The sequence below is a fragment of the Eschrichtius robustus genome, chromosome 2 (assembly GCF_028021215.1).
Source record: "Eschrichtius robustus isolate mEscRob2 chromosome 2, mEscRob2.pri, whole genome shotgun sequence".
NCBI lineage: Eukaryota > Metazoa > Chordata > Mammalia > Artiodactyla > Eschrichtiidae > Eschrichtius > Eschrichtius robustus.
In genome coordinates, this window is record NC_090825.1 from 146933551 (window position 1) to 147209514 (window position 275964).

General features: G+C 41.6%; 2 protein-coding genes and 1 pseudogene across 8 annotated transcripts; 2 read left to right on the forward strand and 1 right to left on the reverse strand.

Annotated features, from left to right (window-relative positions):
- The first annotated feature begins 41796 nt into the window (after positions 1 to 41796).
- SMIM23 (small integral membrane protein 23) lies at positions 41797 to 46178 on the forward strand. The gene is made up of 4 exons (XM_068534622.1): positions 41797 to 41874; positions 45403 to 45454; positions 45654 to 45721; positions 45945 to 46178. The coding sequence occupies exons 1-4, from the start codon at positions 41797 to 41799 to the stop codon at positions 46176 to 46178; spliced, it is 432 nt and encodes a 143-aa protein (XP_068390723.1).
- Positions 46179 to 111744: 65566 nt separating this feature from the next.
- Positions 111745 to 242260, reverse strand: FBXW11 (F-box and WD repeat domain containing 11). Of its 7 annotated transcripts, XM_068536355.1 has the most exons (14): positions 241922 to 242256; positions 233074 to 233235; positions 157171 to 157233; positions 153619 to 153844; positions 144139 to 144325; positions 143177 to 143267; positions 135513 to 135650; positions 130765 to 130883; positions 128849 to 129098; positions 126043 to 126161; positions 124155 to 124265; positions 123219 to 123297; positions 121958 to 122143; positions 111745 to 114290 (listed from the first exon to the last, which is right to left on the reverse strand). In XM_068536355.1, exons 3-13 carry the CDS (start codon positions 157219 to 157221, stop codon positions 121982 to 121984), a joined length of 1533 nt encoding a protein of 510 aa, XP_068392456.1. In that variant the 5' UTR covers positions 157222 to 157233; positions 233074 to 233235; positions 241922 to 242256; the 3' UTR covers positions 111745 to 114290; positions 121958 to 121981. The 7 variants fall into 7 exon arrangements, with proteins under 7 accessions (XP_068392456.1, XP_068392452.1, XP_068392455.1 ...); XM_068536351.1 differs by lacking the exons at positions 157171 to 157233; positions 233074 to 233235 and adding an exon at positions 205420 to 205521 and having other exon boundaries at positions 241922 to 242260; XM_068536354.1 differs by lacking the exons at positions 135513 to 135650; positions 233074 to 233235 and adding an exon at positions 205420 to 205521 and having other exon boundaries at positions 241922 to 242258.
- Positions 183745 to 184983, forward strand: LOC137759751 (heterogeneous nuclear ribonucleoproteins A2/B1 pseudogene; annotated as a pseudogene).
- Positions 242261 to 275964: the final 33704 nt, after the last annotated feature.

The window sequence follows — 275964 nt, forward strand, 5'->3', positions numbered from 1 at the left end:
CAGCTGGAGCAGAGGGAGGGAGAACCAGCTGCTTGTGCTTCCGTGGAGGAGGCAGGGGCACCTGCACCCACTCCTACCCCCGCCATGACTACACACAGGGGCAGGAGGGTGAGTGTCCATGGCGAAATCGAGGGGCTGTTAGAAGGCAGGCTGGCTGCTGAATAGCCCCAAACCCACAAATGCTTGCTGCAGATGTTACTGTTTAAATCCAAGAGAGAAGGCAGAGTCTTCTCCACGAGACCTGGGCGGAAGTTACATGGCATGGAGAAAAAAGGGTGGGTTTGGGTTTCCTGCAAGCTCCATCTGCAGGGGTTACAATGACCTGAGGAAGCTGAAGGGCGTAGTGCCCAAGCCTCTACTGATCCTGCCCATGACCTTGGGCAAGCAACTTCACCTGCCTGAGCTTCTATTCTGAGCTGGAAATAGCCATGACGGTCCAACAAGATGATCCGCCCAGAACAAGAGCAGGCACGTGGCAAACACAGTAAGAGTTAGCATGTAAAATAGATAACTAGTGGGAAGCAGCCGCATAGCACAGGGAGATCAGCTCGGTGCTTTTTGACCACCTAGAGGGGTGGGATGGGGAGGGTGGGAGGGAGGGAGATGCAAGAGGGAAGAGAAATGGGAACATATTGTATATGTATAACTGATTCACTTTGTTATAAAGCAGAAGCTAACACACCATTGTAAGGCAATTATACTTCAATAAAGATGTTTTTTAAAAAAAAAAAAAAAGAGTTAGCATGGTGATTACGGTGCTTTCTGCACAGCTTCCCCGGCCGCCTGGGGGGGGCGCCCCAGAGCAGAGAAGCAGTGGGGCGAATACGCTACCCATATGATACAGGTATGCTGCCGACGTGGGTTGGGGACAGGGCCACAGACTCTTGTGGAGCCTCCAGCAATAACACACTGTTATTAATGACTCCGGGAGCCTGGGGTGTGCATTTCCCTCCTAACATAAAGATGCCTTCGCACCTAAAATACTCCCTCGCGTTAACACTCAGTTCTGTCCTTGGAGGTTTTCCGGGGACATTGAGCAACTTACCTATTTTGCAGCCCAGAGCTTCCCATCCCACCCACTCGTGACTCTGCTGAAATGTCAGAGAAACCCCGGCCCAGCTTCATGTAACCTGAGAGTTGCCAAGGCCAGCCACCCTACGGAAAGAGAATCTGGTTCAGTGAAAACATTCGAGATGGAGCAGACATACACATCTCTCTTTTTCTTTTTTCTGGAAGATGATTTTCCACAGTTAGCCACAAGATCCATTTGCTAAATGAGAAAATAATGGCTTGTATGTAGCCATTGGGAGCCAAAGCATTTATCATTGATGAACTCGGCAGCATTTATTAAGTACCTATTCTATATGGAGCACTCCATTACATGCCTTTAAGGGATAACGGGGGAAGGCAAAACAAACACAGGATGTGCTCTGCCACTCATTTTCTCCTGGTTTCCAGGTTTCCCAGCCTCGTTCTTTGCTTCCAGTATAATACAGTGCTGACTTTGTCACATCCTTGCTGGAAATCCTTTATGGACTTTCCATTACCTTCAGGAGCCTCTTTGCACAATTTCCAAAGTCTTTCAGGACCTGGCTCCTGCCTACTTTTCCAGCCTTTCTTCCTTCCCTGTCCCTCATGACTTCTACCTCCAGCCATTTGTTCACTCATTTCCCGTTCATTCATTCCCCAAATACTTACTGGGCAGCCACTCCAAATTTGATACTCTGTCAGCTGTTAGCGGGGAGACAAGACAATGAGCTCCCTTCTCTTAGGAAGCTTACATTCTAGTGTAAGTGACGAGAGAAAGAAAGAAAGAGGAGTGTTGCAGACTGTGAAAAATGCCACACACGGAATTCCCTGGTGGTCCAGTGGTTAGGACTCGGTGCTTTCACTGCCAAGGGCCCAGGTTCAATCCCTGGCTGGGGAACTAAGATCCACAAGCCACACAGCGTGGCCAAAAAAAAAAAAAAGTACCACACACATGAATAAACACAAGAGGGTGATGTGATAGTAAGTGATGGGGGAAGGGACCGGGGGCATTTAGATCCTGTGGTCAGTGAAGGCAGCCATACGTGAGTTGAGAACCAGCCCATCCAAAAGACTTGCAATTCCGTGATTGTCCAACACATGGGCTCTCCTCTGTGCGCATGCTCACACCACTGTCTCCTCCAAGATGCCCTCTTCTCCCCCGACCCCAATTCCTCTTCTGCCCATAAGGCTGGCTCAGTATCATCTCTGCAGGGTTAGCCAATCTGCCAAAGGCTGGCTTGAGCGCCCCTTGTCTGTGCTCCCCAGATGCCCTGAGCCTCTCTCCAGCTTAACTCCCAACTCCACTGTGACACACCTACTCCACCCCCATGATACCCAGCATCAGGAGAGCCGTCACCCCTGCCTCGTGGGGAGAACCAGGGAAGGAGGAAAAAGCTAGAGGGGGCTTGGGGGGGACCCAGATGGGGTCTGAGCTTGGTGAACATCAACAATTTTTTCCAGCATTTTTTGTTTGATTAAATCCCAAAGGACATTTTCCCCTCCAACTCCTTTTTCCTTTAATTTTTAAGCCATATGGTTCTGATTCATTTATACTTAACTAATTACAACATTGGTTTTGTAAGAGCTATTTGATGTCCGTGAGTCTTCTGAGCCTTTTCATACAATTTTCTAACCCTTTTTACTGTGAAACCCAAAGTGGTCTTTCGCCAGCAGTAAACAGCATCCAGTGCCAGAAGGTTACGGTTGGGTCCTGGTTTGGTCACAGGGACCAGGCCTTGTGGTTACAAGGCCTCGGAATTTGGCAAAATGTGTTTTTCAACTCCCAGTGAAATTCTAAAAAGGTTTTCAGAGAAATAATGGGAAGAGAACACGTAAATAAGAAAAGCAGCTCTTAAAAAGCAAGGCCTTTCCCTGCAGAGAAGCCGTCCTGTGGTCATGGCTTCCTCCAGGCTTGCCCCAGGGACAGCGGCCAGGAGCTGGATTGCTCAAGAAAGTCTGGAGGCATTTTCACTTTGCCATCCTGCTCTGCCTCTTAGGATCTTAGAAAGTGGCATTTGTGTAAACAGGTAGGATTTTATGGGGATACCAGTGTTCCAGCCAACTTGGCAGCCAAGTGCCTCTATTTTTGTTATAGAAGATGAAAGGAACTAAAATCAGCTGAGGGCCCACTGGGTGCCAGGTGCCCCGCCATGCCAAGGGCAGACAAAGAGGAAAAAATGCAGTCCTTGCTTCCAAAGAGTTTAGTGTCCAAAGCTGCAATAATGTGCAAGGACAACTACTATTGGTTGACCTCTTACAATACACAAGGCAGTATACTGAGTGCTTCCAGAACGTTATTTCAATTGACATTTGGGATAACTTGGGAGGCTGAGGCTCTTCATATCTCCCACTAGCACATGAGGAGAGTGAGCGACATGGTTGGTAAGCAGTAGAATTGGGATTGGAACCCAAATCAGTCTAACCCCAAAGACCGTAGTCTGTGGATCATGGAAAGATGCTTATAGGTAAGCCCATGGATTCTGAGAAGGTGCATGCCAGGAATCAGGCCAAAGGTCATCACCCGTGAGGCATGGGTGGGCGAGGTGGCCTGGCAGACAGAGACATGAACTAATATGGCTGAAGGCCTATTACATGCCGTGGCCCTACAACCCCAGGAGGTCAACCCTATTCATACCCTCATTTTCTAGAGGAGGAAACTGAGGCTCGGATTGCTGAGGTCACTTGGTCAAGGCCACATGGCCAGAGAAGAGAAACGCTAAAATTTGGACCCCATTCCATCTGGCTCCAAGGTGCTCTCCATTTCCAGCACATCCTTCCAGACGTGGTGACCTCCCTCTCCCGCCAGGTTGATGATAAAATCACCATCGCCTGCATTCAGCTAAAATCTATGTTAATTGGGACAGTTCAGATGAAATCTAAATAAGGCCTATGTAAGACAACTGAAATAAGTATTAAAGGGGGAAAGGAGCTCAGCCCTGAGAGAGGGATGAAATCATGGAAACTGGATTTGGAATGATGAACAATGGAAAAGATGTATGAAATGCAATCACCCCAAATGGTAAGTGTGCAAAATTCTCAACAACAGAATGAGGAGGGAGCAGACAATGGCCAAATTTGGATGGAAGCTAAGTGGATAGAAAAGTAAAACTGTGAGACCAAAGGTGTGTAGGTTGGTCAAAAGAGAAGGGAGTTTCCGAGTGGATGACAGCTTGCAGTTTCTTTTAAAAAGAAAAAGAAGAAAGGAAAACCTTCACAGAGGTCTGCCAAGGCCCAGCCATTTTCAAATAGGTTTATCTCATTTTGCACACTTTCTCATTTAATCTTTACAGGCTCCTTCAAAAATTGGCCTGATTCTCAACTACACTTTACAGAGGAGAAAAATAAAACCTCAGAGACATAATATGGCTTTCCCAAGGTCATAGACCTTGAAAGCATAAATTGGATCGTGTCACTGTTCTGCAGAAAAGCCTCTGATGGCCTCCCATTGTTCCTAGAATAAAACATAAACATGGTACCAGGACCTATAAAAATCTGGCTCCTGTTGACATCTCTGATGCATCGTACAATGCTCTCCCCCTCACCCTGAATATTCTAGTCCTAAGTTCATCTTTAGTTCCTCAAATACACTGTTTTATTCTCAACTTCAGATATGCTGTTTCTCTGCCTGCAAAAATATTCTTCTCTAGCTCTTGATCCATCTGGATCTTTGGATTGTTCAAGCTTTAGCTCAAATGACTTTTCCTCCCAGCAGCCTTGCTTGACTGCACAATCCACAATGGGTCCTCCCACTGCTCTCTCGGACCATGTCCCATCTTTCACCACAGACTGTGTAACCAGTTTTATATTGGAGTGTTTGTCTTTTCTAGGAGTTTCACAATAGTCCCAGGATCATTAGATGACTTGAGCACTTGATCTTGAATTTTAGCCCAATGGAAGGAATACTCTGATTGGTCAAGACCAGATCATGTGATCATCTTTGGCATGCAAGATGCTGGGGATGAGGGGAAAGGAGAAGAGTCAGTCTCCCCAAGCACATGGACTGAGAGTGGAGTTGAGGTAGTTCCCCCAAAGGAAAACTGGGGGTGCCACCAAAAGAAGAGGGAATGGATGCTGAGGATGCAAAAACTCCAGATGCCCTCCTATGAGAGTCTAATCCATTCGAAGCAGGAGCTACTTGAGGAGAACCCCCCTGTTCTCCTCCGCCAGGAGTATGATCTGATTATAAGAGGAAACCTGTAGCAACTGAACCTGTGCAAAACCTTTTCCTAAGCCTGGTCCTTGGGATCCCAGCTTCCTTACCCCAGAGTATATTTAAATGAGGAACAAGGACTCCTTCTTGAGAAGCATCTGAAACAATTGAAGGGATGGAGTGGTTTCTAAACAAGACAGATCCTGGGCTGGAGGTTCTGATCTTCACTCCACCACATATCTCCTGGGTGATCCTGGGCAAATCCTCTCACCTCTCTGAGTCTCAACCTCCTAATCTACAATATCCCAGTAAAAATACCCACTTTGCAGGTTTGCTCTGAGGATTCAATGAGTTTATACAGGTAGAGGACTCAGGACAATGACTAGTACAACATAACACTCAAGAGACAATGATGATGGTGATGATGTTGGTGATGGTGACGATGTTGGTGGTGATGATGATGATGTTGGTGATGGTGATGATGACGATGGTGATGGAGAAGAAGAAGACAACGACAGAGGAGAAAGAAGAGGGGATAATGATGATGTTGGGCTGGACTCCAGTCTTCACATTCAGAGACTCAGAGTTGGAAAGGAACTGGAAGGTCATCTGAGCCATTCAACTCCTATAGTTCTCCTACACAAAGACCCTAAGAGATAGGATTTGACTTTTCCCAAGTTGGGAAAACTGGGGTTCAGAAGGAAGAAGATCTTGCCCAAGAAGCTCTTGGGCAGAGATGGGCAAGAAACCCAAGTCAGTTAACTCTGGGTTCTCTACCAAGAGCTTGCTACCACCCAGCAGACTGAGGAATTCTTTCAGTCTAGCAGAGTATATGCAGTACCTCCACACAAACACACCCATGAATTTGTAAATTTGCCTCCGCGTATCGGCGGAGGGGCTATTGAATTATAGGACCCTCATCTCTTTTTCTTTGGGCTTTTTTCTACCCTCCGTGAGCACCAGACAAAGGAAAAGATTCTATTTAAAAAGAAAACACACGCACACAAATTATAAAAGCCACCCATATTTCAAAAGCAATTTCACATCTGCACTGAAATTCCTCAACTTACAAATATTCGCAGATAAGAACAAAGCCATGCACTAAAGAAACAGTGGGCCAACTCTGCCTGCTCCCCACAGATGGTGTGAAGCAGTCATGCACATCCATTGTAGTCTTGGCCATCGCGTTATTCATTAGTGTTGGCCCATGAGCTGTTTAAAGAAGTGTCTTCTTACCATGAAAAGAAGAAAGTCAAAGTAAAAACATCTTTGGATACATTTCTGAAGAGCTGAAAAGAACCAAGTAGAGCTACAATCAATGCCAGCACATCACTGGTTCTTTCTTAAAACTCAATTTTACACAGACATGTACACTGCAGAGGCTTATATATAATGTCTCTTTGGGCTTAGAAAGAAATGGACCTAAACACCACCTTTTGGACATGTGTCTGTCCATGGACACCTTCTGAATTTCTATCAGCAGCAATAACACTGAGCATTGCCTTATTTTAACCAGAAAGTTAATGGTGTTGTCCAGAGATGACCAAACTTGACATCTCGCTATTGCAGACACTGTTGGTTGCCTATGTAGCAGCCATTCCCCACCACTTTCTTCCTTCCTAGTGAAGTCTCTCTAATAACAGAAGTTGGAAATGGCAGATATTTTCTTAGATTCCCTCACATATATAGTACTAACCAATGAAATGTAAGAAGAAATCTCTAAGGAACACCTTGATAAAAAGAAATGGATGCAGGAGGAGAGGGCTTGTGCTTCCTGCTTTGGATGTTACCCCATGAAGGTGTGATGCCTGGAGCTGCCACAGCCATTTTGTAACCATGAAGTAACAAACCTAAAGATAAAAAGCAACAGGTTAAGGATGGCAGAGCTAAAGGATAGAAAGATGCTGGCTTCTTGATGACAAGGTTAAACTGTGAACCATAATCCCAGGATGTTTTTGCCGGAGCTGGAGTAGAACTCCCATCTCCAGCCTTGTTGCTGTACCCTGCTGACTTCAAAAACCAGAACTAACATTTATTGAGCATTTACTAAGTACCAGGCCCTCTTTTAAAGCACTTCACATGTGTTACATTTAAACCTCACAACAATCCTATGAGATAGGTCCTATCATTAACCCCATTCTCCAGAAAAGGAAACTGAGGCTCAGAGCTTTTAAGTATCTTGCCTAAAACCACATAGGCAGCATGTGACAGAGACAGCATTTGAACTCCAGAGCTCAAGCCTGTAACCACTTTGCTTTACTATCTCACCTTCCTATTCCTTCTCCCTACCCTAACCCCTAGTAGACTGACATGTCATTCAAATGCTTTCAGTGGGTATATCTAAACTGTCTTCTGTCTTGCTATGGCCCCCATAATGCCTTGTATACACTTGGGAGCCCAGATGCTTGAGCTACTAACTGCCTGAGAAATCCAAGAAGTCTTCCTGGAAGAGGTTTTTTGAGTAGAGTGTTTATAAAGATAAGTAGGAATTTGCCAAAAAAAAATGGAATGGAGACGGAGGGTGTACTAGTCGGAGTTCATAGTTACAAGTACAGATGCTGACTTTGGCTCTATTAAATAGGAAAAGAATTCATGAAAAAGGATGCTGGGAGCTCACAGAACTACTGGGCTGAATGGAGAATGACATTCTAAGCAACACGGCCAAGAGAATTGCCCTAAATCATGTCACAGTACTAGTCTAATGAAGACCTCAAAACCACCCCCCCCCGCCAGCACCACAGCTCCACCACCAGCCCAGAGGGGGTTCTGCAGATTCCTTCTACTCTGGGGAATAATTCCTGATCTCAAGGCCAGGCCAAGTGCCAGGCTCTGACTGGCAGAGCCTGGGTCACGTGCCAAGACCTAGCTGCAATGGAGGTTGGGAAAGGACCATTCTCAACTCCTACTCTGGAAAATGGGCTCTGCACCCACCAAGATTCATAGGAAGGGCATTCAGAAGCTGGATGGCCCAAGACAATGTCAAGTTGTCAAGTGTCCACAGCAGGGGGCATCTAAGGCAAAGGGAACAAATCTTTCAAAGGCACGGAAAGCATGTGCTTATCTTGGCTCAGAGCAATGAGATGGTCACTGCGCTCCTTAGGGTATACATTTAGTGCTGAATTATGCCTCCTGAGTTGCTGTTTGGACAGCTTGCCTTTGCATTTCAATGCCTTCCGTCTGCAAGGGCAGACTCTGTTCTTGACAGATCTCAGAAGGCCTAGAGGGGTGCCAAGTGTTCCAGAAAGGTTCGACTGCTATGAGAAGAAGGAGGAGGTAACAGTGGTAGAAGGACAGAGCCACAGTGCAGGACCCTTTTGTCCAAGGTCCAGCTCCCCAGAGAAGCAAGTTCACGAAGAATCCTGGTGCATAAAAACTGCCCTTTCAGAAGACAGTGGAGCCCTGCAATTCTTAAAGGCCCAGCTGCTGCCTGCCGAGTCGTTTCACCCCAAAGCTTTCTCCACCTGCACAGAGCTCGGGGTGGGGGGGTAACATCTTCTCTAGCTCCTTCTCCCTCTCCCAGCCAGTGGGACGGCCTTCACCCTTCAAAGATGGGCTAGAAATCCTGCTCCAGGCTCTGGTCCCAAGAAAGCCACAGTGAACTAATGTCAGACAGTAGCAAGAACGTAGCCAGAGCCCGAGTTCTCTGTTGGAAAGGTGTGAGCCTTCTCTGGCCAGAGCAGTGACCCATCCTGTCTGCGCTCACTCTCCCGCCTGGGAGAACAGCAGCTATGGGGACCTGTCCTCAGAGATATTGAGGAGACACATTCCAGACAGGGCCGGGGAAGGCGGAAGTGACAGGAGGATCTTGACCTTCTCCCCTACTCCCACTCACCCAAAGGGAGCCCTCGTCCAGGTGTCCTTTCTTCACTCCCGGAACGGAAGTCTGCACAGCGGCCCAAGGCAGACACCTGCAGTCACTCTCTGCCCCTCCCTCTCCCCTGGGCCCCCAAATCCAAACAGCAGCTCCAGGACACCTCCCAGATCCAACACCTCTCTCCAGAACAAACCCAAAGGCTCCCTTAATGGGATCCTGGTCTCTAGTCTTACCCTCTCTAAATTATTGCCCCAGAGTGATGGGCAATGTTTCTTGTGGTCCCAGGAAAACACTCTTGCACAAGAAAGATGCTCTTTTGTTCACCTTAAGGCTGTGGTTCTCAGTCTAAGTCAGTTGTAACCCCCAGGTGACATTTGGCAATGTCTGAAGACTTTTTTGGTTGTCACAAGGCGGGGGGGTGGGGGATGTTAATGGCATCTAGCAGGTAGAGGAGACCAGAGATGTTGCTAAGCATCCTGCAATGCACAGAACAGCCCCCGCAGTGGAGAATTATCCCACCCCAAATGCCAGTGGGGCCCAGGTTGAGAAACTTTGCATTAAGGTGAAGCTGCCCAACGCAGCTTCTGGTGGCCCCTTCTAGGCCTCCCAGGGACCACCACAAAGGCTTGCCCCACCATAGCTTCATTCATCTTTGACCTCTGGCCCTGAGTGTCCTGCCTGTGCTCTTTGCCATGACTTTCAGGCCTGGGCAGGACCACAGATGCCCCAGCCCGCAGCCCCCAGCTCCACTGCTTCAGCTCTAGAGGGTTCCCTGGTAGGCCTTAGAGTGCCTTGGCAGCCCTCCCAGCAGAACCAGGGAGACACAAGACACAGTGACCCTCTGACTATTCAGAGACTGGTTTTTCTCCAAAGAGACTGGAGAGGCGCCTTCACTGGTGCCAAGAGGGAGAGACGGGCAGGGGTCATTCTGCTTTGGAGGAAAAATTATGCCAAACAGCAACAAGGCCCCAATCACTCCTTCTATCCCCCGAGGCCCCGTGTCACACTTGCTGCCAGGAAGGTTAGCCAAGGTTGGGGCCCCAGATGGCTGGGGTTCAGTGGAGGGAGCTGGGACAAAGATGACCACCGCCTGGCTTCAACACCCTCCCGGCCGTGGCTTCCCTTCAGGCCGACCCCAGCCAAGTAGCCGAACCCTGGCCCTGCTTTCCTGCCTCCATGCCTTTGTTCGCACTGGGCCCTCCCCCTGGAAGGCGTTTCCCCCGCTAACTCTACACACCCAGGCCCTGCCTATTAGCTGCTGCCCAGGAAGCTTCCTTTATCCCATGGTTAGAACGGATCATAGCGTTCTGAAAGCAAATTTGCTGTTGGTTTCTAGTCCTGAAGTCCTCAAACTTCATCCTTCCTAACGGACAGTGACTTTCCCAAGGGCAGGAGATCACCATTCCTCTCAAAACCCTCAGTGCCTGGCACAGGGCTGAGCCCCAGGAGAGGGACAGCTAGTGCAATAAACAAGCCACCTCAGCCATGATCTCTCCTTCCTCTTTGCCTTCTCACAAGCTGTTCCCTCAGCCTGGAACACCCTTCCCACCACCCACCCCACAGCCATGTCCACACACGAGGCCATCACTCCAATCTGGCTTCACAGAGTCACCTCCTCCAGGAGGCCCCTCCAATCCCCCGGCCCAGGTATGTGCCCTGCCATATGAACCAATAACAGCTGTCATCATTTTTACATAGCCTTTGCCATGTTTTTGTAGATGCTCTCCTAACCAGCCTCTACTTAACCGACTCCCTGGATTAAGAGATGCTCTCCACCCCCTCCCTCTGTAAGATACACAGCTGATGTCCAGAGCAAGCTGCCAGGCCACAGTGCCCTTCATTTTGGGCTGTCTTCCTAACACTCATTCCCTTTCCCTTCATCCTTTCTGGCAGAGCCCATGTGCCTTTATAGAGGTTAAAGATGCCAGTCACCTGCTTTCCTAGCCTCCTTTGCAGCTCGGACATAGGCAAGTGGACCAATCCTGGCCAATGGGAGCAGAGCAGAAGTCTGCTGGGAGCTTCTGGGAAAAGCTTCCTCTCCCTCTTCTTTGCTGGGTGCAGTTGTGTCTGCATGAAACTACTGTTGGATGTGGGAGTCATTCTGCACCATGAGGGGAGATGTTACTAATCCTCTGAGGATGGCAGAAAGAAATCTCTGGAAAATACCTGTGACCTGAGGACACTGCTGGGCCACTGAGCAGCTCAGGGACTTCCCTGACTCTGGACCCCTTCCTATATGAGATAATAAATGTTTTTACTGTTTAAGCCAGTGGTTTTCACACTGTGGGTTGTACCCCTTAATAAGGCATGAGAGTATTTTAGTGGGTTTTTCTTTTAATGGGATAGAAAAGAATAGACTAGAAGACCTTAGATAGCATCCCACAAAATCAAGATAAGTAGTGTTTGTTAAAATGTGCTTCCGTTCATACTTTTTGCATGTGTATGTGTGGGTACACTGAGTGACAATGCAAAATGTGTTTTTTACTATGTACTGAAGGATTATTGAAAGAAAAACTTAAAAGCTAGTTTTAGTGAGAGACTCTGTTACTTGCAGCCAAATGCATCTTATCTTGTTCAGCCACTCTTTAGTGTGCCTGTCGACTTTGGCTCACAACTTGAGTTGTTTGTTGAATTGGATGGAGGTGAGAAGAAAACTCCAAACAATTGGAGACAATAACCATAAAATTCTAGAAGGATTATATACCTGTATTAATTCATAATACCTTGCTTCTCATTATGAAGAAAAATATAGAACCCCACCCTGCAAACTCAGACCCCCAAGAAAAGACACTTTCCTACATCAAACTATTGGCAAATGAGCATATATGTATATATTTTTGGCTAAAACAAAATATTGATTGGTTAAAACAGAATGATATAGATATCATTTTTATAATTTCTTATGGTAATCAAGCTTTTTTTTTGTACATGCCCCAGCACAGTACCAAGTACACAGGAAATTCTTAATAGATATTGTTTCAATGGATAAATAACTAAACAAATGAACAAACAAACTCATTGCTTTGTTTTGTTAGCTCACTTGATCCCCACAGAAACCTTGTGAGGACTTCCCTGGCGGTCCAGTGGTTAGGTCTCCATGCTTCCACTGCAGAGGGCACGGGTTCAATCTCTGGTCAGGGAACTAAGATCCCACAAGCCATGCAGCACAGCAAAAAAAAAAAAAAAAGCTTTGTGGGATAGAGAGGGCTTATATATTTTTATCCTAATATTGGTGATGAATTAATTGATGTTCGCAAAAGTTAATTGCCTTAAGTCACACCGCTAGTACCAAGAGCCAAGACAAGCCCCCAGAATTCCTAGCTCATGGGGTTACTCAGCTGCAAGAGGGCTACAGTGTGAGGCCATCACATTACCAAAGAGCCTTCCTTATATTCCACTTCCAGTTCTTTGATTTTGTGATTTATTCAGAATGCTGAAGAGAATTCTTCTGTTTTGTGAGCCCCGTTAACATTTGGAGGGTTATTGGTGAGGTTTTATTAGGGAATTGTTTTTTTAAGTGGGAACCTACAGCCAGAGGCCAACATTTGTTCCCCCCAAAGGGAGTGTTTCCAATTTTACAATAGCAGTTGATGGGAAAAGATTATTTTTGACAGAAATTCACTTTACAGCTGACTTTTTTGGGTCACTATATTCAGTCAAGGAAAAGATTCCTGATCCTGAATAGCCAACCAGTTGGTATTAAAAGTTGTTATGTCTTTGGTTTAGCTTTGTCCTTCAACTTCCTTGAGCATCTACTTCTTTTTTTTTTTTATTCTAGGACACGCATGGTAGCTTATAAAAGAAAACATATAATATAAATATAAAGTCTTCTTATCCATGTGTGTATGCTCAAAAAATGTGGGAAGGGGTGGGCATGAGGGAACCTTCTAGGGTGCGGGGCAAGTTCTATATCTTGATCTGGGTAGTGGTTTCCCAGTGTACACACGAAAAGGCCATTAAGTCCTTTAAGACCTGTGTACTTTACTGTATATAAGATATACCTAAATAAAAAGTTTTTTAAAAATATGCCTGGCTTTAATTTTATAAAGGGCTAGAACATGGGAAATGGAACTAGCACATTCTAGAGCAAACCAGTTCAAGTCCATAAACAATTATTAAGTGCTTACTATGTACAAGGCACAGTGCTAGATCCTGAATAAGACAGATTACAGTGATGGTACTAATTACAAATGGTCTTTGACACAAGATGGGCCCTCAAAAAACACTTGTGGAATAAATCACTGAGTTAATTAATTCATAGCTAGCACAGACAGAGGAGTTAATTTAAATAGGAACAGAGATGTACTGTTCCCTGATACTGGAAGAAGGAAGATAACAAGTGTATGAGTATACTGGCTATTCTCTGGTCCCAGGAGATGATAAATCCGCATGTCAATAGTTGGTCTTATTTCTGGAATATCAGCAGTCAGCCATTTCTGTGGAAAAGATGATCTTGGCACCTGCTATGTTCCACACATCAAGCCTGACAATGGGGACAGCAGTCAGCAAGCTGTTCACTGCAGGAGGTGAAGAGAGAGAAATCTGAGGTGGATCCTGTAGGGCATGAGGAAGTTATTGGATACTTCACCGCGGAAGGGTGAGAGAGAGCAGAAACAAGAACTCAGAGGGCTAAGCGGGAAGCGAAAAGCGCCAGACCACAGTTGCAGATTCCTCTTTCGAAAATTTTGTATGAGAAGCAGAAGGAGATTAGACAGAACCTGGAAAGGGACAATGAAACAAAGATTGTTTTATAATATAGCAGACTTGATTATGTATGTAGACTGGGGAGAAAGAGAAAAGAAAAGAAAGGGGTTGAAGACATTGAGGAGAAGTGAAGCGATGGCTGCTGAATTAAAGTGTTGGATAAAGTGGGAGAAGAAAGGAGGGAAGAGTCTTTTGGCAAGGCTTCCGTCACCTCTCAGTGACTGCAACAGACCCTTCAGTGGTCTCCCTGTTCCCAGCCTCACCCCTCCTGTCCCTGCTTCCCAAGAAGCTGTGGCAATCTTCCTGAAATATAAATCCAATCATGCAACACTCCTGTTTAAAACGTCCAAAACCTTCTTACTCCATGTTGTATAAAATCCCAACTCCTTGCCATGAGCCCTGTGTTGGATGGCCCCAGCCTCCTTCTCTAAGCTCATCTCTCCATTTCCTCCTTCCCTCGCTGTGAGCCACCACACTGACCTACCCTCAGCTCCTGACATGGGCCCGTCACCTTTCTGCCTCAAGACCTTGGCACATGCCAGTCACTCATTCTTAAAAGCTCCTCTGCCCCACTCATCATATGGCTACGTCATTCTTATCTTTTGGGCCTTAGGATTCTGGTCACCAGTTCTGATGTGTGGGAGGGTTTCCCACACCATCAAACAATTCTCAGACACCAGCTAGATGTGGTACAATTCAACTTGATTCTGACAGTATCAACCTGGAGATAGCATCAGATCCCACAGGTTAAGGGCTCAGTCCTGCAAAACTGCCTATCTCCCCGCCACACACACACACACACTTCAGATGTCAGTTGCAAGTCCAGGTTGTTACCTGTGCTTCTGACTCACTAGCTAAAGATCGGAGGTTCCCATGACCTGGAGTTTGATTAATTTGCTAGAACATCTCACTGAGAAGTATATTGCTTACTTAGTGGATTACTGGTTTATCATAAATGGATAAAACTCAGGACCAGCCAGATGGAAGAGATGCACAGGGCAAGGTGTGGGGAAGAAGCATGGAGATTCTATGCCTTCTCCTATGCCCACAACTCACCCCACATCTCCACATGTTCACCAGCCTGGGAGATCTCCAAACCCTGTCCTTCTGGGTTTTTATGGAGGCTTCATTATGCAGGCATGATTGATTAAATCACTTGTCCTTGGTAATTGAACTCAATCTCCATCCTGTCTCCCCTCTCAGGGAGGTGGGGTGAAGGGTTGCAACTCAACGTTCCAACCCCATGGTTGGTTCCTCTGGTGGCCAGTGCCCATTCTTAGGTGACCTAGGGGCATTCCAAAAGCCACCTCATTAACATAACAAAAGATACCTTTATTGTACTTATGACTTAGGAAATTCTAAGGGTCTTAAGAGTTCTGTGCCAAGCATGTGGTCGAAGGCCAAATACATATTTCTTATTACTAATTTCTTGCAGTATTTCATTCTTTTTTTTAAAATTCATTTATTTATTTATTCATTTATTCAGTTTTGGCTGCCTTGGGTCTTCGTTGTTGCGCACGGGTTTTCTCTAGTTGTGGTGAGCAGGGGCTACTCTTCGTTGTGGTGTGCAGGCCTCTCACTGAGGTGGCTTCTCTTACTGCGGAGCACAGGCTCTAGGCACGTGGGCTTCAGTAGGTGCAGCACGTGGGCTCAGTAGTTGTGGTGCGTGGGCTTCAGTAGGTGCAGCACGTGGGCTCAGTAGTTGTGGCGTGTGGGATCCAGGGCATGTGAGCTTCAATAGTTGTGGCACAAGGGCTCAGCAGTTGTGGCTCACGGGCTCCAGAGTGCAGGCTCCAGAGTTGTGGCGCACGGGCTTAGTTGCTCCGTGGCATGTGGGATCTTTCAGACCAGGGATTGAACCCGTGTCCCCTGAATTGGCAGGCAGATTCTTTTTTTTTTTTTTAACATCTTTATTGGAGTATAATTGCTTTGCAATGTTGTATTAGTTTCTGCTGTATAACAAAGTGAATCAGCTATGTGTATACATATATCCCCATACCCCATCCCTCTTGCATCTCCCTCCCACCCTCCCTATCCCACCCCTCTAGGTGGTCACAAAGCACCAAGCTGATCTCCCTGTGCTATGCAGCTGCTTCCCACTAGCTATCTATTTTACATTTGGTAGTGTATATATGTCCATGCCACTCTCACTTCGTCCCAGCTTACCCTTCCCCCTCCCCGTGTCCTCAAGTCCAGAAAGAGAAAAACAAATACCGTATGCTAATGCATATATATGGAATCTAAAAAAAAGAGAAAAAAAATGGTTCTGATGAATCTAGGGAAAGGACAGGAATAAAGACGTAAATGTAGAGAATGGACTTGAGGACAGGGGCAGGCAGATTCTTAACCACTGCGCCACCAGGGAAGTCCCAAGATATACTTTAAATAATAAAAATAGATTTAAAGTAAATGGATGGGAAAAGATACATCATGAAAGCACTAACAAAAAATGTTGTGTAACTATACAAATATGTGAATATATAGCCAAAGTAATTGTAACTCGAAAGTAAAACTTAAAGATACAGAGGAACGTTTCATGACAATAAAAGGGTCAATTAAACAGAAAGACGAAGCAATCCTAAATTTGTGTGCACTTAATAATATAGCTTCAGAATATATGTAGAAAAGTAGACTGAAAAAAGTAAAAAGGGAAAAAAAGAAGTAGAAAAAATAGACAGATCTACAAGTATAGCTGGCGATTTTGACACATTTCTCTGAATAACTGGTATAATAAGTATACAAAGTCAATTAGGATACAAGGGATTTAAACAACACTATTAACCAACTTGACCTATACTGAACACTATACTCAATGACTGCAGAATACATATAAGTGCACATGGAATACAAAATAAGCACTAAAAAAAAAGTCTCAACTAATATCAGAGGAGTAAAATTATACAGAATATGTCCTCTGACAACAGTGGCATTAAACCAGCAATCAAAACAGAAAGATAACTAAAGTATTCCCACTCACCCTCCTCCACCCCAGTCATTCTCCATCTAGCTCCAGTCATAACATTTATTACAGCACGATTTTTAAAAGATGTTTCATTTTTTCCCTTCTCCCCACCTAGATAGTAAGCTCTTGAGAGAAAGACCTCATCTACTTGTTTACTGTGGTATCCCCCAGTGCATAAAACACTGTCTGAATCAAGATAGGCTTTCAATAAGTATTTTTTGAATGAATTTAAAGCACTGATGAAGGGGTTAATCTTAAAAAGAACCGGATGTATTGTCCCCTGATACTGGAATAAGGAAGATGAAGATGTGGGAGCATTTTGATCAGGACATTTTTGGTTAGTAGTAAAAGAAACCCAGCTTAAACTGACTTAAGCAGAAAAGGAAGCTTCTGATTCCCTTAACGAAAAAGACCAGTGGTAGTGTTACCTTCAGGAGTAGCTGGATCTAGGGGCTCAGTGATGACATTTGTTTCCTCTCTCTTCCTTTCTCCATCTCTTAGAGCCATTTTGACTTCAGTCTCATGTAGGACTTCTCCTCATGGTGAAAAGATACCCATAAGTAACTCCCAACCTTTATCCTCCTAGTTTAGTCAACCCAGCAGAATGTAAACTTCTCAGTCTGAATCATTCCAACAAAACTCTGAAGTGATTTCTCATTGGACATTCTTTGGTCCTATCTATATCTATTCAAAACCCAATTACCAGGGCCTGGCAGATCGATGCCACTTATTGGATGCCTAAATTCAAAGGGTAGGGTTATTCCCATCCAAACTAGACAGACTGAGCATGGCAAACGTTCTCCCAAAGGAAATCTGAGATGCTGTCACCAGAAGAATGGGGCATGTATGCCATGCAGGCAAAACCTATAAAGGCCCTCTCTAGGGAGATGTAACAAATTTATGGATAAAAAATGGAAAGTTGTGAAACGTCTCCCCTAACAGCCTCAATGGGCCACTGCGAAGGAGATGGTAAAGGTATGGATGAATCTGTGAAGGGTGTGGAAGATTGAGCTGAACCAAAACAAGAAAAAGATTTACAAGCTATAGTGGGCATGGCAATGATGGTACCAGTCTTCACAGTTGTACAGTTCTACTTTCAAGTCACCTGAGAATTAGAGTGGAGAAAGTTGCGAGTAGTACTGTCCCAGAGCTGGGGGTTTGCTTGGTGGGTTGCATGGAGGGGCAGAGGTACAAAGGATTGAAGATTCTGGAGGGGGAACAAATCAAATAACCAGTCATGAGATTGGACAGAGTGGTGACAGAAGAGGAGTAACAGATGAAGAGAGCATGAAGAGACCTGGGAGGCTCAGTGGGGCACAGAGCAGGCATGAAGTGTGGAGGACCACCTCCACTTTTTTCTGGAGAACCTCCTGCCCACCCCTCCATGTTTAGCCATGTGTATAAAGAGTTGTGTATCACATCCAGACTCCATGTGGGCAAATGACAAGTCCTGAAGATCATTGTATTTTATTCTCCCACCACAGTGATTGGATCAGGGTGAACACATGACCCAAACTAGGCCAATAAGAGCCATCCCTAGGAATTTTGCTATTGGTCTATTAAGAAATAAGCTTTCCCTTTCTGCCAGGATAGTTAATCAGCCATAATATAAGTCTGCAGTTGCTAGAGGCCTACTCTGCAACATCAGGAGCAAACCTCTTTGAGAATAAAGTCTGTAAAGAGTGAAATGAGCTGAAAGAAAGAAAAAAAGAAATGCCGGATCATATCTTTGGTCATCTGGACTCAGCCATTTCTGGAGTTCCAGATCTATCCTTAGACTCTTCAGTTAAATCAGAGACTTCCTCTTCCAGGTATGATGAAGTAGACCACAGCAGATCTACGCTCCCTCTGAGAACTGGAAAAGTTGGGGGAAAATATCTATTTTTAAAGACTACTTAAAGACACTGGCAATCCACTGAAACAACCAGAACTAGAGGGAACAAGATTCAAAGAGTAAGAATTGTGAAGGGTGAGTTGGATTCTGGAGACACTTTTTCCTCAGGGGCACTTGTTGATTCAGGGTGCAGGGAAAGGAGACGGGAATGCAGGCTTTTCCTGAGCAGAGCTCCCTACTAGGGGACAGAGAAACTGACAGAGCTTTTGTAAGTCTCACAGGTCTGGAGAGACAAACTTGGAGACTAAAGAGGCCAGGATTACTATGAGAAGGAGGGGACAGAGATCTGAGCCTGGCACTAGTTTTCCCCTCAAGATATCTGTGAAATTCTCAAGCTAAACAGAAAGACTTTAGAAACCAGAGTGGAGTTTTCAGCAATCTTATGACGCTGGGGAACCAAGGACTGGAATTCAGGCCTAGCCAGGGGGAAGGGTCCCAGTGAGCACAGCAGTCTCTCAACTGGAAATCCTGGAGGACTGTGCCTTGTGAGCAGGAGGAAATCAGAGTTATATGGAGTCTCCCCTAAACTGCAACCTAGCCTCAATTCAGCTCAGTTTGATTAGGTTAAGGTGATTAGTCCCCACGCTATCTGCCTAACTGAGGAAAAGGGGAATGAACCTTCTCTGAAGGAAGAAAACATCATCTGGAGACTTACAACTTTTTTAAGCACAATGTCTGATATTTAATCAAAAATTACTAGGTATGTCAACAGACAAGATCACATGACTAAAACAAAGTTTTAAAAAAAACAGAAACTATTGTAGGAGCCAATAAATCTCCTTTTTTGTTTAAACCATTTTGAGGTGGATTTCTATCATGCACTATAGAAAGATTCTTAACTAATACACTCAGAGCCCTTCACTGCCCACTCCAGCCCATTAACATCACAGCACCCATGGCAGAACTTATACCACAGTTTTCTCTCCTACTTTATCCAGGTTTGAACTAGAGAGAACACTTCAGACCCAAAGGTCCTGATTTTTCACTACGACATTATTGGGTTTCCATAACAAAAGTTGTCATATATTTACATTCCCTGTCTTTCAGCAGCAATAGCAATCATGGCTATCAACTTGTGTGGAACTTTCTAGTTTATGAAATGGTTCACATACATTACCAATAGTCAAAGTCACATGGAGTATTTAAGGTAAATATTAGTTTCTCCATTGATAGATGAGTAATCCTGAGTATGTGGTTATATCTTGGGTGTAGATGAAGAAGCTAAATATTAGGGAGGTTAAATGACTCTCCCAAGGTCACACAGAAGTAAATGGCAGAGTGGTGTATTGGACCCAGGCTTTCTGACTCCACAGACAATGGGTCCAGTAGCCCTGCATTCTAGTCCTGGTTCTAGTGTTCATTGGCTGTGCAACCTCGAGACAGTCACTTCACCTCTCTGTGCCTCAGCATATTCAACTGCCCTCCAATGCTGTACGTATTGCCCTTGACCTTTCCTGACAGTCTTCAAAACGTATCTAGTCTATATTCCCAACTTTTAGAACAAAAAGATCTTACTATGAGGTCCCTGGATTCCCATTTAGGTGTATGCATTCACACCATGGAATTATAAATACGTTTTGTGTGATTGCGTGAATGTGCATTTTGTGAGGGCACATCAGAGTTCTATGACTCCAAAAATTTAAGAATCCTGCCTTAGAGCCATGTTGGATGAGCAGCTACACATGACCTGCCTTAACAGGTTTCCTCTTCTCTGGTTGGATTTGCAACTGAACATGAACGTTCAATGCCTAACCCAAGGCAATGATAAATGTCAGAATAACAGACATCAAGGCAAGGCCAATTCAAAGGACAGTTCAGGGTGCGAAATTTTTGTTTCCTTCAATAAAAATAACACTTATAATGATGGTGCTTCTAGCACTTACAGCTGATACCTCCATTTTGGTTTTGAGCTTCATGAAGAATTCTGTCTTTAAGAAAGGAACAGAAATAATGATACCCCACTGTACGGTTCTAAGAGGTTAAAAGAATTGTTCAGGTTCAACAGTCAGTGCCTGGTCCCTTCTTTTTCTCTCTTCAGAGGCATAACCAGGACTTGGAATTGGGAGTTCCTGAAATTGCGACTGCTGGCCATGTGGGTTCTTTATTCCTCCCTGGGGTGGAATCAGTGCAGTGAGAAGGGGGCAGAGTCCTAAGCACATTTCTTCCCCACACCCCTTTCCTGTCTTCTAAAGCCCAGACTCAACAGGCAGCCCACGCAGCTCCCCTCCCTGGACGCCATTCCCAAGGCACAGAGAGATGGCAGAAGTAGCCAGGATCCACAGCATGGTGTTAACAAATCACATTTTCTTAATAGCATACTATCCCCTTAGTCACATGTGTGTTTGTGGGCATGCTGGAGATTACTAACCAAGTGCAGCTGGCCTCAAGCTGACGGCCAGGACACACGTGTGTGAGTGCATGCACACACACACACACACACACACACACACACGTTTAGAGGATGCCTGCGGCCAATTTCTTGCCTGGCAAACCAGAAATATTTCAGTGGTTTATAAATATGATCCCCATCCATCTTGGGACACTTCTCAGGTTCAAGCCCATCTGGGTCAGGTGCTCATAGGGCTCTGAGTTCCTTTCCGTCCACACCCACACTCCACCCCAGCAAGCCTTCCACATCCCATGATGCACAGCGACCTCCTCAGCACCGAAGAGACACCTAAACTGGACAGTTTCACAGGCTGCATCAGTCATGTCTTGATTTGTTCTTTTTTTCTCTCATGTTACTGAAATGTTATTTTTTCCACTCATATACCACCACCTCTCACCCCTCCCAAATCAGCCTGTTGGAAAAGATGTTTATTTTGCTTTTCCCTTGGCATAATTTAATATCAGACAAGTGCATCTCTGATGCAGACAGCGTATTCCTGGGGCATACATTGGAGATTCTGGTTGATTAGAATTACAAATGTGTCATGCGATCCTGGCCAATTTGGAACTGGCACCCTGCCATCATGTTTATGTCCTTTCGGCCCTGCCAGCGGTTGCTAGTATTGTCGGGAGGGGCGGGGCGCTTTTCTCAGCAATAAGTTAGGATTTCATAAATACTTGGCAGTGCCTTAAAAGAAGCCCGCTCTTTAACCTGAGATAATGTATGTTTTCTTTCTACTTACTTGGAGTAGGTCGTGTTGGGAACCACCCAAGTTCACTTTTAAATTATTTCTCTACGTGCCAGACGCAGCTTTTGAAGTCGTCTGCCCCAGCCCACAGGGAAGCCAGAGCCCTGGCCTCTACCAGCGGCCCCACTGTGTGCCCCACCGCCCATAACAGGAAGTGTGTCAGAGCCGGGTGGGCACAGGGCGGGTGGAGCAGGCCCACAGGGCTCGGTTCCACCAAACGGAAAATCCTCTGACGTGTCCTCGGTGTATGCGTCTGGAGCTCCAGCAGGTCAGATGTCACCCTTGCCTCCAAGCCTCAACACCCTTTGTGTCTGCCCTGTTGGCCTTCAGATGTAGCACATGGCAGAACAGCATGCTTTTTCAAAGTGCAGGCCGCAGGAAATCACATTTGAAGTGCCTGGCATGGAGGGTATTTTTATACTGTTCACTTTTTCCCTTTTCGTTTCATCTGTTTTCTGCATTTTTTTCAGTTTGCTTTTTCTCCTTGATTTATTGTTGTATGATTCTATTTTTAAACCAAGACATACTTTCCCATCAGACCCTTTAATGTAACTCATGTGAAAATTAGTGATGGGTGGACCTCAGACGGTGCAGGGGCTGGTTCCAGTAGGAATTGACTTCCCAAAGTGCAGATGCTTATCTGAATCCACACCAGCTGCTGTGGGCTAGGGCAGCAGAGCAAGCAGGAGAAAAAATCTCCTCTCTTCCTGCCTCACTAACCAACCTGGGGCTCAGTTGTGTGGGCTCCTGCCCCTTGTGCTTCAACTCGTAACGAATGGTGCCCTCGTCCCAGTTTGCCTCCCCTTCCACAGGGAAACATGGGCAATCCAGTAAGGATCATGGAATCCCCAGCACGGGAAGGAAGAAAACCTGTCTGACCCAACCTAGCGTGCTCACCTTGGGGACTGGTCTACGGGAGCCGGATTTCAGAGCAGGATGGGATGATGGGTCAGGGTCATACTCAACCCTCTTTGAAGCTCCTCCACGTCTCAAGGAAACCACCTCAGCACCAAAGCCAGAGAGACCTGGGCTGAGATCCCTGCTAGCGTTGTGGCCAGGGGTGAACCTCTTTAACGATCTGTGCCTCAGTTAGAATCTGAATGAAATGTTTTTCTTCTAGGGTTGTAAAAATTAAAGCAATGGTTTGTTCAAAGAAATGGCGGGTGCTCGGTAAAGTGGTAGCTGGTCCTATGATTCACAGATTTGTTCCTATCTCCCCATTCGGTCTGAATTCATCTCCTTTCCCCCCATCTTCCAGCTGAGAATTGGTCAGTCTCCCTTCTATTTATTTTTTATGTGTCTTATGGGTCTCTCCTCCCTCTGCCCAAATCAGAGAGTTTATGAAGGATAAGGACCATACACCGTGTGGCCTGGCAGTTGAAAACACAGACTTTAGAGACCAGTAGTCTGTCTTCACTGCTCATGAGTGAGCTCATTCATCCATTCAGCACAGATGACTGAGTTCTTTTAAGTGCTGAGGATTCCGCAGAGAGCGGTATAAACCTGGTTCCCACAGCAGGAACCCCTGGTCCTCCCCATCCTATTTCAGCCCCAGCTGCGGCAGACACTTCAGGCTCAAACGGGCCTCATGCTGGCAGCATCCACCTAACAGGTACGCTGCATCACGTCCTGCTTCCTGTCCCAAGAAATTTTCTGACATCTGAAGGGCCTATTTGGATCTTATGCAAATGCAGCCCAGGAGTGTGGGGCTAACACTCCTGGGAGCTACCCTCAACCCATGGGAAACAAAGCCAGTGGAGACATCCGGCAGCCTCCTGTCCTTCACGTAGACAATTCTGGGAGATTTTTGTACGCTTGTCAGAGGTCCTAGGAGAACCGAGCCCCTACCGTCTACAGCGGTGACCTTGGTAGCGCCCCCTCCTACTGACTTTTCCTTCTGCTCTCTCCCACTCTCCCTGCTCCCTCCCTCCTGCTTCCTACCATATCAACCACCTGCACCTGAATCCTTGAGTCAGGCTCTGCTTTCAGGAGAACTAAAGCTAAGATAATTTCTGCTCTTATAATGTTTATAATTCAATGAGTGTAGAGAGACAATAAGTAAATAAATAAGTAACAAAGAAATCAGATAGTGGGACTTCCCTGGCCACCCAGTGGCTAAGACTCCACGCTTCCAATGAAAGGGGCGTGGGTTCGATCGCAGGTCGGGGAACTAAGATCCCACATGCCTCACGGCACGGCCAAAAAATAAAAGAAAATAAATAAAAAATAAAAGAAATCAGATAGTGCTGTGCAGCAAATTAAAATAGGCTGATGCAACAGAGAATGATGAAGGGTCTACTTTATGCTGGGTGGTCAGGAAAGGTCTCTCTCAAGCCACAAGAAAGAGTCACCCTTGTGATGTCCAGGGAGAAGAGCATCCATGGCAGCCAAATAGCTGGGAGAAGGCCCTGGGATGAGAATGATGTTAGCACAGTCTAAACACCTGAAGAAGGTCAGGGTGGTTGAAGCATGTGGATGGAAAAGAGAATGGTCCAAGATAGGGTCAGAGAGGGAAACAGAGCCAGATCAAGTAAGTTTTGTATAAGTCAGGACAAAGATTTTAAATCTTATTCCTAGTATGTTAGGGGCCATCAGAGGGTATTAAGCAAGCTAGTGTGACATGATCTGATTTACATTAATTAACCTCTTCCAATCTCAGTTTGTTCCTCTGTAATTATCCATAACACTGGTGGTAATGAGGATTTAGTGAGATCACGTGTGTGAAGGGCTCAGTACAAAGCCTGAAATATATCTACTCCACATGTATGTTCACTATAATTATTATTCCTATTCTGTGTCCATAGCTTACTCTACAGGGCCCAAAACAAAACAGGCATTTACATATTTACTGGATGGTTTAGAATATGAACAACAGTCAAAGAAATTATCTCATGATAGAAGATTATAGTGTTCCATGGATTCAGATCCCAACTCTGCCACTTAGGAATAAGTCACCCACCTCTTTGAAGACTCACCTCCTCTGCAAAAGAGGGAAAGTGGTATCTATCCTGTGGGACTGTTGTGAGCTAATGCATTTAACATGCGAGGTAGATGTGGCTTCTGGTGGGCAGGATGGGGGTAGGGGTGTGCAGTGGTGATTGAAGCACAGTTTGGGGTTTCTTGAAACTCCATATAAAAACAGTCAGAGCAACTAGATAGCAAAATCCAAAACCCATGTACAGCATTTACACCCAAACTAAGTAAAAGCGAACGCCCACAAATCCTGAAGCACCAACAGCCATAAGACTGGCATGTCATTGACATCTGTGAGGGAGAAAGTAGGAGGAAGTAACAAGGTATCTGATGGCCCTGAGTACAGAAGAACCCCCGCAATAGCATAGAGGCGTTCATGAGAAAGTGCAACAGGCCAATTTGAAAAGAGCAGCTGAAACTAGCAGAGATTTGCTGAATCTAATAGGGGATGAGTGCTATCATTAAGGCCTGAGGACTGGTGTAGCTCAGTCCCTACAAAGTCTCAAAATGGACCCACAGGGCTCCTTTCCAAGACAGGATCCTACAACAAGGAGAAACTGTTGGGTATGGAATCAAAATTAAACAGAGCAAGGAAAACATAGAGAAAGGAATGAAAAAGTACAGATAAAGTGGGGGAGGGGAACAGAGCCAGGAAATCTCAAGAAACCAAGCTGCTATATTTTTTAACTTAACATGAAAATAACAGAAGAGGGAACTGTGAAGTTATAAAAGCTTCCTAAATCAACTTTCATTCTAGAAGTTCAGGAATATTAGATTAACAGAAGAAGTATCAAAAACAAATTCCTTACAAAGTTACTGTAAGAAAAAAGATTAAAGAATAGAAAAATATTCCAACAAATTATAAGAGAACACCAGAAAAATCCTTTTAAAAAAAGATTAAAATTCTAACATATTTCAAAATAAACAAAATATATTAAGAATAACATAAATCAAATTTTTAAAACCTCAGTAATCAGATAACAGAATTCAACACAACACAGAGTTAGAAATAAAAGAAAAAAATAATTTTATAAATGAAGACTAAACTGGAGGAAACACAAGTGCAGACAATACAACAAATAATGCCTTAAGAGAAATACAACATGAAAAAGAGAATTTAAAAAAAAAGATTTAGAAAAAATAAAAATAATTTGAGAGAAAGTTACAAATACTGAACATAGGCAAAGAAGATCCAATGTATGGATAAAAGAATTCCCCAAAGAAAACCAAAGCAAGAGAACAAAACTGATACTAAAATCTATGATTTGAGAAAATTTCCTAAACTAAAAAGATTTGAAACTGCCTATTGAATTAAGACACCATGCACCTGAGAATTTATTGACCTAACTTGACCAATACCAAGTCATATTTTAGTGAAATTATTGAAATTTAAAGAAAAAGAAAAAGAAATCCTTTGGGCATCTAGAGAAAAAAAAAAGATTGTGACTCATAATGGAAAGAAAATGTGATTTTCATCAGACTTTTTGACACCAGTGCTTCATGCCAGAAGACACAGGAAAGAAAAAGTGAGCCAAGGATTTTATATCCAGCAAAACTAATTGTTGAATATAAAGGGTACAAAGTGTTATCAACGCCAGGAATATTATTTCCATAAGCCTATTGTAGACTCTACCAGAGAACAAGCTTCAGACAATAAAAACACCTAGTGGGATAAATTATGTGTTGAACTAAGACTAAATGAGAGTTAAAAGGGAGAGATCACAGTAGAAAAATGGTTCTTTGTTCTAACATTGTGGATATAGTACAGCCATTGTTTTAAATGAGGAAAAATGGAGCTAATATATGAGAACAACTGTTTCCAGTCATTTTAATCAGTGGTGGTAGCACTGATATTGTTATTTTGAGATTGCTGTATGTATAAAGTGGGACCAAGCAATGAGTAATTATGGTCTATCCTAATTTGACCATCTCCTGTGTCCTTAAGAACAAAGATTCTCAGTGTGGAAGAAAGCGGATACAAATATAACATAGAAGAGATTAACTAAAATCTCTGAAGTCCTGAATTTGAATTAGAAACATCAGTATAAACTCACAAGATATTCATGCGTGTGTGTGCATGCACATGCATTTTACTGAAAGAGGCCCAGAAACAGTGACCAGTCCAGTGGCAATGAACAACCTTAGCACTCAGATTGTGATCTGTAAGTACTATGTCCTATTAGTAGAAACTAAGGCTCCTTGGAGAAATGGCTGATTTCATATCTGGAACTGGACATACACCAAACAAGCCTGGAACATCTTGACAGGCCAGATAGCTTCAAGCTATCAAAGGCTGCCAAAGTTGTATCAAAAGGAACCAGAAGCCAATGTGAAGAGACTCCCACTTGCCAAAGACAGGACAATTTGAGCTCCAGCAAGGCTGAAAGTGGCAATGTACTGAAATCCATCAAATATGTTAAATCCATGAGTTTGTCATTATATGTTTAAAAAACTAATTGGTTTAGAGATTATAATACTAAGTGAAGTAAGTCAGAAAGAGAAAGACAAATACCATATGATATCACTTATATGTGGAATCTAAAATATGACACAAATGAACTAATTTACAAAACAGAAATAGACTCACAGATATCGAAAACAAACTATGGTTACCAAAGGGGAAAGGGGGTGGGGGAAATTAGAAGTTTGGGATTAGCAGATACAAACTACTATATATAAAAAAGGTAAACAACAAGGTTCTACCGTATAACACAGGGAACTGTATTCAGTGTCCTGTAATCAAATATGACGGAAAAGAATATGAACTATATATATATAAAACTGAATCACTTTGCTGTACACCAGAAACTGACAAAACAAAGCAAAAACCCAAAAAAACTAATTTGTTGCTTTTGGTGGATGATAGAGATCCAATTTATTGTCTTGAAAACTAGATAAATAAGGGAAGCAATCAAGTGTTAACCTGTCTTTCCTATATACACTTACCGATCAGTAACCCAACGGTAGATTGGGGAAGCATCTCCTTAAAAATTGTTGCAGGAAATATGTAAAAACAAAATGATGGTACTAGGTTATCACTATTTTTGCAACCCCCAGTGAATTAATGGATGTAGCACTGAGCAACAATGACTGCCAAAATCACAAAAAAGCAAAACCAGATATTATAGTTCCTGATGAAAAGTATACACCACCACCTGCACTCCTGCCAAAGGGATTAAACCTGAGTCTGATCAAGCCTCCACCAGCTGCCAATTTGCAGGAAATATAGGGAACAAAGAAATATGTTAAACTGCACTGAGAGAAAGCAGACAGCAAAACCCCTGGGGTTGGGGAGTACTCAGGTCAGCTGATCTGGGTTCTTGAACACATACATTACAGGGGGAAAAAAGAGTACGGGGGAACCTATAGATTAAAAAAGAAAGTATTAATATCTGGTGTAGAGTAGACACTCAATGAATGTTTGCTCCTGTTGGTTGAATGGATGACAGATTGATCAAAGACTGGATGAATAAGTGAATTTCTGGAGAGTGGAGACCTCATCTGTCTTTGAGCACTGCTGCATCCCCAGCACCAGCACAGTGCCTGGCAAATAGTAGGTGCTCAATTAATATAAGCTGAAGGGATGGACAGCTATGTCTTCAGTGTGTTTCACCAGCACAGGTGAGCATCTCATTTATTCTCACAACATTCCCCATTCAGAATCCCCATGCTTTCTGTCCTCTGGATTTTAACAATGCTAATGACATAAACTGTCTTCCTTTTCTCTCTTCAAATCCATGCACCTCAATTTCTCTAGAAGCTCTCCCTGCTTAGCACAGTGCACCTGGAGCTCTCTCCCCTCTGAACCTTGAATTCCAGCTATATTTATTGCTTCTCTCTCATATGGTACAAAAGCCATCCTCATAGCCTTCTTGCATACAACTTGAGCTGCCTAACCCGACATCCAGCATCCATCATGAGCTGATCTCTGCTAGTTTCCACCACTGCCCTCCTGTAGCCAGTTACTCAGATGCACCGTGCTCTTCCCGTTAGGTCTGCCTGATGTTGCACACGTGGTCCCCCTACCAGTACCACTCTCCCTGCTCCTTTCTCTGCTAGTGGGTTCCTTTAAGATTTAACTCCTCTAGAAGCCTTCTTTGGAGTCTCTCTCCATAGATCTCAGGCTGAGGCGCTCTTCCATATTCCTTATACTATAGTGTGATGGTCTGCCTACAGGCTGCCTTTCTCAGCAGACTTGGAGCTCCTTGAAGTCCAATTGGATCATTTGTCCCTGTGTCCCCAGGGCCCAGAAGAGCACCTCAAATCTCCATCCTCCAAGCCCCCATAAGTATACTTTTCCAATGTCCCCTGTCTGAGACACTATGATTCTCTGTCAGAGCGGTGCTCTTCCTTGCTTGGCCAGTTTAATAAACTCAGTTTCCCTGCTGGTCCTTGAATGGACTTCAACAGAACCGAGGGCAGTGTCTGGCACTAGTGGATACTTGGGAAGATGTCTGTAGGCAATGGAGGGATTATAAAAGCAGATTGAGTATTGTGGATCAGACATGAATGATGGATTAACATTTTGTCATTTTGTTATTATTAATGATTTTTCAAAAGGGCACAGAGAAGGGTAGTTTGGGTTGACAAATATATATTTACCTTACTTTACCTTGGACACAGCCAACCTCTCCCACCTTGATCTATTATTTCAGAGACAGAAAAAATAACTTGCTTATCCTGAAAAGAAGGGGGAATTTATCTGAAAAAGTATTATTCTTTTATTCATCCAAACATACACACACACACACACACACACACACACACACACAAATCCCTTCTCCCTTTGGTAGTGTAGTCTCTGACTTTTTAAAAATGGTTGTTCCTTTCTGCTTGAAAGGCTGTATTAGCTATTCAGGGAATACTAGCTCTTTCCTTGGACTCAAAAAAGTATTTTATCCATTAAAATCTAACCAGGGTGTAGTAACCATAAAATGCAGCCACTCTGTTAGGAAGACGGATATCCTCAAAGATTTATGTCTGGCCGTCTCAAAGAAAATGTGTAAGATGGAGTTTTCTCAGAGACTTCCTGGCTGCACTCCACCCCACACATAATTTCTGTTTGTATAAACCTCAGATCAAAACTCAGGAAGGGTTAAGGGAAACCTTTCTGAACCACAGGTTATGTCTGCTTACCATCCTCGGTTGACCGTTTGGAATGAATTAACCAGTCCCTAACCAGCCCACAACTGGTGCTTGGATGGAATTAAGCAGCCTCTTCAGTCCAAATGCTCAGATCGTTCGGGGTCTCAGATTCCATCCAGATTTGGGATGAGGGTCTACTCAAAGTCATTTGTATGTCCCTATAATTGTGGCAAGAGATAATGAAAACACACCACACGATTAGTCTCCAGGATATGGTGGAGACCATTGGAAACATCAGAATTCGGGAAGGGGTGGAGAAGGGGGTGTGACTATTTTGAATGAACCTGAAAGAAAATACTTCCCGAACCTTCTTTCAGAAGGCGATTTCAGTTCCAATTTTTCATAAGGTTGGAAAAAGTTAAGCAAACGAGAACTATAGACACTTGTTTATAGAAGGTTTTTCTCTTTAATTGCTGTTTCTGTTTCATGAAAGAAAAGTCCCGTAAAATAAAAGCTCGTTTCTGGTTCAGCGAAGCAGTGAGACTCCTGAAAATGCCACAAAAAAGGCTGACTTGACTCTGGCCAGCTGAGGAGTCCTGAGGACTTGAAGGTCTATATATTTCCGTAGCAAGGTATGTGCTTTCCCACCCTCCACCCTAAAGGTCTCTCCATACATTTGAGACGGTTTTTAAAATCTGAACTGTGGGACCATCTGGTCTCTGGCAAGCATTCCAGACAAGTGGTTTTCTAAGAAGCCAAGTTCTGGTTTGATTCTTTCGATTGGAAAAGTATCTATTTCACTAAGGGTGATAGGCCCCTGGATGTATTCTCACCAAAAAACCCATAAACCAATACTTGAAATGCCAGCAGTGAGTTGTAGGGAATTCTTCTGGTTTTCCTTCAAGGACATAAAACATCACAAAGGTCTTCTCTTTGGCAGAGAAGGGCCTGGCATGAAGGGTTGGCCCAGGGTGTCTGTGGAAAGAGTCAGACGTGGGAGTCAACAGACCTAGGTTCGAATCCGGACTCTTCCACCAGCAAGCCAGTCTGACCTTAGGTGGGCCTCTTCACTTCTCCTGAGTCTGACTTTCCTCCTGTGTAAAATGGGGGCATTACACTCAGTCTTGGGAAGGGTGGAGGCTCAGGGAGATGACATTTGCGTGATTCCTTCCACCACGCAGCAGGGCCTTACTAAGCATTGGTTTGAAATCCACCTCCCCACCATTCCAGTAGAGTGATGGAGACACAAAACCTCTCTGAGTTCACTGAACCCCTTCCAAGACCTCCATGTGGGGTCTTCAAAGAAAACAGAGTTTTTCACCTGCTTTCATTAACGCAACATAAACAGGCTCATAAACCCTGGGGCTGGTGTAAGGCCCAGACAGGAGGGATTCTAAAGATGGAGAGGAAGATATTTCCCCTTGGAGCTGGTGCCAAGAAGAGGTTGACCAAAAAATGTATGGGAAGTATTTGCTAATAACTCAGTTAGACAACTAAATAGAGAGTAAGAATCACCAAACCACATGCTTCAGGGCCAGACAGGTAGCATAACCATGTCTGGTAACAGCAGGAGAACCCAGGCCCCATCTGAAGGCAGCTGCCAGCACCAGGGAAGTGTCATCATTCAGGAACATGAGTCGGTGTGGCCTTCAAGAAAAGACAGAAATCTGGATGTACAAGCTTCTAATTTTTTAATATTGACAGTTTTTTTTAATGTAAACATCTGTCTGCAGGCCAGATGGGTAGGGAGAGATGGCTGTGGTTTGAGGGCTTCACCAAGAAAGTGGGGCTCATGCCAGGTCTTGAATGGGGAGTGGAATTTAGATTTGCTTATTTGCGTGTACCATGTGGACACTTCTTGGGAGGTGGTATGGCTAGGTAGTTATGGACTTGGTGTCTGATTCCTCATCCGCAAAATAACAAAAATGAAGTCTGTTCGGAGAGCGATAGCGAGGATCAAGTGAGATCAAGCACGTTAGATTCTGCACGATCAAGAGCTTGGTTGTATTAGCCATTGTTATCCCAATTACCTTGCCTGTTGTCATTGCTATTGTTATCGAGAGCAGGGACAGATGGCATATACAGCTCTGCCACTCTTCACCCTAGCTCACCGCATTTGGAGAGCCCACGCTTCCACTACTTTGACACAATGGTCCAGTGAAAGAGACGATACCCCCATTTTACAGATGAGGAAACTGAGGCAGCACAGAAAAGAGAAGAACCCATGAGGGTTACACAGAAAGTAAGCTTCTGGAGGAAAGATGGGAGCCCAGGTCTCCTCGGCTCCACAGCTCACCTTCCATCTGCTCCACCCACGCCCACAGGACCTGCTCCATGGAGTGTGTCCTGGATTCCACGAGCCCCACGCCCGTTATGCTTCTTGGGGGTTCATCTCACGTAGGCCCATGACAAACCGTCCTCACCTTGCCCGGCCCCACCACCCAACCCCAACATAGGCTCCTTTGAATTGGGTTGTAAGGCTCGTACACGAAGCCCAGGAAGCATCTTGGACGCAGAAAAGAGTTTCATGGTGTTCCTTATAAAAGCACAACCTGACATGCAGCTGTTGTGTCAACGATCCCTCTATTCCCAATTGCCAAAAACCCAAAACAGCTTAAAACAAAAAGAAACTGGCTCCTGGTCTGCAGGTCCGTGTCTACACGCTCGCTCTGTTTTTATTAACTTGGCTTGTGGCTCCCAACCCGCGGGTCTGGGGCAGGTCTCCCAGGAGCGGGCACAGCTCTCCTCAGGAACCCCCCTGGGGAGGGGACGCCGGGGCAGTGGGGTCAGGGAGCGAGGGCAGTCCGTACTGGGGCAGCACTCTCAGCCCACAAATGTCCCAGACACGGATGTTTTGGTCTCATCTTGAAGCCATTTCCAGCCAAGGCGGGGTTCAGGGGGCCGGTTGCCAACCCCAGACACTCACCCTCGGCCACGTTCATTTGACAGACACTGCATGCCAGGAGTGCCATGTATTTGCAGCATCTGTACAGGGTCTTTGCATCCATGGGCCCTTGGCCATCGACCTTACTCAAATTCAAATATGCACAGTCAGAGAAGGGAAGAAACATCCAGGACGTATCCAAACAGTGCTGCCCTCCCAACTCAGCACCAGGGACTGCCCCTCTGAGGGTAGCTCTACTGTTTAAAAGGATCTTTTAGTCCCATATGTTCCTGTAACAATTTCAACCTATGCTCAAATGAAGACACAGTGGTCTTTCCCATTGCCACATGGAAAGGAGACTGCACTGGACTTTTCAAGATACTGTGACTCTTCTTACTGGACAACGTATGCTTTTTGCTATACGTGCTTCTCTTTAAGACCCAAATCTTCCTGTAAGACAGTAGATGTTAAGAACTCGGGCTCTGGAGATGAATAGGCCTTAATTCATATCCTATTTGTATGATCTTGGGTGAGGCCCTTGATCTCCCTCAAAACCTCAGTTTACCAATCTGTAAAACAGGGATAGTATGTTTCTACAGAGCTGCTGCGAGGATCCATGAGAACAGATGCAAAGCGCTTAATTCAACAACTGACAGTAGATGTGCAACAAAAGGGAGCAATTATTATTATCACCAGGGATCAAGAGGACACTGAGGCCTACTAGGTAGAGTGTGCAGCCCAAGGTCTCCCAGTGAATGAATGACAAGGGTGACATCTGTTCTCAGGACCCCTTGGCTCTACAGCCCGGGACCCTAACCACTATTCCATCACAGCTTCTTTAAGGGAATCCAAAGCTGAGTATAGACACCCCTTCATGTTCACCTATGTCATCATTCTATGCAGCTTTTTTTGGCCAGAGCAGAGCCAAACCCATCCGCCTCTTTCCTGCATCTGCAGAAGCCCCTCTGTCTGCCGAAAACCCAGGTTCAACCAGGACTTCCAGGAAGAGCGAAGTCACAGATTTTACACTGACACACACTGGCATCTCCCATGGCAAAGGAGATATTCACCCTTCCGGCCCCAACAAGACCACTTACGGGAGTTCGGGGGGAAGCCTCTTGATCATCTCTACACCCGTCAGCAGGGCCCTTCTCACATCCAGCATCAGTTGAGTGGCTGGGCTATCACGTCTCAGAATTCTATTCCTAGGTCAATTTTGCATGGACTCGGGAGCACATGGCCTTGGGAATTCCACAACCACCCTGGGATTTCTCCCTCACCCTTCCACCCAAGCCCCTACTTAACACACAACTAACTGAGGTGTGCCCTCCACACTACGATCTTTCCCAGCCCTGCTCCTGCAGGTGGCAGCCGAAGTCATGTGCATAAGGACCCAGGTGTCTGAGGAGTTCTCAGAGCCCTGTCCTTGATCCATTTGTCTGCAGACATTATCTAGACTGCACGTCTCCGAGACAGGCCACGACAGAGTGTATTACGAGGTGAGCCCGCCTTAGTTTTCCCTCCAGCTTTCCCCCTTTTTTTTACTTCTTGGCCTCAGGGCCCAAAGTCTTCTGGACATATTTTTCATTTTTCCAAATATCAATTGCTCTTTTATTCCCCCTTCGAAGCAGTGAGTAATAAGAGTTGTGTCTGGTCCTAAAATTCCGACTGAAATAAATTAGCCCAATGACCAACAGGAGGTGCCTAGAACAATAACAGCGGAATATTTGGCATATTACAAAAGAACCCCTGGATGTCAAAGTACAGTAAGTCTAGAAGCACATTACAGGGCTATGTTGCCAAAACGGGTATGCAACGAGCCGTCCAGGCAGCAGAACGCCTCATAAATTAATCCCGCTTTTTTTTTCATTTTTGGCCCACTGTTCACAGTTCTTCTAGCCCTCTGGTTAATGGGGTATGCAGAAGGGTATTTTTGGTGTGGCCCGCGTCCCCAGCAGGCAAGCCTATGCCAAAGCTGTGTGCAAATGTGTACATTTGTCCCCTCATTCGTCTGGCATCCCAGGTGCCACTTGCTGCAGTAACAGGGGCAGGAAGAGACACAGACTTTGGAGGTAGCAAGCTGTTAATAAATACTGAGCTCCTACTAAGTGCCAGGGATTGTGCTAAGTTCTGGGGATGCCACAGAGGATGACAGGGAGATGGTCTGTGTCCTCAGGGTGCTGGTAACTCAGACACGCCCCAGTCGATCTGAGCTGGGTCTCCATCTTGGAGCAGATGGGAGATGGGGGCAGCAAGCAATGGTTTGATCTGCATCCCAAATCCCTCTTTTTCTTGAAGTAATCCCCCAGATGTGAAGCTTAAGAGGGGTGGGGGCCAGACACAGCCCTGTCTCCCACTCTGTAGAAGCAACAGAAGCCCAGATTCTCCTCCCTACCTGGGGGGTGGCCAGGGGCCAGGCCTGTGACAAGGCCCAGTCTAGCCGTTGCCCCAGTCCAGAGCTTTGAATCTTCAGGGAATGTCCCAGACACTGTGGTGGGCTGGAAAAAGTCCCCCAAAGATATCTATGCCCTAATTCCTGGAATCTGTGACTGTTACTTTATATTGCAGAAAGGGACTTTACAAGTGTCATTAAATTCAGGATTTTGAACCTCAATTATCTGGGTGGGCCCCAATGCAATCCATGTATCCTTATGAGAGGAAGATTTCACACACGCAGAAGAGGAAGCAATGTGACCATGGAGGCAGAGACTGGAGTGATGAGGCCACAAGCCAAAGAATGCTGGTGGCCACCAGAAGTTGGAAGAGACAAGGAAGGGATTCTCCTCTAGAGCCTCCAGAGGGCATGCAGTCAGCCTGATGCCCTGGTTTCAGCCCAGAGATACTGACTTTGGACTTCTGGTCTCCAGAACTGTGCAAAAGTTAACTTCTGTTGTTTTAAGTCACTTAGTCTGTAGCAATTTGTTATAGAAGACATAGGTAGCTAATGCAGACACCAAGAGAATTTGGAGTTCTTTCATGTCTTTGGGATCCAACATTTGCCCTCATACAATTCTGGGTTCAGAATGTTCCTGTGACACGCCCTGGCCTGTGGTTCCTCTCTCTGGATGTCCAGCCTCTCCATCTATCTTTCCAGGAGCTCCCTTTGGACCTCCCTCCAAAACTTACCTTTTCTAAATTTAGCGAACGATAAGGACTTCTGTTGCCTGCCATCATCGGTAAGAAGCCCCACACGGCCAGGCTGTTATGAAAATTAGGGACAAGCCATGTTGGAGCCCAGCACAGCGCCTATCCCACAGCAGACACACAATAAATCAGAGTTCATAAACCAGTGGCTTGCATTGCACCCATACAGTGCTTTTTTTGTTCTTTTCCTAAAGTTGAATTTGTCACCAACATTTACGAGTCAGGAGATTTCACATAAAAGACTGAATTTCTAGCTTCTCTTGAAAAAAGTCAGAAGATCTTATGACACCTCCAGCACATTGTTGCACATCTCCAGATCTTACATTCTCATGGCAACAATTGGCTGGCCCTTCCAGACATGCATGTTATAATTTGCGACAGTCCCCACCAGGCCCTTTCATCGTACACCCAGCCCACTCCTCTCATTTTATTAATTGTTCAGTACCTCTATGCATTTGAGTTTGTAATCCTTGTTACACATGCAAGTCAGACCCAGGTTAGGACTGGGTTCCAGTGTAAGACCCAGGTTGTGAGGTCTTTGCCCATGATGCTCAGTCTCCCAGATTCCCTTTCTTCTCCCCTCCAGCTAGCCAAAACTGCCTCCTTTATGGAGCCATCCCAGTCTCCTTTCTCCATACCCCATTAGGCCCCACCCACTCTTATCCAGGCTTGCCTATTAGACCACGTGTATCAGTTTTCTGGATAGATTTTTCATAGAAAGTCTTTGCCTTCTTAAATTTACTGGGCGAGATTTTGCATTGAGTTGGCACTGGAGCAGCCAGTCTATGAAGACTCGAAAAGCAAGGAAGAAAAAGGAGGGGGGAAAGGAGAGAGAGAGGGAGGGAGAGAGGGAAGGGGAGAGGGAGGGGGACTAACTGGGTTCCTACTTTGAACCAGACCCTATCCAGTTAGATCATCCCAGTTGGCCCTCCCAGTATCCCCACAAGGCGTACGTTATTACTGGTCTCATTTTTCAGATAACTGAGACTCAGAAACACCGTGACACAAGGATTCGAACCCAGATGTGTTTGGGAGACAGAACTCAAGCACAGAGCACTGCTTGGTCTCCGCCTGGTAGGTATGGGCAGACTGCTCCCTGCAAACGGTATAATTTTTCCATTAGTGATTTGCCTGGAACTCTTTTTTTCACCCACACATTTTCCATTCATTCCCCCACTCCCCCATTCACTCCCACGTTCACTCAGGAAGCCTAATTCCCTAGTCCGCGGTCCCTCCCTCCTTTCCCATCCCCTCCCTCTTCCTGTACTGGGTAGTGGAGTGCTGGCTGGCGGGGGAGGTTGGGAGGCACCCCGCCCAGAGCCCCAGCTCCTAGCACCGACCCTGCCCCAGCCCGCAGCCCACACCGGCTTCTGGGCAGGCGCTCTGAGGGCCGGGCAGGGATGCTTGGCTTCCCTCAGTTTCCTGCCCCAGGAACTGGCCCTCAGAACTAATCACAGAAGCTTCCCAACTCATCAGTGCTCTTCAGAGCAGTTTCCTGGAAGAATTCATTGGGTTTCTAGGAAAATGTTTCCGGTTGTCTTCTCTTTCCATGGCTGTAATTCATTACTTTTGATATGCCACAATTAGTTTAATGGGCAGTCCTGGAGTATCTGCATTTCACATTTGAAACGTTTCCTGGAGGTAAACCCCAAGAAGCCAGTAGCTGCCCATGTGCAAGACCATGGAAATGACGCAGATGGCCTTGTGAAGAGTCCCCGGGTGGGAGCAAGAGACTTGAGATCTGGTCTCTTTTTTCTGAATGGCTTGGGCAGATCCCTTTCTTTTTCTGGTCTTGAGTTTTCCCATGGAAGGGGCAGTATCTCATGGCAGTCAAGACCCTGGGTGCTGGAATCAGACCCACGGAGTTCAGATCTCGGCCCTGTTTCTCTGTGTAACTTTAGGAAAGTGACTTAAGCACTGTGAGCCTCAGTCTCCTCATCTGTAAAATGGGGATAATAATATCATTTGCCATCCAGAGTTGAAATAATAATACAGTGAGTCAATACATATAAAGCACTTTGCACAGAGCCCTATGCTCAGCAACTTCTTGAGGTATCTTAGCTGTGGATGATAATAATAATAAGGATATGCAGGAGAAAGGGGAAGAAGAAGAGATGGAGATTGTTTGACATTCCTGGGTGCCAAACTGGGGTCGTCATGAAGTTGAAGTGGAAAGAGGGAATATGGCTACTTTTGATATTTCAAAAAGCTTAATGGGACTCCCACATCTACTCACCCACAATAAAGCCACAAAGGACAATGAGAATGGCAATTTTCTTTGCTTTTGGCTGAAATTACATTAACCCCTTGGGGTAAACTAAAAGGCTTTGGAGTTAAATAGACCTGCACTCAGACCCCTAGCAGAGTGTATGATCTTGAATAAGGAGAGTAACGTCCAGACAGATAGACAGCCCCGATCTTGCAGGGCAGTTATGAGGATTAGATGAGATAATGTATGGAACGCACTTAACAGGGGTCTGGAACAGAGTCGATAACTCAGCACGTGACAGCTACTATGGCTAATGTCCTTCCTCGGCTACCCTGGGCCTCAGCTTCTTCATTGGTAAAATTAAAATCATACCACCTGCTTTCCTCATTCAACAAATATTTTCTGATCCAAGTACTATGAATACAAAAATGTATTCACCAGACATAGCTCAGGGCCTCTCAGAACCCACATTTTAAAGTTGCTCATTATTCATCCATTCAACAAATATTTTTACTGAACATTTAGTATGTAACAGGCTGCATAATGGGATTTAGAGATACCAATGGCTAGTAAAACAGACTCAATCCCCAACTATCTACAGAATTATGGCCTGGAGAAGATGTAATAAATAAAGTAGTGAAATGTCTAGCATACAGTAGCTGCTCAATGAATAAAAGTTATCTGGGTGCTAATCAGAAACTTTGTATGTGTCACTTTGGGAAACTTAGATCACCAAAATGTTGAAAATTAATGATTTCTTAACACATGAAATTTCTTTGGTAGATGGAGTCTTTTAAAATATGAGGGGAGTGCAAAGTAAATGAAACATTTAAATATACACTTAAAACACGTATAGGATCTGTATGCTGAAAACTACAAAATGCTGATCAGAGAAAACCTAAATCAATGGTAAGGCATACCATGTTCATGGACTGGAAGACACAACATAGTAAAGATGACAGTTCTCCCCCAAGAGATCTGTAGGTTTAATGCAATTCCTGTCAAAATTCCAGCTAGCAAGGTTTTGTTTTGTTTTGTTTTTGTAGACATAGGCATCTTATTCTAAAGTTTATATGGAAAGGCTTAGGCCTTAGAAGTGCTGAAAATAATCCTGACAAAGAACAAAGTGGGAGAAATCACTCTACTCAATATTAAGGCTTACTGTATAGTTATCATCAGGACAGTTGGTGTTGGTGTGGGGATCAATACATAGATCAATGAAACAGAGTAGAGAACCAGAAATAGACCCACTCAAATATGTTCAGCTTATTTTTGACAAAGATGCAAAAGAAATTCAAAGGAGAAATGAAACCATTTTCAACAAATGGTGCTGTAGCAAATGGACATCCACAGGCAAAAAAATGAACCTTGATCCAAACTTGACACCTTATACAAAAATTAACTCCAAACATATCATGGACTGGAAGGTGAAGCATAAAACTATAAAACTTTTTAAAAATAGGAGAAAATTGGGCTTCCCTGGTGGCGCAGTGGTTGAGAATCTGCCTGCTAATGCAGGGGACACGGGTTCGAGCCCTGGTCTGGGAAGATCCCACATGCCGCGGAGCGGCTAGGCCCGTGAGCCACAGCTACTGAGCCTGCGCGTCTGGAGCCTGTGCTCCGCAACAAGAGAGGCCGCGATAGTGAGAGGCCCGCGCACTGCGATGAAGAGTGGCCCCCGCTTGCCGCAACTAGAGAAAGCCCTCGCACAGAAACGAAGACCCAACACGGCCAAAAATTAATTAATTAATTAATTAATTTAAAAAAGTAAAAAAAAAAAAAAAAATAGGAGAAAATCTTCTGCTTCTAGGGCTAGTGAAGAGTTCTTAGATTTGACACCAAAACCCATGCTTCACAAAAGAAAAAAATTGGTAAGTTGAACATCAACAAAATTAAAACGTTTTCCTCTGCAAAAGTCCATATGAAGCAGATGAAGAGACAAGCTACAGACTGCGAGAAAATATTTACAAACCATACATCCATCTAGTATCTGAAATATACAAAGAACTCTCAACGCTTAACTGTAAAAAAACCAATCCAATTAGAAAATGAGCAGAAGATGTGAACAGACGTTTCACTGAGGAGGAGATACAGATGGCAAAAAAGCACATGAGAAGATGTTCAACATAATTAGATATCAAAAAAATGCAAATCCAAACCACAATAAGATATCACTATATACCTACTAAAATGTCTAAAATAAATAATGAAAACACCAATGCTAGGGAGTATGAGGAGAGACTGTATTGTTCCTATATTGCTGATGAGAATGTAAAATGGTACAGCCACTCTAGGAAATAGTTTGACAGTGTCTTGTAAAATTATCACGCAATTACCACATAATCCAGCAATTGTCCCCTTACACATCCCAGAGAAATAAAAACTTAGGTTCACACAAAAACCTGTACTGGTATACCTCGGAGATATTGGTTCCAGACCACCACAATAAAGTGACTATCATAACAAAGCGAGTCACACAATTTTTTTGCTTTCTCAGCACACATAAAAGTTATGTTTGCACCATACTGTAGTCCATTAAACGTGCAATAGCATTATGTCTAAAATGATGTGCATACCCTAATTAAAAATCCTTTATTGCTAAAAATGCTAACCATCATCTGAGCCTTCAGGGAGTTGTGGTAGTAATATCAAAGATCACTGATCACAGATCACCGTAACAAACATAATAATGGTGAAAAAATTTGAAATGTGGCAAGAATTACCAAAATGTGACACAAAGACGTGAAATGAGCAAATGCTGTTGGGAAATGCTGTTGCTCCACGCAGGGCTACCACAAAACTTCAGTTTGTAAAAAAGGCAGTATCTACGAAGTGCACTAAAACAAGGTACGCCTATACAGGAAAGCCCATATTAGCTTTACTCATAAAAGCCAAAACCTGGAAACAGCCCAGATGTCTGTCTTTCAGTGGGTGGCTGGTAAACTGTGGCACATCCCTGCCACGAAATACTACACAAAAAGAAAGAGGGACAAACTACCGAAGCAGGATAATCGGGATGAATTGCCAGGGAATTATGCTAAGTACCAAAAAGCCCGTCTCCAAAGGTCACAGACTATTTGACTCCATTGATACGACATTTTTGAAAAGATAAAAATTTTAGAAATAGACAACAGATCAGTGGTTGCCAGGAATTAGAGACAGTGGTGGTGGTGGTGGGGGGGGGGGTGGGGGGTGGGGGGGGAAGGGAGGGGGCGGGGATCAAACAGCAACAGCAACACAGAACCCTGTGGTTTGGGAATTCTTCTGTATCGTGACTGTAGTGGTGGATACCCAAATCTAGCCATGTGGCAGAATTATTTAGAATTAGATACACACACAAATGGATACAAGTGGAACTGGGGAGATTCTAATAAGATTGATAGATTGTATCCATGGCAAGAGCCTATGTTACCAGCAGTGGAAACTGAGTAAAGGGTACCCAGGATCTCCTACACTGCTTCTTACAACTGCATGTGAATCTACGATTATCTCAATAAACTCAGTTAAAAATATTCTATTGTTTTTTTATTTAAAGACTTGCATCTTATAAAACAAAATTGAAAAGAGAAGAAAAAGGATCAGAAAAATCACCATCCTGAAATAAAATCTTTCGGTGTATTTCTTTCTGGCCTTTGTTTTTTACATTTATATGAAAAACAAGTTGGGGCTAAACACCAGGGTGGTGCAGAATGGGGGCCTGACTGTCCCCACCTTCTGTGACATCAGAACTCATGGCTTGAGAGATGCTTGGTGACCAGAGGCCGGGGAGGTGAGGGTACCCTGTTCCACCCAGGCAGCCGGACCTGAGATCATGGTGATCCAACAGGTGGGCAGCAGGGGGCGAGTGGCCGCTGAGAGAAGGGGAGGTCACTCTGAGGACAAGAAACAGGTGAGGCCAGACCAGGTGTACATGGCTTTCCTCCCATGTGGACTCCATTGGACACTCCAGGCAGACTGTAAGGCCCTCAAAGTCAGGAACGGGCTTTCAGCCCGACTCTCCCTAGAGCCCAACCTGGTGGAACGCAGCAGGGCTCAGGAGCTTCTTCTAGAAGTCATTACTGACACCCTTATTTAATTCTCCACACCGCCAGCAGAAGGTATGCTCCAGGAGGGCTGGGATTTTTATTTAGCTTCCTGCTGTATTCCTAGTGCCTAGAATAGTGGTTGGTACATAACAGGTGCTGAATGAATGAATGAATGAACCGAAATAAATAGGATAATACACCTGAATTGGAGAGGTCCTGGAGCTTTTGTTCTTAGGGCTGAAGTTCAAACCTCACATAGGATTTTGTCAAAATGGAACATGTTAGCACTTACGTGCACAGCCTGGTGTTTCTACCCCTCTCTCTTTCATGACATTCCCGAGAAGCAACTATTAGCAACCTCATTCACAAATGGGTAAGCTGAGGTCGGAAAGGCAAAAGGCCAGACAGCAGGGACATACTGGGATTTGAAGCCAGGGCCATCTGATTCCAGAACCCTTAGCAAGGTGACCCTGCACTCCACCGCCTGCCAGGTGGAGAACTGAGGGAAGGATGTAAAAGGAGGCTGGGAAGGTCATCTGGGCCTTGCACACCGTGGAAAGGGGTGGGATTTTATCGCAGAGCGATACATGACTGACCTATAAATGTTTTCAAAAGATTTGTTCACTCATACATTTATACACGTTCCAATGCTTCCTTTATGCTGGACTTTGCGGGGCTCCCATTATGCTGCAGCTTTTGCTAAAAAAGTGTCCCACGAATCTCAAACCCCAGGAATGCTCCTTTTAGAAAAGTCACTTAAAATGTTCTGTGGTTTGGGAAATGCTGATACCCTCGTTCCCTTCTTGGAGATTTACACAGCTCGTTCACATGATGAAGGCTCTGACAAGTCCTGCAGCAAGGAAATCCACATAACTTTGTTTACCACAGCATTTCCCAAATCAATTCGATGACAGAGTCCCCACCTTGCCTTTTTGAAAGACCTTTCAGCATATATCAAAATCCACTTTACAGGTGAAGAAACTGAGGCTCAGAGAGAAGAAATGATTTGGCTCAGGCCCCACAACAGCACAAGAGAAGGACTAAAACTCAGTCTTAGCCCCTGTTCCCTGCCTGTATCTCCACCCTGCACACACACACACACACACACAAAATAGCAGCAAGTGTGCTGGTGAAGACACCATCCTGTAAAGCACATTGACAGAGGAGTGGTTAAAGAAATAGAAGAGCTTTCAGACCACAGAATGTTCATCAGCCATTATAAAGAATGAGTCAGTTCTATGTGTCTTAGATAAAGAGAGTCTCAGGGAATATTGTTAAGAAATTTAAAAAGTGCCCTAATCTGAAGTGTACTATGATTTCACATTGGGTGTACACACCCAGGCAGTTGCTACCCAGATCAAGCTATAGAGCATGTCCAAGGTTCCTCCAAGGCCCCTCCCAGCTCACACTCCATAACCACGATTCTGAGTTCTATCATCACAGATAAGTTTTGTATGTCCCTGAATTTCATGGGAATGGAAGCAAACAGTGTGTCCCTTCATGATTGGCTTTTTTCACTCCTAGTGTGTGTGAGAGACTCAGTCACGTTGCTGCTATGTAATTAATTTTTACTTTTTTTTTAAGTTAATAATAATATAGTTGCTAGTATATATTTTTGAAAAGCTATCCAGGGAAGAGACAAATTATGCAAATCTCTTATCTTCTTTGTTTGTGGTAGCCAGTCTAAATCTTGCTTCACAAAGACAGGTACATAAGAAATGTATTATTTCAAGTCAGATTAAATCTGGCTCAGCCCACATCCGGTGAGTTGGGGGGAAAGTCAGTGTCGGTCACTACTGTGTCCGCCTTAATCCTCTCTCCACTTTTGTTTGCCCCTGACACCATCACTGTCCCAACTCACATTGTCTGTTGAAAGCAGGTGTCTCTGAATTCCCTGTGCTAAGACCTCCCAGCCACACCACGAGGCCACCCAGGAGAGGGTATCGGGCCCCTCCCAGACTCAGATTCCCCTTCTACCTTCTCCCATCTCTCCAAAAGGCTCTCAGTTTTCTCCCCTCCTGATCCTGGCACACCCATCAGAATCTCCTAAATGGTCTTGGACTGACCCAAGCTCTAGGGAGCAATGTTGTCTTCAGGCAGCCGTTTCATTCCTGCACCCAAACCCCAAGAGGTAGACTTCCAATTGCAGCCTTAACACAGTAACTGGGGCTAAACTAGCCCTCCCATTCATTGTAAGCAGCCATGAAATTGACAAAATAAATGAAGCAACTACTATTTTCCGGTGAGGGCAACAGACAGCACAAAAGTGCAATCCCTGAGAAAAGAAAACTGGTGATTGCCTCAACTCTTTCCCGACGACGGCTGCACCAAGACTTAGAGGGCGAACAGAGCCCAGCAGTCCCGCTGAGCTGCAGAGAGTCTGCGCAACTGAATCAGCTGGACTCCGTAGGACAAGGCATTGGAGAGGAAGAAGAGCTGTGTGTTGAGAGGACCCCGAAAGCCCAGGCGGGGATCTCCGTGACTTCTTGGCTGTGGGCTGCACGCAAAGGATTAGATTACCCACGGCTTACCAGACAGCAGCTGCTATGGGGTTTAGAGCAGAGATACTGGAAGTCCAGCAGCGCTGGAGGTGGATGGAATTCTGATCCAGCTAGAACCATGAAACTCCTTAAGATCCCAGGCATCCATTTGAGAGCACACATATATGTACAGACCTACACACACACATATATATTCTATATCCATACAATATAATATTACTCATCAATAACCTCGAACATGAAAACATGGAGACATCTCAGAAGCATTACGTTGAGTAAAAGTAGCTCAACAAAAAAGTATATAATATATGGTTTCATTGATGTGCAGTTACAGAACAGGCAAAACGGCTCCACAGTGACAGAGAGCAGATGATTGGTTCCCTATGGCGGGGGTGGGGGTGGGGGGTAAAGAGGGAGTTGGCCGCAAAAGCACATAAAGGAACTTTCTAGGATGATGGTAATGTTCTACATCTAGATTGGAGTGGTAGTCCACAAGCATAGACATTTGTCAAAACTCATCAAACTGTACATGTAAAATGTGCATTTTATTGTATGTGAATTATACCTCAATAAAGTCAACTCCTTTTAAAGATCATTTAAAAGAAAAAATGCAAAAGTGAGGCAAGGAATGAGAATAGAGGTGGGGCTTCCTTCTCAGCAGGGAGAAAGGAGGGAAAACAGCAATGAAATGGCAGTAAGTTGCCATGTTATCTAATTCTGCAATATTTGCGGGTTTTGTAGTAAGTACACGTGACTTAGATAATTAGAAAAAAGTTAAGCTCTAACCATGATCTTATAGCAGCCCCATGCCTAGCCCTCTGTGAGGGAAGCAGGGATGCACGTATACCCTCCAGAAATTCACCTCCTTCCTCCTTCTCTTCTTGCCCCCAGACACTGTTGGCGTTGCTGATCTTGGTGCTATATGCGGGCACACAAATATCAGGTGAGCGTTCTGGAATCTGAGGAGGGAGGAGCCAAGTCCACACGGAGTCAGGAGCATATTCTGGAGATGGCTGCATGCCAAGGGGGCCTCCACAGCTTGCCTTCTCCCATCCTCTTCATCCCATTGGGATGATCAACCGAGTTTATTCCAACTCACTCTCCTTTACCTTATTAAGAGGTGGTGTCTGTGCCTGTTTCAGGAAGAAGTTGGGAGGTGTCAGAAAGAATCAGAGAATGTAACTACGCCCAGAATCCTATGACTTCCCAGGTAACATATTCAAGAAGGTATTGAGGGACGTCAAGCTTGGCTGAGGAAATCTGAGAAGGCTTCCCAGAGGTGTCATTGATGGGTCTCCGGGTGGAGAAGGTGGGGATGGGTACTTCGGGCAGAAGGAAAGCATTGCAAAGGCTCGGGGAACTTTTAGAAACCAGCGGCAAGGGAGGGTCTACATGAAAAGGCTCAAGATGCAATGTAAGTGTCTGCCTTTCAGGTGTTTGAATACCAGACCAATGACCCCTCAGAAGAGCCAATCAAGGTCATCAGGACCTGGTTGAAGGAGAACTTGCATGTTTTCGTGGAGAAGCTAGAGAAAGAGGTGCGAGACCTGGAACAGCTGGTGCGAGATGTAGAACAGCTGGTGCGGGACCTGGAGGAGTGGCTGGATGCCCTCCTGCGAGACGGGTACCCAGAGGAGCCCTGCGCCACCCTCAAAAATCACTTGTGAGGGGCCAGGGCTGGGACCTGGGCAGGAGGCCAAGTGGAAGGGGGCAAAGATTCCCAGGGGTTCCTCTAAGTAGGGCTGAGCTGTGACACTTGAAGTTTAAGGCAGCCAAGAAAATAAAGTAGTTGAGACACAGAGAACTCTGTTGTCACCACTGCTGGTCCATGAAAGCTGAAATCAGGTCAGGAAGACACCAGGCTCTGCTGAGATGCCATCACAGGGTTACACTGAGGATCAAACGTGTATATATCGTGTACATCTGGCATATAGTAGGTACCTGATAAACAGTTCTTCCTTTTTCACATTCCTTTTTCCTTCCTCCTTGGAAGTCAGCAGGAGGATGCTGGGTCTAGAGTATAAAGATAGTATGTGGCAACTCAACCTTCTGACACTGCTGGTAGAAGCGTAAGTTTCCAGAACCCTTCTGGAGGGCAATTTGGTGAGAGCTATCAAATTCACAAATGCATTTATCCCTTGACCCAGCAATCAACTTCAGCGATTTATCATATGTATCAATATATGCACATTGTGAAGTTACATACTTTGCTTCTAATAGCCAAAAGAAAAAGGAACAATCCAAAAGAAAATGACATCAGTAGGGCATTGGTAAGTACATCCAAACAATGAGATACCCTGTAGCTATGAAAGAGAAAGAAGAGGAGGCTTTCCTACTGATATGGAAAAGCCTGAAAGATATGTTGTTAAATGAAACAAATGAGTCCATATTTTATTGTTGATGATGAAGTTGTGATTGAATATGCATAAAAACTCTAGATGGATACAAAACAGGGGGAGCTTGAAGGGAGTCGAACTGGGGCAAACTTATGACAAGGACGGGAGGGAAATTCCATTGTTTACTTTTCACACTTTCCTATTTTCAAACTATGTGAATGTTTTGCCTATTCAAATTTTTTTTAAATAAAATTACCTATTATTTTGCTTGCAGGCAAGGACTGGAATACAGTGTATACAAGCAAAAATAACAATATCACTATGATGAAATTATGAGTGACCTTTAATTTTTTTCTTTTTGGCCATGCTGCACGGCACAGCTTGTGGGATCTTAGTTCCCTAACCAGGGATCGAACCTGTGCCCCCTGCAGTGGAAGCACAGAGTCCTAACCACTGGACCACCAGGGAAGTCCCTAATTTTTTTTAAAATAGTGCCAAGAGAAAACCTCTCTCTTTTGATTATTTTTATTAAGCAATGAGAATGCTTGTCTAGGATTTTCCCTTTTTCCCTTGACTTCCAGGAAACTCAGAGTTCATTTGTCCATTATAGGAATTATATTAGCCGCACTTCTTTAGGTTATTTATTTCCCCTTCTTATGACTTTTTTGTTTTTTATTTTAATGGAATTGTTATATATCTGCCAATTATTAGGACCACCTCAAATCTTTCAAAAGTCATGAGGGTTCCAGTTAAAATAATCTCAGAGGATATCTGACTTACAGGGAACGTCACAGCAATCCGTTTGCCAGAAGGAATGAATCAATTGTCATTTGGGTTGGAAAAAGTCTTTGCAAGTTATGGTCACAATTTGCCTGGGGGTGGGAACCAGAATCTGTTTTTTCTCATTTGCAGCTATTTCAGCAAGAGTTCTACAGGAAGGGGTTGATTGATATTTCCTGGTGTTCATGTTTACTATTACCATACAAGTTGTAGTTATAAATCCAAAATCATGTATATCATGTATGTTCTATGGGTACTTTAAAGGGTTCTCAGGCGTAAATTTGACAATATACAATATACAATTTAGCCTAAGACACACTTTAGACTTTAAACCAAGTTGTAATTCTACTGTATCTGTAATACATATGTATGTGTTTATATAATACTTATATATTATATGTACTTATATATTTTGTTATATATAAAAGACAGTTTAGATGTTTATATATGTAATTTGGGGGATACATGAAAAAAAAGAAAGCAGAGCCTAGATCCTTGAGGAATGGGACCACCCCCGTGGCTATTACCAGAGCCTTTGAGGAGTTAGTCCCCTGAAAGCTCTTGGATGCCACTCATCCTCCCCTCCCCCCACACACACAAAGTGCCTAATAGGGACCCACTGACAGCAGTTACTGTTGGTTTCCTGCCTTGTGAGTCCGTAAAGAACAGCGAGCCCTTCAGGGTGGCTCAGGCCATGAGGCCCAACAAGGGAACCGGGATCTCACAGGAATCGAGAGTATATCACGACATGGGATGGTGGAGACTGGAACAGGAAGGTCTTTATGAACCCAAGGTATCCACCAAGGCACTCCAGGAGCCCTCGCTGCAAGAATCTGGGTTCTCTCCAGTGTTCCACCTTTGCCTTGCCTTTCTCCGGGTCTCTGCTTCCCTGTGTGTGACTACTCCATCTCTTCTGTTTCCAGTGGCTTCCTTGCCCTCCACTCTGTGTATCCCTTCTTGAGCTCCACGCTTCTGCTTCTGAATCCTCATAACTCTGATTCAGTCCTAGTCTCACAGGCCTCTCTCTTCCTCACGACCTTCTAACTTCTATTGACCCTGTGATTCTGCCCGTATTTCCCAGGTCAAACTCTAGGGGGAGTGGATGGGATACAATTGGCCCATCTCATTCACTGGAGCTTCTGGTGCTGAGCCAGGCTCTGTGCCAGGCAGCCTTTGGATTGAGTGAGCTTGGGGAGGATCACGTGCTCCAGGACAGAGATGCTCATACAAGAAACAGCCTGGGCCCCTTCCTGACAAGAGGCTTTGGACCACATGTGATGACTGGATTTACATTTCCCAATGGGGTCAAAACATGGCAGAGAGGGTGACGGCAACCTTTGTACCTGGAGCCCCAAGAATCTATATCAGAGAAGCAGAATTGTGTGAGACAAACATTCAAAGGCTGAACACAATTGCTGAGAATGAGTTGGGAGGGGCTTGACCACCAGAACCACATAGATGCATGGGGAAGCTCAAACAGAGAAGATTTAACTCTCTGCCTTCACTTCCTGGGTGTGAAAAATACAAATGACACACTTAAAAATAAGAGTATGACTACCTTCTATAACTTTGAAGTCTTATAATTTGAATGATTTTAGCAAAATGTTGCCCAGTAAACCTGAGAAGGGGCCCACTTTCATATCTACAGAGTGGATTTCCCTTGAGAAGAGAAAAAGTCTTTTGCTTAAGAAGGCAACTCTACATTTCTCCAAAGAAGACATACGGATAGCCAACAGTCACATGAAAAAATGCTCAACATCACTAATTATTAGAGAAATGCAAATCAAAACTACAATGAGGTACCACCTCACACTGGTCAGAATGGCCATCGTCAAAAAGTCTACAAATAATAAAGGCTGGAGAGGGTGTGGAGAAAAGGGAACCCTCTTGCATTGTTAGTGGGAATGTAAATTGGTGCAGCCACTATGGAGAACAGTATGGAGATTCCTTAAAAAACTAAAAATAGAGTTAGCATATGATCCAGTAATCCCACTCCTAGGCGTATATCCAGAGAAAACCATAATTTGAAAAGATACATATACCCCAATGTTCATAGCAACACTATTTACAGTAGCCAAGATATGGAAGCAACCTAAATGTCCTTCAACAGATGAATGGATAAAGAAAATGTAGTGTGTGTGTATATATATATATATATATATAGAGAGAGAGAGAGAGAGAGAGACAATGGAATAATATTCAGCCATAAAAAAGAATGAAATAATGCCATTTGCAGCAACATGGATGGACCTAGAGATTACCATACTAAGTGAAGTAAGTTAGACACAGACAAGTATCATATGATATCACTTATATGCAGAATCTTAAAAAAATGATACAAACTTATTCACAAAACAGAAATAGACCCACAGACATAGAAAACAAACTTATGGTTACCAAAGGTGAAATGGGAGGAGGGGTAAATTAGGAGTTTGGGATTAACATATACACACTACTATATATAAAATAGATAACCAACAAGGACCTACTGTATAGCACAAGGAACTCTACTCAATATTTTGTAATAACCTATATGGGAAAAGAATCTAAAAAAGAATGGATATATGTACATGTATAACTGATTCACTTTGCTGTGCACCTGAAAATAACACAACATTGTAAATCAACCATACTCCAATAAAAATTTTTTAAAAAAGAAGTATCGATTGGACCACGCATGTGCCAGCCACTGATGAATGAGACGTTTATAGGCTAATGGTGAAAACAAATGTAAGAAACAAGTAGAAAAGTCAGGACAAGGCAATTTCAGAGAATAATAAATAAAAGAGTGGAAACGAGACCACTTAGCAAATCACTGTAGTTCCAGGTAGAAATGGAGGCTTGGTGTGGGGGAAAAGTGCCCAGAATCAGGACACATTCTGAAAATGTATTCAGCGGGAGCTGCTGATGGATGAGAATGTGGGAGAAGAGTCTAGAAAGCTGTTTGCCAGGTCTCAGGACTTCCTCTCTTTTCAGCAAGGAGGAACCTGAGCCATGAGTCAGGTCTTGACCCAGGTAGCCCACGAGGGCAAGATGGAAGAGACAGGCTTGGTCTGGTTAAGGGGAAAGTGGCCAGTTGGAAAAATGTCATGACCACTCAAGTATCCACATTTCTTTCCTTTGTCTCAGGCTCCTGGAGCATGAGGTCAGCATTACAACAGTTAAAAACTTTTAATTAATTGTAATTGATGGTTCTCTCCCTTATCTCTCTTTTACTTAATAGATTTGGCAGCTTTCCTAATGCTCCCTCAGGCTCTTCTCTTTGGTTAACACTGATTCATTCTACTTTTTAATTTGTTTGTCTTATTGCATTTGGTCAGTTGCTTTTCTGTTCTTTCACCTTATATATATTATATAATGGGGGAAAAAACCACAATCATTCAGATAATTCATGTTTTAAAGATAAGAATCTGATAATCTAGACAAAATCTAGGTAAGGTAAAGTCCACCTGTAGGTTAGCCGTAAGTAGTTCATAAGCATATTATGATTATTGGGAAGAAATTATAAAATTGTGATAGTTGACATTTAGAAAATGCTTCCTGCATTCCTGTTTTAGGGGCTTGGTCAAGTGCTATTGTTATTTCCAGTTTATGGGAGGGGAAACTGAGGCAGGGAGAGAGTACATCATTGTTAAAATCATATCATCAATAAATGGGGAGGGCTTCCCTGGCGGCACAGTGGTTGAGAATCTGCCTGCCAATGCAGGGGACACGGGTTCGAGCCCTGGTCTGGGAAGATCCCACATGCTGTGGAGCAACTAGGCCCGTGAGCCACAACTACTGAGCCTGCGCGTCTGGAGCCTGTGCTCCGCAACAAGAGAGGCCGCGATAGTGAGAGGCCCGCGCACTGCGATGAAGAGTGGCCCCCACTTGCCGCAACTAGAGAAAGCCCTCTCACAGAAATGAAGACCCAACACAGCCAAAAATAAATAAATTAAATAAATAAATAAATAAATAAATAAAAATAAATGGGGAGCCAGGACTCAAACCCACACTGTCTGGCATCAAAGCCCTCACACTAACCCAATGTGCTTTACAGCCTCCCCTCCGTTAAGTCCAGCCAAGATAATCTCTTTCTCTCTTTAAAAAGTTATCCTTTTATTGTTAAGGAATCATATGCCAATTAAATTTAGAAGGCAGTAAATACTACATGTCAGGTACATATATAGAGAAGTAGAAATCATATTTCCTGCCCACGTATAGCTGGTCTGTCTACCATGAAGCCAAGAAACAAAGACAGAAAAAAAGGAGTATCTAGCTTGTTTTAAAAGCCATTGGGTGAAGTGCCAAAGGCACCTAACTAATTGCCAAATGAGTTAAATATTTATTGACTTGACTAAGAGTTCAGAGAAGGGATAGGGCGCTTGAATTGGCACTAACATGAAAATCTGTTAGTCCAGTTATAGAAAAATGCTGAAACTTGAATTAGGGGCTATGGCCAAGAGGAAATCGTGGGAGAAATGGAAAGAAAGATGAATGATGGGCAGGGGCAGAGAGGGGCCTTTCCTGCTGGAATCACATCTCAGGTATGGGTACTGTGGCCCAAACTAAACCCAAGGATCAGATCTCAGGTCTCAGGTAAGATTTGCAACCTGCTTCCCAAAGGTCTTTGTGAGAATAAGGTTTAAAAAAAAAAACAAAAAAACACCACAAACCCTTAAGAAGGAGGAACTCAGGCTCCATTGAAATTATTCCAAGACCAGGAAGGTTCATTTCCAGTCTTCATGTCATATTTTTGATGATGTCAAATAAAAAAGTGGATTTAATCTGTTCCCTTAATCCACAAATTTGTTCAACAAAATTGTGAAATGCACTAAATCCAATTTGGTTCAAATCTTGGCTGTCAGGATAATTGAGGGATGGAACCAAAGAAGACGCCTTTTGCGGCATCCAAATCCTTTCTGTTGTGACATTTCCAGGAGGAGGAGCATTCTTGACTTAGGGCAGGGACAGAGCTTTAGTACAACAGTGCTTCTGGCCTTCTTAGTCGAGTGGCTGAGCCTTCAGCAGAGTGCCCCAAGTTACCTGAGTGCTTTGGCCAAATCACTTCATCACTCAGAGCCTCAGTTTCCCTCCCTGTCATACGGTGCTACTACACTTTCTTGAGCAGCTGCTGAGACACTAAGAGGACATAATGACAGTAAAGCACAGTGCTAGGAAAGCTATTAGGGCCTTAGAAAAGGAAGCATAACAGAAAAGTCCAGGTAGATCCAAACACAGGCTCAGTTAAATCCAGGGACATTGGGCCTTCTCTCTCTCTCTCTCTCTCTCTCTCTCTCTCTCTCTCTCTCTCTCTCTCTCTCTCCCACCCCCCCCACCCCTTTTGCCTCTGGGCTGGCCCCATTCTCAGGCATGCTGTCCCCACAGTGGAGGCAGCATGGCTTCCGGAGCTCCAGGCTAGATCACATCCTCTCCGTCTCCCCGGAGGAAAAGAAATGCCCCTTCCCTGAGAGCTGTGCTCGAAGGAAGTCCTGCATTTGAGCCTGGTGGCCCTGGGTTTGGATCACATACCATTCCTGAGCTACTCCTCGTGGCTAAAGTGATGCAATGCTCACATTGGCCAGACCTGCTCACACACCCATCTCTCTAGCCAGGGATAATCCTAAGCACAGACGGAGGGGTGGGGTGCCGTGGTTCCCCAAGGGAAATCGGGGTACTATTAGCAGAATGGGGGAAACCAGTGCTAGGAAAAAAATTTTAAATACTTTGTTAAAGTACCAATAACAGCAATTCATTTTCATCACACTCCAGCAGGGTGTAAAGTGCTTTCTCAGCTATCCTATCTCACGTGGATCTGAGCTCTAGACAAGACAAGTGATCTTTTTTAACACCCTGGTGCATGGCCAGCTACAGCAGAATTTACTTCTCCTGCCTGTGAGCCCAGGCAAAGTGCACATCAACGGAGGTGGCATGAAGAAGCTGAAAGGTCAGGGCTTTGGGGTAAAACAGATGTGGTCCAAACCCTGCCTCTCCACTCCCACCTCCGCACTGTGCCCTCAGACAGGTCACTCCATCCTTCTGAGCTGCCCATAAAGTGGGGTTTGTCTACATATCTCCAGGGCCTATTGAGAGGATTAAGTAATAACAGTCAACTTTTAATTAGTGTTTACTATGCTCCAGGCACAATTCTAGATACTTTATGGGCAGCACCTACCTTATTTAATCATCACGACAAATCTATGCATCAGGTACTATCAGTGTCTTCACTGCACACGTAAGGTAACTGGAACACGGGGTACATAACTCTTCCAGGGTCACACAGTAAGTGGTAGAGCCAGGACGCAAACTCAGACAAGCAAATTCCGGGTCCACGTGCTGAAACCCCACCCTATGCTCCTTCCGGATTAAATGAGGTAATGCACATGCAAGAGCTATGTAAACTGTAACACGTTGTATAAATGTCACTTGCTATTACTTCTTTCCTCCCGCCCTGGTCATTAAGGCCACGAGGGACCTCATGAATCTACCGTTCAATATTTTCTCACAGTGCTAGACTTGGCCCCTGAGCTGCACTTCCTCCCAGCCTGCCTTTGACTCTGAGGCTACCCCTCGAGATCCATCTGATTCGTTTCATTCTCCAGTCTCAGCAAAGTCGCTCTTTTCACACAGGCATTCATTTCCTCCACAACTCTTGATGACCACAAGGATGAGCTGCAGCCACACTGGACAGAACAAGAACCAATATGGTCTCTGCCCACATGGATCTCCCAGGATGGTGGAGCAGTCACAGAAAATGGGGCCAGGGGAGGAGATTCAGCCTCACGGATGAATTGGACATAATATTAGAACCTGTCTGTCAGGGTGGTGGCAAGATACACACGAGAGGAATCAGGCAAGAAGGGTACCCAGCACAGTCAGAGCTGAACAGACTTAGCTATTGTCACAAAATGAATTCTACTGACATAGAGTTTAGGACTCACTCAGTACAACTTACTTGTTCCCCTCTCTAGACATCCTTTGTTATTCTTGGTTTCTGCTTTATTTCTCATATCAAAGCACACACTCATTAGCAGAAATTCAGAAAAAGTAAAACAAATGTACATTTTTTAAAAATAACAAGCGTATAGAGACAGAAAGCAGATTGGTGGTTTCCAGGGGCCAGTGGGAGGAGGGAATTGGGAGTGAATGCTTAATAGGCACAGGGTTTCCACTTGGGGTGATGAAAAAGTTATGGAATTAGACAGTGGTGATGGTTGCACAACATTGTAAGTGTACTTAATGTCACTGTATTGTACACTTTAAAATGGTGAAAGTGGTAAATTTTATGTTCCGTGTATTTGCCACTATAAAAAAAAAAAAAAAAAAAAATGCTGGAGAGCATAACCTCACTACCCAGAGTCAGCCAAAGCAATGTTTTGTGGGTTTCCCTCCACCTTTTTTTCAATGCATATTTTAAAATAGTTAAAGTCATACTGCAAGTATAATTCTGTATCCTCCTTTTTAAATCCAACCATATGTCATCAGCGTTATTCCCATGTCCTGCATAACATTGTTGGGCATTTAGGGAGTTCTTGTCTTCAAAGAACTATTCACTATTATTAACAAATGCACTCAGAAAATGAAAGGAAAGCCATAGATGGGGAGAAATTATTCACAATACTATACCTGACAAAAGACGTATATCCAGAATATATAAAGAACTACAAATCAATAAGAAAAATATAAACCACCCAATTTTTTTAATGTGCCATAGGTTTGAAAAGACACTTCAAAAAGAAGATTTAGGGCTTCCCTGGTGGTGCAGTGGTTGAGAATCTGCCTGCTAATGCAGGGGACACGGGTTCGAGCCCTGGTCTGGGAGGATCCCACATGCCGCGGAGCAACTGGGCCCGTGAGCCACAATTACTGAGCCTGCGCGTCTGGAGCCTGTGCTCCGCAACAAGAGAGGTGGTGACAGTGAGAGGCCCGCGCACCGCGATGAAGAGCGGCCCCCGCTTGCCGCAGCTAGAGGAAGCCCTCGCACAGAAACGAAGACCCAACACAGCCATAAATAAATAAATAAATAAATAAATAATTTTTTTAAAAAAAGATATGGAAATTTTTTTTAAAAGAAAAGAAGATTTATGAACGGACAATAAACATGAGGAAGGTGCTCAACATCACTGCTCATCAGAGACACGTGTATTAAAATCACAATGAGACACCAGGGGGCTATCCCACGTTGGAGAGGAGGGGAGGGAGCTGCAAATCTCATACATTGCTGGTATAATATTATGCAAACCACTTTGGAAATCAGTTTGGCAGTTTATTATAAATACACATATAATACACTATGCCCTAATGATTCCATTCTAAGTATTTACCCAAGAGAATGAGATGAATGAGGCCACGTACACACAAAACCACAAACTCAAACACAAAAACAAAAACAAAACCTCGCACAAAAATGTGCGTAGCAGCTTTATTCATAAAAGATAGCGACTGGCAATAACTCAAATGCCCATAAATAAATTGTGATTATATTCATAGAGCAGAATACTACTCATAAATAAAAGAATGAACTACTGATACATAGAACGGCATGGGTGAGTCTCAGAAGCATTATCTTGCATGAGATAAACAAGATATAAGACTATATATTGTCTGATTCCATGAATAACTAGACTATGGTGATAGAAATCAGGTTGGTGTCTCAGGCAAGGTGTACAAGGAAACTTGTTGGAGTGTTGGGAATAATCTATATCTTAACATGAGGTGGTAGTTACATGGGTGTTTGCATTTGTTGCAATTCATTGAACTGTATACTTCAAATCTATTTTATTGTATATAACTTATGCCTCAATAACATTAAAAATAATAAAATTATATGCCAACTCTATGACTCAACAATTTCATTCCTAGATGTTTACCCAAGAAAAGAGCATGTACTCACAAAAAGTCTTGTATAAAAATATTCATTGCAACTTTATCCATAAGAGCCGAAAACTGTAAATGGATTAAATATTCCAATTAAAACAGAAAGATGATTAATCTCAATTTTTTAAAATGCATGTTGCTTACAAGAGACACAAATATAAGGACCCAGAAAGGTTGAAAATAAAAGGATGAGAAAACATATCTATAAAAATACTAAAAAAATAAATAGGTATATTAAAAAGCAGGTATAGGTCTACTAATATCAGACCAAATAGACACTAAGACCGGAAGTATTATTAGACATAAAGAATAACAATTCATAATTATAGAGGGGTCAATTCAACAGGAACATGTAACAATCCTAAATTCAAATGAGTTTAGTAATGGAGTCTCAAACACCATAAGAATTAAAAGGGGAGACAACCACATCCATAATCATAGCGCAATGTTTAGAAACATGTCTCTCAGTAACTGATAATACAGATATAAAATTAATATAGATATATTATGATTTAGTGACATGAATAACAAATTTGATCAGACCCAAACCTATTCAGTCACCTAGTTTATGGCAAACATACCACTACAGTGTAGCAGGGGCAAACTCTCTTGCTAATAAATGGTGCTAGATAAACTGCACAAACTTATGGAAACTTATGGAAAATATGGACCTTGACTCTGACCTCATACCACACCCAAGATTCTATTTCAGGTGAATCATGGACCTACATATGAAAAGTAAAACAATAAAGCTTCTAGAATAAAACATGGGTATATATTTATGGCTATGGATAGACAACGATTTCTTCAACAAAACATAAACACTAAACATAAAGGAATGTTTATGTTACTAAATTAGGCTATTTTAAAATTAAGAAATACTGTTCATCAAAAGACATCATTAGAAGATTAAATGAACAAACAGAAGGGGAGAAGATATTTGCAATGCATGTCTCCTACAAAGAACCTGTATACTGAATATATAAAGAACTTCTACAAATCAATAAGAAAAAGACAGACACCACCCCCCTCCCTATGGGAAAAACATTGAACAGGCACTTCACAAAAGGGCATACCCAAGGGGCCAATTAGTTATTCATGAAAACCTAATTAAAACCACAATGAGATAGCATCACCTAAAATCAGAATGTTTACATTTTTTTAAACTGATACCAAGTGTTGCCAAGAGCTCCTGGCACTCTCACATACTTCTGCAGGAGTGTAAATTCATACAACTGCTTTGGAAAACTGTTAGCAGGACCTACTGAAGCTGAACATACACATGTTTTATGAACCCAAAATTCTACTCCAAATGTAGACTCTCAGAAGTATGTGTGTGTATGTGTGTGTGCAGGTGCGTGTGTATCGAAAGTCATGTCCCAAAATAACATAGCAACATTATTTTTAATACTTAGAAACTAGAAACCATTCAAGAGTTCATCAATGGTAGAATGGATAAATAGTTTTCCATTCATACAATGCAATACTATCCAGCAGTGAAAAAGAACAAACCAATACACGCAAGACCATGAATAAGTCTCACAGATATAATGTGACTGAAAGTCAGATACAGTTCTCTGTCACCCATTCACATGAATTTCAGAATCAGGCAAAATTAATCTATAGTGATACAAGTCAGAATACAGGTTTCTTTTAGAGGGTAATGATCAGGAGACAGTACAAAAGAGACCCTTGGGATGTTGGTAAAATTCTATATCTTGATCTGGATGGCGGGTACCTACATATATTCACTTTATAAAAATCCATCAGGCTCTTCACTTAAGGTTCATGCATGAAGCTATATCACATTATCCTTCAGTTTAAGTTTCGCAAAACATAGTATACGAAGAGTACTAAAGTTTACAATACCTATTGCCAAGTTACTTTTGAGTAACTTTGTACCAATTCCCACCAGCCTTGTTGTGTCCAACCAAAGTCTCCCAAATATTGAGCATTATAATCTTCAAAGAACATTCTTTAGCTTCATTTTAACTTGACTTTATCCAACAAGTCAGCAAATAGTTACCACAGCTCAAGCTACAATGGATCCGGATCAAACTGTTTCACTTTCTATCTCTCTACTCCCTCCTCACCCCCACCAACGCAGTAGGAAAGGATGGGAAGGGATGAACTTGAGCAAGATGTGATGGGAAGTAAATCATTCCTTGGTGTCTGCGGGGGATTGGTTCCAGGACAGCCCTGCAGATACTAAAATCCAAGGATGCTCCAGTCCCTTACAATATAAACTGACATAGTATAGTTGGCCCACCATATCCGTGGATGCAGAACGTGCGGATATTGGAGGGCTGACTGTATCAACAGGACTTACCAGGGAGTGTGCCTGCATGGTGCTCAAATCCCTTCCCCAAAGCAGCCTTTAGAGAAATTGGTGATGGGGGCTCCTAAAGACAGGTGGCCTGGAGGACAGAGTCTGGGACAGGAGTCAGGGGGTCTTGGTTCTTAGCCCAGCTCTACCACTAGTTCATGGTGACCTTGGGCAGTCCTTTCCCCCTCTGGGTATCTGTTTCCTCAATTGTAAATAAACAGTTAGATTAGCGGGTCTCTGAGCACCATTCCAGTTAGAATTGGCTATGATCACATATGATTCTGTGAGTCTACATAACACTGTTTTAAGTGCTCCGTGAGGCACCTATGGGTACATTTATGTATGAGCTGAACATTGTATTCACCAGAATTCTCATTAGGAAGAGAAATGTATTTGTTAGGGGATGTGAGGATGTGAGCCTCCATGGGCACCCAAGTGTGCAAGGAAGGCGTTCTCCTGCAGGAGGAAAAGGGGTAACTTTGCTTGTATCTCCAGAGAGAAGAGGAAAGAGAAGCCCTGATAGACCCACAAGACGCTGGAAGGCTCTGTGTGTCTATAAAGCAACCGTTTCCCATAGCCTGGCCGATCGTCAGTAACATCGCTAAATGCATGACATGCTTGGGGGCAGATTTTCTTGTGAAAACTGGTGAAAGGCTTGAGCTCCCTGCACAGATCCACATGGGCCAGTCGCAAGGCAGCACATGCAAATGCAGGGGCCAGAAGGGAGAGGGAAGCGTGGAAACATTCTGCGCAGGGACCGGCATATCAGGGAGCATGCACTCAGCTTACACACCCGGGGCAGGCAATGGGGGTTTCAGTTTCGTTGAACCCAGCCTCCAGGGTGCAGGAGAGCCCTAGCTGACAAATACCTCACATCTTCTATGTGGAAGACCGCCATCCACTGCCCTCAACCTGCATGAAATAACCTTGGGGGACAGACGGGGCTCTTCCCTCCTTTCTAACTGGAGTCCCTGTTCTGGGGCTGGGACTGTCTCGCAGCAGCTGCCTCCCTGACACCCTCGCCCCTAGCGCCCTCTTGTTCCAGGGCACCCTCACCTGGGTTGGGCAAGTACCCATGGTTGGCAGTGGGTGCTCTGCAAACACGGTCCTCGCTACCCATCGCACAGGCTTTGCACGCTGGAAACCATTTCCCCCTCCCTTGATGGAAAACAAGGTTGAATTCATAATTTTACAATTTTTCAAAACTGCCTAACTCCTAGGGGGGAAAAGGGAGTTTTCCGTAACCCCTAGCCGGTAGCCAAGAATTAGCAAGGAAAATACTGCTTCCCACTTTCTAATTGATGCGTCTGCCAAGGGCCCCAGGTATGTCGGCTCCTGAACACGTGCGTTTGGGGAATTAGTCTCAGGAAACATATCCTCCGAGGCCATGTGCGCTTCCTGTCGCCCGCAGGGCTCCCGAGACCCGCTAGACGCTAATTTTCTTAATACAAAACCATTCCTTTTTTTGAAATGAAAAATGACTTGTTAAACCCCTCTCGGGTCCCCTTTTTCTCTCTCCTCCCAGAGAAACACATTAAAGTAAACAAACTTGAGATGTAAAATGAAAACAGGGGCCCCCGTAGCACCTGCAGGGTTTTACCAGCTCACATTACAAAGCTCTGTCTGAAGTGGCCCGAGAACTGTTTCCATTACAAATAGCCAGTTCTCTTGAAAGTAAGGCAAAAGCCAAATTAGTCAGATTACATCAGGATATATTTTCCTGTAGCATAAGTTCTTTGGAAACACCTGCCTGACATATTTCAGACGTGTGCCGAGGCGAGCCGGGCCCTCGGTGGTTTCCAGGGCTCGTCAGAGTCTCAACAAAAAAAGGGTGTTTGGGTTTCACTAAGTAAAACTGGGTGAGATGCCTGTGTGGAATTTGAGTTGCTGCAGACTGACTTTCTGGCACCTTTGGGGAGGCAAGTTTTAACCAGCTCTGTCCCTGCAGCACTTGGCGGTGTCAAGAGGGTCCTGGCACATGGGCAACTTGCGTCCGAACCTCCATTGGGTGCAGGGGGAGACACATGGGGGTTACGTGGTCAGGGAGGCTTGAAGGGCCCGGCTGGAGTAGGATTGTGTCCCCACTCTGTGGGAAATGCTAAAATTAGAGAAGAGAGCAGAGCCCACAGCCAGGCGGGGAGTTGAATGGAGCAGACAGACAAAGGCGGGTGATGCTCTAGGTCACCCCACCCCTCTTATCTTTCCCAAAACCCGAATTGACATTCTGCCCTTGACAACCCTCTCCCGCTGTAGACTTTATTATTTATTATTTCAGTAACTAATATGAATAATTTACTTTTTCAAATGATCTGTGTTGCTTAGAAAGTGCCTGGTCAAGTGAGTTGAATAAAATTATGGTAAATCCACAATGTGGAATATTACATAACCATTCCAGTGAATCAGGGTGAATGACAGGGATTCTTGTGGAAAGACCTCCAAGGTGTACTAAGTGAAAAAAATCAAGTTGTAAAACAATAGAGATAAGATGATCCCATTTATTTAAAAGGGGACTTGGGGGGCGGGGGCAAAGGCATACACGTGAAATACACACGTGTCAGAAAATGCATAGAAAGTGGACCAGGAGAAGAGACAGTAAACTATTAACAGTGACCACCACTGGGGAGGGAATGGGGGTGGGGGAGGGAGAGATGAGGGGGCTTTCATTCAGAATATGCTTGAAATGTTTACGATGAGAACGGAGTCATGTATTACTTGTGCAAAGAGGATGTCCTTAATAAAATAATACAAAAAGTACATATACACACTACTATATATAAAATAGATAACCAACAAGGACCTACGGTATAGCACAGGGAACTATACTCAATATTTTGTAATAACCTACAAGGGAAGAGAATCTGGAAAAAAATAGATATATATGTATGTATAACTGAATCACTTTGCTGTACACCTGAAACTAACACGACATTGTAAATCAACTCTACTTCAATTAAAAAAATACAAAAAGTGTGTGTTGAGGGGCGGTGCCTCAGCATTCCCGTTGAGTTCCTAAATCCCGAAAGCTGAAGAATTCACATCTCCAAGTGTGTGATGGGCCCGGGGCATGGCTGGATTTTCTTACACCCTGGCTGGGTCAAACACTGGCCAGCGATGCACTTGGGAAGCACACAGGTCGTGGAAACTGTTCATCAGCAGTGAGAGTGTATCTAACAGCACAGTGAAGATAAAAGTGTTAAGATCCACCATCCTGGATTGACACCCTGACTCAGCCACTCACAAGCAATAGGACTTAGGACACCTTCCTTAACCTCTCTGTGCCTCATTTTCTTAGCCATGAAACGGGGAGGAGAATAAAAGGTATCTGATAAAGTGGTCGTGGGGATTAGAATAGGTAAATCAAGTGACAGCACTTAGCACAGGGCCTGGAGCACAGTGAACACTCTAAAATGTGAGTTCTTATCGAGATTGGACACATCATAAAGTTTCTTCTTACATTTATATGTTCTAAATGAGTACCTGATGGGGTCCAATTCAATGGATAAAGATTTCCCCTTAAGATAAGGATATGGGTATTGCCACTGGCAGAGTAGGACCCCTCAAGCACCCCGTGTGTGAAGGGAGTAGGACTGGGTCCTTTCACACCCATCAGAGAGCTCTTTACTCTGTCGGGAGAGACCCAAGATATGTAGACACAAGACTCCGGCGTGCCTCAGGTGAGGTATTCCAACAGGTCACCCAGAGGGCCAGGAGCAGACCGCAAAGCCAGAGGAAGGCACTGAGCAGAACTCCAAAGGCCAGGAGAGCAAATCATCTGTCATCTGGGCGCGGGGACCTCGAGGTTTGTGGAGGAGCATAGGGAGGGGCAGGGGGGCTCCACTCCAGCCGCAGCACCTTGCCAGGGCACACCAGCTGTGTGAAAAGACCAGGGTGGAACTAAACAGCCAGAGTTTAAACTTAAAGCCAGGAAATTACTGACCTGGAGAGCAACCGTAGACGATCATCAGACGCAATGCGTGTCGGCTCCAACCTGCCTCCTCTCCCAACCAGCAGGAATCTGAACTGTGCAAACTGAAATCAGCCCCCTGGACTCCTTTGTCTCACACATCCCAGCCCAGATTGTCAGCACAATTCCCCCTGCTAGGGTTTTTATGACTGGTGATGATGTAAGGAGTCAGAGAAAACACAGCTGGTCCTGCGTGCAGTTTACAGAGAGGGCGCTGGGAGAAAGTGTGCCTGTCCCCAGACGCCAGCCTTACAGCTGCTCAGGTCCCCCCGCAAGGCTGAGGGTCTCCACCACCTCTCACGGAAGGAAACACATGGCTCAGACCAATGAGACATTGCTTTCATTTTTAAAAAAAATCAGATGTAGGCATTTTAAAAGCACTGTGATGTCTGGGGTTCTCCTTCCCTGCCCCCATCATCAGTGAGTTCTCATTCTTGCTAACTTGACCCATTAAATACCACTCTCAAATTCATTGCTTTCTCGGCATCCTCAGTACCATTTTCTGGGTTGGGCCTCATCATCTCCACCTTCTAACTATTCTTCCTGCCTTCAGTCTTGGTTCCTCCAATCCAGTCTCCACCCAGTAGCCAGAGGGACTTTCTCAAACACAAATCATATCAGTCTCTCTCTTGTATAAAACCTTCAATGGCTCCCTATTGCTTCCAGAATAAAGCCTGAACTCCTTTGCTGGTGCAGTGCATTCTTGTTATTCACAGAAGTCCTATTCTATACTCACCACCAACAGTGGATTTGCGAACATGGAACCATTGCTCTTAGGGGAAATACAGAGTTAGGGTCCTGTGAGCCTTTTGTTGTTGTTAACCAATCAATAAATAACCTTGTTGTATGTGTCTTTCTGTTTAATTTTACTATATATTTACCATATATTGCTGATTCATTAACATTGAACTCACGGCCAACAGGACTGTAGCTCATGCCTCAACGAAGCTTTTCCAATGCAAGTATTTTCTGCATAAGGCACAGGATGTGATCATCCTTCTTGAGGTTAGGAAAAGTAGACAGCACTACAGCACTATGCTTGGGGGTCATTTGAAACAGAGAAATCACCATCAAAAAGCACAAAAATGGGACTTCCCTGGTGGTGCAGTGGTTAAGAATCCGCCTGCCAATGCAGGGGACACGGGTTCGAGCCCTGGTCCGGGAAGATCCCACATGCTGCAGAGCAACTAAGCCCGTGCGCCACAGCTACTGAGCCTGTGCTCTAGAGCCCGCGAGCCACAACTACTGAGCCCGCGAGCCACAACTACTGAAGCCTGCGTGCCTAGAGCCCGTGCTCTGCAACAAGAGAAACCACCACGATGAGAAGCCCGCGCACCTCAACGAAGAGTAACCCCTGCTCACCACAACTAGAGAAAAGCCTGCGAGCAGCAGCGAAGACCCAACGCAGCCTAAATAAATAAATAAAAGCACAAAAATGGGACAAACATAGCACTAAACAGACTGAAGAAAGAACACTTGTTTATAGTATGAGAGCTGAAAAAGGAAGGCAGAGTGCCACCTTATTAGTTCTCAGCTGGGAACGTGGCCATTGGATGATTCACATTTTTCATTGCTCTCCACATGTCCACAAATGACCACAAAAGCACCGTGAGTATTGATTTTGAAGGTGCAAATAAATTTTAATGAGTAAGTGAATTTGCAAATATGAAATCTGCAAATAACGGAGATGAACCGTATTTATTACCATTGCCTGCCCAGCACTTCACTGTCCTGCTTCCATCTGGGAGCAGAGTGACCACTAAGGGTGGGCACATGACCACACAGAGCCAATCCCAATGTCATATGCTCTTGACTGCAGTGATTTGTCCATAGATTGGCACATGACCCAAGCACAGCCAATCAGAGCCCTTTCCTGGGATTTTTCTACTAGTTTTCTTCTAAGAGGGAAGAGTCTTGAACTTGGGGGAAGGACTTGGAAGGATGTGACTCTGGGCTGCCGATGACCATGTTCCTTGCTATGTTGGCCACCTGTGGTAGGAGAGAATGTAACTGAGGATGGGAGAGTGTGAGAGGAAGACAGACCAGGAACTGTTAAGTCTGGTTTTTCTTTACCTCTGCCCTCAAGTCTCCAGAATCCTTCAAAAAACACTCTTTCTTGCCTCTTACAATGAAGAGTCCGGACTAACATGGCACAGGAGGCTCTACCTGGGCTGGTCCCCACCTCCCTTACTTACTATCATGTTCCTATTTCAAAAGTTACATCCCACGACACAGAAACACTCAGACTTCCCTGTATGCACTCTGTAGCTCCTCACCTCCACATGTGCTCAAGCTGTTCCCTCTGCCTGGAACCCATTTCCTTAACTCTTCAGCTCCATTATCTAGTCTTTCTCCGACCTCTCAGGCTAGGCTGTCTGCCTCTCTCTTGTTGCACCCAGACCAGAGTTCCATCTCTTTGGGTTTCCCACAAAGCCCAGACCCAGTTCCTCTCTCATCTCAACACATGACCTTGAACTTACCTATTTATAGAACTCGAGCACCTTGAGGGCAGAACTAGTTCATATATCACGTAGCTGGGGCCTGGTGCTCTAGGGATGCCCAGTGGGAGGGTGGCAAACTTGAATTTGGGGCCTAAAGTGCCAAGTCCAAGTCTCTGTTGCCATCTCTTTCCTGAGGCTAAGCGAGTGCTGCTGAGTTAGGCCCTTCATAAAACCCTTCATATCTGGACGACGACTTGCAGTTCAGAAAGCCCTTCTACAAGCATGATTTCATACGAGCCTCACGAGAGCCCCAGGAGACAGCTGTATTGTTCTCTCCCTTTGAAGAAGCAGAGACTCACAGAAGTAAAGTGTTACTCTCCAATACACATAACTAGCAGGTGATGAAGCAAGACATAGAATGCAGGCTTCCGGGCTTTAAAACCAGTGGGTTCTGGACCATGATAAAAAGCTGGACCCTTCTTAGGTTGACTGTCCCTGAAACTCAATATGCCTGTCAACTTCATCTCACGTGGATGGAGAATTGAGGGAGAAAGTGCCACATGTGGGAGAGGAGAGGGGCCTGTCCTATGCCAGGGAAACTCATGCTGTCTTGGAGGAAGGAGCACCTCTTTTTTACTAGCCCCAGTCAACAGGTACTTGGTCAAAAACTAGACAGTAAATAATATATTCAACCTTTATGAAATATCTTCCACACGCCTTAAATACTCTGCAGGCCCTGTCTCATTTAGCCCTCACAACCTAGGTGACCAGCTCATCCTGGTTTTGCCAGGGATGTCCCAGGTTTAGAACTAAAAGTCCTGCATCTCAGGAACTCCCTCAGTCCTGGACAAACCAGGAGAGTTGGTTGGTCCCCACACCTCGTGACAATGACATGAGGCGGGTATTGCTCCCATTTTACAGATGAGGCAACTGAGGCTCAGAAAGGGAAATTGACAGACAAACGTCACACAAGTAATTAGCAGAGGAGCCAAGATACAAACCAACATCCCCTCTGATTCTAGAGCACTCCCACCCCTCAGCAAGGCCTCTCCAATCGACCATGTAACCAACCAGTCAGTCATCCGGAATGGATTAGCAAAATTGAGGCGTCATGAAGGAAGAGTGGGTGTCAGGCCACAAACATGACACAGCATGTGAAAAGGGAAAAAGTGCATCTAACCACCATTCCTTGGGCTTATATTTCTCATCTGCTCTTCACTACTGTTGTGTCTCCATAGGGCTTCCAGATCAGCTAGAGGAACAACAAGCTTGACAGATGTTTTCCCCACTGAATTGGCCCATGATTTGACTGTAACTGTGTTTGTACCTGATGCCAAAGCAACAGGCCAATTAGTCCAATTCCATTGGCCAATACAGTGGAAAGAGAAAATAAACAAAGCCGGTCGTCTGAGAGAGATGACCCAGTTGAGGACTGAATCTGGCTGGTTAATTCACCACACTGACCAGCAAATTTGGTTGTATCAGGTCACCTTAAGGCCCTTGGAAGACTCAGGCTGAACCATTTGAATTAATCAGTTCTGTTGGCAAGGTCTATATGTGGCCCGTACCTCCTCAACTGTAAAAGACTAGATCAGCTTGATGATGGGAGTTGTACACTTTCCACGTTATGTAAGGACTGCCCATGCTAAATGCTTGCTGGGATCATTATTTTCAAAGTTCATTATGTAAGAGGCACCAGCTCATGCATTATGAGCAGACCAGGGCAAAAATGACATTTAAGATATTTCACAAGTTTTAAAACTAGTGGCTCTACAAATACACAGTGATTTTTAAAAGAAAGGGGAAAAAAGAATTTATAAACCCAATAAAGTTGCAACAGGGGCCAACAAAGATGAAAAGAAAAAGTTTCAAGCTGTGGTGAGCCACTTTCTGAGGGCTTCAGAACACTCAAACGCAGAATAATTCCTCACACAGAAGAAGGAAGGGGCGTATTCTTAGAAATGCCAATCAACAACTTACCCTCCTCCTTCCCTACCCCATCACCACCACTAAGTTGTTTGGATTCCACGTACAAAGAAGAAGCCAGCAAAGAACCCAATTGTCCATTCCTTCTCTGGCCTTTTAAGCAGACTCAGCCCAGATACCTAGCCCAGCTCACCAGGGCAGGTACTAGACACCTTCCCTGCTTGCTATGCACCCAGATCACACCAGTGTACCCATTAGAATAGCCAACAATGGGTAACGTGTATTAAGCACTGACTGTACACCAAGCCCTGTTCTAAGCACCTTGCATACATTATCCTACGTAATCCTCACAAAACTTTGTGATACCTGCTATGATCAAACTCAATTTAAACCTGAGGCACAGAGAAGTAAAATGACTTCTCCCCTGGTCTCACAGTGGTGAGCTTGGGATTTGAAACCCAAGGTCTGATTCTAGAACTTTTTGTTCTGAGTACCTGTTCTCAACCCCCGGACCTTCCAGCCATTGGTACCATACTCTGACTCCCAGTTTCTGTCCTATGTTCTCCTTATTTGGGGATCCCCAGCTGGAAGACTGAGCTGGGGCTGAGTGTGCAAGTGTGGCCGCCAGGAGTCGACGGGGACTGTGGTTGCAGGAGAAAGGAGGTTTTAATAAACAGCAAAGAATCAAGGCTCAGGGATTTGCATCTGAGTCCTTTCAAGAGAGAAGCTAAAGACAGAAGCCAAAAAGAGCTAAGTGTGTGTCAAATGCTTCAGAGAGCGAATAACAGAAAACCCAATTCAAAGTGGCTTGAGATAGTCATTTTATCTGTTCGTATAAGAGCAAGTGTTGCGGCAGGGGTGGAGGATGGGGGGCACTTCAAGTTCAATTGATCCAGTGACTCAACCTATCGCCAAGGACTTGGGGTCTTTCTGTCTTTCCATCCGCAGTGTCAACTTCATCCCCAGGCTGGTTCCCCTTGTGTCGGTGAGATGGGTGTCAGCAGCAGCCATGGCTGTTGTACCCTCACTAGGTTTGCTGGGAGAGGAAGAGAGCCTGGCTCCCTGTGGCCCTCTCAAAACAGTGAGAAACCTTTTCCCAGAACACACTTCCCCACTCTGCCTGGAACTCATCCTGAACCCAACACAGGAGCCCCCGAGGAACGCTGCCTGGATTGGCCCCTTGAGGGGTTGCAGCTACGAGAGCTCTCAAGGTGCTACGTCATCATCCAAACATCTTGATCTCACAGAGGTCACAGGTGACGGGCGTGCTGATATTGGTAATGCACTGCCCTCGAGTAGGTTTTTGGGCAGCAAACACTATAAGGGGACAAAAGAATCATCTAAAAGGACCATTTGTGGGTTCACATAAGACACCCCCAAGGATTCCCAGAAATAACCAGGGAGACATCGGGGAACCCAATGTCCTACACTGTGTGAATTGCAATAAAAGTCTGCGAAAGTTGAATGCATTTGCACCATGAAACTGGAAAGCCCTGGGGAAAAATTAGGTTCCATTTGCTTCAATGACCCTTTTGGAGCCACTTGTACCTCTGCCTGACCCTCAGCCCTCTCCCAGACATATTTGTCCCCTCTGGCTCTTTGCATCAGAGCAGGGGGTAAGAGATACCCTCAGCTGGCATGACCTGTTCCAGATGGTCAATTATCTTGGCTGCCCACTCAGGGGAGAGGCTCAGACACCATCAACTCAATTTATTCATTAACTTGAACAGCCCAAGTAGTGTAAAAGGAAGTTGGCTTAAGTAAACAAGTTTCCAGTCTGGCCCCAATCATTCCAATAACCCTGTTCTTCTACCTTCAGCCTAATAGTCCTCTGCTTGGATCTACCCAGGTAGCATTTATTAGGGAAAGGTGAAGCCCAGAAAATGACACTTGTCCTCAAAACATGCCCGTCTCCCTGCATGTCTCTTGACAGACAACCAGTCAACAGGTAAGGAGAACCTTAACATCAGACATTGGTAGATCTGATGCCATCTGCAAGACCAAGGAGCTCACTTCCACACTTGTTGATGGCTCACAGCTGAGATCCACCTTGGGAGTTGCCCTTGACAAAGACTTTTTCCCTGACCAAACTTTAGTTAGCTCCCCCGAGCCCCCTTCTAGACTAGACCTAAGCTTTGGGCATCCATGTCCATCCTCGCTAAGTCTAGTCTTACCAAGAATCCTGCTAATTTAGTTAGTGAGAATCGCCTCCCACACACACTCAATATCCAGTCACCCTTGATATCTGATCAAGTTCCTCATCCTTCACCTTTTGATGTATATAAGTCCTTGGCCTGCCTTTAGCAAGAGTCCTTTTAGGCCAGTTTAGCAAGAATCTCCTTACCCTTGATGTCTCCTTTTGGTAACTTTTCATCCACTAATCCCCCACCTTCTCCTTGGCTATAAACCCTCATTTGTCCTTATATTCAGAGTTAAGCCTGATCTCTCTCCTACTACAATTAGTCTTGAATAAAACCTTCCTTGCCTTTTTAAAAAAGTGTCAGAATAAGGTTTTCCTTTACCACCTTCAGCTAAAGGAAACTGTCTCATCCACAGTTACATCCCCTCTGCACAGAAGCCCACATCAAATGGTTGGTTGGTGCAGGGCTACAAAGGCCCAACCTCCTTGCGTCAATTCAGGATATCTCTGAAGGGTCATCTCAGCTTCAGAGTTCCCAGAGGGATCAGCTGAATCCTCTGATGCACATGTGTCACAGTTCTGCTTTTCGTCTGTCTAGTCCTGCCTCCCTCTCTATACAGGTGCCTGCTAAGGGTAGAAAGGAACAGTACCCTGAAGGAGCCAACATGGACCAGAAGGCATCAGATGCTGGATAAAGGAGACAGGATATAATTGAAAAAGGGAGAGTTTATAAATATGGGCACATGTCCTCAGGATACAGGATTTAACACCTAGAAAGGACCCCAGGAGAATGCACTAAACATGCTGCTTGATGGCTTTAGAATGGCTGACACTTAGTAAAGTAGAAATGCCAGAGCTGTCATCATAGATGATGGAAAAAGGGATCAAAGGACTTGGAAAACATGGGCTGGATATATTCTCCAACTGTCTTCTGCAGGTGGGCCTAGAGGACGCTGCATCTACTGATGCCATAAGTAATGTGCTGGTGACAGGGACAGTGGTGTCACTGAACTTCAGGGTGGCTGTTCTCCCCAGGGCCAGGGCTGATGGTAGGAGATGGTGTTGCAGGGCTCCATGAGAGCAAGTGGGTCACAAAATAATCGAGGCCAGGTTATGGTGCTGAACCAACAAAAGCCAGGTCAGAGCAACATAATAATGAGTGGCAGGATGGGGAGGGGGGGGCGCAGCCAAGGGGACTGACCCACAAAGATCTGTAGAAATGGAGAAGAGAATACAGTGCCCCGGGGGGCAAAAGAGATAGATCCCCAAAAGGATATTTCTCAAACTATATCATTAAAAGAAAGTAAGGATGATTGATCAGGAAACTGAGAGAAGCTGCATCCATAAGAAGCCATGATCATGCCCAGGCTTCAGATCTGAAATCTGTCAACTAAAGGAGAGTCCAGGTCCTCATGAGGAAGGACCCCGGGACACGGCAGCGAGTATAGACGGTAATGAATTGCCCAACCATTCCCCAAAGGGAACTGTAGCCATTTACTTGGTAAAATAACCGGACATTTCAAAGACTGTGAGACACCAGATCTGAGTTGCAGCAGCGCCATAGTCTCCTGCAAGAGTAGAAGCAGAAGGGAGCCAGGTCATCAGTGGAGGCCCGGCCCAGGTTGGGCTCACAGTGAACCCACCTAGTGGTCGTTTCCCTGGTCCTCAAACGTCAAGTGGAATGGATACTCATTTCAGCTAGGAGAACACCCACATTGCATGGAGCCACAGTCCTTGACATGTGGAGCCATCCTAGTGGAGAAAGCTTCTAAAAATGCCCCCATACCTCAGCCAAGATATTAAATCACAAACAATATCACATCTCAAGCAGCATCTTTAAGGAGATACCCTTAATGACCTAAAAGAGCAGGTCGTTAAATAGCCCCATTTAATCAACCCATCTGACCCCTACAGAAACCAGATAGACTCTGGAGGATGACAGTGGACCACCACAAACTCAATCAAGTAGTAGCTGTCACAAGCACTGGTCCAGATGTGGTATCTTTGCTAGAGAAGACTGACACAGCTCTGATACGTGGTATGCGACCTGACTCTGGTAAATGTATTCTTTTCTCTCCCTGTCAAGAAAGAGTACCGAAGGCAGTCTGCATTCCCATGGAACAGTCAACAGTATAAATTTACAGGCTTACTCTACGGCTATATTAACTCTCTCATCCTTTCTCATAATACAGTCCAAAGGGATCCGGACCATCTGGACATTCTGCAGAGCATCCCATTTATCAACAACAGACATGGCAGATATCACTACATCAATGACATCATGTTAATCAAATTGGCTGAGCAAGAAGTGGCAAGTATGTTGGAGGCCTTGATAGGAAAAGAGCTCCAGAGGCTGGGAAAGTAACCTTGCAAAAACTGAGAGACGTTCTACATCGTTGCAATTGTTACGTACTGTGGCTTGAAGCATGCAAGAGTAGATACACTATATAAGGGGACGTCCCATCCAAAACGAAAGATGGCTGCTAAGCTCACCTGAGCCCCTGGCAGTGAGCAGAAAGCTGCATCAAGGAAATGCGTCCAGCCATTCACTCATTCACTTATTTATTCATTCGTCCACCAAAAATTTGTTGACAGCTACTCTGGGCAGGCTGCCCTGTGCCTGAGGTTGAGATGGAGTGGATTGGGAACTGTTGGATGGTGTCACCACAAGGGAACCAGGGATGCCTGGATCCTGTCTTTTATGACCGCCTCCACCATCCCCCAGAAGGAACCCAAGGAGCAAGAGTAGAGGAGAACAGAGAAACCATTTGAGAAACAGCAGCCCAGGTGACCCTATGAAATGCAGAGCACCCTAGACAAAGTTCAAGGTCAAAGTAAGGCCACCTGGCCTTCTCCAAATTCTTTTAGTTACCTACTCTCTTCAAAACTCCCTCCTGGAAACACAGTGAATGCTCAATAAACATCCAGACTGTCTTGAGGGACAGAGGGTTTCCTCAGGGGGATTTGTATATTAATCACGAGAGCTTATGAAGTCAGGTTGGGGTTTTTTCCCCTGAATTGTGGATATTTTTGAAGCTGGTTTGTGGTGTGCACACGCCCTATCCTCTCAGAATGTTTGGCCCCCGAGCGCTCTGCACCCACTCCCTGCGTTCTGCTCGGTGGCCACTGAAACAACAAACATCCCTCAGCTTGTACACAGTGAGCTAGAGACAGGCCAACTCCGACGGAGCTCTGCTGCTTCCAAAGTTATCCAGCAAGCTTACTGGCGCCGGTCCACGTTCTTCCAGGTTTTAGTGGGGACAGAGGCTGAAAACTGGTCTCTTGAAGCACCCTTGGCTGAACTGAGTGAGTTCATGAAAAGAAAAAAGTAAAATAAAAACATGGAACAACTGCTCCAAAAAAAATTCCCATTGGGTTGCAGTGTGTCACTCCATCTGACCTTTTCCAAAGTAGGGTAACCATCTTTATAGAGTAAAATGCCCCAAAGCAAGGGCACCCCATGTGGTATCATGGAAAGTACAGAGGCTTTGGTGTCAGAAGGAGCCAAATTCAAATCCCAGCTCTGCCTCTGTGTGGTCTTGAGCTACAGCCTCTCAGAGCCTTGGTTTCCGCATCTGTAAAGTGGGAATATTAACTGACTTCTCACATGGATCAAAGGAGAGTGCAGCTGTGAGGTGCCTGGCATGCAGTGGATGGTCTTGGAGTCGCTTTACCATAATTGGATCAGCTTTCACAGAATCAGAGCTTGTCAGAGTTGGAAAGGACCAGAGAGAGCATCGTGTCCAAGCTTCAGTTGAATATTCAATTCTTACAGCCCCTGGGGCTTCTGTCTTATGGTTGACCTCACCCAAAACAGGTAGAGAGGTCTCAAGAAAAGAAACCAAGACAACATTTTATTAGAAAGAAAAATATTAAAAGGTGTCTTCTCCCACCCCAGTTTCTGAGATTTTGCCATCATCCATGCTTGCTGTGTGAGTCTGATATATGGACCATGGCAGGAGAGCGTGACAAAGGAGGGATGGAGAGGCTGGTCCTGGGCAGCCAAGCAGGGATCCATGACCTCCCCAGCGTGTTGTCCCCTGAGCCTGGTGCAGGGGTATAACTCAGCGGCTGCATCTGCAAGATGGCCTGGAAATGCTTCCAAGGAGAAGAATGAGGCGGAGGCGGTAGCTCTCTAAATCACTTAGGAACAGCTCATTCTCAAGTAATACAAAACTAATGAATTAAGGGACTGTATTGGCCCCTGCAACTGAGAAGTCCAGAGGCAAGATAGGTTTCAGCAAAGCTTAGTTAGCAGCTCAGTGGAGAATCCAAGATGTTTGTTTCTTTCCATCTCTTCCCTCTGCCTTCTGCCCAAGGCTGCCTCCCCTCTTGGTCACAAGACGGCTGCCAGCAGCGGCAAGGACATCCTAGCCCAGTGAGAAAAGAGAGCTCCTTCAAGAGAACTTCTGTGAAAGAACAAAGAAAGGTGGGGAAAGGCTTCCTACTCAGAAGTCCCCAGCAAATGCTTCCCTGGGACACTTGCCAATCACGAAGGCCAGGGTAGTGAGCTGTGAGCATTTGCCGAGGCCAGCTAGGGTCCACCTCCGGGAGCTAGGACTTGGGCCTGCTTTCCCTTGAGGTACAAGAGCTATGTGGGGACAGCACCCTACTGAAAATTGGTGAAAGCAAGATAAAGGGGGAGTGGATGCTGGGAAGCCAACGGCAGCAAATGTGCAAGACACCATCAAAAGCTTTGCCTACCCCAGACAGGCCTCAGCTCTGATTCTTCCACCGCGCCCCCGGTCTCCATCCTCCTGAAGACAGATGAGCAAATCTGACCAGATCGTTTCTCTCCAGTGTAGACGCGGCTCCTTGACTGACTAATGTCCTAGTGGAAAAAGCCCATGGTTGCCCAACTCCCTGAAATCACTGGTTTCCCAATTTTTACCAAGGAGCACTTTTGTCCATGGAGCCGTCTCAGAGGGCATTGTAATTGCAACAGAAAGGGGGTGCCTGTGGATGGAGAATGCTGAACAGGCCAGGCTCTGGATCCCCCTCTTCTATTTTAAGCTCACACATATAACCCTGGCACCACCTTAAAATGGGTCTCTGATACCCAATATCATTGCAGCCTTGACCTTGGTTTTTGACCCTGCCCCACATCCTAATGTAAATACCAAAGCCTTCCAGCCTCTGCCTTCAAGAGCTCAGTTTCCTGATTGTGTGTGACCTCAGTCCTCAGACCATGTCCCTGAGATTTACTTCTCCCGTGGCTCTGAGCCAACCTCTAGAACCTTCTATGTCACAGTGGCACTGCCTACACACAGTCAGCACTGTCACTTGACTAACCAGAACTAGCCTGCCTCTGCCACATCCTAGCTGTGTCACCTTGGGGAGATCACTTTGCCTCTCCCAGCCTCAGTTTTCTTCTCTATTAAATTGCAAGAACAAGCCACAATGTGGACCAACAAAAATGCTGCCAGTTGGGGCACTGGGTTGACTGTTACATTTGCAAACTCTCTCTTCTTATTATCCTTAGTGGCTGGAAATGCTTGACCTGCTCAACATTCGTGTTAACTGTATCCAGGCTCCATTTTGTTTAAAAGCTCTTTATAAAGGGGATTAGAGGCCCCTAAAGACAACATTTGCACTAAGTGGATTGTGAGTGGCCCCAGGCTGGTTCCCCAGAGCTCCATAACTTTCTAGAGCCTCTCCAAACAGGATGCTTAAAGCTAAGACCGTACTCCAAAGCTGGGTCCACTTACAAATACGCCTGCCCCTCGGAACTGCCTTCTGCAGCCGCTGCTGGAAGCAACTCTAAAAGCTGACTAAGATGTGCAGGCCTGGGTCTTCTCTTTGCTGCTCCAACCTCCTGCCTTTGGAAGCCCAGCTGCTAGGCTCAACCAGGGCCCTGACAATGAGCAGAAAGCTGTCTCAAGAAAATGCATCCAGCCATTCACTCACTCACTCATTCATTCACCCAAAACTGTTGACAGCTACTCTGGGCAGCCTGCCCCAGGCCTGAAGTTGAGGGAGTGGTGAACTGGGAACTATTTGACAGTATCACCGTGGGGGACCCAGGAATGCTTGGATCCTGCCTTTTACCACCACCATCACCACCCTCCCCCTGAGGGAACCCAAGGAGCAAGAACAGAAGAGAAACCAAGGAATAATTTCAGAAACAGCACCTCAGGTGACCCCTATAAAAGGCGGAGCACCCTAGACAAAGTTCAAGGTCAAAGTAAGGCCACCGATCTCTACTCCAAATCTTAATCTTAAAATCATCATACCAATGCATGCTGAGAATAAGTGCAAGAAAGAGAGGGGAAGATGGGGGGAGGGAGAGAAAGGCAGCAACCATGAGAGACAACCAGGCACCAAGAGGGGCCCCGAAGTCCCCTTACCACCCACAAGGATGGAGAGGAAAAGAAAGACAAATAAGAAAATCCCCGACCCTGGGAGCCAAGCCTTGCTTATTCAGAAATGATGTGATGGGGTTGACCAGGTGGACGAGGCAGTGAAGCGCATTCTAGGCTCACAGAACAGCATGTGTACAGACACAGAGGGTGAAAAATCAAGGCAGGTGCAGGAGACTCAAGTGGTCTTGGGTGGCTGCAGCAGAGGTGCCAGAGAGAGGAAGAAAGAGATGAGACAGGGGAGGTCTGCAGGGGCCAGATTACAGAGGATATACTTTAAACCCCACTTTTGCCATAGCCCTCAGAGTGTGCATTCCCATCCCTTCACTTTGGGTTTAACCATGCGACTTGCTTTGACCTGTGGATGCTAGCAGACATGAAGAGAGCAAAGGTGAGACATGTGCTTCCAAGATTAGGACTGTCCCCTTGTACTCTGGCCTGTCACCATGACAAGAACGTGCTCTAAACAATCACTGATCCAAGGAGGCTGAGACATATGGGGCAGACCTGGGACTCAACACACAGCCTGGAGTCAAGCCCAGTTGGGCCCAGCCAACATCAGCCACATCCTAGCCCACCCACAGATGCATGAGCAAGACCAATAAATGCTTACTGTGGTATGCCACTGCGTGTTTGTGGTTATTTGTTACATGGCAATTGCTAACTGATTCAGCCTTGTGTGCTTAGGGAGGACATTTGGAATCTACCCTAGATGCACAAGTCATTTAATAATCTTATACTGATGGTCCTCTCACAACCTTCCCAGCTAAAATCTGGAGTATGAAATTCACTGCCTACTCAGTCTCTGGAGCAGTGCTGGACCTGTAGAACATACACACAAAATCCTTGCTGATAAGCTGACAGGATTATGAGCTTTGGTTTATGCAGGTTCCTCTGCCTCGGAAAACTTTGCCCATCTCAGCCACCTAACAGATACGTTTTTTCTACCCCAAGAACTCTGCTCAAAACCTTCACAGAACCTTCCCCAAGCTGGATTAGAAGCTCCAGCAGACAAGTGCACATGGAACATGCTCTAGGATTGACCTCATACTAGGGCACAAAACAAGCCTCAACAAATTTAAGAGTATAAAAATTATTTCAAGCATCTTTTCTGAACACAATGGCGTGAAACTAGAAATCAACCACAGAAAAAGACACAAGAAAAAAGGAAGCTCCAGCAGATATTAGACTATTGATTTGGCTTCTCCTTTTCTAGACTGCGAGTCACTTAAGAGTGGGGACAAAGTCTCTTTTCTCTTGGGTCCCCAGCACCTAGGACAGGGCCTGGATGGAGTCGGGGACTGGTCAATGTTTACTGAATGAATGAACAAATGAACTTCCCAACAGCTCCCAGCACAAAGCTAGGCCAGCGGTCCTCATGCAATGAATAACTGGTTGCCTGGCTGCCAATGTTTATCTTAATTAATTCCCTTGCCTGTTATTTCTTTCTTCTCTCATTTAGAATCACAAACTCCCTCCTGTGTGCTACTCAGCTTCTGCTACAATAACCTCTTTATTCCATTTTAATAATACCTAGACTATGGACAGAGTGACATAAAGGAAACCCGTGAGTCAAAACATCTATGGTAGGAAAAATACAGGTGACCTATAAAGTACTTCACCAACTTTCCTGAAGACTTCATGTTTGGACCTTATAAATCACGGGTGCCTGTCCCACACAGGCTAAGCCAGCCGCACTGCAGCGAGCTGCCCATCTTTAAGAGACCTGGTGACACAACGCCTTGTTGATGTAGGGTATTTATACAGAATTTCCCACATCAATCTTGGTGTAAAAAAGATGATGTCATCAAGCAGTGAAACAACTATCATCTGTAGAAAATATTAGGCAGTCTCTGGGAAAGAGTTATGCTTGTTTATTTACTCAAGGCTGTATGGATTGTAAGATAAACACTGAAGCTGTGCTATAAAGACCAGGAGCTGCATAAATGGTCCTCCCCTCTGACCCAGGAATCATTCCCCTTCTAGGAATCTGCCCTAATAAAATCATCAGGGAGGTGCAGAGAGAGATGCACAAAGATTTATGTTCATAGTTCGATTCCTGGGATGGTATTTAGAAAAAAATACAAATGGCCTCTACTTAATACTATGGGGAGGTGGTTAAGCAAACTAGATACTGTAGTGTTTTGCAGCCATTACAAATGGTCATTTGGTCCTCTCCCCTTTTCTTCCCTCCCTGATAAACTCTGTCTAGAAGCCATTAGGTGCAGCTGAACAAGGTAGGCGTCTTCAGAAGGTGAGAGTGGGGAGTTCCAGAGCCTGAGCGAGGTAAGGGGCATGTCTACACAGAGTGGTGGCAGTGGCAGGGGTGGCCGGGCCCAGCATGTTGAAGCCTGAGTGTCCATGTAGGATGGTGGCCTGGCACAGGTGTCTCACCAGGCAGGTGAGGAGCGGGGGCAGCCTGGCATGGGGTTCAGAGCCCGAGTGAGTGGAGGAGAGAGTCCTCATGAGCAGTGGCAGGTGCAGTGGGCCAGTACGGAGTGTTGGAGCATGACCAGAGTTGCAGGGGGAGGGAGATACACCCCAGCACACCAGGCTAGAGCCCAAGTGATCAGGAGGTCACACACATGATTGAGGGTGGGTAGCAGTGGCAGTGATGAGGTTGCAGGAGCGTTAAGCAAATAAGTAAATATATTTTAGTTTTCTCATTACCAGAGAAGAGTGTTATAAATATGGAAAGACAGAAAACTAGAATTGATCTGTGGTATTGGATTGGAGATATCAGTGTGAATTTATGGAGAAAGAAAGGTAGATAGAGAGAGAGAGAGAGAGAGAGAGAGAGAGATAGATAGATAGATGATAGATAGATAGATGATAGATAGATAGATAGATAGATAGATAGATAGATAGATAGATAGATAGAGAGGCAGAATAGATAGATAATTAAGCATAAGAGTGTGTGTGTGTGTCTGTTTTCCCAACTCTGTCTTCTGAGAGCATCTATGAGCAAAAATAGCTCAAGGCAATGAGCACACCTAGCAAGCAGATCTTGGTTTCTAAACACCACTTTCCATTAAACGGAACCAGGGGTCTGTGGAGAAATGGCTGTTAGAAGAGGTAATTTGCTATAGGCCTAAGCATTCCTGGATATTCTTACTTGCTGTGCTAAGAATGGAAGGATCTGACCACTCCTTTCTGGGCCTGTCTCAGAGTTGTGTTTGCGGTGAGCAATTTTCAGAATGAATAACGTCTCCCTCCAGGATGAAGAGAAGGCTTGCTTAGTACTTGCTATAAAAGCAGTGGATTTCCCAAGCTCAGTGGTCTTCAGCTGTAATGCAAATGCACTGCCATGCATCCATCTGGGCCATTTCACGTTGCTTCAACTGGACTTGAGGGCAGGAAAACTGATTTAAGTATGCTGATGCTCATGTTTCTTCCTGTGTCATGAGTAATAAAGTCCTTTGTCTCTGACTCAGGAGTCTCATGTATTCTGCCAGCATCCATGAAAGAGTAACAGGCTCTTATTAGCTTGAAAGTAAGGTAAAATCAAATCCCAGAACCAACGATTACTGATTCCAAGTCTGGGCCAGGAAAAGTATGAGACATGCCTGGAATATCCTTTACCAGAGAAAATGAGAAATTGCTCAGAGAAAGATGGCAACACATCAAAAGGATATAAAATGCAGCTTGAAGGAGCTCTCATTGGCCAAATCTGGGACAATTTGAACATCAAAATAAATAATGATAGTAACAGATTATAACCTATTGAACAAGATGGAACCCATGACTTCATACTGATTTAAGTACACAAACAACAGACAAAAGATGTATGCTCTACTCTACATATAGGATGGAAGACAGGAACTCTTTTTGGTTTGTTCGTTTTTAAGAAACTATTCCCCGTTTCCCAATATTTATTTGTGGTTCCCGCCTCCTTCCTCAGGCCGTGAGGTCTGGATGAGAATCTCTGTTTCAGATGTGGAAAAACACATGAAGCATTCCTGGTCCATCAAAGCAGGCCATGCTTTTGGCCATTGAAACTAGTTCGGAGATGGGCACTTGACCTAGCCTGTCCAACCAAAGTGAACCTCAAAAGTTTCGTGAGAAAAAAAAAAAAACCTTTACTTTTTCCCATTGGGCTTGAATTTGAAAGGGTGTGACTTTAGAGCTGCTCAGCCATCTTGCCACCATAAAGGAAGATCCTGGAGCTCTTGGGGACACCTTGCTGAACCTGTGAATGAACACTGTCATGTTGTCTGGATGCCCAGTGACTTGTCAGCATCCTTGATATGTACGTGTGTTTCTTCCACCCCACCAAGCAATTAACTCAATTCAATCCTGACACCATCTACCCGGTGAGAGCATTAGATCCCACAGGTGAAGGGCTCAGTCCTACAAAACTGCGCCACTTCAGATGTCATTCTCAAGTCCAGGTTGTCACCTGTGCTTCTAATTAACTGGCTATAGATCAGGGGTTCCCATGACCCCCTCCTCAAGTTCCACTGATTGTCTAGAGTGGTTCACAGAACTCAGAGAAATATTTACTTGCATTTACCAGTTTATTATAAAAGGATATAACTCCGGAACAGTCAGATGGAAGAGACGCATAGAACAAGGTGTGTATGTGGGAAGGGCACTGTCCTTCCCCGCCCTCTCGGAGTGCACCACTCTCTCATCATCTCCACAAGTTCAAAGACCCAGAAGCTCTCCGAACCCATCCTTTCGGGGTTTTATGGAGGCTTCATTATATAGGCATTCGATTAAATTACATAGGTTTGATTGAATTGTTGGCTATTGGTGATTGAACTAAATCTTCAGCCCCTCTCCATTCCTTGGAGGTCAGAGGGTGGGGAAGTTCCAACCATTTAATCTCATGGTAAGTTCCCCTGGGCAAGCGGTCCCCATGCTTAGTTGACCTAGGGCCTTTCCAAAAGTCACTCATTAGCATAACAGAAGACACCTTTCTTGTTTATCACTTAGGAAATTCCAAGGGTTTTAGGAGCTCTGTGCCAGAAATGGGGAGGAAGACCAAAAACATATTTCTTATTATAAATCACAGTATGTTTATAGACTCTTCATCCTTATGAATTCTTCCTACAGGAGAATTCAGAAATTTTGCTTCTCTAGCCTCTTTGCACCTAGCCACAGGCCTGTATTCTGGGTGCCACCAATAAAATGTATTTATGCAGATTTTGAATATAAAGTAGCCAAGGTGGGCAAGGAGTCATTGCTCAAAACACACGTTTCTGGTGAAGGTAGCAGCAGAGGCCTCTGGTTGCAAGGATTGTGGAAAAGTCACATTACTGGCACTAGACGAGCATCAGTGTTGACAGAAGTATTAGTTGCACTGAAGTTGATTTCCTGACAGTCATGAAAGCTATAGCGTTCACTGCTTGGTCATCACAGTGGCAACGGTTTTCTCATCATATTGATCCCCCAACGTTTTGGGGGACATTATTTCTGGAAACTTAGCCTTGACCCTGATTCTTCAGCCCTTGCGACGATTGTAAATTACCCAATACCCTTTCATTAATCTCCTTTTCTGCTTAATAAGCTGGATTTGATTTCTGTTGCACACATCTGAAATTCCTCCCTGTTTTTTAAAAAAGTATTGGTACCACGAGTGGGGTAACGACAGTAACAGAACTTAAAACTTAGGAGAAGAAGGACCTGATCATTAACGGCTGAAGCAGATGACTTTTTATGCAGTGGCAAACATCTGGTCAAACTGTCTGCTCTACCATAAGACTTCATGCCAATTGAGGTTACAGAGTCAGAAGAAATGATAGGAAAATTCCAGAATATTAGTCCATGCTGGCTACTTCTTGCCATTTTTAATAAAATTCTAAAAGAGAGAGATGATCTCAGACAAGAGCTAGCCAGTCTGCAAGCAGGTGAAAGGGATATAGCTTTCCTGAGAGAGGCACTACTGTATCTGACTGCAGCCCACTTTCTCAATTTGCAGAGAATCCCATAATTTGAAGCTACATAAATGGAAAAAGCCCAAGTAACAGCAATGAAGCTACAGCATTAGCAGGAAATTAGATCAGTGCCTCAGTTTATTGTTTAGAACCTCCCCTTAAGAGTTCTCTGTCAAGGGACTTCCCTGGTGGCGCAGTGGTTAAGAATCCGCCTGCCAATGCAGGGGACACGGGTTCGAGCCCTGGTCTGGGAAGATCCCACATGCCGTGGAGCAGCTAAGCCTGTGAGCCACAACTACTGAGCCCACGTGCCACAACTACTGAAGCTCATGCTACAGCCCGTGCTCTGCAACGAGAGAAGCCACCGCAATGAGAAGCCCGCACGCCACAATGATGAGTAGCCCCTGCTCACCGCAACTAGAGAAAGCCCACAACAACGAAGACCCACCGCAGCCAAAAATAAATAAATAAAAATAAATAGATAAATTGTCAAATAAAGGAGGAGCATCAACCAACATGCAAAGATCCCACGAAAGGAGGTGTTTCTCCACCCAAGGTTACTGTTTTTAATTGCTCCAAAGAATCACCCAATAAACCAATGACGAGAGGGTTGGGCCGAGCACAGAGAAAGAGCGGGTAAGAGATGGGACTATTTAGGCTTCCATGCTACCTCTAGATGAAATCTTTGTTGTGGTTACTTACACATGGAAGTCCCCGAAATCAAAGACTGAATCTCTATTACATTTTTGAGGGATGTATATTTTCAAAACAATCTGAGCCTGGCCTATGATAGCCTGTGACTGTTAAACCCTGAAAATAATCTTTGGGGGTCAAACTCTCACCAGGAAGAAATAAGCCACTAAAGCTGTGCAGCCCCCAGAAAAGACACCCATCCCAATAACTGTCTCAGATGTAACTGAGATAATAGATAGGCATCATCCTCTCACATCTGGACCAGATGAGTGGGCTGCACATCATCACTCAGACTCCTGGACTTGGAGGTGGATGCAGTAATTGACTTTGGGTAATACATTGAGTATATATCCAGAGAGAAAGGCATGTGTGGAGGTTGGGTATATAAAAGGATGAACTACAGCAGACATTTTTAATTGGTTCCCAACAGCCACTGACAATTCTCTTCTTCCTCACTTCCCTCTACCAGCCCAGCTGAAAACTATTCACCTTTCCAGACTCCTTTGCAGCTACGGGGGGCCATGTGACCCAATACAATGGCCAATACAGTGTAAGGGAAATCATTAGGGAGGCTTCCAGTAATGCTTTTTTAAAAGAGATAGGCTCAGCTGACATAAGTAAGGCAATTAAACTTTTTCTTTAAAAAAATCAAAAATATTACATACAAAGTTGAAGTGTCCTTTGACCACCCCTCAACTTTTTCCTCTTACCCTCCCCTCCTCTCCTGTTATCAGGTTGGTATGTCCCCTGCCAGACCACCCCCACACATTTGAATATATTTATATTTGTATACATCCAATATATGTGTGTGTGTGTGTGTATAAAACAGAGTGTATATGATATATAATATTGTTGGGGTTTCGTATATGGTATCATATTGAGGGTATCACTGTGCAACATGACTTTCTCATTCAACAATATGTCTTAGAGGTATTTCCATGCCATACTTATAGATCTACCTCATTCTGTTTACCTGCTTCATGATTTTCCATAGCATGGATGCTCTGCAATTTATTTAGCCATTTTTTTTTTATTGATGGACATTGAGACCATTTCCAATTTCAATATTTATTTCTTATTCTTAGAAATAACACTGGAAGGAGAATTCTTGTCCAAGGCTCTTCGTGCACATGTGCAAGTATTTCTCTAGGGTAGATACTCAGAAGTGTAATTGCTGGGTCATAGGCTATGCACATTTTTTATTTTTATGTCCTTTTAAAATTTTAATAGATCCTGCCAAATTTCCCTCCAAAGTGGCAGTACAAATTTATAGTCTCTCAGCAGTGCATGAGAATTCCCTACACTCTCAACAACTTGAATTTTTTTTTTTTTCTAATCTGATGGGTAAGAAATGGCTTCTGAGGTGTCCCCTTGCAATTTTCTAAAGAGTAGTGAGTTCAGCTTCATTTTCCCAATTCTTATCTCAGCAGGGGCTTGTTTTGGCCCCAGCAGCTCAGTGGGTTCAGGTCAAGGATCTACATTATGTAAAGGAAGGGTCTCTGGAGTAGGAACCACCAGAATCAGTTTCTCATGCCTTTGCTGCAGGAACTCAGGGAAGTTAATGAACCTTCCTGGCTCACAGAGCAGCATGGCTATTAAATGAGACAATGCACAGAAGGGATTTAGCCCAGTGCCTGGCACAGCAAAAGCATCCAGTAAATAGCAGCTATCATTATTATTATTATTATTATTATTATTACCACCATCTCCACTTTCCTTAAATGTGATAGGAAGCTGCTGACACGGCAGCTCCCGGTATACCCCACCTCCTGGTATTCACCCCCTGGTGTAATCTCCTCCTCTTGAGTGTGTGTTGAACCTAGTGACCCACTTAATGCAAAGATTACAGCAAAAGTGATGGGATATCACTTCCGTGATTAGGTTGTAAAAGACTGTGGCTTCCATCTTGCTGACATACTCCTATTGCCTTCTCGGTTTGTACACCTTGATGAAGGAAGCAGCCATGCTGGAGGGGCCCACATGGCAAGGACTGAGGGCGCCCTTCAGCTCTCAGCCAGTGAGCAACTGAGGCCAACATCCCGTGGGGAACTGAAAGCTGCCAACAACCATGTCAGTGAGCTTGGAAGCCGATCCTTCCCCAGTCATCCCTTCTGATGACTACAGCCCTGGGTGACACCTTGACTGCAGCCTGTGAGGGACCCTGAGCCAGAGGACCCAGCTAAGCCACACCCAGACTCCTGACCTGCAGAAACTGTGGGGTGGTAGTAAATGCTGTGATTTCAAGACATTGAGTTTGGCGGTAATTTGTTACGTAGCAGCAGATAACTGATACATGATGTTAGTTTCTTGAGGACTGCCTTTCTTGGTCAGTAGCATGAAACCCAGAATCTCTCCTAAAAACATGGCAAAAACGTCCATTTGACTGCGAATAAACCTGTTGAATAGTTCTCTAAGACAGGAAGATGTTGTGAGTTATTTCAAAGGCAAAAGCTTCTGGGTATTTGCATAGCCGTTAGCTTGATTTGCCACCCTGCGCTTATGAAGGTGGGAGGCGATGCACCGTGACAGAAGCTGCAAGGGTTTGACAGTCAGATGGACCTGGCTTTCAAGTTCAACTCTGCTGCTTCGTCGCTGGGCCACCTCGGGCACGTCAATTCTCCTCTCTGAGCCTCCATTTCCTCAACCATCAAAAGAGGTTTCAAAAAGAAAGCAACCTCCCCACCTCTTTTACTGTGCAGATGCAAAGATACACGACATACCCAAGAAGCCAACACACAGTGACACAGAAATATTACTCTCTTCTTCCAAGACTTTTTGACCTTGAAATATTTGCCCCTTCACAACCAGAGAAAACACTGGAAAATATGCCACTGAAATGGTCAAGGAGAAATCCCAGCTCTGTTGAGCTTGTATGAAAAGAGAAGGGAGGTCCAGGCTTTTCTTCACAGGATTAAGAATAAAAGTGGATGAGGTGTGAGAATCTATTCAGGAATGGACAGTACTGTAAGAGAATGTTATCAAAATGGCTGAGATACACTTGCCCTCTGTTCAGCCTTGGAAAGGAAGAAAGAGAGAGAGAAGGATTTGGAGCGTTACCTAGAAGGCTGAGAGTTGATTTGTCTTTTAACTTTTCAGTTAATCTTTTCATTCACCTTCTAAGTAATTAAGGGCTGAAAAGTAAAGGTCTGCTGGCCTTGGATGGACCCTATCTGGGGCACTTTTCCTTCTTTTTTCCAAAAGAAATAGTCTCTCTAAAACCACAAACCTGCACCTGTTTCCCCTGATTTAAAGGCCCCCGAAATGATGTTTTCAATTAGTAGATGCCTTTCTTTCTAAACTTGATCTCAGGCCAAAGCTTTATAGCTATTCATTTTCTCTCACAGCCCTCCCCCAAACAAACAGATAAGAAAAAGAAGGAAGCATCCAATGTTCCTTACCTTTCATTAACTTTCTCACTGTGATATTTCAAGCTTTTCCTTCAGTGGAAGCACGAATCCTTTGAAACTAGAGCGAGCAACAGCCCCAGGCCAATTCTGGCGACGGCCCAGACAGCCCAGTCTGAGGATGGCTTGAGAAGGACCGGTGGTGATGGCTTGAGTTTCAGCTTTGGCCAAAGCCTGCTTCTGCCTGTTTCCTCCCCAGCCAGAGCCCCGTCTAGACAGTCAACCCCATAGATTATTTCCATTTCAGCTCAGTTCCTTCCTTCACCTGCTCTGGAGCCATGGGGACTCATTGGTAAGGACTTCGGGGCCCTTCCAGAAAGATCCTTGCGTTCTCTGCTTCCAGGATGACCTAGCGGGTGGAGGATGGAGAGGAGGCATCTTTTGTGTTATGAAAAGTGGGCACAGAAAAGGAATGACCATGGGAGTCATTCCTACCACCCAGGTCTTCTCTGGGTGAAGGCAGCTTTGAAAACAATTCAGGCAGGTGACCTTTTAAAAAAAGAGAGGTTTTGAGAAGCTGCAGTTGATATTTGCTTTTTTGGCTATTCTACATTCAATAACGTGATCAGTCCAATGCCCCAAGATTGTCATTGTCACCACAGAAGTGGAAGGGGCAGATGTCCTCTCCCACCAACCTAAAGCAGAGCACAGCCCTCTGGGTGGGTTGACCAGAGTTAGCAAGTAAAAATACAGGATGCCCAGTTACATTTGAACCTCAGATAAAGGTCTGCTAAAAAAATTTTATTATCTAAAATTCATACGTAACTGGGCATCCCGTGATTTTTCCCCAACACTGCCTGGAAGGAATGACCCAAAGGCACAGAGTAAGAGATGGCTCACCATGGCTCCAGTGGGGTTAAGAGTCCAGGAGGGAACAGGAAGACCCAGAGCTGGCAGTGCCATTGGTGACGGCAAATGTGCCATTGCAATGGTGCCAGGAGCGTTAGGTGAAAGGAACCACCACTGCGCAAGGTCTTGTCCCTGCCTCAGTCTCCTCCTTCCTGCCTGAGGCTCGTCCTTCCACCTTCCTCCTGATTCTCAGAGCTGTCTGATAATCATCCAAGAAATTCCTTTTCTGATAATGCGTTTTTAACTGTAGTTTTCCTAAATGTATCTCCTGAGTTTTAAAAAAAAAAAAGTCTCTTTTCTGTCTGTCTCTGGGCAGTCCCAGCCTAGGGACAGGGGCCAGGACCCCACCCTATCTGATCCCAGCCCCTCAGAAAGGGCTCGCCTTTTCTGATGCCCGGGAGGCCACTCCGCTGCCCTTGACTTGGAGAACCAGGCCAGGATGCAGAAAGGCTTCTGGCTGGCCCCGCCCACCTACTTCTCTGCTGTTTGTGGGTTCACAAGGAAAGGGGCCATTTATGGAGTGGATTTTAGTGCAATGGGGTGCTGCCATCCCAATGCCGGCTGCATCTTCTTCGCCTCTGAAGGCCGGTGCTGGCAGGGGCAGGACTGTTTCTGCGCTCCATCCTCTGCCAGTAAAGAGCCCCTCGGGTCCTCCTTCAGCTGAGAGCTGGTCCATCAAGCCACTTGCTAAAGAGTTCGGCAGGGCACAGTATCCACCAAAAAGGAGGGGACCCTGCCCTTATGGCTCACTGCTGGGCTTATTCCTGGTTGCCCCACCACAGCTGCCTGGGACCTGCCCTCCACCCACTGACTCTGTCCCTCCACCTCTCCTTCAGCCCTTTCTTCCCTGCATCCCCCTGTTTAAAAACAAGGGGTTTGGAGCAGTACAAATTCTGGTTTGAGCCCTGGCTGTACCACTCTCTGAATATGATCTACCACTGTCCCTCTCTGAGCCTCAGCTTTCTCATCTGTAAAATGGGGGTAATAAATGAATCTAGCTTATGGGCTGCAGTAAGGATGCAGTGAAATGATGCAAGTGAGGTGCTTGAAGAGTGCCAGACATCCCCTAGTCTCTGCTCAGGCCCGCTCTTACAGAATCGGAACCTTAACCCATCCCAGGAGGCAGAGTTAGTTAAGCGTGCCAGCTGTGATGGACTTGTCTTCCCCACCTGGACCACAAGCCCACAGACAGTCCCTGTAGGATGCCACACAGAAAAGTCTCAACCAGTGCCAGACAACCATGAATCGTGATAACGATAATCATCGCTCTCATTTATTTAGTGACCTTATATCCCAGGAACTGCAGTGGGGATCAAAATAAAATAAAATGACAAAAAATCCTGCCCTCATGAAGTTCACATGCTTTATCTCAGTCAATGTTCACATTCACCCCATGAGGTAAGTACTACTGTTATGCCCATTTTACAGATTAGGAAATTGAGGCTCAGAGAGGGTAAGTGACTTGCCCAAGATCACTCAGCTTAGTAAGAAATCAAAGTAAGAGTCAAACCCAGACTCCAGAGCCCCTCCCTTTATTACTACTTAGTTTCACTCAAGCTTCATGAGAAGGCTGTGCAGTAGAGATTACCTGGCACCATTTTGCCAATGATGAGCATAAAAGAGGCTGAGTCAGGATAAGTCACTCACCACAAGCCACCAGATTGGTCAGGCCCAGAGTTCCAAGTAAATGCTGGTGTTTATGAATCCACAAGGCCATGGTGCCTTCATCTTGCTGCCAGAAAGATCACCTCTGAGCATCCCTGGAGGAGGCCAAGGACTGGGACATGGCAGGCACCTCAAAAACCCTCTTTCATTGAAAGAGACCCCATGCTCGACTCAGCTGTAATGAGAATGGCAGAGATAGAAACCATGGCAAAGTCAGGGCATCCACTTCAAGGTCAAAAGGAACTAGATGCTGAACTGGTCCTCACCTCATTTCTACTCCTTTCTGCTCATTTTTGAATGGCTGATGGGGACTGCCTTAGCCATGGCCCCTCCTTGCTCAGCCCCCCACATGAGGGCTCAGGAAGCCAAACCCAGTGCCACGTGTGTTTGGCGACTCCCGTCTGTAAACTGCTGCTCGTTCGAGTACCTGTCTGAGCATCCTACTAAGTGACAGCCAAGCTCATTCTTCACAGCCCAAGCCAAGGATTTTCAAAATGATCTTTCCCTTTCTTGAAAGCCTTTTTAAACCCAAACTACACTTTTGTTTTTAACTGCCAGCACCCCAGCCTACTCTACAAACTAGGAACATTGGTGGTAAAGGAGCTTTCTCCACCTCTGTCCTGCATGGCTTCGGAGGCAAGGTGGGAATTCCTGCCTAAGTAAGAAGAGACTGGTGCCAACTCACCTCATTTTACTTCTGTATTTGCTACCTCTAGCTATTGGAATGGAACAGACCTGGGTGCAAATATAAGCACTCTCCTTGCAAGTTGTAATTTAATTAATCTTAATAGTTACTAACTGATCCCCCCATGTATTGTTCAGGAATTTTAGCTGTTAAGTAACAGAAAACCAACTCAACAAGTTTAAGGGAAAAAAAGGAAGGGAATAGGGGTTAGGTATTTATTGGTTCATGAAACTCAAGAGTCCAGGATAGTATCAGTGCAGCTGGATCCAGGAGCTCAAACAAAGTAGGACTCAGTCTCTCTCTCTGTATGTTTTTTTTTGTATTGGCTTCTGTTATGGGCTAAATTGTGCCCCCCCCCCACCAAATTCATTTGTTGAAGTCCTAACCCCCCAGTACCTCAGAATGTGACTGTATTTTGTGAGAGGGTCTTTAAAGAGATAATTAAGGTAAAATGAGGTCACATGGTGGGCCCTAACCCAGTACAACTGGTGTCCTTATAAGAAGAGATTAGAATACAGATATGCACTAAGAAAAGACCATGTGAAGACACTGAAAGAAGATGCCCATCTGCAAGCCAACGAGGGAAGCCTCAGAAAAAACCAACCCTGATGATACCTTGATCTTGGACTTCCAGCTTCCAGAACTGTGAGGAAATAAATTTCTGTTATGTTAAGCCACCCAGTCTGTGGTACTTCGTTATGGCAGTGCTAGCAAACTAATACAGCTTCATTCTCAGGCGGAATCTCCTCACATAGTGACGGCATGGCCTCTGCAGTTCCGGGTTTACCTCCCCGGCTCCGCAACCTGAAAGAGTCTCTTTTCTCTAGCAGGTTTTAAAAAACAAACCAAAACAAAACAAACAAACGAACAAAAAAAACCCAGAATTGAATCTCATTGGCCTGACTTGGGTCACATCACATGTACACTCCTGAGCCAATCCCTGCGGCCAGGAAGATGGAAGAGGCTGATTGGCCAGACCTGAATCTTGTGCCCACCCCCTCAAGTCTACATAGAGTCAGCCAAACCATGTGGCCTGAGAGCAAGGGGGTCAGGGGGAGTACTCCCCTGGGGAAGATCAGGGCAAAGGGGAGAAGAGTGCAATGGCAGGAGGCTGAAACAGCAGGTGCCTGCTCTCCCTGGCTCTTATCCACCCCCACCCACAATTCACCCTCCACTGAGCTGCCCGAGAGCTTTCTTCATTTCAGATCAGACCATCTCACCCCCCTCCTTCAATAAAGTGTCATTATCTGTCCCTGCCCGCCTTTTCCATTTCCCGCCTCGGGATGCACCTCTCAGGATGCACCACAGCGCTTAGCAGGCACCCTCAACGTTGGAGGCCTTGGGTCACCACTTCCTCTACCTCAGAAACGTTCTCACTCCATCCTCAAGATCCAGATTAAAAAATCACTCTCTCAAATATTTGCAAACGAAGCAATTGGCAAAGGATTAATCTCCAAAATATATAAACAGCTCATGCAGCTCAATATCAAAAAAACAAACAACCCAATCCAAAAATGGGCAGAAGACCTAAATAGACATTTCTCCAAAGAGGATATACAGATTGCCAACAAACACATGAAAGGATGCTCAACATCACTAATCATTAGAGAAATGCAAGTCAGAACTACAATGCGATATCACCTCACACTGGTCAGAATGGCCATCATCAAAAAATCTACAAACAATAAATGCCAGAGAGGGTTTGGAGAAAAGGGAACCCTCTTGCACTGTTGGTGGGAATGTAAATTGATACAGCCACTGTGGAGAACAGTATGGAGGTTCCTTAAAAAACTAAAAATAGAACTACCATACGACCCAGCAATCCCACTACTGGGCATATACCCTGAGAAAACCATAACTCAAAAAGACACATGCACCCCAATGTTCATTGCAGCACTATTTACAATAGCCAGGACGTGGAAGCAACCTAAGTGTTCATCAACAGATGAATGGATAAAGAAGATGTGGCACATATATACAATGGAATATTACTCAGCCATAAAGAGAAACGAAATTGAGTTATTTGTAGTGAGGTGGATGGACCTAGAGTCTGTCATACAGAGTGAAGTAAGTCAGAAAGAGAAAAACAAATACCGTGTGCTAACACATGTATATGGAATCTAAAATAAAAAAATGTTTTTGAAGAACCTAGGGGCAGGACAGGAATAAAGATGCAGATGTAGAGAATGGACTTGAGGACACGGGGAGGGGGAAGGGTAAGCTGGGATGAAGTGAGAGAGTGTCATGGACATATATACACTACCAAATGTGAAAGAGATAGCTAGTGGGAAGCAGCCGCATAGCACAGGGAGATCAGTGACCACCTAGAGGGGTGGGATAGGGAGGGTGGGAGGGAGACGCAATAGGGAGGGGATATGGGGATATATGTATACATATAGCTGATGCACTTTGTTATACAGCAGCAACTAACACAACAACATAAAGCAATTATACTCCAATAAAGATGTTTAAAAAAAAAAAAAGCAAACTCGCTGGCTTAATCAAGGGAAAAAGTGGGGAAACATCTGTAATGAGAGCGCACAAAACAAAAGACAGAAAAATGTTTTTAATTGTACTGAAATATATACTAATAAATTTGAAAATCTTAAAAAAAAAAAAATCACTCTCTCTGGGAATCCTTCCCTTTTGAACAGACCCATCTCATTTCCAAAGCAGAGCTGGATAGCATGACGGTAAACGGCTGGACAGACCGCTTAGGTGCAAATCTGTTTGCTGTGTGACCTTGGGGTAAGTTACTTACATTTCTGTGCCTCCATTTTCCCAGGACCTAGCTCCTAGGATTGCCGACAGAAATGAATGAGTTAAGACATGAAAGCACTTGGAACAGTGTCTGGTACACGGAGAATGCCTAAGAAGCTTTCTCTCTTATTAGCTCCTGTTGTTTGAACACATCCCTATTGGGAATGACCTGTCCATTTCCCCTACGGAGCCTGGGTTCCCCTCTGAAGAGGGGAATGTCTGTTTATCACATTGGACCCCTGGGGTTCTGTAGGTGTGCTGTTTCCCCAGCACAGAAAGGGTGCTTGGAACTTCAAAACCCTGAATGCAGGAATGAGTGAGTGAGCAAGCAAGTGCCTGCACACAGAGCAAGAGGCTCCAACAGCCAGTGGGACAGCATCCTCCCTCGATCTGCAATCTGTGCAAACCCCACCTGGCCTGCAACGGCTCTCACCTCTGAGGCAACCCTACCCCTCTCCCCCAAGCCACTTTCCTCCCACCCCCTCCTCCTACTTCATTCAGCCCAAGTTCAAGGGCAAACCACCAGGAAAACCCAAAGAACGTTCATCGGATAAGTCACCCGATTACTAATCAGGTCCACCCATCCCACGGCTAACGACTATTTTCCCTGCGAAAAGTAAACACCGCCTCCTCCCCACCGCCTGACAGCAAAGCCATTAAACCCAGGAAGGGCGTGTCTCCACAGCAGCCCAGAAACAACTTGAAAGTGGAAAACTACGGTGGATTTGGTGATTCAGTTGTCGTTAAGATAGCCAGAATGTTTGGTTTCAGCTCACATGGAACCTATTCCTCTCCCCTACTGGTCTCTTCTAAGATGAGAGGGGGCAGAGCCTCAGAAGACACCTGAGCAGGTTGGATGTCTTTGTGACCCCGCCGGCGAGTTAACCCAGCCCTTGAGTTTCTTTCCGCTTTGCCCCCTGTGCGTGCGGCTGCCTGGAGGGGCCCAAAGGTTCCGACCCAGGCAGGCGAACTTGAACAGCGCCCCCTGGAGGAAGCCAAAGCAGTGCTTGCGAAACCAGGGAGCAAGGCCCCCAGCACTTGGGCGACACATTTGGCTCCGGCTTCTGGCAGCTCAGGCAGAAAGAGAAACACATCGGGTTGCATAGTTTTCATTTTCCAACAACAGAAAGCATGTTCAAACCTCGGCAGAGACAACATTTTTACTGGAACCAGGCTGCAGAAGGAATTTCTTGGGGCGCTGCAGGTTTAAAGGACACTGGGTGACAGGGTGGGTGATCCCTGTGACTGCAGCTTCATTGTCCCCACGTTGGTTCTTTCACTCTCAGAACAAACACCTGCTGAGCTGGCATGCTGTGCCTGCCTTCGGCTGGGCCCAGGCCACAGAGAGGGCATGGCACGCTCCCTGCTGCCCAAGGCTTCCAGATCACTCCCTCCTGCAGCACTGAGGACGCCTGCTCCCTGGGTTATCACCTCCATCCACCCATCAGTAACAGCACGACAGCAGTGTTACTCTAAGGGCTGCATGGGACTTCCTCCCTCACCTCCGGAACGTAATCATTTGGACAAAAGATGGGACCGGGGGTAGCCCACACACCCAGGGGGCCCCCTGTGCCCCAGTAGCCAGCCTCCCACTTCGTCTTTGCTAACAGAACCCCTGTCTTGGTAGGGTGTGCCAGGCCCTAGGGGATACATGATTGATCTAAGAAAGCTAGGACACCTCCATTCCCCTATATTAAAGACTTATTTTCCCATCCCTTTTAGCTAAGTCTGAGCCTCTGTGACCCAGTGCTGGTCAAAGAGATGCCTGCTAAGGCCTCTGGGAAAGTTCTTTCCTCCTTAATAAATGGAAAGCCCCTATTTTCAGCCTTGAACACCATGTGTGAAGACATGATGCTTTGAGCTGTGGCAGCCATCTTAGGACTACGAGGTAATAAGGCGGGACTCTTAAAGGAAATACATGGAAGACGGCAACATAAAGAGAGAGAGTCCTTGATGTTAACTTGGAATCATTGAACCCACCCGGGACCAACTGTCTCCCTGAAGACATCTAGTATAAGATGTCTTTATTGCTTATACTACTGTTAGCTCATTATCCTCTCACTTGCAGCCAAATACATCCTAATTAATACAACAGGTATATACACAACATAAGAAAATTCAGTCCTGAGGAGACCACAGGCAGTCATGAAAAGAAAGCTTGCTTTGGAATAAAATGATTTTGGCTTTCATCTTGGGCTCTGGCATTTATTTGCTATGCATTCTTGGAAAGTCATTTTTACCTCTCTAAGCCCCTGTTTCCTTGCTGGATTGATGTAAAGATGACGGGGGAGACTAGATGAGAAAGCACTGGACCCACTCTCTGCTTGGTTGCCTGGCTGCTGCCTGCCTGTCTTGTTCACTACACTTCCCCAGGCTTCTAGAGGCAGGCCTAACGTGTGGGAGGCATCCGATAAAGTTTTGTTGAACAAAGGAATAAATTCCTTTCCTTCCCTCTTATAAAATGAGGTTTCAGTGGTATATTGGTTTGCTAGGGCTGCCAAAACAAAATAGCACAGACTAGGCAACTTAAGCAACAGAAATGTATTTTCTTGCAGGTCTGGAGGCTGGAAGCCCAAGATCAAGGTGCTGCAACTTTGCTTTCTTCTGAGGCCTCTCTTCTTGGCTTGCAGATGGCCACCTTCTTCCTCTGTCTTCACGTGGTCTACCCTCTGTGTCCTCACATCCCTGGTGTCTTTCTGTGTGTACAAATTTCCTTTTCTTATAAGGACTTCAGTCCTATTGGATGAGGTCCTGCCCTAACGACCCCATTCTAACTTAATTGCCACTTTAAAGGCCCTATCTCCAAATGCAGTCCAATTCTGAGGTACTGGGGGTTAGGGCTTCAACGTATGAGTTTGAGGGAGACACAATTGATCCCATAACAGTTGGTTATTGCCAAATTTATCCCTCATTGCTTAATTCGGATCTTCCCCTCATTCCCTGCATGTCCTCTGGTCATTTGGGCTTCAATCTTGGAATGTTTAATGAAGATTACTTTGATAACTGTTATCATAACATTCATTTGACAAACACTGGCATAGTCCTTTTTGACTTTTTTCCCAAAGCACTTTCCATATCTATGATCCCACCGTCTCGTGGGTGGTTCTCGTTTTGCACACGAGAACACAAAAGCCTAGAGAGGTCAACTGACTTTCCCAGGGTTATTTGCTAATAGTTGAATCAAAGGACAAGGGGCCAGGTGTGTCTGACGCTGAGCGCTGGCTCCTCCGCTCTGCCTGGTGTGTGTGTTGTGGGGGTGGTATCTTAAGGTGGTGTGGTAATGGCAGGGACCCCAGGCCTCTTCTTCGAGGAAGCTCTGCTCTGTGACAGCCCCTGCCATCTCCCACCCCTGCCTGTCTTTCACTTCATGGCCCAATCACACAACGCTTCCCCACACACACACCCTGTCGCCTGGACAGGCTGTGCCTCCGCTGCGACCACCCTTGCCTACATCCTCCCTGCCTTCACGATCCCCCCAGAAAGGCCTACGCCCCCTTTCCCTGTAATCTCAATGCATAGCCCTGACCTCAAGGAGTTAAAATAGTCCCGCTGGTGACAGCCTCCGTCGTGGGCCAGGAGCATTTCCTGTTGCTTCTGTGCCCTCAGCACCGGGCAGCACAGGACTGGGCAGAGTGTCCCTGCCCAGTGAATATGGCTCCACACTGAGGTGAAGCCCGTGGACAGAGATGGCAGCCTGTTCCCATGCGGAGCGAATGTTTTAGTTATTTTACAGATCAGGGGAAGGGAGAGTTAACTGAGGGCCGAGGCCATGGGGAGGGGCTGCAGGGGATGAAGATGGGCCTCGGTGGTCACAGGTGTCCAGGAGGGAGGGGGATTCAGCTTGTGCACAGACTCTCCCTACCCTAGAAAAACAAGACACCAGCTTCCCCTCCTGTCTTTTTGTTTTGGTTTTTTTTTTTTTTTGGCTCCGTCGGGTCTTCGTTGCTGCACATGGGCTTTCTCTAGCTGTGGCAAGCAGGGGCTACTCTTCATTGTGGTGCACGGGCTTCTCATTGCGGTGGCTTCTCTTGTTGCGGAGCACGGGCTCTAGGTACGTGGGCTTCAGTAGTTGTGGCACGTGGGCTCAGGAGTTGTGGCGCACGGGCTTAGTTGCTCCGTGGCATGTGGGATCTTCCCGGACCAGGGCTCGAACCCGTGTCCCCTGCATTGGCAGGCGGATTCTTAACCACTGCACCACCAGGGAAGTCCTACGTCCTATCTTTGAGCCAAAAGGAGAGAGTCCACACCTGAGCATCCCACGTGCAAGTTTCTTGCCCAAGGAAGGAGGAAAATCCTATCTTCCTGCCAAGGAGAAGGCCTAGCTCGCTTTTGGTAGAGAAATAATGACATCCAGTGGACATCCACGTCATCCTCAGACTCGGGCCATGGCTTCCCTGGCCAGGAGGCCTTCCAGGGCTGGGACAACCGGGAGCAGTGAATTGAGCACTGCAAAGCTGAGCTCGAATCTTGATTCTACCTCTTAAGCTGTGTGACCTTGGGTAAGCCACTTCCCCTCTCTGGGCCTCTGTCTCCTCCATGAAAAAGGAGGGACTCCGAGAGCCCTTATTGTAACGTGTTAAGCAAACAGGGTTCTCCTACTATCAGAACTCGGGTTTCTTGTTAACAATAGGTTCAAGGCTGTACTACAAACTACCAGGGCAAGCTTTGGATTCAGGCGGCCCTGGGTTCAAATGCCGAATTCCCGACTGAATGACCTGAAGCAAGTAACCATCTCCTTGAGCACTTAGCTCTGCAAAACAGGTTCATGGTTGTTTCCAAACCCAAAGGTTGTTGCCAGTATGGGATCTTATTGTGGGTGCACAGGCAACAGCATTCCTGGAATATGGGAAGGCGGACAGGTCCCCACCCGGGGGCGCGGAGGAGAGCTTCAAGTCCCCATATTTCCTGAGCAGGCTCCAGCAGCCCTCTAGGCATGTCCGGGGGGTATGACTGAGATCCCACAGGGCTCCAGAGGCCTAGGCCACGGTTTGGTGGAACAGTCACCCAGGCCAAGGGAGCCAGGCTGGAGAGAAGTGGATGGGAGGCAGGGGAGAGACAGACCCCTGACCACCATCCCATCGAGAGGGAAAAAGGAAGCTGGGAAGGGGGGACTATCACACCTGAACAGGACTGAACTGCAAACCCAATCAACAGAGCTGGAGTCCCTGAACCGGAGTGAGGCAAGGCAGGAAATGACTAGTGAAGGGCTGCGAGGCACACAGGGGAGCTCGAAACCAGAGTTGTCAGCCTGTGTTCTAGAAACAAAGTTGCATTTTTGCGTGCCCGAGTCTGTGACTGAGACAGGAATACTATTGACGAAGGCAAAGCATGTGGAAATAGGAGGCCCTCAGGAGAGGTTTCCTGCCTCTCTGTCCCCTTCCCTCTCCATGAAATGAGTTCCTGCTTGTGGAGAACCCCATCCGTGTCACAGGTCTGCATGTGCTGGGGCACTCGTCCAGTTCATCTGGATCTCCTGGGAATGTGTCTGTGATTGTAACCCCTCACACGTTAGCCCGGCCTGGGCAGGAGACAAATTCTCAGCACTCATAATCGCACTCTCTAACCCCGCAACAAACCTGCAAAGGAAGTATCATGCCCCCTCCCCACCCACTTTACAAACAAGGATGCTGGAGCCCTGAGGGGGCGCGCGAGGTTCCCTGAATGGCACAGGTAGGAAACTGAGGGGCCAGAGCCCAACATAAAGAGAGAGAGTCCCAAGAAGGACTCTGGATGGGATTCACTGAGGCCCCGCTGTGTGCAAGGCCTCGTGCTGAGGCTTCATGATGAAACAGAAAAAGTTAACGTTTATTCAGCAAGTATTACATACCATGCTCTGTAATGGAAGTAAAGTATGTAATACTTGACTGCATTGTCTCATTTATTCCTCACAAAATTCCTATGAACTGCTCTTCCCCTTCCTCCCATTTTGCAGATGAGGAAACTGAGGCTCGTGGAGGTTACATGACTCACCTAAGGTCACTCAGCCAGTCAGTGGTAGGACTCAGTCTATGCAGATGCCGACGTCCTCATGCTTAACCCTTCTGTGATTCCTGGGGAGGCGGGCATGCTGCAACAGAAGCCAGGTGACACCTGGACAGGTACGGCGCCTGCACTCCAGAAGATCTTTCAGGCCTCCACTGTGCCTGTCAGTTGCTCTCATCATCACCTACCTGCCTGAAATTTGGCATACCCTAATGCTGCAGTATAAAATATTTCTTTTCTCTTCCCATCTTAACTAGCTCTGTGACGTTGGACAAGTGCCTCTACCTCTCTGAGCCTCAGTGTTCTCATGCATGAATTGGGGCCTGTAAGTCCCAGGTACAAAAGTGCCGTGAGCTGTGGTTTTCATCCCACATCCCTCTGCTCCCTGAGCATACCTGTGAGGTACTCTCTACCCTCACAGCCTGGGTTCCAGCCACCGGCTCTCCTGTCCTGGCTCTTAGTGTGGCCCCTGCAACAAGCCAGCACATCTGCCTGAGAACGCCATGGAACTCTACCCCTGAGCCAGGGTCCTGCCAGCAAAGAGTTTAAGCAAATAGAACTGGGCTGAAACGAAATGGTCTATTGGTTGTAAAGAGTTGCGCCTCATGCTTGTGCTCTCAGGTTTCATGATAATCCAAGCGATGGTTCTCCAGAGGAGGATTAGGAAGAAAACGGTTGGGGGCTCTGAAGGGAGCTGAGAAAATACAGTCATGGACCCAAGGCAAGCATTGCCAAGAAAGCGGCCCCAGAGGGTCAATAAAACAAAGATGGGGGGGGGCAATGATTGAGGCACAGGAGGAAAGGAAAAGTGGGGCTCTTTCCAACTCTTCTAGTGCCTAAGTCAGACCTTCACCAGCGAGAGAGCTTACCACTAAATTCGTGGAGAAGGACTACCAGCCCCCGCAAGACCACTGTGGTCAGAAGCTGGGATGGGCACCTTGATGGGGAGCTGGGGATGCGAGCTCAAATGCCCTCCAAGGCCGTGCAGGTAAAGCACGAAGAGCATAAACAAAACAACAGACACACAGGATGAGGCATGACAACTGATGCTCAGCCTCAGTCTCAGGAAGGCAATTGGGAGCGATGGGGACTGTGGTGCTGGGGACAGCTGGGACTGAGCTGTCAGCCCCAGCCAATCTCTATCAGGCAGGAATACAGGCCCGGGGTTGCCAATCTTCTGATTTTTTGCAAGAGAAGTAGGAAAGAATGAATTTTGTTTTTTAATGTGCAGGTTCTCAATTTTAAAACATTGGCAACTAATTCAAGTGTTTTTTTTCTCTAAGTACTATGCGGGCCAAACCAAATATATCTGTAAGCCAAATTTGACTCACAGGCCAAGGGTTTGCAATTTCTGAAGTTTTGTGTCATGGTAAATGCAATGGAATCTGTCTGGGTTCAAACCCCAGTTCTCCCATCTGCTTTGGGGTGACCTTGGGCAAGCCATCTAGCCTTTCCAAGTCTCAGTTAACTCATCTGTAAAATGGGTATAATAGTAGCATCTACTAATATGATATTTGAGAAAATTATATGAAATTATGTCATGGAGATTCCTCGGCACAATGCCCAGCACATGGTAAGCCCTCTAGAAATTTTAGCTATTATTAATAATGCACCCAGAAGGATAAAGATAGAACAGCAGGAATGGGCCAAGAAGGAGGCCGAGAAAACAGATCAATCAGGCGAAACAGGGCCAAGTCTGAAAATGCCAATCAACAATTTCCTGTCTTGCTGTGTCAGGAATGACCCTTAGGAGATTATTGTCACAAACTGGCATCAAATTGACAAGAGAATTTTGACCAGGTTGGGCAGTGACCTGAAAGGTGGTGGCCCTCCACTATTCCTCTGCCTCCTTCCAGAACATCATCAAAGAGATCTTGTGAAACTTCTGGATTGTTGTAGGGCAAAAGGTGGTTAGGGAGGGTGCCCTGCAGGGGGCAAAGTGGTGCCCCAGGTCTGTGGCTCGGTCGCTGCCCAGCTGTGTGATTTTGGCTGTGTCATTTCTTCTCCCTCTGAGACTCCACTTACCCATCTGTAAAATGGGATGATAATACCTGCCTCTCAGGATACCGGTGGGGATTAGGAATAATTCAATGCAGCGTCTGGTGCAGAGCTCAGGTACCACAAACGGGGGCTGCCATTATTGGTTATTGTTGTTACAGTTTGTATTATTAATGGGGCAATTGAGGTGCTTGCCTGACCAGCCTCCACTGACATCTTTTCAGGTAACCGTCTTAGTTTTCCTATGGGGAACCATCCCCTCCCCATTCCCAACTGAATAGTTCAATTGGTGTTGGCTCCACCCCTGGCTCTAGGGACAGGGGTGTGAATCAGGCGTAGCTAATGAGAGTAGCATAGTCTCCTGGGCCTATGGGAATGAGATCCAGGCTTTCATTCAAACTATGAGAGCAGAGAAGCTCTCCCTTTACCACCAGATCTGTTGTAGTGAGGAGTAGACCGGAGCTGCTGGCAGCCATCTCACCACCACATGGGAAGAGCCTAACTAAGAATGGAGCCAAAATCGAGGAAATCAGAGCAAAGAGCTGGAAAAATTCTTGATCCTTGATAACATTGCTTAAGCACCTGGATCCAGCTGTGCCTGAGGCTCACACTATGCTGGGCTATTCCATTACATGAGCCAAAAATAATTTCCCTGTTTTGCTCTTAGAACATTTTGAATGGGGCCTTCTGTAACTTGCAGCCAAGAACCTCAACAGATACATGAGCTTTAAAGATGAGTTAAGAAAAATGCCCAAAAGGGAGTTTAATCAGTTGGCAGTTCTTATAAGCTCTCAGATCATGCTCTGAGTGTGACAGCACTATATTCCTTCTCCTGAGAGGACGGTAATATACTCTGAAAGCCTTTGGTCAACCTTTTCTTAACGTAATTGTTCTCAACCGGGACGGTTTTGCCCCCCAGAGGACATTAGGCATGTCTGGAGAGATTTCTGGTTGTCACAGTGGGGCAAAGGGGAGGAAGTGCTGCTGGCATCTAGGGGGTAGAGGCCAGGGGTGCCGCCAAACATCCTACAGTGCACGAGATAGCCCCTCCCCCAACCAAGTATGATCCCCTCCAAACGTCAACAGTGCTGAGGTTGAGAAATCCAGAAGAAGTAATACGTCATCCAGTATTTGACTCCCACCAGCTCTCCTCTACACCCAGAGCTTCCCTGGGGTCTTAAAGTACAACATGCTTGAAGACAAAAACCAGGCTGTTAGGGAACTTTATTACTTCGTGATGTCCTCTTGGACTCAAACCCAATTGACTCAAACCCAGTTCAAAGAAGCTGCCCAGAGTTTACACACAGGTGAGGCATCATCCCCTCCCATTACCATAACAACCACACCTCATAACTACTGGACCAACAGGATGAGCAGGCAACCTCTCTGAAGACAGACAGTTTCATCCAGTGACACCTGCATGGCTTCCCACATCCGGCAGTAATGATCAGACAAATAAGCAAATTATATAAATCCCACGTAGCCAATAAAGAGGAAAGATAGCATTCCCTTTCTATCTAGAGGAACATTTCTCAGTGCGTTGCTCTAGTCCTGCGAGATAATCATAGGATTAAAAAAAAAAAAAGATATCAAAATCAAACAAATGTGGGAAACATGAAAGCCTCCATTACCTTGTGGGCAGAAGACTCTGATAAGTCCTACCGTTTAAAAAAAACCTGTTTAACTTTCTTGAACTTGGTATTTCCCAAATTCACATGATCACAGAATCCTTTTTCACTTATAATACTCATTTAATATTTCATAGAACTACTGCCCCACAGGACACCCACTGGGAAACATTTCAAGGGAACTACAGAGAAAATGAAATATTAATGAGACATAAAAGCAGTTCTGGGGAAACCAAGTAATGGTGGAAGTAGACCAAGGTCCTCTGGCCAGAGAACTGCGCCTTAAACTTCTCAGTATGGCTCATCCTGGTTTCATTTGAGCATCCCGACATTTTTATGGCTGCTCCAAAAGAGGCTCTTGAGGGCTGACCGACTGTCAGGCACTGGGCTAGACAGTGGGATTGAGAGAAAATCTCCACCAGACTCTAGTGGAGTCTCCATCAGACTCCACTAGATACTGCAGTGATGGGTAGGATTTGGAGAAACGGCCATGGAAGAGATGATATTGCCCTGTGAATGCCAGCCTTCCTGGAGAGCCTTCTCATGTGAGGGAGAACGGAGGGATTGGCCCCTTGAATCTTAAAATCTTCGAGTAATTTCAGGAGCATGCAATTCCTACATATCAGTTATATTGACCTCTCAAAGTTTAACAAGGAGCTGGGCAGGCATAGGGGGTCGGAGGAACAGTGCCCTGACCCGTGAATGGTGGTGTCAGGCACAGCTAAGTGCCTTCCTAAAGGAAACCACCCCACCCAAGGCCCCTGTAGAGGGAAATAACTTTAGGCTGTGCTTGATCAAGGGATGGCCACGGATTGGACAAAAGATGGGCACCTGACTCAAGGGCAGCCCATCCATTGGCTGGTTGGTGACCTATGAGGAGGCCAGAACAAAAAACCCTGCCCAGTAATTTCAAGTAATTGAGTTGATGGGCTCTGTGCTTCTAAGATTTAAATAGGAAAAATATGGAGTGAGTCAGCAAGTTGGTGGCAGAAGAAAAAGACGCACAAGTAACAAGCTGACACTGCAGCGATGGAATGAAGATGCGTGAGCTCCTGCTCTGAAGGGATCAGACAGCAAAGAGCCTGCCGCAAATCCTGACCTCAGAGACTCACATGCAGAGCCAGGAGCCAGGCTCCAGGCTGTTGACCCAGAGTCCTGGCTCCTAATCAGTGGGGCGGCACAGGGAGCCCAGGAGTCTGCTGTTCTCCAAGGAGCCAGTGTCAACCTCAGGCTGACGTCACCCAAAGAAAGGCGCCGTTTTAGAGCCTGCAGTTAGGAGAACTGGGACCTTGGTAGTGACAGTCAGTCCAAATGCTGGCTGGGACCAGCCCTCAGCAGGAAGCCCCTTCGCCTCCCAAGGTACCTTTGGAGTCTGGGACCATTGAGACTTCACAGATTCTGCAGTCATGACATATTACAGCTAATGTCACACCCAGGGGCTTGCCATGGCTGTCCCAGAAACCACACGGAAGGCACTGCAAAAACACAATACAAAACCTCGTGCCTAGAATAATAACGCCACAGTGCTCTTGATTTGAAGCTTGGGTGGCTTTTTGCAGGGGAAGGAGATGGTCAAATTCATATACTTGTCTTGAAAATGAAGTAATGCCAACCAAGATGCAGGGAAAAGGGGCTGGGGTCGACTTCACTTGCCTGAATTCTGCTCCCAGCAACAGCATTCTGGGAGGAGCAGTGACAGCAGAACTATATCACAATCCACTTGAATGTTGTCCCAGGCTTTAGGACCTGAGCGTCAGTGACCAATGTCTTGGGGCAGGAGTGTGAGAGCCAGCGGGAGATACAGGCAGCCAGCCGGACCTCCACCGCAGCAACCCAGGGGGTCGCGTGTATGTCAGACCACCGAGCAAGACTTGGTTCAATCCCATCACACTCACTGAACCCACACTTCGTGCTACACACTGTCCTCGGTGCCCTTACATGTGTGACCCCATTTGTTCTCTCCGTAACAAACAAGTCTCTCGACACGTATTAAAGTTATGGGATATGGCTGCATATTAAGCCAGAATGGGGTGAACCTTGCAGGCAATTTAAATTCAGAATTTACTGTTTTCTCTTTGCCTTTTACCCTCTCACCTCCCGAAAGTTATTTTAAGAGCAGAATCATTTGAATGATGGAGTATCTGCATTTAAGACTTTTCTCTTGCCTCCTTTGACCAGCTTGGTTGTTCTCAGACTCTAGCCGGATGTCAGAGTTACTGCACTGGGTCGTAGAGCGCACACACTGTGTCCTGCTCTGAATTCACATTTTAAGGGTTTTTAAGAGTCTCTGACGCTATGGTTTTTCACCTGAAGTGCTCACTTTGGAATCCAAGGGCTGCAAAAGGGGAGACCCTATTGTACCCTGACAGTTCTGGAATCCACAGGTTTGTTCATTCAACACACGTTTATCAGTACCCGCAATCAGGGCTGGGATCTTAGCGATGACCAAGGATGGATTCTGCTGTGAAGGAAATCGAAAGCCCTCTGAACCCAGACGGGGCTGGTTCATCTCACTGAATGCTCAGAGCAGGCCCGAGAAGGAGGAGGGCTTAGAAAGAAGCATCTGGTCCTCGATCATCCGACCAATAAAGAGCAGACAGGAGATTTGAACCCAAACTCTCTAATTCCAAGGTGGATTCTTTTACCCTCTCCACCCCCTAATCCTCAAACGTGCACATTAATAGCTACAACACCCAGGAGAAAGTGACAAGGCAAGAGAGCAGTCCAGGCATGGAGGATTTAGCTCCCGCTCAGTGGATCGGGAAGGAGGTTATATCTGAGCTGAGCCTCGAAGAATGTGCAAAATTAGTCGTTTCCCGTGGCAGAAAGTCAGGCCAGGTGGCAGGAGCACTGGACACTGGATTTTCTCTGGCCGGCCTCCGTTCCCCTTTCTTTTTGGACCTCAGCACCCTGATCTTCCTTTGGGCATCTGCCTCCCTTTCCATCTCGGTCCATGTGGTTCGTGTGGGGTGGACCCCAGCCCCTGGCTCCAGGGTGGCTACGTGATCCAGTCCTGGCCAATCAGAGCATTTCATTTCTCTGACCACAGTGAGGGGTTTCAGGGTGGGCACATGACCGAATCTGAGCCAAGGAGATGAATGCCAGGACTCTTTGGGCCCGCCAGGAAGAGGGATTTTGCCCATCAGAGACACTAAGAGGCTAGGATGTGCTCCTGGGGTTGCTTGGAGCCACCTGGCCACCTTGTGAGGAGAGAGCCTGTCTTCCAAGGAGACCATGAGAGAGGAGAGCTGGGCAGGTAGGGAGAGTCCCAAGAGGAGGTGACATCGTTTGAGGCCATGCCTGAAGCTACCCCATCCCTGGGCTTATGCGTATATGAGCCAGTAAATGCCCTTCTGTGAGGAAACCAGTTTGAATTGGGCTTCCATCCTTGGGTCAATAGAGTGAGCAGAGTAGAAATAATAGTCTGAGAATAATAGCGCTGAAACTATGTTGGACCTTGACATTACTCTTCAGCTGGGGATGCAGAAATCAAAACTTCTTTGTAACCTTTGCTGGAGCACAATTTACAGGTTGCTTGATCAGAAATCAGGGTAATAGACTCTCAAGAGCTTTAGCAGACGTACTGTGGTTCAAATTCTCATTTGGACAAGGAAACGGGGGCTCAGAGAGCTGAAGGACATGGCCCACAGTGGGGCAGAGAGCGAGTAGCCCCATAGAGAGCGGGATGCTGAGGAAACAGTCTTGGATAGGTGGGCTTGGATGGGCGGAGGGTGGAGGAGCTAGAGGTGGGCTGGAAGAAGGAAGCAGTGGGCAAGGCACCTAGCAAGAGGCCTCGGGCTGGGCAGGCCTTGTGGAGAGCCAGTTCAGGATCAGACAGAACTGGAGTCACAGCCTTGATCTGCTGTTTTATTAGCAGAGTGATCTTGAAAGCCACATCCTGTTCTGTGCCTGAATGCCATGGTTTATAAAAGAGGGTTCAGTCCTTCATTGAACTATGAGTCCCTGAGCTCTCTCATGACCACACCCCGAAATGGCCTCTGAAGAAGACAAACCAGGTTCTGGGCGGGCCTCAGAAAGGTTACGTTTCGGGTCAGGGAAGTCAGGAAATACACAGTTTGTTCATCATCTGCCTTCCCATCTCATCCTGTAGGCTCCAGGGGACGGGGAGATTTGTTTTGTCACTGCCTAGCTCAGTACCTAGCACGTGGTAGGCCTTCAAAAAATAAGTCTTGAATAAATACGAGTGAACAAATAACGTAATAAAGTGGTAAGTACTGTACAGTAAATAGAATACAGGATGTGACAGAGAGTGACACGGGATAGTTTAGACGACCTGGCCAGGGGAGGCTTCTCAGAGAAGAGGGTATTTGAGCTGAGACCTGAATGGCGAGCAAACAGCCATATGAAGAAGCTGGAGAAATGCCTGCTAGGCAGAGCGAACATCATGTGCAAAGGTCCCGGGGCAGAAATCAAGACTGGAAAGAAAGCCATGTAGTTCCAGTGGGAGTGACAGAGGGAAGCTGATGTTGGAGAGGCCGGCAGGGGCTTGATCACTGCTGACCGTAAACAAGGAGTTTGAACCTGAACTAAGCACAGTGGACAGCCATTGGAGAGTCCTGGACAGGGCAGGGACATGATCTGACTTATGTGTTCAAGAGCTCTCCCTGCCCGCTGTGTGGTAGCTGAAATTCAGCAGGAAAGACAATAATGTATGTCACACACAGCATGCGGCACACAATAGGTGCTCAGCGAACAGGAAGCATCCTTCACGACCCCTAATGCCACATCTACAAAGGCTCGCCAGTGTCCATTCCAGGCCAAGAACGTGCTCTTTATCCTCTGGGTTCAGGCTCTCTCTAGCTACCCTCTGTGTACTGTGATGGTCATAGTAAAGCCAACAGGCTAAGCTTTGGAGGAAAACCCTCTCCCCTTTTTGGTTACAGTAACAATCCAGGAGTCACGGTGGGGAGGTGTAGGGTGCGGGGCGGGTGGAGTGGGAGCCTTCTGTTCAATGTTGAGCTGCTCCCAACATACTTTTCAAACATTCGTTTGCTTTTGCCCAGTCTCCTCCGTAAGAGACACGCTTTCGGATGTGTTTTGAAAAATATTCCATATGCTAATGGAATGTCACCATCTGCCAAAGAAGGCAGAGCTGTTTTTAAAGGAAAAACTATTACAGAAATGAGGTATTCACAGAGGGGCACTAAAGAGCCCGAACGTCGCTGACCTGAGGCTGACCTGGGCTGCCTCCTGTTACCAACATGAAAAGGGAGTGAGAAAATCTGAGGCCAATTAACTTCTCTCTCTCCCTCCCTCTCTCTCCCTCTCCCTCTCTCTTTTTCTCCCCTCCCCTTCTTGGAGACATGATGAAATTTCCTGAAACAAAAACTCGCAGCCCGTTCTATAAAATGCTTTCTCCTTTGGTGGAAAAAGCCCCGATGGTCCCTTTTATCTCCTCATTCCTGAGGTGCAGACCTGGCCCCCGTCTGTTTGTGCAGATGGGCCATGGGGAACACTCCCAAGGCCCCGAGAGGCCGGGCCGGAGCGAGAGTCTGCTCCCCTGCGCCCGCTGGCTCTAGCCACCCAAGCCCTTGCCGTCGGGAGAGCGCGGCCCTGTCTTGGACGGAGCAGGAAACAGGATTAGGTGTCCTGTGGCGTGATTAGTGGACAGGCATTGTTCCCTGGGAGGCCTGGGCAGCTCGGACAGACGCAGTGTTTGGAGAAGAAGGTTTTCCAAGTTCTGGGCACGTCCTCCGGGCCCTGCCAAGCCTGCTGGTTATCACGCCCCTACCTTTCCGGTGGCTTCTTCTCCGCCGTGGTCGCTGGCTTGTCCTCCTGTGCCCTCTCCTAAGTGCCATGTGCTTCCGGACTCCGTGGCAGGCCTCTCTCTTCTCCACAGTCCGAGTCCGCACCACTTGAATATCTCCCAGGCACCTGCAATGTCCCAGTCCAGACGCCCTTCCACCCCCTCAGCCTGACTGCTCCTTCCCTTATCTGGGGGACCAAGTGCCCCGCTGGCTAGTTTGGTGCAGGGCGTGCAGGGGTTTCCCACCTCAAGGCCTTTGCATCTCTGCCCCCACTAGCCTGGAACACTGCATGGTGGGCTCCTGCTTATTGTTGAGGTCGTGGCTCAAATGTCTCCCAGGCCACTGCCCCCCACTGCCCTGTGTGATCTCTTCAGAGCACTTATCAGGGTCTGAATTTATCTTGTGAACTCATGCGTATATGAGCAGGTAGTTTTCACTGTGTGTTGTCAATTTCTTCTTGGGGAATGTAAGTTTCCTGAGAGCAGGGACCATGTCTCCTTTCCATTAGAGCGGCACTTAGTGGCACACACAGGGAACATGGGTGACACTGTCAGTGCCCACCCCCCCCAATCAAGGTCCGTACTTTCTGTCTCAATACCCCTTAAAATCGCCCTCAGGGTTCTGCCCTATTCCAGACCTCAACCTTTCTCTCCTGAATCTCAACACTAGCCTTCTAACTGGACACTACCAGTTTCAAACCCCGCCATGGCTGCCTACTGCCCCCAGGATATAGCCCCCTCCTCGGCTGGGCCCCTGGCACCCATCCCGTCCAGCTCCAAGCACTCCCCCACCCACCGTGCCTCGTTGAAGGCACACCACGCACATTTGTTAACGACTGAAGAACAGCTGCACAGGTATGAGTGGGAGGGAAAAGAGATGTGCAGAGGGTCTGTTAATGCAGGGGGACTGCACAGCGTGAGGCCTGGCTCCGTGGGGAGACTGCTGGCATCATGGTGCCCACTCTCGCCCCATGGCGAGAGGGCGAGGCTAGGCAGCGCGGTGAGAGCTCAGCCGTGGCAGTCAAGACAGACTGGAATCAAGCCCAGGGCTCGCTAGGGAGACACACCTGAGCCTCGGTTTCTTTAATGTTAATAATATAACCACACAGGGTTATTGTGAGGATTAGAGTAAAGCCCTTAACAGCAGTCCTGGCACGCACTAATGGTGGTCATTTCTATTCTTGCTGTCGTTGCAGTTGGTGTTAATCACTCTCTCCCCTGTGTCACCCACCACCCCCAGCCCTGCCACCTACACGCACACTGAGGACCTGATATTGTCTCCTGTCCACTTGGAGACGCTACAACGAGCTGAGGATACTGGCACGTTGAGGTCTCATTCATTTTCCAGAAACATCCCCTGCAGATAGGATATATAGGCTGACTGCTTTTAAAGCGGAGTTATTCTTAATAAAAAAAAAAAAAAATTAACAAAAATAACTTGGTGTAAACATGATTCACCTGGTCCATCTCCCCCTGTTCCACCCACTGAATAGCCCAGACTACTGGTTACAAACTCAAGTCCTCACCGGGACCAGTCCTCACCGGGGACGGTCAGCATGCTTCTTCATCTTTCCCCTTCAAGAGGCCCAGGTAGGCTTCAGTCTGCCTGTGCACATTCAAATTTGTCTCATCTCACACCCTCCCAAACTCTAACCCTTATACTTTTCTCTGCTCTGGGAATTCTGTACCATCTGTTTAAATGCCACAGTTGAAGCTACCAAAAAGAGCTGGCACCAAAAACCTATTATGTACCAGGCACTGCGCTAGGCACTTTAGAATATGTCATCTAATCCTTACTTTAAAATCCTTATTTTAAAATCCTTGATTTTAAAATACTGTCTCCACCTCCCAGATGAAGCAGCTCAGGTTCAAGGCAGGGAATGCCCTTGCCCAAAGGGCCTGCTGTCAGTTAGCTGGCAGAGCTCCAATACCGACCTAGGTCTGTTGGCCCCAAAGTTCATGCTCTTTCCTCTCTGCCATCCAGTAGACCAGTGACCCCCGTGGATAGTCTCCATCAAGATCCAAAGGCTGTGGTGTTCTAAGAGCATTTCTTCCCAATCCCCAGAGCTGCAGGATATTTGGGAGAACAAACACAGCCCATGAGCACAGAATGGTCCCTTGGATCCAAAAATGGTGGTGAAGGGTGGAGGGAGCTTAAGTTGTAGTCACTGATACCTCCCCAGAACATCGGCTTTGAGCTGCTGTTCCTAAGGCATGGCCCACCACAGATTTTAAGTCTTTGGTGTGGTCACTTCCCGGTTTTCCCAGACCAACCCAACAATAACATGTCTACTCTGAGTAATACAATTAAGTGATTCTTGGAGACAGGATGAATAGGTGGCCATAAAGTTGAAAGCAATGGAACAATACAAATCCATTTATAGGAGTATGCTTTCCAGGTCACCCTGCATGCACAGAGGAAATAGTTACTTCTGATCTGCACTACAATTCTTCCACATGGCTTCATACAACCAATAAAAATTTTACAACACTTGAATGAGGATTTCAGTGCATTTGGGCAGGTAAACACCTGAAGATGGCCCTGTTCTCGATTATCCTACAGATGCTGATTGAGTGTCTATGAGGTGTTAGACCCAGCTCTGTGCAACAGACAAGCAGGAGTTTGGAGGTCTTGGAGCTCCCAGAGTCTTCCCCAGCTGGAAGACCAAGTCAATCTTAGGCCTAAATCCTGCTTTGCTTTAGCGCAAACTCAACCCCAGCACAAAAGCAGGCAGCTGGTGTGCACGCAACGTGTAGCATGTACAAGCACGCTACCTTCAATGTTAAATGTGATTGAGGACAGTGGCTGCCAGCTCTTCGCTCCTTCCTCCTCCTCCTCCTCTTGTCTTTTCAAACACCTCCCTTTTTGGGTCATTTTTTATTAACCCACATGTATTGACTACTGTGTGCTGGTCACTTTGCCACAAAGCTCATCACTTAATTTGTCCCTTTTCTCTGGAATCTCTTTCATTCTTCAAGAATTCAGTCGCCAACCTTGGATGCAATGCTTCAACAGGTCACTGCTAGAAAAGCTTAAGATGGTTTTAGTTCAGAGACAGCAAACTGACACTCCAGCAATTGACTTAAAAAAAAAAAAAAATCAGTTCTCAACTTTGATAAATTGGGTCTCTTCATAACCTGGATTTTCAGCTTTTCTTGAAAATTTACACCTGGCATCACTGGGTCTGCATTCCAGCAACAGATCATCCAGAGCTAGAGCACACACCCTCCAGGACTTGGACTAGTGAAACCTTCTCTTATACATGGGAAAGCTGAGATCCAAAAGCGGGTATTGCCACACAGCCAATTAGTAACAGGATGATCAGCCAGTCTCCCTAATCTCCCTTCTCCTTGTTAACTAGAAAACAAACAGGCTGAGGTGGCAAAGCACCACTTCGTCTGATTGTATATCCAAGGAGTTCTACCAAAATCTGAGCATCTCTGTGCATTCGCAGCTGTGAATTTCTTGCAGTAACACCTCACCTATCAAGGAAGAGAGAAACTAGTATTGACTGCTTTGTATTGACGGAAGTTGTGGACTGAACACCTACATGTGAGGGCAGGAGACGACACCTCCTGCAGGGGTGAAGATCCAGTCCGACACCTGAGGCTCTTCCACCAGTTTGGATTCAACATCTGCTGTTCATAATGATTAGCCCAAATCACCAAGAACAGTTCATTCTGTTTAGCACAGGCAGGGATAGAAAAGACCTGTGAAAATGGAGAGCCATCACAGGAAGAGACAAGAAACCACCTCAACCCGATGCTCAAGGAACTAAATAACTTACGGAATATCCTTATAACCAAATACTAGGCAGCCATCAGCAAGAATGAGGTAGAATTACGTGTACTGACATAGGATATAATCTCAAGAAGACTAGATGAGAAGGTGCAGTACAGCATGCTACCATTAATGTTACAGGGCGTGGGGACAGTTATGTATGTTTGTATGGCAGGTAGGTAGGCATATATGCATAGACACATACATACACACACCCTTCCATACACAGACTATTATCCGTCAGAGGATATGCAAAAAACTGGTTAACAAGGATTGGAGGACAGAGGGTCAAGAGTGAAAGGGAGAACCACTTTGTACACTATCTTTTATGGCTTGTAAATTGGTTTTCTTAACCGTAGGCATACTACCTATTTCTAAAACATTTTTTTTTACAAGAAAAATGAGTGGGGGCAAAACTCACAGAATTTTAGAATTAAACTCATAGAGCATAGAATTACTCTAATTTCATCTCAGAAGTCTACATTACCAATTCAGCTAAGGGCTGGCAGAATCTAGTTATCAGGAAAACTCTGCTACTACTCAGGCCTCCTGAACAGAATCCTGCAGATACTAACTGTATTCCTCCTGCTCTAGTCCTCAACCAGCGATGTGTCAATCTGCCAAAAGGAAAGACAACAATTTCATGTCCGATGTGTAAGGGGGAGAGGGCTGCAGCTGCACTTCTCACACGGCCCCACCCCCACCCCTTCGAGAAGCAGAGGATCCACTCCCGCCCCGAGCCATTTGGCACGTTTAAGGGGCCATTTTCACAGTAACTCGCAAGGCAATTAAGCACTTGTGGAAAGCAGATTTGCTGGGGAGGAGTTCTGAACCAGCCCCAGGGCATGGACTGGCATTATCTCATAGCAGTTCTCACACACCAAAAAAAGTACTTTGCCTTCAACCTCACTGTACAGAGCAGATGATTTTTTCAATCTACAAACTTTAATTGTATGTCACTGAATTACTGACAGCACGTTAACAGTTTTTTTTGAAAAATTTCTTAACAGAACATCAGAGTATTGCAACACTTTATTAAGAGTATTGGCTTTGAATTAGTAGCTGAAGTAACAATTGCATGAAGCCAGATCAGGTGTACTGCATAATACTCATACTTGATTTACTGACATTACTTAGCAATTTATTGGACAAAGGTCAAACTTTTTGTTTTTTATTAAGCACATTCCACAGTACAAAGCTGTCGTGAATAATATCTGTACAATTTAACAGTTTCAATAGCTGTTCAGACACAAATTTATTTCAAACAGTTATTGGCAAACATAATTAATTACAAGTTAGAATTAGACTATCCCAGTGCTTTAAAACATTAATATAGCAGTAATTTACAGTTTCTCAATTATGGTTAGCAAAATAAAGTCCAGAGTACAGCTGGGAATTACTACTATAATCCCAGAAAGTCAGAATTCCTCGGGTGCCAAAGTCCCCTGCTATAATTTAGTAGGCACAATTCAAAGGTTGTGTGCATATTCAAAGGCCATGATCTCCCAAGGAACCAGAATTTCTATATTAAACATGCAAAAACAACCACGGAAAGTCCATTCTTTCAGAAGAATTGCCTCCTCCCCTGCCCCTCCCTGCCCTGCCCCCTGGGCTCCCCTAACCAATCTGATATTAAAGCTGTAAGGTAAGAGTGGTCAAAGTTAAGTCACTTTCACAACCGCTGTCAGGGTTACAACATCCACCCGCTGAACGGAGATTTCTTTTTTTTAACACTTTGAGACTCAACTTTTCAAGAACAGAAATTAATTCACTAACATGTAGGAGGGAAGGATGTATTTTTTAAAAAGGATAAAGGAAAACAAAAAAGCAAACCAACCCAATAAACAACCACAGACACACACATTGATTCCGACACCATTCTCAATGTAAAGGACAAAGCAAGAGCCCAGGCACCTTCCCCTCAGTGGGAGAGTGTGCTTCCACGGGAAGAGGTTTAGTTACAGGAAGTTCTCATTGGTCCTTTAAAATGTTAGCAACATTCCTTGATCTTTGGAAACAATGGCAAGGGGCAAATCAAAACCTAATATTGAACAAGGGAAAAGGAGTGCCAACCAGATGCCAAAGTCCTTTCCATGCATGTCAGCATGATGGTGCCATTCACACATTCGGGCTGCGGAGCGCTCGGGAGCCAGGAGAGCTTGCCGGGGCCACGGCAGCAGGCGACACCAGAGATGACAGGGATGGGATCATGAGCCTGAGGCTTCACACCACCTGGGAGGACCCTTCCACTCAAGACAGGCCCCTGAACCAGCCTGACCCGGGTCCCGGGCTCCAACACACAAGTGGGCCCTGCTACCACCTGACAAGGGCAGGACGCACGAACGCCAGAGCCGGGAGAGCCAGTCAGCGGGGCCTTCTCGCTCTTCCCTTCCCAGGGTTACTAACACACAGAGTGTGACCTGTGACGGTGAAGTCAAATGAATGCTATGGGAAGTGACCACAAGTACTTAGGAGTACTGATGAGGAAAAGAACAACAAAAGTATTTAAGGTACCTCTCCATTGTATATACTGCACAACGAATAAAACATTTTGTGTTAAACTTTAGAAATTACATCTTAAAACAAGATTCCCATTAAAACACACACACACCACACGCACAATGACAATGACAATGACAAAATAAGAACACCATATGAATACTGCAGGAAGGGTTCTAGGTAATCCACATCAACCCTGGTAGCGGGTTCTTGAGCCCAGCCCACGGCTAAGGGTGAACACACTCTGCATTAGTGTCTCAGGCACGGGGGCCCTGACTCGAGCAACCTTGAGGTTAAACTGTTATGTACATTATATCTACATGCGGATACAGTATTTTAAATTAGGAGGCAAGCACACATGTAAAGGTGTTACTCTACCAAATATCAGGAGATGGTTGCGGGTACAGAGAACAGTTAATAAAAGAAAAGAGCTATATTACCTGTTGGGAGATAATATAACCTGGCTTACAGTTCTTTAAATTAAAAGAAATTGGTACAGAAAGGAAGTATAATCCAAAAAATATTACTAAAACAATCCAGAGAAATGTTTCCATTGTCCAACATGTTCCTAATACAAGTCACAATTCATAATGACTTGGACGGTCAAAAGGAGAATGCTAACTTCTGAAAAGGAAAGCCCTGGACATTCTGGGTAGGTGTTTGGCACCCAAAATTTCACCGAAGAATGCTGTTTCTTAGTATCAGACCAAAGTGCAAAGCAATATAAATTAGAGGCCAAGTCTTCTCTTGACGGTCGATTTACTTCTGTAAAACAGACTGTACGTTCCTTTTATATGAACAATTTACATTTGAAGCGATAGATTTCTTTTCACTGGTGGGGGGAGGAAATGGGCTTCTGCACTACTGAAAGTCGGTGAAGCTAAGGTATCCTTCTCAAAGTAGAGGCCGGAATCGGAGGTGAGAAACGTCGGTACTTGAAGAGTTAGGCTGCTTTGCATCTACCCAGCATCTAGAACCAATTCCAGCTTCATAACTCAGCTGTGAAGAACTCCCTTAGGCATTTGGTAGCCATGTAGCCAGTAGTTCAAGACTAGGAAACCCTGAAAAAACAAGAAAACAAAGGGAGTATGGATGGATATTCTGGTTAGACATGGAGATATACACCACAGCCCATCCACATCCACACAGGCATGTATGTACTTGCGCACACATAACACTGATTTTTAAATAATCAGCATCAAAATAGAAGCTGCAAGTTGTTTTGCGCATACTACATACCAGGTATCAGGTTTATTTCAACCTCTCAAGAACTTTATGAGGTAGAAACTATTATGCCTACTTTACAAATAAGAGAACTGAGGCTCAGAAACATTATTTGGTTTAAAGCATTAGCCATTATATCCTGGGATAAACCATAATGGAAAAGAATATAAAAAAGAATGTATTTATGTGTGTATTACTGAGTCAGTTTGCTGTACAGCAGAAATTAACACAACATTGTAAATCAACTATGCTTCCAGAGAAAAAAAAAAAAAGCAAGCATTAGCCGTTAAGTGACAGAGAGGGGATTCTAAGAGATGACTGACCCTATAACCTATCATCTTTCATGCTGCTGCTAAAAGTTATGCATGTAACAAAATATGCTTAATGTTAGATTTTATATTCAGCATAATCTTAAATTTACGCCATCCAGAGGCCACCAGGACCTCTCTCATGACCGACCAAGAGTCTTCATCTATCACTGTGAAACAAAAATACATAAAATCTAGGAAACAGAGTACACCTTCTAAACAGAATGCCAACAGTCAGAAATTACTTCTTTTTGAAATAAATCATTTATAAAAGGACAACACGATGTAGAGGGGAAGACAACTGAATGTTCTATATTTTTTAGACCATGACCTTGAGTCAGGAACACATTTTAATCACAATCTCTACATTCATCCGTGTATGTAGATACACACACAAACCCCTACGCAGAACATTCAGGAAACAACACTAATCATTACTATGGACAATGCAGGCTGACATTTTATATCCTAAATTTCACCCAAAGTCAAAATCCATTAAAATGATTTCACAACCACTAATAAGTTACAACCCTTTCCAAACACTGCACTAAACCATTGGCCTGGAAGATCTAAGTCACCTTTAGGTCTAAAATTCTATGGCCAAAAAGAGAGAGAGAAAAAGAAAGGGGGCGTGGGGGTGGTTGTTTGGTTTTGTTTTGCTTTTAAAGCTTGTATATATTTTTTTAAAGGCAGTTTTCCTAAAAGGTTGTTAATTTTCACAAAATCCTAATTTCACAAGAATCCTAATAAGCTTCCAAACGAATGCAAGACAGATTCACAATTTCATCTGCCACTGTTTTCCCATGAAGGATATGTAAGAGTATTTGAATTATTTTAAAAATATTAACACCCAGAGATAAGAAGTCAGCACTCTCAAACGCTGCTGGTGGGAATGTCAACTGATGTAACTCTTCTGGAGGGTAACACAACTCTTAAGTATCAAACCCCTTTAAACATCATACCTTTCAACCTAGACACTGCAGACATTTCTAGAATTCTATCCAAAGGTAATAAAAGATTGGGCAAAGATTAAGCTGAAAGAATCATGGCAATGTGTTTTATAATATGGGGGGGGGGGGAATATAAATATATAACAGGTGCATATCCAAACAATCAAATATGATTTTGCCATTAGGAACGATAATTTAGACAAATAGTGACATTACTGACAGGCAACAATTTCACAATAAAGAAAAAAAAAAGCACGGTTATCAACCATAATTTTTAAAAGCCTGAAAGGCTACATACAAAGGAGTTAATAATGGTGAACCAAGAAGAGGAGTTATCTACCTTTTACTAATTTCCTAATAGTGCTCTTATATTGTCTCATAATAAAAAAAAGAGCTACTGTATACATAGCTCTTGGGAGTTAGTAATTTTTTTAAAAAATGACTCAGCAAAAAACTCTATTGCTAAATTTCTCGACATAGAAATACTCTTACCTTGTATTTTAGGGGTAAATATTTTACTGCAAGGTTAAATCATCATTAGGGTAGTGTTTCTTATTATGCATAAATTTTACAGCATCACATGGTAATAATTTTTTTCATGTTACAATAAATGAAAAGAATTTGGAAAAGAGCAATAAAATCTATAAAGTTGACTGCCAAGGTTGTCAAAAGTAATTCACTTTGAAGAGACAAACACATTTGAGGTTTCATTGCTTGTGCTGCTTAAAAAGCAGATAAGATTTTTCCACTGATTTATAATTGTGGATCATAACAAGGCAGTTGTTCTTAGGTTCCCAAAAAGGGGGCGAGAGGAGGGCCTGGAAGAAGTAACACTACAGTTTCCTTTCCACCACAGCCAATGAGAGAAACGGCATTGGTGATCATTTCATCTCTCAATCAAACGAATCTAATTTCACGGCATTTTAAAGTAGTATATAAAAGTTGTCCAATTTGTGAAAGTTTACTATGTTCTATAATTCATCTATCAAATTCGCCAGAGGGGGAGAAAACATACTACAGATGTCTTAGATTTTATCATGTGCTTCTTTAGCAGAGTGGAAAGACACAAACACATATCAAAACTACAAAAGAGGTATACTTAAGTTGTTGTATGATATACCTACTCCCCTGACCCTATCCATTCCAGAAGCTCAGCCACAATTGTAGTTGTCTGTGTTCTATTTTATCTATTTCTCTTATGTGGGAAAATAGAAGCAGAAGCATTGGGATATAGTCAAAGCAATGCAGAGAGAGAAATGTATAGCCTAGAAAATAAAAAATTAAGAACAGAATAAACTTAACAAAAGATGTGCAAGATTTCTACACTAAAAACTGCAAAACACTGTTGAAGAGAAACTGAAGAAGACCTAAATAATAAAGAGATATACTGGGTTTATGGATTAGAAGACTCAACATTTGTTAAAGATGGAAGTTCTCCCCAAGATGACCTTTAGATTCAATGCAGTCCTGATCATAATCCCATAATCTTCATAGAATTTGACAATTTCATTCAAAAATGAGTATGAAAACCAAAAGGACCCAGAAGAGTCAAAACAATTTTTTTAAAGTTGACTTATTACACAGCATGGTATTGGTAAAAGGATAGCCATAGATCACAGAACAGAATAGAGGCCAGAAAAAGAACTACAAACAAGTGGTCAACTGAGTTTTTGACAGAGTGCTATAACAATTCGATGGGAAGAGGACAGTCTTTTAACCCAAAAGAGCTGGAACACCTAGAAGGCTGTAAAAAAAACACCACACACAAATATTAATTCTAAATGGATCAAAGACCTAAATGTAAAAGCTAAGCATATAGAACTCTTACAATGATGCTGGTCCAAACACGGTAGTCACTAGCTACATGTAGCTATTTATTTTTTTATTTTTTATTTTTAAAAATTTTTGGCTGCGTTGGGTGTCCATTGCTGCACGCGGGCTCCCTCCAGCTGCAGTGAGTGGGGACCCCTCACTACGGTGGCCTCTCCCGCTGCGGAGCACAGGCTCCAGGTGCACAGGGTTCAGTAGTTGTGGTATGCAGGCCCAGCAGCTGCAGCTCGCGGGCTCCACAGCTCAAGCCCAGCAGCCGTGGCGCACAGGCCCAGTTGCTCCGCGGCACGTGGGACCTTCCTGGACCAGGGCTCGAACCCACGTCCCCTGCTCTGGCCGGCGGATTCCCAACCACTGCACCACCAGGGAAGCCCGCTGCATGTAGCTATTTAAATTTAAGTTTAAATGAAGTATAATTAAATACAATTAAAAATCCAATTCAATTCAATTCAAATATAATTAAAACTTTAGTTCCTAAATCAAACCGGACACATTTCATGAGCTTAATAGCCACATATGGTTCGTGACTACCAAAGTGGACAGTGCAGGGACTTCCTTGGTGGCGCAGTGGTTAAGAATACACCTGCCGGGGCTTCCCTGGTGGCGCGGTGGTTGAGAATCTGCCTGCTAATGCAGGGGACACGGGTTCGAGCCCTGGTCTGGGAGGATCCCACATGCCGTGGAGCAACCGGGCCCGTGAACCACAACTGCTGAGCCTGCGCGTCTGGAGCCTGTACTCCGCAACAAGAGAGGCCGCAATAGTGAGAGGCCCGCGCACCGCGATGAAGAGTGGCCCCCCACTTGCCGCAGCTAGAGAAAGCCCTCGCACAGAAACGAAGACCCAACATAGCAATCAATCAATCAATAAATCTTTAAAAAAAAAAAAAGAATACACCTGCCAATGCAGGGGACACGGGTTCGAGCCCTGGTCCGGGAAGATCCCACATGCCGCGGAGCAACTAAGCCCGTGTACCACAACTACTGAAGCCCGCGTGCCACAACTACTGAAGCCCGCGTGCCTAGAGCCTGTTCTCCACAACGAGAAGCCACCACAGTGAGAAGCCCGTGCACCGCAGTGAAGAACAACCCTGGCTCACCGCAACTAGAGAAAGCTCACACGCAGCAACGAAGACCCAACACAGCCAAAAATAAATTAATTAAATAAATTTTAAAAAAAACCCCACAAAGTGGACAGTGCAGCTGTAGAAAATGTAAACTAATCTAGTGAAAGGAAGCAGGTCAGAGTTTGCTAAGGCTGTGATGGGATCAGGCTCTGACTACAAAGAGGACACAAGAGAACTTCTGGGGGGGTGATAAAAATGTTCTTACCTGGAGTGTGGAGGAAGTTGCAGGGGTGTATACATTTGTAAAAACTTGTCACAAAACAGTATACTTTAAATGGGTACAGTCTGTTTTACCAAAATCATACCTCAATAAAATTGATTCAAGAACAGCAATGGGGCTTAGCAAAGGTGAAGGGGGCAGGGCAGAGGGAGATGTGTACATCTAGGTACCTGTCTATATGTAAGGAATATATCTAGTACTTGACTATGCCACTTTAGACAACTTATTGCAATTTCTTACTGAGCTATTATCTTTATGTTTGCGGAAGGCGTATGAATACACTGCAGTTTCACACATATTTATTTATGGGCAAATTCTTGTTGGCCCAGGAGAAAGAGCACAAAGATGTCATGTTGGCCCCGGGTGTCACTTGACCAACAAATGTCAACAAGCACTCATAATACACTGTGCGCTCTATTAGATACTGGGGCTCCAAAATAAAAGGAGCTCCACGCCTTGTAAGAGAGACAGGCATGCAAATCATTTCAATACCAAATAATAAATTAAGTCAGATGAAGTAAAGGAGTGGGGGTGTGGTGGTATCTACAAAACCCTAACAACACAAGCAAGGGGAGGGAGGTGGCAGAGGTCTGTACTACTGAAGTGTAATTAGGGAAATTAAACAGAATTCAGTCTGGTTGGAGCCCCAGATTTTTGGGAGGGAAGAATGCAAGGCTGGGGTGGGGGAGGGTAGAGAGGACAGAAGGTAAGAGCTAGATACTGAAATTTCTGTTAGCTAATCTTAGCTAAGCCTTGTTCCTGAAAACAACAGGAAGCTAGTGAAGAGGAGTACGGCAGAGGCAGGGCTAAGATGACCATAGTTGGTAGCAGGATGAAGGGTGGGCTGAAGAGGGAGAAGAAGAGACCAGGAGGGAGGAAATTTGGGTCCCTTCCTCCTTCCTTATGTATTTCTTTGGTTTGGGGCGAAGGGAGGTTGAGGCGGGGAAGAGCAATCACTCAAGAAATCCTTGCCGGGCTTCCCTGGTGGCTCAGTGGTTACGAATCAGCCTGCCAACGCAGGGGACGCGGGTTTGAGCCCTGGTCCGGGAGGATCCCACAGGCCGCAGAGCAACTAAGCCCGTGCGCCACAACTGCTGAGCCTGCGCTCTAGAGCCCGTAAGCCACAACTACTGAAGCCCGTGAGCCACAACTACTGAAGCCTGCGCGCCTAGAGCCTGTGCTCCGCAACAAGAGAAGCCACCGCAATGAGAAGCCCCTGCACCGCAACGAAGAGTAGCCCCCGCTCGCCACAACCAGAGAAAGCCCGCACGCAGCAGCGAAGATCAAATGCAGCGCCACCACCCCCTGCCAAAAAAAAAGAGATCCTGGCGTTCTTCCTCTGTAATTTCCTATAATTCAATAAACATAAAAATTCTGCCATGCGAACTTCTCAACTGACTTGTGAAGAATCTATCCAGAGAGAAAGCAGCAAGGGAGACGGCCACTGTCACAAGAGCCAGTATGAACACACTTGAGACCAGGAACGGCAACTATTTATGTGGCTTACAGGTCACTACTGTGGCTCAGCTCCTATAGCCAGGGAGGCACAGCCAAGCCATCGAGGCACTTAGTCCTTCTGGGTCCACGTGGGGTCCCATCATCCTTCCAAAGGCAGTACACAAGCCAGTCACTACGGATCAAACTGAGTTGGCATGAAGAAACAATGCATTTGCCATTCCTGATGCAGATCCTTGGTTTATCACTAATAGATGGAACAGGGGCAAGACCAGAGGTCTGCATGCTTCTTCTTAAAGGGCCAGACTGTACATATTTTAGGCCACACAGTCTCTTTTGCAACCACTCAGCTCTGCCACTGAAGCACGAAAACAGCCACAGACAATACATAAACAGATGAACTGTGGCTGTGTTCCAATAAGACTATTTATGGGCACTGGAATTTGAATTTTATATAATTTTCACATGTTCTAAAATAATATTCTTCTTTTAATTGTTTCAAAGTATTTAAAAGTGTAAAAAACTATTCTTAGATTGCTATGGTAACGATAAAAAAAATTAGGCAGTGGGTCAAATTTGGCCTCCAGCTGTAGTCTGCCGACCCTGAATAAGACAAACTTCCTGGAGCAGAAATAAGGAGTATCTGAAAAGATGTCAACTTAGTGATCTAGAAACCAGTGATTCCCTATCTTTTCACCCAAAAAAATGTCACGATTCTACACATGGACTTTCTTTACATTTTTAATATTCAATGAACAGGAAAATATACAATGACAAAAAGCTACTAAGCATTAAGTAATGTTTTTACATAAATATGCATTTTATTAACACAGTCTTTACATACATATATACATGATAGTACAAATATGCACAAATATTATTTATTCAATCTACAAAGTTTAATGTGCACAGAATTCACAGGCCCCCTCGCAAAATTCTCAAGAGTTGGGAATACTGCTCCTGATGAACATGGTAATCAGTTCCAAGGACACTGCCAAGTAAGGCTTCTCATCCTCTAGCTGGACACCCTTAGTAATCAAAACATGCCATCATCAGTGTTATTATGGCCCTAAGTCCTCCTGTAACCGGAGCAAAGGACTTGGCTTCCAGGGTACCTGTTGTGTCTAATGGATGAAGAACGAGTTTTAGGGGCTCTCTCAGCAAACACCCTTCTTTGATTCCTAGCCTAGGGAATGGTGGTGGGGGGTGGATTGTAATGGGGGGGGCGGGGAGGGGAGGTCGTTTTAAGTGTTTGCCTGATGGTGATTTTTTTAAAAATAAAAGATAGAACTGAAAGACAGGAAAGAAAGAGAAAAAGGAGATCCCTGCACCGCAAAACAGAATTTGGAGGACTTTACTGGTACTAAATTGGTATGACCTGGGAAAAGTTTTAAAAAACAGGAACCATGGTGTCTACCAATATGAAAACCCACAATAAGCAGGATTCCGATTTATATCTTATTTTGATGTGACCATAAAGATCTAGCCTTATGCTAGAACTCTGCAAAGTTGATGCATCTAATGTTCCTATTACTGAGAAAGGAACCCAAATCATAAAATTTCCCCAAAGGGAAGGTGAATTCAATCAGCAAAGTTAAAAGTGGGGGAAGTACTCACCTGAAACAGGTAAAGTGCAGACTGTTATCTGGAGATGTAAGTGTATGTTCTGGAGGGAGAACGGGTCTCATTCTGGGCACTGGGAGGCACATTTAAGAAATCCCAAATCAAAATTGTGTCATCATGGGAGCTGCTGATGATCTGAAATTCATCAAACTGTAGCCGAAACACACGTCCAGAATGTTCCTGTGAAACATAACAGCTTGATGCATAAAACGAAATCTTTACAATCCCTCCTATCTCACTACCAGGGAGTTGGCACAGGCTGAAAACACAGCTCCTTATCCAGGATTCCTAAATAAGTTTCCAGAGCTTTATTGAGCTTTGTCCTTCACCCTAGGAATACAGAGTCTGCCTTCTCTTCTAGGCTTTTTCTTTAATTTAACTTTGTATCCTAGACCCTGGCCCATTAATATGTCAACGAAGAAAAACCATGTGATCGTCTTACAAAGGGTCTTAAGAAGGTAAGCCACAATATTTAATACCCATTCTTGATACACTGTAAAAACTAGGACCAGAAGAATAGTGTTTTTAACACCACCAAGCATATCTATCTCCAACCACAGCTAGCATCAAAATTAATGGTGAAGTACCAGAAGTCTTCCTATTAAAATCAAGAAGAAAACCAGAATGGCCTTGACTCAAGTTCTGCATGTTCTAGTCAATGAAAGGAGAGAAAAAATAGAAATAGAAGGTAAAACTACTGAAAATAAGAAAACTCTATCAATATTTTCAAACAACTGTCTCCTCAAAAATACAACAAAAGTAAACAGACTGTTAGAAATAATGAGCTTGGTAAAGTTGCTAAAACAAGATTAATATATAAAAATAAAGTATTCCTATATGCCAAGCAATAATCCGTAGAATACAGATTGAGGGGAAAGTCCACCATAATAGTACAAAAAAAAAAAATGTGCTGAGTTATAAAACACAACACAACTACAGATACCCATATTAGGAAATCTCCCAAACTTGCAGACAGGAAATACTTGATGTTCTAGGAGGAAACCAGTCCACCTACAAATGAGGAAGCCTGCTTTCATATTTTAAGTTGTGTTAATACTCTTTATAAAAGAGCTCACAGAAATATGAATGTCAAATATTCTCTGATTTTGACTAAACAAAATTAACAGAACAGCGCATTTCTCAGAAGGCACGCTGTGAGGTACAGAAGCTTTCCAGTGATAGGCTCAGGGAGGTCTATCTGCAGGTGGCCAACCGCCAGCACAGGGAAGCACTTCCCTTTCAACAGATCACATACCACCAATGTGCGCAGACACAACGTGCTTGCTGGGGCTCGGGGGTCGAGAGCAGCCTGCAAGTCCCAAACTTTGATTTTCCTAGAAAGGAAAATGAAATCACAATTAGTGGAAAAGTCAACATTTTATATATTGTCAAGCATTTCCTCGACAGAAAGGCGTGCATTCGAACTGCCTATTTTAAAAGCTAATGGGGAACCTGCTGATGTTTTGACAAGGTATTTAAACCAATTACACTTGATTTGGAAAAAATAAGGACCTACACATTCTCAGAATTGCTGAAATTGTGAAGAAATATTATTTGAAGGGAGACAAGAAAACAACTTCACATTATCTAAATTCAATTCCTGACTTGATAATCTATGTCACCAAATTCATTAATCAGGGGGCTCTCTAGGGCTGAGTAGGTGCCGCTGACAGAAGCTAGGGCTCTCTGTGAAATTCCAAGGATACCTTTCTCCAAACTAAGCAAATGCTGAAAGTTAATAATAGGAGTATGAACAGACCAACTAACCCGTCTGTGAAGTATATATAAGGTCATCTTGAAAGGTTTACGGTTGCCATTTGCTCATTTTAAAAGTCATGAGGCTTTTTAAAGAGGATGTGTTCAATTCACCAAAAGGGGAAAAGAAATTTATCATTGAACTCACCAAAAAAAAAAAAAAAAAAAGCCTGGTTTAATTTAGCACTGGGACAAGGAACTGAATTCCTGCAAAGCCTAAGCTACTCCCTGAGTTTACAATAATGGTTAAAAGCATAAGCTTATTAATTCATCCTTCTGGGTCTGAGTGTCCCCACTTGATCAAGTGGTATAATAATACCTGCCATCCACCATTACATAGGAAATACCTAGCACATACACAGCTGCTTAATATGCAGTACTTATTTTTCCTCTTCATATAGTTATGGCTGTGCATTTGAAAATTTGAAACACGTACCCATCATAGGCCCCACTGACAATCCTCTTGTTATCAAACCGGATGCATCGGACCAATTCTTCATGTCCCTCTAGGACTCTTAAACAGGCGCCACATTCAATATCCCACAGCCTTGAATGAAAAACAGATTTCTGTGAATCAACTTCCTACACATGATTCAAACTATCCATACGTGATCTTCTCTACCCTGGGAATCTTTATTTCTATCTCACTCCCAGTTCACATTATACACATGTGAAGATATGTGTGTACATTTGTACCATTCATGTGTTTTTTAAGAACTAACTTGGGAGAAAGGCTTACTTTTCATTTTATTTCCTTTTACATAGTTTGAAACTTTTAAAAATCACATGCATGTTGGTATTATTTAAATAATACCAACAAAGAAATTTCAATTACATTTAGTTTGTAGGCATGCTCTTGATGTCTGAGTTGATGAAACCAAGTAGCCAAATAAATGGTCTAGGAAGAATTTTTAGGGGGAGACAGGGATTGCAGGCCATAAAGAAGAAAAAGGATGTAGGTGTGGGGAAGATAATAAATACAGCCCAGGGGGTTAGGCTTCCACCACCAAGGTTAGAACCGGTGGACCAGCACAATGGTCTCCCTCTCCTGATGAGGCTTAGGGATTCCACTTCCTAGATACAGACTGCACCCTAGGGCTGTCTAGGTTTACAAGGCCAGAGTGGGAGCCTCTCATTAGGCATATGCAGTGTCTTAGAAATATAAACCCAGTGACTACCATCCAGCCTTTTTCTCTGTATATGATTTATGTAACAATTCTGGAAATAGAGATTTTTTTTATTGTTATCACTGATTTAACTACATTATTTGCAAAAAGAAACCACAGCAAACTAACATGTACAAAACAAAGTTAGCAAATTAACTCTATAATGACATTTTCTTAGCCTCCCCACTAGTACCTATCATACATCCAATGAATATTCTACCCTCAGCAAATGCTCTCATCAGTGTCAGTGATGATGGCTTCTCTAATCTACTGTGAAGAGAACACTGCCACTATGACCAAAGCGGTTCCCTTCCATAAACTATTCAGCAGTACACATTATTATTTTGTAGAAGCTCAGAGATTCCAATGAGGAGGTTAAGAATTGTTTATTGCTTAAATATTAAGTAATACCAAGCATAAAGAATGCAACAGAACCAAGATTCAAGCTCTCAACTGACTTTTATGATACCTTAAAACTTAAAATGATAAAGAAAACTTTTGGCAGTTTAAGCTACATTGTGTTTGCTTTCTTTCTTTCTTTTTCTAAAAAAATAATCTTGAACCCAATCCTTATTTTGCCCAAACAGGCAATCTGATTATAAAAGAGCTACTAGAGTATGTTGGGACAGTTGGAAAAATGACTTGGGGTAATTAAACAGATATTTAAGGGAAGTTCTTAATAAGATAAAAAGTGTTTAAAGATATTCATATTTATGAGAAAGCAAGGACAATGAGTGTTGGGAAGAAACAAGGGAGATAAGATAAATGACCAAACCGGAATTGATGACAGTGTTGGGAGAGAGAAATAAAGTACACTCCCCTCTGTTAGGGAGAGAGGCAGGAGCTCACCGGTAAGGGAAAGGAGAGCATCAGGCTGAAGCATCCTCTGTTCTGAGGCACTAGGGTAGTATTAAGTGATCTTGGGTGGAGTTGAGGCTATAAAACCTTGTGCACTGGGGGAATCTTGGAAGAATACCCAGGGCATACACAATTTACCCACTTTAGCATGCAGAACCAGGGGGATAAGTAAAAGTTACCTAAAGTTTTCTTATCTGAAGCAGCCCCCAAAACGGAGTCCTCTGAGCAATCAGGACTGGAGATAAGTCAACACTATGGCAACAATGAGCCCACTCTGTCAGCACACCAACTTCTACCCACCTTATGGTATTATCCGATGATCCACTGACAACCAGCCGATCCCTGTACTGGAGACAGGCAATGCCTCGCTTGTGCCCATTCAGAGTACGAACAAATTCGCAGGTGCTCGTGCTCCAGACCTGTACAACAAATTAGCAATACGTTTAAGAATGAAAGCAGGAAAGCCCTTGCACAATATACCTTTAAAAAAAAAATCAGAACTTCTAAGAATGACCACAATACTTGATTATGAAATACGCTGGGGAGGTTGGGGAACAGACTGGACAGCATAACATTTCCTTAGCTGCTGAGTGATAAGACTGGAATGAAATACAGAGGGAAATTGTGAAGTCTGCAAACCTTGAGATCTTCACAAAGAGAACATCTCCTGGACGGTTCAGACATTCATTTGCCTAGAGGGGAGGATCTGGGCCAGATTTTACGTCTTTATGCCAGGTGACACGTCAAACCCAATGTAACTGACGTGAAAGGGCTTCACCTTTTGCATCCTCTTCTTTTCCAGCAGAGTTTCTCGAACAGCTCCATTTGTTTTGACACATCACTCCTAATATTATGTATGTGGAACAAATAACCCCTCTTCTGTGAAGCTGTCTGCAAGACTTAGATGTCCACAGACACACTTAATACCAGCCAAATAAGGAGACACAAAGCAACCAACGTGCCCTGAATCATTTCATTAGCTGCATTTGTAGTTGAATGGGACAACCAGATATCCAGAGGCAGAAGGATGAAGTTGGATCCCTGTGTCACACTGTATACAAAAATTTAATTCAACATGGATCAATGATCTAAAAGTAGGAGCTGAAACTGTAACTCTCAGAAGAAAACATAAGAGTAAATCTTTGTGACCTTGTATTAGGCAACTGTTTCTTAGATATGATAATAAAAGCACAAGTAACAAAAAAAAATTGATAAACTGGACTTCATCAAAGTTAAAATTATTTGTGTTTCAAAGGACACCATCAAGAAAGTGAAAAGACAACCCACAGGAAGAAAATATTTGCAAATCATTTACCTGATAAGGGACTTGCAACCAGAATATGTAAAGAACTTTTGCAACTAAATAATAAAGAGACAAATAATCTAAGTTTTGAAAAGGGCAAAAGATTTAAGTAGATGTCTCTTCAAAGAAGTTATAAAAATGGCCAATAAGCACATGAACAGATGCTCAGCATCACTGGTCATTAGGGAAATCGAAAGCAAAACTGCAGAGATACCACTAAATACCTACCAGGATGGCTATAATAAAAAAGACACACACACACACACACACACACACACACACACACACACACTAACAAGGGTTGGCAAGGATATGGAGAAATATCTGGGCTGATATTATGCAACATCTGTTTCGTACAAAGGCCCAAACCCTCTTGACTTCCAGGCACTGGTCTCGTACAAATTGGTGTGACTGAGTGGTGAGCGAGGTGCCAAAAATCCTAGTTTTTCAGCTTCCAGACTATCCTATCTAAAAGTCTGACGCTATCTAGTCTGTGATCTGTGGGGCTAGATACTAGAATGCTGGCCAGTACGGGTCATAAAAGGAAGGTTTCTGAGCCCATACACTGCTGGTGGGATTGTTAAATGGTGAAGCCATTTTGGAAAACAGTTTGGCAGTTCCTCAAGATGTTCAACACAGAGTTACTATCCCAAGAGAATTAAAAGTATATGTCCATGCAAAATTTGTACACAAATATTTATGGCAGCATTATTTATAACAGATAGAATGTGCAAACAATCAAAATGTCCATGAACTGACGAATGGATAAACAAAATGTGGTGCATCCACACATAGAATTTTTCTAGTCAACAGAAGGAATGAAGTACTGATTCATGCTACAAAGTACATGGATGAACCTTGAAAACACTACACTAAGTGAAAGAAGCCAGACACAAAAGGCCACATATATATGATAACATTTATCTGAAAAGTCTCAAATAGGCAAATCCATAGAAAGTAGATTAGTGATTGCCAGGGACTGGGGGGAGAGAATGGGGGTTGAACTGCTAATGGGTATGAGGCTTTTTCAGAGGGTGATGAAGATGTTCTGAAACTAGTGACAACCATACAACACTGTGAATATACGAAACCACTGAATGGTATGCTTTAAAATGATGAATCTTATGGTATGTGAATTATATCTCAATAAGGCTGTTATAAAAATATAAGGAAAGCTAAAATTTTAATAAGTTAACAGGTACATTGGAACCAGCACTGCATTTACCATACCCGATGGATCACCCTAGACTACAAGTGCTTGTCACACGTCTGCCTCACACCACATGTTGAGCTCCGCGGAGGCAGGGACATGTCTTGTTCATCATCATATCTCTAGCATCCAGCCCAGGGTCTATGGCATGGCAGGCTCTCAAGATTAGGTGAATAAATCAAATCTCAACTCTGCCACTAACTAGCTAATGTGGTCTCCAGCACAGTCCTCTGTGCCACATCTGTAAAATGTGGCTCAACAGAGTGCTGGGAGGGTGGAGTAAGGCAGTAATGGGAAGCTTCTGGCACATGGTATATGTCCCATAGGTTAGTTCTCTTCCCCTTAAAAAGGTTATCAACAATGTCCTTTCATGAAATAGAGGACTGCTCTCGGTCCGGACCCCATGACCCTCTTCTACGACCTTGCTTATGACTTGAGAAGCGTAAAGAATGAGCATGCCTTGAGGTCGCATAAGCACAAGTGGAGGAGAATAAAGATCTTGCCAGATGCGAGGTTGGTATAAGCCACCTCTGCTTTCTCTATGCTCTAAAAGGGATGGGAACAAGCAGAGTTATGACTGCAGACACACTTACTTTGATGGTCCTGTCCCCAGAGGCAGACACTATGTACTTATCGTCAAAGTCTACTACATTGACAGCAGCACGGTGGCCAACCAGGACACGGCGTAAAGTGATATCAGTGGCAGAAGCCATGTCCCACACTGCGATGGAGCGGTCCTTGGAACAGGTCACCATCAGTCCATTGCTGAAGCGTAAGTGCAGTACAGCCTCGTTGTGGTGGATCAACGTGTTCAGAACTTCGCCCGTGTTCACATCCCAGACTCTAGAGAACAGAAAAGCACAATGCCTAATTATCGAGACAACCAGGAAAAGACTCCTGTGTCTGTGCTCTGGGCCCATTTTTAGTAGTAGGCTGGGGAGGTGTGGACTTCACATGTATCTGGTGACTGGGACCTGACACCATGCTTAAAAGGAGCCCCCAGAAGCAATTTTTCTATTTGTGAAGAAATGGTAAGATGGTTTCAAAAAAGAAGGCCAATTCTGACTCCTGCCCAGGTATTCAGGGATGGTGTTTGCAGGCTTGTGCTGATGGCAAAAAAAAAAGCAAGGAAGTGGGCTTTGCAGTGAGTTTGAGATGACAGAGAGAAGATGGCTTAGTGGCTGGGTTCCAAGCTTAAGGTTCTTTTTGACCTCTGACAAGCTTTCGAGTCTATTATTTATCCACTGCAAACTGGAGACTGTAAGTCACAGTGTCTCATCAATCACCACACCCATCTATTTACCCAACCAACTTATGGACAAAGCGCGTGTCTCCAATTGCTTCACCCTTGAGATACAGGCTTCTTAGGGGCAGCCCTTTCACGTCATAGCTTTTCTGTAACCCCAATCTCCTAAGGGGACAAGTTCGTGCAGAGCAGACGAAGAGAGACTCAGGCTTCTAAGGCCGAGACATGACCTATGGTGGAAGCAGCAGCCTGGAAGCACTGAGTCAGGGAAAGGATACTAGGCATGCTGGTGACTATTTCAATCTCTTAGGTGTGCCTGTAAAGCAATCCTTTTCAAATCTCTGACTCACTCTAGAAGAGGCATTTCCTTTCCTCCCCATGCCATGCCTTCCTCAGGCTACCAGCAGTCCCGCTGAGGCTTTACTGTATTATCTCTAGGCTCTGGTGAACTCATCACTACAGCAAAATCCAAAGCCATCTGGTATGGAAAAACATCCTTGTCCCAGTGCTTCAGGAGTAGATCCCAATAATGTTTCCTTTCTACTCTCAATTCCCAACCAGCAGTCACTGCTTCCCTTCTACTGTAGAACACTGCCACTTCCATCTTCATCACTCTGCCCCTGGGGTGGCATCTGAAAACTAGTGTCTCTATTACTGGCAAAGCTACATAATATCAAGATAGTCTTCAGTGCTATAAATTCAAGGCTCGAAATTAACTAACTATGTGACTGAGTAAATTATTCGCCTCTCTGGCCTCCATTCCCCAATACCACATCTATAAAAAAGAAGATACTACTTACCTTAGAGAGGTTGATGTGAGAATTCAATAGAATAACATTATACAAAATATCGGGCACATTATTTGTGTCCCTCACAAAGTGCTGCAAATCTCTGCTCCTGATTCTTTTGGTATTTGTAGGTTAGTGTCCACCACACTCCTAGAACACCTGCTTCCTTCCTCTCTCCTCTAGAGCGTGGTCTCCCACGAGAAAGCTACCCTGATACTATTAGGTACTGTGCTTTTACAGGAAGGCATGTTGTGTTGCCATCTCTAGAATGTATGGTAATGGGAATAGGACCTACTTAACAAAAGTTGGCTTTTCTGCCTACTTTGTGCAAATGTACCTACACCAGAAGTGGTTTTGAAATATAGCATACAAAAACATATACAGAGCATGTGTGTACTTTATCACAGAAGAGGAGGTGAATCTGTCTCCTTGTGGAAGGTATACAAGTTCAGGCCAGTGAAAGCAAATCACTCACCTCACTGTAGAGTCAGAAGAGCCAGTCACAATGACACGTTCATCATACTGGAGACAAAGGACAGAGCCAGTGTGTCCCGTTAACACTTTCAAACATTCCAAGCTGGTTTTATCCCAAATCTATTGAGACAAAATCAAACACAAACAGTAATTTAGTATATCACATTCTGATAAATGTTTTTATCGTACCTTATTTTCTGAATCGTAAAACAAAACAAAGCTGTGTTACAGTAAATAAGAGCAGTAAACATCAAACAGGTGGTAAATGACAAGAGGGGAAGAAGAGGCAATACTGAATAACTTCCAGAATAGATATACTACTTTGTTTACTTTGTCCCCATAACTACTGTGCCCATTATACTTAACAGCTTTATAAAGAGAATTTTTAAATAAACTCTGTGAAAAGAGTTGGCTCACCCTCTGGAAAACAATGTGACAGTATCTATTAAGAGCCTCTAAAAATGCATACCTCTTAACCCATTACATTTGTTTACGAAAGTTTAAAAATGAAAAATGTTCAGCATCTCAGAATAACTTCAAAGTAAATTATGAAGAGTTTTTAATGAGAAAACACACTGCTTTATTATAGTTACTTTTTTAAAAAAAATCAGAATAAAAGTCATCTCTATAGTGACATAAACATTATGTATATTAAAAAAAAAAAAGATTAAAAGGAAGTAAAATGTTGATAGTTGGCTTTGTACTCTGAATGCCGTTTTTCTCCTCTCTTTTGATCTTTCCAGTGTTTTCCAAGTTTTCAATAATGTCCCAAAATAATGGGGGGATGGAAAGTGATTTTTTTCAAGGCCTGTTTTGTTAAAAATAGAGTCTATGGAACTATTTCTTCCCTTGTAAAAATACTATCATAATTTGCAGTGTCCCTAACGTTTACTACAAATGGCCAAGATATTACAAGCACTACAGACAGTTAAGTGTCCTTCTATATTAGTAAGGCTTGCTTCTAATTTCTGACCTAGTAGAACCACAGCTATTTTGAAAGTGTGAGCTGATCAAGGACTGAAGCAGAACGAAGTACAGAAAGTTTCCAACCATTGGTCTAGATGAGCTCCCTAAAGCCTATTTCTGCTCCATTGTTCCGTGTCTTATAAATCAAGTGTAGGCCTAATTTAGGCATGGGTGTGCCTCTATTAAGAGAATTCTTTAGAAACATCCAGTGTAAGTGAAATGCAAGCCCATGGCCAGCCCATGCTTTGACAAGGTCATTATAAACCATTCTTACCTACTCCTTAAAGGAGAACTGCCAAAATTAAATAATAACACTCTTTCAAGAGCGTATTTGTGGCCACAGGTTAGGACTATCAATAAGTATTACATAAAAATAGAGTTCTGTGGTCAAATATGTTTTCAAAGTTGGAAAACTCTGGGTGTCTCTCCTGTATGTCTTCTCAGAGCCTTTATATGCTACTGTAACCTGTAAATTTCTAAGAAAGGGATACAGCATGCAGTGTTTTCTAAATTTCTTTGAAGGGAATTACTCTTCAAAGCAATATCCTTTGGATTCACATCCACAGAATACCTTTTGGGAAACACTATAATACATATAGGAAACCAACAAAACAGTTTCTTTATATTCTATAATTCAGTGATTTTTTTGCCCTAGTTATTGGAATTATTGAAATTCCACTATTTTATAAAACAAAAAACACACAAGCAAAAATACCTTTTAACTCACCCAAAGTAAAACAACATAGAAAACCAGGCCAAGGGCAGAAAGCCCACTACAACCTATCTTCCCAGTTGATTGTAACTAAAAACTCTAGAAAAAAATACAAAAACAACTAGCTGAGGACTCTGAAAACTGTGAGGGGAAGGGCAGCCAGGAGAAAGCAAGTATTATATTGAATACATCGTAGCAAGGGCTAAGAGTTTGGAGACAGGATCCACATGGGGTGAGTTTACCATTCTTTCTGTTTTCTGTTTTCTCATTTCCTTCTTTTGTGGTCTTGACCCAAAGGCAGGTCCAGATCAAGGAACTGCACAGTGAAACAGCAGCACAGGCAGCTACAATCTGAGAAACTAGTCTTTCTGGACAGAAAGGCTGAAAAAGGAATCTTTGGGGACCAAAGAATGTGCAAAAGACCCTATTTTCTTTTTCTCTTTTCTCAAACGGCTTTGATCCAAAGGACAAGCCCAGTCACGGAGATGTACTGCAGAGCAGTGGAACAGGTAACTAAAATTCTAAAAGAAACCCCATTTTTCTGGCCAAAGGAAAAAAGCAAGGATCCTTGTGGGCTGTAGACACTTAGGGAAATCCAAAACAGGAAAGAGCTGGAAAAAAGAAAAAGGCTTCCCTAATTGTATATGAGAACCCACATAACACATGACTTGGGCTTGCTCTTAAGCAGTGCATGCACAGGACAGACTAAACCAGCAGCACAGCAAAGGCCGTAAAAAGCGCCCTGATATTTAAACTGAAGTCTCAGACTAAACTCTGAGTAGTGCAAGCCCAAGACAGACCCAAAGTAGCATGGCAAAAAGCAGAAAAGAGATTAGAACCAACCCCCCTAACGAGGTTGACCACCTGCTTAAAAAAATACTCACTCACACATATTCTCCAGAGGATTATTAACAGGATCCACAGACTTTACAATACAACATCCATAATGTACAAGATACAATCCAAAATTACTTGACATTCAAAAGCCAAGAAAAGTGATCAATCCTCAGGGGAACAGACAATCAACACATGACAAGCTAGAGATTACCCAAATGTTGTCATGGTCAAAGACTTCAAAGCAGTTGTTGTAACTATACTCCATGAAGTAAAGATAAACACGCTTGATATGAATGAAAAGAGAGAAGTTCTCAGTAGAGAAATAGAAACTATAAAATATAATATCTGAAATCTTAAAATTCACTTAATGGGGGAAAATAGCAGAATACAGATGAAAAACTCAGTCAACTTGAAGAGAGGCTAAGAGAGATTATCCAGAAAAGAGAGGGAAAAAAGACTGGAAAAAAGTAAGACAATATCAAAAGATCTAATATTTGTGTAATTAGAGTCTCAGAAGGAGAGGAGAAAGAAATTGGTGCAGAAACAAAATTGAATAAATAATGGCCCAAACTTCTGAAATTTGGTGAAAGACATAAATTTACAGATTCAAAAAGCTCAGTGAAAGAATTCTTAGATATGACATCAAAAGTATGAGGCATAAAGGAAAACACTGGCAAACTAGACTAGACAAGTTAAAATCTTCTGCTCTACTTAAGACATCATTGAGAAAGTGAAAAGACAAGTCACAGAATGGAAGAAAATATTTGCAAGACATATCTAAAAAAGGACTTGTATCCATAATATATAAAGAGCTCTCAAAACCCAATTAATATGAAAACAGAGAACCCATTTTAAAATTGTACAAAAGATCTGAATAGAAACTTCACCAATGAATATACAGATGGCAAATAAGCATGTGAAAAGATGCTCATTATCACTGATCACTGGAGAAACGTAACTTTAAACCAAAATGAGATATGTCTACATACCTATTCAAATGGCTAATATCCAAAAAAAAAGCCCTGAGACTACCAAGGGCTGACAAGGATGCAGAACAAAAGGAATTCTCATACATCGTTGATGGGAATGTAAAATGGTATAGCCACTTGAAAAAACAGCTTGGCCGTTTCTTCACAGGTAAAACGTACACTTACCATATGAGTTAGCAATCCCACTCCCAGGTTTTTATCCAAGTGAAGTGAAAACTTACGTTCTCGCAAAAATGTGCATGCATATGTTTACAGTGTCTTTATTCATAATTGTGAAAAACTGTAAACACAAATGTCCTTCAATAGGTAAATGGATAAACACACTGTGGTGTAACCATAAAGCAGAATGCTACTCACCAATAAAAAGGAACTAACTATTGTTATGTGCAACAATGTAGAAGAATCTCAAATGCACAATGCTAAGCATAAAAAGCCAGACTCAAAAGGCTACATACTGTGTGAGTCCATTTACAGGACATTCTTGAAAAGGCAAAATTATAGGGACAGAAAAAAAGATCAGTGGTTGTCAGGACCCGGGGTGGGGGGGGGAAATGGGTAAACGCAAAGCAGCAGGACAAAGGAATCTGGCGGATGACGGAACTATTCTGGATCTTGATAATAATTGTTATGGTTGCACAATTCTTTGTGCTTGTCAAAACTCACGGAACTTTACACCAAAAAGAGTGCATGTAAATTATAACTAAAAGTAAAATTATCCCACAATGTTTTCTTAAATATGAGAAAATAAGCTACAAACAATGTGAAACAAAATCTATTAGAGCCATTAAACATTAAACACAGAGAAATGATCCAGTTTATCTACTACTGAAAAGTCAATAAAAACAATATAAATTGCTCTATCATTCTTTTGTGTTATCAACTGAGCCTTTCACAGAAACCATAAAAGGTAGTGACTTTCATTTATATGCAAGTCAGCAACACTTTTACCAGCTAGCCAAGAAATCAAGAGCCCTGTGGATACTGAGATATTTTCTACTTGCACCTAAATACAGAATACAGAAAGTGAATGTGCTTAGAGAAGGGTAAGAAGCGAGAAAATCCAAGGGTCCAGTGTTAGTAGAGGGAAACGCTCTGGCTCCAGTTCTTTAGAACCACGCAGACAGCTGCCAAGATTGAGTGGAACAGATAAAAACCAACCAGGAGGAAATGGAGAGACTGTTACATCTAATGTCTAACACGTAACCACAGTTCTAAAAATAATACATACAAAATGCAGTCATTCACCTTAATAGAATTATCTCGAAGGCCACTGATAATTTTTTCATCATCATACTGTAAACAGTAGACACCTTTACTATTTTCAGAGCGGCACTGAATCCTCTGCAGGTTGTGTCGTCCACACCGCCAGTTAGATTCTATAGTCTAAGGGAAAAAGGAGGCAACAGATGAGTTTTTGTGAATCAACTATTCTATTAGGGTTCAGACTTTGGGGTTCCAGAAACAGCATACCACTGATACTCCATCTTGGTTTGCATAACTGTCTGTGGATAGGAATCACACTCTTTTCCAAGTAAGACATTAGCCCAACAGTATTTTTCCTCAAATGTTCCCTGCCCATCTGGCAACTGTCACAGGATTTCCAATGAGTTTGGGTTGGGTTTGAAAAAAATGGCCTAGACAGAATACAATACGTTTAAAGAATGCCATTTGTACCCAAAACATACAAATAAATAGTAACTCATTGGGTCACTCTCTAATGCCAGTTTAAATATCTGGCAGAAGACCACCACTAACATTAAGCATATACTAACAATCCGTGCAGCCATCCAGAGCACCGATCGTCCTGATCATTGAGAAAAGATACTGACAACTACTACCTGCCAACTACTATAGAAAGAATTTTATTATCCATTTTTAATCTTCTACCAGACTGAAGCTCCTTTAGGATAAGAATGGCACATTTCAGCCCTGGATTCTCATTCTTTCATCATTCATACAACACTTACTGAGATGTTAGTATATTCCAGGTACTGACTGTGCCAGGCACGAGGATGAAAAGACTGACAGGAAGCATACTGCTTTCAAAGGATGCAACTGCAATACACAGGCACGCAGTAACTGGAATTGGATATACTCTAATCATATGTTTATTTGGTTAAATGATCCACACATTAACCTTGGAAGGAAGTTCTCCTTACTTCCCTTTTACAAACAAGGAAACAAGAGTTTAACTTGCCTGAGGCCACAAAACTAGTAACTGGATGAGTTGGAAATCACACCCAGTTCTTCCTGACTCTGAGCCCATGCTTTTTCTACTAAAATATGCAGTGTCTACAAAGAAAGTGTAGCCCTAGCTACTGTGGCAGGGAACACATAAAAAGATCAGTAACAACTCCAGATAAAATATCAGTGCCAAATTGAGTGATTAAAAACCGTAAGCGCTGCAGGACTAAAGGGATCTTAAACAGTGCGATAGCCTGAGACCAGTGGGCAAAGTTTAAAGAGGAAGTGGGTCATGCCCAGAGCACTAGAAGACCTAACCTTTGGTTGTGGATGTCAAGGATTTTCAGGATCAAAAGATACACTAAGAATAACCAAAGTATAAATTCCTGATCCTTGAATTTAGGGGACAATAGGGACTACAATTGGCTATACCTGAGAGTTCAGGATCTAGTTCAAAAGACATATCTGAGTAGCTAATTATCTGAGTAGCTAAAAGTTTAATTAGTTGCTTTAGTGAAGAAAGGAGATAAATCTCATCTTTATTCACAATAAGCACTTAATTACTGGTTCTGCTGACATCTAACAAACCATGTTTCCTCTTATTTTGAAGGCAACATGCTTCTGTATGCTCTAAAATGTTAAAATTTACTGAATGTTATGCCAGGTACCCACGCTTCCATAACACTATGCTATGTGTTTTATATAGTTTACAGTTAATTTAATCATCACAATTCTGAAGCCAAAATTATTGTCCTCATTTTACAGAAAAAGAAATGGAGGATTGGAGACACTGATACATGTATACTTAAACAGGAAACGGTTTCCTCATTTGTGGCCTCAGTACTTAGCACAGGAGCCTGGAAATATAAGCTCTGCCCTCAAAAAGTTCCCATACATAGCCTTGAGAGAGGGCAGGATCACATATTTCCAACATCCAGGGGATGCAAAGAGGTGCCATGGAGGTGCCATGAGCGAGAGATAGCTCATCTGTCCCTCTGCTACCAAATCAGAGCTTCTTAGCCAGCATCGCCATCTCTACTGAGTTTGTAAAATGTCAGACATAGAACCACATTTCAGAAACAAAAAATCAAACAAACAACAAAACAAAAACAAAAATTTACCCCACTGTGGCTACCGCTACCAAGGTAGACAACAGATATGTCTGTAAGCAACTTTTTAAAAAGGGATTCAGAATATAAAGAATTTCTTAAATTGAACTCAATGTTTGGAATCATTTAGAGAAATAATGTATTTTTAGAGAGTGACTGAGCCACATCAGCATGCTAATAAGCATACCAGGAAAATGCTGACTTAGGAGGCAGGCCTACTGGTAACAAGTCTTATTCATGGCCAGTGATCCTGGCAGTGGTTACCAACGTTCAGGCTACACCCTGGGGGCCCAGAAGGTTGCTGCTAAATGTGACTCCACATAAACCCAAAGTATTACAAAGGCGAATACATAACCTGTCTTGTCAATATATATGGTGTTATTTTCAAAATTCATATCGTTGTTCTTAGTTTTAAAACATACACAATTGCTTTAAAATATTATTGAATCAGTAAGCAGCTTTGCTACTCTGTATAATATTTCAATGAATAGAAAAAGCACATTTATTTACTATCACATGGGAGCTTGAAAAAAATTTTTTTAACTTTCGTATGGGAATCCCCATACCAAAAAGAATTTCCTACATGCTCTCCCACTACTCTAAAATGTTTTTGAGAACCAAGAGACTTGGTTATAATCTACTACTGTACCTAAAGCCCTGAGGACACAGCAGAGAGAAGCTGGGTAAGGCAACACGATCAGCCTGTGATACACCCATCCCCTAAGGTGTCTGGACAGAGAACACTACCCAAAATAAAAGGCCAAGCCATACCCTCTATCTCCAGCCCTTAAACAAGAGCCAGAGGTCAGGACCTCTCAAAAGCTCTGCTAGATAACAGGCTTTCATTCTAAGTCACGTAGAATTTAGGAAATGGCTTAGCTTCTCAACACTTAGAACGAGCCTACTTTCTAAAATACATTTCTGAATTTTAAAAGAAAAAGGCTTACCAAATCATTTTTGATGGGTCATTTTAGGAAGTTCCCATCTAGGGCTGTTTTAAAAATTATTAGGTTCCTGAATCCCAAAACAGGTATAGTTTGTTTCAAAACGCCAGGAAAGGGACACTAAATGAGATCAGGGAGCTGACTACTTTGTTACACACCAACCGGGTGTAATTCCTAAGACTTCACTCTTCTCAATTCTCAAGGCCACCCACAAAAGAAAGCAACACTTCCTGCTGACTGTGCCTGCCCAAAATACTACCTACCACCATATTTGACGATGTCAACTGGCTTATATAAGCCAGGACTTTTTCAGAAAAACTAGACCTTTAAAAATGGAAGGCAGCCCATTGTAGTAGAAAATACCTAGGTCAATTAGCAGCTTTAGCAAATGACTTGGACTGTTTGAGTTGCAGTCTCCTCCTCTGTAAAAGATAATATATACTTTCTCAAATCTGTTGGAAGGATCAAATGAGATTACGTACATACAGTGCTTATCACAGTGCCTACAAACGGTAGCAGTGACGCTCTTTCTCATTTGTGGAGAACACTGACCAAAAGGAGTAGGCTGTGACCAAAAAAAATCTCACCAAATTGCCGGGAACTGTTGTCTCAGTCTAGGCTGATCTTCAATGCTGATAGCCCTGAGCCCTCCCCAACCATTCCCAGGAAGGGGCTCAGCCTGCAAATGCAATTCAACAATCATCTTAACTTCAGCAGTAGGAATACAGGGCATACACAGGTGCACCTCTTTAATGATGCAGATACCTGCCATTTCACTTAGACATCATGTGGTGTGGCTACTGTAGAGGAATATTTCATGTTTTTGAGAACTTGTAAAATCCCCTTACCCTGTGCAAATTTTCAAAATACTGGGAAAGTAGCCATGATACACAGAGTATACAGCAGCATTTAAATTGGCAATAGAGTGAAAACAGATGTCTGAGTATGAAGGAATAACATTATTTTTAGAAGCCTAAACACAACTGGGTGGGTGGGCAAATTTCAGCATTTTCTGGTTAGGACAATGTTAATATCAAGTTTGCAAACCACAAAAAAGCTCCCCACTTTCCCTAAATAAAATGTGGTTTATTAAAAGGTGCGATACAACACACCATCATTTTACTACTGGTCTGTTCCGAGGAGAGTGCTTCAAAGGCTTTAATCCAGTGAATAAAAAAAGGAAAAAGGTATATTACATGAAAGAGTTTGCCACTACTCTGAGATGGCAAAAGAGAAAAATCCAAGTTCAGGACATCAGAACTCTGACTGCTCGAGTCTATTATAACAACTCCCATCTCTCTGTTGAGGGACATCTGAGGGCATGGTAGGGCGAAAAGAGCATGGACTTTGGACTAAGAGTCTCAGTTTTGACAATTTGAGGACTAAATTAAATTACTGTGGCAAAGTACCTAACAGTAACCTCATCATTAATAATAATGATGATGATGATGATAATAACAATTAAGACTCGAGATAGCAAAGGAAATATGGCTGCTTCTTTTAGGACTGTGCCTCGGGTTTTCCAGGAATTCCTTCTCAATTCAGAGGCACTCTAAATTCTCTCCCTCCCACCCTAGCCCCTCTCCTTCTCCCTCCCCCTGTGTGTGTATGTGTGTGTGTATGGCAAGAGCACCCATGAGAGATGAACCTTTGCAGAGAACTAAGAATTCTTATTCTCTCCAGACTTCATTTCTCACAGTCTCATTTCCTGAATGATAGGGGTTGACCACACTAAGCCAGGTTCGCTACTTTTTTCTTAAACATTAGCCAATTTCTGTCAGGTCAATGTGGAAGGGCAATGTCATCTGCTTGTCAGAGCCAAATACGGGAATGGATAGATGACAGGAGCCAGCACATGAACTGGAGCTGTCAAGGTAGAGCAAGAAGGATAGAAAGCAAAAGGTGCTGTGAACTGGCAACCCTGCAAAGCATATGGGAAAAAACACAAGAGACTCCAAGGCTGTGTATGGGCAACCAGGGAGAGGGACAAAAACATCCACTTGATGTTCAGGGTGTAATTTATCTTTTAGCAATAGGCTTAAAACCCTATAAAGCACTACCTTTGCCGTAACTGGACTAAAACAAGGCCAACTAATCTTATCTTAACTCATACGCTTTTTTCAACTAAGAGTAAAGGACACTGAGTTTTCACGCAATTGGACAAAGATGAGAAGATCACCTTGAAACGTCTGTAGGCATTTAACAACATACCTCTTTCTCCTTCTCTTCTGGAATTTTCTACTTTGAAAATGACAAACAACAACACTAAGCCTAGAGCTGGCCAGACCTCAGTTAAAATCCCTTCTCTTCTACTTAACTATGTAGGAAGTTCTAAAATTTCTCTTAGTCTCAGTTTCCCCTCCTTACAGATGAGGATGACAGGTAGCTTGTTGTAAGAATTAAATGCAATTAATAATCTATGTAAGTCACACAACATGGTTCATGAGTATACTGCAAGGGCTCAAAAGAGAGTACTTGTAATTATTATAGTCTGCTTGTGAGGGTTTTGTACCAGGCACATGGGTAACAGCCAAGCCTGTGAGTCTCTCATTTGTTTGACCCACGGATCACTGACACAACTCTCTGCTTTGTGTGTCTACTCAGGACAGAATAAAACACACTCACAAAACAGAGGTAAAGAACTCTATTTTGATGAAATACCAGTGATCTATAGCACACAAAAAGTTGCATTAAGTGCAGAAGAATATAAGGTTGATCACAGACTCAACTACTCACTGGCTGTATGATCATGGGCAAGCTATTTAACCTGGGTGAGCCTCAGGTTCCTCAATTTTAAATATGGACAGGGCCTACCTTTCAAGTATTGTCCAGAGTGTTAAATGAGAAAATGCATTATAAAATGCTGAAAGTATCTAGGACAAGTAAACACTCTATACGTGGTACATTATTTTTATTATTATTACTATGAGTGAAAGTACCAAAGTATAAAACATCATCCCTTAAACTAAGAGATCTAGCCCACAAAAATCTGGAGGAGACTCTTGTGGCCAACCAGTGGGTTTTCCTAAACCACACTTTAAGAACCACTGGGTAGACCACCATGATAAAGAGGGGTTGTGTCAAAAAGGGTTTTCCCCCATAGCTCTATTTTCCCTCACATCTGCCTCTTCCTAACTTTAAAATATTATTTCAGCCTGAGGAAATGGTTATGTTAGGTGGTGTCACATACTGTCATGCCATAGAAAACTGAGTTCATACTGTCGATTATAACAGTACTAATGGGAATTAAATAAAATAATATATGTCACCAAATCTTCAACCTGATCAAAGTTCTTCCAGAGTTCCTATTTATTAATGATTGACCTTAGACATCATCCTTCTTATAATAAAGGACTTGCTGAAATTATTCAAGGAAATGTGGAGATACTTTATAAAGAATAGTTGGGAGGAAAAAAGTAACAAGTAATATAGTTTCTAAGATCTATGCATAAGCAGTGTCTTAGTAAAACTACATGGGGTAAAAGACAATCCCTCTAACCTGAAACACACATACACAAAACTAAGGTTCAAGTTAACACTATGTTTCAGCTACTAAAACTGTAGGAGCAATTTATTCTAAGTTTTGAACTGCCAGTGGATCAATTAATTCCTAAACTTTAGGATTTGTATGGCAGAAGTTTTAAATCATTTAACCTTCCCTAAAAGGTTACTTTATAGCTCATTTTAGGGAACAGAATACTCAAGATAATGGCTTGCATTTGAAATAATGATATTCCAGTCATATTCAGATTTACTGTTAACAAAGCGATTCCATTAGTTCACATCTGCCTTACAAAGAAGGCAGCGAGGAGGGGCCTCAAAAAAAAGCACATGTTTCTCCATTAATGAATTTTGGCACAATAACTTTTATGGCTATCACCTGGGGGTGAGGATTACCTCATGTTTGGGAAACTGAGTATAACTTTATGGGTGATACAGCATTGCCTAGCAAAGGCTGAACTTTTTTGCCAAGGAGGAAATAGTGAAGTAACCAAGACCTGCCAAGAACACATGTGAAAGAGTTAATCAGAAATGCCTGTGCATGTCTTTCTTGGTTCAAGGAAAAGGGCTAAATAATAAAACTGAACTAATTAGAACACATGAACAATATCAAACATCTCCAATGTTTCTCATCAAGTTCACAGAGTTTTACTGGTCTGGGGAAGTTACACTCAAATCCAAAATGGTCCACGAGCATAATTTGCTCTATAAAGGCCACTTAACTATTGCTTAGAATCATATTTGAGTCCTTTTAATGAAAAAGTATGGGAAATGTACAGAGGAAACTGAGACTGTGCCTTCTCTAGTTCTCTAGAGATGGCTCAAAAAATGTAAAACTATGCTTACCTGAAAAATTGGGCCTTGGATTTAGGAAATTTCATCAAATTAAAATAAAAAGTTAATTTTGGATTAAGGTTTTAATTAACTGGTAGCCTTGCAGAAGCATTTCATGTTTTAGAAAAGTTAGATTATTTTTTTACAAAAAGGCACTATCTACTCTGAAGGATAGCTGCAGATTACACATTGATTGTGACATAATTGCGTAAGACTTCAACTTAAAAAAAAAAACAACAGTTCTATGATTTTAGAACTAGACAACTAAGAACACTAAGACAACAAAGTTGAGAACAAGACACACAGAGCCCATAAAACAGATAAATCATAAAATTACCTCTATATCCTGGATAATCTTTGGGTATAATGACCTATAAAATGAATTGGGAGGGCCATCTGTTGGTCTGTTTTTAAACAGGTACTGATCCCTGGCAAATAAAAACAAACAGATGTTACATTTTTGCGCATAAAAGGGTGAATTTTATTTAAACATGGTGGTTACAAAGATGTATCTTTCAAGTCTTTTGACTTGCATTGAGCTTTAACAGTTCAAAAGCAGGATTTCTGACAATTAAGTGTACATGTTAGGCACAAGTTTACTTCAACTTACAGTTCTTTAGCATGATCCTAACCTTTCATTTTCTGACTACCCAACACAATAATCTAGCCTTTCATTCTACAGTTCAATAAAAAGTGTTAATGTAGCTTTGTGAAAAAGCTAACTGAGTACATAACTAACTATTCCCCAGAAAGAAAGCACAGCCCTAACCATCACTCACACCACCACCTATCTGTCCTAGCTGTGGCACTCTCTTTCTCTGTGCTGTCAGGGTACTGACATGTACAGAGCTATAAAGCTGTATTTCAGATAACAGGTTGTCTCTGAAAAATCCTGCCTGCTGTACCTTCCATCTTCAACCAGGATCAATATCTAAGAGCAAAATGGCATTATTTGACTTTCTCATATTTTCCTTTTTCTTATCTATCTTTTTGGTAATGGTGTCATCACCTAAGGAAAATGTGAAAGGAAAAGCATAAACACATAGCTTTGAAAAGCCAAATTGCTCAAACTGTACAATACACCTTAACAGTTAATAAATATAAAGGAAATATGCATTTCAGAAGGGGTTATTCTAACAGCTTTAACTTTTTTTCCCCCCAACTCTTGACTACTCATCTTTTCCCACTTGTTTAAAATAGGCCAACACATTTGGCAAGTATAATTGCATTTTTTAGTAATCAAACTGACCCTAGGTCAAATAAACTTTTTTCAAGGGAACAACCAACCTAAATACTTACCACCCTCTTCTTTCTGAAAGTCCCTTCCATAGAGGGTCAGTGCGGACCATTCGTTCAATCAGCTTCTTCCAAAGCATTCCTTCGGAGATCACTCGCTGCCATTCCTTACATACCAGCTCTGCTGCACACAGAGACCTGGCATCCAGGTAGGAAAGAATGTTTTCTGCTATGTGATCTAAACCTTGCTCTACAAAATAGAAAAGGCAATGAAGGAATAGGAAGGGAGATGGAAATGTATCAGTTACCATTTCCTTAAAGATAAGAGGAACAAAGAAATCCTGAACCAGGAAACATACCTGAGTAATATCAAAAGCTCTTCAGATATACAAGTGCATGAGTACATAAACATATACACTTCTTTTTGGTTCTGATTTTTTAAGATAAAACAATTGATGGCGCCAGTTCCTGTGTGTAAAAGCCAACCCTGGACAGTTCTATATTTGTCAGATATTATAATAAATGATTTCTTTTCATTTTCTTTTACATAACTCTATGGGGTAACGACACCCCGAATTTTACAGACGAGGCAGAAAGACGTAAAAGGATTCAAGGTTTTACAATTATAGGGTAGTGAAGCCAAGACTGGACTCCGATCTCTTGCTCCAAAGTCTGCATTCTTTCCCCTCTGATTTACTGTTTCTCGTAACAAATCATCCTATTAATACATGACCTATGTGAATCCCTTGGGGCTAAGGAGACCAAAAGGTGAGAAACACTGACTTACCTGAAAAAGTTTACGAAAAGTTAAACGACAATCCAAGAATTAAGTCAGGTGCACTTAGATGTATTTTTGTCAATCATTTCTCCATCTCCTTATGGAGGTAAAATCCTCAAAACCATGAACCACATGCCTAAAAATTCTAGAACCTTAAGACGTTTATCCTACACAATGCAAGTATCCTCTCAAAGACAACCAAGATTCAGCCTTTGCCTGACATTCACAAAGGTAAGAAGATCACTATGGTCAATGCTGTTGCCACCTGTACACTCCCATCCTGTGGTTCTGGGCATGTCCTCTGCAACTACAAGAAATAAAGCTCATCCCCAGGCCTCCTCTGTGTTGGGGTGGGAACACTAAACACACAGTCGGAAAATTCCAATTTCAAGTCTAGGTTCACCACCTAGAACTTCTATGACATGAAACAAATACTTAATACTGAAACATCCCTGCCCCTTGGTTTTTTACCAAATAACATGGTAATGGCCAGTAACAACTGTCCTTTCTCACACTATCTGTATGAATCAAAAAAGTTTTACAGAAAGATTTTAAAGACAACAAAGTACCATTTGGGGTTAATATTTGCTCTCTTTTTCAAGATAAACAGAAGGAGTATAGTCATACTAACTTGGCAGGGTATAGGTAAATAGTTAAACTTTCAGAACCTCAATTTCCTCATCGGTATAAAACAGGGATAATAATCTCTGCCTTATTTTGAAAATATCACAATGAGATGATACATAAAAAATGCTTTACAAACTAAGGTTTTTTCCAACTCTAAGAATGACTATTTACACTGTTGATTATGGTTTACAGGCCCTTCATATACTAGTTCTACTCTATAGTAGGTCTAATACCCAAGTTATGATGTGATAATGAAGACTAACTACACTGGGACCACTATCTTTTCCTGCACATGTCATTATATTAAGAGTTAAGGCCGTCAAAGATTATATTGCCTTCATCTAACAGTCATATCACAGTAGACTCCTAAGATGGTAGTAAGCTGAATTAAAATCTTAGGCCCTTCCCCCAAAAACATCTATTAAAACAATTCCCCCTGGGCCTTCCCCGGTGGTCCAGTGGTTACGACACCGCGCTCCCACTGCAGGGGGCGCGGGTTCAATCCCTGGTTGGGGAGCTAGGATTCCGCATGCCGTGTGGCACGGCCAAAAAATTAAAAAAAAAACAAAACAAAAAACCCAAAAAACAATTCCCCTTAATTTCTGTATTTGTATGGGTAGTTTAGAAGGGGGAGGGCAGCTCACATGGAAGTCTACAGTTATCCTCTCTATAATTCACCTTCAAAGCTTTATCTGACCCTTCCATTTCAGTCTCTACAATTCTGATTCTGTCATACAGAAAAGTGGATATTCCACACCAGATCTGCATGGTGGGCAAATGCAGTAAGTCTTTATCCCAAGTTGCTGGCAAACATGTTAAATGGGTCAGAACCAAGGACAGCACCCGTGATTCTATATTTCCCTTCAAGCTATCATACACCCATTCATTAATACTCACAAGGTACCAACACTGAGCCACCAGTTCTAAATCACCTGGATTTTATACTACTATTATCCAGACCATATCTCTCTATTCAGTCCTCAAGGATATTTGGAGAAACTTTGCCCCATGAAGACACTACCATCTTTATTTATACCATGTTTCTGACTTGCTAGTCTCATAACTTGATCCAAAAAGGAAATCAAGTGAATTTGGTATGGTTACTCTCCATGTTTCCTTGCTGGTGCTTACTACATAAAGTTGGTATTGCAATTTTTTGTTTACAAGTTGGCACTAGCTGCTTTTTGTCACTTTTAAACATATATAACCCATGTTCATTATAGAAAAACTATAGAATGCATATAAGCAAATACCTTTAAATCCCTAAACCCCACCTCTCAGAGATAATGGCTTTTAACATTCTGTATACTATATCTCTCTAGGATTACACAATCCTACATAGTCTTTTCAACAGCTGATTAACTTTTGATAATCCATTTGAGAATTAGGCTAGAATGGAACATCAAATTCAATAGCCAATAGCTCCCAAATACACCTTCTCTAGTTCTCCCGTTCTTAAGACCAGGAAATCTGCTCATCAATCATCTCTGGGTACTATCATGCAGGATTACCAAACACAGTTGTACAAGCTGTACGTGCAAAATTGTACCCAGTAGCTCTGCCTACTGGTTTTCAATTACTTCTCAATGTTCCACAATTCTGAAAATCACAGCCTTAGGTTCTGTCACTATCCTGGCACACAACATTTTTAGCTCTACTTGTTATAGGAGCTATGTTAAAGACATCTTCATATCTTTCTTGGACTACAATTTTTCTGTCCTTTCTGGTTTTAAAACCATTATTCTTAGTGGGGAAATAAAAAAGGATAAGTTAAATGAGGAGTGAAAATATGCTGCTTCTTCCTATTACCACTACAGCATCTATTCCAAGTACACTGTCCCTTCATTCTTCATGCTCTTGCTCCAAACAGTTGATTATTTTATTTGTTTTTAACTCTCCCAAATTCCTTAACCATTTTGGACAATTTCACATTATTTGGGGCTTGGCCTTCTTGATACCATTTTCAAAGGTTCAGGCTACCTTTTTGTGTATCTCCATGCCCCTTTCTTCCATCTCCTGCCCAAGTGTATTTAAAATCAGGGAAATTCATGGATAATCACATGGGGTTCTGCTTGTGCCTATCCACTGATAGGATTAGCAAATTATTAATCAGAACTTTAAATTTCAGAATCTCTCTACCATCTTTAATCATATTTTCTTTTACAGTCTCTGGCCATGGCCTAATAAACTTAGCTCTTCTCTGAATTCTTCTAATTCTGGGGTACTTATCTGACTATCTTCTAGTTTCTACACTTAATATGAGAACACAGTCACTTTCCAAGGTTTATGTTAATTCTAATCACTAACCAAATCCTCCTAATTGGTTATAAATACACCCCTAACCAATTCCCCTCTCAAATCCTCTGCTGAGAGAGGAAATGAACAGACAAGAACACATTATATAGCTGTCTTTTCAGGCCTCAGTGGCTGTCACATCCCCATGGTCTATATATGAACTGGGAAAGCTGCATCCAAATCCTCCACCTGGCTGGGCAGTCTATGAGCTGGTTCTCAGAAGCCTGTGTGGTTATACTTGAATCACTTAGGGTTACTGATCTGAGAAACAACAGCAGCAGAAACAGCTTCCTAAATATCCTCCTGATCCACTGAATCAGAATCTCTAGATGGTGGGGCCCAGGAATCTGTATTCTTAAGAATTACTACCAGATAATTCTGACATGCTGGGAACTACTGCTTCATAGCAATAATATCCCTTTTAGTCCTCACTGATTTCCCGTCACCTCAATATCTCACACCACTGGGCTATCAATGAGATTCTGCATAAAGAAGCTCATTATTAGACAGGTACTTCCTACTCTTTCAAATGCCACTGGTCCAATTCGGCAACATCTCAGTGAAATCCATGAGATTTGATTTATTTCCTTTTGGTAATACTTTAAATTCACTTCATCCTTCTAGGGGGCAGCATGTTTTAGTCTCTCGGAAAATGCACTGGCTATAGAGCCATATAATCTGGGTTGAAGCAAATCGGTTTTCCTTTTTGGATCTCAGTCTTCCATAAAATAGGAATGATATTAAAAGCCTAAGAAGGATCATCTCGTATAATCTGCAATGATAACCCTCTGAGATAGGCTATATAAATAGCCTCATTTTATAGAGAAGGAACTTCTTAATCTTGTTGGAAAGGTTAATAAGGGGAGGTTATTCAGGAGCCAGATACAGAGCAGGTACTCGATAAATGTCAGTCTCTCTTCTTCCCTCTTCCAGAAATCACTTTAGCTGATACCACTGGTCAAGGAAGCTAAGCAGTAGTCCCCTTCCTTGTTACTTTCTGCAGAGAAAATCTGACACACCTCCCCTAGCAAATCGCTAATTCCTCACTAATAGCTTGGAGTAAGTCTCATACCCCTTAAATATTTAAAGAAGAATAGGAATCACACAACCTCTATTTTGGGCACCTTGGAGTAGCTAGCCCCAGGAGCCATGCAGACCTTATAACTTTCTGGTTTCAAGACTATTCAGAACAAAGAGGTTACTGAATAAGGTGGTCCATTTGCCTGGGCTAGAAAGTGCTCTGAGGTGTTAAAGCTAAGCATTTTCTTAAGTATCAATATCTGGCTCTCATTTACTCAATGGTGCTGAGACGCCCCCATCTCCTGCCACCCCCCTTCCCAAGGCAATAAGAGGACACATTATGGCCTCAGAAAATGAGTCCAGAATACTGCACACACAGTGCTGAAGAAGTGCTGCTGTTGCTAATTATAGGCACCAGATGAAGGTCTGGAAATTTTTCAATAATAAATTAAAACAATTAAAAGGCAAAATTTTCAAAGCTCAATATGTAAATAACATTGTACCAAAATGAAACTCAAATGTGTAATGTCAGTTCAATGCCCTTGACTATAGCCAGTTTTAAGACAGCTGCTTAGATCATACAATTACAGAAACTTTTATTATTTTAGAAACACATTTCAAAGAGCAGCTGCACAGAAATTTCCTTCCCCACCCACCCCTGCTGTCCCTTCCCCCTCCCTAGTCACAGATCTAGTGGTAAAATCTGAAGTTAGAAACTTTCTTTCCTGACAGCAATAGTCTGTCAGTGGATGCCTTTAACTTGGAATATACTGACCTAAGGATTCAGACACAAATGCTCAGGTCACAAAGTCCAACATTTTGTTATGCCAACAAAGTGGCACACACACCTACCTAAATGATGTCAGGATGAATCAATTCGGAAATCAGTGGGTGAATAATTAAAACTTCCTGGCAATAAATCATATTGCAGGTGCTTCCTGCCTCTCTGGGCTTTTTTTTTTTTTAACTGCCATCCTCAGAATACCCACCAGATGCTAGGCATATTATATACACTGTCTTTAATCTTCACAATATCCTATAAACTATTATTATCATTCCCACACAGATAAGGAAACTGAGGATCCAAAAAGTGAGCTCACATAACTATTAGGTGCAGGGGCTGGGATTCAAATGGAGGGGCTGTCAAATCCAACATCCATCATCTTTCCACTCTGTCATGCTGGATCTCTGGCCCTGCATCCAGCCTAAAGCCTACACTCTGGTTCTTCCACATCTCCCAAGACCTCTGATCTAATCTCTGTCACATTCACAGTCCATAATGGTTTATCATCCTCACTTGAGGATGAGACAAAAGAATAAACCATGGCCAGGAAGGTAAGTGTTTTTAAAATTCTTAATTGCTCAGACACCTCACCAAACAGATCACCAATGCTTATCGTCCTTCTTGAAGTACAATCTGTCTCTACTTCAAATGGTATAAATTTTCCCTTTAACAACAGTTCTTACAAACCACAAACTTAGCCTGCAGAAATTGACATTGCAGACTAAACATTTACCATGATTTTTAGAAAAGCATATCATAATTATCACTTTTTCCACTGAACCAAAAGGAGCCAGAGACCACAAACATTTTCCATTTTCCCTATACTGACAGGTACGATATTCACAGTAAGCATTAAAAAGTCAAAACTATAGACCGTTTTTATAGAATTAATGGTTTTCACAATCAAAAGAAGTCTTAAGTAGACTGTCAATTTCAACAAAGTAAAAATTCAAACTAAGGATCATCTACAGTAAAAGTTAAACACCAAACCAGGATAATGATTAGTAAGTTGCTCCACACATTATTAAATCTAAGTATGAACAAACACATGGACCTGTTTCTCCCCTAATGCTCTTAAGGCAAGATCTGTGCTAAGGAACTAATGCCAGATTTAATCCAAGTCTACTAGACACTAACTAACACAATCAACTTGGCCAGCTTGTCCCCAGCTATTAGATTCATATGTATGATATATACTGACATATGTATATATGTTCAGATCAAATCCTGTTAAAACAAATAGCATTTTAACAAAAATATTTCCATGTCCCAGCCAATGGTCCGTTCATTTCATGTAATACTCGATACCACAAAATTCCACTTTAACAGAGATATGGACAATGCCTTAAAATTCGCTGTAATGAAAACTGAATTGTATGCAATTATACTAACCATATTTATATACATAACACATGTTCATCTGTTCTGTCTCTTCTCCAATTCTGTACACTCCCCAAGAGAAGGGGTTGCCTCTGAACTATACTCTGCAAATCAAGAGAACTACAACAGTGCCACCTCGTGGATATTCTGTAAATATAAGTTGAGTTCCCTGGTGCTCTAAAATGTTTGAGAGGCAAATTATAGGGAAAAAATAAAAATAAACCAAAACAACAGAAAGCAAACAGAATGGATTTGCCTCAAAAAATGGGAGCATAGTTTCATTTATTTAAAAGCACTTAAGAGGAACAAGTATAATCGTCAACTTTAAAAACTACCCTGTCTTTTCTTGGTGTGAAATGTAGCATGAGTCAGTAGAAAGCCTTGGATGAGGGGGGTTCTGAGTTCTGGGCTGCACATACAGAGGAGCTGCAGCACATGCGCACTCATCTTACTCAAATTCACCTATAATTCTCTCTCTTATGCAATTAGAAGCATAGCTCTTCTCTCCCACTCTCTCTCTCTTATAATTAAAAGTAAATTTTGCTGAATTGGGGTGTAAACCATGTAGTCTATACTTGAGGCCAGTTTAAGGCACTGTCCAGAGTAATCTTAACTGGAAGTGATTTCAGCTTTTGCACCAACCCCCGCCATCACCCGCAAAATCACAATAACCAAGATGTACGATCTTAGGCATTTCACCCAATTCTCTGATCCTTGGCTTCATAATCTACCCAATGAGAAACAGCACTAAGTGACGGCTAAGATCCCTTTCAGCAATTAAATACTACGATTCTAGAAAAAGAGGGTTCATGTTTTGCTTTTCTAGAAATACTAATTCAAAAAATGAGGAAAATAATGCTACATCTCAGCATAAAAAGAACAGTAGGGTCAAAATTTTCTAAGCTAACTCTCAAATATCCTTAAAACACTCCCTTTGTAGAAAGTAAACTTACAAGTTCTAGAAGAGGGATTAGGAATCAGAGGCTGGCATGTCACTTTGCAGCCCCAGGTTTCAGGCCTGAGGCATGAGCCCAGGTCCTGTCTACTGTGGAAACACTTAGACTATGGAGTCGTGATGCACTGTAAATCACAGACAGGCTAAGAGAGAAGCTACTCTTTGAGGAGCCATCCAGAAGCTCTGAAAAAAGGGTAGGGCTGGTGGCAATGCTACTGGTTTATCCCTGGCTATTTCTAGGCATACCCGGGCACAGCAGCTGTAACCTCCAGGTTACCCTGACCACGTTAGAGGAGAATGTTCTGGCCAGCAGTCTCACATTCTCTTCAAGAGTGAAATCTCTCTATGTTACCTAGACACACTTAAAATAAAAAATTTAAAAAAGAACACAGAGAGAAAAGAATTAACGAGTGACCAAAAATCAAAGAGGGGGACTTCCCTGGTGGCGCAGTGGTTAAGAATCCATCTGCCAATGCAGGGGACACAGGTTCAATCCCTGGTCTGGGAAGATCCCACATGCCACGGAGAAACTAAGCCCGTGCGCCACAACTACTGAGCCTGCGCTCTAGAGCCCGTGAGCCACAACTGCTGAGCCCGCGTGCCACAACTACTGAAGCCCACGCGCCTAGAGCCTGTGCTCTGCAACAAGAGAAGCCACCGCAATGAGAAGCCCGTGCACCGCAACGAAGAGTAGCCCCTGCTCGCCACAACTAGAGAAAGCCCGCACGCAGCAACGAAGACCCAACGCAGCCAAAAATAAATAAATAAATAACTTAAAAAAAAAATCAAAGGGGGATGAACAGGCAGAGCACAGCAGGTTTTTAGAGCAGTGAAACTGTTCTGTGTGACGCTATAATGGTAGATACATGTCACTATTCATTTGTCAAAAGCCACAGAATGTACAACACCAAGAGTGAACCTTAAAGTATGTACTTTGAGTGATAGTGATGTGTCAGTGTAGGTTCATGTACTGTAACAAATGTACCACTCTAGTGTAGGATGTTGATAGCAGGGAGGCTGTGCTGGGGGTTGTTGTGGGTCGGGGGGAGGATATAGAAACTGTACGTTCTGCCCAATTTTGCTGTGAACCTAAAACTGTTGAAAAGTAGTCTTTGTTTTTTTTTTAAACCAAAGTAAACTTAACTGGGGGGTGAGGAGGGAGAGAGAGAGAAAGAGAAAAGGGAGAGAAGAACACACTCATGCAGGGGTAGGATAGTGAGGGAGAGGATGCAGAAATAAGTTTTAAGAAATGTAATAAGACATGTTATCAATTTCCCCAATACTTTTCTGCCATTCCCTAAGTGTCACTTCATATATAAATGAACATCTTAAATTTGGGGACACTTCCCAAACACTGTAGGAAAAATTGTCCCATATTAAAAAAAAATACTTATAAAGGCAAAATGCAGATTCTATAGACACCACATCAAAATAAAAAGTACAGCATTAATTCACTAATGTAGCAATAGTATTGACCAATGATCAACGCTATTAATCACAGAAACTGCCTACAGTTCCTAGATAGATGCTAAATTATAACTCCTCTTCAAGTACCACATATTAAAGTACAGTATGTGTCCCAAAGAAATGCTGTCTCACACTGTACTCATTCATTCATTTCACAAACACCTACTCGGGTCCGTCTAGGCTCTTGGGCTGGGCACTCTTCCACTTCTCAGCTTTTGAAAAAACAAGCATGGTTACCTGGTAAAGCGGTAATAAAGTCCCGCTGCAACATGGGCTTCAGGTAAGAGTTAATATGTCCATGCTGGTAATGACACATTCGTGAAATAAGGTGTTCCACAAATTCCACTTGATCTGATTCAGACCACTGGTCAAAATATTTAATACACAAGTCTTTTTCTTTTTGATAGTTTCCTTCTGATGGCCTCTTTCTGGAGACGATCACTGATGATGTTCCATTACTTATCTATTTTAGAAAAACAAAAAAGTAATTAGTTTGACAAGGAAAATAAATCTTAAGAGCATATCATCAGAAACATTTTTTTGCCCTGTGTATTTATTCTTAAAATGGCAGTTTTACCCTAAGGCCAAACTCACTCCTTTATTAATTAATTCAGGAAATAATTAAAAATGTATTCAGGGCCCATGTACTCGAATTAGTCACTAAAGTAATGATAAAGTCAGAGTTCTATCTAAAGCTAAATGGTGTCTTAAATCATCATTCTCCAATGCTTAGTCCAAAACCGTGCTGTTATCAGTTAACTAATGTTGGAGAAGACCATCTTAGAAAAACTGTTCAACTTGGCAAAGTGGCAACTGATTGATTATTGATGGTTTGTTTTCCTTCCTCAAAGTTGGAAGGTAAAGCTATATTCATCTATGCAAATAGTTCTCACACTCGTGCGTGCATCAGAATAACAAAAGAGCTTGTTAACACACAGACTGCCGGGGCCGCCGCGGAGGTTCTGATTCTACGGGTCTGCAGTAGAGCCTGAGCTCCTCCAGCAAGTCCTCAGGTGATGCTGATGTTGCTGGTCTAGAGACTGCACTTCAGGGACCTCACTCTGAAAACCACTGGTCTATGTAACGGAGAAATCAGAGAGCAATTCAATCGAAAAAGCTTCATTTTACCTAACAGTTTCAATCTCCTCCGTATTATTTCCAGGGCTGCTAACTGCTGACAAAATAGTTTACAGACTTTCACTCCCTCTTTCAGTCACCTACTCAGAAAGTGACCCAAGGTAAACCACATATGCCTGAAAAGTTCCTCATCTTATTTAGTTGGTTTATGGATATCCCACAGACTCCTATACTAATAGTTGCATCTCTCATCAAATCTACATGGTCCTTGCATAAAATCAGTATACTTTTTAAAAACTGAAACTACATACACTGCATCTGGACAGCAATATCCAAAAAAATCTAAATCCCTAGACTGAAGCCACAACTGCTACTGATATTATGAGGCTCAGTAATTTCCCTGTTTACAAACAAAAGAACCTCAATACTTCTGTCAAACATTTGCCAAGCCATCTGTCCATCACTATTCTGAACGCCCCTTCATGTGTAACACTAGAAGGAATAACATATAAGAGAATTTTGAAAACTGAAGAGTTGCATCACAAACATGCATTAATTCCATTAGGAGCTTATTTCAGAAGTCTTACATGGGAAGAACCAAGAGCTTTTGTTATCAGTATATCCCCTAACTTAAAGTGAACTGAACCCATCCCAGAAAGAAGACATCCTTTGTAAATATCCAAAGGAGTCTTTGGCCTTCCTTGGTAAAATCTTAAAAGTCCTTCATATCTGAAGTGAGTTCTTATGTCGACATTTAGAGGTATAAACCTGGAAGGCATTAATCTCCCACCTCACTTATCTTAACCACTTCCTTGTCTGAGAACGTTTTTTCCCTTATAATTTGGGTGAGGGAGAGCTCACTGACACCGGGCACCACCAGGGGGCAGCATTGAACAGAGATTTTTGATGTTGCTTGTAGTAAAACATTCATTATCAAACAGAACCAAAAACATCAGCATTAAGAACAGTCAGATGAAGTAAAAATTCTTTGCTGTGGTGAATATCAGCTAGCATAAGGAGCACCTTTGCTACTTCTAAGCATAAGGATGTTCACCATAATGTTATAATAAAATTCAGAAAAAACTACCCAGTTACAGGCAACTGGTTAAAGTGAATTATAATACATCTACACAAAGTACTACAATGCAGCCATTAGAATTAGGTTTACAAAGTAAGATTTTAATAACAAGAGAACATGTTTATGAAACAGTATTAGGAACAAAAGAATTTTATATAGCATATGATCACAATAATTTGTGTGAAGGGGAACATGCCAAGAAAAAGTAAAGAATATAAATGAAAATGTTAAAAGTGCCTAATCTTGAGAGAGAAAGCTACATATTTTTTCCTTCCCCTTTTCTTTCTACATTTTTTTCATAATAACTTGCCAAAATAATTGCTTTCGTAACAAGTTAAATATAATTATGGTAACAACTTGAATTTGTGTAGTGCTTTACTATTTATAAAATACTTTCACACCCATTATCTCACTTGATAAACAAAAGGGTTATTATTTCATTTACAGAAGGGTTCCTAACCATCTAGCCTCCTTAGAGCATCGGTATACCATTAACTAGTTGACTGAAAGACAGATAAAAAAAAAAAAAAAACCTGACAGCTAAAGTGTTAAGAACCACTGTGAATTGAAAATCAGTAGTAAATTAAGAGAATCCTGTTGCAAATACCAGACGTGGAGGGAACAGAAGTCAGTCTGCACAAAGTTCCCCCTAAAATAACAGTATGTGCCCAATTCTACAGCACATTTTCCATTTCTATTTCTAACCACCTGCTTGGCCCAGAAAGATCTTCCTGGAATTGCACTGCTTTGTTTCTTTTCATCGTAAATTTGTTGGGGACACTTTATTCTTGCTAACGCCTTTGCTTCAAATCAAATGAACCCAGAGAATTTTTTTTTTTATCATTATTCTCTTCAGATTTAGATTTGTTTTGCCTTTAATTGTATCTTCATGAAGGGAAAAATTATGTGTACCATAATGGTTGATGAAAACACGAAATCATGAAACTTTATATGCTCTCCATCCTGCGCCTTACAAAAAAACTGGGGGATTGGAAGGAAAACTGGAAAACTAAAATTGAGCTAGAAGAGAAGGAAACTGAATTTAAAAGGAAAAGGCAAACAAATAGGAAATGGGAGAGAAGGGTGACGGTTGGGAGAAAAGGTCAGTGCATACACTGGTATGCGGCATGGTGCCATTCTGGTGACAAAGGACACCACCACTGTCCATCTTTGGCTTAGACAGTGGCCCCAGAGACGGAATATTTTGGGCTGCAGCCAACTTCAGAATCTTGGTGAGAATTCCTAAATTCTTTACTATTCATAATGACACTTCCCTAAGGAAAAGAAGATAAATTAGGGTGAATTCTTTTTTTTTTTTTAATGTGGACCATTTTAAAAGTCTTCATTGAATTAGTTACAATATTGCTTCTGTTTTATGTCTTGGTTTTTTGGCCCTGAGGCATGTGGGCTCTTAGTTCCCCGACTAGGGATCGAACCCCCACCCCCTGCATTGGAAGGTGAAGTCTTAACCACTGGACCGCCAGGGAAGTCCCAGGGTGGATCCTGAAACTAGCAGAATTGCACAAAAGAAAACAAAAGTACTTGGCTCTTAGTTTCACTGAGGACAGGAGCTGAGGGAGCATCTTATCTACAGTAAGTCAATTGCTATCTTATCTGTGCGCCGTCATTCCTACCTGCCAAAGAGTATTTTTCTTTGGGGACTCATCTTCATTTTGATCCTCCATAACTGAAGTGTTCTAAGGGGGGAAAAACAGGTTATTTGAATTATGCCGAGTTTTGCAAATCCTAAATAACTACACCAAAATATAGTTTTGGAAACCCAAACTGGAGTGTACCAACACCAACCCAAGAGCTGTTTGGCTTGTGGCTAACACATGCCATTTTGGGTCAACAGGGGTGTTTTCATCTTTCATCAATCATTAGTTAGTGGTTGGACAAAAGTAAGCATGAAGTCTTTATGAAGGTTGGGTGTACTTAGAAAACAGGCTAAATTATGGGAGTGGGGCTGAAGCTCTACCTCAATCATCCCTGTTATTCTTTTAACCTGAAGAAAGAAGCCCCAGAGACCCACTAAGTTCCTGATGATTGCACAAAACATTTACTAGAATGTCTGCTATTCAGTAGCCCACCCCAGCCATCAGCAATTAGAAGTGACAAAGCCCTGGAAGCCCCCCTGCCTTTCTTTTTCCTCCCTTGATGGCCTTGTTTCTCTGGAATGGCTTTGCAATCTCCCCTAGCAAGCATGGTGGGTGCCCCAATCTTTTCCCTTAAGAGGAGGATGCTGTTAGCCAGCAACAATCTGGCTTGCCTTGGGAATGCATTAGCTTTTGATTTTTGTGTTTACTGCACAAAGAGGCACTGTGTATTCTTTCTGGTGACCTAGTCGCTCAATAGATGCCCATTAACTGGAGATTATACATGATTGGATTTTCCCTTTTGAAGCTCCTACCTAATAGCTAAATGGAAACTTAATGAGAAGGGGAAGTGGGAGAGTTGTGTTCTGAAAGGAATAACAACTCATTTATGGATAGCAGTCTCGCTAAGATTCCTTCCCAAACCTAAAATTCCAAGATTGGGGTACAAAATTTAAACTATAACATTTGCCCCATAGTATTAGTCAAAAAGATCCTATAGATCTATTTAAGTCATCAGTGTTTACAAGAGCTTGTTTACTGCCTATAGGGAATAAGCCTACCTCTCAAATTTTCCCTGTTTTTCCTTTATGTTCTTCAAGTTGTTAAATATTTGGGCATATACAGTATTTCCAAACACTCCATTTGAAAATACCCAACGTAGGTGATGGCAGAAGAATCACCATTGGACACTAGTGCTCTGCAGGTCTCACAGCAGGCTCTGATCAGATATGTAGAATGAGGGCTTCCCTAGTGGCACAGTGGTTAAGAATCTGCCTGCCAATGCAGGGGACACGGGTTCGAGCCCTGGTCCGGGAAGATCCCACATGCCGCGGAGCAACTAAGCCCGTGCGCCACAACTACTGAGCCTGCGCTCTAGAGCCCGCAAGCCACAACTACTGAAGCCCGCGCACCTAGAGCCTGCGCTCCACAACAAGAGAAGCCACCGCAATGAGAAAGCCTGCACACCACCACGAAGAGTAACCCCTGCTCTCAGCAACTAGAGAAAAAACCCGCGTACAGCAGCAAAGACCCAAGGCAGCCAAAATTTAAATAAATGAATAAAATAAAATAAATTTAAAAAAAAAGAAAGAGATGTAGAATGATATAGTAGAAAAGCCAAAGGCTTTGAAACCAAAGAGAGAAGTAGGAATCCAGATTTAGTCACTTAACTGTGTGTGTGTGTGTGTGTGTGTGTGTGTGTGTGTGAGAGAGAGAGAGAGAGAGAGAGAGAGAGAGACAGAGAGAGAGAGAGAGAGACAGAGATCGATCCTGAGCAAGTTGTTCTACCCATGGACAAACACAAACCACACAAAGTTGTGGGGATTGAGACTACCAGCACAGTGCTTGGTGTATAGTGGGTATTCAAATACTCTGTTTATGCCCTGCTTTGAAGATACTACTTTCCCCCAAGTGTTATCTTCTCATGCTTTTCTAACCTCAGACTTTGACAGAAAGACTCCAGATGGTTGCCTAATAGGGAAAACCCACTGGCTTCCTTGATAAAACCTTATAAGCCGCATAACACCGAGGTCTGCAATGGGGAAGGGGGACAGGAGGGCAGGGCTCCATATGTTAAAGTCAACCATGAGCTAGAGAGGAAGGAAGTGTGTCCAAGTGTCCAAAGCAGGTCTAAAGTGGTGGCAGCAATAAATGACCCTGAATGGGAAAGGGGGGATGAAGAATAGGGAAACACAAGTAGTATTCCTCCCTCAAATTTTCCTTTTACTGCTATCTTGAAGGGCTTAGGGATTAATAAAGCTGGCAGGTTTCCTTAGGGGAATGAACAAAGTGGGAACAGTGACTCAGTATATCACCTGGATCTGACTGGTAGTTACAAAGGCATCCTTGCAACATCACAATGTCCTGGGTTCTGAGAGAGTGGCAAGAAGAAAGAATGGCTGGGAACACAGAGAGGTGAGCGTGCCAAATGGAAGAGAGATGGGAAGTAAGTTCCTGCTCCCTCGTCTCCAGGCAGCCCAGGAAATGTGTGAAGGAGGTATATGTGCACAGGGTTTTGAACTCCAAACTTTTAAAACACAGGAGTCTGAATACACCAGAGCTATTCTGACGTAAGCTACCTCAATACTTTCCTCACTCAGGGAGGAAACAAAAAAACGTCAGAAGTTCCTGCAGACTACACAAGAAACAACCATCTTTCCAGTAAGAAAATTTAATTCTTCCTTTCAGTCATTCCAAAACAGAGAAATGGTGTTTATTTACATAGCTGAGAAGGAAACAACCCCTCTGATAAAAATAGCAACTACTCTCTTAAGGCTTGATGAAAGTGGATAAAGACATACAATTTAGTAAAACTGTATTTAATAGAGCCCTGTGGGGGCTGAAATACATATTTTTTTCAATTTCTCTTACAAAGCCTTCAGGAAAAGATGCCAAAGGGAAAACGCTGCCCTCGAGCTACACTGATCAGAGGATCATTTCCAAAGAGTAATCCAGGTGACACAAGAGATGCTCAGAGGAAAAAGGGTCCTGGGGTCTAGTTAAGTTTGACAAATGCTGCATGCTCACGTGTGTGCTCTCCCCTGCCACCCTTCTTCCTTTCCTACACACACCCCCCCCACAATGCACTGCGTTAAGATACTAAAGGCTCTGACATCTCATAATTTAAAAAATCAGGTTAGATTAGTTTAACACAGCTATCCCTAATTTGTTGGATATGGCCACCCCCCTTTTACACTCTCTCAATAAGAGCTCAGCACACTGGCAAACAGTGGACTAGGGCAATAGCATGGCACAATTCCTTCCTCCTCCCACTTCACTACATGAATACTGCTGGGAGACAAAGGAAATGCCCACTTTTGGTAAACACAATATACACCTCTCCTATTCCTCAATATCTTATGTGGGGATAAGACTGGGTGGCAAGCATCGAAAATTCTAAGAGCCACAGGTTTTACTTTTTAGTCACTTTGACTGGGCTTCCCGGGTGGCACAGTGCTTGAGAACCCACCTGCCAATGCAGGGGACACGGGTTCGAGCCCTGGTCCGGGAAGATCCCACATGCTGTGGTACAACTAAGACCGTGCACCACAACTACTGAGCCTGCGCTCTAGAGCCCGTGAACCACAACTACTGAAGCCCACAGTCCACAACTACTAAGGCCCGTGCACCTAGAGCCCATGCTCCACAACAAAAGAAGCCACCGCAATGAGAAGCCCGTGCATCACAATGAAGAGTAGCCCCCGCTCGCCCCAACTAGAGAAAAGCCTGCACACAGCAATGAAGACCCAGCGCAGCCAAAAATAAATAAATAAATAATCATTTTGACTTTTATTCCTTAAAGGTTTAATAGACAAAAGGTCACAAGTTCAAGGGTGAGGTAAGAAAAAACAATGAGCCTTCCTTCCAGGAGAAAAGGAAGGTGGTTTCCTACATCCAAGCTCTCAGATGAAACTATGAGGTAAGCCAATCTGAGAGCTGAAATCCTCTTCTAAGTCTCCAACACTTCTGGGAAAGGAAAGTTCTTTGAAATACCAACCTGGCTTAATCACTTCCTACTCTTCTCATCATCATCTCTTTCCTCCTACACCTACCAAGAAGCATCACATGCAAACAAACAAAAAACGTAGACCTTCCTACTACCAATGGAAGATACCATCGAGGAAGCAGCAGCTAGACTCTAGGGCAGATCAACCTTAGTACTAGTGACATTTGGGGCCAGATTAATTCCGTGGTGTGGGGGGGTGGCTGTCCTGTACAATGTAGGATGTCAGGCAGCATCCCTGGCTTTTCCCTGCTAGTTGCCAGTAGCAACCCCTTCCCCTGCCCTAACTGTGATAACCAAAAATGTCTCCAGATTGCCAAATGTCAGGGGTGGGGATTGGGGGTGCGGGGTAACAAAACTGCCCCCTCCACTTGAGAGCCACTGCTCTAGGGGTGTGAGCTCCTAAACTCGCTTCCTTAGGAAAATAAACTAAAAATCACTGCCATCTCAGACCTGGCCTTTCTTTCTTTCTCTTCAGGCTTCTTTTCCTTTAACCCCTGTGACAGTATGTGATTTCTTCAAATACAGCCTGACCACACCATGGTCAAGTAATTCATAGAGTACATAGATATCTAAATTCTGGGGTAAATCCTGCTTGCCATTCAATGCCTATCCAGGAAAACTTGATATAAGGAGTTCTTTATTAGAGATCCATGGGCTTGAGGGTGTGGATGAGGGTGATAAATATCATGAAGTCATATATAAAAGTTACTGTGTATACAGTCCTCCAGAAAGAAGATCCAGAGCTTTCATTAGATCTCAAAGGTGTCCCAAATGTAATAAAACAGCAAAGCATGTCTTTGACCAAATAGGTGGCCAGGGTGGATGGAGCCTAGGTATACGTGTTTTGCTTTGCTTTAAAGTTCTCCAGGTAATTTCTATGTATGTCTCTGCTTTAAAATCACTGCTATGGCAAAATGATGTGGTCCATGTGCAAGGAAATTGCACTGATACCGTCATGACAGACTCCATCCCAATATGTGCTTTTTCAGAACTACTAAATACCATGAGAATCTAATGCTTGTTCCTTCTCTTATAAAGCCTTCAGGAGAAGATGCCGAAGGGAAAATGATGCTCTCAAGCTACACTGATCAGAGGATAACTTCCAAAGAGTATTCCAGGTAACACAAGAGATGTTCAGAGAAAAAAGGGTTCTGAGGTCTAATTGAGTTTGACAAATGTGGTGCACTGCATGAGTGTTCCCCCCACTCCGCTCCCAGAGGTTACGATACACTTCATTAAGATACTAAAGGCTCTGTAACATCTCATAATTTAAAAATCAGGCTAGGTTAGTTTAACCTAGCTTTCCCAAGTTTGCCGGATATGGCCACCCCCCTTTCACACTCTCTTAATAAGAGCTCAGCACATACTGGCAAACACAGGACTAGGGCAATAGAATGGCATGATTCCTTCCTCCTCCCAATTCACCGGACAAATACTTTGGGGGGGGGGGGGGGTGGGCAGGGAGGGCCAAGGAAATGCCCACTTTGGTAAACACAATATATTCCTCTCCTATTTCCCCATCATCTTTCCCAGTCTGCTATATAGGGTTAGTCTGTGTAAAAGCACAGCAGGCTCTAAGCAGTGATATATCTTTGCCAGTAGGTGCCACCAACTAACACAGAATATATTTCACTTGGAAAATTCCCTACTTTAAGAGTTATGTAAGAGGAATCAATTTCCTACTTTAAAAATCCTACAAATTCTGCATTTTGGCTTTCATGATGAGAAATGCTTATACAATGTAAGGTTTTCTTATCAAAAACATCTTTACTCCTGAGAGGAAGCAAAAACAAAAACAAAAACCTTACAAAGGATCTAGAAAACATGCGGGCATTTTGCCATTTTCTCGTGTTTTTAAATGTTTGGATTTAAGAAATTAAGGATAACAGATACATTGTGCAAAATGTTATTAGATAACTTTAGTCTCTGTACTAGGCTTATTTCACACATTGTCTTTTTCTTAACATTTAAAAAAATTTATTTTATTGAAGTATAGCTGATTTACAATGTTGTGTTAATTTCTGCTGTACAGCAAAGTGATTCAGTTATACATATATATGCATTCTTTTTCATATTCTTTTCCATTATGATTTATCACAGGATATTGAATAGAGTTCCCTGTGCTATAAAGTAGGCACACATTGTCTTTTAATCTTCAGAAAAAATATGTAAGTAGACATTCCAATTTTACAGAAGAAATTGAGGACCAGAGAAGTAAGTAACTGGCTCAGATCTAGGTCTGTTCTACTCAGAAATCAATGTACTTTCTATACAGAAAAATACAGCTCAGGTGTTTTCCAACTGCTGGTTGTAGCCTATGAAATCAATTTAACGGGCTGTAACCAGCACTTTTAAAATAAAAAGCGAAATTGAATCCGGGCATTCCCCTGCCCACAAGGGTAAGCATAACAAAAAACACACAGAAAGGCTAAAAGCAATAAGCAAAAACATAACAGGAAAATTCAAATGAAAAGGAAAGCAAAAGTCATTATTGCAAGGAGAGCAATATTCAAGTCAAACCACTGCATAACATAAAGAGCTTTAAAACTCTCTAAAAAGCAAAAATCTGTAAAGAGGATAATGTGTGCTTTTATATACTGAATAAAATTCCACAAAGTACAAAACAGTTAGAAATATTTTTTAAATTTTTTAAGCACCTTTTCATCTTCGACAGATCAAGCAGACCAACCAACAAACAACACTTGATTTTCCATGGAACGGAACAAAAAACTGATAGAGAATCCTAGGCCACAGAAGAAATCTCAAATACAGTTAGAAAGCAGGAAGAGATTATATACATTTGAGAGCAGGCCAAGCAGAAAAGTCTAGATTTAGTTTGCCAATTATTACTTGCATAAATTCCAAAGGTAAATACACGGAACAACGACTGGCACAGGCAAACCAAACACCTTTGAGTTGTTATTGTTAATGCCATCTTGGCCCCTAATCTAGCCTACAATTCTTCCCCCTTAAACCTAAATCTTACCAACACGTTGTTGGGAAATGAGATGAATGGAAAGCCAGAAGCATTCATTTGGAAAAAGAAGAGACAAGCTTGTCCAAAAAAGCAGCCCCTATCTCTCCTACCACTCTTGCAACTCAGAAGGAAGAAAGCCATGAATAAATACATCTATGCATACATGACTTTTTAATACAATGACTCCGGCCACCAGTAAGCACAACTTAATCAGAAACCTTCTCCTCCTCCACACAAACACTAAAATGTAGAAACAAACTAGCTGTTTTCTTTCTACAATATAATAAAACTAAAAAGTAATAAAAAATTTTAAATCCATTGGGAGTTTGACTGAAATCACTGCTACATGCTATTTCCAATGTAGTAAGTTTCCTTCCAACTTACCTAACCTGTAGTTCCACTCAAATTTTTAACAAGTATTTGGCTGCTATTAACATTACATGACAAGATTATACTAAGGTATCTGGAAGAATAAATATCAGAGAGTTTTTCTTCCTTTCCTCAACACCAATTATTTTTTTAAAAGAGGGGAATGCTTATGTTATTAGATATTAAAATTTTTCTTAAAAGCTATAATAATTAGTGTGGTACTAACAAAGCAAGACCAATGAAACAAAACAGGAAGTCGAGAAACAGATTCACTTACACTTATAATTTGTGTATGATGAAGTTAGAACTTCAAATAGGGGAGAAAGGGATCATTTAAGGAAGTATTAAAAATAAAAGTTAAATGCTACCTCCTGTCACATACCAATATATACTATGGATAAAAAGAATCAAGTGTGAAAAACTCTAAAACCATAAAATGACTAAAAGCAGCTACCAAACAGAAATAAAATTTAGATTTGACTAAAAACTTTTTTTAGTTCAGGAATGTTCATAATCAAATTTTAAAGACAAACACATTGGGGGAAATATTTTGGCATATGGTAAATAACTTACCATATAAAGATCTCTTATAAATTAGTTAGGAAACCAAAATTAATACTTTAATAGGCAAATAAGCAAAGAGTAACCACCAATATTGCAAAACAAGAAATTTAAATGGCTGTCAAAAATGAACATGTACATAACAAAGAAAGATGTAATTTTTCACCTATCAAATTAGTAACTTTATTTTTATATACTTTATAGGAACTGGGCTCTTTGGTAGGATTATAAATCGTTACCTTTCAGAGAGTATTTATCAACATATAACTTCAAAAATTACTACATAACACTGGACATAATTTAACTTACAGAAATTTATCCTAAGGAATTGTAGACCTACACAAAATTGTAGCTACAACAATTTATAACATAGAAAAATAGAAAACAATGTAAATGTCTAACAAGAGGGTTTGGACATCATTTAAATATATGATACAACAGGAGAAAATTTAAGTTCTTTCAAAAAACTTTTCTATTGAAGCATAATACATATACATAACACACATATATAAATACATATATATACATATACACACACATATATTACACACACATAAACACATATGCTCATGTATATAAGGTCTAGATGTAAATTTTATTTCTTACTGTAAAAACACTGAAAACCCCTGGTTAAGGTATTAGAGTACAATGAATCCCATACTGCAAAACTTACCACCTTTTCAGTTTTCTTTCAGTTCTCCTAATTACATCAAACGATACTTTCATATCTCTCTAATACCTCCAATTGTCTGTTCTTAACAAAAAGAGCTGGTCTCCTGTTCAGTTTACTGTAACAAACAGTATCTGGCTAGAATTTCATTATAGGTTTTGTTTTTAACGGTATTTATTTTTACAGTAACCTATCTCAGTATGTTGCCATTATTTCATGGCAACTTACAGTGATGCTTAAGTTGCAGTGATGCATAGTTCCCTTTTCTGATTTTTCAAAGAAAGCAGATTTTCAAAATATGTGAAGTAGAACAAAAGAACACATGTTATGCATATATCAAAAGCTGTGAAGGCTGCAGTCACCTGTCTAAAACTGGTGAAATACTATCTCAAAAGAACAGTGACACGAAAAATGGTCTAAACTATATTAAATGGAAAAAAAAGCAAGTCAAAATATGTCTGTATGACCCCATCTTTACAAATCAAATTTTATCTATCAATCTATTTATTTATTTAGAAAAGCAGCTAGAAAAAGTGTGTTAAAATGCTAACAATACTATCTCTAATTTTTATTTTCTTTTTCCTTATATAGCCCATCTAAATCTTCCTTAAAGACACATCTCTTTTCAATAACAATGAGCAGTGATTTTTTTCAAAATGAAACTTAAAAAAGTAAGAGATCTACATCAAGACCCCAGATCTATATGCTCTAGTTTAAAGACAGAGAAACTAGTCACTGAAACTTCCAGCAGAGTCAGATGCTGCTGAATGTCATCTGACCTCTCTATGCCTGTTTCCTGATCCATAAAACTGAAGTGAAAACAGGGCCTCCCTGACAGAAAATTTAAAAAGATAATCCTGGCACTTAATATGGGCTCCTTTAGCTCCAGTATTTCAAATTTAACCTCCACAGGACAGAGGTGTTTGACTGTTTTATTCACTCTGTATTCTTAGCATTTAGAATAATTCCTGACACACTACTTAAGTACAGAAGTATACTAAATATCTACTAATAATATTATCTATAGTTACAACAATCTTCTTGTTAATTGTAAAGGCCAAAACTGTAATTTTGTTTCTGCTTACTCCTTTTCCATATTTTCCAAACTGTCTGCAATGAGCAAGGATTCAAAATGTAGGGGAAGAAACACATGCAACACCATTTCTGGTCCTCACAGAAAGTAGCAAGAAATAAAATCTATTTTCAGAAAGGCAGTCACCCTTATCGCCTCCAAAGTATTCATTTACCTAGGTAAAAGAAGAACATCTCATTAATTATTTGACTGTTTAAAAAGGTCCAAAAGAAGCACAGACACAAGTCTGCTGGGTCTCCCTAAGAAAGCAGACAAGGAGTGGCAGCATGTGCACTTAAATGCTTCCTAGGGCTTAACACTTTGTAGAGAACTTTAAAGTAAAACTTGTAAAATGTTTCATATGCACTAAAGGAAGCCAGAAAAAGAAGGTGCTTTAGAAGCGGTAACAGAAGAATGGCCAACAGATCCTGAGTTGTGAAGAATGGCGGAAGGCGTCAGCCTGCTGAAGTGTAAAGAGCAGGCCTTCAGAGCCAGGAGTCCCCAGTGCAAATCCCAGGCTCTGCCAATTACAAACTGTGACTTCCGGTAAGTCACTTGACTTCTCTCTCAGATTCGGTTTCCTCTTTTATAGGACAGGGATAATATTGCCTATGTTGCAGGAACAGAAATAACATGTGCAAAGTACCTACAACATAACATTGCTCAGAGGGGGAAAAATAATACACCAGAAAAACATTTTTACTCTTTTGCTTCTACTATAAATCATTTTAAAAGAAACACGAAAGCATCTATCAGTGATGTCAGGCAAAGCTAGAGAAATATCATCCCACATCACAATCATCTCTCATATTACTGTGTTCAAGGGTAACTTAACAGACTCAGCAAAGATTTCAAACATGAAATCTACCCAAGAAATTGTAAAGCAATGAATTATACTGAATAGTTATAATAAAAGTAGCTACCACTTATTGAGTACACTTTAGAGATTATATCATTTACTGAAAACTGGGGAAATAAAACCAAAACCACCAAAAACTTAAAAGTTAGAGATGATGAATTTAACACAATACCAATCAAAACTCCAGCAGGCTTTACCACCACCCCACCCCCCCACCCCACCCCCCCCAGCAAAATGAGCTGATTTTAAAATTCATATGGAAATATACAGAGTGAAGGCAATCTGGAAGAACGAAGTAAGAGAATTTACACTACGAAATATCAAGATCTAAAATGTAGCTATTGTAACAAAGAGAGTGTTATATAGGAATAAAAGTAGACAAATTGATCAACAGAACAAAATAGCATCCAAACTCAGATTCACACATATGAGTTCACTTGACTAAACACTAAGGCAACACTTCAGTGCAGTGGAGAAAAAATGCTCTTTTCAATAAAAGACCGTATCAACCAGATATCCTTATATTTTGAGCCCCATTCTCTCACCAAGGGGGAAAAAAATCTATTCTAGATAGACTGCAGATCTAAATGTAAAAGGTAAGCTTTTAGAAGAAACCACAGAACATCTTCATGACCTTGGAATAGCTAAAGCTTTCGTAAACAGGACAAAGCAACTGCTAACCAGAAAGAAAAATCTGATAAATTGGATTATAATGAGGAATTTCTCTTCACTGAAAGCACCATTAAGAGACTGAAAAGAAGATTAAAATGTTCTAAAACTGATTTATGGTGATGGTACAACACTGAACTGCATACTTGAAATGGATGAATTTTATGATATGCAAAATATATCTCAATTTTTTTAAGGAATTAAATTTAAAAGAAAAAAGGCAACCCACAAAGTGAGAGATTGATTATATATCCAGAACCTTAAAAAACAAACAAACCCTCACTTCAAATCAATAAGGAAAGCAAGCACATACACCCGCCCCCCCCCCCGCTAAAAAAAGGTGAAACACTTATACAAGCACTTCACAAAAGAAAATATCCAAATTAAGTTAAAAAATGAAAATTCAACCAAAGTGCTGTCATCCAGAGACAACCATTTGCATTTTGGAACACAGGTTGAAAACTATAGATATATAAAAGAAAACTGTTTGAAGCATGCTTTCCAGTAGAACTGCTTTTCACATGTGTCATAGATATCTTTCCATGTCACTGTAGACCTTTATTTTCATTTTTAATGCCAACAGTTTACATCATCTTATAATTTATTTACTCAATACAGGTAAGTAATGAACATCTAAACTTTTTACTGTCACATGCAACACTACAATTAACCTTTATGCCTACTTTGAATAACTGCCTCTTTCGATCAAATTCCTAGGATTGGTGAATCCATGAGCATGTGTATTTAATAAATGGATGTCTGAACAGAATTTAATTTCCTTTGTTTAATCATTTCTTTTCATCAGAATAGACTTCATATTACAAGTTATTAAATCTAATGGTCAATTCTCATTGCTCACATTTCTGGACCTATCAACAAGATTGAGCATTCCCTCCTTCGTGATATACCTCAATCACTTGGCTTCCAGGACTCTGCATTCACCTAGTTCATTCACCACAAGAAACGTTAAAGATTTTCAGACAGAAGAAAAATGAAACCAGAAGAAAACTTGATTCTAATGAAGGGATGCAGAGATAAATGAAGAGAAAAATGGTAAAAATGACAATATTTATAAAATAATTTTTTCCTTTTTAAATTTCTTTAAAATATGATTGACTACCTGAGAAGTTCAAAATGCCGCTGAATGATATTAAACAAACCACAAATAAATGGAAAGGCATCTTTTAGCCATGAATTTCAAGACTTAATATTGTTAAGATGTCAATACTACCCAAAGCAATCTACAGATTCAATGCAATCCCTATCAAAATTCCAACAGAATGTTTTGCAGATATAGGAAAGCCCATTCTAAAATTCATACAGAATCTCAAGGGACCCCGAATAGCCAAAGTAATCTTGAAAAACAACATTGGCGGCCTCACATTTTCTGATTTCAAAACTTATTACAAAGCTATAGTACTCGAAACAGCATGGTACTGGCATAAAGACAGACATACAGACCAATTGCAGTAGAGAGCCCAGAAATAAATCCTCACATACAAGGTCAAATGATTTTTGACAAAGGTACCAAGATCATTCTATGGGGAAAGAACAGTCTTCTCAACAAACACTATTGGAAAAACTGGATATACACATGCCAAAGAATAAAGTTGGGCCCTTACCTGGTAACATATATAAAAATTAACTCAAAATGGGTCAAAGATCCAAATGTAAGAGCTAAAACTGCAAACCTCTTAGAAGAAAAGATAAAGGAAAAGCTTCATGACATTGGATTTGGCAATGATTTCCTGCACATGATACCAAAAGCACAGGCAACAAACATAAAAATATATAAATCAGACTATATCAAAATTTAAAACTGCTGTGCATCAAAGAGTACAATCAAAAGAGTGAAAAGGCAACCTATGAAATGGGAAAAAATATTTGCAAGTCATATATCTGATAAGGGATTAAGATCCAGAATATATAAAGAACTCCTACAACTAAACAGCAAAAACAAACAAACTGATTCAAAATGGGCAAAAGACTTGAATAGACACTTCTCCAAGAAGATATACTAATGGCCAAAAAGCTTATGAAAAGATACTCAACATCACTAATGATTAAGGAAATGCCAATCAAAACCACTATGAGATATCACCTCACACCTATCAGAATGACTACTATCAAAAAATCAGAAAATAACAAGTGCTGACAAGGATGTGGAGAAACTGGAACCCTTGTACATTGCTGATAGGAATGTAAAATGGTATAGCTGCTATGGAAAACTGAATGGTGGTTCCTCAAAAAATTAAAAATAGAATTACCACATGATCCAGCAAGACCACTTCTGGGTCTATATCCAAAAGAATTAAAAGAAGGGTCTCAAAGAAATATTTATACACTTATGTTCATATAGCAGCATTATTCACAATAGCCAAAACGTGGAAACAACCCAAATGTCCATTGAAGAATGAAATGCTAAACAAAATACTGTATAAACATGCAGTAGAATATTATTCAGCCTTAAGAAGAAAGGAAATTCTTATACATGCTATAACGTGGATGAATCTTAAGGACATTATGCTAAGTGAAATAAGTCAGTTATAAAAAGACAAATACTGTACAATTCCACTTATGTGCAGTATCTAGAGCAGTCAGATTCATAGAAACAGAAAGTAGAATGGTTGTGCCTGCTTTGCCAGGGGAAATGAGAAGTGGTTATTTAATGAATAGGAAAAAGTTCTCAAGATTGGTTGCAATGCATAACATTGTATAACATTACTGAACTATATACTTAAAAAGAGTTAAAAATGGTAAAATGTATGCTGTCTTTTACCACAGTTTTTAAAAAACCTTTTTAAGTGTTGACTGAAAATGACTTTACCAATATTTTCTTTCAGTTTTATTGAGATATAACTGACATATAGCAATGTGTAAGTTTAAGTGTACAGCATAATGATTTGACTTATATACATCATGAAATGATTACCACAATAAGTTTAGTGAAAATCCATCATCTCGTACAAAATAAAGGAAAAAGAAAAAATATTTTTTCCTTGTGATGAGAACTCTCAGGATTTACTCTCTTAACCACTTGCATATATAACATACAGCAGTGTTAGTTATATTAATCATGTTATAATTACATTCCTAGTACTTATTTATCTTATAACTGGCAGTCTGTACCTTTTGACCACTGGCAGTTTGTACCTTTTGACCACATTCTCCCTCTCCATACCCTTGCCTCTGGTAACCACAAATCTGATCATGTTTTCTGTAAGTCTGTTTGTTTGTTTTTAAGTATAACTGACCTACAACACTAAAAATAAGTAAATAAACAGCTTCTGAAGTTATGCATTTATACACATAATATGACTCAGTAGTTAAAGCAAAAATAATAACAACATATAATGGAGTTTATAGCCTTTGTAGAAATAAAATGTAAGACAACAATAGCACCAAGGAGGGGAGGAAGGAAGGGAAGTATTGAATATATAGATGTAAGTTCTTTCTTCCACATACGTGAAGCAGTATCTTATCATTTCAAGACAGGCTGTGACAAGTTAAAGGCATGAACTGTAAACCCTACAACAACCATGAGAAAAAAAATTAAGCAATAGAGGTTTAACTAATAAGCCAATGGTAAAGATGAAAATGGAATCACTCAAAAACTAAATTAATCCAAAAGAAGGCAGAAAAATAGTGTAAAAAGGGAATAAAGAGCAGGTGGGACAAATAGAAAACAATAACAAGGGGGTAGATTTAACACCAAACATCTTAATAATTAGTTAAATGTAAGTGGTCAAAATACCCAAATAAAAGACAGAGACTGTGGAACTGGAGATAACTATATGCTATCTACAAGAAACCCACTTTAAACACAAAGGAACACTGGCTAAACCTAAAAGGACAGAAAAAGATAAATAACATCCAATGACTAATCAAAGGACATCTAGAGTGGCTATGTTATTATTGAACAAAATAGATTTTAGAAGAAGGAATGTAACCAGGGATGAAGTGACATATTTTCATAATGTTAAAGGGATCAATTTATTAAAACAATATAATAATTCTAAATGTATATGTCCTTGGCTAACAGTTTTAAAATACATGTCGGGGAGAAAACAATAACATACTCAAATGAGAAAAAGACAAACCCAAATTTATATTTGGACACTTCAACACTCCTCTCTTAGTTATGCATACAACAAGTAGACAGAAAAGAGTAAAGATATGCAGGGCATGAATAACACGATCAGCTAACTTAACCTGACATTTATAGAACACTCTGCCCAACAAGGGAACACATTCTTTCCAAGTACAGACCAAACATTCAACAAGATAAGTGCTATTCTAGGCCATAAAACAGGTTTCAATAAATTTAAAACGACTGAAATCATGCAAAATATGTACTGAGATGACAAAGAATTAATCCAAAATTAATCTAACAGAAAATCCCTAAATGTTTGGAAACTAAACAATGCATTACTAAACAACACATGGGTCAAAAAAGAAATCACAAGGAAAATTAGAAAATACTGTGAAGTAAATGAAAATGAAAACTCAACATATTAAACACTGTGGGATATAACTAAAGTGGTGCTTAGAGAGACTGACAGCATTAAATGCATGTATTAGAAAAGAAAAAAATTGGTCTTCAAAGCAATAATCTAAGCTTCCCCCATAAAAAAAACTAGAAAATTAGTGAATTAAACCCAAAATAAGCAGCAGGAAGGAAACAATAAAGATGAAATTCAAAATTAGTACACTAGAAAACAGAAAAACAATAAGGAAAAAAATTAGTGAAACCAAAAGTCATGTCTTTGAAACAATCAACAAAATTGACAAACTTCTAGCTAGACTGATAAGGAGAAAATTATATAAGAATCATTTCCAATCTCAGAAATAAAAGTGGGAACATGAATACAGATCCTATAAACATTAAAGGAAAACAAGGAAATATTACAAATTTGTACTAATACATTCCACAACTCAGATAAGAGGGACAAAGTCCTTAAAAGATACACAAATACTCACACAAGAAGAAATGGAAAACCTCAATAGCCCTATAGCTATAAAAGAAACTGGTTTCAGTGGTGAATTTTATTTAGTATTTAAGGAAGAAACAGTATCAATTCTATATAAACTCTTCCAAAAAGCAGATGAAAAGGGAACATCCCCAACTATATTTTGAGGTCAGATTACCTTGATAACAAACATCTGCCAATGACCAGTCCCTTCCATCAGGAAACTTGCACAAGCCTCTTAGATAGCGTCATCCACCAGAGGGCAGACAGCAGAAGCAAGAAGAACTACAATCCTGCAGCCTGTGGAGCAAAAACCACATTCACAAAAAGACAGACGAGATGAAAAGGCAGAGGGATATGTACCAGATGAAGGAACAAGAACAAGATAAAACCCTAGAAGAACAACTAAATGAAGTGGAGATAGGCAACCTTCCAGAAAAAGAATTCAGAATAATGATAGTGAAGATGATCCAGGACCTCGGAAAAAGAATGGAGGCAAAGATTGAGAAGATGCAAGAAATGTTTAACAAAGATCTAGAAGAATTAAAGAACACACAAACAGAGATGAACAATACAATAACTGAAATGAGAAATACACTAGAAGGAACCAATAGCAGAATAACTGAGGCAGAAGAATGGATAAGTGACCTGGAAGACAGAATGGTGGAATTCACTGCTGCGGAACAGACTAAAGAAAAAAGAATGAAAAGAAATGAAGACAGCCTAAGAGACCTCTGGGACAACATTAAACGCAACAACATTTGTATTATAGGGTCCCAGAAGGAGAAGAGAGAAAGAAAGGACCCAAGAAAATATTTGAAGAGATTATAGTTGAAAACTTCCCTAACATGGGAAAGGAAAGAGCCACCCAAGTCCAGGAAGTGCAGGGTCCCATACAGAATAAACCCAAGGAGAAACACGCTGAGACACACAGTAATCAAACTGGCAAAAATTAAAGACAAACAAAAATTATTGAAAGCAGCAAGGGATAAATGACAAAAAAAATACAAGGGAGGAGATTAAGCAAGATGGCGGAGTAGAAGGACGTGCTCTCACTCCCTCTTGCGAGAGCACCAGAATCACAACTGGCTGCTGGACAATCATCGACAGGAAGACACTGGACTTCACCAAGGAGGATACCCCCATGTCCAAGGACAGAGGAGAAGCCACAGTGAGACAGTAGGAGGGGCACAATCAGAGTAAAATCAAATCCCATAACTGCTGGGTGGGTGACTCACAGACTGGCGAACACTTATACCACAGAAGCCCACCCACTGGAGTGAAGGTTCTGAGCCCCATGTCAGGCTTCCCAACCTGGGGGTCCGGCAACGGGAGGAGGAATTCATAGAAAATCAGACTTTGAAGCCTAGTGGGAATTGATTGCAGGACTTCGACAGGACTGGGGGAAACAGAGACCCCACTCTTGGAGGGCGCACACGGAATAGTGTGCGCATCGGGACCTGGGGGAAGGAGCAGTGACCCTGGGGGAGACTGAACCAGACCTACCTGCTAGTGTTGGAGGGTCTCCTGCAGAGGTGGGGAGTGGCTCTGTTTCACCGTGGGGACAAGGACACTGGCAGTGGAGGTTCTGGGAAGTACTCCTTGGCGTGAGCCCTCCCAGAGTCTGCCATGAGCCCCACCAAAGAGCCCAGGTAGGCTCCAGTGTTGGGTTGCCTCAGGCAAAACAACCAACAGGAAGGGAACCCAGCCCCACCCATCAACAGTCAAGTGGATTAAAGTTTTATGGAGCTCTGACTGCCACAGCAACAGTCAGCTCTACCCACCACCAGAGCCTCCCATCAAGCCTCTTAGAGAGCCTCAACCACCAGAGGACAGACAGCAGAAGCAAGAAAAACTACAATCCTGAAGCCTGTGGAACAAAAACCACATTTACAGAAAGACAGACAAGATGAAAAGGCAGAGGGCTATATACCAGATGAAGGAACAAGAAAAAACCCCAGAAAAACAACTCAATGAAGTGGAGATAGGCAACCTTCCAGAAAAAGAATTCAGAATAATGATAGTGAAGATGATCCAGGACCTCGGAATAAGAATGGAGGCAAAGATTGAGAAGATGCAAGAAATGTTTAACAAAGACCTAGAAGAATTAAAGAACAAACAAACAGAGATGACCAATACAATAACTGAAATGAAAACTACACTAGAAGGAATCAATAGCAGAATAACTGAGGCAGAAGAACGGATAAGTGACCTGGAAGACAGAATGGTGGAATTCACTGCTGCGGAACAGACTAAAGAAAAAAGAATGAAAAGAAATGAAGACAGCCTAAGAGACCTCTGGGACAACATTAAACGCAACAACATTCGCATTATAGGGGTCCCAGAAGGAGAAGAGAGAGAGAAAGGACCAGAGAAAATATTTGAAGAGATTATAGTCGAAAACTTCCCTAACATGGGAAAGGAAATAGCCACCCAAGTCCAGGAAGTGCAGAGAGTCCCATACAGGATAAACCCAAGGAGAAACACGCCGAGACACATAGTAATCAAAGTGGCAAAAATTAAAGACAAAGAAAGATTATTGAAAGCAGCAAGGGAAAAACGACAAATAACATACAAGGGAACTCCCATAAGGTTAACAGCTGATTTCTCAGCAGAAACTCTACAAGCCAGAAGGGAGTGGCATGATATACTTAAAGTGATGAAAGGGAAGAACATACAACCAAGATTACTCTACCCGGCAAGGATCTCATTCAGATTCGATGGAGAAATCAAAAGCTTTACAGACAAGCAAAAGCTAAGAGCATTCAGCACCACCAAACCAGCTCTACGACAAATGCTAAAGGAACTTCTCTAAGTGGGAAACACAAGAGAAGAAAAGGACCTACAAAAACAAACCCAAAACAATTAAGAAAATGGTCATAGGAACATACATATCGATAATTACCTTAAACGTCAATGGATTAAATGCTCCAACCAAAAGACACAGGCTTGCTGAATGGATACAAAAACAAGACCCATATATATGCTGTCTACAAGAGACCCACTTCAGACCTAGGGACACATACAGACTGAAAGTGAGGGGATGGAAAAAGATATTCCATGCAAACGGAAATCAAAAGAAAGCTGGAGTAGCTATACTCATATCAGATAAAATAGACTTTAAAATAAAGAATGTTACAAGAGACAAGGAAGGACACTACATAATGATCCAGGGATCAATCCAAGAAGAAGATATAACAATTATAAATATATATGCACCCAACATAGGAGCATCTCAATACATAAGGCAACTGCTAACAGCTATAAAAGAAGAAATCGACAGTAACACAATAATACTGGGGGACTTTAACACCTCACTTACACCAATGGAAAGATCATCCAAAATGAAAATAAATAAGGAAACAGAAGCTTTAAATGACACAATAGACCAGACAGATTTAATTGATATTTATAGGACATTCCATCCAAAAACAGCAGATTACATGTTCTTCTCAAGTGCGCACGGAACATTCTCCAGGATAGATCACACCTTGGGTCACAAATCAAGCCTCAGTAAATTTAAGAAAATTGAAATCATAACAAGCATCTTTTCTGACCACCGCTATGAGATTAGAAATGAACTACAGGGGAAAAAACCGTAAAAAACACAAACACATCGAGGCTAAACAATACGTTACTAAATAATCAAGAGATCACTGAAGAAATCAAAGAGGAAATCAAAAAATACCTAGAGACAAATGACAATGAAAACACGATGATCCAAAACCTATGGGATGCGGCAAAAGCAGTTCTAAGAGGGAAGTTTATAGCTATACAAGCCTACCTCAAGAAACAAGAAAAATCTCAAATAAACAATCTAACCTTACACCTAAAGGAACTAGAGAAAGAAGAACAAACAAAACCCAAAGTTAGCAGAAGGAAAGAAATCATAAAGAGCAGAGCAGAAATAAATGAAACAGAAACAAAGAAAACAATGACAAAGATCAAAAAAACTAAAAGCTGGTTCTTTGAGAAGATAAACAAAATTGATAAGCCATTAGCCAGACTCATCAAGAAAAAGAGGGAAAGGACTCAAATCAATAAAATTAGAAATGAAAAAGGAGAAGTTACAACGGACACCGCAGAAATACAAAGCATCCTAAGAGACTACTACAAGCAACTGTATGCCAATAAAATGGACAACCTGGAAGAAATGGACAAATTCTTAGAAAGGTATAACCTTCCAAGACTGAACCAGGAAGAAATAGAAAATATGAACAGACCAATCACAAGTAATGAAATTGAAACTGTGATTAAAAATCTTCCAACAAACAGAAGTCCAGGACCAGATAGCTTCACAGGTGAATTCTATCAAACATTTAGAGAAGAGCTAACACCCATCCTTCTCAAACTCTTCCCAAAAAATGCAGAGGAAGGAACACTCCCAAACTCATTCCATGAGGCCACCATCATCCTGCTACCAAAACCAGACAAAGATATTACAAAAAAAGATTACAGACCAATATCACTGATGAATATTGATGCAAAAATCCTCCACAAAATACTAGCAAACAGAATCCAACAACACATTAAAGGAATCATACACCATGATCAAGTGAGATTTATCCCAGGGACGCAAGGATTCTTCAATATACGCAAATCAATCAATGTGATACACCATATTAACAAATTGAAGAATAAAAACCATATGATCATCTCAATAGATGCAGAAAAAGCTTTTGACAAAATTCAACACCCATTTATGATAAAAACTCTCCAGAAAGTGAGCATAGAGGGAACCTACCTCAACATAATAAAGGCCATATATGACAAACCCACAGCAAACATCATTCTCAATGGTGAAAAACTGAAAGCATTTCCTCTAAGATCAGGAACAAGACAAGGATGTCCACTCTCACCACTATTATTTAACATAGTTGTGGAAGTCCTAGCCACAGCAATCAGAGAAGAAAAAGAAATAAAAGGAATACAAACTGGAAAAGAAGAAGTAAAACTGTCACTGTTTGCAGATGACATGATACTATACACAGAGAATCCTGAAGATGCCACCAGAAGACTACTAGAGCTCATCAATGAATTCGGTAAAGTTGCAGGATACAAAATTAATGCACAGAAATCTCTTGCATTCCTATACACTAATGATGAAAAATCTGAAAGAGAAATTAAGGAAACATTCCCATTCACCACTGCAACAGAAAGAATAAAATACCTAGGAATAAACCTACCTAGCGAGACAAAAGACCTGTATGCAGAAAACTATAAGACACTGATGAAAGAAATTAAAGATGATACAAACAGATGGAGAGATATACCACGTTCCTGGATTGGAAGAATCAATATTGTGAAAATGACTGTACTACCCAAAGCAATCTACACATTCAATGCAAGCCCTATCAAATTGCCAATGGCATTTTTTACAGAACTAGAACAAAAAGTCTTAAAGTTTGTATGGAGACACAAAAGACCCCGAATAGCCAAAGTGGTCTTGAGGGAAAAAAACGGAGCTGGAGGAATCAGACTCCCTGACTTCAGACTATACTACAAAACTACAGTAATCAAGACAATATGGTACTGGCACAAAAACAGAAATATAGATCAATGGAACAGGATGGAAAGCCCAGCGATAAACCCACGCACCTATGGTCAACTAATCCATGACAAAGGAGGCAAGGATATACAATGGAGAAAATACAGTCTCTTCAATAAGTGGTGCTGGGAAAACTGGACAGCTACATGTTAAAGAATGAAATTAGAACACTCCCTAACACCATACACAAAAATAAACTCAAAATGGATTAGAGACCTAAATGTAAGACAAGATACTATAAAACTCTTAGAGGAAAACATAGGAAGAACACTCTTTGACATCAATCACAGCAAGATCTTTTTTGATCCACCTCCTAGAGTAATGGAAATAAAAACAAAAATAAACAAATGGGACCTAATGAAACTTCAAAGCTTTTGCACAGCTAAGGAAACCATAAACAAGATGAAAAGACAACCCTCAGAATGGGAAAATATATTTGCAAACGAATCAACGGACAAAGGATTAATCTCCAAAATATATAAACAGCTCATGCAGCTCAATATTAAAAAAACAAACAACCCAATCCAAAAATGGGCAGAAGACCTAAATAGACATTTCTCCAAAGAAGACATACAGATGGCCAAGAAGCACATGAAAAGATGCTCAACATCACTAATTATTAGAGAAATGCAAATCAAAACTACAATGAGGTATCACGTTACACCAGTTAGAATGGGCATCATCAGAAAATCTACAAACAACAAATGCTGGAGAGGGTTTGGAGAAAAGGGAACCCTCTTGCATTGTTGGTGGGAATGTAAATTGATACAGCCACTATGGAGAACAATATGGAGGTTCCTTAAAAAACCTAAAAATAGAATTACCATATGACCCAGCAATCCCACTACTGGGCATATACCCAGGGAAAACCATAATTCAAAAAGACACATGCACCCCAACGTTCACTGCAGCACTATTTACAATAGCCACGTCATGGAATCAACCTAAATGCCCATCAACAGACGAATGGGTAAAGAAGGTGTGGTACATATATACAATGGAATATTACTCAGCCATAAAAAGGAACGAAATGGGGTCATTTGTAGAGAGGTGGATGGATGTAGAGACTGTCATACAGAGTGAAGTAAGTCAGAAAGAGAAAAACAAATATCGTATATTAACGCATGTATGTGGAATCTAGAAAAATGGTACAGATGAACCGATTTGCAGCAGAAATTGAGACACAGATGTAGAGAACAAACGTATGGACACCAAGGGAGGAAAGCAGTGGGGGGTGGGGGTGGTGGTGTGATGAATTGGGAGATTGGGATTGACATGTATACACTGATGTGTATAAAATGGATGACTAATAAGAACCTGTATAAGAAAATAAATAAAATTGAAAAAAAAACTATCAATATCACAAGAAGAAAAAAAAGACCAGTACATGATTGTTGTAGATATTATACTACATTCATCTGAACTAGAAACTTAAAATTGGTGAATTTTATTATATATAAACTACACATCAAAAAAGTTAACTTTTTAAAAAATTTAAGCGCCACACAAAAACAAAAACTTTCCCACAAAGCAAACTCAAGCCCTAAATGGCTTTATTGATAAATACTATCAAACATTTAAGGAAGAAATAACAGTAATCTTTCCCAAACTCTTTTTAGATATAGAGAGGGTAATTCATTTTATTAGGCTAATCATAATGCTAAAACCTGAGAAAAGACATTATCAAAAAAGGAAGTATTGACCAATTAGCTTCAGGTAAAAAGATTAAAATACCCTCAACCGAATATTAGCAAATCAAATATAAAATTATATAAAAATGATAATACATCATGATCAGTTGGGGCTTTCCCAGAATTAAAGATTAGCTGAACATTCAAAAAAATCAATGTAATACACCATATTAAAAGAATAAGAAAAGTTATATGATGATTTCAATAGATGCATTTAGGGCATATAACAAAATTCAAAATGCGCTCATGATTAAAAAACTCTCACGTAACTTCCTCAATGTGATAAAGGACATATATTTTAAAAACCTATAGCTAATATCATACTTAATGGTCAAAAATGAAACACTTTCCACTGTACTCAAAAACAAAAGTAGAATATCCATTGTCACACTTCTATTCAATACAAATTTCACTAGTTATAGCCAGTGCAATAAATCAAGAAAAAGAAATAAAAAGCATAAATATCAGAAAGCATCCAGATGGCATGACTATCTAGACAGAAAATCCAAAGAGTGTACAAAACAAAACAAGTAGAACTAATATGCGATGTTGGCAAAGTCACAGGATAAAAAAAATAAAAAGAACGAACGAAGCTACACAAAACTCAAGCCCTCAGCATAAGTAGAAGGAACAGAAAATAAGTAGAAAAAGAAATACTTAGATCCTAGGACGCCCATATGTTCCTACCATAAGCCTTCATGAAGAGCAAGAGTAGTCCAGGATAACTGTGCAAAAGAAAAAAAAGAGGGAAACAAGCAGCAGACTGAAGACTGACATAAAATCCCATTAAGCGTGAAAATACTGAGAAAGAGTTTTGATAGGTCAGAGTTGATTACAAATTTGGGACTCAAGAGGATTCGAGATGCAAAGAAATTGTCTTCCAGGCACCACTCTTTAAGGAAAAAGAGTGTAAAAGGAAAGGCAAATGGAGGGAGCACTTCAACTTGATAAAGAACATCTACAAAAAACCCATAGCTGACATCATACCTAATGGCAAAAAACTTGAAGTTTTCATGCTAAGGAACAATGCAAGGATGTCCCCTCTCATCACTGTTTTTCAACATTGTAGTGGGAGTCCTAGCTAATGCAATATGACACAACAAGGAAATAAAAAGAATACATATCAGGAAGGAAGAAAACTATCTTTGTTCACAGATGCCATCATCATCTATGTAGAAAAAAAAAAAAAAATGACCCCCAAACTCCTGGAACTAGTAATCAATTGTAGCAAGGTTGCAGGATGCAAGGTTAATATAAAGTCAATCACATTTCATATATACCAGCAATGAACAAGTGGAATTTAAAATTAAGAATACATTACCATTTACATTAGGACCCCACCAAAATGAAGTATTTAGGTATAAAGTTAACAAAATATGTGTAAGATCTATATGAGGAAAACTATAAAACTCTGATGAAAGATATTAAAGAACGAAATAAAGGAGATATTCCATGTTCATAGATGGTAAGACTCATTATTGTCAAGATGTCAGTTCTTCCCACCTTGATCTAAATATTCAATGCAATCCCAATCAAAATTCCAGCAAGTTATTTTATGACTCTCAAACAAGCTAATTCTCAAGTTTACACGAAGAGGTAAAAGATCTAGAATAGAGAACACAATGTTAAAGGAATAGAAGAAAGTCAAAGAACTGACACTTCCTAACTTCAGGAATTACTATAAAGCAACACTAATCAAGATAGTGTGTGGTACTGCTGAAAGAACAGACAAACAGATCAAGAAAACAGAAGAGAGAGCCCAGAAACAGACCCAGCTGATCTTTGACAGAGAAGCAAAAGCGATACAATGGAGCAAAGATAATCTTTTCAACAAACGGTACTGGAATAACATAGGAGAAAATCTAGGTGACCCTGGGTATAGTGATGACTTTTTAGATACAACACCAAAGGCACAGTCCATGAAAGAAATAATTGATAAGCTGGACTTCATTAAAATTAAAAACTTCTGCTCTGTGAAAGACAATATCAAAAGAGAATGAAAAAAAAAGAGAGAGAGAAGTCACAGACTTGAAGAAAATATTTTCAAAAGACAAATCTGATAAAGGACTGTTAGCCAAAATAATACAAAAAAAACCCCCTTAAAACTTAATAATAAGATGAACAACGCAAATTTTAAAATGGGCAAGACATGAACAGACACCTCAGCAAAGAATATATACAAATGGCAGTAAGCATATGAAAAGATGTTCACATCATATGTCATCATATATCAAATTAAAACAATGAGACACCACTACACACCTATCAGAATGGCCAAAATCCAAAACATGGACAACACCAAATGCTGGTGAGGATATGGAGCAACAGGAATTCTCATTCACTACTAACGGGAATGCAAAATGGTACAACTACTTTGGAAATTCAGCAGTTTCTTACAAAACTAAACATACTCTTATCCGATCCAGCAATCACGCTTTTCGGTATTTACCCAAATAAATTGAAAACTTATGCCCACACAAAAACCTGCTCAGTGATGTTTACAGCGGCTTTATTGATAATAGCCAAAATTTGGAAGCAACCAGGATGTCCTTCCGTAGGTGAATGGATAAACTGTGATATAGCCAGACAATGAAATATTATTTAGCACTAAACAGAAAGGAGCTTTCAAGCCATAAAAAGACATGAAAGAAACTCAGATAAGTATTACTAAGTGAAAAAAGCCAATGTGAAATGGCTACATACTATATGATTCCCGTTATATGACATTCTGGAAAAGGTAAAACTATGGAGACAGTAAAAATAATAGTGGTTGCCAGGGGTTAGCAGGAGAGAGGGAAGAATAGGCAGGGCACAGAGGATTTTTAGGGCAGTGCAACTCTTCTGTATGGCACTATAATGGTAGATTCATGTTATTATACATGTGTTAAAACCGATGATGATGTAGGTCCATGGATTGTAACAAATATACCACTCGGGTGCAGGATGTCAATAGTTGGGGAGGTCGCACCTGTGTAAGGACAAGAGATACATGGGTACGCAACAGCCTGACGTAGGGAAGACGCGTTAGTCAGGGGTAAGGTTCTAGAAAAGTGGCGGCAGCGGCTCAAGCGGCAGTGGCAGCAGCACCGGGTCGCAAGTGGAGGTGCTCCTAGCGGTGCTGTTTCCCAAGCTGCGGCAGTTCTCACTACAGCGCCAGGACGAGGCCGGTTCGTGTTCGTCCGCGGAGATCTCGCTCATCTCGCTCGGCTGCGGCCAATCGGGCTGAAGCAACGGAGTCCGCGATGGAGAGAGAAAAGGAACAATTCCGTAAACTCTTTATTGTGGCTCTAGCTTTGAAACTACAGAAGAAGGTTTGAGGAACTACTACGAGCAATGGGGAAAACTTACAGACTGTGTGGTAAAGAGGGATCCTGCAAGCAAAAGATCAAGAGGATTTGGTTTTGTAACTTTTTCATCCATGGCTGAGGTTGATGCCGCCATGGCTGCAAGACCTCATTCAATTGATGGGAGAGTAGTTGAGCCAAAACGTGCTGTTGCAAGAGAGGACTCTGGAAAGCCAGGGGCTCATGTCACTGTGAAGAAGCTATCTGTAGGTGGAATTAAAGAAGATACTGAGGAACATCATCTTAGAGATTACTTTGAGGAATATGGAAAAATTGAGACCATTGAGATAATTACTGATAGGCAGTCTGGAAAGAAAAGAGGCTTTGGGTTTGTTACTTTTGATGACCGTGATCCTGTGGATAAGACTGTGTTGCAGAAATACCATACTATCAATGGTCATAATGCAGAAGTAAGAAAGGCTTTGTCTAGACAAGAAATGCAGGAAGTCCAAAGTTCTAAAAGTGGAACAGGAGGCCACTTCGGTTTTGGAGATTCTCGTGGTGGTGGTGGTGGTGGAAATTTTGGACCAGGACCAGGAAGTAACTCCAGAGGAGGATCTGATGGATATGGAAGTGGTCGTGGATTTGGGGATGGCTATAATGGGTATGGAGGAGGGCCTGGAGGTGGCAATTTTGAAGGTAGCCCTGGTTATGGATGAGGAAGAGGAGGATATGGTGGTGGAGGACCTGGATATGGCAACCAGGGTGGGGGCTATGGAGGTGGTTATGACAACTATGGAGGAGGAAATTATGGAAGTAGAAATTATAACCAGCAACCTTCTAACTACGAAGAGTGGAAACTTTGGTGGTAGCAGGAACATGGGGGACCATATGGTGGAGGAAACTATGGTCCAGGAGGCAGTGGAGGAAGTGGGGGTTATGGAGGGAGAAGCCAATATTGGGCTTCTTCCTATTTACCATGGGCTTCACTGTATAAATAGGAGAGGATGAGAGCCCAGAGGTAACAGAACAGCTTCAGGTTACCGAAGTAACAACGTTAAGGAAACTCTTATCTCAGTCATGCATAAATACGCAGTGATATGGCAGAAGACACCAGAGCAGATGCAGAGAACCATTTTGTGAATGGACTGGATTATTTAATAACATTACCTTACTGTAGAGGAAGGACTGTAAAAAAAAAAAAAAAAAAAAAGCCTTTGAGACAGTTTCTTAGCTCTTTAATTGTTTCTTTCTAGTGGTCTTTGTAAGAGTGTAGAAGCATTCCTTCTTTGATAATGTTAAATTTGTAAGTTTCAGGTGACGTGAAACCTTTTTTAAGATTTTTCTCAACGTTTTGAAAAGCTACTACCCAGGATCATGGTGTAATAAGACGTAACGTTTTTCCTTTAAAAAAAATTTAAGTCTGTGTGTAGAGTTAAGAAGCTGTTGTACATTTACGATTTAATAAAATAATTCTAAAGGAAAAAAAAAAAAGAGAGATATATGGGAACTGGGAACCCTCTATACTTTCCACTCAGTTTCAGGATAAAACTGCTCTAAAAAATTAAGTTTATTAATTTAAAGAAAAAAAAAAAGGAAAGGAAAAGCCAGTTGTCTTTTGGAAACCATACAATTAAGGGAAAAAGAAATGGCAGGGGAGAGATTTTAAGATCCTGCAAGATTAAAGAATTTTTTGAAACATTCAAAGGATGCAAAGCCCTTCCTCCTCAATCTCCTGCTCCCTACCCCCAAACAAGACACCCAGTAAAGAAACTATGTTTTGGGGATTTCCCTGGCGATCCAGTGGTTAAGACTCCGTGCTTCCATTGAAGGGGACATGGGTTCGATCCCTGGTCTGGGAAATAAGATCCCACATGCCGTGTGGCGCAGCCAAAAAAAAGAAAGAAAGAAAGAAACTATGTTTTGTTACACTGACAGAAGATGTTCTTAAACTAGGACTCATAAAATTAACCTCAAACTGCCAGTCCTGCCCCCCAAAATGTAGCGACGTAAGCAAATCTTTATCTACACACACACAAAAATTCAGCTAATGAAATCCCCACACATAAAAGAAGAAAGGACAGGGAGGGGCAGAAGAAAATGAAAACCTCAAATCAGTCTTTCCTAACTGGGGTTCTACAAGATAATTAAGCCCTACTGAGAGTGATTTTGGTAATTGTTCACTTAATTTTCCTAAGGACAGTACATAGATACTATCATTCTAGTTATACATAAGAAAAGTAAATTTATTATATACTACATATGTCTTAGTGCATTATGGCATACTGCGCTTATGGAATGTGCCTGAAAAGAGTACTCCAAACTGAACTCAATATGCTTAAACAAATATTTGATGTTATTTTTTAAATGCCTTGAATCAGAAAGTCAAAACTCAAGAAGGAAAACATACCAAAAGCAGAAAGAAATGAAACAAGATTTAACTCAGGAAAGAAAGAAAATCAAGATTATAATAGAAATGAAAGTAAATTACAATGCCCCCAAATGATAAATTCAAATGAAAAATGTAATAATAGGCATTAAAGAAAAGCAGGAAAATAATCTAAGAGAATGAAAGTGAGATAAAGAAAGAAACAAAACAGGACAGAGAATTACCTGAAATGGAAGAAAAAGAGGAAACCTTTCAGGGACAGACCCCTCCCCAATATCCTCTGCTTTAGCTTCTCTCTGAAGTACCTAGATACTAGTATCATTTCCTGAGCTGTCTTACAGATGTTAAAACGCCCACCAAATGGAAAACATTAACTACTTGCTGACCATGAGCACACAGCCCCCACAGGCCTACTAGAGGCTAAGAACTGATAATGTTCACCCCTGTGACACGGCCCTGTTACCGCACCATCAACCAAAGAACTATGCATGAGCTGACCACATACCCTGGGACTCCTCTCCCTCACCTTGCCTTTAAAAGGGTTTTCCTGAAACCCACTGGGGAGTTCAGGTGTTTTGAGTACTAGCTGTCCTGGACTCCTTGCTTGGTGCCCTGCAGTAAACGCTGCACTTTCTTTCACCATAACCTGGTGTCAACAGACTGGCTTTACTGCGTGCAGGTGGGTGGACCCAAGTTTGGTTGGTAACGCTATAATTCAAGAAAACTTTCCAGAAATAAAAGGAAATCTGAACTGCATGTTAACAGGGTCTCCAGATACTAGGGAAAATTGGCCCACAGCATTAAACTCCTAGAGATACCCTAGTAAAATTATTAGACTTTAAGATAAAGAAAAAATGTCTCAGTCTCCAGTCCAAAACTTTTTTTAAATTAAAAGAAAACTTACAAGAGAAAGAGCATGAATTAGACTGGCATCAAATATCTTAAAAACAATATACCAAGCAACACATCAGTGGAACAGCATTTTCCAAAAACAGTAGAAAAGAAAGTGTAAGATAAAGATTTTCTAACCAAAGACAATAGGAAAATAGTTTTAAACAGGTAACAGGTCAGGGAATTCTGTATCCTTGAGCAACCAAGAGATGACTCAGAAAACTTTAGCAAAAAGATTAATGGTAAACATTTTAAAATAATTACAGTATGGATATAAGAATAAAACAAAGATGAAGATGATGAGGGCTGAAGAATATGTGATACATTCTGAAAAGTAGAAATAAGGCAGCTTAAAAGGAGAAGGGATCAGAAGAGGAAAGAACAAGTCCTGACTGTTGTACAGTGAACAGGTGGCAGTTAAAGAATTCCATTAAAAAGGATAAACTTGTTAATAAAATATTAAATAAAATCCCAAGAATTACAAGCATTTTAAAAGTTGTAAGTAAAGGGTAATCAATAGAACAAAAATATACACCTTTCTAAGTTTAAATAGAAATTTCAAAAATAAAAGAGCAAAGAAAACAACACATCATGAGAAGAAACTAAAAGATATGCAAAGAGACATGGATTAAAAATACACTAATACACACTACTCCCAATACAAAGCAGATCAAGAGGACCAAAAAATAAAGTTCAGAAGAATAAACATAATCAAGAAGGCAAATATTAGAGATATCAAACCTTACACCCTACAAATAGACTAATCTGTTTTTCAAGCACACATGAAATATTTATGAAGACTCATCATGTATTTGATCACAAAGAAATAAGTTCTACAAAAGAAAAAAAATCAGATAATAATAGCCTCTGATCAAAAAGATATAAAACTAGAAATAACTCCCCCCAGAAGAAATGTTTTCTTTCAAAATCAATGCTATGAAGCAATTTATGAAGCTTCTGGCCTACACATGCTTTGAAGATTTGGTAGAATTGCCCTGTGAAACCATGTTGGTCTGATGCATTTTTGTGGCTTGGTTCTTTGATAAGTTTCTCTATTCTTTTCTTCAAAACTAGTTCTTGGATAAGACAACTCAACATTATAAAGATAACAGTTCACCCTAATTTATAATTTTAAAACACCCCAGTATCACATAAAAAGCTTCTTGTGGAGCCAGACAAGTTGGAACTCAAATTCATGTGGAAAAACTTATAAGAATACTCAGAAAACAACATGCAAAAAGAAAAGCTACAAGGTGCGATTAGCCCCACCAGACATTTAAACATACTGTAAGTCTCTCTAGTTAAAAACAAGGTTCTTTTATGGCATATGCATAGATAATTACCCTGATGTAGGGGTCAGCAAGCTTCTGTAAAGGGTGAGAGGTGAATATTTCAAGCTTTGCAAGCCTCACAGTTTCTGTCACAACTACTTGACTCTTCTGTTGTAGCACAAATGCAGCCATAGATGATAAGTAAATAAACGAGTGGGGCTGTGATCCAATATAACGTTACTTACAAAAATAGGGCTGGGTTTGGCCAGAGGGCCATAGTTTGCCACATCCTGGCCTAATGGAATAAAATGTTCAGAAATAGACCCAGGTACATATGGAAATTTAGTACATGATAAAAGCGGCTTCTCAAATCACTGGGGAACTTCAACGTTGTGTTGGTTTCTGCTGTACAGCAAAGTGATTCAGTTATACATATGTAATACATTCTTTTTTACATTCTTTTCCATTATGGTTTAATCATAGGATATTGAATATAGTTCCCTGTGCTATACAGTAGGACCTTGTTGTTCATGCATTCTATATTAGTTTGCATTTGCTAAACTGCAGAACTTTTTAATAAGTGCTGGGACAACTGGTAAGCCATTTGGAAAAAGATAAAATTAGAACACTGGAAAAAATATTTACAACGTATGTCACAGGTAAAAGGACTTATATACCTAAATTTTTCTTTTAAATTGAGGGGGATAAAAATTACCAAAATCCCAATAGAAAAATGAGGAAAGGACATGGACAGACTTTTTAAAAGATATAAAAACAACCCTTAAATAAGAAAAGATGTTCAGACTTACTCATAATTAAAGAGATGCAAATTAAAGCTACACATTTCTCACCTAACACTGGCAAATATTCACAAGTATGACAAGACATTCTGTCAGTAAAAGAGTAAGGAAACAGGCACTCTCATATACTCCTGGTGGGAAGGCAAATGTGTACAACCCTTCTGGAGGAGAATTTGGCAATATCTAACAAAAATACGTAAGTAGCTTGATGTTTTCATCCGGCATTACCTTTGATCCTGTATCAACCTTTTTTTTTGTTTGTTCATTTTTGGTTTTTTGGGGGGTTCTTTTTTTGAATTTTATTTTATTTATTTTTTTTATACAGCAGGTTCTTATTAGTTATCTTTTTAATACATATTAGTGTATATATGTCAATCCCAATTTCCCAATTCATCCCTTTTGATCCAGTAACACATTTCTAGGAATTTTCCCTGAAGATACACTATAATTAAATACTATGAAAACACATATGCACAAGGTAAACATATGCACTGGAGCCCTGTTTGCAATTTAAAAAAAAACAAAAACAAAACAACCTGCATGCTCATACCTAAGATTCTAGCCGAATATACTACGGTGTATCAACACACAGTATGCAGCCTTATGCAAGAATAAGAAAGGCCTCTATGGGCTAATACAGACTAATTTTCAGGGTACATTTTTAGGTGAAAAGAGAAAAGTGCAAAATAGTATCTACCTATATACTACCCTTTGCATAAGAAATAAACAGAAATAAGAAAATATACATGTGTGTACCTGTTCCTTAGTGCATAAAGAAACCCAGGAAGGATAAACCAGAAACTTAAAAAATTGGTTACCCAATGGAAACAGGATGGAAAGAACAGAGGAATGGGAACAGGACAGAAAGGATGACCTTTCTGTATTGTTTCTACTCTTAGAACCGCAATACATGCTTTATATACTCAAAAAAATAAAATCAACAACGATTGGGAGAGAGAGATGGAATATCAACAGAAACAAACGAACCTAAATACATTTCAATTGAATAACATAATCATACTTAATGGTGAGGAAAAAATTAACCCAAGTGACTCTGGAACTCAGCAGTTAGAATATATAGCCAAAAATAAAAGTTAATTGTAAAGAAATATTCAGTATGGTTAGTAAATTTATTTTTCAGTGATATAGGTAAGCAATTCTAAAACTACTGAATATGCATTCTAGAACTGAGCAAGTGAGGAAATATACTGTGGAAAACAGGAGTCACTGTTTCTCACTGTTAGAGAAGGGAGTTACAAATATGAAAAGGGCTACCTTGGAAAACTAGAATGAAATCTGTAAGACTGGACTAGAACTATCACTGCAAACTCGTGGTTTTTTAATACATAGAAAAGGAGGGAGTTTTTTTCACAGAGACAAAATTATACATATATTACCTAACACTGTTGGCTGAGAGAGCCTATAGAAGCAATGACATCCCAATAGCACTAAGCACACTTACCAACCAGATCTAAATACCATTCTTCACAAAAAGAAACCAAGGCTCCTTACAGAATTGACTAATTCCAGGGCTGACTATGGGAAAATACAAGATGAGCCTGGAAAATTTTTTTTGCCCCAGAAAGCAAGAAGTGCTTAAAGAATTATGAGGACAGATCAAAAGGATACAGGACCCAGCTTGAAAGGGCAGGCAATGGCCAAGCTTTGAACAATCTGACCATCAAAATACATAATAATAATAATAACAGATTATAACCCACTGAAAAAAATAAGAAACCACAAGTCTGTAAGTGAATAAACTGAGATTCTAATGAAAAGAGGACATTTATACAGTTTCAAATTACCTCTCCACAAAATACTTAATTACAGAGAGAAAAAGGGTAACTTTATAGTGAAGAAAGCTCCTAGACACCACCTTCCTCAAATAATCAAGATGACCACCATTAGTAACAAGAGAAATCAAAATCATGTACTACCTAATAAGATGCAAAGATAAAGAACACAGCGTCACTTCTGTGATATTCCTTTCCAAGATGTATAAACTAAATTTAATCATAAGGAAACAGACAAACCTCCATTGACAGACATACTACAGAATAACTGATCTGTAATCTTCAAAAGTGCCAAGGTCACAGAAGTCCAGGAAAGCCTGAGAAAATGGTCCAGATTGAAAGAAACTAAAGAAGTATGACAACTAAAGGCAGCTTATCATTCTGAACTGGATACCTTTGCTACAAAGGACATTATTGGACCTTTGATGAAACTCAAGAGACTGAGGACTGGATGGTAGTAATGTATCCAATGTTAATTTACTGATTTGATTCTCATATTATGATTATGTAGAACATCCTCCTTTGTAAGAAATATACACTAAAACACTAGAGCATGACGGAGCATTCAGTCAGCTTTACTTTCACACAGTTTGAGAAACAAAAAGTTCTTAGTACTGTACTTACAATTGAGCTCAAGATTGTCTCAAAATCAGTAAGAATAAATCTTTCAATGGCTGGTTTGCAATAACTAATACCCAACACTTCGAACTGTGGGATCATAACCCTAGGAAAAAATTGTGCTGAAATGTTTTGTGCCTTTTTCACCACCACTGTCAGATGACTTTAGTAAACATCTCAAACCAGTACTGACTGAGGACACTACAGGCTCAGTGTCTTCCCCAAGCCATTCACTACTAGTTGACAGGGATTCATCCATCCGTCTCTTTCCTGCGAACTCTACCAGATCCCTCTGGGAAATGTTTCTTCTGGCAAAGTTTTTACTTTGAAATTAATTAGGTGATGGTTTCTTCTGGTTACCATTACTCTAATCCTTAATTTTTCATTTCCTGTTGTCTTATAGATGAAGGATTTAACATTTGCCTTTTACTCCGAATTAAAAAAGATGGAAGCATGCTATATAATATAAGAGATTTTACAAGGACTTCAGTAAGCGACTCCTGGTTTTCTAAAGGGAGAATGGGGTAGAAAGAACCTTCCTTTACTAGGGTAAACAGTTTTCATATGCCATCTATCTACAAAGATTGGCAGCTGGTTCTTTGTACTACCGGGTCATAGCACAGTGCATGGCACACAGCAGGCAGTCAGTAAAAATGTACAAAATGTACGGGTGATTCTATACTTTCTGTATTTTCTGAATAACCTCATCTAAACTGAATAATCTCAATTTTGAATTCTAGTCAGAGCACCCAGGCAATTCAATAAGAAGTTGGAAAATGTCTCTCAAGTCCTTTATTCTTGGCCAAGCATATCCAGTATTATTAGATCTTATTTTAGTAGGCCATGCCTTAGCTGACTCAACATATACTCAAACTGCTCAGAGAGGAGAGCTGCCATTTGTGAAGAGGGCTGTGAATTTAGAGTATTCTACTGAATCACACAAATCAGCCTTGTTAAATTTTTTTAGAATAATAATGTTCAATCCCAGTGAGGGTACAATGATATGCAAACCCTCTGGAAAACAACTTGACAGGATATATACAGTACATCTCCTAGGAATATATCCTAGGTAATTAAAAATGACAGCAAAGATTTATGCAAAAAGATGGAGATTCGTTTTTAATAACTAAAAGTGAAGAGTTTAAGCACCCAGAAAAACGTCAAATTATGGGCTGTTCATGAAATATGGTAATTTCAAATTATGAGAATTTTTAATGATAGGAAAACATTAACACAATAATTCTGAATAAGTGTACAAAGCATGTAAAGTAAAATAAAGCATATAAAGTTATATATATAATCATATATATATATAATTCTCAACTATGTAAAGCATATGCAAAGACTAAAAACTCAAAGACAATATGCCAAAATACTAAGAATGGCACTCCCTAAATTGAGGATTATTTCTCATTTTTCTTTCCACTTTTATCCCAACATTCTACAATATGCATGTACTACTTTTATAATCAGAAAAGATTTTTTAAGCAAAACAACAATACAATAAGCTATCTTTCAAAGAAAAATCAATTTTTACTCAAGGAACTCCCTTCAACTCACTTGAATACCTGGATTCAAAGAACTCAGAGAACTAAGTCCAAAGTAGTTCTGGCTATGACAGCAAATACCACTACCCCATATAATCCCAACAAAGCTTAGAGACAGCCATTCCTTCACACTCCAGTTTATTCTGTCTGTCCAGGAACTATTTTAGAAACAGGTGAATTTGTCATTCAGTGAACAGTAAGACATGACCCTTTTCTCATGGAACTTGGGATTCTGATGGGGGAAAAAGACAACAGACAGGAGGAAAAAAACAAACATGGAATGTAATTTCAGGCAGTGCTAAGTGCTATGAAGAAAAAATAAAGTAGGGTAAAGGAACGGAGTGAAAAGCAGGGAGCTATTTTAGATTGGGTGGCCAGAGAAGGCCTCTAAAGAAGAGATATTTGATCATGCACACTACTGGTATAACAACATAAATAGCATTCCTATTGCGTAATTGTCCTAGAAAACTCTATTTACAACTTAAAATACAGATAATCGTCTCTATGAAAACAGTTTCTACTTTAAGAGGCAATAAGGTGTATTGGAACCAAAGAGACTAGGTTTAAATCCTGGCTTTGCCACTTAGTAGGTGTGTGCCCTTAGGCAAGTCGCAAGCTTTCTTTCTCAGTTTCCTCATGTATAAAACAGACATAACAAAACCTAGTTCATAAAATTTGTTCAGAGGATTAAAAACGACAATATATGGGAAAGGGCTTAGTAATGTGTCTAGCGTTAAGTGTTAACTGTGAGTCCCTACACACTTATGGTTCTTCCACAAAATGAGTACTATGTACTGAATGACTCTTTATGAAGAATCATTACTGAAGCATTTCATTATTGCAAGTAGACACATATCATATTTTTATCTTCCCATACCATGGACTCCAAAGTCCAAATCACCTCTGACTAAATGGTTATTAGATATTGGTGATATAAATGATATTGGCTTGATAAGACTGGTATCATTTTTACTAATGTCACACTCACCTTTTCTTTCTTCATTTGGTCATGGACTACCTCTGTTCCCATTTGTATCCCTAACTCCAAAGATTGGCCTCTTTTCATTCACAGTTGTAATGGTTAATTTTATGTGTCAGCTTGGCCACAACAAACTTGGCCAGCTGTGTGGTCAAGCATTAGTCTACATGTTGCTCTGAAGGTATTTTGTAGATGTGATTAACATTTATAATCAGTAGACTTTGAGTAAAGCAGATTACCCTCCAAAATGCAGGTGGGGCCTCATGTAGTAAGTTGAAGGCCTTAAGGGCAAAGATGCTGCCTCAAGACTGTAAAAGATAAATCTTGCCTGCATTTCTGCTTCTCTGCCACACAAATTTCAAATTTGCCAGTCCCCACAATCATGTGAGCCAATTCTGTAAATTATCCATCTATCCATTTATCTATCTACTACTGGTTCTGTCTCTCTGGAGAACGCTAATACACTGGTCAACCTTACGAGTTGGTCCCCCTGCTTCCTCTCTTCATTCTATTATCTATACAGCAGCCAGAGGTCCTATTAACACATTAGTCAGATAAATTACACCTCTCGTCAAAATTCTCTAATGACTTCCCATCTCATGCAGAATAAAAGCCCCAACCCTTGCGGTGCCCTACCCCCCGCCCCCACTTTCTCCATAGCACTTCTTACTACCTAAAATACCCTGTGTTTCACTTATTTTCTTTCTTTTCCCACTAAAATTTAGGTTCTAAGACAGAGTGGCTTTTTGTCTATTTTGTGCACTCTTGTATTCCCAGCCCCTACAATAATCCCTGGTACACAGTAGGAGCATCATAAACATTTGTTGCTTGAAGAATAAGCAAATGAGTAAACAAAGTGTGATTTTTTTTAATGTATTCTTTGGGCTTTCCTATGTTTTCCAGTTTTCTACACTGGGCATTTATTTGTACTATCATATACTGAGATAATGATACTGAGATAGTATACTATCATATGCTGAGAATAATATAAATTAGAATAACCATTTTGGTGGAGGATAGGTCAATGTTTTTTTCGGTTTTTTTAAATTAATTAATTAATTTTTTAATTTTTAATTTTTGACCGTGTTGGGTCTTTGTTGCCGCGCACGGGCTTTCTCTGGTTGCAGCAAGCAGAGGCTACTCTTCGTTGCGGTGCACAGGCTTCTCACTGCGGTGACTTCTCTTGTTGCGGAGCACGGGCTCTAGGCGCGTGGGCTTCAGTAGTTGTGGCACACGGGCTCCGTAGTTGTGGCACGCAAGCTCTAGAGCGCAGGGTCAGTAGTGTGGCACACGGGCTTAGTTGCTCCGCGGCATGTGGGATCTTCCCGGGCCAGGGCTCAAACCCTTGTCCCCAGCATTGGCAGGCAGGTTCTTAACCACTGTGCCACCAGGGAAGCCCTCGGTCAATGTTTAAAAGCCTTAAGAAAGTTCATATCCTTTGACTCAGAATTTCTCCAATGAATAATACAACCTAAGAAATACGTATAGACTAAAATTTAATAACCTTAATGTCCATCAGTAGGAGAATGATTAAATTATTGTACATCCAGACAATTAAACTCTACATAGTCATTTATTAAAAATGTAGACCTAAGTTTACTAATGTGAGTCATATTGGTAAAAATGGGGTTATAATTCAGTATACATAGACTATAAGCCTATTTATAAACTAAACTAAACGAAACATACACAAATACACACACACATAAAAATAAAATGTCAAGAAGAAAAAACAATGAATGGGCACTAAAATGAAGTGAGATTATGGCTGAATGATTAATTTCTTCTTTATACTCCTCTACTGTCCAAAATTTTTGCAGTGAAAAAGTGTTACTTTCATAAACAGAACAATAAAAATAAATCAACAGAAATACATAAAACCAGAATTCTTACAAGCAATAAAAGTCTGTAGTATGAGGTATATTGTGTCATTTTTGTTGAAAAAGTAAAAAGGCATTTTTTAATGTGGCCTGAATCCCATTTACCCACCGCCCTATCCTCGAATTACGTATACTGTTAAACCTTACTCAACATGCACACTACCTTATCCATCACGCACACTGTTTTGGAAACCATAAATTAAAAGTGTTAGTAAAACAAGGCGTAGTTTTCATTTTCCCATAGCAGAGGCTCTCTTCCATGGAAAATATATGTGATTTCTTGAGTGCCTAAAAATATGTATATGATCAATGAAATTAATAAAGTGCTATTTCTTGAGGGCTAGTACTATGTGCCAGGCATTGTGCTATCATTAAAACTTTCTCCAAAATATGAATTTACTTGTTGCTTCAAATTCTGAGATCACCAAGTCACCCTATATTCAGAAAATATGACATGGAAATCACTAAAAAAAAAAAAAAATACCCAACAATTTCAATTCACAGTAAAAACAGGAAACATCACTTCTTTAGAAAAATGCTAAAATGAATCTTTCTGTTTGGCACTTTGAATTTTCAAAGCTTATCATCATTAACAGGACACTTTGAAACCAGCATTGTATGTATGAAAGACAGCATGATACACCCCGGACCATGACAAGCTTAAAGAGGTTAATAACTGATGATGATACTTGAGAAGTAAAGAAGAACAAAAGCTTGAAAGAGATTTCTGTGAGTGGGCATCATCAGATACAAGGAAATGAAACATGAGCATATGATCTCAAACCAATGGGGGAAAAGCGAGATCAGTAAATAGTATGCAGAAAACAGTGTGGCCATTTAGAAAGAATGTGGATCCCTGATTCATAGCATATACAAAAATAAATTACAGAGAAACGGAAAGATTTAAATATAAAACATAAAGCCATAAACCACTAGAAGAATGGTAAAGGAAAAGAATGACTACAGATGGCCAACAGGCACATGAAAAGATGCTCAACAATGCTAATTATTAGAGAAATGCAAATCAAAACTACAATGAGGTACCACCTCACATTGGTCAGAATGGCCATCATTAAAAAGTCTACACATAACAAATGCTGGAGAGGGTGTGGAGAAAAGGGAACCCTCCTACGTTGTTGATGGGAATGCAAATTGGTGCAGTCACTATGGAAAACAGTATGGAGGTTCCTCAAAAAACTAGAAATAGAGTTGCCATATGATCCAGCAATCCCACTCCTGGGCATATACCTGGACAAAACTATAATTCAAACAGATACATGCACCCCTATGTTCATAGCAGCACTATTCACAATAGCTAAGACATGGAAACAACCTAAATGTCCATCGACAGATGAATGGATAAAGAAGATGTGGTACATATATACAATAGAATACTACTCAGCCATAAAGAAGAATGAAATAATGCCATTAGCAGCAACATGGATGGACACAGAGATGATCATACTAAGTGAAGTAAGTCAGAAAGAGAAAGACAAATACCATATGATATCACTTACATGTGGAATCTAAAATATGGCACAAATGAATCTATCTATGAAACAGAAACAGACTCACAGACATAGAGAACAGACTTGTGGTTACCAAGGGGGAGGGGGTTGGGGGAGGGATGGACTGAGAGTTTGAGATTGGTAGATGCAAACTATTACATACAGAATGGATAAACAACAAGGTCCTACTGTATAGCACAGGGAACTATATGTTCAATATCTTGGGATAAACCATAATGTAAAAGAATATAAAAAAGAATGTATAAATGTGTATAACTGAGTCACTGTGCTGTACAGCAGAAATTAACACATTATAAATCAACTGTACTTCAATAAAAAATACATTAAAAAAAGAAAAAAGAGTAAGTATGATTATATAAAGAGTAAAAATTTCTTTCAAAACCTTCTTAAAAGCACAAAGCATTATAAACAAAACTGAAAGGCAAATGTAAAACTAGAGAAAACACTTGCAATAAATGACAGAGTTACTGTATTTAATATATAAAGAATTCCTACAACTAAGATTTTTTTTTAAAAAGTCATTTTAGAAAAATGGAGAAAAGGTATGAAGAGGTAACTCATAAAACAAGAAGTAGAAATGGCCAATAAATAAATATGTATTTTAACATTTTCATTTATCAGAATGGCAAAAAAATACAAAATTAAATTATCCAATGCCAGCTAAGGCATATAACAAGGGAATCTCTCATCCGCTGCTTTTAGGAGTATAATCTGAGCCAGCCTGTCAAAAGTACAATTTAGCAACCTTAAGTGTTTCAATGTGCACATTCTTTCACCTAAAGAAATAATCACAGAAGTATACAAACACTTAGCTACAGTGATGTTCTTCTCAACATGGATGTCTCAAAACTTGGAAGCAGTCTTGACAAGGAAGGGAAGGAAGGTTTCTTAAAATCAGTAATATATATATTAAATGGAATATTACGCAGTGATTTTTAAATGATGGTAGAAAGTCTTAATTTATCATGTTACTATTTGTCACTTTTTATTATTAGTTTAAATTGGAACAAGTATAGGTTATTTTTAATAATATTTTTAAAGTAAACCTTAAACATTTTTAAATGATATCCAGAGCTTATAGAAATAAACTAGATTATAAACTGGTTCACCCTCCATGAAAATGATTTAGCCTCACTTATCAAAATAAATCACTGCCCGTTTTGTAACAAATCACTGAGCTATATAGTTAAGATTTCTGTACTTTCTACACATATATTATAATTCAAAGAAGAAAAAAAAAATGTACTCCTAGCCCTCACTGCCCCCAAATCTATGGATGATAAAAGTTGGTGAAATTTCCACTGGTGAAAGAGTCAGACTTTACAAAACCTGGGGACATGTCTGCAATATGACAGTAAGTAAAGAAAGAGGGAAAATCCCAGTAATTGTTGGCTACATCATCATCCTATGAACAAAAAACCAAAACATGCAACGGTAGACAACATTAACTGTTAACATTTGTTGCGGGGGGGATGGAAAGGAGAGACTATTACTTTTCTGTATACAGACAATTTAATAATAAAACACTGATACTCCTTGACCAAGCAACTGTACTTCTAGGAATTTATTCTACAGACATAATCATGCAAGCCTAAAGGTATATGTTCACTGAAATTAGCAAAGTGCCATAACAGAAAAAAAACTGAAGCCTAAAGTTCCATTAATAGGGAACGGGATATACATATATTTTTAAATGATAAAGCCAATATGATGAAATATTATTGCATCCATAAAAAAGAACAGGGTTTATATGATTTTATATGCTGATATGGAAAGATGGGCAATGTATCTTACTAATTGAAAAAGTTATTAATTGAAAAATAATATGTATAATATGGTTCTATTTCTATTTTTTTAAGTTTCTGTCTAAAGGATAATGGGAAACTCAGAAGTGATACTTTGGGAAGTGAGACCTGGGTTCAAAGGAAACTTTACATGTCTTTTATAACCTTCGGTACCAGTTGTACTATTTTTTTATTCTTTGAAACTTTTTTATATTTATTTTTTTCGCTGACATAAAACAGTGATTTGTCAAACTCCTTTTTTTTAAAGCTATCTTAGATTTGTTTTAAAATGCCCCAGAAAAAAACAAAGTTCAAGAAAGAGAAAGTTGGACTAAGAATAGCATAATTTTGAAAACTGTTCAAGGCTGAGTTGAATGGATCGCTTTACTTTTTTGTGTGTTTAGAAATTTCCATAGAATTTTTCACATAAAATCTTACTAAGAGTTTTGCTATATAATACAGATAAATCCAGAGCTATTCCAGGTGAGTAAGTGAGAGAGGCATTATCCTTCTAGTGACTCCAAAGTCACACTCTGGGGTTCCATGGGACATTAAAACACCATTCTTATAATCATTTTCATCACCACAATAACAAAGAGAACCTGCACAATTTGATGAATTCCTCCCTTCCCAATAGGCAGGAGGAAGACAGACCTTAAAACAGCAACAAATGCTCTCTCTGGGTGGTGAGGTTACCAATGGATTCTTTTTTTTTTCCTTAAAAAACTATATTTGTAAATTTTCTTATACAGGGAAAAAAATGTGTTTTTTAACGATCATAAAATACTACACTCTACCACTGAAAGGTTACTCCACACCTTCACATTATTGGCCCTAGAGTGCAACAGAATAATGAACAAGAAATAATAAATCCCCAACGCTCATTAAAAAAAAGACAGAGACATTGAGTTGGAACAGCCATGTGTGACCTTAGGAGACAGCCCTGAACAAAACAAGAACACCTGACAGCAGGGGCCATATCATATCATATGCCCAGTCTTTTATCTTATTCTTATCTTGCCCTGGACTCTAAGACTGGAATTCCCTCTTCTTGAATAGGGAACCAGGGGCAAGCAATGAAAGAAATGGATTTTCGTTCCTCAACAGCAAGCAACTGGTAAGGTGTAGCTGTTATCTCCCCTCTACCTCAGACAGACAGATATAACTATCTCCATGTAAAGGATGAGGAAACCGTGGGTCAGGAAAATTAAGTAACTTGCCTAGTGTCACAAAGCTATTAAGCATCAGGCAGAAGACTAGAATTGAAGTTTGTCTTCTCCAGAATCAGGATTCTTTCTACCAAGCTATCTCCCTTCTCTAAAAAATATTCTCTTACGTTGGTAGCTGTTAAGTTCCAATTGCAGTGTTCTCAAACCAGTGTGTCTCACTATATATATTGAAAAGAAAAGAAACAAGAAAGGCAAATGTCAAGAAGTTCTATTAATAACTGCCCAACACTATCCACAATGGAGCTAGACGAGAGGCACTAAAACTTGATTCACATGACCTCTGCTGTCATTTCAAGCAATCAGTCCAACTCTTTAAAAAAGCTTATCACTAACACTCTTCCCAACTGAGAGCTTGCAAATGGCATTCCCAAGAAAACTTGTCAGTTCACTACATGGAACCTCTACATTCCAGGTGCATTAGCTTTCAACTTTTTAATGTTAAAAATAAAGAGGAGGAACTTCCCTGGTGGCGCAGTGGTTAAGAATCCGCCTGCCAATGCAGGGGACACAGGTTCCAGCCCTGGTCCGGGAAGATCCCACATGCCGCGGAGCAACTAAGCTCGTGCGCCACAACTACTGGGCCTGTGCTCTAGACCCTGCGAGCCACAACTACTGAGCCTGCGTGCCACAACTACTGAAGCCCACGTACTCTAGGGTCCATGCTCCACAACAAGAGAAGCCACCGCAATGAGAAGCCCGCACACCACAATGAAGAGTAGCTCCCACTCGTCGCAACTAGAGAAAGCCCGCGAGCAGCAACGAAGACCCAACGCAGCCATAAATAGATAGATAGACAGACAGATAGATAAATGTATTTTAAAAGTAAATAAATAAATGAAGGGTAATTGTTTCTACCCAAAAATGGCATTGCCAGGTTAAGGTCACTACAGCATGGTGACCAGAACACTGGCTTTGCAGTTATCCATCCAGACCTAGGTTCATAACTTAGTTCTGCCACTTAAATAAATGTGTAACCTTAGGCAAGTCAATTCAATTCCATAACTTCATATACAAAGAAGCCAAGATAGATAACTTCTCCATAAAGGATTAAATGAGATAACCTAGTACCTAGGGCCCAACACTTAAAAAGAAGGTGGAAAATAAATGATACATATATATAAATAATACATATATAGTCATATATATATGATACCTATATGATAATTATATTATCATATATATGATACATACATACATGGTCTGAACTCTTGATTATATGATGTAACAATCAACTGGTTGAATCTGGTTATCTGAACCAACTAAAATATTGATTCAGTTCAGCTTAGTTCAGAGACAACAAGATATTCTAGTTCAACTGTTCTAAAAAATGTTGAGGGTTAATCCTAGTTCAAAGTGTTTCACTTTTTTTTTTATTTTGGCTGCACTGGGTCTTCATTGCTGTACACGGGTTTTCTCTAGTTGCGGCGAGCGGGGGCTACTCTTCATTGCGGTGGCTTCTCTTGGTGTGGAGCAGGGGCTCTAGGCGCGCAGGCTTTGGTAGTTGTGGCTCACGAGCTCCAGAGTGCAGGCTCAGTAGTTGTGGTGCATGGGCTTAGTTGCTCCGCGGCTTGTGGGATCTTCCCGGACTAGGGCTCGAACCCATGTCCCCTGCATTGGTAGGCGGATTCTTAACCACTGCGCCACCAGGGAAGCCCAAAGTGTTTCACATTTTTTAAACGTATGTATGTATGTGTGTGTATATTTCCGTGTGTGTGTGTGTGTGTGTGTGTGTGTGTGTGTGTATGTGGCTAACTTCAGAATTTCATCTCTCACACACACACACACATACAGGGACTTCATTTGTGGTTCAGTCTAGATTTTTGTTCACAGGTCTGCTTACTACAATGGGTTCCTTGAGAACAGGGAACAAGTCTGTATTGCTCATCTTTTTATATACCCAGCACCAGTACAGGCCCTGGCACATACCAACTGTTCAGTAAATATTCATGGAATTGAATTTTCAGAAAAGCCACTCAGGAAACTCGCTAGCTTTAGGATTCAGGAGGGCTCAGCTTGGCAAAGGGAATGCAATTTCCCCCACTATAGATATTTGGCAGGTTTTCTTTTTTTATTTTCAGATAATGACTAAACAAGCCACACACTGGATATCGCAATAGTAAAGTTTTCACAAACAAAACTAAAATGGAAAACTCTAGAAATAGTAGCATTCCAGTGTAGAGGAAAGAAAACCAATTTTGGAATCATGCAAATCTTGGGTTCAAATGCTAGCTCCACCACTTCACAGATATGTAAAGATTAACTTGGGTCCAATCACACATATCACCTCTGAGACCCAGTTTCTACATCTGAAAAAATGGGAATAATAATACCTATCTCATAGGGTTGTCACAAAGCTAATATATGTGAAGCCCCAAGTACAATTGGTGGTGATTTTTTTTAACAGTTTTATTGAGGTGAATGAGTGATTTTAATTTTTTAAGTCTCTACTATTCCTTTTCCCCTCTCACAGGTGGCAGAAACTATGCCTAAAGGGAACTACAGTACTATCTTTACTCCTGCTTTTCAGAAGGTACACTAATTCAGCCATATATCAATAGATAGGCTAACTGGCTAAAGATGCAACTGTTCATGGGTCCAATGTGGTAACTTTAAGGGAGGCCCTTTCATGCAACTCCAGAGCCCCAGCAAAGTCAACCAGGCCCTTTGGGTAGCCTGTTCCTTCTCTTCTTAATATGGGCTTGCTGAGAGGCATGCTATGTGAAGCAAAAGTCATCTTTGTGATAAACCTAAGATGTAGCAAATAAACAAAAGGCATTCTTTGAAAAAGCTCATACCCAAATTAAATTTTAATCACTAAGTTTTAGCACTTGTTTGGATACTGGAGGTAGAAAGGAGAAACACTAGTGTTAAAATAATATGTAAAACCAAGGGGGAGAGAGAAAGGAAGTCTTCCGGGTTCATATACATATGTTTACTTTCCATTCACAAATGGAACAAAATAGAGTAATGATTTGCTAATTCCAATCAGCTGAGTACATATTTCACTTTACTGTGCTGCATACTCTATCATAAACTAAAGAAAATAAAAACCTAAGTAAATAAAACTCCCTAATACACCTCTGAAGACAATATTTGTTCCATTCACATTTCAGTGAATATCATTCAATATTTCACCTTATTTCAAGGTCCAATCAAGGCAAAGTTTACATTTTTTCTCTTAAATGATTTTCACTGGGAGGGATGAGTCAAAGAAGAACTTTTAACACGTTTGGGTTTCCATTTTCAACAAGGTAGGAACCCATATTTCCTCCCACTCACCCCACCTCCAGAGAATTCACAATACTGCTACTAAAATATATTGAATAATGCCTTCCATCGGTCAATTACTTTTAACTGAATGCAATAAAAATAATCTGCACATCCAGACCTCATTAACAGCTACAATTCTTCGCCTGCTTAAATTTCTGGAAAAAAAAACTAGAGCAGTCCACTAAAAAGCAAACTGTAACATTCAAGTAAGCATCTTCAGAGAAATAGAGACAAAGATGTACACTATTACTATAATGCAAATATCCATTATTTAGCACCAAGGAGAGCACATGCAATAATGTCTGCTATTTCAAGAACATTTTTGTTAAAGGTACATCACATGCAGGGAAGCCGCTTTTCCAAGGATAAACATACATAACCCTGCAGCATCGCTGAAACACCCAATCCCTGGACCCTAAGAGTTGTAACCCAACTTTTCATACTGACCCTAAGACAGCTGGATCTTACATTAAATTCACTCTCTAGTTAACCTCTCTGTTAGTGAGGTTCCAGCACAGTTTTCTAAAGAAAGCAATCTGAATCAATAACCACACCAATGCTGCTCAGAATGTTTGCTCATAAGCAAATAAAAAGCATGATCCCAATATGAAGGAAATTTTTCTCCTTCCTGGCCCCCCCAGCTCCATTTAAAGACTGTAAACATGAATAGAAAGATAACCTTGAGAACAGTAAAGTCACCCATACCATCAATAATATCCCTCTAATTCATTTCCTGATTCTACAGTGTTTTCCTAAAACAGGGCAGTCTCAACAGGATGCCAGGAATTCAATATTGCTTTTTAAAGATATATCAAACTGTCTGGAATATACAGTGATGAAAACTGAATACTGCTACTGAAACCATACTAAATTAAATACATGCTTTCTCTAAACAGAGCTTCCCCAATAAAGTCACAATGTTTTCTGCCTTGGCTCTCTTACAATCCATCCCAACAAGTGAGGTCAGTCCAGCTGCACTCCTGCTAATAGCTTTTTTCTGGAGCAACCCCTCCCACACCCCAAAAGAGTTTTACTTTTATCTGTGGAATTCTCTGCCAGCCTCGGCCTGGAAAACTGGGTGTACCCTAAGGACAGGTGTGGGAGGTGGCCCAAACTGATAGTTATTGCCAGCATAAAGCCGTGATCTTTATAAGCTTCAATTTGAGGCTTTGTACCATTAGTGATTCTTTCTCCACTCCTTTATGGAAGGAGGGAGAGAAAGCAAGCCAAAAAGATGAGTTTCAAAATAGAAAAATCACCACTTGAATTATGAAATCCTCCCAACTCAACAAAGAACTGTTGAAAGTAGCCAAATGGAAAATGTCAAGGTTGTTTGGGTACATGCACAGCTATTAAACATGAGAATCACAGCTTCAAGGTGGGGGTTGGGGGGATAAAAAGCAGGAGCAGAAAAAGAGGAGCAGAACAGGGCCCAGCCAAAGACCCATTTGCTCAGAAGGGCCCCTCCTGGCATGAACTCCTCCATGTGGGGCACCCAGGCTGGAGGAAAGCAGAGGGTTACACAGAACATTTAGCAGACTTAACATTGGATTAAACACACTACTGCAAGTTTCAACAAATGTTCATGGTATACGTAAAAAACACATTTACAACAAGAAAGAAGAGAGGCACCTGGAGACATCTGACACTGGGCATGCTCTGCAGGCAACTCAGTGCGCACATGCTCTCTACCAGGTTGGCGCAGCCTAGCCACAAAGACCTTGGCACAGAACACTGCAGGATGACAAAAAGGAAGGAAGAGAAGAAGCAGTTAGAGGCCGCAACAAATCACTCCTTCACACAGGCAACTTGAATGTTAGTTGGGCAGGGGGTGCACCCTTGGCAGCTTGGAGGTCAGGGGTGGTAGTCCAACAAAACTTACTGAAACCTTGGGAGAGGGCCCACTTTCTGTCCTACGGAAAGGAGGTTTCTGCTGCCAACCGCTAACTCCTCAGGATACAGTGAACAGAATCAAGAGGGAGAGAAAGAATGTTTAAATGAAAACCACTAAAGGGAACTGTAAAGTTTGAGTGCAAAACAAGATTATGGTGAGATTGTCACTCTAACTTCATAAAAGTAATGGTTTTTGGTCTATGTCATGTAATTATAATTGCTATCATTGCATCACCTACCATGTGCCAGGCACTTTAAATGTGTTCTCTAATTCCCACACCACAGTGTCAGGAAACTGAGGCTCAGAGGTTAGTCATTTGCACAAGGACAAACAGCAAAGGAGGGGAGAGTCAGAATTTCAAACCTTGATGGCTGCTATTAAAGCCCACATTCATTCCACAAGACTATGATGCCTCTATTATCATTGATCACCTGAAATTTTATCATCTGCGTACACTTTTGCACATCCCTAAATAAAATTACAGGAGACCTAGAGACATAAGGCAAAAAGAACAAGAAAGATAAGCGATAGATTGACTGATAGATACAGGAAATAAAAGAGCTGATAAAAACGCATCTGATTTTGAGTGTCATCCACATCTCTGCCTTCCCAAAGGAAAAAACTTTAGAATAATCATGATTTTCATTTTGGACTTTGCTTACAAAGTTCATTTGACACAAGTAAGAATTAAAAGCTTCTTTCATTTACCCATTCCCATTCCTCTTTCAAGAGCTTGCCGGTTTTAAGGGAATTAAGAAAAAAAGTAAAATATAAACATATGCATTATGGCTAGTATTTTTAAACCATTAGATTATTTATGGTATTCAATAAGTACTTTTTCAGACCTAAGGTCAATTAACTTACTCTGGCAAAATCAATAATCATGCCAAAAAAAAAAAAAAAACCAAACCTGAAGGTGGGTGTTTGGGGTCAACCAAAATACTGCAGAAGCCTCAGACCCAACCTCATAAACTTGTTTATTCTAGCTATAATTAGGATGGTTAAATATACTCACTTTCCTGGGACAGTCCAGGTTTACACTGGTCCCAGCATAACTTTCACTCTCAAAGTATTCTGGTTTGGTAGATAAATTCTATGGTTACCCCAATTATAATATAAACAAAGTCCACTATGCTTGAAATCAGATAGACCTGATTCCTTCCTATCCAGCATCTGTACTTTCTAGTTATATCTCACCTATAATGTAACTAGAGTATTGAGATTATTTAGAAAAGGTATTTAAAGAATACAAAACCAGAAGACTCAAATGGAATAAAAAAACTGAGCAGGTTTTTGGTAACAATGAACATGCCATACATTTCCAATAGTGTGCTTTCATTTCAAAGCTTCCCATAGCCAATATAGTAAAGTATATCACTGATACTCCAGTCACACATATTCTGCCACTCCAACACTTTCATAGAGTGCCATAAAAGATGCTGAATAAATGTTTGTATAATATAATGAAAATAGCTGCCATTTATCAAGCTCTTGTTATATGCTAGACAGCTGACATAGTAAACCCTCACAAAAACCCTTGTAAGACAAGTATTACTCCATTTTACAGATGAGGAAACCAAAGACCAGGCAAGGAGAGCTTGATTTGTTGAAACAGCAACTTGTCCAAGGTACAAGAAAACAAGGGCTAATTGATGGCAGAATTAGGACTAGAAGTTAATCCTGCCTGACTTTAAGCAAACATATTTTCTTTTTACTACAACAAATTCTCTCTATCCAGAGATACCTAGCAAAATGTTTAGGGCAGAGAAAAGGCCCAAACACATTACGTATGTATACACAGATTACACACATTATTTAATTTAAATAAACTTCCAACATCCTCATAGCTCAAGTTAAGTTTCTTTTTTGAAATCTTTGTAGTTATCCAAATCACAGAATCACTCAGATCTGAGAATAGAGTTTAAGGATTATACTTGTATTCAGCAACTAATACCAAATTAACACCAAAGCTCATCTGCAAATCAATTTTCATTTATTCACTAAAAACAGATTCCCTCTGCAAGGTTTAACATGTATTTCCCTCAAAGGGTAAAAACCATGAAGGCATAACGTACTGTACCCTGATTAGATTCTGCTAATAACTTGAGATCCAGAACTTAAAAAAAAAAAAAAAGGACCAATTTTCACATTCAATAAATCAAAGAATCATAGACTGTGAAAACTGGAAGACCAATTAGTTCAAACTTCCACCCCTGATTTCAGAAGTGAAGAAACTAAAGCCCGAAGAAGAAAAGTAATGATCTTCCCAAGGTTTCCTAATCATCTAATGATCGAATTAATACTTATAAGAATATGGAAAACAACATAAAGAAAAACTTCTAAGAACTTAATTTCAAAATATTAAACGTTTATTACAAGTATTTTTTAAAACTTGATATTGAACCTGTATAGCCAGAAAAAGATTTTTAAAGGACCCTTCGAGGGTCCAGTTTCCAAGAACTTATCTTTATAACATCCATGGAAGATACTTCGGGGTAAAGAGAGTGATGCCAGTGTTCATAACAAGTATTAGAACTGCCCTACTTTCACACTCAATTACCCTGAAGCTAAACAACCAAGCACAGTGCTGAAAAATAGTCTTTACTCAACAGAAAATGCCACTCTAGGAAATTCATCCATCTTTTAATAAAGTCTATACCTGCTCATCTAAATAAGGCTCCTCTTAGGTCTAATGGTCCAAGAGGACATTGATCTAATTTGAAAATAATGGCTAAACATAAAAGTTCCATATTTATCAACCTAAGAGCATTAAAATACAGCTCTGACCACAAGCAGTAATTGATTCTTAAAGCTGCTAATTTTAAACTTTGGGACCTGGTTGAAAATCCATGTTGACTATTGTGGAATACCTATTATCCATCACTCTTTAACTGAATAATGTAAAGATTTCTTCATATAAGCTATAATCACAGTGCAGACTATTATCTCTCTTTTTCTTTTTCTTTTTTTTTTTTTTTTAAGCTAACAGGGGTCTATCTTTAAACTTCTGGAACACTATCTCATTGTTAAAATATGTCTGAAGAATTTACCCTGATACCGTGGGTATTTACCAATTTTAACAAACACTTATTGACCTACGTATTAAGCTAACAACAATACAAACTAAGCCTCTTTCCTCTTGAGACTTCAGCCTGGAGCTCAAGAGAAACCCAGAGGGATCACAATGGGGATGCTTAAGAGAGGCCTTTCAGGGGTAGAAAACCCCTAAGAAATGTTTGTTTTAATTTCACATTTAGCTACTTGTAATGACCAATATTCTAATTTAGGGTTGTTCACAGAGAACAGGAAATGATTCACATGGGATTCTAACATTAACAGCAAATACCCAATTAGACTGATTATATTTGTATGTTCTATAGCCAAAGAAAATAACATTAATCAAGGAAACTGATAGTGTTTATTAATTTTGTCATACCCACTGTATAATCAAAAACCAAAATCAGGGCCACCATGCTGAGAAACACTATAAGACAAAAAGAATAATAGCTTTTGGCATTTTTCAAAAGCAAAAAGTTATTAAAAGAGGTAGGAGGGAAATGTCCTAGGCTCTCTTCCTATTGCCATAGGAACCACAAATCAAAAGGGAAAAGTGGCTGCAAGCACCTTGCCTCTGATTGGCTAGCTTTAAGAAGAACTCACAAAAGCTAACTTTGGTCTGTGTCTAGATGGAATTGTTTTGAATATCTTGCCCTGATTCCTTCTCAAAGAGGCAATTCTTTTAAAAGCTACTCAAAGAGGTATTTTATGTTAATCGTCTCTCTAATGTCACTCTGATTTAGAAATATGCCTTATAAATCCCAATTTTTTTCTTTCCACAGAACCATTACCAGCTTCTTCTATCATCACGATTGAGATAAACAAGTTGAGGGGCTTAAATACTATTCCATTCAACAAAAAACTTACCTGACCTTATATCTGCAGACAGAAACGCAATGAAGACATTCTCTCTCTCCTCCAGCAGCTTACAGGAGGGAATTTTGAGAATGTGCCATGTAAATACACACACACACACACACACACAGTCTTAACACACCCAAAGGAGGAAAATGCCTGAACTAAGCCATAAAGGATGAGTAGGAGGCAGCCAAGGGAAAAAGAGAGAGAGACACATTTCCGGCAAAATAAACAGCATTAAGCAAAGCCAAATAGCTAAGAAATGGCAGTCCTATTCAAGTATCTGCAATTAATTTAGCATGACTAAAGTATTTAAGTGTGAGATGAGGAAAGCCTGATAAAGAGGGGCCAAATCACAGAGGACTCCCCTATACCATTCTATCGAACTTGAGACTTCATCCTGCAGGAAAACAGCTCTTAGGCTGCGTGCTATAGATCACCAGTAAACAGCCAATCCTTCCCAGGTGTGTGGTCCAATTTTTTATCAACGTGTATGAGATTTTTTTTTTTTCCCTGCAATTCAGTATACCTACTGCTTCAACAATATGTGTCAGAGGAACAGAAGCAGGTCATGCAACACACTGGCAAGTGTGGGGGTGAGGTTCTTAGACTAAGAGGTAGGAGATAAAGCATAATATCAAGCCAAAGCCAAGCCAATTCAAGCAAGCATCAAAGAAAGATGCTGTTCTCTAGAACACGTGGGGAACATTTGCCACATGCAAGAATAGAGAAGAAAGAAGCTGGCTCAATAGTAACCCAATGATAAAGGAAGTAAACAGTATACAAAAACTGTATATGTTTTTATAAATATTGTGAAATCAGAGTGTTTAGAATGGTTTAAGTCCTTCAAATGAGACATCAAAAACTTTAACATTCAAACCATTGCTAGAGACAATGATGAGACAACTATTAAACTTTTAAGCAGAGGAATGACCTTTGGCAGCTGGAGTGAAGCATAACATTAAAGAGAAGTTAGAAAGATAAGTCTATTAGAGAGCCTAAAGACAGCCCCTCATTTTTATTTTACAACTAATGCAAATTTCTTTCAGCTGGGCTACAAAGAGTAGAAACAAAGGCCAACACTTACCTTTGGAAGTACATGTCTAAAGTCAATTTTTTTCCAATAAAACTCCCACCATAATACAAAGAGTGCCATGATAATGAAATGGGAGCTACCAAATACAGAAGGAATGAGAGAAAAGATCTATTTCATAGTAATCACTTGGCGATAACACGCTCTCCACTGGGAATCTCTATCCAGGAGTGGGGATTTGGTCCTGAAGAATGATACAGTAGGTGGCCTCAAGGAGATTATGAAACTCCAGCCCTCTAAACCTAGATGTGAAAGCTACAGAGTATCCATTCAGTTTCTGCTGGAGGCTGTCCTCATCTCAAAGCAAATAAAGCAAGAATTAAAGTTAATCCAAATTAGGAACTATCCTATTGTGTCTGAATTCTCAGACTGTTGCTTTTCAAGAAGCTGCAGTAGTTGTAATGAAAACAGGGCCACAAAGCTTTTAGAAGTGTCTTCTAAGAGTCACAATGTAGGTTTCTGCTCTTATAATGTTTGATGGCAGCCTACAAGAAATAGCAAACTCTCACCAAATAATTGTATTGTTTTTAAAACTAAGAACCATAATAATCAGGTTGTAGAATTATAAATTCTACAACCTGATTAACTTTTGTTAATTCACAGTTTAAAGCTATTTTCCAAAGCGTTTTAAAGAACTGAACACTGGTCCATGCCTCAGTGTGTGAAAGGCTTTCATCTCCTTATAATGGTATTTTATTATAACAGAATTTGACAGTAACCATGTGACATGTAACCAAGAACGTTAATGCTTTAATTCTTAGCAACTGTACTGTAGAACTACATATTTATAGATAAGGCACCACAGGGTATTTTCAGGCTGGGATATATGTTAAAGGAAGAAAAGGGAATGGGGAGAAGGAGGCAGTGGAATGAGAAAAGAAAAAAGGATAAGAATGAGGAAAACTGAAATTTACTTTCTGCCAAGTTTTAGAGATGCAAACCCAACCAAATTGTAGTGGAATCAGGATTCAAAGCCAGAGCCCAAACTTTCCTTAGATCCTACTACTAAAAACAAAACAAAAACCCCAAAACTTTCAGTGTCCAAATATCTCATCTTATATGATTATCTAAAATAAGATACCAGAACCCAAAACTAAAATGGATCTTCACAGTTTTCTTTGGTAGAGGGATTAAGGGTAATTTTTCTTTTCTTTTCTTTCTTTCTTACTTACTTACTTACTTACTTACTTATTTATTTATTTATGGCTGTGTTGGGTCTTCGTTTCTGTGCGAGGGCTTTCTCTAGTTGTGGCGAGCGGGGGCCACTCTTCATCGCGGGGCGCGGGCCTCTCACTACCGCGGCCTCTCTTGTTGCGGAGCACAGGCTCCAGACGCGCAGGCTCAGCAATTGTGGCTCACAGGCCTAGTCACTCCGCGGCGTGTGGGATCCTTCCAGACCAGGGCTCGAACCCGCGTCCCCTGAATTGGCAGGCGGATTCTCAACCACTGCGCCACCAGGGAAGCCCTCTAATTTTTCTTTTATAATTTCTATTCATCCATATTTTCTAATTTTTCTCCAATGAACATCTAGTACTTATAATAATATTTTAATACTACATTGTATAATTTTAAGTGATGCTTTATTTTTGTTTAATTATATAACTAGTTACATAAGTTGTTATAAGTTACAAATAGTAACTTGACAATTTAAATAAAAACAAATTCTTTTCCCAAGAATTAATTGAGTCTATCTCAAATACCTGTGGTTTAAAATGCGTTAAAATGCTGAGTGCTAGAAAAATATTTTACCTAGTGACCTTCAGAAACAGCTGTGAGCATCAAAACGGTAACAGCTTATTCCTGCGTAATTTCAAATGAAAAAAAATCATCCTTGTCCACTTCACAACTACCACTCATGACTCAAAACTGTCACCACGTTTTTTCAGCACTCTAACAGAAGCTGGGGAGAGGAAGGATTAGATGTATGAAGGGGGAAGCAGAATCTCTATTCGAAGCAGCATGACAGAGAACAGGATGTAACAAAATAATCTATTTCCGGCATAGCCACATGGGTCCTCAATTGTACTAGAACCTGTCTGAGGTTCAGTTGCCAATAAGGAACAGATTCCCCTAGCAAGCTCCAGGTCAGATCAGCTTGAACCCAATCCCAATGGGGTTTATCCAAGATCCACAAATCCTGAGACAGCAGAGAATTAAACAACAGTTAAATTAAGCACATCTGAGCCTTTAGGCAGTTAGCATCTCTGGTCCAATTAGGAACATTTTTCAGGACTAGGGGAGACCAATAAACTATAAATTTAATATCATTTTCAATAAAAAATGTTAAATGTAAATGAAATTTACAAAAAAAGGATAATTTGGGAAGGAGATGCAAATTTGTATTTTCAGAGTGCCTACTATGTGCCAGACACTGTACAGCTATCGTGATCTCATTAACTGTCACACCACCTCTGGACAGACAGGTATCTTAGTTTTAAAGAGGAAGAAACTAAGGATCAGAGACATCAAACCACTTGCCAGAGGTCAAAAGTAGCAGACTTGCAACTCTGACTCCAAAATCCCTACTTTCTTCCCTGAATTATACTACCTGTCACTTCCTTTGCTAGACATTAAACTCCCTAAAGCAGCAGTTTTCCTCTGATTTACTTTCAAATTTTATCTGCTTGTCACTCATCTATACTGCTGATGGGAGCGTAACTGGTACAACCTCTCGTGTGCAACTTATCAATACATACTCAAGACTTGAAAAAAGTGCACATCATTGATTCAGCAATTTCATATGTAGGGAATTATACCACAGGAAAAAATAAAGATATGTCCAAAAATATAGCTAAGAAGATGTTCATCACATGACTGTCAGAATAGCAAAGGAAAAAATGCCCAACAATAGACTGGTTAAATAAATTACAGATCATCTCCAGAAGACAGAATGTTTCCACCAAATAAAAATCATTTTTATAGGAGTATATTTATTGACCTAGAAGTAAGTTACATAAGAAAAGGAAGTTACAATACAATGAAAAAAGTTCAAGAAAACTTAAGTGAGTAAAGGCTACAAAATCAGGACTTAAATTATATTATGATCTCATTTTATTTAATAAAACACATATAGGATACAGAATTAAATACAGGTGATTTTTATTTTACTCTTTTTGTCTACCATAGTTTTTCAGATGCAGCCAATATAAAACTGGCAATATAGTATACAAGTTGCTCACTCCTTTCTCCTCCAGGCCACCTCAAAACACAGTAACTGGCATTTCCACACTATTACTTGGAGTTCTGGTCCTAGCAACTTTTCCCTTGGTTCAAGCCCATTCTCCAATGAATGTGGAGAGCAGGTGGGGTTAAGCTAGCTATCAGAGTTTGGTTGCACTCTGAGGTGACAAAGACATTACCCTAAAAGCTGAGGATACCCAGCCAGAGAAAACTCTTCACCAACAGTGTTGTCTTAGGAGGCTACCACTTCTAAACATCTGACAATCCATACTCCACACTGCATGACACCTGAAAAGAATTCCAGGTGCAAGAACTAAAAACTCACCTTGTTTTGCAGACATCATCTGAGAACCAAGAGACATCTGCTCTCATTATCTATACCAGGGCACCAGCCCCACCCTGAGTCAGTCCAACCTCCCCTTCTTTACCATTCCAGACACAGGTGCTGGCGGCACCCCTTCCTCGTCCTTCTACCAACTCTCACAAGCCAAAAAGCTTTAATCAGAGAATTTCTGGAAGTGCCTACACAACAAGATCGGACTACCCTATAATTTCAGTACTGAACCAAAATCCTTACCCTACTTTCATGTAAGAGAGTGCAAAGTTTATCATGTTTTAAAAAGAACATTAGAGTTTATTTCCTGGCAGTCTCGTGGTTAGGACTCCATGCTTCCACTGCAGGGGGCACAGGTTTGATCCCTGGCCAGGGAACTAAGACCCCACAAGCCGCTCGGCATAGCCAAAAAAAAAAAAAATTAGAACATACAGAAAGTGGAAACTTTTTTCCCCCGGATATAATGGACACTCTCATTTTTTCTAGGAAGAAATATCACTTTCAGAAAGATGGCTTAAGGAATGTTACTGCATCTACTCTCAATAGGTCTGACAATTATAGTCAGACCACATCATAATCCTACTTTAACTCTTTCATTTAAACTGATCATTCATTCAAAAAGTTTACTGAACATGCCAGTATACTAAATGCTTCAACAGACAACACAAGAATTCTGAAAACCAAATATTCTGGTATCAAAATTATTTCTGGAAATAAAGCTATATTATTTCCCAGTTCACTAAAGGGAGATAAATGGCTAAATTCCTAAAGTATAAAATATTTCAAAGAAATGCAGTTTCACTGCTTTCAAGAGTATTAAAACTAAACCTCCACTAACTAATGGTATTTTAAAAATCACTTCCAAAGACTTTCAAAGCTTCCACTATCTAACATGCTTCCTGTCTCACTGTACCTATCGAACAAAAGTTGGTCCTGCTAAGAAATCTTTTGAAATCAAACCTTGCACCATTTAAACAAGCCCTCTAATATTTTCTAAACATTGCTCATTTCTCAAATACCCATTTATTTTCAGAGACCTAACCCAGCCCCCATTCCAAAGAAACACATATTCCAAGTTAGCAGAGTCTCAATGTTTAAAATTTTATACACACACACACACACACACACACACACACACACACACAGAGGGATGGATCTAGAAAAAGATCGTAATCAAAAGTTTGCTTCTTTAAGCTAGGAATAGCATGAAAGTGAGTGGTCCAAGCTAATAGATATACAGGGATTTATCAACCCTTAATTAAATGTATAGTAAACTTTGCATTTGCTCTACTTTCTCATCTAATCCCCATTGTTCTCATATCCTAAGCAGACCTTGGTTTCAAATAAGAATGAAGTTTTGTGCCTCACAATCCACTGGGCTCTAATGAATCTGTCTTTCAGCCGGGGGCTAGGACTGCCTTAGTAAGGATTCCTGCTGCCTGCTGCACAGCAAGGCTGTCTTTGATCCCCTTCACACTGTTTTCTGCAGGCAACTGGGTAAGGGGAGTTCTTACCGCTTGAAGCCAGAGATTTCATTAAATTCTGGAGCTGAAAGGGACCTTATAGAGAGCATTTTGTCCATCTTCTTAAAATGTTTTTCTAGCCCAGGTCTTCTAAATATCTCACGAGGTGCTTTTGGTATGTACCCCCTTGAAAGTACCTAGTCTCAACAGCAGATAATTGCTGCGAGACACATGCTACGATAAGGTCAACCTATACGTTACAGACCTTTGTGCAGGAGTACATATGAACACAGGTAGACTACAACACTCTGGAAGTTCTCACACAAAGGAAGTAATGAAGTCAAGATGTAAAGGCCCAATATCAATTTAAGAGATACTGGACTTCTTTGTCAAAAACGCTATTAAGCTCCATTGTTTTAATAACTTTATGTATGACTCAGCTATAAGTGGTCAGTCAAGGTGTTCTACAAAGCCCAGAACACAGATGTCACCATCATAATAAATTTTTTATTAACTCTGAGAAAATACAGAATTGAGAGGAGGATCAGAAGACAAATCTCATGCGGGCATTTTTTTGCTGCATTTAAGACAAAAAAAATATTCCATGATCCACATTTCTTTTAATCGACGAATTAAAAGTCTAAAGAGAAACAATAAAAACAGCTACCAAGATTGGGATGCAAGCAAAAAAGGTTGAAAGAGTGATATTTACTTTTACTTTGAAAATAATCAAATGCAAAAACCAAAAATTGGTCTATAAACCACAGGAAAACACAAAGTACTAAATTTTCCTATAAAATTTGTACTTTATTTCCAAATAAACTAGGTGTTGTATTTCCAAAATAATTTATAAAAAATAAAGTAATACAAGCAATTGATAAGACAATTTACCAATTTACAATGTAACGCTTTCAGGTCCTCACAGCACTTGTACAGAGTAGGAACTCAATAAATATTTGCTAATTTATCAAATAATTAACATGTGAAGTCCAGAAGGTTACATGTAAAGCAAAAATTTGATTCAGAGGCTAGAGAAGAATGTAATGTTGTAATTTTAAAGGGCTGATGGTGGACACTTGTTTTTTGACTACATCACCTGATCACAGTAATTGATTCAGGAATAAGCACATACTCCAAGTTGAATCCAGGACTTCTACGGGAGCCACAAGAAATCTCTTTCCCCACTGAGCATGAACATAAGAGGATGAAAGCTGGAACTGCCCTCATGCTACCACAAGGGACAGCTGGTTCTTGGAGGTACTACATTCACTCTGAGGAAGAAACCTGAATCCACATCTACCTCTGGATTTTTCAAATTATAAATTCCCTGTTTCAGCTTAAACCAGTTTTGAGTTGGGTTTTCTGACACTTTCTACTGGAAAAAAAATCATAACAAACCTTAAATATTTAGTTCAAATAAAACAGGCAAAAGCCAAAAACGTATTTGCCATGGCCAAGGTCTTAAAGACAAAGAACATTCTGCAGATGAAGCATTCTTAAATTTATATTTTCCTAGGAAGTCATTTTATTCTACTAAAAGTATTCAAAACAAAATGTTCTAAGAATATCCCATTCCTGCTATAACACAGATACTAGAGAAAGAAAAAAATATGTAACAGGGTAAACTAAACAAAACACTAAGAAGAATGCAGAAAGAAAGTATAACAGAAAAAACGAGTCCTGATTTTTCCAAGGAGCTCTGATACCCAATGCTGAGAAACCTGACCCACCGCTTTATAGGCATTTAATTCCAAATAAGCAACGAGGTTGGTAGTACCAAGTACAAGCACCAAATAAATAAATAACCTTAGAGCAAGGAATATATTTATCATCTAAGATTACAAAAGTCCTGCAAACTGCTACAGACACAGAATATTACTATTTACAAGCAGCGCCTAACCTGTGCCCCTCCTGTAACAACTAACCTTATTCTATGCATTTTTGCATAACTTTAACCCTTCCTTTATCTTATTTTACTACATTTATTTTTTCCTTTCATCTTCATTTATCCACTTATTTTCTTTTTATCTTCCTACACTGTATGGGTCATTGTAATCGCTCAAATTCTTTTTTTTTTTGAAATAAAGTAAGGTTTAAGTATATACTAACAATAGCAAAAGTCATTACATTTCTGAACTGAGAAAAAGAAAAAAGTTGAAAATTTTAAAAACTATAGGAATAAAACTCTAATACTGATAGTCAATACCATAAAATGTCATCACTGTCCTTGGCAAAACTGACAACCACATGTGGATATTCCTGCAGCCAGGTTACTGCTTCTCTATCAGCTGTCAATAAATTATGCAGTTTTTAACTCAGAAAAATGCAAATGCAAGAAGTTCTGTATTTCTTCAAGAATCACTTACTTGGAAAGGAGAGAGAATATCACAAAAGTAAGAAAGCACCATAGCACAGTGGACACAGCATGAATTTTGATTTTTGTTTTATTTTGTTAATTGATAGAGAAACACACTAAACTTAAATCCAACAAACCTCTGGATGTGATTACCAATTTATAAGAAATACAAATGGGATCAGAATATGTAGACCTAATAAGAACATAATTAGCAAAATCCAAATTTGGGGAAGTTACACAGAACAAATGACCAATCCAGTTTCTTCAATAAATACATAGCAAGAAAAAAAGATGGGAGAGGCAATTTTTATAGATTAAAAGAGATTTGAGAGACTATTAACTATATGCAATGTGTGAACCAACTCTGTCTCCTGAACTGAAAAAACCAACTACTAAGAGACTTTATGAGAAAAACAAGACAAATTCCAACAGAGGGCAATACAATATACCTGACCAGTGCTCCGAAAAACTGTCAAGGTCATCAAAAACAAAGTCTGAGAAAATGACAGAGCCAAGAGGAGCCTAAGAACACACGACAACTGAATGTAAGGTGGGATCCTGGATGAAATCCTGGAGCAGAAAAAAGACATGAGGTAAAAACTAAAGACAGCTGAATACACTATGGACTATAGTTAATAATAATGCGTCAATAGCAGCCCATGACCATGCTAATGTAAGATGTTAATAATGGAGGACACTATGCCGGGGAAGGGGGTGTATATGACAATTCTGTACTACCTGCTCAATTGTTTTGCAAATCTAAAACTGTTCTAAAAAGTAACGACGATTAATTTAAAAATTATTTGTGAGACAATTAAGCAAATATAAACACTATTTGATATGAAGGAATTATTGTTAGTTTTTTAGGTATAATAATGGAACTATGTGCTCTATATGTGTTTGTTTTTATCAGTTTTTTGTTTTTAAGTCCACATCTTTTACAGATACATACTGAACTATTCATGGATGGATGAATGAATAAAGTTAAAAGGGTAGACCACAGCAATGTTTCCCAAGGTTTAGTATTCAAGGTGATTTCTGGTGACACGTAAGGGTGTTTTAATGTTTAATACCTATACATTTAATTTAAATACATTATAACAAGTATACAGCTAGCACATCAAACCCATGATTTCACAGATTTTCATTGCTTAGGGTAGGTTTCCCTTAGTAAAAAAATTATTAAGACTAAAAAAAAAAACTTAGGCAGAGGTAGGTTAAGATTCTAGATTCACACTATGTGACCTTAAGCAAGCCAGCTGTTTCGAGGAGTACAGCACCTGCTACATCCAAAGCAGGCACTCAATAAATATTAACTACTGCACTATTGATAAAAAGCTAATCTATCAACAGAACTCCAACAAAGGAGAAAAGACTGGAACTGGGGAGAATGAGTTAAGCACAGAATGAGGGAGGAAAGGAAGCATGAGGGCTTACAGAGGCAATTTGGGCAGGGGCAGGCAAGGCTTCCCCTGTTCTTCTCAATCTCCCCAAATACTGACAATCTGCTGCTGCCCACCTACAACCTGGAAAACCTGCTGCTCCAGAGTCTCTGGCACTTTTAAGAGTCCCAAGCTGCCACCTAACACTCCTCAAACTAAGGTGATAGCTAGAGGTGCGGAATCTAAAATAATCAGAAGAGTTTTTCTTTTCTTACCCCAGGCAGGGATGGGAAAGAGCACAAGGCTTTGTAGAGATAAAAAGGAAGGGAGGAAGGGAGGAAGGAAGGAAGGAAGGGAGGAAGGGAGGAAGGGAGGAAGGAAGGAAGGAAGGAAGGAAGGAAGGAAGGAAGGAAGGAAGGAAGGAAGGAAGGGAGGAAGGGAGGAAAGGAGGAAGGAAAGGAGGGAGGGAGGGAGGGAGGGAGGGAGGACAAGAGAAAGAAAGAGAGGGAAAGAATCACTATGTGACCTTGAGCAAAAAAATAATTCTCTTCTCCAGTCTCCATTTCCTCACATGCAAAAATGTGGAAAATAAGCCTATCTTTCAAGGTTATGGTGAAGATTAAAAGGAATAGTAGATGTAAATCTGGCATTTAACGAGTGTTAGTTCCCTCCCTCCTTACTTTGGCAGAGTGATAAGAGAACCCTTGGTGAATAAAAGAAGTTGGGGTGAAATACACAAAAATAGTAAAGAGCCTTGGGTTGTATCAGTTTTGAACCAAAATAAAGGAGGAGAAGGATTCTGGAGTCAGAAAGTTTGGGAAATGCTGGGAAACATATTATTAAAATGACAATTACCAAGAGAATTTCTAAGAGGAGGAGATTACATGCAGCATTTACTAAATTTACTTGACCTAAGGAAGCAACTCCCAGTAATAGGGATCCTATTAATCACACACACACACACACACACACACACACGAAAATAAAAAGGGAGGGGGGAGGAAAGGAAAGGTTAGCAGTTTACAGCAGCTGACAAATCCTTCAAAATGACAGCTGCAGTATTACTATCTGGACAGATCAGAAGTCAATGTCTGGTTTAGAGGCAGAGAGGGAGAGAAGGGATGCTTTTTGATCTTCTGAAAGGAGTCACTGATGCCAACAGCTTAATTTTCATGACCAAGTCATTTAAAACTAAGAGATGATAGTGAAACAGAAAACACCAAGCATTAAATGGAGTGCATGTATTCATTTTAAAAGTACATATAAACTTCTGATACAAGATGGTTAATTCTCATTTGCCCTCCTAAATTTATTCCTTCATTCAATCAACTGGGCAATTGTATGGCATGCACTGTGCTAGATGCTGGGAATATGCTATGAACTGAATATGACATGACAGACATGATCCTTGTCCCCATGGAGGTTACCTTCTTAATAAAGAAGCTGACTGTCTAGTGGGGGATTACGCAATACATTTATCAATTACAATTATGTTAACAGCTGTGAAGAAAAAGAACTGAATGCTGTAATAATATGACAAAGGGAATCTAACCTGTAGGGGTACCTAGGGGGCCCAGACACAACCCCTGAGGAATTGATGCTTGAACTCAGCTCTAAAGGACAAGCAGAGGTTAAATGGGCAAGAAAGGAGTTAAGGGTGAAGCCTCCCTGATAACAAATAATAGACGTTAATGCTTGTTAGGTCAAGACAGAATCTGGTGCACTGGAGGAAGGGGTGGGAGAAAATCACTGTGACTGAAGTATGGAAAGCTAGGGTGAAAAAGAGCAAAAATAGACAAGACTCAGGAGGAAGACAGAGGTGCCAAGGCTGCGGTTTCTGTGGAAACAGGGTTCACTGCACGTAAACAAAGAAAAGTCTACCTGAAAAGCAGAAGAATTCCCAGCAGAACCTCACTTCCTAGGTCAAAGCAGCAAAGGCTAGTAGGAGTGAGTGTCCCTGAAGCTGTCAGTGAGGCCAGTCGAGACGGATCCTAACGTGCTTCATAAAGAGCACCGGGAGCCAGGGGCAAGCCAGAGCAGTGACCTGGCTTAAGCTTGCCACAGACAGTCTGCTGAATAAAGCAGATACTCCTGCAGCTGGCTTCTAACAAAAATGGCCATTTCAATCACAAAAGGGCGGCACTGCCCCAGCCACAACAAACTCAGAAGTTCCTCACCCTGGTGACTTCCTTCTGCCACTCCCCAAATGCACCTGGATCTAGAATCAGCAGTGAAGACAGCTAATCTACATATTTCCCTTTCTTCACGAAAGAAACATAAATAGCCACAAACCTAAGAAAAATATGTCCAATATCACTAGTAATTAAAAAAAATAAAATTTTAAATTCTTTAACCAAATTGGGATTTAAAAAAATTATTAATACCTTAAAATGGCATAAACATGGAGAAAAGAGCACTTTCATAGACTATGGTCAGTCTGATATGTCATGTTCATATAAATAACAGAAAGTGGGTAAAACCTTTGGCTATATAAAATACACATGCACATTTTTTGTGTACACTATTTGACTCAACAATTCCACCTCTTAAAACTTACCCCAAGGTAATACTCACAGATTAGTTCAAAGATTAAACTTCAAGAAAGAGCACCAGCTTTAAGTTGCTATAAATTAGAAATAACCTAAATGTCTAATAAAGGAGTGGTTTAACTATTTATCCATTTGCATATTCATGCATATTCGGCACCCCTTCAAAATGTTATAAAGAAATATATGACGGTTCAGAAAGATGTCACAAATATTGTTGAGTTTTAAAGGCAGTTTGCAAAATAATTTTATGTGTGAAAAACAAATATGAAACATACATGAAAGAAAAAAATATGTATATGAAGGCAGAGAAGTATACCAAATATTAACAGCAGTTATCAGTGGAACTTTTTATTCTTTTTGTTTCTTATTTTACATAATTTTTATTTTCAATTTTCCTATAATAAATATAAATTACCTCTGTAAAAAGAAAATATAAGTTTCTTACTTAACATTTTTTCAACAGTTTTTTAACGTATGTGTCAATAACATTACTGGGCTAATTGGGTAACCATGGGAAGTAAAAATGAATCTTGATCCCTATCTCAACCATAAAAAACAATTATTGTGAGATGGTAAAAACATACCGCTTCTAGAAGAAGACACAGAGTATCTTTAAGACCTTAGAGTAGGCAAAAATTTCATAAACAGGACACAAAAACTAGTAACTATGAAAGAAAAAATTGATTAATTAGACCTCATTAGTATTAAGACCTTCTGTCCATCAAAAGACAATATTAAGACATTGGAAATGCAAGCCACAGAACAGGAGGTGTCTGCAATATGTATGTCTGACAAAGAACTCGTTTCCAGACTATAATAAAGAACTCCCACAAATCAGTAAGAAAAAAGACAACTCAATTTTTTTAAAGGGTCAAAAGATTTGAATAAGCATTTCTCTAAACAAGATAGCTAAATGATCAATGGGCACAAGAAAAAAATGCTCAACATCATTAGTCGTTAGGGAACTGTAAAATAAAACCACAATGAGATACTATTTCACAACTATTAGAATGGCTAAAACTGAAAGACAATGTCAAGTGCTGATGAGGATGTAGATCAACTGGAATTCTCATACACTGTCAGAGGAACTCTAAGAATGTACAGCCACTTTGTGAAAAGATCTGGCAGTTTCTTGAAAAACTAAACATACATCTACACTCTACCCCAGCAATTCCACTCCTAGGTATACACAAGACAAAAGAAATGTCCAAACTAAAACCTGAACACAAATGTTCACGCAAGCTTTATTCATAATAGCCAAACACTGGAAACAACCCAGATACTCATCAGCTGGCGAATGGATAAGCAAAACTGTGTATACTCGTATAATGTAACACTGCTAAGCGATGAAAAGGCACAAACAACTGATACAAGAATGAATCTCAAAAACATGTTAGGCAAAATAAGCCAAACATAGTAAGAGTACATGCAGTATACGCATGCTGTACCCATCCCATCTATATGAAATTCTAGAACACGCACAACTAATCTACAGTAATAGAAAGCAAGTTACCTGAGGCCGAGGATGCTGTTGAGGGAACTGCAAAGGGTAATGAGGGAAGTTTTTTTTGGGTAGAAATGTTCTATATCTTGATTGTGGTAGTGGTTACATGAGTATATATAGTTTTCAAAACTCAAACAGTATACTTGAAATAAGTACATTTTATTGCATGTAAACTATACATCAATAAGCTGATTAAACAAAAAAAACACCAAAACTACAATATAGATACCAGTACACACTCATCAGAATGGCTAAAATGAAAAGGATTGGCAAAGCCAAGAGATAACTGGAACTCTCCACATTACAGGTAGGTGTCTAAATTGTCACAAGTGCTTGGAAAACAGTTTAGCAGAATCTACTGAAACTAAACATATGTCTATCCTCTGACCCAGTAATTCCACTCTGGGGTTTTCACAACTGAGAGAACCAAGTGTTTATGTCCACCTTAGAAGTGTTATTCATAATAACAGCCAAAAATTGGAAACAAACCAACTAATTTATCAACAGTAAAATACATGAACCATGGACTATATATACAATGGAATAATGCACGGAGGGAAAAATACTGTTATACACAACAAAATGGATGAATTTCATGGATACAGTAACGGGGGGGGGGGGAACACAAGAGTACATATATATGCTGTATAACTCCATTTATATAAAATCCAAAAACAGCCATAACTAACCTATAATAAAAGAGGTCAGAATAGACCTTTGGGAGGGTCTATTGACTGGGTGAGGCACAGACAAGAAAGCCCTCAAGTGGCTCTAGCATGTTTTCTATCTTGATTTGGGTAGTAGTTACACAGTGTAGTATACACATATGTAAAAAAAATCATTAAGCTGTACACTTAATATTTGTGTTCTATACTGTATGTAAGTTAAAAGCAATAAAAAAAAATATATGCAAATGCCCTTTAATCTATCTTTGTTCATCCCTTGAAGCTGGATGCTTTTTACACAGTATCCAGGTGTGGCCTCTGTCAGTGTGAGTAACTCTCATTCCCAGTCTACTCATTTACATGTTCTTCATGTCCACCTCCCTCAGATTATCTGAGCTGGTGGTGCTACTAAATATCTGGAGTAATGGCACTGGAAATGGGACTGGATAAAGTCATGCCCTAACCAGACAGGGAAGATGTCCAAAATACTTATTAACAGTGTATATAGTTTTAATAAAGGTGTAATTTCAAGTCTACGGTACAGTCCCTTGTTGATTCACTATCCTTTTGATTAAGTTCTTGCAGAGATTGTGGGGAAAATTAAATACAAGCAGCCAACATTCTGAAAATAAGTACTAGCATTGCTAATATTTTTGCTTGAAAGTTTAGCTCCACAATTATAAGGAAAGTGACTTTTAAAATCATAATATAAATATTCACTTTATAAACAACTTTCAGAAATAAAGCCATGTCAGAGTTAGACTTCGTTGAAGCATGTTATTTGCATATTGCAAAACTAAACACAGTGACAACGCATGAAACTATTACTGCTGTCTTCCAAAATTAACCAACAGATTAAAAAATATGTGGTTAAGTTCCAGAAACTGTAATTAATTCATTCATAATCAGTTAATTCATAACTGATTTATGAATGCAAAGCTTTTTAGAGACAGGACTTCATGTTTTAAGAGAGTCTGATTTACATTCTCTTCAATACATACACATACATACTCATATCTATCAATACAATCTACCCATTCTACATTTAAAATGTCTCATCTCCTCCTCTTCCACACCATCTGTTACTATCTTGTGATTTCTTCCCTGGAACATTACAACAGTCTATTAATTGGTCTCCCTGCTCCATTGCATCCTCCAAACTGACTGCCAGAGTGATCTTTCTAAAGCACAGATTTTGCTCAAACTTTCAAGTTATCTCTCATCTCAAACCACACCCACTACCCTCACCCTTCCTCTCCTGCAGGGATGACAAGCTCAAAAGTAAAGAAGGCCTTACAGGAGCTATGGTGACCAGGAAAGTACAAGACTTGACTCCAAAAGGCAGCCACTGGGCTTCCCTGGTGGCGCAGTGGTTAAGAATCCGCCTGCCAATGCAGGGGACACGGGTTCAAGTCCTGGTCTGGGAAGATCCCACATGCCACGGAGCAACTAAGCCCGTGAGCCACAACTACTGAGCCTGCACGTCTGGAGCCTGTACTCCGCAACGGGAGAGGCCGCAACAGTGAGAGGCTTGCGCACCGCGATGAAGAGTGGCCCCCGCTCACCGCAACTAGAGAAAGCCCTCGCACAGAAATGAAGACCCAACACAGCCATAAATAAATAAATAAATAAATAAATAAATAAATAAATAAATAAAAAAGGGCAGCCACTACTCAGCTCCAGTTTTCAGGCAAAACCAGAGTGTTTTGATATGAAATGTCTAATTTTAAAAAATCTATGCAGATCAAATAAAATACATCTGTGGATCTCTATCTACAGGCTACTTGTCTGTAACTTATGACCTAAAGGATGACCCAAGATTTGGTTATAATCTCTTTACAAATTTATCTACCTCAATCCCTTCACACAAACTACACTCCAACAATCCACAGAACTACTTACTCCCAAGAGACAATACACACCACTGCCTGCCAGCTACTGTTCATTTGGTTACCTTTGCTATGATATCCCTCCTCTACCCCAACACATCCACATCCATGTCTAATTTTTGCTCAAGCCCCAAAGGGTAACTTTTTAAAAATTTCCTTTATGAGATTTCCTTCCTTTTCTAGCTCCCACACAACGTATGTCCACCTCTCATGATCCTTAGCAGTTCTCACATTGAACTATACTTTTTTACGTAAAAGACTAAGATTCTGGAAGCAAGGTACACATCTGATTCTGTTCTGTATACCCCACATTACCAAACAGTACCTGTTCGATTACATGCTCAATAATAAATGAATAAAGCTATTTATCTGCCTATTTGCATAACAATTAGTACCTCAAATAGACGGCCATTACACAGTATGATCCCTTAGATTTTGAAAATCAAAAGGCTAACAGGTTCAGAAAAATATCCCTGTAATATTAAGTTTGAATCAGAACTAACATGAACACATGGTTCATTTTAAATATACTTCTTAGGTCTGTCCACTGAAAAGGTCTAGAAGCAACAACAACCCAACAGTACTGATTTTGTTTCTAAACACCATTCCCCACTAAAAGGAACCAGAGCGTCTTGGAGAAATGGTTGATTCCTGATATGCAGGGAAAATTAGAAAACCAAGAAACACACCAAAACTGACGGGCTCATGTTAAAAAGGAAGCAGGAGCTACCTTGAAGGGGCTCTCATTAGCCAAATCTGAACATCAATAAAGACTGTAATTGACTGTTAACACAGTGAATAAATAAAATCCATGAGAGTACGGTGATACACAAAAGGAAGGAGGAGAAACGAGATGGCCTCTGTGAATGCTAGCTAACAAATATAGATGAAATGACAGAAAACCACAATTTTGTAACTTACATTGTAATAACTGATTTCAGGCTCAGGATGCTAAAACCACTGGGTGAAAGGCTGTAATGTTACAGGATATTTACAAGGTGCCAAAATATTACCCCATAGTCCTTTGTAATAACAGAGGATAAAACTGTACCTTAATGGAGAGGTCTGGCTGCTGCCACCTTAGTGAAGGGATCAAATTTAGCATAGCTCATAATGGGATAACCTGTCATTAAGTGCCTCCCGACATGACTCAATGCAAAGTACACTTCACCTATGATGAAGCATTCTTGTCATTCTTGTTAAATGGGCTGCAATCAAGCCTCTCACATAACTTCCAGTTTACAGCAAGTATAGGAGCTAGAGAAATGAGTTAAATAACACCATGAAGAAATATTCAAACAAGTGAAGAATGCTGCACACCCTACAGGACAACTAACTGAGCTGGACTCTTAAAAAAAAAAAAAAAAAAATCAATTCCAGGAGAGGGAAAAGGGCAGAGGGACAGTTAAAACAAAAAGAAATTAAAAAGACATCTACAACCAAATATAAAAGGTGTGTTTTATTTGGAACTTGGTTTTTGTTTTTTAAAGAGGGAGTGCTAGAAAAGACACTCTTGGGTCAACTGGGAAAATTTAAATTGAACTGAATATTTGTTATTATATTATGGAATTACTTTCATTTTCTTAGATATAAAAATAGTACTGTGGCTTTATATATGTATAAAATACATATGACTATATTTAATACTTGGTTATATATGGAGATGCATACTATAAACATTGTGTGTGTGTATGCACGCTCGCTTTTAGAGAGAGACTATCCTTATTCTTAAGAGATACATGCTGAAATGTTTAGAGGATGAGGTATCATGTCTGCAACTTACTTTCAAATTGTTTAACAACAAAAAAGGGTACTTATTTGGGGAGGGAAGGACAGAAAAGGGAGGACAGGGACAGAGGAAGAAGGCGGGAAAAAGTGAGGGAAGGGACGACCACGGGGGGGGGGGGGGGGGGGGGGAGCAGAGAAATGATCCAAATATGGCAAAATGTTAACAACTGTTGAGTCTAAGTGAAGAGAGTATACAGGTGTTTGTTGTACTGCTTTTTTCCCCAACTCTTATATATATGAAATTCTTCATAATAAAAAGTTATGGGGGAAAAGAGAGAAGAACAATTGAAAAAGCAACCTGCTTAAAACCAATGTAACACCTTGAGAGTGTCAGGAAATAAGAGTACTCTCAAGCAAAGCCTGTGAGAGTGTAAATTGTTGCCATGTGACTGGAGGACAACGTGGCAATGTCTATCAGATTTTTTAAAGCACCCATCCAGTGACACTTACTCCCAGGAATCTGTCCTGAAGATATACTCCTCCACATGTGAAATGACATACACGTCAAGTTATTTTTTACAGCATTATGTATAACAGCAAAAGACTGGAAATAGCCTCTATCTGTAACAGCCCAGACTGGTTTCACAAATTATAGCACATATAATAAGTCAGCGTGCATCTTTTAAATTATCTCTTCAAAAAACATGAGAGTTCTTTGGGAACTGATATGAAAGATGACCATGTCATATTTTACATAAAAAAAAAATCAAGATGCAGAATAATGTGTATAGCACACACACACATATATGAAAGCTACACAAGAATGTGGTTGAGTAGCTGGAGCTAAAGAGAAGTGAGACTTTTTTTTTCCTTACTGTGTACTCCTTTTTGCACCTTATGAATTTTGTACCATAGACATATATAATGTATTCAAAAAAGTTTTTTGTGAAGTATTGATTGACTTTAGCTGTAATGAAGTCTTCATATCTCCATGCTTTCATTACTAAAACCTAATTACAGTGGAGTTATAGCACACCTGGGAATTAGGGTCTGAAGTCAGTACATAAGGTGAAAACAGCATATAGTAAAAATCTGCCTTAAAAATCTCTTAAATAAATGCCACACTGGACCAACACACCATCTCAATAATTCCTACAAAGCTAATTTTCATACCAGCACTTGAACAGTCTGCTGTTTCTTCAACTAACTAGTAGATTAAATAGCTGTCTTGTACTTAGGCCTCATGTTGTGATGTTAAAAATGTTTCTTTAAAATACCATAATCACACTCATCACAGCTAGATGAGAAGCATTCAGGAATTGAGACAGGCTGAGAGAAGAGCAAATTTCCATTCCCCATTTCACGTTTGGTCCAGAATGTTCACTGTTTAGGTTAGTTTTCCCTTGTTTTTGTCACCAGATGTAAAGAAATGAATTTGATAAATGTACGTAAGATGTGTAGTGACAACATGGTGCTTTCTAAAATACATTTCAAAAACTGTACCTCTATTAATTAAACAAACCACTACAGTGGAAAAAATATCACAATCCAAATATAATGGACTAATTTGCTGATTGGGAACAGGCTGTAACAATCCCCAGATCAATGTGAGAAGGACAGAGTAGTAACACCTCTTGAGCGACATCACATATGATATCATAATCTGAGCTGTAGCCCATTCCTTTATATTAGTATTTCCATACAGATATGAATTCTTCAATCTTTACTCCGAGTTATCTTCTAACTCCAGTAAGTAAAGTTAGCTACCACTGAAGCTAAATAAAAACTCCCAAATCTTTCTATCCCTGCTCTCTCCGGTGAGCTCCAAATCAGTATTCCTACTAGATACTTCTCCTTTTAGAGGATTCACCCATAGGCTACTCAAATTCACTATAAACTGAACTCATTCTTTCTCCTCCCTCCACTCCTCCCAGTCTGTTCTTCTAGTATTCCCTATCTTGGAAGAGAGAACAAACAACCATTCTGGCGCCCAAGGCAAAAATCTAAAAGTTATACTATATTCCATCCATCTCTTTCTCCTATAACCAATCCCCAAGTTTGGTAGGTCCTGCTACCTACATCTCTTTTAAGCCCACCCCATCTCCACCATGCCCACTGTCAATGCTTTGGTTTGCCTTCATCATTGCTCACTTGAACTAACTGGTCTCCCTGCCTTGAGTCTCTTCAATCCATCTTACAGACACCTGAAGAGTTAACTTCTTAAAATGCAAATTTGGTTACATCACTCTTTCTATTTTAAGAACAGAAGGATCAAGAACAAGTCCCAAAGTAATGATACAGTAAGCTAAACACAAGCTCATTTAATAACATGACGTAATGCAAAGAGAATGTACTACCAGGCATATTTTTTATGAGTATATTCCTATTCTACCCCACACTATATGACCAAATTAAATAAGCTATTAAGTGTGTTTCAGTAGAAAGAGGCCTCAGGGAAGCAAGGAAAATTCAACTGCCTTCTTAAGAGTCAAAAATGAACACAAAATGGATCCTTACAGTGATAAAGGTGACTTAAGGAAAACAAAGAGCTTCCCAGACCTAAAGAACAAGAGTGCGTTCAAGCTGAATGTAAATATTAACATGCTTAAAATGAATGCCGTAATCAGAAAAGGATTTGGGAAGTAAAAACAAGCAGAGAAGCTGAAGGAAGACAGAAAAACCATCCATCCCTAAAGTAAAAGCTGAATGAGGTTGTCTCAGTCCCAGGCCAGCAAATACGTCACTTCCCTGGCCAAGTCCATGCTAACTAAACCACCTGACTATGACCTGGTAGGTAAAGTCTACCCACTGGACAAGAGTATTTCGGTCATTTGGCTTGAGTCTTCAGGTCCCTCTAAATATCTCTTCTCATTTGAAAAACTTAAACTGGCATGTTAAGTAGGATCTAGTAAGGAAGCCTACCTATCAGAAAAGTTTATATTAATCATGCCAACAAGCACATATCATTATAAATTAATAAACTGGAATTCTGGCTTTACACATCAGTCTTGCACAGCTGGTTAATGAATTTAAGTCTAACCGTGGGATAAGGTGCTTGGCTTTCAGCATGCTGACAAGATCAGATTTCCAAGGGTGTTAAATCCAGGACCAGACCTAGGCTGAAGGTAAATTCTATAACTGTATTTGTGGCTATTAAAATTACTTAAAATTTAAAATTCAGTTCTTCAGTTAACAGAGCCACATTTCAAAATAGCCACAAGTGGCTAGTGACTACCGTATTGAACAGCACAGATGATGAACATTTCCATTATCCAGAAAGTTCTAACTGGACGGCACTGTTCTGGAACACAACCTTAAACTAACCCTACTGTGAGTCCTCTCGGGAAACAGGCTGGTAGATAGTCTTGGATGGCTAACACAGAATCTGAGATCTAGACTATTTTCTACAGAAGGTACGAAATAGATACTCAGCAACGATTGTTTCCTTTCCCTTTGCAATGATTTCTTGAAATCAGAATACAGTTTTAGTCTTCAGGATTTCTGCCCCTCTTTTTATCACTGGATGGTGTTTTAAACTTGAGGCACATTCTCTGAAACCAAACTGCCTAGATTCATATCTCATCTTTGTCTCTTACTAGATGTGTGACCTTGAACATGTTCCTTAACTACTCTATCCTTCAGTTTCCTCATAAGTAAAGTGGAAATAAGGGTACCTACCTCATCGGGTCACTATGAAAATGAGTTCATACATGTAGAGTGTTCAGAATTGTGCTCAATACAGAGTAACTGCCCATTAAGTGTAAACTACTACTACTTTTCCTACTACCACCACCCTGAGAGCTCTTCACGTGACAAGCGTGAAAAACGCTCAACTAGAAGAAATACTAACAAATATAAAAAATAAAACATGGATCACAAAGCCAGAGTGTCAGTCTATGATAAAAAAGTTGTTTTTTTTTTTAAGGGTAAAGGAAATGGGTAATCTGGAGTGATTAAATACCAGAAAAAGTCATGAGTTGCCTGACAACATCTTACTTGTAAGGCTGACAAACCACAGATCAAAAGAAGTCTACACAGAGACTTCCCTGGTGGTCCAGTGGTTAAGACTCCATGCTCCCAAGCAGGGGGCCCAAGTTCGATCCCTGGTCAGGGAACTAGATCCCACATGCTGCAACTAGAAGAGCCCACATGCCACAACTAAAGAGCCCACATACTGCAATGAAGATCACACGTGCCTCAACTAAGACCCGGCACAGCCAAATAAATAAATACTAAAAAAAAAAAAAAAAAAATGCTAAGAATGTCACTGTTAACAAAAAAAGAAGAAGAAGAAGAAGAAGTCTACATAATAAGCTACTGAGCTATTTAAATAACCAATAAAAAGTAAGGAGGAACTGAGAAGATACAGGTTTGAGTTCACTAGGCCAAATGATACTTCCCTGTATAAAACACATTTTGACATGTAAATGTATAGCCTCTCTTATACTTCCTAAGTTACCTTTAGGTTCACTTGGTGAACTGACTTCTAATCTTCTAATCTTTTCATTTAGAAGGGAGACCACCAGATACAATTAAGATACCATGCCAAAAAACGATCCATCATGTGTTCTCCAAGTGGAAACCCACTGTAGAAAACGGCATCTTACTCTAACAGTATATACACAATATGAAAATCCTGAAGTTGAAGTACAAACTTCAGCAAATGTAGTCAGATGGAAAGAGCCAGAGCTCTGGAGACACACAGGCTCAAGCTTAAGCTTGGCTCTGCCATGTACGAGCTGTATGACCCTGGGCAAACTGTACTTAATGCTCCTGAGCCTCATTTTACAATCTGTAATATACACGTAAAGCATGTGCCAACTAAATAAGAAATATGTGTAAAGAGCTTACAATAGCGCCTGGCACTTAGTAGATGCCCAGTAAACAGCAGCTACAGTTAGTAAATTGTCCTGAGAAGACCCTCCAGGAGTCCTAAGAATAAAAGACCACTACTTTACATGGTAACTACAAAAATTATTCTGACCAGGTAATAACTATAAATCATGAGATAATGCCACAAAATTATCATTTGCTTTCCATATTTTATAACCTATTCCTCAAACAAATGTCCCTTGTTTACTGTACTGTATTCCCTGTTAGGCTATGACTACAAAACTTTTGGGCCTATTTAATAAAAATAACTGCATTTCTTACACTGAAACAAAGTTTTTACTACCAAATACCTTCACTAAACCACACCCAAACATGAACACTATGAATAAATGTCTAACATTTCTTCCTTTCTCTATTATAATGGAAAAAAGTAAAGAAATTTTAAGTTTCTCTCAGTGAGTTGAGTTCTACATAACAAAACAATACAGGGTAATTGCTTACCTGGACAATATTTTGTACTTCAGATCCACCAATCCAGAATGAATGGGGGTATTCCCTTTCAGACTAGTCTGAGAAAAGACAGCAGTCAAGCAGCTTCCAAGATTCTTTCCGCTTACTGTATCCAGCTTTCTTCAACAAAATCCCAAACATGCACTTCGGTAACTGTTGAAAGACAGAAAGCAATCCATACACCCACCATGGCACCAGCGGCAAAGGATAGCCACCAAGAAATGGAAGGGTCAATGGAGTGGTGGATCTGAAGCACAGAAAGAGTTACAACCCCTGAGTCAGCTATTTGGTATAAAAGGTCTGCAGTAGCACTGCTCACCTCTGTGTTGAGAGAAGAATAAGAAATTCTACATAACAAAGAAGGAAACATCCCTAATACTATTATTTGTTCATGATAAATATCATGCAATTTCCAAATGCATGATAAAAATTTCTTCTATTATGCACATAAATTGTCCCAGATCATTCAGCTACAATGAATTTTATCCATTTTCTAAGACAGCTCCTCTACTATTACAGAAACTTTGTCAGCCAAAGTTAATATAGGAGGGCTCAAATGTCTACCAATAAAAATATTTATTTAAGCACCTAACAAGAAATCTTTTGGTTTGCCACATATAAGAAATCAAATCTTCACATCTCTCAAATCTTCCACCCTCAGCTGAAATACAGGACATTTTAAGACATGTGACATAACTTTAAGAGTAAACTTCTGGCTCAATAAAGGCCAATCTCCCACAATGGCCAGTCACTGGGTAAATTAGGGAAAATAATAAAGAACACTAATAAACAATTTACTACATAACACCTTTAAATACATAAGCCCACTCCACATTATATCAACATGCTTTTATTACCATACCAACTCTTCCATTAGACTGTAAACTCTAAACAAACTACAAGGGAGAGAGAAAAAGACATTCAACAGGATGACATAGATAAAAACTTGAAAATCCAAAGACTGTGAAGCTGCTTGCACATAAATTTGCTACTTCCTCAACTGCCACACTACTGCCAAAATGTTCTGGCAGTAATTATAATACCTACCTTTATTAAAGGGTTACTAATGGGCCAGGCCTTTTACATTCATTACTCATATTTAATTCTCAAAAAATATGAGAAGAAATAACTTGCCCACAGTCCCACATCTACTAGGTGGTAGAGCCCATGCCCTTTTCACAGAATACTGTGGCCTCCCAAGTCCACAGTCCGTGGATCAGAAAGACCATGATTCCTGGGGCAGAAGAAACCAAGCTTTAAGCTAATTGACGTCAGAAGGGAGAACCACAAAAATACAGAAGAGTTCAGTATTTCAGCCTAGCTGAACTAAAATACAACTGAACTTGTTGAGCCATCCTGAAAGGGCTAACTCCCCTGATCTAGCCACTTAAAAGCATTTCAGTAACAAAAAGCCATGCAATTCTAAGGCCCACAATATTAACTTTATAACAAAACACATTAAAACGTTGCCCAAGTAGACTTTGTGTTTAGCGGCAAAGATGTGTCTGTGACAAAGAATCCCAAACCCAGTTGAAACCAAGGAATTTTTAAATTCCAAGGTCAATAAATAGTCCACAGGCAAAGACTAAAGATGTTCTGATTTTTCATGTTATAGGCAAAGCAACTGAGGTGACTGACTGAAGTACAAGTCTAAGATTAACCTCTTCATAACAAATGGGTGGAAATATCTTAATACCCTCAACTTAAAGGCATTATATGAGTAAAATCACAAGCAAAGAATAATTGCTCAAGCTCTTCTCATTACTCTAGAGCCTAAGAATAAACTAAAAACCCAATTTTGACAAAAGCTGCTAGTGGGCTATGGCTAGTAGTTAACTGCTAGAGCAATATACTCTGCTTTTCAAAGTATAACTCACTGCTATAACCAAAATACCGAAAAATTATAGCAAAACACAGCCACAACAATTTGACCAACGGACTCATTTCTGAACCTCTTGCGTTGTCAGGGCTTTTTCTTGTATTAGTGAGTTAATTTTCCCCCCTTCCCTTCAAATAAACATTTACTGAATGCCTAATTGGTGGCAGGCCTTATGCTAGAGAAACAATGATTAATAGATGCCAGACCAGGAATGTAAGGACTGACTTCTTCCTGTCCCCTGCCCCTTTCTCTCTGAGTCTCCTAAGCAATCATTTCACAGAACCAAAACATATTTTATTATTAGTTCCCAAAACTGGTTAAGTGTTCTGAATTTAACTCCCCCCCCCAAAAAAAAAATACTCAGGTTCCTTTTTCCTAACAGCAGAGCTCTCACTTAATTTTTCTTTTTCTTCTGTGGATCAGAGGTTTGCTATTAGAGAATGGTTTCCTATATTCATTGTACTTAGGTATTTGCACATCCCTCTACTCAGTCATCTTTTTTAATTTACATGTTAATGTCCTACTGTTTCTACTTCACTGCTTTCCATTCTGTGAAGGTCTTCATCGTTGACTAACCCTGAGAGGGAATTTCCTAAAAAATGTTTCCTGCTGACATCACTGAACTCTGCAATCTTTGAATTTTGTTAAAACAATAATAAGATCCAGGTTAGAGATACCCTACTGGACTGTCAGGTCTTCCTGGCTGGTCTCTCATTTGCCTACAAAGACAAGCTTCCTGTTAGGCAATTGCGATCAGCAGAAACTGAACTGAGGGTAACAAGCACTTTCTTGACCAACAGGTTTTTCCCCTTTTCTCAACTAATTCAATGAACAACAATACAACTCAGGAGGAAATCTTGTAGGATAGTCACCACTTATTCTGTTAAAGGTCAAAAATCACCAGCTTAGCTAAAACAAGAATAAGAATTTGAAAATCCTAATTTCCTTGTCTAAACTAAATTGATCAAACATAAATCACAATGCTCAATGTTAATATGAACAGTTACCAGTCTCTTTCTACCAGGATACCTAAAACAGGGTTAAGCGGGTTCTCTCCACAGTCAGAGTACAAGTCTAATTATGGCTAATTGGTAGTTCTTAGTAATTGTAACAGTACTTCCCAGATTTCCAAGACAGTACTGATTCTGCATGATTTCATCATCTCCCCCAAAGATGCCTCGTGAAATGCATGGCTAAAAGCAACTGAATTTTAGGCCTCTGTAAAGCTTCACAATTAAATACACACACAAATCAGGGGGGGAAATTAAAACTTTCCTCACATCATCTGTCTTGATTGTGCTTTACAAAATATGGTCCCTGTACTTGTGGGGAGGGTTAGCTTGGCAGGCAGTTGCTGAGAGACAAGCCTTTGCAAGGTCCTTTCACATGCATCTCTCATAATCCTCCCAGCAACAATACCTACATTTTCTTATTTTTACACATAATGAAATCATACCAGAGAAACGTTAACTTTCTTAAGGTCACACAGTCAGAAAGTGACAGCTAAGATACAAACTCAGGTGTTTCACTCTAGAGTCCATGCCCTTTATGCTAAATCACGCTTCTCTAAGGTCACAGGATCCTTAGAACTTATCGACTGTTTGGCAAGTTCACATCAACAGATATAAAAGGAGTTTGGTTTCCTCAGCACTTCTATCAACCACTCTCTAGGATGTATATAAATCAATCTGTATGTGTATAAAAGTCTGCAAATAATGGTTGAAATGTATATGAATGTCTGTGTACCACATCCCACCCTCCTTTTCCCCTTAGCAGTCTTTCTCCTCTATCCATCTCCACCTTTGTCTTAAGATTATCAAAAGGAAATCTTAAAAAGTTTTCACAGCATGGAAAAAAAAAAAACCCTAACATTAATTTATATCAATATCTACTGCACACCCAAGTGCTAAGTGTAGTGAAGGATTCAAAGGACAATCAGATATGGCCTCTGGAAAAGAAGCTTAGACATTATCAAACTTTTATGATACACAGGAAGGTCTGATAAGTCCCATAAGAGTTAGGAACAAATTATCATAAGAACTAGTGATATAGGTGAGAATTTCCAGAAAAGAAGATGGCTAAGATACAGGCAGACAGCAATAATACACGTAAGCAATCAACAGGAAAGTTCAACTCAACATTTACTGAACACCTACTGCAAGGGGCACTGTGAGCAGTTTACCATTTAATAGGGGACACACACAGGAAACTATAATACAAGCCCAGAATATGTTAACTGCCATGAGATAAAGACAAAGTGTCAGAACTCATTCATTTCATTTAACAATGATTATCATATAGGCAGTGCTACAGATAAAAAACCAAAATGGTATCTGCCACCATAATATAAACTGACATCAAAAAGAGAAGGCATCTAAACTGTGTTCTGAGGGGATAGTACTTTATCAGCATAGGTGGAAGAGAGGATTGTTGAGATCTGACCTAAACCAATTTGGCCAGAGCACCAACTATTAGGTCCTTCCCATAAACATCAGTAGCCTTAAATACATGGGTTTAGGTCAGTTCATATCAGTGATGACAAAGGAAACAGTGAGCAGAATCTGAAGAACCACAGACCCCCACGCTTTGGCTGGAATATAGAGTAAGTGAGGAATGTGAGAAGAAAAAGCTGAAGAGAGGCTGGAATTTGAATTACTAGGACTTGAAATGCTTTCTTTCCCTTAAACTGTAAATAGCACCAGATGGAAGCCAAGATCCCAGGTACCTCACAGTGCAGAAAAGTTTGTTTCTAGAATTCATAGAACCAAACAGTACTACTCAGAGAAATACATGTGCTGTCCTGTAAACCTATGTAATGGGTTAGCGATTCTTCTGTGCTATACAGAACTCGCAGTTTTCAGGGGACAGCAGTCAGGGGCCAAAGAGTGCCAAGACTTGTGAGCAGGATCATGTTTATCCTTGTCAAATCTGAAAGGACATCTAACCTACTCCAAAATCAGGAGTAAAAATTGATAATATTTGAGCCACAGCCTCTTGAGGCAGGTCAGTGAGGTCTATGCATATGCATGTGATTTATTTCATTTGGACCCTACTTAAACTTCTGTCTACTTTATCTGCATTTGGTAAATCAACACATGGCTACAGGCAAATGAGGGTAAGTGACGGTGACAAAGTGAGACCCAATTTCTTAAAGGAGTCACTAAACAATCCCACTTATTCCACTTAGAAAGCCAATGACAAGGCGGGACGGGGGGACACAAAAAGATAAAAAGATAAATATTTCCAATAACGTCACTTAGTTTCTTTCATCTCCTTGGCCTTGTGGCCTGTACTTCAATAGCTCTAAAAATAGATTTGCTATTACAACTTCTTAATAAGATCCAATATACTTTACCCATATCACTACATTCAACAAGTAATATAGCCGTTTAGAGATAACACAGAGGGGAATGACTCACTTAAGGTCACTTAGCAAAGAGGGGAACCATTCAGAGGCTAACAACAGAGTATAAACTACCCATTACTTGTGTAAATGGGGGAAGGGGTATGCTCACACCCACAGAGGAAGCAGGATTATCTTTCCCAAACTTTTAACATTAACTTCTGCTATCTTCTAATAGGCAGGACTAACCATCTTTTTCCAATTAGCAGCTCTGTGAGTGCTTTCTAGTAATAAGTGCCTGAACATAAACTCATACTTCTAACTCAAGTGTTAAATACCATGTGATACACAACGCACAGTTTTCATTGTTTCCAGTGAAGTCCATCACACTAGACAAAGTCTGGTGAACTTTTGTGTATTTCCAAATGGATTACTACTTTTCTACCTCATTAATAATAAAGCTAATTTTACCAAAGTCAGAAGTTTGAAAAACAGTCCCACAAACTAGGTACAGTATTGGGCCCACATAAAGCCATGTAAGTCATTTGGTGGTTAAATTATTCACTATCAGCTATCGTAAATTCAGTTGTCTCCATCAAGAGTTTATAGTCTATATTAAAGACTGAATCCTACGAGGTAGGTCAGCTGGAGAAGCACTTTTTGTGGACCTGGCCACAGGCAGGGGTAGGAGTCACAACGGGGGTTATATTTTGAAGATTTAATTATTCTGCTATCACCAGTTTTACTTCCTAGTAAACTAAAAAACGGCAAGAAAAAAAGGAAGAATCAAAATCAAAGAAAGTAGAGGAATGAAGATTAAGAAATTGGTGAAACCCAAGAACTCTGTTTCCTTTCTTTGAAACAGCAAGCTCTGGAATATCAAACGAAAGTTATCCTGTTAACCATTAAGTACCGAACTGGTACAGGCAGCACAATCACAAATATTTGAGTACTGAAGCTGACTCATAAAACTCTAAAAATATTTCATGCTTTAGGCTTTCAAAATACCATCAGTTTAACCCCTCCCCCTCCTTCCATCATGTTATTTTGAAATGTAAATGTTTTTAACCTAGTTCTGGAAACTCTAATTAAAATTCAGTGAATACAGAAAGCCACATGCAATTAGATTTCAAGGCATTATCATTCCTACATCTGATCCTGGATTTAGTAAATCAGTTGTTAAGTACCTGTGCTATCTACTACACTAAAATAAATACATATATGTTTATGAAAAGAGTTGCCTAAGAGTCTTAACTGCTTAACTGGTAGCCCTTTGAGGGACTATCAAAATCCGTATATAAAAAGCCGTTGTGAAAAAAAAAAAAAGAAAAAGAAAAAAAAAAGCCATTGTAAAATTGATCTAGAGAACTACTTTGTTAAATTTTTTGTTAAATTTTCTAAGAATCGCAGTTTATAACGTCCTTGAAAAGGCTGAAATATCTTTTCAGATCATAGACAAGTACAATCATGTAAAATCAAAACTTATGAGCACTGGAAGCCAGTATATTTAGGCCAGAAATTTTTTTCTACATCCATTCAAAGACATTAAATGGATTACACTGTACTTACTCTAATTCTTTCGCAAACAAATACTATTTATTTATTTAGGCCACACGGTGTGGTTTGTGAGATCTTAGTTCCCTGACCAGGGATCGAGCCAGGGCCCTTGGCAGTGAAAGCACTGAGTCCTAACCACTGGACCACCAGGGAAGTCCCTAGTTATTTTTTAAATGAATGGAAATGGAAGGAGCACTGAAGAGCCAATTTCAAAGAGGTACCAAGTTACAATTTTTTGCTATGCAGTACTACTCCTCCTGTTGTAAGTACATGTATTATACATACATAAGAATATGTACTATGTATTTAACTCCAATTAAGATATTTTACCAAAATAACCCCATACAAAATTTGAAGAATATCAAAGGCTTGACCTCAAAAGTTTGATAAATTGTACTGAAAGGAAAAATTACTTAATAAATGAATATCAAAAACTCATAAGTATCAGTATCCCTTAGAAAGCAACCATAAGTGCACACACACATACACACACACACACACACAAATCAGAAACTACCAGAGCTTTTTTCCCCTCTAGTTTTCAAGACTGCTGGAGAAGTCTAGTGAATTATGCAAAGGACAGCAAATATTAAGCTGCCTCTGTATTTATGCTACTGTACTTCCATTTTTAAAACATGCATCTCAACTTCCCAGATACCATCATCCACAGAAACCATGCATATATCCAACAGACTTTCAGTGTCACCATTTATTATTTATAGCATTAAATGGGGGAAGTGGCTCTGATGTCACCGACCCTACCCAGTGGAATCACTGACTCAATAAACATTTTCACACTGGAGAAAATCTGGCTAGGAAAACATTTTGCTGTGTTAAGTAGAGTCTTTCATCTTTCCTTTCAACCCTGGGGTAGAAGTTGTTACTGTGTTAGGAGAGGTACAAAGAAACTGTCAAGGTTTCCACAGGAGGAAAACCTGAGCATGTCCGTTTGCTGAGGCAAAGACTTACCCCTCCCAACTCTCCAGAGCCCAGTTTGATTTCCCTAACGCTCAAATTGGCAGGTAATAGCTGCCATATTTTACTTCTTCCACCAAATCATCCACCAAGTAGGAAATTCTTCATTTCTACTAGCCACTCTGTCGTGGTCCTGTTTCTAAAAACCCGTTCTGACTCAAAGTCCTAAGGCGGAAGGGGGCTGGGGTGTTCGCGGGGCCAGGGAGTCTGGCCTAGCTATCAAAGGTTTCTAACAGAAGAGTGATCGCCGCCCCAGGGCCCTAGGACACCCCCCCTCCCCCTTTTTCTAGAAGAAAGAACTGGCGGCAGTGATGAGGACAACCCCTCCCCCCTCCTCCCCAATTTCCCAAAGCAGCTTTGGAAAACGTGAAGTTACAGTTTCTCTTTCCTGGGAGATGGAATCCAGAGTACCTGGGGCCTTGCTATGCAAACATCCCTCTCGGCCGAGTAAGAAACCCTTTGTCCGAGAAGCCGGACACCACAGGGGGCCGGGAAAGAGGCCCCTTATCGGCCACATCTTCAAGTCCGAGAGCTCTCCACCTCCACCCCTGTAGGGCCTATGCCGGCATCCTCACAGCCCTAGGTTGAAGAGAGGGTGCTGAGACCCCTTCTAGGACGCGGAGGCCGAGGCCATAACCGATCTTCTCGGTACCCTCTCCCAACAGCATCTCACTCGGCCTGAGTGGGGCTGGCAAGAGCGATGCAGGCCTGGACCGGAGAAACAGAGAAAAAAAAGAAAAAAAGAAAAAAATCCCCTCTAAAGGGGGAATGAGATGCTAAAGCGAGTGCGAGCTAAGGCCACAGCATAAGCGAGCGAGGGTCGTTCGAGACATGGGCCCAGAGACAGGAGGAAGGGAGGGAGGAAAAACGAGGGGCATGGAGGGGGCCGGGCCAGGTCCGGCGTGAAATCTCGAGGGATCCGGAGGAACCGCGCCGGGCCGGAGGCCAGGGAAGGCGGGGGGCCCAGGTCCCCGCCGAGGCAGCGAGGAAGGGCCAGGGCCGACCTCGCGCCGGACGCTGAGGTGGGCAGGCCCGCCCGGAGCCGGACGGACGGAAGAACGGACGGTCCAACGGCCCGCACTCACCATGAGCTCGATGGTCTTGTCCTCAATCACCGAGTCGGGCTCCATGGCGGCCCCGGCGGCCCCGCCTCGCTCTCCCCGCGCAGCAGCGAACAGCCCGGGCGGAGGAGGCGACGGCAGAGGCGGCAAAGGCGGAGGCGGCTATCGCACCCACTCTAGCTGCCAGCCCGCCCGGGCCGCCGGCAGCTCCGCCCTCCCCCTTGGCGAACGCAGTACGCAGAGCTAGGACTACAGCTCCCAGCAGGCGCCGCAGGCCCTGTAGAGCGTTGTGGGAACGAGAAGCCGACACCAGGCCAATCTCTCCTGACAGCTTGAAGCTGAGTTCTGAGCCGAAAGTAGCACTGGACTGTGAATGCGACACGTGCAGACCTAAAGAATTAAGGGCTGCCTCAAGGTGGGGCCTCGGGAGCGATACGACTACATGTCCCAGAAAGCCTTGCGCTCGGGTTCTCTTTCCGGCTAGTTTCTCCTGACTTCCTGGCAGCCCAAGGCTACCCAGACCCGGACGGAAACTCGAAGGCAACTCTTCGCTTGACAGATATCCTGCGTGCGCGACTGATTTCCGCACATGCGCGGTCGGTGTCTGCAGGGCCCGCGACGCCTAGGCAGCGGAGCGGCTGGTCCGCTCTCCTCTGTGGTAGAGTGAGGTGTTGGCGACAGGTGGGTTCTAGATACTTTTGGAGGGGATGGTTTTGGGGCTCAGGTGTGGGAGGGGGCCAGCGAAAGAGAGAAGCTCGGGCAAAGCTCTGAGAGTATGGGCGTCCCAGGAGGGAGGGGTTTGGAAATTCAGTTGGGGAAGAGGAGGTTTATGGTCTGTATGCACCACGTACTGGGAGGAGCTGAGGGGTGAAAGGGAGCCTGTGTATATTGAGCCCTTCTTATTCATTTGTTCAGAAAATGTTTTTTAAACTTCCAGCCTCTGCCGGGTACCAGTCTAGGCACTGGGAATCAGCTCTGAACCTTACAGACAAGGGCTCCCTTCTCATGGAGCTTAATTCTAGTGGGGGGCGGGGGGGGGGGGGAAGACAGGCATTAACCACAAGAGTGATAGGTGCTAAGAAGGAACACAACTGGAGATCTGGAGACTCCTGGTGAATTCTGCCTCCAGCTCTATGTGAACTTTGTCAGGTCTGTCAGTACCCTCTAACCAAAGACGACCAGGGGGCACACTGATAGTTGAACAAGTTGGGTTTCTGACTGGTTGCAGGAAGGGAGATCACACACCATGAAGAACTGTGGGTCATCTCAGTAGGAGTTGTCAGGTCATTTGGAAGAGGGTTTAAGGAAGTGGAGCTTTACTCTGGATAAGATGCTGTCAGGAAGTGGGGGTAATTCTATGATTGGGTATCTCGATAAATCTTACCTAGAAGGAAGGAATGCTAGACTGAGGCTGAAGCTCTAATTGGTAGAGAAGCAGGCGTCCATCATTAGCCAGGATGGGGGATGTTTGGTCATTTTTTGTGGTTTGGACAATGTCATGTTTTATCTGTGTTCAAATGTAATTAAGGAGCGGTCTTGCTTTTGTATTGATCTATCATGGTCACAGAATGGCTTCATCTAACATTTATGTTCTGTGAAATTATGTTCAACAGGGGAACACGAGGCCTAGCTAAGAGGGCCAGGCTATCATCTAGTAACATTACTGCCTGTCTGATTTTATCAAGCCAGCTTCCAAATGTCTGCTTTTCTTTCTCAAGTGTTTTGCATTCTCTGCACCTGTAGAGTGAAGGGACAAGATGACCTAGAAATCTTTCCATTTCCAAGGACCAAGTTATTACAGTAATTTGTATGCATGCAGGACACAGTGTAAGTTCCGTGTACATAGAGTTTTTAAGTTTTATAGTCCTTATCTGATGCTTTCCACCAGAGTAATTGAAGAAAAGCAATAGGAAGAAAGAGCACAGAACTGGAAAGTTATTGCCACTAATTTGCTGTCTGAATTTCACCATGTCCTTTTGCCTGTCTGGGCCTTGAGACATTCATTAGTAAAATAAAGGGGCTGAAATAAATGACCTCTGTTTCAGTTACCTATTGCATCATAATAAACCACCTCCAAGACTTAGTAGCTTAAAATAACAGTGTTTTATTATTCTTTACAATTGTGGGGGTTAACTGGACTCAGCTGGACCCACATAGTAAAAGCTGAGGTTACTCATGGGATTACGATCAGCTGGGAGCTCATCAAAACGGGTTATCCTCGAGGGCCTCTCTCTTTACCTGGTTTCTTACCATTCAGGCTTCTGCATGGTGACTAGCTTCCAAGAGGACAAGCCCCAGTGAACAAAGGCTTATCAAGCCTTTGGTTGCACCCCACTTGCTAATGTCCCATTGGCTAAAACAAGCCATATGGCAAAGCCCAGAGTCAGTGTGGGAAGGGACTACACAAGGTTGTGAATACAGAGAGTCATGGTTCATTGGGGGCCTCTAACGTAACAGCCAATCAAGACCTCTAAAGTGCCAGCACTTGCCACGGACCTAGCACATAGGGCTAGGGTAGGAGTCACAAGCTGAGTATGAACCCCCAGTATGTATGTTTATCCTGCACTGTCTTTTTTATTGTTTCAAAATTTAACAGTCTCACAATTTAAAATCCAAATTTCTAATTTCTCTTGAAAAGTTAGACTATCTTGCTGTACTGGATCTGCATGGCAACAGTATGCAGGGGTTAAGTAGCAATTACCTTCTTCATATAAAGCATTTACTCTATAGATTGCCACTGTTACCACTGCTCCCTGTTGCCTTATATCTGCAAGCTTTACTCATTTAAGTTGTATGCTTAACCCATATAGATATTTGAGTTTGCAACCCTTGGCATTGGAACTGTAATGGAGATAACTCAAGGTTTCTCTCCTTTTGTTAGAACCATATCCCACCTTAAGAGGAAAAAAATACTGATATTATTGGGTCAAATTCCAAGAGCTCAGTAAGATGAAAAAGTTATGTATATGATAGAAGTCATTCCCAAGCTGTTTAAGAGGCAAGCCGAGCCTAGGCTTATCACTTTGCTCTCTCCTCTTCTCAAACAAGAACTCAGACCCTCGGGTATTTTTATTGCTTTAGGCTTGATGCTGGCTGGCGATTAGATTTGGTCATAGATAAAGGCAGAAGACCTTGAGGCATATTTTCCCCCCAATTTTTCAGATAGATCTGCACTGGGGTTTATATGACATGCTAACAGCAAACTGGTACAGGTCCACAATCCCTTAACCAAAACCCTGAGGTCGGGATATGCTTCAGAATTCAGAATTGTTCAGATTGTACAAAGGTAGTATGATGTACATACTGTATATATAATGTAACACTCCCACTGGGGTCTAAGACAGCATTTCATAATCAAATACTTTTTTTTTTTTCTGCAGCAGAGCATATGAGTGCCTGTTATCAATTTATAGCCTCTCAGTTCCAAATCCAGCCTTCTTTTCCATGCTTTGAAATACTGGAGTGGGACCCTGTAAATATTTCTCCCCTGCCAGCTGGCACAGTGCTTAACTTTGTCAATAGAGAGCCCTAGAGGAGAACAGCCAAAGGAAGGGTCTTCTCTTCCTTGTTCCAGAATACTTTCTTTTCCTTCTTGCCTTTGTGGCACACAGTAGCAGATGGTTTGCAGAACCGTATCCCTCTCTCTACATACACACACTCACACACACACACGTGTGGCTAGAACATCCAGAGAGTGCTTCCCAGTGAGTTCAGTGGCACCTTAGCGGGCAGTTTCCTGCTTTCCAGCCCCAACCTGTAGCCCCTCAGCAACATCATCCAATGGGCCATAACTATCCTCTCTCTAGTGAGATCTGAGTCTCATCCTAGCAGTGGGGGTGGGAGGGTTCTTCCAAGTTTGTTCCTTCCTTGAGTACTCTGCCTCAGCCCCAAAGGTAGTAGCTTCTCCCTATAACTGCTATTTCTGTATTCTTTAGAGTTGTCTTTACCCCCTTAGTACTTAATACCCTGTTACTAGTTAATAATTTTTTATATTAAATTTTCCCCAAAGCAGGTGTGGCAGATGTGAGGGTGTGTGACTTCCACAACTAGATCATAGGAGTCGTGGGTTCCTCCTTGCTCCTTCTCTCTTGGGTTACTCACTCTGGAGGAAGCAAGCTGCCGTGTTATGATGACACTTAAGCAGCCCTATGGGATGTCCATGTGGTAAGGAACTGAGACCACCTGCCAACAACCAGCACTAACTTTGCAGACCTGTGAGTGAGCCATCTTGGAAGCCATCTCCTCCTGCCCCAGTTAATCCTTCGGATGACTAGCCCCATTCAAATCTTGACTTCATGAGAGACCCGGAGCCAGGACTACCCATCCAAGCCATTCTTGGACCCCTGTCCCACAGAGACTGTGTGAGATAATAAATGTTCATTATTTTTAAGGTGCTAAATTTTGAGATAATTTGTTACGCAGCAACAGATAACTAACAGAGGTACCCCCCAAAAAAGAGCTAGTTCAAAATACTGAACTCAGTTCTCTCTTTTTTTGGGGGGGGCGGGGATCCTAGTTCCCCAACCAGGGATCGAAACTGTGCCCCCTTGGAAGCACAGAGCCTTATCCACTGGACCACCAGGGAAGTCATGAACTCAGTTCTCTCTTCTTTTTTTTTAATTTAATTAATTAATTTATTTATTTTTGGCTCTGTTGGGTCTTCGTTGCTACACGCGGGCTTTCTCTAGTTTTGGTGAGCGGGGGCTACTCTTTGTTGCGGTACACGGGCTTCTCATTGTGGTGGCTTCTCGTTGCAGAGCACAGGCTCTAGGCACGCGGGCTTCAGTAGTTGTGGCACACGGGCTCAGTAGTTGTGGCTCGCGAGCTGTAGAGCGCAGGCTCAGTAGTTATGGCATACAGGCTTAGTTGCTCTGCGGCATGTGGGATCTTCCCGGACCAGGGCTGGAACCCGTGTCCTCTGCATTGGCAGGTGGATTCTTAACCACTGCGCCACCAGGGAGGTCCCTCAGTTCTCTTTTAATCAAGGCACTTTTAATCAAGGCACCTAAACACTTGGTAGGGCTTTGTGTCTTTCCCTTTCTTACAAATACTTTCGAAGGTAAAGGGTGACATTTTTTTTTTTGGCTGTGTCGGGTCTTAGTTGCAGCATGTGGGCTCTTCATTGCGGCGTGTGGGTTTCTCTCTAGTTGTGGCATGCGGGTTATCTCTCTCTAGTTGTGGCGCGTAGGCTCCAGAGCACGCGGGCTCTGTAGTTTGCAGCACATGGGCGTGGCATGTGGGATCTTCGTTCCCCAACCAGGGATCAAACCCGTGTTCCCTGCATTGGTAGGCAGATTCTTTACCACTGGACCACCAGGGAAGTCCCAAGGGTGGCATTTTAAAATGGTATATCTTGACCTGTGTTGGGTTTTCTGAATTCAAATACATTGTAGAGAAGGATAGTGCAGTGAAATTTTGACTTAACTCATTCCCAGCTAACGTAAAGAACAAAATTCTCTTGAAGGAGAATCTTGTGAAACCAAAGGAAAGAGAATGTTGGGAAGAAGTATTGAAGGTAGCAGCTCCCTGTTTTATCCACATGGCACGGTTCCATGCCTTATCCATCTATGTATAGAATCTAGAAAAAAAGATACTTATCATGAAATACATATGAGCACATTTATTTGAACTGAAAAACAAAAGCCAGACTTTTTCTGAGAGTCTAACTTGGCTGACTGGTTTGATAGGTGGCATAACAATAATAAATGTTAGATGAGGTGAATCTTTAGTTCTATAATTTTTAGGAAAATACATTTAAAGCACATGAGGAAAAACATTTCATCAATTAATTTATTGGCAAACATGTATTAAAATTAATATTTGTATCTTCCCAATGCTTTTTTTTTTTCTTTAACTTATCAGGTTACTTAAGACCACCAAGTGAAAGAGTAAAAAAAGGTTGTATTAGAATAGAATACACTGTGCCACCATGGCAAATTAACCCTGTGTATCATTCAGAATTCAGTCAGAGAAGCAGAACCACTAAGGGTGTTACTAAGGGGCTTTTTTTTTTAACAAGGAGTTGACCTCATGTAATTGTCCAAGCAATCTCTGTAAGGTTGCAATCTTTGCAGTCGATGCTGGATCTTCAAGTCCACAGGGCAGGCAGTCAGGACGAGAAGATGGATGTAAGGTGGGGGAGAGCAGGCATAAGCCAAACTGGAGTCCATGAGGACAGATGAAACCTGTGTCAGTTCTTATTGCCCCCGACCTTGATGGTATGGATGTCCTGCAGAGGCCGGAGCCCTCTGCCAGAGAACTGAACACACACGCCTGCCCAGGAATTAGAGAAGCTGAAAGAGGCTTTAGGGGAAGGTGGAGTGATTGCAGGCAGGGCCTTTCCTCACGCCAAGGAGGTGAGTGAGCAAGCAGATCAGTGACAATGTATATGGGCTGCAAATGACTACAGTTTCACCTTCCAAATCCCCGCAGCAGACTGTCTGGTGGCCCACCCTGATCAGAAACGCAGAGGAACAGACTTCAGGGAAATGTAGTTTAGCTTAGTCAAGCTGACATATTACTAGGTGTCCACACCCTGGAAACATAGTAACTTTATATACATGTTTTGTTCATACAAGGTCTAATGGAGTCAGCTAGCCCTCCATCTTATAGTTCAACCATCTAGAATTCATGGTCTCCAGTATTGCTGGGGCAGAGGGGAAGCTCACCAGCATACTCAGAAGCACATTATTCCTGCTCACTATTCATTGGTCAGTGCCTAATCACGAGGCCCTAAGAAACTGCAAGGGAGGCTGAATTTGGTGAACACAAAGGAATTTTGGTAGATGATGTGTGCTATACCGGTAAAATTAATATTCATTTAATAAATCTTGGTAAAGACTTTTTGGTATACTTCCCAGAAATTGAGAAAGTGAATTTCTCCAGTGAATATTCAAAAAAATCGTTTTACTAGTCAGGTGGTTTCCAAAACTTTGCTTTCAAAAAAACTGAAGGAAGATTGAATTGAATTTTAATGATAATTTAAAATAATTTTGCTAACAGACCACTATGTAATATTTGACATAATAACTTGGAATTAATGTTCAAAGTTGCATACCATTGCTATGAGAAATGTTCATTCTTATATGAACAAGTCTTCTTAGTACTGACCATGGGCACTGGTTCCTCATTCATGTCTGAGAAAGTAAGCATGGGGGCCAAAGGCTGAGTGGGGGCAGCCTGTGGCCACAGAGGGGAAGGGCTGTCTTGGGAAGGGCTCATACTTCCCAAGTTCTGAGGGGCAAAGATGCCTGGTTTGTGGGGACCAGCTGTAGATACCACAAAAAGATTGGTTTGAAATAGTTGTTGACCAAGAGGACCATCTGGAGGGTCAGGGTGGTCTCAACAGGCATGCCTTGTTGGGGGAGTACACCACAGGAAGCCCTAGATTAAGAGAGGAGGGGGATTTCAGGTAGCTAACCAGAGGAGGTGTTATCTCTCATCTGAGAATAACAACCCCAAAAAGTGCCCCATGAGAGCACTTTGACATGAAATACCTAGGACATACATGTACCACATTATAACTAGGCAAGTCAAGACATCTTTTCCCCTGCCTCAGCTTGGGTTCCCCAGAAGCAGACCCTGAATCGAGGATACTGTAAAGGGCTTTATTAAGAAGTGCTCCAAGGAGAAACCTGTTAGAGAGTGAGGAAAGCAAAAAAGGGAACTTGTGCTCTCAGGCAGAGTTCCGTAGAGAGGAGTTTGAGCTGCAGGCTGATCCTGTGTGGTGCTCCAGAATGTAAATTACTCCTCAGAGTCTGTCCTGACTTGAAGGGTGAGAGCTTGGCTTTCCTAGTCCTAGATCAGTCAGTCTGCCCCCAGGCACTTCTGACTGTGCAAAGCATCACCAGCAGGAGGACCATCCTCCAAAGAGTAGTTGGTGTGGGCCTTTAGAAAGGAAAGCACACAGAAGCCAGGAGAGGAGATTAAAGGAATCTAGGTTTGAACACTATCACCATGTGCTACAGATCATCCTGCAGACTGCTCAGATCTACTTGTAATATTTTACATTAAGTTCACCTCGTCCCAACTGCTTCAAGATTGGGATTGGTCACAATGTCTAGGAGAAAATTTAGAAGAAGAATGTTAGAGGGATGAGCAACAGCCCCCGCTGCTGCAGTTGTTGCCAAGGCTGTAAATAATAATTTGTCATCTTCCTCTCTCTGTGTCCTAGATTTCCTCCTTTACCCTTGACCGTAATGCTTTTGCTGTTATAGGTGGCTTGCATTGAAGGGTGTCCCACACCTTCGTCCCTGAGAGGTCTGAGGCCCTGGATACCCATGCCTTTATGAAGCTGGGATTGCTGTGATTGGCCATTCACCATTACACCTGGCCTGGGAGTACAAGATCTCACTGAGCTAGTACCTCTAAGGGACCATACACGGCCCCCAGTTCCCACAGGAGAACTGGACAAAGTCCTGCTCTAGCTCTTTGTAATGATGTATCGCATCTACCTGGTCTTCTCTTTCTGAGTCTTCTGTTTCCATTTCTGTCTTATTTCACTTCTGCAGTCTCAGTGTATCCATATTAGTTTCCTGTGGCTATCACAACAAATGACCATAAACTTGGTGGCTTAAAACAACAGAAATTTATCCTCTCACCGTTCTGGAGACCAGAAGTCTGAAATCAAGGTGTGGGCAGTACCGTATTCCCTCAGAGTAAGAGTTCTTTATATATTTTGGATAGTAATTTCTTATCAAATATATGATTTTAAAATATTTTCTCCAATATTTTCACTCTGTTGATAGTATCCTTTGATGCACAAAAGTTATAAATTTTATGTAAATGTTTTTCTTTTGTTGCCTGTACTTTTGGTGTCATAGCCAAGACATTACTGCCAAATCCAATCTCATGAAGCTTCTTCCCTGTTTCCTTCTAAGAGTTGTATAGTTTTAGCTCTTAGATTTAGGTCTTTGATCTGTTTTGAGTTCATTTTTGTATATGGTGTAAGGTAAGGGTCCAACCTCATTCTTTTGCCTTTTTTACCTCTTCCAGTTTCTGGTGGTTCCTGGTTCCTTTTCTTGTGGCAGCGTAATTCCAGTTTCTATCTCTGTCTTCACATGGCCTTCTTCTCTTTGTCTCTGTGTTTCTCCTCTGTGTCTGTATCTTGTAAGAAATCCATCATTGGCCCACCCTAATCCAAGATGATCTTAGCTTGAGATCTTTAATTTAATTGCATCTACAAAGACACGATTCCAAATAAGGTCACATTCTGAGATTCTGGGTAGGACTATTTTGGGGAGGACACTCTTCAACCCACTACAATGTCCATTCTAATCTCCTTTGCTATAAGCAATTTTATTACCAATCCTTTTATTCCTTTTCCTTAGAACAATCTTTAGCATCCTCTGGCACATCCCACTTAAAGCACTCCACTCAACCCAGTGAGCACCAAGTCCTGACCTATTGGCTTTTTAGCTATATCTATTCATTATTTTCTTAGTGGTTGTTCCACGGATTGCAATATACCTCCTTAACTTTTCAATTTACTTAGAATTAATATTTTAACACTTCACCTAAAATATAGAAACCTGGCAACTGTATGGATCCATTTATCCCTTCCCATCTTTTATGCCATAGATGTCATAGGTATTATGTATACATACATTATAAACCTCACAAGGCAAAGCTATACATTTTGCTTTAAGCAGTATTATGTGTTTCTTTTAAAAGTCAGAGGGGAAAAAAATAGTCTTTTATGTGTTACCCAGTTATTTACCATTTGTGATTCTCTTTATTTCCTGCATATCCAGTTTTCCATCTGGTGTCATTTCCTTTCAGTCTGAAGACTTCCTTTACCATTTTTCGCAGTACCTCCCTGCTGACAATGAATTCTTTTGGTTTTTCTTTTATCTGAAAATGCCTTTATTCATCATTTCTTGAAGGATATTTTAGCTAGATTTAGAATTCTAGGTTAAGAAGTTTTTCTTTCCACCCTTAAAGATGTTGGTCTTCTATTATATTAGGTTCCTGGGGCTCCTATAACAAATTACCACAAACTTCATGACTTAGAGCAACAGAAATTTATTCTTTCACAGTTTTGAAGGCCAGAAGTTCAAAATCAAGGTGTGGGCAGGGCCACACTCCCTCCAAAGGCTCTAGAGAAGCATCCTTCTGTCCCTCTTCTAGCTTCTGGTTGTTCCAGGCATTGTTTGGCTTGTAGTTTCATAACTCCAATCTCTGCCTCCCTCTTTACATGGCCTTCTCTGTTTCTGCTCTTCTTATAAGGACACTTGTCATTGGATTTAGGTCCCACCTGGTTAATCCACAGTGATCTCATCTCAAGATACTTAATTTTATCTGTAAAGACCCTTTTCCAAATAAGTTCACATTTGCAAGTACCCAGCGGTTAGGACTTAGACACATTTTTTTTTAACTGAGATATGATAACATATAAAATATATTAGTTTCAGGTTTACAACATAATTCAATATTTGTATTTATCGCAGAATGATCACCACAATAAGACTAGTTAAACCACACATAATTACAATTTTTTTTCTTGTGATGAGAACTTTTAAGATCTACTCTCTTAGCAACTTTCAGATACACAATACAATTATAGTCACCATGCTGTACGTTACATCTCATGATTTATTTTATAACTGGAAGTTTGTACCTCTTGCCCATCTTCACCCCATTTTGCCTATCCTTCAACCCCTGCCTCTGGTAACTGCCAATCTGTTCTCTGTATCTTGTGTTCAGTTCTTTGTAATTTTTTAGATTCCACATGATTATATGATACTTGTCTTTCTCTGTCTGACTTATATCAGTTAGCCTAATGCCTTCAAGGTCCATCCATGTTGTCACAAATGGAAGGATTTTCTCATTTTTTATGGCTGAATAATATTTCAGTGTGTGTGTGTGTGTGTGTGTGTGCATGTATCAAAACTTCTTTATCCATTCATTCATTAATTGACATTTAGATTTCTCCATGTCTTGGCTATTTTAAATAATGCTGCTATGAACATTGGGGTGCAGATGTCTTTTTGAGTTAGTGTTTTCGTTTCCTTTGGATATATTCCCAGAAGTGGAATTGCTGGATCATTGGTAGTTCAGTTTTTATTTGGGGGGGGGCGGGGAGCGGATCCTCCATACTGTTTTCGATAGTGGCTATACCAGTTTACAGTCTTGCCAGCAATACACAAGGGTTCCCACTTCTTTACATCCTCACCAGCATTTATCTCTTATCTTTTTGATAATAACAATTCTAACAGGTGATATCTCATTGTCGTTTTTTGCCTGTATTTAATTTTTTTTTTTTTTTGGACACGCCGCGCGGCTTGCCCGATCTTAGTTCCCCGATCAGGGATTGAACCTGGGCCCTCGGCAATGAAAGTGCAGGGTCCTAACCACTGGACCTCCAGGGAATTCCCTCACCCATTTTTTAATTGGATTTTTTTTTGCTATCGAGTTATATGAGTTTTTTATTTTGGATATTTATCCCTTATCAGATATATGGTTTACAACTACTTCTTCCCATTCTATACGTTATCTTTTCATTTTGTTGATTGTTTCTTTTGCCACGCAGAAGCTTTTTTAGTTTGATGAAGTCCCACTTGTTTGGTTTTTATTTTGTTGATTATGCTTTAGGTGTCATATCCAAAAAAATCATTGCCAAGACCCATGTCAAGGAGCTTTTTCCCTATGTTCTCTTCTAAGAGTTTTGTGGCTTCAGGTCATACATTAAGTCTTTAATCCATTTTAAGTTAATTGTTGTGAGTAGTATAACACAGGGATCTAGATTCATTCTTTTACATGTGAATTTTCCCAGCACCATTAATTAAAAAGACTCTCTTTCCTCCATTGACTATTCTTGGCTCCTTTATCAAATATTAGTTGACTGTGTATGGTTGGGTTTATTTCTAATTTCTCAATTCTGTTCCATTGATCTATGTGTCTGTTTTTATGCCAGTATCATACTGTTTTGATTACTATAGCTTTATACTATAGTTTGAAATCAGACAGTGTGATGCCTTTCATTTTGTTCTTCTTTCTCAGGACTGCTTGGCTATTTGGGGTCTTTTGTGGTTCCTTACAAATTTTTTTTTCTACTTCTGTAAAAAATGCCATTGGAATCTTGATAGGGATCGCACTGAATCTATAGATGACTTTTGGTAGTATGAACATTTTAACAATATTAATCTTCCAATCAGTGAACACAGGATATCTTTCCATTTATTTGTGTCTTCTTCAACTTCTTACATCAGCGTCTTGTAGTTTTCAGATTAGAGCCCTTTCATCTCCTTGGTTAAGCTTATTCCTAACTATTTTATTGTTTTTGATGCCTCTGTAAATGGGATTGTTTTATTTTTCAGATAACTCCTTTTTACTATATAAAAACACTACTACTTTTGGCACATGAATTTTGTATCCTGCATCTTTACTGAATTCATTGATTGGATTTAACAGTTTTTTGGTGGAGTCTTTAGGATTTTCTATATATAAAATGTCATCTGCAGAGAGATAATTTCACTTCTTCCTTTCCGTTTCTGATACCTTTTATTTATTTTTCTTACCAGATTGCTCTGTCAGGGACTTCCAGTGCTGTGTTGAATAGGAGTGGTGAGATTAGGTACCCTTGTCTTGTTCCTGATCTTAGAGGAGAAACTTTCACCATTGAGTGTATTAGCTGTAGGCTTATCATATATAGCCTTTATTATGTTTAGGTACATTCTTCCCGTATGTAATTTGTTAAGAGGGTTTATCATGAACAGATGTTAAATTTTGTCAAATGCTTTTTCTGTGTCTATAGAGATGTTAATATGATTTTTCTTCAATTCTATTAATGTGATGTATCACTTGAATTGATTTGTATGTGTTGAAGCATCCTTACATCCCAAATATAAATCTTATTTGATTATGATGAATGACCCTTTCAATGTGCTGCTGAATTCGGTTTGCTAGTATTTTATTGAGAATGTTTGCATCTATATTCATCAGGGATATTGGTTTGTAGTTTCCTTCTCTGATAGTGTCCTTTTCTGGTTTTGGCCAAGGTGATGCTGGCCAAAGTTTGGGAGTGTTCCCTCTTCTTTGATTTTTTGTAAGAGTTTGAGAAGGATTGGCATTAATTCTTCTTTGAATGTTTGGTAGAACTCACAAGTGAAGTTATCTGGTTGTGGACTTGGTTCTTGGGAGGTTTTTGATTACTGATTCCATCTCTGTTGAGATTTTGTGTTTCTTCATGATTCATTCTTGTTAGGTTGCATGTTTCTAGGAATTTATCCATTTCTTCTAGGTTGTACAATTTTTTTGCTGTATAATTGTTCATAGTAGTCTCTAATGATCCTTTGTATTTCTGTGGTGTCAGTTATAATGTCTCCTCTTTTATTTCTGATTTTATTTATTTGAGTTCTCTCTTCTTAGTGAGTCTAACTAAAGGTTTGTCAATTTTGTTTATGTTTTCTAAAAAAACAGCTCTTAGTTTCATTTTCTATTGTCTTTTTAGTCTCTATTTCATTTATTTCTACTCTAGTCTTTATTTCCTTTCTTCTGCTAACTTTGGGCTCAGTTTGTTCTTTTTCTAGTTCCTTAACGCATAGAGTTAGGTTGTTTATTTGGGATCTTTCTCGCTTCTTAATGTAGGCATTTATTGTTTCTAAGAACTTCCCTCTTAGAACTGCTTCTGCTGCATCCCGTAAGGTTTGGTATGTTGTGTTTCCATTTTTGTTTGTCTCAAGATACTTTTTAATTTCCTCTTTAATTTCTTCTTTGATCCATTGCTTGTTCAGTAAAGTGTTAATTTCCATATATTCATGAATTTTCCCGTTTTTCACTTGTTATTTTCTACTTTCATGCCATTGTGGTCAGAGAAGATACTTGGTATGATTTCAGACTTCTTGAATATGATAAGACTTGTTTTTTGGCCTAACATATGGTCTGTCCTAGAAAATGTTCTGTGTATTCTGCTGTTGTATTTGTATTTGTATTTGTATTCTGCTGTTGTCAGATAGAATGTTCTGTGTATATCTGTCAGGTCTATTTGATAGTGTTCAAATCTACTGTTTCCGTATTGATTTTCTGTCTGGATGATCTATCCAGTGATGGAAGTAAGAGTTTGTTTTATTATTAATTTTTATTGAAGTATAGTTGCTTTATAATATTGTGTTAGTTTCTGCTGTACAGCATAGTGAATCAACTATATGTATACCTATATCCCCTCTTTTTTGGATTTCCTTCCCATTTAGGTCTCCACAGAGCACTGAGTAGAGTTCCCTGAGCTATACAGTAAGTTCTCATTAGTTATCTATTTTATACATACTATCAATAGTGTATATATGTCAATCCCAATCTCACAATTCATCCCACCCCCTTCTTGGTATTCATACATTTGTTTTCTATATCTGTGTCTCTATTTCTGCTTTGTAAATAAGATTGTCTATACCAGTTTTTTCAAATTCCACATATATACGTTAATATATGATATTTGTCTTTCTCTTTCTGACTTACTTCACTGTGTATGATGGTCTCTAGGTCCATCCATGTCTCTACAAATGATGCAGTTTTGTTCCCTTTTATGGCTGAGTAATACTCCATTGTATATATGTACCACATCTTCTTTATCCATTCCTCTGTTGATGGACATTTAGGTTGCTTCCATGACCTGGCTATTGTAAATAGTGCTGCGACGAACATTGGGGTACAAGTGTCTTTTTGAGTTATGGTTTTCTCTGGGTATATGCCCAGTAATGGAATTGCTGGGTCATATGGTAGTTCTATTTTTAGTGTTTTAAGGAGCCTCCATACTGTTCTCCATAGTGGCTGTATCAATTTACATTCCCACCAACAATGTATGAGGGTTCCCTTTTCTCCACACCCTCTCCAGCATCTGTTGTTCGTAGATTTTTTGATGATGGCCATTCTGACCATCTGACCAGTGTGAGGTGATACTTCATTGTAGTTTTGATTTGCATTTCTCTAATAATTAGTGATGTTGAGCATCTTTTCATGTGTTTTTTGGCCATCTGTATGTCTTCTTTGGAGAAATGTCTATGTAGGTCTTCCACCCATTTTTTGATTGGGTTGTTTGTTTTTTTGATATTGAGCTGCATAAGCTGCTTGTATATTTTGGAGATTAATCCTTTGTCAGTTGCTTCGTTTGCAGATATTTTCTTCTATTCTGAGGGTTGTCTTTTTGTCTTGTTTATGGTTTCCTTTGCTGTGCAAAAGCTTTTAAGTTTAATTAGGTCCCATTTGTTTATTTTTGTTTTTATTCTCATTACTCTAGGAGGTGGATCAAAAAAGATCTTGCTGTGATTTATGTCAAAGAGTGTTCTGCCTGTGTTTTCCTCTAAGAGTTTTATAGTGTCTGGCCTTACATTTAGGTCTTTAATCGATTTTGAGTTTATTTTTGTGTATGGTGTTAGGGAGTGTCCTAATTTCATTCTTTTACATGTAGCTGTCCAGTTTTCCCAGTACCGCTTATTGAAAAGGCTGTTTTTGCTCCATTGTATACTCTGGCCTCCTTTGTCATAGATTAGGTGACCATAGGTGTGTGAGTTTATCTCTGGGCTTTCTATTCTGTTCCATTGATCTATATTTCTGTTTTTGTGCCAGTACCATACTGTCTTGATTACTGTAGCTTTGTAGTGTAGTCTGAAGTCAGGGAGCCTGATTCCTCCAGCTCCATTTTTTTTTTTTCTCAAGATTGCTTTTGCTATTCGAGATCTTTTGTGTTTCCATACACAAAATTGTAAAAAAAATTTTTTAGTTCTGTGGAAAATGCCATTGGTAATTTGATAGGGATTGCATTGAATCTGTAGATTGCTTTGGGTAGTACAGTCATTTTCACAATATTGATTTTTCCAATCCAGGAACATGGTATATCTCTCCGTCTGTTTGTGTCATCTTTGATTTCTTTCATCAGTATCTTATAGTTTTCTGCATACAGGTCTTTTGCCTCCTTAAGTAGGTTTATTCCGAGGTATTTTATTCTTTTTGTTGCAATGGTAAATGGGATTGTTTCCTTAATTTCTCTTTCTGATCTTTCGTTGTTAGTGTATAAGAATTCAAGAAATTTCTGTGTATTAATTTTTGTATCCTGTGACTTTATTAAATTCATTGATTAGCTCTAGTAGTTTTCTGGTGGCATCTTTAGGATTTTCTATGTATAGTGTCATGTCATCTGCAGTGACAGTTTTACTTCTTCTTTGCCAATTTGGATTCCTTTTATTTCTTTTTCTTCTCTGATTGCCGTGGCTAGGACTTCCAAAACTGTATTGAATAATAGTGGTGAAAGTGGGCACCCTTGTCTTGTTCCTGATTTTATTTTTTTTTAAGATTTATTTTTTATTTATTTTATTTTTATTTTTGGCTGTGTCAGGTCTTAGTTGCAGCACGCAGGATCTTCATTGAGGCACGCGGGCTTCTCTCTAGTTGTGGCATGCAGGTTTTCTCTTCTCTAGTGTGGTGTGTGGGCTCCAGTGCACATGGGCTCTGTAGTTGTGGCACGCGGGCTGCAGAATGCATGGGTTCTGTAGTTTGCGGTACACAGGCTCTCTAGTTGAGGCGCACGAGCTCAGTAGTTGTGGCGCGCAGGCTTAGTTGCCCCACGGCATGTGGGATCTTAGTTCCCTGACCAGGGATTGAACCCGTGTCCCCTGCATCGTGAGGTGGATTCTTTACCACTGGACCACCAGGAAAGTCCCTTGTTCCTGGTTTTAGAGGAAATGCTTTCAGTTTTTCACCATTGAGAATAATGTTTGTTGTGGGTTTGTCATATATGGCCTTTATTATGTTGAGGTAGGTTCCCTCTATGCCCACTTTCTGGAGAGTTTTTATCATAAATGGGTGTTGAATTTTGTCAAAAGCTTTTTCTGCATCTATTGAGATGATCATATGGTTTTTATTATTCAGTTTGTTAATATGGTGTATGATATTGATGATCTATCCAATGATGCAAGTGGAGTATTAAAGTCCCCTACTCTTATCGTATTGCTTTCCATTTCTCCTTTTAGGTCTGTTAATATTTGCTTTATATTTTTAGGTACTCCATTGTTAGGTGCATAAATATTTACAAATGTTATATCCTCTTTTTGGATTGACCCCTTTATCCTTCTTTGTCTCTTAATAGTCTTTGTCTTAAAAGTCTATCTTGTCAGATATAAGTATAGCTACCCTCCGCTTTCTTTTGGTTTCCATTTACGTGGAATATCTTTTTCCATCCCTTCACTTTCAGTTTGTGTGTGTCCTTACATCTGAAGTGAGTCTCTTGTAGGCTGCATATAGATGGATATTGCTTTTTTATCCATTCAGCCATTCTGTGACTTTTAGTTGGAGAATTTGGTCTATTTCCATTTAAACTAATTATTGACAGATATGTACTTATTGCCATTTTGTTAATTGCTTTCTGTCTTTTTTGTAATTCTTCTGTGTTTTTCTTCTTCTCTTGTTCTCTTCTTTTGTGATTTGATGGTTTTCTGTAGTGGTATGCTTAAATTCCTTTATCTTTTGTGTATCTACTATAGGTTTTTGCTTTCTGGTTATCGTGAGTCTTACACAGAATAACTAATTATATTTACAACAGTCTATTTCAAGTTAATAGCAACTTAAGTTTGAATGCATTCTAAAGCTCTGCAGTTTTACTCTCCCCCACCATTTTTCATGTTTTTGATGTCACAGTTTACACCTTTTTATCTTGTGTATCCCTTAACAATTTATCGTAGTTATAGTTATTTTTACTACTTTTGTCTTTTAACCTTTATACTAGCTTTATAAGTGATTAACCCACCACCTTCACAAGATTAGGTTATTCTGAATTTTACTCTATATTTACCTTTGCCAGTGAGGTTTATACTTTCATATGTTTTCTTGTTACTAATTATACCCTTTCATTTCAGCTTAAAGAAGTCCCTTTAATATTTCTTGTAAGGCCAGTTTAGTGGTGATGAACTCCTTTAGCTTTTGCATATTTGGAAAACTCTTTATCTCTTCTTCAATTCTAATGAAATCTTTGCCAAGTAGAGTATTCTTGGTTGGCTTTTCTTTTCTTTTGGCCCTTTGAATGTCCCGTGCCACTTCTTTCAGGCCTACAAGGTTTCTGCTGAAAAATCTGCTCACAGGCTTATGGGGGTTCTCTTGTATGTAACAAGTTGTTTTTCTCTTGCTGCTTTTAAGATTCTTTCCTTGTCTTTAACTTTTGACGCTAATTATGTGTCTTGGTGTGGGTCTCTTTGGGTTCGTCGTCTTTGGAACTCTCTGGGCTTCCTGGAACTGGATGTCTGTTTCCTTCCCTAGGTTAGAAAAGTTCTTGGCCATTATTTCTTCAAATAAGTTTTCTCCTCCTTTCTCTCTCTCTTCTCCTTCTGAGATCCTTATAATGCAAATGCTAGTCTGCTTGATGTTGTCCCTTAAGCTATCTTCACTTTTTTTCATTCTTTTTTTTTAACTTTTTATTATATATTGGAGTATAGTTGATTAACAGTGTTGTGTTAGTTTTAGGTGTACAGCAAGGTGATTCAGTTATGCATATACATGTATCTATTCTTTTTCAAATTCTTTTCCCATTTAGGTTGTTACATAATATTGAGCAGAGTTCCCCATGCTATACAGAAGGTCCTTGTTGGTTATCCATTTTAAATAAAGCAGTGTGTACATGTCAATCCCAAACTCCGTAACTATCCCTCCCCCCCGTTCTTTTTTTTTTCTCTCTGCTCTGATTAGGCGAGTTCCACTGCCCTGTCTTCAAGTTCACTGATCCTTTCTTCTGCTTCATCTAGTCTGTTTTTGAACTCATCTATTGTGTTTTTCAGTTCGGTTATTGTATTCTTCAGTTCTGTGACTTCTGTTTGCTACTTTCTTATATTTTATACCTCTTTGTTGAAATTCTTACTTTGTTCATCCATTCCTCTCCTGAAATCAGTGAGAATCTTTATGACCATAACTTTGAACTCTTTATCAGGGAAATCGCTTATCTCCACTTCCTTAAGGTCTTTTTATGAGGTTTTTTTTTAAATAAATTTATTTATTTATTTATGACTGCATTGGGTCTTCATTGCTGCATGCGGGCTTTCTCTAGTTGCGGCGAGTAGGGGCTACTCTTCGTTATGGTGCGCGGGCTTCTCATTGCAGTGGCTTCTCTTGTTGCAGAGCACGGGCTCTAGGCGCGCGGGCTTCAGTAGTTGTGGCTCGTGAGCTCTAGAGCGCAGGCTCAGTAGTTGTGGTGCATGGGCTTAGTTGCTCCGCGGCATGTGGGATCTTCCCAGACCAGGGCTCGAACCCGTGTCCCCTGCATTGGCAGGCAGATTCTTAACCACTGTGCCACCAGGGAAGTCCCCTTTTTCTGAGGTTTTTATCTTGTTCTTTTGTTTGGAACATATTTCTCTGTATCTTCATTTTTCTACACTCTCAGTGTTGGTTTCTGTGCATTAGATAAAACAGCTACCTCTACCAGTCTTGAAGGAGTGGCCTTATATAGCGATGAAATTTATTGTTCAACTTTGCGCTAGCTCTTGGTTGTCTCCCCAAACCTTTGTGATTGTCCAAGCAACCTACATTATTTCTAGTGGCTCCCTGTAGTTGAGGGACCTGCCAAGACCTGTCAGTGTCCCAAAGGGAAGGATCTCAGTCAGCACCTAGATTCAGGCTGATTGGAAGTCAGACCCTCAGCCAGCAGCTTTTAAAGTATGCAGGTATATGCTGTCCTTTGGGACTGTGAGTGTAAACCCCACTGACCACCAGGACCAGGTGATCTAGAAGTGTCCCTGGGCAGAAGCTGCAAAAATTAGGGTGCCAGACAAGTGTATAAGCTCCTTTCTGGGAGATACTGATGACCTAAAGTGAGGCAGAGGGGGAACACAAAGATACTGTCCACCAGCGTTCATTCCAGGAGAGCACCTCAGTAGGCTCTGAGATGCGTGCCAAACCAGAAGCCTGCCCCTCAGACCAGAGCTCCAGGAGAAGCAAACAGGCCTCTTTCACAGAAAAACTGGAGGTCTGTTTCAGTCTGTTGTCTGCACTGTACACTGGAAGTGGTAGGTGCTCAAGAACTATCTCTGACTGTTATAGCCCCATGGGACCCAGAAACAAGCGCCATTCCACTGGCCTTGACAGCCAGGTGATCACAGGCCATACCCCGGGCAGCAGCCACAAAAACGGGGCACCCAGTGTAAAGTCTGGGATACCAGATGCATGTACAAGCTCCCCTCTGGGGAATACTGGCCCTCTGGAGCATGGTAGAGGGAGAGCAGGAAGATATACCTGCCCTCCAAGGTCTCTGAAGAAAATTACAGCCAGCCCTTAGATGTGTGTTTAATAAGAACCCTGTTCTTCAGGCTACAGCTATGAAGATAAACTACTAGACCTATTTCACAGAAAGACTAGGTGCCTCAGTCTGTTGCCTCGCTGCTGTGCCCTGGGGTATAGCTGGTTAAGAACTCTTTATTTGTTTTTACAGTCCTGTGGGACCCTTGAGCATAAATCCCCCTGGCCACCAGAGCCAGGCAACCTTGAGGTGTACCCAGGGTGGCAGCAGCAAATTCATGGTGCCAAATGAGGGTGTAAGCTTCTTTCTGGGAGTCACAGGCAAGCTGGAACAGGGCAGAGGAGGGTGCAGAGATGGTAACCATCAGCCTCTACCTTTGGAAAATATCTCAGCAAACCCCTCCATGTGTGTTAAATTAGATGCCTTTCTTTCCGGCCGATGCTTTAAGATAAGCAAATAAGCCTCTTTCACAGAAAGTCTGTGTGCTTTTCAATCAGCTGCCTCTGTGCTGGGCCCTGGGGTGGGTGAGTCTGCCAGTGTGAACCCTTCAAGAATGATTTCTCAGTTTGCTGAAGACTTGTGGGTCTCATGAAGGCAAGCCCTGTTGGCTTTCAAAGCCAGATTTTTGAAGGGCTTGTCTCTCAGGTGCAGGTCTTAAATATTGGGGTGCCAGATGTGGGGTTCAAAGCCTTCGCTCCTCAGGGAGAAGCTTGGGGTTTTGAGATACCTCCTAATTGTGGATTTGTAAGCCAAGGGTGGAGTTTATGGCAAAATCGTGTCTCAGCCTCTCCTACCTGCTTTGATGTGGGTTTTTTCTTGTTCACCTGATGTGTAGCCATCACTCAGCTAGTATTGGTCTCTTACAGAGGAAATTTTTCCATGTGTAGCTGTAGAATTGGTGTCTGTGGGAAGAGGTGAGTACAGGATCCTCCTACATTGCTGTCTTGAACCAAATCCCAGACACATCTTTTTTGGGACCACACTTCAACCCACTCCATTTGTCTTCTGGCCTCCATCTTTTCTGATGAGAAGTCAGTACTCATTCAGGTTGTTGTTCTCCTGTATGTAATTTGTCACATTTTTCTCTGGCTGCTTTCAAGACTTTTTTTTAATCTTCGGTTTCAACAATTTGACTATGATGTGCCTGGGCATGGTTTTCTTCATGCTTATTCTGCTTAAGATCTGCTGACCTTGAATCTTTAAATTTATATCCTTCACCAGACTTGGGGCAATATCAGTCATTTCTGCAAATACTTTTCAGGCCTTTCTCTGTCTCCTCTTTCTGGAGATTGTCCTACAGGTCCCTGAGTCTCTGTTCACTTTTTTCCTCATCTTTCTTTTCTCTCTCTTCTGATTGGGTAATTTCTTTTACTGAGTCTTTCCTCTGTCACCTCCATTGTGCTGTTAACTCCATCCAGTGAATTTTTTACTTCAGATATTGTGTTTTTTTCAATTCTAGAATTTATTTTTTTTTAAATATGCATTCTCCTAACTTTCATTCGTTGCAAATCTGTTTTCCTTCATGCCATCGAGTATTGTTATAATAAACACTTTAAGATATTTGTCTGCAAATTTCAACATCTGGTCATCTTAAAATTGGTCTCTATGGCCTGTCTTTTCTCCACAGAGTGGGTCACATTTCCCTGTTTGTATGTTAAGTAATTTGGGGCAGTACCCTGAATGTTCTGAAAGTCATATTGTGGTGACTGGATTCTGTTATATTCTTCTGAAGGGTGGTGGTGATGGTGGTTGTGATTTTAAGCAGGCAGTTAGTTTGGTTGAATTCAAACTGTAAACTCTGTCTGCTGGACATCAGCTCACATCTCAGTTCAGTTCTTTTATTCTTGGCTGGGCTGCTTGCAGTCAGCCCTGTGCATGCATAGTTTAGGGGTCAACTAGAGTTTGGACAAAGCTTATACACACAATCTGGGGCTTCTCCTCTCTCACCCTCTCCTTTCTGGGATATCCGTCCTCACTTTGCAGCCACATAATTGTCCTGAAGTTTGTTCTCTGGTTTTTAAGGCCAAAAAGACTGAGAATTTTCTTTCAGGGTTTGAGCTGCCTTGCATAGCACCAACTGCACCCTACCCTCAGGCTAAAAGCCACAAATATTGGAAACTCATCTCATACTATTCTCTTCTTTCAAGTTCCAACTCCCCTCCAGTATACACCTGCTTTTATTTACTCTCTAGTGTCTTCAGGTCATCATTTGTTGTTGTTGTGTTTTTGTTTTTATTTTCCAGATTGGTCCAGAGTTTGTAGTTGTTATCTGTGGGAAGGTCAGATTTACTCATCACTCAGAGTATACCTAGGTTTTTTCCTTCTCCATCAGCTGGTGGAGAGAACCTTCCTCTTCCAATGAAGCCATAGGTATCAGCTGAAGGAGAGGCATTAATGGGGCTCAAAACTGGTAGCCTATTAAGTAACTCAGTGAATGGGTTGGAGCAATATTCTCAAGGGCAGAATGTGCCATCTCTGAAACTGGAAGAGGCTTGGCAAGCACGGTGCTTCTTTCTTAGCATTAGGAGTTGCAAGGTGCAATAATAATTCCTGTACCCTAAAGAGGATGTCCTGGCATAACATGCCCTGGATCATTGAGCACTTCAAAACTCCACTTGCATAGTAAGATTTTTATCACCCAGCCTCTTGGAGCGCATGGTCTTACTGGGACATAGAGAGTAATGGCCACTTCTTGCTCATCAGGTCCAATTAATATTATGTATCAATATAATGGACCACTGTGATGATACATGGAAGGTCCAGAAGATCAAGGTCCATTTGGACTGTGTTTTGACAGAGAACAGGAGAGTTCACAGGAGAGCCCTGAGGTAAGATTGTCAATATATACTGTTGTCTATCTGTAAATGCAAATTGTTTCTGATCTTCCTTTCTGATCAATATTGGAATATTAGGTCAATAGGCACATACTGTGTAAGAGAGGCTGTGTTGCTTCCTTCCAGTATAGATACCAATCCAGCGTAGCAGTTGCCGTGTGGCTGCCCCTTAGCTAAGTTTGCATAGACCTCTGTCATCTGCCATATCTATCTGGTTCTTACAGGGACCAGACTGGTAAATTAAAATAAGATATAGGGCTTCCCTGGTGGCACAGTGGTTGAGAATCTGCCTGCCAATGCAGGGGACACGGGCTCGAGCCCTGGTCTGGGAAGATCCCACGTGCCGCGGAGTAGCTGGGCCCCGTGAGCCACAATTACCGAGCCTGCGCGTCTGGAGCCTGTGCTCCGCAACAAGAGAGGCCGCGATAGTGAGAGGCCCGCGCACCGCGATGAAGAGTGGCCCCCGCTTGCCACAACTAGAGAAAGCCCTCGCACAGAAACGAAGACCCAACACAACCATAAATAAATAAATAAACAAATACTTTAAAAAAATAATAATAAAAAATAAGATATAATGGGGACTACCATCCTTGCATCCTTTAAGTTTTTTAGGTTAGCGCAGCATTTGACCCAAGAGGCAGTATTGTTAGTGATTTACTATCTTAGCCAGATTCAGAGTGATGGGGAGGAAGACAACAGTTCAGGGGCTTTCATTTGGCCTTTTCTACTATAATAGTCCTTATTACATAGGTCAAGGAACTAATGTGAGGGTTCTTCCAGATGCTAAGTATGTACAACCTGATTATACATTTAGGTACTGAGGAAATGATTATCAGATATATCTGTGAAGACTTCGGACCCACTGTAACAAAGTCCGGAGCCAGGACTACATATATTACCTGACCTCCAGAATCCCTGCTTTAATGGTGAGTCTTTGATGTGCTTTAGTTTTGGAACTTTTACTCCCCTTCTCAGCACTGTCATGGTAGTTCCATCATAGTACCTCACTTAACGTGGGCATCAGCTTTCCAAGTATCTAAACACTATCTTACTATTAGGATCAGTTCCAAGGCCTCTTGTCAGCATATTAAACATTGAGTCCTGGAAAAGTATCTCCATGTCAACAAACACTCCTTTAATCAGACTAATAGTCCACCACCCCTGACCCTGGTTCAGCGTCCTCAGTACCTTTGCAGGCAAGCACTCCTGGCTTTTGCTGCTACATATTAGCCTGGTCCTGTAGCTCCTTTGGTGAATAATTCTTTTCCACCCTTAACAGGCCAGCACTTCCCCAGTTGGGTCGTGCTGAGACTTAACCCTAGTTATTGGCCTAGGGTCCAGAAGGGGATGTGGAGGAAGATCTTGAGGAAGGCAGGTACTGTTTTGCAGGACATCTGCCTCAGGTAAGACCTCTGCATAGTTCCTGCAAGGAGGGGTGCTGCTGTTGTCTTCTAGCGAGGGGAAGTAATTCACTTTGGCATGCCCAGAATGTTCAAATGGATCTCAGGTTCAATATTCTCAAGTGCATCTTTCTGGATATCCCTATCCCAAGTCTCAGCATCCCACTTCATCCCTATCAGGGGCCTAACTTTGGTGTAGGAGACTTATTGAGGCTGTAAAGTTAGCCACTGCTGAAATTCTACTATTCTTACAGCATAGTCTTGTGCCTGGTCTTTAGCACAATTTACCTTCCAGCTACAGTAGATGACAGTCTTTTTTGAAAGCTGTTAGTGAGACCTTCTGATTTTCACATCTTGCCTTAAATTGGTAATTGTCTGCCCTGAGCTTGTCGTTTTCTCTCTTCCATGCATCAATAGCATCCAGCAATAATGAACTAATTCCATAGTCCTTTAAGTTATTGTTTCCTTTGTATTGCACAAGCCCATACAACTCTTTTCAGTTGTATCTGATTCCAGTTTACCACAGGTACATATTTTAGTAATGTCAGTGTTATGGCATATCAGGTGATAATAACACTGCACTTAACCATCAGTGATGGCATCTTTATTGCCATCTGACCAGCAAGTGATCAGATTCCAAAATCTCGTCCTTAGAGTCTGTTTCCTGTGACCACTATGAGTTCCAAATGTCTTAGGTAGGGTTCTTCAGAAGCAGACTATGAAATGGGACTTTGAGTGCAAGTAATCTATTTAGGAAATGCTCCCAGGAAAAACTGGAAAATGAATAGGAGAAGCAGGATACAGGAGGGGAAAAGCAAAGCAAAGCAAGTGTGTGATCTCAAAGTCCCATGGAGGGTAGCTTCAGCCTGATGCCGCAGGGGAACTTTGGAACATAAATTGGGCCTCAGAGTTTTTGTCCTGACTGTTGCCAGGAAGCTGGGCTTTCATACTCCCACACCAGTCAGTCACTGGCTAAGGCCCGTCTCAGGGTGGGTGGATGTAAATTCCCCAAGCACTTCTGACTCTGCCTGTGGGCACAGTGGCTCCAGTAGCCCTTGAGTAGGCCTTTTGAAGAGTCTCAGGTGTGGGCTGTTAGAAGCAAAAGACACAAGCTGGGGGAGGGGCAAAGAGAAACCTTTAAGGGGGATCTGGATGGAGCACCAGGGGTATCCACTATAAGTGCTTACCTTTCCTTCCCCCCTTAACTCCTCTTTTACTCCTCCAGTCCTGGAGGAGCCAGGCACAACGTAGTGCGTGGGGAAGAAGAGAAGAACCAAGTGGCAGAAATGATGAAGAGGCAGATTAGTTGAGACAGGCTAGGTTATACTGTACTAGCAAACAACCCTAAAATCTCAGCAGCTTATCACAAAGTTTATGATTTCTTATGCCTCATGTCCTGTGTGGATTGACAGAGGGCTGTGCTCCACATGGTCACTGGGGGCTAAAGTCGTTAGAGGATCCACCGTCTTGTTCTGCAATATCTTGAACACACAGCTTCCTGGGTGATTTTTTTTTTTTAATTGAAGTATAGTTGATGTATAATATTATATGTTACAGGTATATAATACAGTGGTTCACAATTTTTTAAGGTTATACTCCGCTTATAGTTATTATAAAATACTTGCTGTATTCCCCGTGTTGTACAGTATATCCTTGTGGTTTATTTTATACCTAATAGCTTGTACCTCTTAATCCCCTAACCCTGTATTGCCTCTCCCTCCTTCCCTCTCCCCACTGGTAACTACTACTTTGTTCTCTATGTCTGTGAGTCTGCTTCTTTTTTGTTATATTCACTAGTTGGTTGTATTTTTTTAGATTCCATATATGTGATATCATACAGTATTTGTCTTTCTCTGACTTCTTTCACTTAGCATAATGCCCTCCAAGTCCTTCCATGTTGCTGCAAATGGCAGAATTTAATTCTTTTCCATTGTGTGTGTGTGTGTATGTATGTATGTATATGTGTGTGTGTATATACATATATATACACACACACATATACATACACACTACATCTTCTTTATCCATTCATCTGTTGACGGACACTTAGATTGCTTCCATATCTTGGCTGTTGTACATAATGCTGCTATGAAAATTGGGGTATATGTATCTTTTCAAATTAGTGTTTTTGTATTTTCTGGGTATGTACCCAAGGAGTAGAACTGCTGGGTCATATGGTAGTTCTATTTTTAGTTTTTTGAGAAACTTCCATACTGTTTTCCACAGTGGCTGCACCAATTTCCATTCCCCCCAGCAGTGTACAAGGGTTCTCTTTCTCCACATCCTCACCAACGTTTGTTATTTGTGTTCTTTAGCCATTCTGACAGGTGTGAGGTGATACCTCATTGTGGTTTTGATTTGCATTTCCCTGATGATTAGTGATGTTGAGCATCTTTTCATGTGCCTGTTGGCCATCTGCATTTCCTCTTTGGAAAAATATCTATTCAGTTCTTCTGCGCATTTTTTAATCAGGTTGTTTGTTTTTTTGATGTTGTATTAGCTGTTTATATATGTTGAATAGTAACCCCTGATTGGTCATATCACTTGAAAATATTTGAAATATAGGGAATCAAATGGTGCAGTTGGTGAGTATCATCCCGACCATTCCTGTCTCTTTCACTGCAAGCTTCTAAGTCTAGTTTAAGCTTGAGCTGGATGAGAAAAAGTTTAAATCAAATGTGAAAGTAAAACTTGGTAACTAGACTTGCCGAAATAATTTCAGAAAAACAATGATATTTGCCAGAGATTTTGTCACCAAGGCAGGGGGAAATGGTTTTACCTAGCACAGAGGATGTGAAAGAATTAAGGTTCCTAACAAAAAACTGAAAATAGCCAAAATGCCTAACTATGTAATAGTGGTTAAGTAGATTATGTACATTCACAGGTGGGTAGGTTACTTAGCCATTTCAAACTACGTGTTTCCCGAGAACTTTTAGTGGTGTTGTTAAAATGCTTATGATGTAAGGGGAAAAAGTTAGGATATAAAACTGCATATGAGAATTCCCATCTCTCACCTGGATTACTGTAAAGGCCCTACTTACCACCCTTCTGCTGCTCCAGTATGTTCTTTATGTTGCAGCAGTCACCTGTCTCCAACATAAAGCCGATGTCACACATGACCTTCAGGATAAAATCTGTTTCTTTTCATAGTTTACATATATCTCTCTGGTCTGTCTCTCCTACTTCATTTTTCTCAACTACCCGCTTCATACCCTATTCTCAAATTTATATCCCCAGCCCGGACATTTCCTCCGAGCCCCAGATGTATGTAGACAAGCAACATCCCTCTTTGGTTGTGTCATAGGCATCTCAAATTTAACGTGTGCAAAATTAAACTTGGTTTTTTTGGAGGTCTCACTTTAAAATTGAACTTTTGATTCCCTCTCTTCAGTACACCAGTGTCCTGTGCCCATCTTTTCTAACTCTGTAAATGCTACCTCTATCTACCCGGTCACCAAAGCCAGAAATTCAGGAATCACCCTTGAGTTTCAGCTCCTTTCTAACTTCAGCTTGCACTTGGACCCTCATGGTCTCTCTGATCCCTCGCTATGTCATGGTATTTCAGCCTCTCAACTTCCATTTCTAACTGGTTGTTCTCTGAGTATACCCCAGTTCAAATCACTAAGAGAGAGATTCCAGTTGATTCAGCTTTGTCCCTACTAGTTTTTTGATGTCCTGAAGGAAGAGTCAACCCATCTTACTGGTTCTACCGTTTCATCAATTTTTTAGCATGTTTCTTCTCTCTTGGAATTGGTAAGAAAAAGGTTTTGCAAATTTTTTCAAAGTCTCATCCAAAGTGAGAAGACATGGACAAGTAGAGGTAGGAAGGATAGAGCTCCAAACTAATCTAATGATTGTTGGAGGCTTATGACAACATGCGCTATTGTGCCTATACACTGAATATTTCATTTCAGTTATTCTTGTTTCATGTCTAGACTTTTTACATGTTTCTTTTTTTTCTTAATAAAACTTTTCTTGAGATATAATTCATATACCATAAAATTCACCCTTTAAAATTATACAGGCAAATCTCAGAGATATTGTGGGTTCAGTTCCAGACTGCAATAAAGTGAATATCACAATAAAGTGAGTCACATGAATTTTGTGGCTTCCCAGTGCATATAAAAGTTATGTTTACACTATACTGTCATCTGTGAAATGTGCAGCAGCATTATATCTAAAAATGCTTAATTAAACCTTAATTTAAAATACTTTTCTTGCTGAAAATTAAAAAACAATTACCATAGTAACATCCAAGACCACTTATCACAGATCACCATAACAAATACAATAACAGTGAAAAAATTTGAAGTAGTGTGAGAATTACCCAAATGTGAAGCAGAGACACGAAGTGAGCAAATGCTCTTGGAAAAATGGTGCCTCTAGACTTGCTCAATCCAGGGTTGCCACAAACCTTCAAGTTGTAAAAAACACAGTATCTGCAAAGTGCAATAAAGCGAAGCACAATAAAATAAGGTATGCCTGTACAACCAGTGGATTTGTTTGTTTGTTTTTTAGTATATTCAGAGTTACACAACCATTACCGCTACCTTGTTTTAGAACACTTGGTTCCTTTTTAAACTTTTGTTTTTAGCTCTCTGCTGAAAATTTCGAATCACGTCCTCTGTCTCCTCAAAGACAGTAAGCACAGTGATTTTATACTCAGATTACTCCAGTATCTGGCACCCCTGTTGGTCAACTTCTAATGTTCATTGTTTCTGCCAGCTTTAGCTTTAATATTTTCCTATGTGCCTAGTTATTTTTTAATTGTGTGCTAGACATTTTGTTTATAAAACTGTTTGCAGAAATCATTGAAACCTAAGATGTTGTTCCCCTTCGGAGAGGATTCACCTTTGCTTCTGCCTGGAGCTTGTGAGCACTAGCAATACTGCATCACCCGAGGCCAATTTTAGGGGTTTTGATTATTTGAAGGAGAACTACAGTACCTGTGAGGCCTGTTAACATCAGGTTTACTGTTATTCATGGGTGTAGCCTTTGAGGGCCCTACAGAGGCAATGGTTTCACTTGGGTCCCCTCCGCCCTGCCCTTATCTGGCCCTGGCTTCTAATCCTTGTGCTCTTGGCCCTGAGAGGTTGTCAAAAGCTCACCTCCACATTTCTGTTATCCACTCTGGGATCAGCAAATGCTCCCAGGGTAAAATACCAGCATCATCCCTCTGGCTCTCCGTCCTTGCTTGAATCCTAGCCTGGTAATTCTTCACTATCTTGTAGTTCTCATATGCCTTCAAGTAGATGTGTTTGTTACTGACCAGGGTCCTTGGCATTCCTTAATCAATAGAAATTGATAAGAGGCCAGACAAGAAATTTAGGCCAGGCTTTATTGGGGCCCCTGCTGCAGCAGGGGGAGAGTGAAAACAAATAACAGGTTCCCTTGCTCTCTCGCTCGCTTGCTGAGCGGGGGCCGAGCTGGTTCCTTATATGGGGTGAGGGTAGGGGTGTGTCCAAGGGTCGGGCCCAAACTGTGGTTTGCCCACCCCTTAGGTGGTGTTGTGTGGAGGGGGTGTGCACAGTACCCTTCTTTTGCTCCTGTCTCCCTGCTTTTGCTCCTGGCTCTTCAGAAGTGGCAGTTGGGTTTTTTTGGTCTCTTTGTATCTTGTTGTCCATAATTTGCCCCAACTGCATGGGCATGCATGCAGTTATTTTTAGTTCCTTATAGTTTCTTTGTTTTTTGTTGCTTGAGGAGACATTTGTCCAGGTGCAACCATTGCAGCACTGTAGCAAAGGGTCCCAGGTCCCTTGTCTCATCCCCTGTCTCTTCCCCCCTAAGGGATTCTACACCCCTTATTCTTAAGGGATAAGGGGCCAAAGGTCTGTTCTTCTGAAACTTCTTCTTGCTGGACAGGGGCTGTAGGCCCTAGCCTACCCTAGAGGTACAGTTGCTGACTGTTCCAAGGACCTGTACGGACCTGGGCCATCCTCCGCTGGAATGGGCTGAATTCCTTAAGCCATTATGAGTCTTACTTGAAACTGTTGGAGACTAGAAGACACAAACTTAACCAAAAAGTTAAATAAACAAGGGCCAAAAAGGGGAAGGACAACGATAGCCATTAAAGGGCCTAGAAAGGCAAGGAACCAGCTTAACTTCTGGAGGACTTCTTTAACTGCTGACCAGACAGTGGAGGAGATACCACCCCTACCAAAATTATGAAGCCACTCTGCCTGGGCGTGTATTTCCAGGTGCGGTAGGAAGTATTAGTTATCACACAAAGTATCTTGTCGATGGTGCCTGTCTTCTGAATGGGTATCTCAGATTTTCCACTGGCTCACAGGTGTATTGTTCTTCTTTTGCGACCTGCGGGGTTTCTGGATGTAAAAGCTTTGGTCTGGACAAATGTATCCAACTAGCTGTCCCTTGCAGGTTGACAGCAGTGGGGGTGGTTAAAGTTACTTTATAGGGGCCCTTCCATTTTGGCAATAGTTGGCCTTTGGGGGACCCCTCTTTCCAGGCTTTAGGAAGAACTTGGTCCCCAGGGTTTATTTGTGAAGGAATTGCTCCTTCCTCTATATTTTTAGTGGGAGCTGGCAGTGCCCTGTGGGCATAGTCTTGGATTGCCTTCTGAACTTGTCCTAGATTAATAATGTATCTCAGGGCCTGGTTCACTTCCTCATCCAGTAGAATGTCAGTAGTTAGAAAAGGCCTCCCATAGGTCATTTCAAATGGGCTAAGACTCAGACCACTCCTGGGAGCTACACGGACCCCGAGGAGTGCAATAGGAAGAAGTTGGTCCAGGGTTCATGAGTTTCTTGGTAGAGCTTTGCTAAGGTTTTCTTTAAAGGATGGTTCATTTTCTCTACCTTCCCTGAAGACTGTGGGTGCTAAGAGATGTGTAGCTTGTAGTCTATCCCTAGGGCGGTTGTGAACCCCTGTGTGATTTTGGCTATAAAAGCAGACCCATTTTCGCTTTAGAGGGACTTTGGAAGTCCAAACCAAAGAATTATTCCTTTTAATTGGGACTTACAGACTTCCATAGCCTTTTCAGATTGCGTGGGGAAGGCTTCAGCCCATCCTGTGAAAGTATCAACAAACAGCAAAAGATATTTATATCCTGATCGCGGGGGCATTTGGGTGAAATCTAACTGCCAGTCTTCCCCCGGATATGTCCCTCCGTGTTGAATTGGCCTGAGTAACGAAGAGGGGATTGGATGGGCCTGTGGGTTATTCCGGGCACAGAAACCACAGGCAAGCGTTACTTGTTTTACTGTTCTTTTAAGCCCCGTCCCTGAAAAAGTCTTTTGCATCAAGTTCCACAGTGCATCCCTCCCATAGTGGGTGGCGTCATGTAAGCTCTTAGTGAGTTTCCATGGTTGGGCCTCAGGGATTAGAACCTTATCCTCCTTTTTGTACCAGCCTGTGCTTCCTTTCTCATAGCCCCATTTCTCAACATTTTCTTGTTCCTATGGGGAATACTGGGGGAGGCTAGGGAGTTCACGGGGGCCAATCACTAGGGCCATAACTTGTTCAGGTTCCTACAGTCGAGCTGCCTGTTTTGCAATTTGATCAGCTTTGCTGTTCCCTTGGCTCACAAAGGATCCATCCCTCTGATGGCCCCTACAGTGGATTACTGCCACCTGGGTCGGGAGCTGCACCGCTTCTAAAAGATCCAAGATCAAATCTTTATGTTTTATGGGGGAATTTCTAGCGGTTAACATTCCTCTTTCTTTCCAAATGGCAGCATGAGCATGTAGCACGTGGAACCCATATTTAGAGTCAGTAAAAATATTTAATTTCTTATCCTTCCCTAATTGCAAAGCTCTCATTAATGCAGTTAGTTCAGCCTTCTGGGCTGATGTCTGGGGTGGCAGGGCCTTGGCTTCTATGACTTCATCTAGACTAACTATGGCATACCCCGCCTTCCAGGTTCCCATTTCTAGAAAACTGCTCCTATCAGTAAACCGTTTGACCTCAGAGCTGTCAGGAGGTTCATCTAGAAGATCAGGCCTGCTGGAGTAAGTTTGTTCTCTGGTCTGTATACACTGATGCAGTAAGTCTCCACTCTCGACCTCTGAATGCAGGGTTGCTGGGTTCAGGGTTTGGCACACCTTTAAGGCAATGTCTGGGGTGTCCGTTAGGAGGGCCTGACATGTTGTTAACCTTCCTCCAGTCAACCAATGATGTCCTTTGACTTCCAGCACAGATTGTACCTGATGAGGCGTTAATACATCTAAGTGTTGTCCCAGGGTGAGCTTGGAAGCCTCATTAACCAACAGGGTTGTGGCTGCTACTGCCTGCAGGCAGCTTGGCCATCCCAGGGCCACTGAGTCCAGTTGTTCTGAAAAGTCAACCACTGGTCTTTGATCTGGACCCAGCTTTTGGGTCACGAGTCCTAGTGCTGTCCCTGCCCTCTAGTGAATGTATAGGGTAAAGGGCTTGTCCAAATTTGGAAGCCCCAGTATTGGTGCTCTGCTCAACTCAGTCTTTTTTTTTTTTTTAATTTTGGCTGCACCGGCTCTTTGTTGCAGCATGTGGGATCTAGTTCGCCGACCAGGGATCGAACCCGGGCCTCCTGCATTGGGAGAGCAGAGTCTTACCCACTGGACCACCAGGGAAGTCCCTCAACTCAGTCTTCAGAGTCTCAAAGCCCCGCTGGTGGTCCCTATTTCATTGAAGGTTTTCCCTTTCTTCTCCCTTTAGAACCTCATATAGGGGTTTTGCTGTAAGGCCATAATTTGGAATCCAGATACGACAGAACCCAGCCATCCCGAGAAAGCCTCGGAGTTGCCTCTTTGTGGTTGGGGGTGGTTATACACTAATTGCTGTTTTTCGATCTATGGCCAGGGGTCGTGCCCCTGGGGTCAAAACAAATCCTAAATATTGAACCCTTGTTGTGATATCTGAGCCTTGGTTGGAGAGACTTTATATCCCCTTTTTTGCCAGAAAATTTAGGACCCTAACAGTATTTTGATCTGAATCTTATTTGGTCTCACTACTTGTCAATAAATCATCAACGTATTGTAGCAGAGTTCCCTTCTCAAGGCTCAGTTCCCTCAGTTCCATAGCTAACACATTTCCAAAAAGATGGGGCTGTCCCGAAAACCCTGCGGAAGCACTGTCCAGGTGTATTGGGTAGCCTCCAGGGGGTCAGGGTCCCTCCATTCAAAGGCAAAAAGGTATTGAGTTTGGATGTAGGGGAATACAGAAAGATGCATTTTTGAGGTCCGAAACAGAGAAATACTGAGTGCTCCCTGGCACTTGGGTAAGGAGGGTGTAAGGGTTTGTTTGGCACCAGTGGGTGAATAGGGGTGAGTGCCTCATTCACTGCTCGTTAAGTCTTGCACAGACCGGTACTCCCTGTTAGGGTTCTGAATGGGGAGGATCGGGGGTATTGCAAGGGGATTGGCAGGACCTAATGGGTCCGTGTTTTAGGAATTTGGTGAGCAGTGGTTGGATTCCCCTCAGGGCCTCAGGCTTTAAAGGATATTGTCTTTTCCAGGGGTATTTTTCCCCAGGCCTTAACCTTATTTTTATTGGGGGAACACATTTTGCCCTTTCTGGCACCGAGGTATCCCAAACTGCAGGATCTACTTGTTCTCTAATTTCTTGGGGGATGTCTTGGGGGAATATTTTGATGACCAGCAGGTGGGTCATCTGGGGCTACTAATAGATGCATTC

Bases quoted from the DNA above. Each gene is read 5' to 3' on its own strand.
- SMIM23 (XM_068534622.1), top strand. From the start codon at position 41,797: ATGGTGATCCAACAGGTGGGCAGCAGGGGGCGAGTGGCCGCTGAGAGA. The intron at 41,875-45,402 runs GTGAGGCCAGAC...TCTTGCCCCCAG, and splicing joins ACTCTGAGGACAAGAAACAG to ACACTGTTGGCGTTGCTGAT. The intron at 45,455-45,653 runs GTGAGCGTTCTG...TGCCTGTTTCAG, and splicing joins TGCGGGCACACAAATATCAG to GAAGAAGTTGGGAGGTGTCA.
- FBXW11 (XM_068536351.1), bottom strand. From the start codon at position 241,966: ATGGAGCCCGACTCGGTGATTGAGGACAAGACCATCGAGCTCATG. The intron at 129,099-130,764 runs GTGAGTGATTTG...TCTGTTCTCTAG, and splicing joins TCTTCTGACTCTACAGTGAG to AGTCTGGGATGTGAACACGG. The intron at 126,162-128,848 runs GTAAGTGTGTCT...TTTGTTGTACAG, and splicing joins CTGGGGACAGGACCATCAAA to GTCTGGAGCACGAGCACCTG.